The sequence below is a fragment of the Hyaena hyaena genome, unplaced genomic scaffold, assembly GCF_003009895.1.
Source record: "Hyaena hyaena isolate Hyena2069 unplaced genomic scaffold, ASM300989v1 scaffold_279, whole genome shotgun sequence".
Taxonomy (NCBI): Eukaryota; Metazoa; Chordata; class Mammalia; order Carnivora; family Hyaenidae; genus Hyaena; species Hyaena hyaena.
Window position 1 is genome coordinate 1,749,574 of NW_024080910.1, and position 288,358 is coordinate 2,037,931.

General features: G+C 37.6%; 1 protein-coding gene, 1 long non-coding RNA gene and 1 pseudogene across 3 annotated transcripts; 1 reads left to right on the forward strand and 2 right to left on the reverse strand.

The window, feature by feature from the left end:
* Positions 1 to 3,757: 3,757 nt before the first annotated feature.
* Positions 3,758 to 171,059, reverse strand: MAN1A1 (mannosidase alpha class 1A member 1). The gene is made up of 13 exons (XM_039246038.1): positions 170,781 to 171,059; positions 169,715 to 170,569; positions 130,282 to 130,378; positions 127,865 to 127,980; positions 113,947 to 114,027; positions 72,875 to 72,969; positions 32,050 to 32,173; positions 30,044 to 30,137; positions 22,229 to 22,344; positions 16,962 to 17,181; positions 16,040 to 16,212; positions 6,844 to 6,959; positions 3,758 to 6,450 (listed from the first exon to the last, which is right to left on the reverse strand). Exons 2-13 carry the CDS (start codon positions 170,321 to 170,323, stop codon positions 6,324 to 6,326), a joined length of 1,968 nt encoding a protein of 655 aa, XP_039101969.1. The 5' UTR covers positions 170,324 to 170,569; positions 170,781 to 171,059; the 3' UTR covers positions 3,758 to 6,323.
* LOC120241115 lies at positions 73,531 to 111,661 on the forward strand. Of its 2 annotated transcripts, none has more exons than XR_005530836.1 (3): positions 73,531 to 73,581; positions 92,332 to 92,377; positions 111,577 to 111,661. It is a non-coding gene; the product is annotated as an uncharacterized LOC120241115 (long non-coding RNA). The 2 variants fall into 2 exon arrangements; XR_005530835.1 differs by lacking the exons at positions 92,332 to 92,377; positions 111,577 to 111,661 and adding exons at positions 75,523 to 75,590; positions 76,522 to 76,614 and having other exon boundaries at positions 73,533 to 73,581.
* A 7,554-nt stretch (positions 171,060 to 178,613) lies between the features above and the next one.
* Positions 178,614 to 179,227, reverse strand: LOC120241110 (annotated as a pseudogene).
* Between the last annotated feature and the right edge of the window lie 109,131 nt (positions 179,228 to 288,358).

The window sequence follows — 288,358 nt, forward strand, 5'->3', positions numbered from 1 at the left end:
AGTTTTGGAAAATGTTGTCTAAAAGCAGTACATTTATGGCTCTATTTGCAGAATTATGAATTAATATGTGTTCATAGCCTGAGGCCAAAATACCCCAGTATGTGGAGTTTTTAAAACAAATTTTTTTAAAGCTATACATCTATTACTGTTTTCTAAGTTTCATGGTAATTTGCATTCACTGGGGAATTAAATTAATCTGTGACACAAATTTGAATTAATTTATTCAGTAAGTAATGGCATGTTTTAGGGGAGTTCAAAGTGATCATCATAATGGTGAGCCAACAAATCTGACGATCAGCACTGCAATGCATGCAAAAACACAAGGCACAGGGGATAGAAATAAAGGTGCTCTTTGGAGGTCGTTTCCAAGAACATCTTATATATTTACATGGCACATGGCAAAACTAGGAATCCTGTGTAGTTGGTGCAAGTGTTAGTCATGTTAAAACTCAACAAGATCAGAAGATAAGATTTGAGAACTGACTTTAGAAGCAGCTACTAGGAAAGAAAGCAGTCACTGAATAAAAAGAGCAGTGATTGAAGCTAATACGTTTGAGATTCCCTCAATAAGAAGAATTATGCTTGAAAATCCAGTGTGAGTCTGTTTCTAAAACATTTAGGTGTATGGCTTCTTGCTCAGAAATGCTTTTGTAAAAGGACAAATCTATGTTTCCAAAGTGATCTGAAATATGTTTCAAGTTGTTGTGCTTAAATCTTGAAGTAGAAACAAAATATGCTTGCCATGACTTGCTAATTTATTCATTATTTCTTCTGGAAGGTTTGGGACTTCCTCAAGCCTATAGCTTACAATTCTTAATTCATACAATTGTATAGCTTACAATTGTGGTTTCCAACTTTAGCATGCTTGGTCAGAACAAAAAAGCTAGTTCAACATGGATATTGATATTCCAGGACCCCACCACAATTTTGATCTGCTAAATTTAGGGTAAAGCTGTAAAACCTGCATTTCAAATGGCACTTGTAAGAAACTCTAATATAGGTGGATAGTTATATCTTGAGAAAGAGCCTTAGACCAATTTAAGGGTGAGCTCTGAATTTACACCTTTATTTTGAGTTGCTAGATGGATATAACACATGCTTTCTTATACTGTTCATTTTTTATTAGCATAAATCTTACCAAATCCTTATGTCTGGAAGCACAGGACAGAAAACAGTTCATGTCCTTGGGAAAATCCCCCAGTTTTCTCAGATTTAAAGTAAGAGACTAAATGCTGTCTAGACTCCTATGTAGTTCTGATACTTTACTTGCATATCTGATGCCTGGCAAATATTTTTTGAAGATCATGACTCATGTGCTGGCCGGTGTGGATGGAATGAGCCAGGAAAAAACAGAAATCAGTCTTCGGGCCATTAAATCAGTTAAAAAGATTAAATAGATACCCTTCCCCTCCCCTTCTCCCTCTCACACTTCAGCCTATCTGAGGGAGCTGAATGGCAATTAGATATACAAAGCAAATGCTCAAATGAGAAAAGACTTATCTAGCTTTCTTAAAATGTTTAGCAACTGTCTATATATATATATATATGTATATGTATGTGTGTGTGTGTGTGTGTATATGTATATATACACATAATTATCAGAAATTAGATGTATTGAGTGCCAAGCTGCCATCTTTGTGGATGGTTGATGGTTAGTGTAATACAAATCATGTTTAGAATATCACTTAATAATTCTGTCAGCAATGAGTAGACACCGAAGGTATTATATGTGTTACAAATAACTCAGAAGGTTCCCATTTGAGTAGCTATATGTTAAGTGAAAAACCAATTCCTTTGCTTGATGCTGCAGAAATAGCTTTCTTATGAGACAGGGATTATGAGATTAAATCATAGGAATAGTAGGCTCTTCAAATAATACTGCTGAAAAAACTTTATATTAGAAAAATCATTACTTACATTTTTCTGATGTGTATTTTACAGAGGGCCACCATGATATAAGTTTTTAAAAATTTGGTTAGTTGAGAGCTGCTTCTAGCCACAAACACATATTTACTCCACAACTCCTTAAAACAACTACAGGTAGCAATAAAACATGGCCATCCTTATGATTATTTAAACAACAGCATGTTATATAATACCGATACTTAATATTCAAAAAGAATTTGCTGCTTATTGGGGCACCTGGATGGCTCAGTTAGTCGAGCGCCTAACTCTTGACTGCAGCTCAGGTCATGATCCTGGGGTCATGGGATCAAGCTGTGTCGAGCATGGAGCCTGCTTAGGATTCTCTCTCCCCACCCTACTCCTCTCCCTCTGTCCCTCTCCCTGACTCATGCTCTCCCTGTAAAAAATTAAAAAAAAAATTACGGCTTATTAAAAACCATTTGAAAGTAGCCATAGCAAAAGTTAGGAATATAAGGTTCATGCATTCAGTCACCTGTTCACCAGACATTCACCATGTACCACCAAGTGCTAAATGCTACTTGAGATGGGTCACATGGGGTGGAGGAAAGCCAAACAAAGTAACTTTCAGCTCTCATGGGGATTAAATTTTAAGGGCTTAGAGAGACAATAAGCAAATAAGGAAATAAATATGTAACCTGCACCTTGAGAGAGAGCCTTAGACCAGTGTTCAAGGGTGAGCCCTTGAACGTTAAGGAGAAAAGAAAATAGAGCAAGGAACGAAGAGTGATGGGGAATTTTATATGAATTTGTCAAGGAAGCTACTCCGATCAGGTGACAACTGAGCAGAGACCTGAGTGAGGTGAGCAATTTGCCAGAAAAACACTGGGGAGAGAGAAGGACCTAGGGGTATTTTGCTAAGTGAAATACATCAATCAGAGAAAGACAAATATTGTAAGATTTCATTTATGTGTGGAATCTAAAAAAAATAAAACCAACAAAGCAGGAACAGACCTATGAACACAGAGAACAACCTTTGGTTGCTAGAGGGCAGGGGGTAGATGGGTGAAAGGGAGTGGGAGCTACAGGCTTCTAGTTTTGGAATAAGTCACAGGAATGACAGGTACAGAACAGGGAATACAGTCAGTCAGTGGTATTGCAATAGCGTTGTATGGTGACAGATGGTGGCTACCGTTGTGGAGAGCATAGCACAATGTGTAGACTTGTCCAGTCACTATGTTGCACACCTGAAACTAATGTAAGACTATGTTAACTATACTTCAATTAAAAAAAATTAAAAACAACAAACAGACAGACATTGGGGAAAGATTTCTAGGCAGAGAGAACCACCGGAATGTCTGAAACATTCTAAAAAGTCCTACGTAAATTTGAAAAGCCTGGGCTTTTTCATAAATATTGGAGGCTCTCCTGTAACTGAAGTTCTCTCTTTTCTACTAAGCTTCTTTGACTACTCAAATCCTAGTGACCTCCTGCTTCCCTGGACTTCTATAGCAGAATTTAACTGGCAACTAAATACTGTTTTGTCTTGGTGGTGGGGCGAGTCACATTTCCTCGACTGGACTGTAAACTTAAGAATAAGCATCATACTTCATGCGATTTCCTCCACTAACTCCCCACCTCTACTCTATATACCCTGGCGTTGAACATATTTTGGAGTCTTAATATATTTGGTTAATCAAAAACGTATATGCAAAATTGTTTGCAATTTTAAGTCTTTAATGAAAAAGGTTTCCTTGTCTAGATTCTCTGGGTATGATATGGAATCACTCTTAGGATTAATAATAATCACTATTATTTCAATTTGCAATTGTACGCACTCACCCCTACGTATACAAAAGCTTACTTAAAAGGAGAAAAACAACAGATGAGGAGATATATTAAAAGGCTTTATTCACAATAGAGAAATTTTACAAATATAGTTTTTAAAAATTATGTGTCAATCTATTATGTTTCCCATAACATTAGAGATTTATATAAAGTTGGAAATGGCAGAATAGACTTATGTACAAATTAAAAACAATCAATGGAAAGAATGGGTACTACATATGATGGAGTCATGACAAACATCATTGAGTTTTGTAAATTTCCATACAACTTATATGCAGAAACAGAAAATTAAGTGCTATTTTAATTATTCACCTTTCGGGATGTGAATACATATGTAAACTTAACTGCACAGTTTTGCTGAAGATGACAGTGTCTACCTAAGGACTTCAGTTGTTTAAAATAATTAACACAAAAAACAACTTTAATTAAATTACATCACCATAATAATAACCTCTTATCTTGTTTACATTTTTGGTGTTTTGGGGACTTATGTTAAAAAATCCAACTTCTAGAATTGAAAAACTTTGTTCTTGCCAATGGCAGAGCAAAATGTAGTACAATCATCTTGCCTATTTATATCAGGTTACAAAAGGTACCTTATAGTGCAGTGTGTACACATGACCTGATTTTAATATCCTCTCTGCTGCAGAAATGGATATCAGCTTTGTGCTCTTTCAAATCAAATTGAAAATCAAAGAAAATAAATGAATTTAAGTTGCAAGTCCAAGGCCATTCATGTGAACATTATCATCTAAATATGTATGGCCCAATTTTTGCAATAATCCTTCACACTTTGCTTTGAAGTCCTGGGAAAAAAAGGATTCTCAACTATCCATTCATTTCATAAGGTGAGCTGAAGATATGAGTGGAAAGAATTATTCTGGGTCACAGGAACTCATTAACATGGCAATAATGATGCACTAAAGGATCTTTTTCATTTACTAACTTTATTAACTTATTCTTTGACATAAACCAATGTACAGTACTGAAAAAAGAGCAGGTCACACAGGTGGTCCTTTCAGACAAAGGAAATCTTGAAACACTTTCAAAGGCTGAAACAGCTAAAACAATGGAGTCTACTGAGATCTAAGAAAATAATTAAAAAACATCATGCTGAACCATAAGAAATTACAGCTATAGGTCAGTTTTTAAACTACAAGTGCACCAATTTCATATGGTTCAGCCTAATTCATGAGGTTGTACTCACCTATCTGACCACTCCAGGTGGAAATGCAGGTGCTCAAAGTCTCTGTTCTTCAGTATATGCAAAATCATATTAACCCTTTCATGGGAAATATGACAAAGGGTGCCATTAAATTTACTCTTGGGAAAGCCACTCGTATCTCAAAGTAATGCTTATTTAATGAAGATTCATATGATTATTTTGATCTGCTATAGGACTATGGGGAATAAGGAATGTCCATTCCTACATATTGTTTTTAAGCTGGGATCTCTATGTTGAATTTGACCAGACAAAAGGTACTATATTCTTATTTGGCCTAAAAGTTTATTAGATTTTCTTCAATTGACCAAGAATAGACACATTAGTAAAGCTTCTTTCAGAGTTAAACCCTGCTTTCGTAAACTGAAATGATAACTTACTACATTTGAGAAAGGGCCTTTTTCAAATATGAAAAATTTGAACCAAATGTAATGCTTTTTTTTTTAATAACAAGGGAAAAAAATCTTAAAGATGAAATACAAACTAAACACCACGTGAAATACTCACCCTTTTTTAGAGAGACTCAGTTAAAAGCAAACACTAATACACTAAAAGTTATGCTGTTTCCTTTCAAAAAATAAAATTCAGTAATAACAGAGCTCTGAAAAACTTGAATGCTCAACTCATTGTGTGGTAGGGAATTGAAGAAATTAACCAGGACATGATCCAGAAATGACACAGGGCATTTAAAGTAAAATTTGAGAACTAATTCACAAATTAGGAAACACTAATATAATTAACTAACAAAAATATACCGTGGTTCCAGTGAAATGAGGTCAACATGAGATGATCCTTTTGGGATGACATTCTAATTTGAATTACAATGTGAGTGAAGTATTTTAGAAGACATTCTATCAAATAATGATAGACCCGCATAAAGAAGCTGTCCGTCACAGTTATAAGATCTGTCTCTGGTGGATAGACAAACCAGATTAACATAAAATTGAAAAGGAAAAAGCTTTTTTAATATTTAATTTATTATTATGGCTTTTTGCAACATGGCAAAACATTACAGCTTAAAGCAGACATCATCTCCTCATAGAGGAGGAAAAAGTTTTGCAGTCAAATCAAAATTATAATTAAGAGGTCACTGGTATACCATTTTATTCAGTTTAATAAAAATGATACACCTTCATGAACTCCAGAGATGACTTAAAAAAAAATGTAAAAACCTATGATCCATTGACTGAATAATAAAGGACAGGATAAGGAATTTAGGTCCATCTATGCCTATGATAATAAACATAAAAGACTGCAAAACAATTTCAGAACTTAGAATAATCATCACAGACCTATTGATAAAAATTCATCAGGTGCCTGAATACCAGAAAAAGAATTATTAAGGTATGCAGTGAAGGGAATGGAGCAGTGTAAAATATAAAATGTCTTTTTATTTTTCATTGACTTCAACTTCCTTTTTATTCATAGAGAGTACAGGGAGAAGATGTGCCTCGGTATTGAAGATCCAATGTTCCAGTGGAAGTAGGTCGTCATCAGAAAAAATTAGGTACAAATACCTGGAGAGAGAAATGTGAGTGTATGAGACCCGAGAGACTGTGTCAGGCACTGAAAGCATAAACACACAGCAAAAACCACATCAATGTCCTCATCATCTTATGGAGAATCACGGACAACCGTCAAGTATTGCAAAACCCTGAGGCAATATAGTCACTAATGTGGAATAGAGAGCTGCTTTGTGTTTGGGTATTAGTGTGTGAAAACCCACAAGCAGCCCCAAGTCATTGAACTCCTGTAACAACTGGAGACATAATTGCAATTATTGCCGGGTATGCAGGATGGCATTTGGCAGCAGTCGGACTTGGTACTATTTGAATGTGTTTGTGATGAAGACATCAACAAAGAAGATCTGACCAGCTACCTCTGCCACTTTTAGAATACATTTTACTTACTTTAGTGTCTCCGCCAGGAAGAAACTCTGCTGCACATCGTCGTAACTCTCATGCCTGAGGTAAACATCTCTTAGGCCTGAATAGCCTCCGTTTACTCTGCAGTGATTTTCCAGGGCCTATATTACAAGGAAGAGGGGAAAAAAATGGTCACATTTCAATAAATTACAACCAATTTTTATTATAAAATTGCCAAATTCAAATAAAATAAGGATTCAAATTGAATGATGCATTGGAAGAGTTTTAGGTGACAATTTAAAAAGCCACAAGATGTAAATGTATATAAAGTATGAAAAGTTATAGGGCACATGGACAATATATCTCACTTAATTTGAAACACTTCTACATTTAATTTTGAGATAATTTTTCAGTGATTTATGGTTTGGTTCCAGACCACTACAATGAGTGAATATTGCGATTAAGTGAATCAAGTGAATTTCTTGGTTTCCCAGTGCATATAAAAGTTATGTTTATACTATAGTCTGTTAAGTGTGCAGTAGCATTATGTCTAAAAACAGTGTACATACCTTAATTAAATAAATACTCTGTTGCTAAAAATGCTAAACATCATCTGAGTGTTCAGTGAGCTGTAAAGTTTTTGCTGGTGGAGGGTCTTGCCTTCATGTTGATGGCTGCTGACTGATCAGGCTGGTGGCAGTCGAAGTCTGGGGTGGCTGTGGCAAATGCTTAAAATAAGACAATAATGAAGTCTGCCTCATCAGTTGACAGTTTCTTTCATAAATGATTCCTCTGCAGCACGCAATGCTGTTTGATAACATTTACTCACAGCAGAACTTCTTTCAAAATTGGAGTCAGTTCTCTCAAATCCTGCTGCTGCTCTATCAACTAAGCTTATGTAATATTCTAGATCCTCTGTGGTCATTTCAATAATAGTCACCAGGATAGATTCCATCTCGAGAAAGTACTTTCTTTGCTCATCTGTAAAGAGCAACTCCTCATCCGTTCAAGTTTTATCATGAGATTTGGCAATTGGGTCATATCTTCAGGCTCTGCTTCTAATTCTAGTTCTCCAGATATTTCTTTCTTTTTTTTTTTTTAATGTTTTATTTATTTCTGAGAGAGAGAGAGGCAGTGTGAGCAGGGGAGGGTCAGAGAGAGAGAGAGAGACGCAGAATCAGAAGCAGGCTCCTGGCTCTGAGCTAGCTGTCAGCACAGAGCCCAATGTGGGGGTCGAACCCACTAACCATGAGATCATGACCTGAGCCGAAGTCGGCCGCTTAACTGACTGAGCCACCCAGGCGCCCCTCTCCAGATATTTCTATCAGAAGTGCAGTTACTTCTTCCACTGAAGTCTTTAACTCCTCAAAGTCATCCATGAGGGTTGGAACCAACTTCTTTCAAGTTCCTATTAATGTTGATATTTTGACCTCTTCCGTAAATGACGAATATTCTTAATGGCCTCTAGAATGGTGAATCTTTTCCAGAAGACTTTCAATTTACTTTGCCCAGATCCAGAGGAATCACTATCTATGGCAGCTTTAGCCTTATTAAATGTATTTGTTAAATGCTTAAAGTCAAATGCTCCTTGATCCATGAGCCACAGAATGGATGCTGTGTTAGCAAGCACGAAAACATTAATCATATTGTATGTCTTTATCACAGCTCTTGGGCTATCAGGTACATTGTCAATAAGCAGTAATATTTTGAAAGGAATCTCTTTTTTCTGAGCTGTTGGTCTCAACATTGGGCTTAAAATATTTAGTGAACCATCTTGTAAACAGATGAGCTATTATCCAGGCTTTGTTGTTCCATTTTAGAGCGGCAGAGTAGATGTAGCCTAATTCTTAAGGGCCCTAGGATTTTTGAAATGATAAGTGAGCACTGGCTTCAATTTCAAGTTACCAGTTGCATTAGCCTCTAACAAAAGAGTCAGGTTGTCCTTTGAAGATTTAAGCCAGGCTGCTTCTCCTCTCCAGCTATGAAAGTCTTAGTAGGCATTTCTTCCAACAGAAGGCTATTCCATCTACACTGAAAATCTGTTGTGTAGTGTAGTCACCTTCATTAATGATCTGGGCTGGATCTTCTGGAGAACTTGCTACAGCTTCTACATCAGCACTTGCTCCTTTACCTTGCCCTTTGATGGTATGGAGACAGCTTCTTTCCTTAAACGTCACAAACCAATCTCTGCCAGCTCCCATGTCATCTTCTGCAGATTCCACCCCTCTCAGCCTTCACATAATTGAGGAGAGTTAGGACTTTGCTCTGGATTAGGCTTTGGCTTAAGAATGTTGTGGCTGGTTTGATCTTCTATCCAGACCACTAAACTTACTCCCATCAACATTTCACTTTCTTATCATCCATGTGTTCACTGAAGTAGCACTTTTAATCCTTCAAGAACTTTTCCTTTGCACTCACAATGTGGCTGTTTGGCACGAGAGGCCTTCCTCACTAACCCTAATCATGTCTAGCTTTTGATTTAAATGGAAAGATGTGTGACTCTTCTTTTCATCTGAACACCTAGAGGTCATCATAGGGCTATTAATTGGCCTAATTCCAGTACTGTCATTATCTCAGGAAATAGGGAGGCCTGAGGAGGGGGAGGGTGGGGGGATGGCTAGTTGGTGGTGCAATCAGAACACACATTTGTCGATAAACCTCTGTCTTATAAGGGCGCAGTCTGTAGCATGCCAAAACAATTACAACAATAATATCAAAGATCACTGATTATATGGTCACCATAACAAATATAATCACAATGAAAAAGTTTTAAATACTGTGAGAATTAATGTGACACAGAGACATGAAGCAAAGAGCAAATGCTGTTGCAAAAAATTCACCGATTGCTTGACACAGGGTAGCCACAAACCTTCAATTTGTAAACAAACAAACAAAAAACAAAACAATATCTGCATAGCACAATAAAGCAACGCACAATAAAATGCGGCATGCTTATAGTTGTACTTGTTCCCTAAACCTAATACTCTCTGGATCTTACAGAAAGTTTGCTGACCCCTGATCTAGAGAGACTGTTAATGTCAATTGAGATTATAAACCCAATAACTTAGAAAGTATACTGGACCAAAAACAGCTGCTACTACACTCATAACATCTTATTTTATAAAAACTGATTGTGGAGTACTAATTCATAACATTGGTACAGATATAAAAGAAGGAAATGCAAAGCACTGAAAAAATGTAGCTGATACCTATTTCTAAAAAAAAATTTTTTTTTGGCCTGTGATGGAAGAAAATAGAATGAATCCATTTCTTAACTGTCTGGAGAGAAATGATGCTACATTTCTGAAGTTCTCTGACTATAAGAAGTATTGGGAAAAGAGATGGGCTGGGCAATGTGGGAATGAAAATTTAGGTAACAATCTAACACAATTTACAGGCTACATGAATAAAGAAAATATCTCATGATTTGGTACTTTTTAAAAGCCACTGGGAAAATAAGATCAACTTTAAAAAAGGCTTTGATTATATTCTCTGTTGCAGACAAACAGGCCAAGCAGAGAAAGCCTGTGGAAAGGAACTTTCAGGTCCTTTTATTTTTTTTCCTTTCTTCCTTTTTTGACAGAAGTTCTTTTTGATTAAAAAGTCAAATACCAGATACATTGGAGTAGACCAGAGATTATTTGTAAGAAAAAACAAAACAAAACAGGATTTGGAAGAAATGGACAAGCTGGTTTTTACGGAACACATTTAAATCTACTTTCAGACATTTCCTAAAAAAGATTTTAACAATGAAACCTCCCCCCCACCCAAGTTCTTTGGTGAAGCTAATGAGAGGAGCAGGCATGAGAAACTGCTACTCCTCTCTCCCATAGAAATTTCTGGAAGTTCCTTCTTTCATTATAGGGAAAGAGTTGTTCTGTGGGGTAGACAATGCCCAATCTTTTTTCTTCTTTTCAGTTCACCCTCATTCTTCTTCTTACTCAGTCCTAATGTGGTATGCCATAATGGTCCAGAGAACATTCTAAAATCTTAGAAGAGGGGGCCAAATCCCAGCCCTAGACTCCCTGTGACTTCAGATGTTTCTGGACTCAGACAGTGTTCCTTTGCTCAGCAGGGGGTTGTTGTGAGAATAAAACAAGATGAAGACACACTTAGCATAGTGACAGGGACCTATCAGAGCCTTTTAGCAAATTAAAGACAAAAAAAAGCAACTGCCAGAGGCTTTTTTTTTTTTTTAATTTTCAAAAAATGAAAAACCTTCATGTCAAGTCTAAACTTTGAAACTTTCGGAATATGAAGGTGGGGATAAGCAGCCCTCCTGGGCACCCGCAACAGGTCCTAGTTTTACAGTATCTCAACAGTGGAAGCGGTCACGTACTTATGCTGCACGGTCTGATTAGAACATCATTTTACTGCAATCTGTTTTTGGGACTCTCAGACTCTAGACACAGGGATCACCTCAATTTTATGTAGACGTTTATATTATTAGTGACCATATGTGGCTGGGATGTGCTAATAGCAGAGGAAAGAAACACAGGAACGTGTATAGAGTTACTGGAAGTCTAAACAAAGGATGAAGGACAACCCCGACACCAAGTGACTGTACCTTTTTAGTGGGGAGTAAGGTAAGAGGATAGGGAGCAGCATGAGTTAAAATTATAAGTCAGAAAGATAAAGAAAAGCATTCTCTTATCTTAAGGTTAAACAGGTTAGATAAATAGCTGATCCATGGAGATTTCTTAGAGTGGATCCCAGGAAACAATGCTAATAATAAAGCTGAAGAGTTGAGTTTGGTCTGAGCTCAATGGTAGAACCCAGCAAAACAGACATATCAAAGAGTCTGAAAACAGGGATCAAGCCTGCAAAGGCAGAAGAAAGGACTGGGAAGACAATATGGAAAAGGTCAGATTTAGGAGACCAGAAAAAAATGTCTGTGCAAAAAAAGAAGAAATGTAAAATCCCTATATAAGGCGTATCTGCTACTGTGGACCAGAGGAGGCTTCATATAATCTATACATATATTTATAGACACTGTCAAATCTATATTTACCAACACACATATGAATGTATATGTATAATTCATAGTAGAGCTTTATCAGAATATTATACATACTTAATTGGGAGGAATTTAATAAAGTTTTCATGACCTTATCGAGCAAAAGCAAAAGAACTCTCAGGTAAATGTTATTTCTGCTACGTAGATCCACAAATGCATGAACATCTGTGATTACTGGATTGTTGGCAATTTATAGAGAAGTTTCTAGTGCTGTACGCTAGATTATATAATCTCATATCTTGTTCGACATTATTATTGTGTTTGAGTTTACCACTCAGGAATTTGGTTAAGACATGGAAAGCAGGTTTACTGACTGCATCAGTGAAAGAAGGCTAGAAAGGGAGAATTTCGTTTGAAGATCGGAGGGCTGACAAAAACTTTACAAAAAGCAAGTATGGGTGAAAACAGGTAGAGAACAAAAGAGATTTCACAACAGTAGCTATGTAGTAGCTAATACCATTCGACCACAATTTCAGTGTAAGCCACGGATTTCACAGTCTACTAAAAGAACTAGTTGGACCGTATAGGCTGTGGGAAGTGATCCTCAGAAGAGAGGTTACTGAGTCACACAGCTCAGCCCTGAGAGACCGCACATATTATGAGGAGGTGGATGGAGGGAAATGATGACTGAGGATGGAAGAGTTGGCAGAACATGCTGTCTTCAGATAACTGAGGAGCTGAAATGTAGAAGAGAGAAAGGATTTTTCCTCAGGACTCCCAGAACACAAAACACTGTAAATTCTGGTTTCAGAAGGAGTCATTTTCTAACACTTTCAGACATTAAACAATGGAATGAATTACTATATTAATAACATACTCCTTTTGCTACAAAGTCCTTGATGAGGAAGCCATTTGGCAAAGATGAAGACAGGTCTTTTCTTTGAGTGGAAGGCTAGACTAGGTGCTTTTGAAGATATACTCCTATAGTTTAGTTTGGCTTCCCCTAAAACCAGAGCATGAGACAAGGGTTGGATGCAAGAAGTTTTTAGGGGATGAATGGGGAAAGTGAACAGGGCAAGGGAGAAGAGGCAGTGAAATGTGTCAGTGAAATATGGTGAGTGGGTTACAGCTGGGGGCCATGAGGGCTGCCTCTTACCGGAAACCATCTGAAGAACCATGCAGAATGCATCTGAGTTATTCTTCAAAGAGGGAAGACTGACATAGTTGTCCATCAACTCTGAGTCTCACTGCTTCAGAGTTGCCAGTGGGGACTTAAACTCTCCCGCTTCGCAGACCACAGCCAGCTGCCCGTGTCAGAGCAGCTGAGATACACCAGGCAGCCCCCAGTGATGCTGCCCGCTGTAGCTGCAGCTGAAACAAAGGAGGGATGGGGGCTGTGACACAAGGGAAAAAGTGCCACCACACCATCTAAGTCTGTGATTTTGTGCTTGAAAAAAGGCAAGTGCGCCACTGCTCCTCTGTCCCCACCACGCCTCAAGTTCAAGCAGCAGCACTAGTGGCAAAAAACAAGGGCAGGCTTGGGAGTACACCTGTGTTGCGGCACAGGGAAACAATCTTTATTTTTTTATTAAAATATTTTTTTAATGCTTGTTTTTGAGAGAGAGAGAGAGAGAGAGAGAGGAAGTGGGGGAAGGGCAGAGAGAGGAGACACAAAATCCGAAGTGGGCTCCAGGCTCTGAGCTGTCAGCACAGAGCCTCAAGCGGGGCTCAAGCCCACAAACCATGAGAACATGACCTGAGCTGAAGTTGGAAACTTAATCAACTGAGCCACCCAGATAAAAATCCTAACATCTGAAACCAATTTATTACCCCACAAACACACACACCCCTGAAGAACCAAGCAAACCAAATCGCCTCATCCACATGGCAACAGCACTTCACTTATTTCCGTTTTTGTATCAGTTCCCAGCCACATGCTTTTCACACTTTACCATCTCTAAAATTGGCATGTCATAATTTAATCGGTAGTGTTGTACTCTCTTAGTGGTACATAAAATAATGCTGTTATCAAACACCCTTATCAGTTAGGGTGTTTTACATTTAATGCGACACATTATTCCTGATTATTTTCAATTAAAACTGATATTTGCAAGGTGACTATTAGCCTTAATTCTTTTGCTGGACTGTTGATAACCAAAATAATTTCTTATCAGCCAAGCTTAGATGAACCTCTATTTCAATACAGTTTTTCAGAGGAAAACAACACACATTTAAATAAGGTAGAATTACCACTGACTAAACATACTTAGAAAACTTTGCAAGAAAAAAAATGAAAAAAAGGGGCTTAAAGAATTGTTATTACTTAAAATGATTAATGACCAGTGATAAGACACACTCTACATGAAGTGGGTAATAAGCAAGATTCATCAATCGCTTGCTAAGATATTAGTTAATAATTTATACAAGGCAATATATTCATTTTAAATTTCCTGAGAGAAGTTCTTTTATTTTTTTAAAGTCTGTTTGTTTGTATATATAGAGAGAAAATGGGGGAGAGACAGAGAGAGAGAGAGACAGAGAGAGAGAAGAGGGAGAGAGAGAGTCCCAAGCAGGCTCCCTGCAGTCAGCACAGAGTCCAACAGGGGGCTCAATCTCATGAATGTTGAAATCATGACCTGAGCCAAAATCAAGAGCTGGGCACTTATCCGGCTGAGCCACCCAGGTGCCATGACAGAAGTGATTTCTAACGGTTAGTTTTTAAAGACAGCTAACTTTGTAACACAGTGTTAAAGAGTAAGAGAGTGTAATTCAAGCTTTGGTTTGTTCTTATCGCTTGGGTGTCCCACCACAACTCCTTCCAGAATAATAGCTCTTAAAATTAGACACTGTTTGATGCATGTTCTGGAGGGCACGTCCACGGGCACCAGCACACAATGTTCACTAGCTTAGTTTAGGAAGGTCATAAGCCATATTCAGCAGAAGAGACCCAACGGGTGACAAAGACAATTAAAACAGTGTATGGGACAGATGGAAAGTTTACAGATATTCAAAGAAACCTGAGATCGGTGAACAAATATTGTCACAGAAAGTAGTTTTAGAGGTTCTTTCTAAAAGTTAGAACTAAGTAGCTAATTTATTCTGTGAAAGAATTTCAATCTAAAATGGAACTGGAGAGAGGCAAACCATGAGAGACTCTTGAATGCTGACAAAAACTGAGGACTGATGGATGTGGGGGGGAGGAGGGATGGGCATGGAGGAGGGCACTTGTGGGGATGAGCACTGGGTGTTATGTGGAAACTAATTTGACAATAAACTATTTGTAAAAAAAAAATAAATAAATAAAAAATAAAAAAATAGAAAAAAAATAAAAAAAAATAAAATGGAACTGGAAGATAAAAAATGGACAATCTTATGCATGTGCCCTCAGGAAAACAAAACTTGAGGATGGAGAGACTGACTTCCTATAAATGCTGAATTTACAGAAAACTGATAATACTGGAATGATAGGGAGTTGGTCAGGGAGTGCCTTATATCAACTTTGGGAAGTTTTACTTACAATTTTCAGAGGAATAAGCAAGAAATGAGCCAGGCCAGGCTGGTCTCACAGACAGCTAAATTGAACTCTATTTGTAGGACTGGACTGGTTTTGTCTGCACAGGAAATTTTCAAAGCTGGTCTCCATTTGTTTTTTATCTTAATAGACTCTAACTGAATTCTCTCTTCTTTACATTCTCTGTCCATAAATACAGCCTACCTCAAACCTTCAACTGACTTACCTGTAGCTTGCTACATTTTGTGTGTCCCAAATTGCAATTCCTCTGCTATTCCCAAATAAACTTTTTTTTAAATATAATTTTGAGTTTGCCTCAATTTACTGCTTTATTTAGGGTGAAACTCTAAGTACAAGCATATATTTTCATTTCAATGCCCAAACAACAACAACAACAACAACAACAAAACCCAAAGAGCAGCTTCTTGAAACAGACAACAGGCAGGGGTGATTGTCCCCAAGTTGTTTATAAGTCTTTGTGGAATTAAACAATCATCATTTCTATGCCTGTGGGAACTTCATTTCATAATATGCCTTTCTACATATCTCTTCCAATATCACAAAATGGATGTTAATATCACTGTCACCTGGAGCAAAGCTGAAGCCAGGGATATAGGATGACAACTGACAACACTCATTCTTAAATTGGGAGAAAGTCTGATTAAAGCTTTAAAAACCATAGAAAAGTTAACATGCTAGATTGATAGAAATCATTGAACATTTTTTTACTGGGACATTTATGAACAAGAAATGTAAGCAGATTAAAATATCACCTCTACGGCTTCCCAGGCCCACTTTCTGTACTTTGGATCATGAGTCAGTCGCCACATGTACATGTAAGTCTCAACAACCTCTGGCCGCAGGATGTAGTATTTTTCATTTTGCCTTGTAGCAATGGCTTCAACACCGCCATCGAATCTGAAAGCTTCTGGTCCCAGCTTCATAACTAAAGAGCATGCACAGTGACAAGGGTTATTGCTTTGGACACTGCTTAGTTCTATAACTTAAATGAAACTAGAAAGTACATTACAACATTCAAGAGAGATGCCAAAACAATAATTTTAAGAAATGGTTATAAACATCACATAATAAACCATGTTCAACATGCTTTTAGAATATAATCATCTAAGACTCTTTTTTAGAAAATGGCAATGATCTTTTATTTTCTTTCATTTAACCATTTACTGAATGCCTCCAGGTAAATACAAGGCACTACAATAGTTATTGTAATCCTTATTAGTTATCTGGAAAACTAATTCTAAGTCATTATGTCATAAATTATGTCATTTAATCTTTCTGCTTTAGAATCCTATTTTATAAGAAGGGGTCCAGACTCTATTTCATGGAGATATTGAGAAGATTAATAATAGTTTATAAAATACTAAGTTTCTTTTGCAGCTGGGAGATTCTTACCCAAATCATTTACCTAAAGCAGGGTCAATAAATTAGACTGGCTTAACCTTTATGGACTCAAATTTTGTTCCTTGGTAAACTGAGAGTAGATATTTTTATGTAGAAAAGCGGTACTCCTTTGATGTAAAAAAATATAAATTCCTTTAAAATATTAATCATGAGCTTCTAGTTTCATGAGGCACAGTGGACATTCTTTTGATGGCAGCACAATGACAATGTTCCTTACGAATGAAATGAAAGCATGTGGGAATAGATGGAAAACGAAGAATAACATGTACTCACATGTGCGATTGTAAGATTCATAACAGGTTCGGGCAATTTCAGCCCCAAGTTGAAGGTAGTGTTGGTTCAGGCCTGTGGGAGCATCATCTGCCCCAAGTGCAAACATGCCTCCAGCAAAGCAGGTCAGGTGGCCCATCTTGTGTTCCAGGAGGCCCCCTTTCCACTCTGCGATGTAAGTCAGCCCCCTACTAGACTTGCGGATCAAGTGAGTCTCAATTGCCTGAAAATAATAATTATTTTCAACATTTTAAAATCTCCTCTCAAATTTATACTAAAACACTCTCAACACTAAGAGAGAAAAAGGACATAACTTCACTCATGGTTTGACTTTGGTGCTATAAATCTGATTCAACCTGAAATTTTATGCTATTTCTTTCTGTATCTTCCTCTAGTGTATGCCTTATTAGTTTGGATAGTTAGAATTATCACTGTTGGGCCAGCCCAGTTGGTTTTGCCTGAGTCCATGACCAAACACTTGTAGTCCTCATACAACAAAAGGTGTCTGCTCTTCTAAGATAGGCCACTGGCATAGATGTCATGCTTAATGCATTTCCACTTTCACAATGGAGAAACAGCACAAAGCACAGGGCCTAGGGCAGATGAAGAACAGTGTATTTGTGTATAAAATCAGGCTGGTTGTATTACCTTTTCTTTTGCTCTTAGGCGCAGAAGGTGGCAAAACTGAGTGGGAAAGATGTGCTGTTCTTCAGTTTGCTTGGCCTCAAATTTCAGCTCTGACGTTTACTATCTGTGAATTTGGTGGGTAATTTGCTTACTGTATCCCCAAATCTCAGTATCCTTATCCATAAAATGAGAACATTTTCAGTAGTATCTACTGAGAAAAGTCACCAACATTTAGTTTATGAAGCAGTCAGTACTGTCCCTAGCACTTGATAAAGTTCATTTATCATCCTCATTCACATTTCCATTGCGGTAACATTTGAATTAAATTCCTCCCTAATAATTCTATTAAAAAGCACATTAGTGTACAATGAAAAAAAAAGACACATGAAAAGATGCTCATCATCACTTATCATCAAGGAAATGCCAATCATTACCATGATGAGATACCACCTCACACCTGCCAGAATGGCTAAGCTTAGCAACACAAGAAACAACAGGTATTGGTGAGGACGTGGAGAAAAAGGAATGCTCACACATTGTTGGTGGGAATGCAAACTGGTGCAGCTGTGATGGAAAACAGTATGAGGTTTCTCAGGTAATAACGGAACTACCATACAATCCAGCAGTCACACTAGTAGGGATTTATCCAAAGAATACAAGAACATTGATTCAAAGGGATACATGCACTCCTATATTTACAGAAGCATTATTTACAATAGCCAAGATATGGAAGCAGCCCAAGGGTCCATTGATTGATGAATGGATAAAGAAGATGTGGCAATAATAGAATAGTATTTAGCCATAAAAACAAATGAAATCTTGCCATTTGCAATGACATAGATGGAGCTAGAGAGTATAATGCTAAGCGAAATAGGTCCGTCAGAGAAAGACAAATACCAGATGATATCACTCATATACGGAATTTAAAAAACAAAACAAACAAGTACGGGAAAAAATAAACAAATCATGAAACAAACTCTTAATTATAGAGAACAAACTGATGGTGACCAGAGGGGAGGTGGAGGGGGGGATAGGTGAAATAGGTGATTGGGATCGAGGGCACCTGTGATGAGTACAAGGTGATATATGGGAGTGTTGAATAGTTATACAGCTGAAACAAATATAACACAATGTACGGACTAACAAATTAAAATAAAAACTGAAAAAAAAGGAATAAAGATCTGTAAATTGGGGGGAAATGATGTTTACAAAAATGATCTATAAAATATCTTTTATTTCTGCCACAGGATTGTTATTTTATTCAAATAGAAAGAAAACATAAAATAAGCCTCATATTTTAAAAAGCAAAAGTGAAATAAAACTTTTGGAATCATTATCTTCCAAGTACTGTAAAAGGAATTTTTTTTCCCTCCCAATTACTTCATAGAAGAAAAGGAGCTAAGAAGTATATCTATACCTGTTACACTATTATTTTTAAAAAGAGAGTGTTTTAGGAAGCACATGTGGGAATAATACACACAGATGAAACTTTTGATTGAGAAGAATGAATGGAAGTAAATATACAGACAGATAAAACCTTTCCTACCTTTACTAGAAATAAATACATGAAACCAAAATGGTAAGAAATAAATGAACATACTACTGTGCTCATTAACTGTGGTTAGCTAGTTTTATTAATGGTCTAGTTATATTAACATTTCACTCTTATTCATGCAACTGAACATCTTAACTATTTACACTTCTCATAGCACAAACTGCGGTAAAGTTCTTCAAACAGATTCTTGTTCATCACCTAAGAAATTATTCTTTCTACATGGCAAAAGTCATAGCTTTGGAGCATGGATTAGTGAAACATTATAACCCTGTTACAGATCCTGAATAAAGCACTAGATTCTTTTTTTGGCATGACCAAGCTGACCAAGCTGCTACCTCTTAAAATAAACTACAATGAAGTTCCAAGACTTTGAAAGCAATGTTTGTGTGACAGTGGGAAAATGTAAATAAATATAAAAGAGGAAAAAATTGTCTTTAGTGGCTCTAAAAAAAAAAACCATGTCAAATCTACACAGGAAAAAAGAATATTACATATGTTGTGATTTCCGCCTTCCATATTTGAAGAGAATTAGTTTGATGAAACCTTTAGAAACTTAAATGTCTAATGCATCATGGGCCCAGCTACCATTCACTCCAGTGGCCCTATGGTAGAATGAACACCTACCACTGTGCATTCTTAGTGTGTTCTCCAGAAAAGAACCTAACAGCCAGCTGAAAGCGCAAAGTATTTTGTTATTCAAACAACCAAAGGAAACAGACCATGCTGGAATTCAATGCTTTCCAAAATCCAATGGAGGCTAAAACCGAAGAACTATATCCCCAGTAACTCAACTGTCCAAAACAATAACGTAAAGGATCTTCTCTCTCCTTAATAATAATGCTTTTTTAAACTACAGCTTAGCAGAAAGAAACTTTGCTATATAAGACATAACTACTTCTCAAAATCAGAAATGTAATTTTTCTCACTTTGCTTTCTAAGTTGAAAATACAATGGACGGGAAATGTTTTTTTACTATTAAGAGAAACAGGGAAGATTTTACTTTGTTTGTTCTTAATGGATTTTCCTGTCCATGATTTATCTAAATACAAAGTGTGGGTATAGTCTAGAAACTTGGGAAATATTTCAAAGCACATTTTAAAGTTACCTTTCAAGATCTTACGGGGCCTTTTTAAGACCAGAATAATTAAAATATCTGCCAGGATAGTGATGGAAAAAATGACACACTGGAAACCATAGAGTATGGAGAATACTTGAATACTTAAAACCTGAAACCCATAGGAATGACAGAAAACAAACCTGGAAGAGGCCATGTGAACCCTATCTTACTTAACTTTTTATGTTTGTCATGCACCTTAACTGAAGGAGCACAAAACCAAAGCCAATCTACTAAGGCATTCTCGTTCCTGTATGTCAAGTAGTAGAGTCATATCGACTGTACTTAGTGATGCTTCTTACTGACCTTGGGAGGGAACCACAGTAATATTCAATCTGGACAACCAGAGCAAAGTAAGTTGCATTTGTATTTCAATGAATAAACTGAACTATGTCTAAATTACCCAAACCTCCTTCTCAGGGAGACTCGATTTAGAACAGTGGCTACATTACTGGAATTATAAACTTCCACTTTTCTCCCCTATGAATTAATATTATTGATTATAAAAAAGCTTCTAAGTAGTCAATAAAAAAGTCATATTTCTGAGGATTTAGCCATAAATTTATAACATTATTTGAGATGCCTTGATAATAATTAATATTAAGAAAATGGGTTACCATATAAAATACTTATCAATTACAAAGTTACTCAGTTCTGCTAAAAAACTTTTTTCCTGAAAAGTTGGGTATGAGTTCAAGTATTTTATATAAAATAATATTCTTCTTTGAAAGCTTTTTATACTTTCAAATTTTATTTTCAGTTTTGATTGAAGCTTACATTTGCTTGAGGTTTCATTCACTCTTACAATGACCTCCTACAGACATTGTTAAGCAGTTTCTTTTTTTTTTCAATTTTTAAAAAATGTCTTATTTATTTTTGAGACAGAGAGAGACAGAGAATGAAAGGGGAGGGGCAGAGAGAGAGGGAGATACAGAATGAAGCAGGCTCCAAGCACTGAGCTGTCAGCACAGAGCCCAATGCGGGGCTCGAACTCACGAACGTGAGATCATGACCTGAGCCGAAGTCAGAGGCTTAACCGACTGTGCCACCCATGTGGCCCTGCCAAACAGTTTCTAACTTACTTTACTAACTTACTGCATGAAAAGAATACTTAAATGTACTATGGAAATTCTTATTCACAAATAAATCCATAGTAGTGAGGTAAAAAGAGACAAGTATTGTCACAAATTTTAGTTTGACTTTTGGTTCCACAATCAACCTTTTCCGAGGTTTAGTTCTCTGATCTGTAAAACCATGTAAATAATATTTAAACTACTGTGAGGAAACAAACACTTCATTTAAAGTATCTGCCTAACATACTACTTAGCACACAGAAGGCAACTCAACAAATATTTGTTCCCTCTCATTGCTCCTCCATTATAAAGGAACGTAGGAAACTATCAATTAGTTCAGATTTTTATTTGAGATTGCTGTCTACTTATCTCTGGAGATATGTTTATTTGAAATAGAGGTAGCCATTAGGGATGTCTGTAATCATGGGAAATTTTATTTTTTCTTCTTTCTTTCTTGATGTGTATTTATTTAATTTGATAAAGAGAGAGAGAGGGGATCTCAAGCAGGCTCTGTACTGCTAGTGTGGAGCCTGATGTGGGACTTGATCTCACAAACTGTGAGATTATCATCTGAGCCCAAATCAAGAGTTGGACACTTAACCGACTAGCCACCCAGGCACTCCTTGGGCAATTTTAACTTTGTCAATTTTCAGAATACAAATTTCGGATTTATCACTTCCCATGGTTTCGTGACTCATGTTAAAATAAAACAATTTCAACTGCCCTGTTAGAATGAAACACAAGTATGATTACTATTGTTATATTAGCAGACACTAAACTCAGCCTAACTGGAAATATTTTGTAATCCACTTGTGTGGTATTCCATTTCCCATTAAATGGTGATTAATATTCAAACTGGAAGTTATTTTAGTGGCAAAGATGATTTAAATATTGGGTTTACCTGAACAGCATCAAAATACATCTTCTTAGCTTCTAGATCTGTCTTGTCAGACATTAACCACGCCTTTAGCAAATATTCATAAAAGCTGTCTCCAAGTCCGCCAACTGATACATGATCTGCAAAGAGAGGAAAATGAATTTTAGAGTGATTCAGGCTTTAATTCAGATAATGCAGCAAAATCATATTAGTAACTAGGATGCAAAAGCCTACGTCAACTGCAACTCAATGTGACATTTAAATTCCAACAAATCTCTTGTTTTCAGAAAGATATTCTGAACCAAGCAGATGTGCTGTTAACTAATGTGATATACTCTAAATAATTACCAGGGTAGTTTTGTAAACACGAAGACAGAATATACATAATCAACCCCAATTCCCAAAATCTGTTTCTCTAGTTAAAATACCAAATTAAAATGTTTCAGTGTCTATTCAAATAAATTTCTAATTGCTTTAGCTCTCACTAACATAAAGTATGTCAGATACTATGAGTATTAACAAATCTTGAAAAGATCTGGCATATGATAAAATGAAGCTCCTCAGTCTCTTTGATTATTATTATTATTAGGTAAAATTTCTAGTGTTATCAATCTGTAAGGTCAAAATCCTTTGAGGGTGGCCGGTAACAAAGAAGACCATGCAGGAGACGTTCTTCCTAACACTGTCCCTACACTCCTCCCCGCCCCCCTGCCCGCCACTTATTATGCAAGATCTACTACATATAGTACCACAATTCTTATAGGGTAACTTATAGGCTAAGTATCCTCATTAAAAGTGAAAATAAATTAAGGCTTAGCAAGGCTAAATGAGATTGCAACACTGGTAAGTGCCACCTGACTCCACAGCCCACACATGGCTTTGCACTTGGAACTTCTTGCTTTCTACCTTGTGACTCTGAATGTATTCTTTTGCCTACTGCTTGAATACTTTAATTTTTCAAGCATATCTACCTATAAAAACAGAGATATAATCTATTTGAAATATAATTCCTAGAATTCATAGAGAATTTGAGCACTAATTAAACAGCCTTATTTTGAAAATATGCATTTTAAGTTTCATAACTCAAACCTAATTTTACATAACTATTTTTTTAAATTTTCTAAAATGTTTATTTTTGAGAGAGAGAGAGTGAAAGAGAGAGAGAGCACGAGAGCAGGGGAGGGTCAAAGAGAGAGGGAGATATAGAATCTGAAGCAGGCTCCAGGTTCTGAACTGTCAGCACAGAGTCTAACATGGGGCTCAAACTCACAAACCTTGAGATCTTGACCTAAGCCTAAGTCAGACTTAATTGACTGAGCCACCCAGGTGCCCCAACATAACTAGTTTTTAGAGTAAGGCCTTTGTTGTCTTTGTCATATAAAAGTGAATCCGATTTTACACAGCTATCGAGACAATTTTTTCCTGACACCTACCCAACAACTCCACTTGGAGCTTATGTGGGACATGATTAAACAAGTTAAAACTGAATTTATTCTCTTGTCTTTCTCAACCTTACCTTCTGCCATTGGTCCCTGTCTAAAGCGGCACCATCATCTTCCCAATTAGGCAAGTTAGACATCAGAGAGTCACTCTTCTCTTCTCTCTCTTCCTTATATCCAGTGAGCTACTGAACTCGACTAATTTCACCACCTGTACATCTCTTGAATCCATCCACTCCTTGTCTTCACAAATATGATCCTGGCCTCAGCTACCAATACCCCTGCTTCCGAGTCTTCTGTGGCCAATTATTTTATTTATTTATGTATTTATGTATGTATGTATTTATTTATTTTTTTTTTAAGTTTTATTTATTTATTTATGGGGGGGAGAGAGAGAGAGGAGAGAGAGACACGAAGACAGCGTGGGTAGAGGAGGGTCAGAGAGAGAGGGAGACACAGATTCTGAAATAGGCTCCAGGCTCTGAGCTGTCAGCACAGTGACCATGCGGAGCTCGAACCCACGAACTGTGAGAGCATGACCTGAGCTTAAGTCAAATGCTTAACCGACTGAGCCACCCAGGTGCCCCCCACCCCTTTTTTTTAATGATGTGGCCAATTATTTAGCCTTTTGTACTCCGATAGCATGCAGCTGTTTACATTTAAATTAATTAAAAGAAAAGAAAACAATTCAGTTCCTCAGCCACACTAGTGCTCAACAGCTACATGTGGTCCTTGGGTACTGTACTGCACAGGAAAGATACAGAACATTTCTATCATCACACTAAATTCTAATGGTCTTCAGTATATTCCCCCATTAATACCAGAATAACCCTTCTGACATGTGAACTGGATCATCCCTAAATGTAAGTCTTCAATGGCCAAGACTTGAATCCTGGGTCTTAGGAGACTGGGAGGCCCTGCATGGTCTCCGTCTTCCCCATATCACCATCAGTTCTGCTCTGATTGCTTTCTATCTTCTCACCGTAAGGCTCTTCTTTTGTTCCCTCAAAACCAGCAGGCTCTACTGCAGGAATTCTAAAGGCATGCTTCTCTCTGCCTCCTGTCCATTCTCTGACTCCTTTCCCTTTCAGTAGTAATTCTTATTTATACTTCGTATTTCGGATCAAATGTTGTTTCCTCAAAGATGCTTTCTTTTCCTGACTCTCACCCACTGGGTTTCCTCACCATACACTTTTTGATAACACATGTTTACTACTTGGAAATTTAATAAAATGGTGGAATTTTTTCTGTCTTCTCTACAAGATCGTGATCCAGAAGGACAGGGACAAGATCTACAATGTTGCCTGGTCTATATCAACCCCTGAAAGTAGCTTGCGTATAGTAGGTCCTCAGTAAACAATTGATGAACAAAGCAAAATTCTTGTAAGTCAATTTTAGTAAGGACTATATCCATTCAAGCTAGAAGGGTTATATTTTTAAGGGGTGAAATATGTGGTTTTTATTGCAGAATGTCTAGATCCACAGTTTTAATTGTGATGTAAAATTAGTGTTTTACAATTGTAAGGCTGAGTCTTAAAACAGCACTGTTTGAAGCGACCTTTGCAATTTCCTAAATAAATTACCACAGAAACCTCTGACATTTACAAACTAAATACACTAAGTACTATCTCATCAATAACAAGCCCTGTTGCCGTAAACATGATTGCAGGAGACAAATGCAAGTGATGCATGGTAAAGCAAATCACTGTCTGGTTACTGTCAAAATAACAAGGTCTAGATGAAGTAATAGGAAATGATGGCCGTGATCCAGACATGCCCTTCAGAGTTCAGGCACTGAGAGTTGAAAGCTAACAGCCAGAAGCAGCTTCATTTTCTTCCCCCTCAGGCTATGCTTCTATAATGGACAGAAGAAGCAAGTTTGGGCAATTGATGATTTTTAAAAAAGGAAAAAAGTTTACATAATAATGTATTTGCTTTAATTAGTTTAGGTAAATACCAGAAAATTTTCTACATTTTATTTCCTGCTTAAAATATGAGATTTTTTGTATTTGGAAAGAATCAAAATAAAGGAACATAGAGGAAAAACAAGAGCAAGCTTTTTTGATAACTTAGCATATCACTTACTAAGCTTTTCCTGATCTGGAGGACTGTTTGTGTTGGCAACAGAATTCTTTGTAAATATTTAGTGGGTGTGGGACAGAACATGCCTGATTTTATCAGCAGGAAGGGACCGCCCACTTCTAGAAAGAGCATATATGGTATTTTTATTCCCAAATGTTCTAAAGGCAATGTGTACTACGGTCGCTCAAATATTATGGTCTTCTCTATAGCAAGCAGTTTATTCTTTCCTTCCCAAGAGGAATAGTTCCTATAAAAGGATTCCTAATATTTAACGATATAAAACAAAACAAGTTGCAAAAGAATCAAGTCCAAAAGGATTAAATACTCAGTATCTTTAATTTTTAATAATTTGTATAGTTCATCTGAATCTGAACTTCTCAAAGCATTCCCCCAATGATGCAAGGGACATTATATGTATATTAATGAAAGACGAATGACAATTGTTCTGTCTATAGATACAGAGTCCCACAAATGCCTCAATAGTTGCATGATCTCTTTATATTTCAGTGACCAGGATCTGATGCTGTCTAAGCCACAACTGAGGAGCAGGGGCAACTGTTAAAGGAGAATAAATAGAACCATTATTAAAAGCAGAGACAGAAAGAAACTGAGACTGGATGCACAGTACATGAGGATTCACAAAATTCAAGTAAGCAAACACCTACTAGGTGCAAGATATAGTGTGTTGGGGTAACAAATATCACTAAGGCAAAGTCACTGGCCTCAAAAGTTCTGGTTCCTAGGAGACGAGGATGTATACAAATCATTTTGAAAAAGACAATGATAGGAAAACACCCAAAGTGTTGGGGCAGGAGAAGAAGGGTGTGAGGAGGAGGCAAGTGAGTGCTAACAAATTCCAACCAGGGTCTTGAAGAAGAAGGTCCCCCAGAAGAAAAGGCAATTGAGCTGGACCTTGGTAAAGTCAGAAGAGAAGTAAAAGGGCTGAGGAAACAGCACAAACCAAGACCTGGATATGGCCAAGCGAGCCTTGATTAAAGAATGAAGGAAAAAAAAAGTCCAGGGTATGTGTTGGTTAGAATATAAAGAAAAAGGAACCTTTATGTACTGTTAGTAGAAAAGTAAATTGGTACAGCCATATGGAAGACAGTGTATTATATAATCCACCAATCCCACTTCTGGATATATCTTCAAAGGAAATAAAATCTTGAAGAAAAAAAAAAAAGAATGAAAAAAACAAATGAGTCTCCCTGTGGCTGGAACACAGGATGGAGGTAGAGGCGGCGGAACGGACATGAGACTCATTATCCCTATTTGTCTGCCATCAGGAAATTGCCCCATGAGCAATCCAAATATAAAGGGCCTTTTTGTACCAGGAAACATGGCCAAACACACAATATATTGGTAACGTAGAAGGTGAAGCCAGACTATTCCAGTACAAGTGAATACTTTTTGTCCCTCCTCACGGTGACTTCTAAATCACAGAAAGAAAACAATCAAAGATAATTTTTCTTTTCAATTTTTAAAATCATTCATGAGAAGGATATGCTAAAACTGTCCTTTTAGAGAATCTTTTCTGGCCCTTGTACTCAGAAAGCCACTCAAATTCTATTTTATTTCAAATACTCTAATGGTCCTCAAACTTTTAGTCTCAGCACCCTTTTACACTCCTAAAATTAAGAAATACTCCAAATAACTTGTTTATGTAATTTCTATAAATACCTAACATATTGGAAACTAGATTTAAAATATTTAAATTAAAAATATTTTATTCATTTAAAATAATAATACAACCATTATATTAACAAAGTTTTTTCATAAACATGTTATATGTTACAAAAGAAAAAAAGAGTGAAAAGACTGGCACTGATTTACATTTTTTGCAAATCTTTTCAATTTTTGCTGTCCTAGAAGACACCTGGATTTTTGTATCTTCTGTATATTCAATCCACTACTATATGTCATTCTGGTGGAAATACACAAAGAAAATTCAGCCTCACACAGCTGGAAAAAGGCAAGGGTATTTTAAGAATCTTTTCAGATAAGTGTGGATATTTTTCTTTGATGTTAAAAATTTGCCAAATGGTTTTTTAAAGTTAAAAAAAATTTTAAATGTTTTTTATTTATTTTTGAGAGAGAGAGAGAGAGAGAGATAGCGTAAGCAGGGGAGGATCAGAGAGAGAGGGAGACACAGAATCTGAAGACAGACTCCAGGCTCTGAGCTGTCAGCACAGAGCCCGATGCGGGGCTCGAACCCACGAACCGTGAGATCATGACCCAAGCTGAAACCAAACGCTCAACCAACTGAGCCACCCAGGCACCCCCAAAGTTTATAAAATTTTTACAGGTTGGTTGTTAGGTGGAATTAGAAATCACATCAATGAATTTTTGTACTGTTACATTAAAATCCATTGGTCTATCTTGCACTTTGAATGGATCTTCTTTCTCACATGATTTTGTAATAGCATGTATTAGTCATTTGGAAAACGCTGGTTCACTGAATTATGCACATCTTCCAAATGCTGACACAGTTCATTATACAGTATCAAAAACCGCATTTGTTAATATGAACAACAATCTCATTCTTTAAGTATTGGCTAAAGGCATCAAGGTCATGGTGGCATATATGCACATTTCCTGAAATTCTAATTTTCTTTTAGAAACTCAAATTCTGTCATGGCACAGACACCATCAGTTTTCTTTGAAGTGACAGGCTCATTTTTGAGAACATGTCTACCAATCACCCAACTTCAAATAACCAAAGTTTGTCTTCAGTTGTTCTTTCAAGGAAAAATGGTAATGCATGAAGCAACTGATGGCTGGTTCAGCCTGCACCTTGAACAATCACACAAGTGCTTTTCTATGTGGCAAACACTATTTTCTATTATGCAGCAAAGAAGCGTACTCAATGGCTGAGATTTACCAGACTAAATAATTCTTTTCATTAGGGGGGTCTTGGTGGCTTAGTTGGTTTAGCCTCCAACTGGCAATTTCGGCTCAGGTCATGATCTCACGGTTTGTGAGTTCGAGTTCCTCATGTGCTCTGTGCTGCCAGTGAGGAGCCTGCTTGGGATTCTCGGTCTCCTACTCTCTCTGCCCCTCCTTCACTTGTGCTGTCTCCATCTCTTTCAAAATACATAAATAAATTTAACAAATGATTTTTTTCATTAAAAACATTCACAAGTGACTCTGGCATATTTTTATTTCTTATTGTCAATGAAGAATATGATGATCAGTACTCTCTGGCTCCTCTACCATGGTTCTCTCTGTGGCCTCCGTAGTTTTACCCACTGTTGCTTTTGCAATAGAAGTGCAAATGCCAGTAAAGGAGGCAGAAAGATTTAGTATTATTATAAAAATAGCTCTGACCTTGTGGACCTCCTGAAAGGTCTCAGGGACATCCAGTATATGCAGACCACACTTAGGGTAAGTCCTTGATTATGGTCTTGTGGGCTCAACAGCATGGAGATGCCTGTCTTCCACAAGTATTACAAACACAGATTTTAGCACATTTTTTCCCCACTAAATTATTCTTTGAGAAAAGTACTTCTAAAGTGACAGTGAGGCATAATCATCTAAGAATATAATTTTAAATATAAAGAAAATACTCAAGTTAGGATAAAATTGTAAGGCACTGCTAACATCCCCAGCGCAGTTAGGCACCTCACTTAGTATTCTGTGCTTGCTCTTAGTTGCCACGTTAATCTACCTTTTTTTCTTCCAAATCAACTTAAGAACATTTCTTTCAACTACTCTGAATCTTCATACAACTGATCAACGTCCCTAAGGGATCTGAAGTGAGGGCTTCATTCATAATACTTTCTCCTAATCTGAAGATGATTCTACTGGGAAGGAACCTTTATCTGCTGGATTAAAATTAAGTAGAGAAAACACCCTGTTTGCTCTTTCAATTTCCTAACCCTTAAAGATTCAGGTTCCTCTCTCATCTTGTAGCCAGAAAGAAAAAAAAGAAAATGCTACAAATGATCTAGCTATTCTTGTGCAAAAAGCTGATAGTTAATAGCACAAAGGAACAATTTTTTTCTTCTCTCCATGTGACCAGCTTGTTATAGGTTAACATCCCCACACAACCTGATCAGATCTTCCCTTCCTGATTAATAATTTAAGTATGCTTACAATGTCATCATGCTCACAGTTACCCAGGAAAAATAAGCTATCTAGTTCCCCAGTAACACTTACAGTCTGTCTTACCACAGATGTATGAAAGGAACCATGTCTGCTTTCTCCTTTCTGAAACATTCCTCAATAAGATTTGTGCTCTTCTGTGCTCCTTCTCTCTGTTCCTAGAACAGTGCTGGATACCATAAAGAGCTTAAACGATTCTAATCTTTTGACTTACATTGACCCCACTGTCCACTACTGGGATTCAGATAGTTAGGATAAAGGCCTTGTGGTTTTTCCAGGTTGTTCAGCACTGTTCGAATATTCATTACCTACAACAGAAAATGAAATGTTACTATGAAAACCTAAAAAACAATTTTGGTGCCATTTTCTCTCTCGTTCCATTTTTTTCCACGTTAGGAAAGAATATAGAATCAGAACACAGATAGTCACCACTGGCTTACAAAAATAATCTCAGTAAGGGAATACAGTCACACTGATCTGCCAGATACCAGAGAAGGAACTAGGGATATATCAGTGGATAAAAAAGGCATTACCCTCTTGGAATTTGCCTTCTTGTGGGAGGAGACAAATAATAAACATAAATATGTCAGGTGGTGATAAATACTGTGAAAAAATTATAGAGAGCAATGAGCAATGAGACAGAGTGGTGTGAGGTGGTGAGGCTGCACGCTTAGTTAGGGACGGCTGGGGAGGCTAACGTGAGGGGATTTGAGCAGGAACTTAAAGAAGGAAAGGAACAACCATGTGGAAAGTTGGAGGAAGAGTAACCCAGGCAGAGGGAGGTGCAAGTACAAATGCCCTGAGGAGAGAGTGGGTTTGGCAAGACCACTAAAGCTGGAGGTGAGGAAGCAAAGGGGAGAATGTCAGAGAGTGGAGGAGAAAGGTAACCAGGGCCGTATCATGCAAGCCTTGTGGGCCAAAATGAGGGCTTATTTTATTTTGAGTGTGCTGGGAAGCCACTGAAGTCTGGTGTTCTTGCAGGATGGGCGTACTGGTGCTATTGCAGAGTTCAAGTGAGAAAAGATAGATCCCTCGAACAGGGTGGCAGCAGAGTCACAGGACAGAGCCAAAGCATTTCCTGATGGATTTGACCTAAGGTCTACCAAAGAGAGAGGAGCCTGGATGACCTCAGATTCGTGGTCTGAGCCACTCGGTAAACTGACGTTCATTCATCCAGATAGTGAAGACTGAGGCAGAAACAGGTCTGGGGGCTGAGTCCAAGGCATTTTTAAAGTAGTAGTTCTCTTTTAGATCTCTTAGTGGAAATGTTGGAGAGAAAGTCTGGGACACATTGGGAATGGAATTACAAACTTGGAGTCAAGAGCACATAGACAGTATGTAGATCCATGAGACTGGATGAAATATTATAGAGAATGAATATAAAAAGGAGGCCCAGGTTTGAGTCCTGGAATTTTCTGATATTTAGAGGTTGGGGTGCTGAGGAAGATCCAACAAAGGAGGCTGAGAAGGAGGATTCCATTGAGGAAGGAGGCAAACCAGGTAGCACCATAAGCCTATAGTATCTCATGGAGAAATGTCTCATGGAGAAGAAGTGACCGAGTGTGTCAGATGCCAAGAGGGTAATGGAGACAGGAGGTGAGAATATCACCAGACCTGGTAATGTGGAGCTCACGGGTCATTGACATGGGTGTGGCAGGGACAAAAGCTGACTGGAAAGTGTTCAAGAGAGTGGGACACAAGAAGAGGGGTTGACAGAGACACCCCTCCCAAGGAATTTTGCTGTAAAGGGGAGCTGAGAGCTGGGGTGAAAGCTTAGGGCAGAAGTGGTGGAGTGAATATAAATTTACCCAAATATCTGTGGGTTTGTATCTTGAAAATTAGAGATAGATTCAATTGCTACCTCAAATTTAAATCATACTTTGCATTTAAAAAGTCTTTCACATACGTGGTTCATATAGTCCATACAACATTATATATCTTTAAATAAGGAAAAAATTCAGAGAAGTGAAGAGACTGGCTTGAGGTGTAGACAAGCAGATGTGTATCCCAGGCTGCCTCACACAGAGTTAGAAGGTGCCATAAAAAGGCTGCGCGATTACTGTTTGGTAAAATGAAATGCTGCATGTAACAAAACATCATAAAGAACTATATTAAACTTGGTTGTTCTTTTCCACATCCAATATTACTAAATCTTCCAGGAGAGGATATTGTTTCTCACAAGTGCAGCTTTGCAATGCAAGATGTATTGGAGAATCTCACCTTTTCAGCAAAGATGGGGTTTCCTGATAAGTGGCTCAAGTGTAGAAACTCCAAATGCAGAGTTCCAAATTCTGCCAAAATACTGCTGCCTCCTGAGGCCCAGGGCCAGTTCCTTCCAATCCCACTAAAAAAGAGAAGAGATTGAAGAGTTATGGGTCAGACTAATGCCAATTTTTGCAGCTCTAAATAACAGAAGTGAAAGAGACAGTTTTTGAATAATGGCATCTCAGCTAATAGTCCACTCTGGATATTTAAAAGTATCCGGCATTGTTGGCTTTGGCTGTTGGTTTCAGGCATTGACTCATATACAAATTGAAGACTGACATTAAGTCAGAAAAAAGTTGCTATGTGCTTGCTGTTGATGAATAGACAAATATTTTGGAAGGTACAGGTGCCATAGAGGGCTACATACCCATTCCAAGTTGAATATAAAACACCCCCAACATGTCCCAAATCCTACATACAGCCTTCCAACATTTTAATTAATTTCAGTCTGAGATGCCATGGACTATTACAGACATTCAAATTATATTTAAAGTTTTTCTTTGATATAAATTTCATTGACTTGTTGGTCATAAACTCACCGTATCTCTCCCCAAACCCTCCCTCCACTTACTACTTTCTTTTGTATTTCCTTCCACTATTTTACCTATTTTCTAAGTATATTTTCCAGAGCATTCACTTATTCTCTGACCCATTTAATCTATGTTCAACACAATTGTGTAATTCAAATCTGAAAGAGGCCAAAAGGCATGAACTTCAAAAATTATTGCCTATGGCTCATCTTGGAGAAATGGTTTTTAAAAAAGAGTTAGTCCTAAATATACATAACACACAATACACATAAAATAGCTTTGGAGACATGGCCATACTCATGGGTACAGTGTATTTTTGAACCACCACTTAGAACATCAAGACTTCTGTGATATTTAAAATAAAGAATCAAGTCAAGGATTTGACCAATAAATCCCCTTGCAGAAAGCTGAAAACCCACATTTTGGTTTTAGTTCAAATGTAGATTTACTGAATGCCTACCATTTGCCAGAGACTATGTATGGCATTGGGTTAAAGGATGAGTATAATCAGTCTTTCCTTAAAGACTGTATAGTATAATATGAGAGAATGACGTAAGCATAGATAATTCCAATTAAATATAGTAAGTGCCAGGATAAATGTGTGAAAAATTCTCTGAGAACCTAGAGCCAGCACATATAATCCTACATGGCAGGTGGGCACAGAAGATGTCTTAAGGAGCAGACTCCTGAGTGATCCTTGAGGAATGAATAAGAATTAGTGAGGGAAGAATGGTGAGAGGGAGCAGCTGCATGTTGAGAGCACACAGAAGGGCTAGCCAGGAACTGGAAGAAGTTTCTGATACTGGTGAGTAGAGGGAAGAGAAGGCAATGAAGTTCAGTTGGGGCCAGGTCTTGGAGACTTGTAGATTTCTCACTTTCCTCCCTTTCCCAGTTGGCTCCATTTGAATACTGTTCTTGGTGTCCCCTAGATTTCCTCCCTTGTTTGTTTTTTGCTTTAGATCATTTGCAATCCTGGGTAAATGCTTCCAGCTGTCTTAACCTCTGTTGGAGGGCTGCTCGGTAATGTTGAAGAAAAGGAAAACAGTAAGGACAACTGGTCTCTAAAATTCTAGGCTGGCTTCACTCTTCCTCTGTTTCTTTTTAGAGCAAAACTTAGATTTTATCTTCTAACACAGATTTATAGTAAACATAATAAAAAAGTAAACAGAAATAAAAGAGGTCTGAAAATCACACATTTATTTATTTAAAAATGCCTTGCATTTATTAAGTTCTGGGAATGTAAATCAGTTTCTATTTTCATGGTTGGCTAAGATGAAAGGAATAGCCAATCATCCAAATAGAATGAACAACTACTTTCAAATTTTATTAACATATGGCAAGTACACATAGTAATTGGTCATTAGTTTGTTTTCATATATTTTTTAATTCCAACCATTCTATCACCGACCAAAGTCAATAAGCCTAATGAAGCAAAACTATAAATTTCTATGTTCTAAAGAAACTATTAAAATCAAAGCCACAATATCAAAGTAAGGGGGGTATGAGGACTTTGTCCTGGAGAGGGAAAAAGACAATGTGCTAGGAACACAGCCCAGTTTCCAGGACTTCAAAGACTGGTTCTTTCCAGTTCAGGGTTTGAGGGTGTGGTGGCAGTCTCACCTGGCAAACTCAAATAGTATATATGTACTAATCTAAAATTCAAATTACTTTTGTGTTCATGCATTTGTTCCCTGCTATTAATGTGGTTAAGAGATACACTGAAAAAATTTCAATATGTTAAAGAAGTTAAGATTTAAAAAGGGTTATATATATTCCCTCTTTCTCCTTTTTGCACATTCATATCAGAAGGAAATCAGCACACTTCTCTATCACTGTTTAATTATATGGGGAGCAAGAACAGTTCAAAGGATATGTCACGCCAATAGGAAGAAAGCTGGGTTTAGAATACATGGTATGTTTATATGAAAGAATGGCTTTGGTTACTATTCTTTCCACCTATAGAATTAATGTATTTCAGTAAAATTGTAAGATCAATATTTGTGCTAGCTGTTAAGTGTAAGTGAGAAAAGGATTTTAAGAACTCAGAGAGAGCATCATTATATCTAGATATTTAATAAGGTCACTTGCCTTTTCTTAGGCAAAGCTGCAATGAATGACAAGAGACTGGCCTAGGGAAGAGTATGGGTAACACACCATAGGCCATTACAGCTACAATAGGTGTGTACTGGGGGAAATAGCTGCCTGTTTGCAGAGCAAATTTGTACTGAATCAGAACCAGTTTTGGACACTTATAGAATGATTTCTAAGGTCTTCATGTCTCTAAATTCTATGTCTACTGAGGAATCAATATATTTAGATGACTCTAATTTCTTAACTGATATATACAAACAATGAGCGTTTGACATCAAAATGTTGGGTTTATGACAAAGGGAAATGAGTGCAGAAAGAGTTCTACTCATTTGATCTAAGGGTCAGGATACTCTGGGCATCCTTTGATTCCAAACACTAAAGCTTTCTAGACCTCTGGGTCAAGATCAATCTCATTTGAGAGAGCAGGAGATTTAAAACGTCTTTAATTTCAGTTCCATTATCACAGTATTTTAACGGCAGTCATAGTGTTCTTTATTTTATCTTTATCTATTTTATAAACACTAATAATACTTCAGAAAAATATTTAAAAACAAAATAACAGTTTGTGTTCAGAAACTATTAGTTCCATCAGGTAGGCATAAAAGGGAAGAGTACTTAAATATTCCCAATCTTGTTATAATGATTGCATTTTAAGCCAAAACGATGAGTCAGCATATGGAAATGTATACACAAAAAGGCAATTAACATGATTTGGGAAGCTGCCAAGTGTGCAGTTCAAAGAATCCTGGAACAGAACTTCAAACTTTTGTATTATTTAATTTCACTTACTTCTGTTTCCTCCAGACCCCAGTTCTTCCATTTTATTTTATTTTATTTATTTTATTTTTTATTTTTTTTAAATGTTTTATTTATTTCTAGGAGAGAGAGAGAGAGACAGCATGACCAGGGGAGGGTCAGACAGAGAGGGAGTCACAGACTCTGAAACAGGCTCCAGGCTCTGAGCTGGCAGTCAGCACAGAGCCCGACGCGGGGCTCAAACCCACGAACCGTGAGACCATGACCTAAGCGAAAGTCGGACGCTTAACCGACTAAGCCACCCAGGCGCCCCAGTTCTTCCATTTTAAATTGGAGCATTATTTAATACATATCTTTCAATATATTGAAAAAAATTCTTTTTAATTAAAATTCTCAGTATTCTATAAAGGTAATAATTCCTTAAAGATAAAACATCACAACAAAAATAACTGATTTTGGCAATTACAGCTAGAAACATGTCTTTAAAAACTGAGTCACTATGATTCTTTTAAAAATGTGAAATGCTATTCTGTTGCTTTAGAGAGTACACCTTGAATGTAGTTTATTAGCAGTGGTAATATACTTCCACATCCTATTGCACTAAACATGAAGGTATAATTATTTACTGACCTCATAGCTCTGATAAGCAGTGGGCATAATGCTTTTTTTCCCCCTCTCTCCTGGGAATGGTTAATATCCGGAGAAAGGAATTACCATTCTAATATTGCTATTCTCTTCATGTTTGAATCCTATGGGAGAGATGCTAACTCCTCCTAGAGCTTGTAATGAATCCAGTAGCTGGAGGGTTGTTCTGGATTGATGGCGTATATCTCTTCAAAATAATCTTAAATTGAGGTACCCAAAGTGATATGTTTGCCCAGATATAGTTTAGGTATTTAAGAAATACATTTGGCTATTTACTATAATCAAATGCAACAAATAAAGCATTTACAAATGATTCTAAAAAATTGCCAGATGAATATATAAACAAAGTATTAAACAGTTATGCAGTCTTGATTAGCTATGACTTTCAGTCTACTCTTCTTTGATGCTTGCTGTTGTTCTATGCACAATGGGAAATGGGCCAATAAACAATTGTCTTGAGCATTCTTGCCTGAATAATTTCTGATTAGCTGATCAGTAAACAAACGCCCTTCAAGTTCAAAGTCCAGAATACAGGTTATTCCTTTGGGCTATGGAGTTAACAAGTTCTGGAAGAAAAAAATCCCCACATTCTGTACATTATGGTAAAGCCTTACTTATGCATGCAAATAGAGGGGCACACAGGGATATTTAATTCAGAAGAGCAGATAATCCAGTATTATTCCTTTTGGATTTTAGCACAAATTAGGAAAGAATAATTAGAAAAGTTCATGAATGATTGTTTCATTTAACTGTATTCCCAAAGCTAATTGATTTTGAGATTAAGCAATTTCAGCTACACTTATTACAAATGACTCCTTCCTGAACAGATTCACACAGTGCTGATCTTTCAAGTTTGTAGTCTAAGACTTCACTGAGAGTTGGACTAATAATTCCAGGGGACTGGCATTCTAGGAATAGGCCAGGTTCTATTGTAGCTCATCCATACAAAATTCAACTGGAAAGGAATACTTCCCTAAGGGCTATCCACAGGGAAATGATGCCTAATAAAGGGCAGCCATTTGATTGAATTAATTCACTATTCATGCTTTACTGCTTCTGAACAGCAGCATGTGGGTTAAATCTCCAAAGAATATGTAAATAATTTGGTGGTAGGTCTAGTTCTTTTTTAAAGCTAACTAGTTTTCATGCAAAAATGTCTACGTAGATTCCAGCTGGAAGATGTTAATTTAATTGTTGAAACTGATAATGAAGATGGATTTGGGAATGTGTATTGGAGGCATAAATGTCTACTGTTTACAGACTTATTTCTTAAAAGAGTTATTTCTATTATATCTTGCCACATTTGGTAGACTCTAGAACTCTTAGGATATTTTAAATTTATCTGCTGTAAATCATTATATCAAGCCCTTTACAACTGGGGAGGCAGGAACCCCAAATAAACATTTATAGCCACTTTTCTAATAAACCTCAGGATAGAACCGGAGATACACTATTCCATCTTCAGAAATGGCAACTAATATTAATTTGCCAGACATTTTAGGAACAATTGTCTCATCACTATAAGAGTTTAACACATATCATCATTCTAAGACATCACTTAAGATCCTAGACTACAGTGAAACTTGGCTATGTTGGTTTCTTTGCCTTTCATTCTATGGGTCTATGGGTCATCTATGGGTCAAGATAAATGCAATCAGTACAGATTCCAGTTCTTTAAATTCTGTTCTTCACTCTCTTTCTGTAAGCAGGATAGCCAGGATTGTTCCCTTCTAGATTCTAAGATGCCTTATGCATAGCACCCAAAGTCTAAATTCCAAAGTCTAGGTCAGTGCCAAGAAACAAAATTATTTAATATGTGCTTCATTAAAAAAAAAATATATGCTTCATTTAATAAAATTTTAAAAATAGTGAAAGGTCTATGTCTTTGGCTCCTACCCCTAACTTATAGCTAAATAATAAAACCCGATATCTAGAGTTACCATACACAAGCCCTTTTATATACAATTAAAGAAAAAGGTCCCTTCTAGTCTGATTACTAGTTTTCTACCACAAACTTGAAGTAATCTGAAGTTATGATTTCTAAGAGTTGAGAAATGAGGAACTGAGAATAAGGACAGGGTGGTAAATTATTACAAAACATAATTTTATTCCATTTATATGATTGTCTTTTATTCCACTTTATGTCCTTCTTACTTTTGTGATGTTAAGCTTTTCCTTTTTTTAAATAAAATAATGATGGTACTAAGTAGGGTTCTCTTTTGGTATTTGTTTTTTTATGAAATAAAACACTAGCAACCTAAAGCTAGCCTCTCAATTATTAGGGAAATTTTATGTGGTCCATGAAAGCTAAAAGTCTGGCACCACTGATCTTAAGACACAGCTCAGGCTATGGAAAAATTACTATTGGAAAGAACAGTTCACTACCAATTATGCCAAAACTAATGTTAGTTTTTGGCAGAAATTCTGAAGTATAAGAGTATAAGATTAAATGATTTTTCTCAACAGGTTAAAACATAGGTACTTTGGGGCTACATCTTGCCAAAGTCAAGTAAGAATGAGCCAGTCAGTCAATCATAATTTATTGAGAGCTTCCTATGTGTCACTGTGCAATGTAAACATCAAACACAACAGGAAACACGCTAAGGTTTTGTTTGTTTTTTAGATGTCAAATATTTTATTGAACTCAATTAATAAAGGAACCAATAAGATAATAAAGCAATCAAGGAGCATTTGAGAAACTGGTTGTTTTTAGGCAATGCTAGGAGAACACCTCTAGGCTATCTACAATGCTAAGCCATGTCCACTGGTGCCATAAATGGTAACTCTTAGATTATCTTTTCACCAGACAAAATATTTGCATATCTTCAAGATCTATATTTCATCAAAATTTTACAATTGAACATGTAGCCTCATTAACTCTAGAACATTATCAACAGTATATAGTGCTCTGAATTCAATACAATCCTCTAGATAATCTTTTACCCTAACATGACATGATAGTACATCCACCTTTTTGCCTTATTTTTAAATTTCAGATAACTTTTCTCTGTAAGCACAGTATTTATAAGCAAGAGTTTTGGGAGTGATAATGATTTCATGTGGAATACAGGCTTAGAAAAGGATCAATGAAACAAAAATCCTCAATTTACTAAAGAATCTCCTGACTTTAGAGTTGAAATACTTTTTTTTCTTCTTCTTTTTAGATGGAGCAAGAGAGTGTAAGAGGGGGAGAGAGACAGAGGGAGAGACATAATCTCAAGCCTCAAGCACATGGAGCCTGACTCGGGGCTTGGTCCCACAACCCTAGGATCATGACCTGAGCCAAAATCAAGAGTTGGACGCTCAACTGACTGAGCCACCCAGGCACCCCTGGAGTTGAAAAGAACTAATGGGGTTTCTCAGTGAGCATGTTGGGGGAGGGGGGGGATGTATGGCTTTACCTGGAGATTGCTTCAATTTACCTATCCTTCCAGCATCTTAATGGTGAAGATGGTTTGCTCTGAAATTTTGGAGGGCTGGGTTATCAGCTGCAATTCAGTTAGATTTTTGTTCAGGCACCTGAGTAGAAGCAAAAAGGTTTTTGGAGAACCATTTTTGTTTTTCCTTTGGGCATTCTTCAGAGGACTTCAGAAAGAAATCAAATGGGTCTAATTAAATTTTTATGAAAGAAAGTCAGCTTCCTCTGACTAGTATGGCATATAAGCCACATTGATATTTCATTACCAAGTTCAACAGATCCTCGCTGTAGGTTTTTTCTGATACTAAACTACTTGGGAGTAAATGGGAAAGATTCATTCCCTAATGCTTAATAAATTAATTATCACTATACTTTAGAGTGGGCAGTAGATTCTTTTTAAAGCAAGATAAATAAGATAAATGTTATATTAAGGAAGCTGTAGTGGGAAAATGTAGCTAAATGCCACAAATACTATTCAAATACCCAAATGATGAGTTAACAGGGAGAAAGTTCAAGAAAATAGAGGAGTCTAGGTGATCAGGACCAATAATTAATGGGTTCTTTTAATGTTCATCATGTATATTCAGATTGTTTCTTTTAACATCTAATAGAACTCTAAACAACCAAAAGAAACTAGGTAGTTAATTAAACCACCTTATAATTTAAAATAGTAGTTTTTCTGGGTTTTGAATATTTATGTAAGAAGTATCACAAACAAAATTGTGTGCATAGCTTGTGGTAAGAACAAATAGATTCAGAGATTACTCTGAACAGATGCTGGAGAATAAAGCTATCAAACTACTTCATTCTCATTTTCCAGCCTTCTGCCTACAACTTATGGTTTAGAGGCTGTGGTATACTGTGTTATGAAACAGTTTGGCAACTAAAGTTTTAAGAACACAAAGATTAGGAAAAAATCATGACAAGAGAATGAAGAGGTCAATAAGAATCAAGAGGAAGAGTACATGGTTGAGGAAGACTCAACAATAAAGGCAGGTATCCTCAACAGAATAGGAGCCACTGGGTTGAAATCAGCATTTGTTCTGTTTGGCCCTCAATGACATCCTTATATAAATGTAGTCAGTGCTAAAGAATCACCTGTGTATAATTAGCTATCTGGTGCCTTGCGACATCTTCTCTGTTACTTAAATTTTTACATACTTTGTTTATCTCCCTAGCTAGAGAGTAAGATCTAAAGGCAGAGATACAATTCTATTTTTTTACCTCCTTCCCCCTCCCCACCCTCACAGCTAGTCACACAGGTACAGTAATTTGATAACTGCATTTATATTTTTCAACAACTAATCCATTTCTTTTTTTGAAAAAAATTTTTAATGTTTTTTTTACTTATTTCTGAGAGAGAGATAGTGTGAGCAGGGGAGGGCCAGAGAGAGAGGGAGACACAGAATCGTAAGAAGGCTCCAGGCTCTGAGCTAGCTGTTAGCACAGAGCTCAATGCGGGGCTCGAACCCACGAACCGTGGGATTATGACCTGAGCCAAAGTCAGATGCTTAACCGACTGAGCCAACCAGGCACCCCAATCCATTTCTAACATTACTGTAATTAATGTGTTTCCTATAAAATTCAGGAATTACTTTAAGCAAGGTTTATTATTCATAATTAAAATACTTTATATGTATTGACACTTTTATGCTTCACTTTAACTTACGTGTATATATATACATATTCAAGCAATTAAGATTCTTTATATTATAGGAAAAAGATGCTGAAAAATATAGTAACACTAACTTTTACGAAGTGAGAATACTTAAAATGCGTAGTTTACATAGTCTGAACTTTTGGCAGCCTTTTAATGCTAATACTGAAATTTAAAAATGTTTCAAAAGAGTAAATAAATGGTTGGAGGGGCTTTGATAGTAAAACTACCTATTATCTAGAAGAAATCCTGAACATATATGAGTGTTGACAGATAGAGCTATAGCTTTAAAAAATCTTTATTTAGGGGCACCTGGGTGGCTCAGTGGGTTAAGTGTCCGATTTTGGCTCAGGTCATGATCTCAGGGTCTGTGGGTTTGAGCCCTGCATTGGGCTCTGTGCTGACAACTCAGAGCCTGGAGCCTGCTTGAGATTCTGTGTCTCCCTCTATCTCTGCCCCTCCTCTGCTCATGCTCTGTCTCTCTCTCTCTCTCATAAATAATTAAACAATATTTAATGTGTGTTACCTATGTAAAATGCAAAAATGAAAACATTAGTATTTTGAGGCCATACCATCACTCTTATTTTACCTTTAAGGAAATAAATGAGTGCTAACTCAAAAAACTGTAGCTTTTGGTAACTTTCTTAGAGAATATTATAAAATGCTAAAACGAAAACATCAAAACAGTGTTTTGAAATTAGAAATGATAATCATCTCTTTCACCTATAAGAAAAAAATAGAGAGGAAAAAATACCTTCCTTTTTTACCTTCTGGCTAATAGACTCTGAGCTTTACATTGCAGTAAAGGTACAGTGCTGGCCCAGAAAATTCTGTGTAGTAATTAGGCCCTAAACACTAGTGTCCTTAAAGCACTGAGGATGGGGTTTGGTGATGTCATTAAAAGAATCTCTGAGAAATAGAGGAATCTGGAATGGATGGGGAGAGGCCTCAATTAGGACAAATTAGTCTAGGACTAAGTAAGACTAAGACCAGACTTTCCAGATAGATCTGGTCTGAAATGAACTGCTGTGAGATAAAGCAATGACCTGGAAAAAGGATTCCAAGGTTTTATGGATTTGAGGCTACTCTCACTATAAAATAAATCTTATAGCTTTCATGAGTGCCTTCTTGTTCCTCGAATGCCAATTTAAGAACAATAACAATGTTTATGGGCTATCCCCACCCCTCCATTCAAAATGAAAATGTTCTCTTGTATCCCATGGGGAAAATGTACATTCTTGGAATTTAAGAATACCTACTTCATTTAATAGTAGGATGCCAGTGTGAAAAATGGCACGATTATCCTGTAATGTTAAGCGCTAAGAAGAAAATAAAATAGTACGATGTGACAGAGTCTGATACAGAGTTTCTTCTGATGAGCTTATTGGAAAGACCATGTTGGAGGGAAGATTTTCAAGCTGAGACTAGTGAGATAAAAATGAACGTATCAGGGGCGCCTGGGTGGCTCAGTCGATTAAGTGTTTGACTTTGGCTCAGGTCATGATCTCGGGGTTCATGGGTTCGAGCCCCACGTCGGGCTCTGTGCCGACAGCTAGCTCAGAGCCTGGAGCCTGCTTACGATTCTGTGTCTCCCTCTCTCTCTCTCTGACTCTCCCCTGCTCACGCTCTCTCTCTCTCAGAAATAAATAATAACACTAACAATTTTTTTAAAAATTAAAAAAAATGAATGTATCAGCAAAAACCTGTGTCTCCTGAGAGTACCCTAATAGGTAGGATGTTGCAAAGTGTGCCAAAAAAAAAAGTATTTAGTTGTTCTGCCTCATTCCAGTTGGACAGTACTCCAGTGCGTGGGTTTATAGTGATTTATTTAATCTTTTTTTGGGTCTCAAGTTTCACTATTTATAAACAATGGTGTACATTCATGAATAGGTCCCCAGAATAAAATCCTACAAGTGGAATTACCAGGCGATAAAGTATGTATTTAAGTTTAATAAACACTTTCCAATTACATTCTAAAGGGTTTGCCCCCATACACATTCCCTCTGAGTATGCATGAGAATATTCTAGCTGCTAACTCTGGGCATTTATCAATTTTTTAAACCTTAGGGGTGAGGGGATGAGTGTAAAAGGTAAAGAGGATTAAGAGACACAAACTTCCCTTACAAAATAAGTAAGTCATGGAGGAGACAAGTAAAGCACAGGGAAGTTAATAAGATTGTGAACATGTTGTTTGGTGACAGATGAGGATGAGCACTGAGAAATGTATAGAAATGTTCAATCATTACATTAACACCTGAAACCAATATAACGTTCTATGTTAATTATACTTCAATAAAAATATGAAACATGAACTTGATCAATCTGCTAAGTAAAAAAATAACACCTTAATGCTGTTTTAATTTGCATTTCTCTTTTTGAACTTCTGATGTTCAATGGCCAGTGCACAATCTTTTTCTAAGAAGTGTATGTTTATGAACTTGTCTCATTTATGTATTGGTGTCACTGTCTCTCCCACTTCGGTTACTTTTTATAAATTAAAAAAAATACAATTAAAATTATATAAATTTCAAAATGAATTTTAAGAAATGTGTACTATTATGAGTAAAACAATGCAAAGATGAATGGAGAAAAAGCTAATATTGTATTCCTACCCTCCTAAGATGTCTCCTGCCTGCCAATACTTGTTAGCCAATGTTCTCATCTATATGCATACAAACATATGGGTATGTACATGTATCGAGGATTTGTTCTTCTCAATAAAATGGGATTACAATATATACTTTACTTTGCAAGGTACTTGCTTCAATTAGTAGCTCATCACAGATACCTTTCTAGGATAATAATTTTTAATAGCTGCTTAATAATATTTCATAAAATGGATAATCACATTTAATTAAACCAATCCTCTATTGACAAACAGGTAGACCTCTCTAATTTTTAAATACTATAATCATGCCACATTAACCGTTCTCAGTTATAGTAAAGCTCTTAGAATGAGATTTTTACATATTAAGAAAATTTACCTTTTATTCATCTTGTGTTCTACAATTCTTTCCCCCAAGGTGCTGTTTTTCTTTTGATTTAGTCATTTTTCCCCCTATACTAGTATTTATTTGGTAAACATTTTGCATTTCCCCCCTATATATGTTCTGGGTTCTGTGCTCTGTTTAAAAAGTCTCCCCCTCCTTATCTAAGATTATGTTTTAAAAATCATGAAAATCTGAGCAATATCTTCTTTACATTATCAGTGAAAATCACAGTATTATTAAGGTAAGTACATTATATATATATATATATATTTTTTTTACAAATAGTTTATTGTCAAATTAGTTTCAACATAACACTCAGTGCTCATCCCCAAAGTGCCCTCCTCCATGCCCATCCCCCCTCCCCCCCACATCCATCAGTCCTCAGTTTTTGTCAGCATTCAAGAGTCTCTCATGGTTTGCCTCTCTCCCTTTCCCCCACCATTTCCGCCCTTCTTCTCCCCCTTGTTCCTCCGTCAAGTTCCTCCTAATCCTCCTATACGTGCAAACATATGATATTTGTCCTTCTCTGCCTGACTTATTTCGCTCAGCATAACACCCTCAAGGTCCATCCATGTTGCTACCCATGGCCAGATTTCATTGTTTCTCATTGCCATGTAGTATTCCATGGTATAGATAAACCACATCTTCTTGATCCATTCATCTGTTGATGGACACTTAGGCTCTTTCCATGTTTTAGCTATTGTGGAGAGTGCTGCTATGAACATTGGGGTACATGTGCTCCTATGCGTCAGCATTTCTGTATCCCTTGGGTAAATTCCTAGCAGTGCTATTGCTGGGTCATAGGGGAGTTCTATTGTTAGTTTCCTGAGGAACCTCCACACTGTTTTCCAGAGGGGCTAAGTACATTATATTTTTAAACTATAAATATTTTTGTCTCTTACATCATTTATCACTTTTTAAAAAATTCTATTAGGCTCTCCTATTCAGTAGCTTAGCTCATTACAGCTAATGAATATATAAGTAGTCTAAAGTTAAGTTCTTAATATTTTTCTCTTTTTTTTGAAATTACAGCAAAAGTTAACTGATTTAGTTCTTCCTTATAGAGATTCAGTAGTTGCATTGGTATTTCCTAATTAAGGGAGGAGAAAAAAGGTTGTATTTAATTAAAAATGGAGAGCATTTTATCCAGAAGAACTCAGACAACAGAGAGGCTATAGGTAAATGAGAGAATGGGCCAGATCATCTTTAAACATTATTTATGCATTTAGAGAATTTTCAGCCGTGACCTTGGTCAAGTCCCTTAAGCTTTGTGAGGCAGCAATCTCCTGACATTTAAAACAAATAATACCTGTGCAACCACCTTGTAGGATTTGCACAGGATCAAATGGAATAATACACATAGAAATGCTTTGAAACTATAGAGAGTTTAGCCCAGAAAAGTATTTTTATCTTTTGCATTAAGCAACTGACATTTAGCTAACCAAAAGAAATCTGGTTTTGGGTTTTTCTCTTCAATTTTAGAGATGTCTACTCAATAAAAATAAATTCGCCAAATGTTCACTTGGAGATAGAAATTATAACACAAGTAATATTGAAACAACGTAAGGCATTCCCAGGAGTTAAAAATGTAACAAATTGCTACTGTTAACAGCCAACTTTCTTACAGCAATTTAATTGCTGTTCAACTACCAAATATGTAGCACTTCAAGAAACCTCTAACGTGTCTTACAAGTCTTCTAGAAAAAAATAATTTAAAAAATATTTCTAGTAGTAAGAGACAGCTGCACAGACCAATGACATTTTATCTACGTTAATTAGGAAGAGCACAAAATTCCTGTCCAGTGACTTTTTTCCTGCCCAAAGGTATAAAATCTTAATCTGTTTTGTACAGGTACAGCATATCCCTTCTGTAAGGCAGCTAGATAATTAATTATGAGTCCCTAATGAATCATCATTTAAAAAAATTCACCTACTTATGAATATTCATATGCATAGAAAATTAGCAAAGATTATTCTTTCAAATTATCTCCTGCCAAAAGAGGGCTTTTGCCATAAAATTCATTTTAGAATGATTTTTAAAAGCCTACCAAACAAATCTATCTTGCCCAGACTTGCTCATTATGCCAACTACTTTACTATAGATAATATGTAATGCTCACAAAAGACACTATGATTTCTATAGCTGCTGATCCAATCAACTGTGCATCAGTGAATTAAACCCAACAGGAAGTTTAAAGAAAGGGTAAAGATTTGATAACTCAGGGACTTATTTTACTTGGCAAGTTTGAAAAGACATACAAAATAATTTTTTATAAATTAATCTAAACTTTATATTTAATTAAAATTACTTTCATATAATGTCTTGTTTGTAGGTAAAATTGTTTACATTTCGTTCTTGTTAGAATTACCTGTAAATAAATGAACCAATGTAACCAATGTCAAAAAAAACAGTTCCTCACAGACTTAACTAGTAATCCATACTTTAAACATAGCCATTAGGTACCTCTTTTAAATGAGGGCATGAAGGTAAGGAGATTGTTTATATAATTCAATTAATGTTTTTTCAATAACCATGTAGGTAGTATTATTATCTTACTGTTTACCAAAAGAAACAGACTCAGCAAGGTTAAGTGACTCATCTAGTTTTTGGTTAATTGACAGGCACAGGAAGGGGTTCCATATTAGGTTGGTTATTTTTATTATGTTTGGGTCACACTTTTCATTTATTATATCATGTTATTTTTCATGCTCCTGTATATGTTAGGGGTTAATTAGCTAATTTCTGGAGACTAGGAGAGCAAAGGGAATTTATTAGCAGTGAAAATGAGATATTACAAATCAGTATTTATTTGAAGCAATACAATATTCTAAGAAAAGAATAATATACACAGAATAGACTCTTAATATATTTTTTTCTTTATGATGAAACTCCCCAGTGCAAATGTGCTATAAAGAGATAAAAATAAAAATAATTCCAAGTTGCTACTAATTAAAACAAGTTCTGGTTTTTAATGCTAATGATGAACTCTAAATGCCTAGATCAACAAAGGTTACTAGGTCTACAAGCCCAATACTTTATCAAAATATGAAAGTCTTTTGAAGATGAAAAATTATTTTTCTATTTTTTAAGGATCCAATTCTTAAAAATAATACTCTCTCAATATATATTTTTATTTGATATAAAGTATTTCATGTAAAAATGCATAAAAAAGTAAAATTTTGCTTCCAATTCCTGTCCCATTCGCTCTTTACATATTTTTTTCTTCTTCACAGATAATCATTATTATCTGTTTCTTGATTCTCATTCCAAAGAATATTTTTGTGTATAGTAACCAATATGAATAAATATCATATTCAGTCTTTTTACATAAATAATAGACTAAACACTGTTAAAAACCAATTCTTGTTTCATATCTAGAATGCTCATAGGCTCATCTCTTAAAACTTTGTTTTTAATAGAAAAATTCAAACATATAAGTTAAGCAAAAGTTCAAGAAGCATCTAGATTTACTCATACACTTGCCACCTAAATTTAACCACTATTAATATTTATATTGCCATATTTGCTTTACCTATCTCCTTATTTGTGAGCATATTAGTATTTGGGGAGGGATTATTTTATTTTATTTTATTTTTTAAATGTTTTATTTATTTCTGAGAGAGAGACAGCATGAGCAGGGGAGGGTCAGAGAGAGGGAGACACAGAATCTGAAGCAGGCTCCAGGCTCTGAGCTGTCAGCATTCGAACCCATGAACCATGAGATCATGACCTGGGCTGAAGTCGGACGCTTAACCGACTGAGCCACCCAGGTGCCCCAGGGAGGGATTATTTTAAAGAAATCACAGAAATCAAGCTATTAAATATTTCAGCATTCCTCTCCAAAAAGCAGAAAAGTCTTCCTATATGATCATATTATATGGTACCAAAGAACATTAATTTCTTCAAATCATCTAATGCCTACTCTTTACTCAAGTTTCATTAACTAACCTCAAAATATGAAGAATCATTACTTTTTACAGAGCTCTTTTGCCTGTAATATTTTGCTAGCATAAGAGAAATATAACCTTTATATAATATGAAAAGTTTGTAGTGTTTATTTTTAAATTTTGATGGTTGCTGTCCTTTTAGTTTTATTAGTTCCTTTCACCTCTAAGAATAAAAACAATGACAAAAAAACACCAACCATCTAGACTCCATTTTGACATTAGCCTAGGAAACTTCCTTCATCATGACTAGTCTTTCATGCTTTTACACATACAAAATTGCCAGGATTCTATTTTCATCTTATTATTCAAAAGGAAAGGAAATCATGGTTGCACATCCCTGTGAATATACTAAAACCACTGAACTGTACACTTTAAGTGGGTGAATTATATGGTATGTGAGTTATATCTCAATAAAGCAGGTTTAAAAAAAGAAAAGGGAGGGAATAAGTAAAAACTCATTCTTAAGTAGTATCTGAATAAAGTTAGTTCCCTAAAGTAGAATTTAAAACGTTTTCAAGTATTCTTATTACTAAAATAAAAGCCTAATAATTAAACTAAATAAAGCTCCTACTCATTCTACTATTTTGATTATGTGACCATATTACAACTCTGACTTTTGCTAACATAAGCATAGCATGTAGAGACAGTTTTTTTTTTTAAGAACTCAGAACTAACTCTCTTAGCAAAAAGAAAATCTAATAGTATATTTAAAGTTATGTGACTTGAAAGGAAATAAATGATCTTGTTCCATAGGTGGTATTGACAACTGGCACAAGCATTCTGTAGGGAAGTTTGGAAAAATGCATCAAATAATATTCACATGCACTAATTTAAAAATTCCAAATCTAAAAATCTATCCTAAAGACATAATTATAATTTTATTCCCAAGTATAAATATTTATACCTCCAAGTAAATCCATGGCTTGTACATTCAAATACTGTTTATACTAGTGTAAGACTGAAACGAACTTGGCTATCTAACAAGAGAAGGGTTGAAAACTTACAGACATTTAAAAAATCCAATAGTATGCAGCCATTAAAGATCATGTTGTAAGACAGTGCTTAATAATATGGAGAATTCTTTATAACATTATTATAATAGAGGAGGGACTTCTGGCTTCCAGTAATTATGAAGGGTATTGGTTGGCAAATACTCCAGGAAGTTACAATACATAATCTAGCTGCTCCCTCCGTCTTTGTGTGTGTGTGTGTGTATATACATATGTACACATATATATATAATCTCTGTGTAAATCCCTGGAGGACCATTAAAAAGATACCAGTGGGTCACTGGGAAAACAGCTGGAAGAAACCAGAAGAACGTTGTGAGTTTACCGCTTTTTCTGACTCAGGTACTCCTGTATCCATGCCTAACTAGGAGGCAGAAAGCAAAAGGCTTAATGATGTCATGTATCAGAGGACAGAGCTTGGTGATGACTTACCACAAACTTTGCCCAAATCCTTGATCAAATGCTAAATTGCAGAGGTTCAGAGAAGATCCCCAGGGGGCCAGATTTAAAAAAAAAACAACAACAAAAAAACAAACACCAAAACAGCAACAGCTGGAAACTGAAAAACTGAACAGAAATTTCAGCTGTTGCACACTGCAGGGGAGACAGAGTTTATGGCTTGAATCTAAGAGAGTTAGCAGCTTGCTAAGCAACAACAACAAAATAATTTTCAGAAGAACATAATACATCCAGTTTTGCTAAACATATCCACAATACCTAGTATTTAGCCAAAAATTACTAGATATGCAAAGAAACACGAAAATGTGACCTATACTCCACAAGAAGAGCAGTTAACAGAAACAGACTCTAAGTGGGTCTAGATGCTGGATTTAATATGACTTCAACAACTATTTAAATACATTCAAAGAATTAAAAGGCAATCCCAATCAAAACAACACTAGCATTCTTCACAGCTAGAACAAATAATCCTAAAATTCATATGGAACCAAAAAAGATCCCAAATAGCTGAAGTAATGTTGAAAAAGAAAATCAAAGCTGAAGGCATCACAATTCTGGATTTCAAGCTATATTCCAAAGCTGTAATCATCAAGACAGTACAGTACTGGCACAAAAACAGTCACATAATCTATGGAATAGAATAGAGAACCCAGAAATAGACTCACAAACATGGGTCAACTAATCTTTGACAAAGCAGGAAAGAATATCCAATGGAATAAAGACAGTCTCTTCAGCAAATGGTGCTGGGAAAACTGAACAGCGACATGCAGAAAAATGAACCTGGGCCACTTTCTTACACCATACACAAAAATAAACTCAAAATGGATGAAAGACCTAAACATAAGACAGGAAACCATCAAAATACTAGAGGAGAAAACAGGAAAAAACCTATATGACCTTGGATGCAACAACTTATTACTAAACATGTATAAAAAGGCAAGGGAAACAAAAGCAAAAATGAACTATTGGGACCTCATCAAGATAAAAAGCTACTGCACAGTGAAGGAAAACTAAAAGGCAACTGATGGACTGGGAGAAGATATTTGCAAATGACATATCAGATAAAGGGTTAGTATCCAAAATCTTTTACAAAGAACTCCTCAAACTCCACACCCAAAAAACAAATAATCCAGTAAAGAAATGGGCAAAAGACATGAATAAATACTTTTCCAAAGAAGATATCCGGATGGCTAACAAACACATGAAAAGATGCTCAACATAACTTATCATCAGGGAAATACAAATCAAAACCACAATGAGATACCACTTCACACCAGTCAGAATTACTAAAACTAAAAGCTCAGGAAACAACAGATGTTGGCGAGGATGCAGAGAAAGGGGAACACTTTTTTTTTTACTGCTGGTGGGAATGCAAACTGGTGCAGCCACTCTGGAAACCAGTATGGAGGTTCCTCAAAAAATTAAAAATAGAATTACCCAGAACCCAGCAATTGCACTACTAGGTATTTACCCATAGAAAAAGACTGATTCAAAGGGGCACATGCAACCTGTTTACAGCAGCACGATCAACAACAGCCAAAGTATGGAAGGGGCCCAAATGAAAGAATGAAATCTTGGGACACCAGTGTGGCTCAATCAGTTAAGTGTCTGATCGACTTTGGCTTGGGTCATGATCTCACGGCTGGTGGGTTCAAGCCCTGAGTGGGCTCTGTGCTGACAGCTCAGAGGCTGCAGTCTGCTTCAGATTCTATGCCTCTCTCTCTCTTTGCCCCTCCCCTACTCATGCTCTGTCTCTCTCTCTCTCTCTCAAAAATAAACATTAAAAAAAGAATGAAATCTTGCCATTTGCAACAACATGGATGGAACTAGAGTGTATTATGCTAAGTGAAATAAGTCAGTAAAAGACAAATATCATATGATTTCACTCATGTGGAATTTAAGAAACAAAACAGATGAACAAAGGGGAAGGGTAATAAGATCAAAACAGAGAGGAAAGTAAACCACAAGAGACTCTTAAATACAGAGACCAGACTGGGGGCTTGATAGAGGGGAAGTGAGTGGAGGGATGCGCTAAATGGGTGATGGGCATTAAGGAGGGCACTTGTTGGGATGAGCACTGGGTGTTATATATAAGTGATGAATCACTTCTATTCTGGAAATCATTTTTATACTATATATTAACTAACCTACATTAAAAAAAACAAAAAAATAAAACAAATACAAAACAAAACCTAACTTTAAAAAAATTAAAGGGCAACTTGCCAAAAGGACAGGCAGAAGGAACAGCAAACTTGAAGATATAAATAAAATGATCACATCTGAAGAAAAGAGCAAAAATAGGCTAAATATAAATGGAGAGATTTTTGGAGTCCTGTAGACTAACATTTAGAAATCAAACAGAATGTAACTGTAGTCCTAGAAAGAGAGAAAGAAGAGAGTAAAAATATCTGAAGAAGTAACAGCTGAAAACTTCCCAAATTTTGTGAAAAGCAGGAAGGTATTTATCTTAAAAACACAGTAAAGTCCAGAAGGATAAACACAAAGAAAAGTATTCCTTGTTAGGTACATCAGAGTCAAACTTCTGGTGGCCGAAGATAATGAGAACATTTTGAAAGCAGGCAGAAAATAAACAGCAAATTATATGCACGGAAACAGTGATAACACAATGACTTTTTACAGAGACAAGCTAGGCCATACCTTGCAAGAATTACATATTCAAAATGTTGACAAAAAATCTGAAAACTAAAAATTCCATATCTGATGAAACCTCATTCCAAAGAGGAAAGGGAAATAGGGATTTTCAGACAAGCAAAAGGCTAAGTTCATTTGCTGCCAGCCAACTGCAGTAAAAGAAATACTAAAAGAACCTACTCAGGCTGAAGGAAATGATTGTGGATGGAAACTCAGATCTAGAGGAAGGAATTAAGGACATTGGAAATGGCAAATTATGGAGGTAAATGCAAGGTCAGCCTGTCTGTCTATTTACCAAACTACCTATGTCTAACTATATCTATCTGCATTTCTTCTTTTCTAAAGGATAGGGAGATTAAAAGAATGATATTGTTGAAAAGTTCCTGTATTTTACCTGAAATGCAATATAAATTCTAAGTAGATTATAATCCGTAGAGCGAATCTATATATCTATATACATACCTGATTATATATATATATATGCATGTATATATCCACGTGTGTGTACATATATACATACATACACATATATGTAACACTATATTGTACATCTGAAACTAATATAATACTGTGTGTTAACTAGACTGAAATTAAAAAGAAAATTTAAAAATGTGTATAATAATACAGAAAAGGAGAAAAAGAGGAACAGCAGGCAGCATGAATTCCATATATGCATCAGTTCTCCTTGTCCCCTTTCACACAGGGGTGAGGAATGGTGGCCTGGGTGGACGCTGTACATGCAGTTGGTTTGCATTACAGTCTAGGACACCTTAATCTTTTAAAGGAACTTCTGACAAACTTGTCTAACTTTTGATCCAGAATGGAATATTATCTTTATTAACTTGGATGGCTATGAAACAAAACAAGACAAACCAAAACTGTCCACTTCCCTAGAAGACGACACGTTAGATCCTTTATCTTCTGAGGCTGTATAAAACATCCTCAAAAAGACTGGGAAAAAGTTGATGGGAGTAAACAATTCCACTTTTACGTATTTACCTAAGAGAAATTAATATATAAAATATTTACATAAAGACTTGCTCATGAACTTTCAAAAGCAGCTTTGTTTATGATCATCAAAAACTGGAAAGAACACAAATGCCCATAAATAGGAGAATGGAAAAACTATGGTACATCCATACAACAAAATACTACTCAATGGTATGAAAGAAACTAGGCACAAAAAAGCACATACTATATGATTCCCTTTGTATAAAATTCTAGCAAGGGCCAAACCTATTTATAGTGACAGTAACATGTCAGTGATTGATTGCCTGGGGGTCAGATAAGGGGCAAGTGAGTGATTGCAAGGGTCACATGGAAAGTTTTGTGGGTGATGACATGTTACATACCTTGATTGTAGTGGTGGATACATGGGTGTTTGTCAAAATTCACTGAAATTTACCTTTAAAATTGATGCATTTTTGCATATAAATTATGCCTCAATAAATTCAATGAAAGAAAAAAAGGCACAAAAATTTATTTCATTGTCTCTTTAAAAATGAGAATTGTTTATACTGGATTAAAATTCTACAATCAGAAAAAACTAGCATTTATTAAAGGTATTTGCAAAAGCTTAATTTATTTATTAGAATTATAAGAAAACATCATTATTAGATATACACGAATAGGATTCATTGCTCTACACTTCTAAACGCTTAGAAAACCAAAGTTTTTCTAGATATGTAAAAATAACTATTGGAGTGAAAAAGGACACTAGAAAAACATGCTCGATTTTCTAGCTTTAGTTTAACATATTCAACGAAAAGTTGAACAATGTTGGAATATTAAACTTATCAGACTTGTGAAAGTGACCTGGTTTGGAGAGATGTCTGTCATGCAGTTTTCTGTGGTAATTATTTATTGATTCTTCACCAGCATACTTATTCCTTGATAACTTAATCGAAGAAAGTTTTCCCTTTAGTGCAAGAGCAAAGAATCTGATTAACTTCATTCTAACCCTACAGGTGTTTCATGTGTTTACAATGAATCCAAAGCTTTGGTCAAAAAAAACCCCACAACACTCTAATAATATCATGATACTGTGATATTGACTTAGGGTTTTCTTTAATATACAGCCTACCCTTGAACAACGTGAGGGTTAAGAGTGCTGACCTCCCCAACACAGTTGAAAATCCTCATATAACTTTGGACTCAAAAACTTAACCAACTGTTGACTGGAAGCCTTACTGATAACATAAGCAATTGGTTAACACATATTTTGTATGTTATACGTACTAATACTGTATTCTCACAATAAAGCATGCTAGAGAAAATGTTATTAAGAAAATCATGAGGAAGAGAAAATATACTTACGGTATAGTATTTATCAAAAGAAACCCACATTTAAGTGGTCTTTACAGTTCAAACCTGTTTTGTTCAAGGGTCAGCTATGTATTAATAATTCTTAAACATGTTGTCATGATTCCTTGAACAATTTTTTTTTACTGAGACTCTCAACCATCTAGACTTGCATTCAAACATGCATCTTTGCCCTACTCTGTTCCTTTCCCACACAGAGATTCCCTGACCTGTGCCCCATTGCCTGGATGGTCCACTCTCTTCCCTTCACCTAGATCTCATCTACACATCTGCTTGGCCTCAGCCTGAAATCATTTCTTCAGGAGAGCTGTCTCTGACCTCCCTGCAATTTGATATGTTTGTGATTAATTAATGTCTGCTCCCATAGACTAAATTCAATGAGAGCAAAATGTTTGTTGGTTTGTTCGTTTTTACCAATTTATCCCCTGCCCCTGGCACAAGGAGGGTGTATAGGAGGGGGGTGTTTATCTGACGTCTGCTGAATAAATGAACAGGTTCCTTTAATAAATGAGCAGGTTTTCTTTTTAGCCACTGCAATCAGAGCACTGGCCTAATTCACCCGATTACTTTCCCCGAGCAGGATCTCTGTGCCAGTGCTCACCCCAGTTTAATATAACTGGAACAACTACAGTCATACATAAAATGCAAAACTGGACCTCAGGTAATAATCACAAGAATGTATCTTGGACCACATAATCTTTCTCCTGATTATCCCATTCTATGTTGTTCTATACATGAGCATGACGCTTTCTTTGTCTTGCCAAAGCATTTACTGAAACTTATTTTACCCTGTCATTAGCTCTTGAATCCACTTATCAAACTGTTAGGAGAAGTAGAGTCTGATTGGGTAAAGTTCCCTGAGGGTTAGAACTATATTCCTGAGGGGCACCTGGGTGGCTCAGTCAGCTAAGCGTCCGACCGACATCAGCTCAGGTCATGATTTCACTGTTCGTGGGTTCGAGCCCTGCGTCGGGCTCTGTGCTGACAGCTAGCTCAGAGCCTGGAGTCTGCTTCAGATTCTGTGTCGCCCTCTCTCTCTGAGTCTCCTCTGCTCATACTGTCTCTATCTCTCTCTCTAAAATAAATAAAACATTAAAAAAAAACTATATTCCTGAGTCTAGAAAGATTTTCACACAGAGGGATCTACCTAGAGTTTAGAAGGCAAAGACAAGAGAACTGAACTTCTGGATCACTGTCTGGGCAGCAGGCCAGTGACTAATGGGGAATACTGGCCGCACTGTGCTGTGATATTCCACTTTCATCATTCCAAACTCACTGGACTAAAGATCTCGTGTACACACTCTTAATAGGACTGACTTCCCACCTCATCCTCTAATTACAATGCTTTCATACTAGAAAATTATGAAGGATGTTTTCCCAAAGTAGTATCTCCGCTTTGAAAATAAGCCTACCTGAACAAAACATCTTCTTCCAGTCCATTCTTCTTCCATTCCTTAGAGGATCCATATATAATTTAAATCTTTTTTTAAATTAACTTATTTTGAGGGAGAGTGAGCATGGATTGGGCAGTGAGAGGAGGGAGAGAGAATCCCAAGCAGATTCTGCACCATCAGCATGGAGCCTGATGCAGGGCTCGAACTCACAAACCATCACATGATGACCTGAGCCAAAGTCTGACTCTTAACCAACTGAGCCACCCAGGTGTCCCTAATTTAAGTGTTTCTTTTATTTATGTGTTTGGAAGTCTTGTTTTCTTATCATGCCAGAAGAAGAGAATATAAACAGTATTTTTTAGATAAATAATGGGGCTTGGTACACCGGTTTTTAAGGTTTAGATAATGGGAAAGCCTTAATCTCTTATCTAGGTACGTAAAACAGAAAAATTGCAAATGGTGAAATACCAATTGTAAAAGGACATCTACATTATTTTCACTAAATAATTAATGCCTTACAGAATTGAGATTTACCAAAAAGATACTATTTCCACTTGTACCTGAATGCATTGTTTTTGTTGTAGGGGAAAAATAATTGATATTATTTTTCTAAATTCACCCAGAAGCTTTCATCTCCATGCATTCAACACACAGTTATACAGAACTTCTTGAAATCCCGCAACTAAATGAAATAGCTTTTGTCTGCAGTAAGAAACACAGTGTTAGGAGAACAAGGAAAGGAAGATGATTAAACTTGTCCCGGGTAGGGAAGGGACAAGGTAGAGAGAAAGAAATTGAAGAAATCTTTGAGAGCAGGTGACATAATTGGACCTTTGAAGATAGCAGAATTTTTTGGTGGTTAAAGGGTCTGCTTAGGACAAGGGGCTAGGTACGCATGAATGCAGGGGTTTGAGAGCACAGTGCCTATTTGAAGAAAAGTGCTATAGCTTTGGGGAGGCTATTAAAGATTCTAGACTAAGGGAGAATGTGTGGAGAGCAGAAGTATAATATATTTTGAGGAGATGACTCTAGTTGTTTTATATATATAATATATATCTAGTTGTTATATATATATATAACAAATATATGAAATAAAAAAAAAAAAAAACAAATATATATATCATCTATATCACATGTATCACACATACATATCATGTATCTCACATATATCTCACATATCCATATATATATATGAATACAGTCAAACTGGAGGGAGGAGAAATTGCCCACAGGGAGGCTTTTTCCAAAGCTACTGCTCTAGCTCAGAATGGAACTGATGGGGGCCTAGAACTGGGTGATAAATGAGAATGGGAAAGAAACTTGGCTGTGAGAGGTCTCAAAAATGCTATGGAAATGAAGTAAATAGGATATGAGGACAGACTAGCTGTCAGGGAGAAGTATTTAAAGACCTCAGGATGTTTGAAATGAGGTTATTGGTATTACAAGAAGTCTGGAAGGGAAACTCCTTTGGGGATTAAAATAATGCAGATGAATTTTGACAGATTAAGTTAAGGACCTATCTGGCACTCAGCAGGATGTAGGGATTAAAATTTGTAGTGAGGGCTGGGCTACAGATCTGGATGAAGGGGTGGCTACTGCCTTTTAAAATCTAGGGGGACTCTGGATGTGCCTTCATATAAAAGGTTTGAAAAAGGCAATGGAGTTAGCCTCAACTGTTGACCTACTCATCACCTAAACCTACCTTCGTGCAGACAGTGAACACTAGAAGGCAGAGATGAAACAACTACTCCCCATGTGAACTGTCTGTGTCATGCAGTCAGGCTCATACCAAACTGTGTCTCTAACACCCTTGCCTTGCTTATAGACACACTCTTTACTGCTTTCCTAAAGGCAACTATGTTTCCCAGCACCATTTGGGCCTCTTCATCTGTGCCCTGAGGAAGGACCTGGACACTTGCCACTCACCTGTCACGGCAAGAGCATTCCCAGCCTGGGATGACAGAGACAAGTTAGGCTATTCTATTAAGGCTGTGTGGGGTGCCGGACAACACTAGGGCAGTCCTGCAGGTGCAGGGAGAAATGAGGAAAGCTTCCTGGAAGTGGTGCTGTCCCTGCCACGTCGTAAACGGGAAGAGAGAAAGGGAAACTTGTTCCACACGATAATGTAAATACACAGAGTAAAGAGTAGCCATGACACAGTTGAGAAATTCTACAGCTTGTACAACAAAAATATAGATTATAGAGCATCTTTTTGGCTAATTTTGATTTTATACTTAAGGTAATGAATAACCACTAAAGGAGAAGACATAAGGAAGTGACATGATAAAATTTCCATTTTAAAAACATTTCAACAGCGTGGAACTTTGGAAGATGTCTTGGGAAACTGGTGACAAGACAATCTGTTAAAAGTTATTGCAATGGTTGAAATAAATGATGATGAGGGCCCGAGTGGAATAGAGGAGGAGAAGAACCAGCAATCAGGAGAGAAAGAAGGGAAACATTATGGATGAAGAATCAGAAAAAAAGAAAAAGGATGGAGGGGACAGAAGGAAGAAGGGGCCCAGGAAATAAGGTCCCGGAAGAATGACAAGGGGGTACATTCAAGAACACAAGTGCTACCATTGATATGACTCTTCAAAAAAATTTTTTTTAATGTTTATTTATTTTTGAGAGACAGACAGAGCATGAGCAGGGGAAGAGCAGAGAGAGAGAGAGGGAGACCGAGAATGCGAAGCTGGCTCCAGCACAGAGCTTGATGTGGGGCTCAAACTCACAAGCTGTGAGATCGTGACCTGAGTGAAAGTTGAACGCTTAACTGACTGAGCCACCCAGGTGCCCCTAAAGACTCTTTTTGAGGAAAGGGGAAAGAATAGGGTTCAAGTGATTCAGATAAAAATTTAGGACTTAGTAACAGAATACCGAGATGTTTTTATTTAAAATCATAAAAGTTTTTTTTAGTTCACATAGTTCCAAAAGATTTCAGAAGGAAATTCAAACTACAGAATTGGATATTTAGGTCTGTGCCAGACTAGATTAAATCAAATTAACGAAACTTTAAAATACGCATATATTTGAAATTCCCCTGTAGACTACAGAGAATGGCAGAAGCATAAGGCATTAATATTTGCTTGTCTGGTTGCCTATAGCTTATACACTCATAATTCTTCTTGCTTCCTATCTCCTCCCCTTTCACTCTTTTCCTTATGATAAACATAGTAATAAATATATTTTGTAGCACCTTTTGTTTGAAAAGAAACCTAGGTTTTACTGTCTTTAGAAAAACTCAAAAAACAAACTTATCATTTTTATAGATTATTCTATATACAGCTTATACTTACCCTACAAATCCCAGTTTTTAAAACTTCTTCTCCATGTATAAACATGATATCATTACTCTCTTGGTCATGGGTCTCAGAAACTCAAATTAGCAAATTATGTAATTTGAAATCTTTTGAATCTAGCAAAAATTTTGGATATTAACACCAAATATGTCATCCATTTTAAAATATGACTCTTCCAGTACAGACTGATACCCTCAGCCATTTTACTGCTTACTCAATCAATATTAAATATTAATGTCTTCAAGTGTTTTCTGACCTATTTCATATTAAAACCAATAACTCACCTTAGAAAAGTTCTTGATCTAATTAACAATCTTTTCAGGCACACTTCCACAGCTGACCCACTTTATAGTGGAAAAAATTAATACAAATAAAGGAGAATGTGCCACAAGATTATTTAGTCTTATAATATTTAGAGCTGGTTAAAAGTAATTTAGAATGTACCTTGAAACCAATTTAAAAAATATTCTCAAGAGTAATCAAAACAGGATCAAAGTCCACTTAATATAATGAGACAATATGCCCATTATAAACTGCCAAATGATAAGACATTGGTCTGGGCTTGACAAAGGTAAATGACATTTAGATATTTATTGTTTATGGCAGCAGCCTTTGAAGTAGAATGCAAGACTCTTAATTAGTGTGCAGGAACAAACTATCAAAGCTGCTATTTCTAAATTTTTTATCTGAAAGGAAAAAGAAAGCTTTATCAAATTAAATATTCAGATATCCATTGCTCCCTTCCCTTGGTGCTTATTGAAAAAGGCTCCAATACAAGATAGCCCTGTGATGATTCTGCAGGGACGACACAGTGGGAAGAGGTCAGCAGGGTCCCTCACTTGTTTTACAGCAGTCAGTGACTTTTGACGTATTATGGTTTATGAGCTATCGAATGTCACTGATGCAGTTTATTTTAAAATCCAAGATCTTACACAGAAGAGTAATTATGATATTACAGTACTTCGTAAAGAGATGGGAGTGACCATGAAAATATTTTGCAACAGAGATGTTCTGATTATCTTGAGGCAAAGAACTTAATGAAGAGTTGACATTTCAGAAAAAGAAAATTGTCCTTATTTGCTGATGTTTACTGGGACAAGTGGTTGTCGGTAGTATGCTACCTATGAGATGATTTAAAGCAGCCAAGGAGGAAGAAGAGGAGGAAGAGGAGGACAACAAGAAAAAGAAGAAGAAATAGAAAGAAAACAACATGCTTATTTTACAACCTGAAAATAAAAGTAACAACTCAATATGGATCTACTCAGAATTTGAAAAGAACTCTAAGGGAAGATCATTTTGAAACTGGATGTTTCTGAAAATATTTATGAAAGTGGCTCACCTCACAACTCATATTTGTATCAAACTTGATAATGGAAGTTTCTATCCTGCTTTAAAATCTTCTAAAAGTTCCAGAGGTTTTTGTTTCTTTTACTTTGCAAGAACAAAGGATGATGTCAGGAAAGACTGACATTTTCTGGCAGAATTACAAGAATATTCTTTGCATAACTGAAGGATGGGACTTAATGCAAGCATCATGTTTTAGGAAAGTCAGCCAGTGCCACACTTCTTTCATCAATGTAACTTTGTTACCTTTTCCATCTGGATAGAGTTAAAACCAAATTTTGAAATAAGGAAAACAGAACGAGACCTTTGAAACACTCATTGTATCATAAGCTTAAACTGAAATGAAAAAAAAAAATCACACTGCTCTGACTAAATTTACTCATGTACTCTTTTTTTAAAAAAAGTGTTTATTTATTTATATTTGAGGCTGGGTATGCACATGTGAGTGTGCCAGTGAGTGTGAGCAGGGGAGGGATAGAGAGAGGGAGACAGAGAATTCCAAGCAGGCCTCAAGCTGTCAGTAAACAGCCTAACAGCGGTGGTATGGTGAGGCTCAAACTCATGAATCTGTGAGATCATGACCTGAGCTGAAGCATTAAGAGTCAGATGCTTAATCGACTGAGCCACCCAGCACCCCAACATTCATTTATTCTTAATAAAACACTTTATTTCGTCATCTATTTCTTATCCTTTACAATTTTACTTTTTGAGTGTTTGTAAATGTATAGGACATATTAATACAGTGGTACACATATACACAGATTACAAATAAGAGTATATGTTATGGGGTGAGTGCTTAAAATGTTTAACTGATAAGAGGGCAAAAAAGCTTAAAAACCATTATATTATGGCCCTAATATAATAGTGGGCTACAAATTCCATCATGCGATTAGCTACAGTAATTGCATGTAAACGCATGGCTAAAAGTGCTGCATTTATATGATGGTAACATGAATTTTTTCCTATTAAGATCAGGAAACACTATTTTAATGCCTCACAATGAATGAAATCACCATAATTTTAGTCCTTATGCAGTCCTTATTTTAGGTTATTCCAATAATTTAAAAATAATCCTTCAGCCGTGTAGTTAAATTGTGTACTTGACTTCCCTTTGTTGATCTACACAATGACAAGAACTATGAAGAAGTCTCTACAATGCTTCCCTTGTTTGAGTAAGACCATGAATTACAAACTGAACACATGAGAGGAACGTTAGAATTAAAAATGTGTGTATACATGGAAAGTCCATTCTTCTGTGTGAAGGTTTAATTTAAACATGGGTAGTATGGATGGGCTGTATGGATGGCTACCATGTTGATTTCAGGATCCTGAAATTCCACAGTGATCCATACTTTAGGAGCTACAAGATGCCTGACTTCTTGAATTTCTGCGTTCTGTCATAAACATTAACCCAGGAAAACTGATATGATTTATTAATTCCACTTTAAAAAATGAGAAAATCAAAGCTTGGAGGAAGAAGATATGTGATCACATTATTTTTTAATAGAGTCATATTCAGTAAAACGCAGCATCTTAAACATAGTTTTGGTGCACTTGGAGTATTTATATTTGTCATACTAGTCTTAAAAGTAGTGGAAGCAGGACTTCTATTCCTATTCTTTCTGATGTCATTTTCTTAAAAACAATCAGCAAAGTTGTAGAAATTGGCACTGTCAGATATTTAAAAATTATGGCAAATCTGTAATTCACAATTCATTTATTTCCCAAAGTCCATTTGCGGAGTGCCAACTAGTTATAAAAAGGCACTGTGCTGGCAGCTCTTGGGGACTAAGATTAGGACAGGACATTCTATGGCTCTCCAAGGAGAGAGGGTACCAACCGCAAGGGCACAGACATAGAAAAATAGAGATGAGAGAACCCAAGGACGTGTAATCATTTTGTTGAAGGCATATAGAATATATCTTATAAAATCATATGCATTAACGGTTTAGCAAGTAGATTCACTGACCTCTGCAATAAATGCAGTCATATTTAAAAAGAAAGTAACACAACAAATCTAAGGTATTTGTACACTGTACTCACAAACAGCTATTAGAAATGATATCCACCTTAAAATGGTTTATGTAACTTTATTGTACTTCCAGGGGGTAGAATAGATTTACGCTTAAGTTTTAGAAAACTGCTCACTGATAGAACTATTATAGTAATTGCACTGGGTCTGTTTATTAATTTGTCACAATTAAGTCAATAAGAGCTTTACTAATGTCCTATTACTTGATTAGTTTTGAAAGTGATTATCTTAAGAACTCGACTTAATTGGAAGCCTCTCAATTTACAAGGTACATTAAACCCTCAGTAGCATCTTAAGATTATTCAACATATGCAGGTCAATTACCAGTAATCACTGTTTTGTACAAATGTTCCATAAAAACTATAGCATGACATGACAAAGAGGGAAAGTGAGACCTAATTAATAAAGCTAAGCTCCAATTGACATTTCCAGGAAAAAAGGGCAACATGAGCATTCATATAAAGTCTTCCTAAAACTAGGTCTGTTACTAAAAATAAAATAATGAAAGGCTAGCAATGCTCTACCTTACAGATGAAGATAATTTGTCATGATTGCTAAATCACCAAATTGCAATGCCTGTACTCATGCCCAGCTGCACATTAATTTCCAGATTAGTAAATTACAATTAATTCTTATTATTGCTCCATCACTTTTCTTTTTCTAGTTAATAAAAGACTGCAGTCAATTACTGTTCATCCCATTTTTTAGAATAGATCAACTATAACTACTACTGCATGAACAGAAAACATGGAGTAGTTAATGTACCCACTGAGATTGTAAGGCTTTTAAAAATTATTGGCTGTAGTATAAATATTTTATATTGACCTTGCAATTCCCAAAGATTCAATGTAGTTAGTTGAATATTTACAATGATTAACAATAATAAAGGCTGAGAAATTGCTTTGATATCTAGGCTGATTTCCAAACATCTAATCAAATGATTCCATAAACGTTTTTTTTTTTTTAAAAATAGTTTATTGTCAAATTAGTTTCCACATAACACTCAGTGCTCATCCCCAAAGTGCCCTCCTCCATGCCCATCCCCCCTCCCCCCCACATCCATCAGTCCTCAGTTTTTGTCAGCATTCAAGAGTCTCTCATGGTTTGCCTCTCTCCCTTTCCCCCACCATTTCCGCCCTTCTTCTCCCCCTTGTTCCTCCGTCAAGTTCCTCCTAATCCTCCTATACGTGCAAACATGTGATATTTGTCCTTCTCTGCCTGACTTATTTCGCTCAGCATAACACCCTCAAGGTCCATCCATGTTGCTACCCATGGCCAGATTTCATTGTTTCTCATTGCCATGCAGTATTCCATGGTATAGATAAACCACATCTTCTTGATCCATTCATCTGTTGATGGACACTTAGGCTCTTTCCATGTTTTAGCTATTGTGGAGAGTGCTGCTATGAACATTGGGGTACATGTGCTCCTATGCCTCAGCATTTCTGTATCCCTTGGGTAAATTCCTAGCAGTGCTATTGCTGGGTCATAGGGGAGTTCTATTGTTAGTTTCCTGAGGAACCTCCACACTGTTTTCCAGAGGGGCTGTACCAGTTTACATTCCCACCAACAGTGTAGGAGGGTGCCCGTTTCTCCACATCCTCGCCAGCATCTAGAGTTCTCTGATTTGCTCATTTTAGCCACTCTGACTGGCGTGAGGTGGTATCTCAGTGTGGTTTTGATTTGTATTTCCCTGATGAGGAGGGAACGATTCCATAAACTTTTAAGTTAAACGTTATTAATTAAATATTTAAAAGGTTTGCCCCAAACTAAAAACATGAGCCCGGTCTTGAGATTAATCACAGGAAAATTGATTGCTGCTTCATTAAAAACCTGGGATAGCAGGCTCCTTGAAAAGAGTATTCCACTGCTGACCTGTAAAGGCATTGTATGAATTATGTGTTCTGACTTGTTCCTAATTTAAGTCCTGTATACAGAATACATTTCCAATTGCCAAGTCCGATTTGCCACCAATTGTGTGAATACAGTGAACAAAGCTGAATCCGTAAAATACTAGTTCTGCTCATTTGAAAAACTTGAGACGAAAGCCACTTTGAGTTTGTTGCATTCAAATAACTATAATTGTCCTTAAAATTGTCCTGGGGAGTTAACTGCTTCAACAGTGGGGATGCTGTGGGGGAAAGTAGTGGTCATATTTAACAATCCAGTTCCATGTGTTTTGTACCAAGGGTCTATCTGCCAGAAACTGAATAGTGAGGAAGGCCTCTTACCAGCCTTCCCACATACCACAAGTCATTTTTTAAGGGATTTAAGCAGCCCTCTTGGGGTAGATTGTCTCTCAACTGCCTACATATCACCCTTGATAAATTTCTGCACTTTAATTACTCATATGCTGTAATTTAGCTTTAAGTGTGGGTACTTCAGGAAATACAGAGAAAAAAACCCACATTTTTTCAGCATCCAATCCATGGTTGAATAAAACATCAGCCAGTTTACTCCATTCGCATGTCAACTTTCTGCCAATGCCCTACTGGAAGTGAGCAGAAGTGGTCTGTGGCAGATGGGAATTCATGAAGCAAGAGGGTAGGGGGGTGTAGAGAAGTAATGAGGACTGTTAGAGGCTGCGTTCAAAGACATATGGTCTGGTCCTTTCTCTAGGGAATAAAAGACACTGAAAACCTCATTTACTTGGGTATTAACTTCAATTATGGCCAGAGGAGTGGGAAGAAATCAAACAATTCAGGTACCACTAGGTTCTTCAAATTCTTACCGCCTCACAATGCATGACTAAGAAATAGCAAAGCATCCTTTATTCAGAATTTCTTGTTCCTTAGGTCCCAATAAAGCAGGATATACACAAAATACCTTTAAATTAAGTGTTGCTATCCTTGTTGTCCACTTGCAATAAATAAATGTCTTTAGTCAAGCTACGGAGTGCTTAGCACAGATATAGTGATCTGAAGCTTGGTAAGACAATTAAATGATCCAGAAGAAGCCGAGGTTCCCTCCTCTTTTGATGGGAGGATGATCACATCTTCTTGGGCTCTGGAATGCCCTCAGGTATAGGACCAGGTTGCTAGCTGCTTAAAATAAAGTTGCTTTGCCTGAGCCACAGGAATGGCTTTTACACAAATGGCTCTCCATTCTGTTACCCCAAAGCCCTTCATTGAAAATGCCTTTAAAAAAAAAAATGCCTTTTTTTCTTCCCTCTCTGGTAAAATGGACCAACATTTGCTTTCTAGTCTTACTGGATTAAAAAAATAATAATAGTGGAAGGAAAAAACATGTAAACTTCTTTTCGGTGATTAATGTCTGGAATCAGTGCTTTTTAGAAGAGGCAATAAACGGCTTAGAATTCACTGAAAATATTGGGTAATTATTAACAAAAGTAAATTAGTCATAGGAACAGAACCCCGCCCACCCCTGCCACTCTTCACCCCTCAAGGATGTTTGGAGTTGGGGGCTTCACTGAGTAGCTCTGAGATTTAAGAATCTAACTAGCCCTTATGGCTCATTTCTTATATTACAATGGTTCTCAAAGTTTGGTCCTGGAGCACCTGCAACATTGGCAGCACCAGCTTCTGTGTCAGCTGGGATCTGGGTAGAAATGCAAATTATTGAGACTTACCAAAAACCTGTCTGGTCAGAAACTCTGTGGGTACAGCCAGCAATATTTGTTGTTAAGGCAATTCTTTATATATTCTAAAATTTGAGAACTACTGTTCTATCAAAGCTAGGTATTTTCACACCAAGTTTCTAATATTTCTTTATTTCAAAAGTTAAATTGACCATCAATAGGCAGGGAACTGTTTTCAAAGATAACTGAGAAGAGAAATGAAGCTATCCTCAGCATATAAACCCTAGACTTAATGCAGTGATTCTCAACCCCAGCTGAATATTGGAATGGCTGAGGAGGTTTGAAAAATGCCAAGACTGTATTCTAAGTCAAATAAAACAGAGCTGGGGACAGGAAGGCAGCAACAAAATCTACATTTTTAAATGCCTTAGTTATTCTAACACACTGGAAAGGTTGAGGGTCACTGATAGAAAGTAACAACAGAAGTCAGACCCTCAATAGAAGTGAGACAGCCTAAGAACTAGGAAAGAGGGCTATGTAGATGTTTATAGCAAGAATGCACATACCTTCTTATAGACCACGTTTATGCCATAGTAATTAAAAACTAGCTAATATGTGGGACTTGGGGGAAGATCATTGCATTTTATTGCCTCACATACTTCTTAAATCTTATGGATGGAGCAGTTCTTATTTCTAGAGGTGAAAATTCACCAGTAAATATAATTTTAGAGAGGAAACGGAGATTGGACCCTATAGGCTGATTCCAAAATATTCTAAAAAATAACAATGTTTGACTATGGAGTCACCACAATCCTCCATGTACTACATGGAGACAGTCTGTCTACATTTCCAGCTGGTTCTTCTTGACATGGACAATGAGACAGGAGAATGGGTTAGAAGCACTGAGTGGCTTAAAAACTTAAAAACTGCCATAAAAGAAGTATCAAAACCAAATTAGTTTTAGCTATGTACTATTTTATATAATATAAAATACTATGCACACCACATAATTTTATAATGAAAACAGAGAAAACCAAAAATTAGTAATAATTTCAATTTACATTTATTTCATACCACTTTGAAATGATTATCTCCTTTTACAATGAATCCATTAGATTTCCACAAAGGTTTATGAGGTCATCAGGATACGTACAATTATTGCTATTATTGTAGTTTAATTTATGAGAAGACAACTCAGTTTAGTGGCTTATCCAAGGCCAATAGCTATATTGACAATGTTCGTGAACAGCAGCATTAACTATGCTACTAATATTCTAACGTCTAATATTAATAACTGTGTGACTGTCAGTATCAAAACCTTAAAATATGGTTATTATTATTTCTAGAAAAGTATAAGTGGCCAAAAAAAATGAAAATAGATAAAAGAGTGAAACCCAATTTAGTAAAACATTCAATCAGAAAAAATAAACACAGAGTAGGTTAGCTTAAGATGCTTGGAAAAAGTGGAACTTCCTCTTTTCTAGGGTTGCTTGAACTTTGAATTCTTAGCAGATCCATAAAACATATTAAAAAATGACAAAGGTAGGACCAACTCTGATTTTACACGCAGGCTGTATTACTGCTACTGAACCTTTCTTAGCATTTTGCATCAGAATATTAGCAAATCATTAAGTAAGTTTGATCTGTTCATGTTCAAAAAATGTCTTGATTTTTAAAATGTTATTTTTGTGACTTAAAAGTATGACTTTATATTTGCTTCATCTTAAAATGTAACAAATTTAATGATGCGAACATTTACTTTCAACTGTCAAAACAGAGGGAGATATATGGAAATATTTTTTAAAATATTTAGCTTGATTAGACTGTTTTTCATGGTTTGTGTCTATTGAAACCAACTATAATTAATTGCATCTTACACCCCAAAATAAAACCCAATAAGGGGGCTACTGCCTTTTGTTACTATGGTACATGCTTCACACAGGATAATCTTTCACTATTAGAAAACATTAAGCTATATAGTATTCTTAATTAAGGCCTCATTTCAGTTAACGTAAAGCAATTTGCAATTTAATTATAATAATAATACAAATTGCAATGTAACTAATGATACAGTATGCATTTGTGTTGCATAATTAGAGCAGTCAGTAAATAAGGCTTTACAAAGCAGGAAATACGGACAGGTGAAGGAGCTGTGCTCATTCCTCACCTTGCTGACTAATGAGAGCTAGAATGGAGATCAGTCACTTCCCAGCACATTCCTTGATGTGTACCACAAAAGCACATGTATAGACAGTTCCACTAACCTAATATAACCACCAGGCAAGTGTCAGTTTAGAAAAATCCACAAAGAGAAACAAGTGATAAAATAGTATATAGCTAAAACTAACTCATTTATCAAGAAAGACAGAATAATTATTAGGAATGCCCAGACTGTATGCACTGTGATAGAAATGAGTAATGGGAACATTAACTATATTATTTTAAATTAAGAACACACTGGAGAAAACCCCAAATCTAATAAGTTTACCTAGGCTTGAATTATACCTAGAAATATAGAAATAGTGAAATGCTTGATTTTACAAACCACAGAGGTGATTTTTCTTCTGTAGGGTGGAGGAAAAGAATGCAGAGGGCCTCCTGTTCACAGTAATAATAAGATCAGACATCAAATTTTGACATTTTCACATTAGAGAAATTGAGTTCTACCAAAAATCTAATCTATTAAAAAGGCCATGCTTTCCTTTTAGCAGAGGTGTTATATAATACACACATCTTCATTCTACTATTGTATTGGTGAAGCTAGTATGTTAGTCAAATCAGGTCCTGTGCATGACACCTAAGTATCTGTTCAAATTACCATGTGCCATTAAATCACAATTCTGATTAATTTACAATATAATATAGCAGCTCTTAAATTAAGAATTATTATATCTGTAGCAAAAGAGATAATTACATATATATTTTTTCTGAACAGATTTTGGGACAGAATTCCTAATGTGGAATATGAGTAAATTATTTAGATTCTCTGCTATTCTCAGTTTGCACAAATGCTGAAATCCAATTTGGCTTATTGGTGTTTTGGCTCCAAATACATAAACCTCCTCAATTCAAACTACTGCTTGCTTTAAAATCAACTCAGTGAGTCTTTATTATCTCTCCTTGGCATAGACTAGCTTACATTCTTCAATTACATGAGCGAGTGTATAATACAGTAACATATAAAATATGTATTCTGCTTTACCAACCAGGACGTGAATACCCTGAGGGAAAGATCATGTTGGTTATCTTTTTAAATAAAGTGAAGAGAAACAGAAAATCTTCCCAGGACCCAGCATAGAAACTTCATCACAGCAGGGCCTAAAATAAATGTTTTTTTCCTTACAACAGAAAGGTAAAGAAACCAATTATCTTCAGGCAATAATCTGAATACTAGAGGGATGTGAATAGATAATACCAATAAGGTCACCTTTTTTGTTAACATTTAGGTTTTGGCAAAAAGCAGCATTCATATTTTTAAAATTGAGAAGGAGAGGAACTATGATAATACAGGGAACATATTCTATACCTCTCTCATAATTGTTGCCAAAATTTTCAAAGCCAGTCAACAGTGAGTATGTAGCTATTCTATTCTAGAAAGCATCCTCAAGCACTTTTTTTCTTGTGGGCATCATTCCACAGACACTCCCTTATCCTGAGAAGATAATTAAGAAAATATGTTTTTGCCAGACATATTTTTCCCCTCTCGTTTGAAACTTTTACTGGTGACAGTTGTCAAAAAACTAGAAAAGAAGCTCCATTCCAGCTGTCCTCTGGCCTATACTGTAAAAATACAGATGCTCAGAGGAAACAGCATATATGCCCAGGTTGACACGAACAACACATCCTGAAATGCAGTTATTACAGATAAATATGAAACTCTGGCTTCTTTTCCTAGAGGATATTCTTTAAGATGATAAATAAGCCTCACAGCTGGAAGGAGAATGAATTCAATGAGTATACTTGATTATGCAAAGGGATATGAGGAATTTCAGCGGATTGATATCACTATTAATTCTGCCATAGTTTATTTTGTGAATCTGGACAAGCCAGTGCTATTTAGTAAATGGGATTGAGAATGGAAAAAAAGATATAATAAAAAATTTTATACGAATTGCCCTGGAAGAAATTCAAAGTGTTCCCACCAGCTGTCAAATGGTCACCTAATTTCCTCTAGTTTGACAGGAAAGCATTAGAGAATACATAATATGACACATTAGTTTTTAACATATATAATTTTCCTGTAACCTCTGAAATTAAAAAATTCAAAATAAAATACTATACATTCAAAATAAGCTTTTATAAAAAAACTTTATACCCCATTTAAAGAAATTTAAAGAGGTATAGATACAAAAGATAATAGAGGATTCAGTATTTTTCAGAAGTATTCCTTTATGTACTGCAAACTATCTCCACTGTACACTAAAGATACTTTTAACTAAGAAAAAATCCTCTTGGCTGTTGGAAGCAAACACTAAGTAAAATTAAATATGCTTGAAAATAATCTAATTTCTTATGCTTATTTTGAGAGAGGCTAGAACTAACTGAATGATATGAGCACCTTACAATCATTGACTTCAGCAATGATGGAGGTGCACACCTCTCTCTGCTAGTTTCAGCAAGGCCTTATCTAATTACCTTCCAGGAAGTAATGCGAATTAGTTCCACAGAAATTTCAGAGTAGAAGGTTAGAGTGATCATTCAGTCCAGTATTTTAAACTTGGGGTTCTTAGGTTCTAAGTGGGCTCCGACAGTACTGTTAGCTTTTGGAAACTGTAAAAATATGTGTAGTCAGGAATGTGCATTTTATGAGGAGTCCAAATGGCTTTTAAATCTGAAAAGGTACATGAAACAACTACTGAAGTGGCCTAACTTCCAGTTTACAAATAATCCTGGAGAGCTGAAATGATTGCTTTAAAGATACTCAGAGTAGCTCTAAAATACCTAGAACCAGGTCTCCTGGTAATCACTTAACTCATCGTATTATTATGTTCATATCATTTTTTCTCAGAGGGTAAATAGGGAAAAAAAGTGTTAAATGTGCAAAGTGTTTTCATAACCAGGTCTTATTTCAGGTAGCAGAGTTGTTTCTAGGTCAGAATATTATCTATAAATACAAAGTCCAGAGATATGGCTCTTATGGGTGATCTACATGAGCCAAATAAAAAACTCACGAACCTCCAAACACACACACACACACACACACACACACACACACTGTTATAAACAGGTACAGTATGATGTCAAGGTATCAATAATATAACATACAAACGAAAACAAAGCATGACAATTGATTTATTAACCATCTAATTAATTTCACTGATTATTTAAGATTAATTTTAGGAAAGAAAGTCTCTAAAATAAGTAATTAAGAATAAATGTGCATTAATCCTGCCAAATCACCCCGTACATCCTCTTGGCATTTCTAAAAACAAGAAAATTGTTTAACATGTATTGATGTGTGTATAAATGTCTAAGTACATATTCTATCTCTGCCATTTACACACAATAGGCTGTTAGGCAAATTACTTAATTTCTCTGTGATGCAAGTTCCTTATAGTTCCCACTACTAAAATGGAGATAAGAACAGTATTGACCTTTTTGGGTCATTGTGGGATTGAATGTGGTAATACATGCAGAGAGCCTGGAACAAAGCTTGATATTTTATAATAATAAAATAGCTATCAGCAGCAGCAGCAGCAGTAGCAGCACCACCACCACAATGAGGCATATGTGACTAATTACTTACGGGGAATAAGAGGTTAATAAGGGAGCTTAAGATAAACCTGTTTATTGACAAACTATTCAACTATCATGAAAATTCAAACTACTCCCTGGGAAAATACCAGAAAGTCTGTTTAGCCCAGGTTTTCTTGGAGCCAAATTCCCATGGACTTGGCATAACAGGATTCTCCACCCAAATGGGATGAGAAGGCTGGGCTGACCTGGGTCCCTGGAGCAGTTCCCTTCCCCGCTTACAGCTGTGGGCAGACCAGCCCAGTGCTCCCCATCTGTCACACCAGCTTCGTACACAAGAGTTCTACATAGTCCAAGGTTCTGGCTCTGCTGTATCTCTGCAGGCAGCCTAACTGAAGTAAGCGCTCTTAGGACTTGGATTATTTGCAAGGGAAATGCTTTGACGATGATTTTAAAGATCATGAGATGTTCTGGGGCACCTGGGTGTCTCAGTCGGTTAAGCGTCTAGCTTTGGCTCAGGTCATGATCTCGTACTTTGTGAGTTCAAGCCCCTTGTGGGGTTCTGTGCTGACAGCTCAGAGCCTGCGGCCTGCTTTCGGTTCTGTGTGTGTGTGTGTGTCTCTTTCTGCCCTTCTCTCACTCATGCTCTATGTCTCTCTCTCTCTTAAAAATATATATAAACATTAAAAATTAAAAAAAAAAAAGATAATGGGATGTTCTTGGTTTCCAAAGGGAGACTATATTCAATATCACCAGGAAATAGTGAAAACCTCAAATCATGTTTGGCTTTGATGACTCTGTTGGGGTCACACCATCCCATGAAAGGGACCCATCTAAGGCCAAGAAACCTGGAAAACTACCAGCTTCCAACACAATGACAGATGCCAAGACTCCCAGTGGTATCAGTCACTGACATCATACAAGAAATTATCCATCCAGTTAAATTTCAATATTGAATATTCCAACTTACAATATGTTGTTAAAATGAAGAATTTTACCTTTTTATATTCAGCAATGCCCAAGGTATTCCAGAGGGAGTATGAAACGCAGGTAGCAATTTTACCCCAAGTTCCACTGCTTTCTTTCGAAATACCTGCAAAGTTAAATAGTTACATAAGCTACTATTGTAAGCAAAACAAAAAAGTGTTCTACTATCATCTCACATTAGCACTGTTCTACTTTAAAATTTTCTTTATATGAAAAAATAAGTTTCTCAAATTAATAGAATTATCTAGTAAAGTAAGAATGGTCCAGGGGCACCTGGGTGGTTGAGCTGGTTAAGCAGTCGACTTTGGCTCAGGTCATGATTTCATGGTTTGGGGGTTCGAGCTCTGCATTGGGCGCTGTGCTGGCAGCTCAGAGCCTGGAGCCTGCTTCAAATTCTGTGTTTTCCTTCCTATCTTCCCCTCCCCGACTTGTGCTCTGTCTCTTTCTCTCTCTCAAAAATAAATAAACATTAAAAAAAAAAAATTTAAATAAGAGAATGGTCCAGGAATCACTGTGCTGTGGGACATTTATTACTAATCTTGGTTGCACATTAGAATCCTGTTGGGAGACCTGAATAATACTGATGTCTGGGTCACACTCCCAAGATTCTAAATTCTATGGTTTGAGGCTCCTGGATCACAATTTTTATTAAAGCACCACAGGTGATGTCAGGTGATTCCAACATGCAAACCAGGAGGAGAATCACTGTTACTGGAGGGTAAGTCCTGGACTGAAAGTCGGGAGATCTGGTCCTGTTCCATCTTCACTGATTTGGTAGAGCACACAGAAAGGAGAAGTTTTAAAAAGACATATTATTACAATAACCCTATATGTCCTCTCAGTTATTTGCGGTCTTAAAACTTCCTCTGATGTTAAGTGTAGGTGAAATGGAAGACACAAAGTTAAATTAGGTAAAAGTTATGCCCAGAATTTATAAGGAAGATGATATATGCACATAAATATCTAGAACACAGATAAAATGAGAACTGGAGATAAAATCATCTGGAAGTTCAGATGCGCTCTGTAAGTGTATATGGTGAAGACAGCATTTAGATGAGGGCTGTACTCAGCGTGTAACGGGGCTAGTAATACTAGAGATTGAGGTGGGCAGCATTTCTGGGGGCCATCAGTGTAATAAGCACAGACACAGGCAAGTGGGGACCTGTAGCAGAAATGGAATAGGTCAGCTTGCCTAACCAAAAAAGAGGGAATATTGGTAAACAAGGTCAGGCATATACAACATGGGCCCAAATCATGGAGAGTCATAAATGTAAGTCTAAGACTTTTATTCTGTTAAAATGGGAAAATATTGAAAGTTTTTAAGCAGCCAGTTCACTTGAGCACATTGTGCCTTAGGAAGGGTATGAGATGACACTATTCACAGTCTCACTGAAGGAAGGCCTGCTACCATTTTCTCTGACAGCTGAGGCAGCAAGCAGGTGCTTGGCCCCTCCTCCTTCCTATACTGTATAGGACTGAGCATGGTGGGATGGGAACTTAACTATTTCCTTTTGTCTCTTGCTCAAACAACGTGAGCACATGTGAGAACAGCTGGGGAAACCCTGAAAAGTAGGGAAAAAATGGAAACAAAGTCCTTTCCCAGCCAATGGAAAAGTGTTCTTTAAACTCACTGTCAAAGAGGTCTTGTGTAGCATCTCCAGAGGGAGGAGTTCCCGTCCATAATTCCTGCTCTAAGTCCTGAGCCTCCCCACAGAGAAATCCAGGCACACACTTGGGCTCTCAGACTGAATATACTCCAGTGACACCAATGTTGATGCTATTTTGAAAACCCTACTATTTTCCAATCTCTCATTTAGTAATGAAAATTAAGGAAGTAATGAGTTGTACTGTAAAGTTTTGGCTGACAATCAGTTTAAATAAACTCACATTCCTCTAGTATACAAATGAGGACACAGATATTTATAGTATATAGAAAGCACTAGAAAACAGCAGTATTGTTTTTTTACACAAATTACCACAACTCTCTTTAAAGTGGATGATTTCCCATTTCAACAACTAACAGTATATAGAAGGAGAGGAGGGGAAAAAAAAAACAGACCAAAAGTATATTCTTTCCTTTCTCTGCCTTACTCTACAGAATTCCAAGTTCTTTTCTGCTGAAAGTGATTATCCAATCACCACCCAGCCATCTGTTGACTTCCTAGTTTCCACTTTTTAAACTGTTAATTAACTCCTTTTTCAAGAAACTTACATAAGATGGAAGTCAAACGATGCAATTAAAACACAATCGTGGATATTATAACCATATGGCGTGGGAGGTTAAGGATGCAGGCTTTGAAAACACAATGCCTATATTTGAATATTAGTTCCAACTTCTTCAAATTGAGTATTCTTGGACAAATTGCTTAATCCCTCTGTGCTAAGCCTCTTCATCTATAAAGGGGGATAACAATAGCATTTACTGGAGTGCCTGGGTGACTCAGTCAGTTAAGCATCCAACTCTTGCTTTCATCTCAGGTCATGATCTCACTGTCCTGAGACGAAGCCCCACTTTGGGCTATGTACTGAGCATGGAGCCTCATTCTTTCTCTCCCTCTTCTCTGCCCCACCCGCCTCTCAAAAAAAAAAAAAAAAAAAAAAGAAAGAAAGAAAGAAAAGAAAAGCACTCAATCACATTTGCTTTTTTACTATTTTGAAGGTTGTGGAAAGAAATGAATGTGTTTTTATACTGAAGGACCTTAGGACACGTAGCAATCACATTACAAGGTTAGTTGTATCATTATGGTGATAATAATAATGGTATTTCCCTAAGAACTTTCTTAGAAAGCACTGCTTGAAATTCTTCCTTGTCTTGTCTTTAATCCCACCACTCTTTTGGTACCTTCTACTCAGGGTGTGGTGTGAGTGTGTGTGTGTATGTGTGTGTGTGTGTACTGTGTCCCCATTACATATACTCCTATCATCAGCATTCATTCTCAAGAGCTAAGCCCTCAGTTCTCATCACCTGTTTGCATTTCCTAATTCAACTTTCCAGGCCAGCTCTAGTGCTGTACTTCTACTTGTATGCTCACATCACAATTTGGGTGCCTTGTTGTCTTCTGAAATACGTCCAAGATGAAATAATCACTTAATATTCCAGCCAAACTTCCCCAGTTCCATCACTGACACTGTTCAACCAGTCCGTGGGGCCCAAGAGAGGAGGCATTTTGACTATTGATTTATCACTCTTTAGTCATAAAATGTCAATGTTCATTTCCCCCTAAATGTCTTATATCCAACTCATTCCCTTTCTGTGACATGAGCATAGTCCTTATTTTCAACACTGGGTACAATGAAATGGCATGATAAAAAAAGAAGGTCCTTTTGGGGCACCTGGGTGGCTCAGTCAGTTAAGTGTCCGAATTTGGCTCAGGTCATGATCTTGTGGTTCATAAGTTTGAGCCCTGTGTCTGGCTATGTGTTGACAGGTCAGAGCCTAGAACCTGCTTCGGATTCTGTGTCTCCCTCTCACTCTGCTTCTCTCTCTCTCTCTCCTTCTCTCTCTCAAAAATAAATGCACATTAAGAAAAAAAGAAGTCTTCCATTCTCCAGGATTTCCCCTCCTGTTTCCATTAGTCTGTATCTGTATTACACAGATCTTTTTTACAACTTTCTTCTTACAGAAACAATAATGATTCCCTCTTGTCTAAAACATCAGGTTAAAACTGATCTGCTGACTTTCCAATGACCTCTATGAATAAGACCAGTTTATGATCTAAGATCACTCTAGCTCCAACTTGAGTCTTCATGATCTTGAACACTCATTCAAGGTCAGTCCACTTTAGTTTCTTTTTTTTTTTCCTTAAATGATTTCCATCCCAGCTTTACTGAGATACAATTGGCATGTAAAATTGTGTATACCGTGATGATCTGATTCATGCATACACTGCGAAGTGATTACTACAATAAGCTTAGTTAACATCTCTATCTTTGCATAATTACTGTGTGTGTGTGTGTGTGTGTGTGTGTGTGTGTGTGTTGCAACCTTGGTATACTTATTTGTAGAGTGCTTTCTCACCTTGAAACAGCCTCTTCTCCCTCCTGGTGACCAATCCAAATTCACCTATTCCTCAAGGCCCAGTCTAAATCCCAACTCTAGGCCAAGATCTTTGCCTTCTGTGACTACCTACACTGACACCTGGCATCACATAATGTAGCGTTTGATTACAGAAATCAAGATACAAATGTCTAAATGCTTTCTTGTGCGACTCTCTTGTACCCCCAAGTAATTTTCTTTTTTTCTACAAGTAGAGAAAAAGACCTCCATTTCTCCTTCACTGCCTATTATACATATCCAACCCAGATTAAGTCATTTTGTGTTTATCTGTTTTTAAATATTTTAAATGTTTAATTTTGAGAGATGGAGACAGAGTGACTAGAGGAGGGGAAGGGGGAGAAGGGGAGAGAGGGAGGGAGAGAGAGAGCGCGCGCGCGCGCGACACACAGACAGACAGAAGACACAGAATCCAGTGTCTGAGCTGCCAGCAGAGCCCAGTGTGGAACTTGAACCCACGAACCTGGAGATCATGACTTGAATGAGCTGAAGTCCAATGCTTAACCAACTAAGCCACCCAGACGCCCCAGGTCATTCTGTGTTTACATTTATTGATATCAGCACAGTATTCCTATGAGAGTAGTTGGGACAATATTTGTATTTTCAGTTATCAGAGAGAAAACCACAACCCTTGTGTCTTGAGGTCCCCTAGTCCACCTTTGCTGACTCCCTCGTTCTCTGCATGCCTAGTTTATGCTTAACTTCAGAAATCCTCTTTCATAACCATTTTGGAGGTCTTTCTTAACAAGGCTATGTAAAGTTAGCCATCCCATTTACTGTTCATCATACCACCTTGTTTATTTCTGTCCCACCATTTATCACATCCCTAATTAACATGTTGTTTATTGTTTGACAATCCCAGCAGACTTAAGTTTCACGAGGGCATAGACTGTCTTCTTTGTTGCTGTATACATATACCTAGTTTACAGTAAAGTAGCGGGTACTCAGTAAATGTTTATTTAATAAATGAATTAATCCAATATTAATAAATATACATAGGGCACTATGATACTTTGATACTCTAGTGTTTATGAAGTGCTCCATCCTATTCTACTAGTTTCTATTGTTGGCAAATAATGAATTATGTCAAATATTTTCAAGTCTCAACCCTTGGACATAATTACAAAATAGTTTTGGGTGAAAACATTAATTAACATACTGATGTTTTAAATGAAGTCATACATGAGCCTGAGTCAATTCCAATTCTTAATGTTTGATTTGTTATCTCCTCCTGAGATATTAAGAGAGGTTACTTGGAGAAAGAATCCAGGTTCTCAAAGAGAAAGTCTTTCTCCCTAAAATGGTAGTATGTAATAAAATTCAAAGCTAGCTTGTAAAGTTAATGCTGTTAAAAGATAGAAGGAAAAATGTCACCAATCATTCTAAAGAACAATTAAGTTTTTACTGGCACATGCTGGACAATGTGCTGAAAGGCAAATGATTGCAAAAAACACACATAAATGGTGCTTCAGTGCTCTTTCAAATGGGGCAGGCAGGGTGGAGGTTGCACTGGGCCAACCAGCATTTGCATCCTGGGACTACTGTGGCTTCAAGAGGGGCCTGGGTGTATCACTTAACTTTTCTGGTTCTCAGTTTCCCCAGTTAAACGGGCTTATAGAAAAGCTAGTACTCAGAAGTCATAAAGCTAGTTCTAAAATGGGACTGGCAAAAAAGCAAAGCTATTATCATTTTTATAATGATAGGAAGTGTTAATTTGCCATCAAATTCTTAGTCAACCTTGGTTTTCAGGATTTACTGGTACTTGTGTTTGGTGGGGAGGATTTATAAAGAGAGCAAAAAGAAAAATGACAGTTAATAAAATGTAATCTATGCTGACAATAGAAGATATTTTCTTTTTTAAAAAAATGACCATTAAAATCAAATAGTTTTTATATAACATGTGCCAATCAATTTGAGATGGGCAGACACTTATGACCATAAGGAATCTTCAAAAAGATCCTGCATCATGGAGATTCTGATGATATCTATAGCAAAGAAAAATCAAAACTAATGTAATTTGCTGAAAGAAGGTGGTAAAATATGATGAAATAGCTTCTAAAATAATCTTTAAAGCATGTAACTAACAAATAGGTTTAAATAAAAGCTTTTATGGTCTCAAGTTAAGAACCTCAAAATAACTGCACCAAAACTGTATCCTTTCATTACATTTAAGGAACATCACCACAGTCTTACTGCTGTTTTTGATCAGTGTTTTAAACTTCAGATTTTAGAATCTATCAAATAAAAACATTTATCTTTTTACTTTACCCTTACAGATAGGATTAGACAAGGCTATAAGCAAGATATATGGGTGTTTTTTTTTGCCTTTCTAGTTTGCAGATCCCTGAAGAACAGTACAGGAATATTTACACGCCAGAGCAAAGAGTAAGGAAAGAGGAAATGAATAAGAACAGACGGCTGTGGCGCTGGAAAGAACCAGTTTCAGTTCAGACATGCTTCAGTTTGAAGTGCACAATCAATATCAAAGCCTTTCTTCAAATGCTTACACTGAAAACTTCACTGTTAAAAGATCAAACACTAATTCCCCATTAGTATAAGCAGGCTTTACCTATTACTCATTTAGCTACATAAAGTTTTCTGCACAAAGATGCCATAGATATGATACATATCTTTGACTGAAAACAACTGAAATAACCTATATATTGTTAGCTGAGCTGATTAACACACATAACATGGGTCAAATTTAATCATTCAACCAGTAAGTACTTATTGAGCTACTGTGGCTTTTTAGAGTGAAATTGATAAAGGCTTAAATATTTGATAAAGATATATAAAAATAGTTAATCCAGAAGAAATTTAGAGCTAGAAGGGACATCAGAGGTCATCTAGTTCCATAATCTTGGTGTATGGATGAAACTGATGCTCAGAGAAAGGCCCTATTCCCCTAAATAAATGCTCTGATGTGGGACAGTTGTGGGACAATAGCTGTGGTCAAGTGAATGCCTGCTTCATTCCACCCCAGATACCAGTAATTCTTCTTTTTTAAAAAATTTTTAAATATTTTTAAATTTACTTTTGAAAGAAAGACAGAGCATGAGCAGGGTAGGGACAGAGAGAGACATAAACACAGAATCTGAAACAGGCTCTAGGCTCTGAGCTGTCAGCACAGACCCCAGTGTGGGGCTCGAACTCACGAACCATGAGATCATGACCTGAGCCAAAGTCAACCGTTTAACTGACTGAGCCACCCAGGCACCCCAGAAGTAATTCTTCTGACCCAGAGAAACTCCCCTGTTCTATGTATGTATGTGTGCACATATCTACACTGCCTTTTTCAAATTTTGTACTCCCTGTAATTAATTAAAACCAAAACCTGATATTTTTCTAAATAAGAATTGTTGTATTTGTCAAGTTGCATTATGAACATAATTTTTTATTAATTTATAAATTTAATTAGATGAATACTTTTGTCAATTGTTTTGTTTTTCTTCTCTATGATTCAGTATAATTCAATTTTTAGTCTTCAGGCAATTAGATGAAGTGAGTGTTCTTCCTTTTCCTCAAAAGTAAAGCACTAAGATCTCCCTGACTTGATTATTCAAAAGTAAAAAGAATATGCATGCTAATCTGCCAGTAACCATGAGTCATAACAAGGAAGAGTCAATGTAACTGTGCCTTAGACTGGATTTTTTAATGTATGAAAGCCACAAAATTTTAGTGAAAGGAAAAAACTTCCGATAAGTATAATTTATAGATCTGGATATAGAATGCCCTAGTAAATAGGCATTTTTGACTTAGTTAGCTTTTTAGAATTATTTATTTCTCATGAAAAAATTAACAGTGAAATTTTTTTAAAGTTTGCTTTCATACTGTTCCCTAGTCAAAATGAATAAATGTTGATAAATGAATTAATAAAATTGCATCTTAGTACTGATTTTTTCTTGAGGGTTCCAATTTTATTCCCTAGCTTCTTGGTTTTTTCCTGAGGGCCCTAGTTTCATTCCCTAACTCCTGAACAGGGAAAATATTATAAAGTTAAGCGAGCAGGATTAAAAATGGGGAAAAATACTAGAAAGAATTTCAGGCTGTTTAAGGTCAACATCACCAGTATTCATGTGGGCAGGAGCCACTGCCACCACCTCCTGGAAATGGTCCTATGATTTCCTTGAGCATAAATAAGTCAGAGTCAAGGTGGCCTGGTAATAGGCACAGGTTCTAGTTCAGGGTCCACTACTTTTCAGTTCTGTCACAATGAAGACGGCCTTCATCTTCATCTAGTGCCTTTATAAAGGGCACTAGACAAGATACTTTCTGAGGTACTTTTCTGCTCTATACGATCTAGTTTTAAGACTTAGGAAGCACTTACTACATGTTTCTCAATATGATAAGGGCTATAAGAGAGATCCATGAGAAAACAAAGATTCCTGATCTCAAGGAGCTTACAACCAGGAAGGCGAGTCAGGTGTATAAAACTATATAAATATAAAATATGAACCATAAAACAATAGTAACCAACACATAAGTAGAGACTAACTTGCGTGATATAGGCTATAACTATGGGAATAAAACAAAGAAAGAGATTGAGTTAGGTCCCAGGGGTGAGGGAACATTGGAGAGGTGGCACTTATGTGGGTGCAGGTGGGTGTTTATTTGGGCATAGGTATGTACCTGTTTGTGCACACTCTGCATTAATGTGGTGGAGAACAGATCAAACAGAAGGGGAGAGGAAGGAGCTGGACAGAGAGCAGGCTAGAGAGGTAGATTTATAGGGCCTAGATGAAATAAGACAAGTTCATTAAGCTTAAATATCAGGAAGAGAAGTTAAAGGATTGATTAAAAGAGCATATCATGGGTCAAGCAAGTCCCAACACTTACCACCTTAGTGCTTCCCATTCACAATAAGTGTAGGAATTTCTGAATCAGCGTCCTGAGGAACAGGGCAGGGAGAAAGGCAGTACTTCTCATTGGTTATGCACCCTTGCTTAGTTGTAAGGGGCAAAGGTACATAAATGACAATGTCAAGAAATATTACAATGGTTTTATGGTAGAAATTTATGGTTTATTGTAGAAATTAACAGAGTAGTGTGGGGTTTGGAGAAAGTACGTAGTATCGTGACAGAAAGTTATGTGTCCCTTTTCTAACATACATTTAATATGGGGGTTCTAACATACATTCAAAATGCACAGAAAAGAAGAGCAGAACCAATGAATATATATAGCTCCTGCACGGGAGACTTATCTTTAGGTGTACCATACGTTGTGTTACCTTAGATGTTCTGAAAAACACTGGCCGAAGAACAATAAAAAACAGCATAATAGTCCAAGCCATAATACAGTGCTCAGAGATGGGCTGTTGAGCTGCTCATTCTGTCTCAATTTTGGTATTAAAAAATGGTCAATTCACCAACATGAGGTTTTGAAAAATACACAGTATATTGCTAATAATAGTTAATATTAGTTAATATGCCAGTGTCTGAACACACATTTCACATCAAAAAGAAATTTTCTTTTTTTATTTAAACATTTTTTTAATGTTTTTTATTTATTTCTGAGAGAGAGAGACAGCATAAGCAGGGGAGGGTCAGACAGAAAGGGAGACACAGAATGTGAAACAGGCTCCAGGCTCTGAGCTAGCTGTCAGCACAGAGCCCGACGTGGGGCTGGAATCCACGAACTGTGCGATCATGACCTGAGCCGAAGTCAGATGCTCAACCAACTGAGCCACCCAGGTGCCCCAAGAAAACATCGTTTTAAAGAAAACATAGTCCCTGCTAAAGAGACAGGAAATTATGAAAATACGTATACTATCTATCAATGATTTCTAATAGAATCTGTGGAATCCACAACATAAAGGTTGTTAATATGTGCTATCACAGTGTTAAAACAGGGACTGTTCTGTTTATTATTACATTTGCAGGTAAATATCACAAATCATTGGAAACACACAGAATCCAGGCTTGGAAACCTTTGTCCAATAGAAAGATAAGAAGAAAATGACAGCCTCATCTCTCCAAGTATATTTTGATTTCTTGGCATTTTTGAGTTTTAAGACATTCTACAACAGGGATTTTTCCAGATATCGAACCTCATCTCTCAAGCACATCAAAATATCTGTAGTTTAACCTTGCTATTTATATTGGTTTTAGAAACATGTTTATCTGTTCTTTTGATTTAGTGAAATGTACAGCTATCCTGTCCTGCTAACTCAGCATCTGTATCAATATGCAGACACTGTGTTGGAACTAAGACATCTAGCTCACTGCCATCTGCTAATGGAGCTGTAAGATCTTGAGCACTCACTTAACTCCCTCTGTGCCTCAGTTTTTAAATATGGGAAAAGGGAATCATTTTCCCAAGTCAAAGATGATTAAATGTTATTAAATGTACACATGGTTTGTAAAGAGCAATAATAGTTACCACCAATATTGTTCTTTGCTATAAGAGAGTGGTTCCCTCAGGAATAATTGAAGGATATTAGGCTTTTTGTCCATACGCTAAATGGTCCAAAAAATGCTGAGCTTTTATGTCTGCTTTATTATAGTTGTAATATTTCCTTTGGTTATTTGCTCAGTTCATTATAGTGAAGATTTCTCATTGTTGTATATTTGCTCTCCTTCTAAACTGCTGACTAATTTTGTAAACACTTGTCTATACCAGAGCCTGAGTATAGGTCAAATGTCTCTTCTGTGTTTGTCTTCTGTTGAAGGGCAGAGGAAAATGTGCCCTAATTTTGTATTAGGTGACTAAATTTGAACTATTAACTCTACATGGATGAAAAAGCAGTGGATTAGTAGGTTACTTAGCAGTAGTAGCTTGCAAATTGCAAAGTCAACTAAATACCCACATCTACATAGGTTCTGTTTGCTTTTTTACAAAAATGCAAAATGTAAGCTACTCCTTTTTCTTTCTAAGCAAATGTAAACTCATCTGATTCTACATCTAATCCCATTAATTTGGTGGTTTTGATTTCTTCAGAACCTTCTTTTATCAGATAAAGGACACCTCTAAATTGCCTTTGGGCACAGAGTTCATAATAAACTACATCAACTGATGGATGAACAATTTAAGTTATCAGATGGTGATGTTGCTAGACAAAAAACTTGACAACAGTGCTATTTTTCTTTTATGTTTATGCCTCCCTCAGCAAGTTGATTAACCTCACTTAGCCTCAGCTGCCTCATCTACAAAATGGACAACTTATAGGGGCACCTGGGTGGCTCAGTGGGTTAAGTGTCCGACTTCAGTTTAGGTCATGATCTCACAGTTTGTGAGTTCGATCCCCACACTGGGCTCTGTGCTGACAGCTCAGAGCCTGGAGCCTACTTCAGATTCTGCGTCCCTCTCTCTCTGCCCCTCCCTGACTTGCCCTCTGTTATGACTCTCAAAAATAAATAAAACATTAAAAAAAATGGATAACTATACCTTTGCACCTGACAACTCAGAAATCCCTTCCCATCTCCCATTCTTTTTACCTAACACCAAAATTAAATTTTTAATTTTTCCTATCATACAATAAATATATTCTCACTGAAAAATCATAAAATTTATACAGACAAAAAAATAGGGTCCCATTAATCCTACCCACCTGATACAACTATTGTTAACATCTTAAGTGTCTTTATTCTTCTAAATGGTATTGATTGCATTTTTTGAAAAATGGCAATCTTCCATATGTAATGTTTTGTAATGTTTTAAATCCATCTCCAGCAACTTAATCTACATCAAACACAACATTCCATACCAAAGGTCAACAAACACTTTCTGTAAAGGGTCAGATAGTAAGTACCAGCTACACACTTTCTATTTCTTGTGGGTTTTGAATTTTTTCTTTTATAATCCTTAAACATGTAAAAGCCATTCTTACCTCTGGTAGTAAAAAACACGTTTCAGGATGAATTTGGCCAGACTGCTGTAGTTTGCTGACCCACTTTACATTAATGCATGCATTTCTGTAATATCTGTTTTTAAAAAGCTATATAATATACCAGTGTATAGATATGCTAGAACTTAACCAGACTCCTATTACTTGACACTTAGGTTTCCATTGTCTTGATACTGTAAAGAGCAGTGGAATGAACACTGCTGTACATACTTATTTGTATATATGACTATTTCTTCAAGGTAAATGGTTGAAAGCAGAATTTCTGATCATAGGACATTTACTCATCCATTCACTCACTAACTAGAGATGTAGGATCAGAGCAGCCATAGACAAAATGTAAATGAATGGGTGTGTCTGTAGTCTGCCACCCCTGTATTATATTAACTTTACTGAGAGCACCTTAAATATAGTAAGAGGTTTTAAAACTGTTTTTCATATATCCTATTTCATGACAACGGTACATGTTTTTAATAGACAAGTGTTATATTCTCACACTACCATAACTAATTCAATTCCTTATATTAATCATCATCATCATCAGAATATCAAAATGTTACATAACTCAATACTTTTCTATTAGTAGAGCTTCAAAAATACCAGATTGAAATAATCTGGGGGTGCCTGGGTGGCTCACTTGGTAAAGCTTCCAAGTTTCTGGCTCAGGTCATGGTCTCATGGGTCATGAGTTGGAGCCTTGCATTAGGCTCTATGCTAACATGTGGAGCCTGCTTGAGATTCTCTCTCTCTCCCTCTCTCTCTGTCCCTCTCATGCTCATGCTGTCTTTCTCAAAATAAATAAATAAACTTCAAAAAAAATTTAGACTTATCACTTTGAAAAAAAAGAATGAATCTGGGAGGCATTTCCTTTTTACAATACAAACATACAATAACTAACAGAAAACATAATTTATCTTGTCCATTGTGGCCACTCTTGTACTATCTGAATGCTTTTTAAAGCTATTACATAGATACACGCGCGCGCACACACACACACACACACTTCAACACAGCTGAAACTTTCTAAACTATAAACTTTCAAAAAGAAACTTCTTCTATAATTCTGACCTTTAAAAATGTCAATTCATTTATTCAACAAATATTTATTGAGTGCCTATGTGCTACATGCCAAGTTGCAAAAGGCACTTGGAATACAGAAGTAAATAAGACAGCTGTGGTCAATGACTCATAATAACACTTGTTTTTTGAAGTGTAACTCTGGAAAAATGTCCACAGAATAAGTAGTATTTGATGATAGACAGGAAAGGATCAAGTAATAACTTCCATTTCTTCTCCAAAAAGAAAATGAAGAAGAAAATTATATTGTGAGTACTGCACAAAGTATTAGATAAATCTTTGCCATCAGCCAGACCATGTACAATCAGTAAAAGTATCAGAGATATAGAGAAAGACAACTGTATAAAACTATAGAGAAAGTTATCATTTAGATGTTTTTAAAGATCTTAAATGCAGTTTTAGACAAAACAGACTTCCCTCAGTATGATCTATGTACACCATATATACATCTTTTCTTCAGTGACTGGTCAACATCTTGAAGGTTATCATTTAGATGGGAATCACCCTTAGTAGCTAAAAAACTGATTAGATCTGTTCAGAAGAACTAACTCTAATAGAAAGACTGGGATAGTAGCACTGTGTGTTTAAAGAACTAAAAGTCACAAAGAAAAATACTATTATGAAATCATTATATGTAGAATCAATAAAGGCTGAACTCATAGAAACAGAGAGCAGAATGGTGGTTGCCCAGGGGTTATGGGGGGAAAGGGGCTGGGAAAATATGGAGATGCTGGTCAAAGGGGACATACATACTTCCAGTTATAAGATGAAGAAGTTCTGCTATCTAATGTACAGCATGGTGATTGCATTTGACAATAGTGTATTATATACTTAAAAGCTGCTAAAAGAATATTATCTCAGATGTTCTCTCCAAAAAAGAAATGGTAATTATGTGAGGTGATGGAGGTATTAACTAATGCTACTGTGGTAATCATATCACAGTATAAAAGGGCATCAAATCATCATGTTGTAAATTTTACTTACACAATGCTATAAGTCAATTATATCTCAATGAAGCTTGCAGGGGTGGGGGTGTGGTATGTGTGTGGAGTATGACTCAAAGTTCTAAGATAATGCGTGGTGGAGAAAACATAGCATTCAAGGATAAAAGAGGAGTAAAAGAGAAGTGATAGAAGATGCCTTGCAGTTCTAAGGCCAGTCTAAGGGCCAGAAGGCAGACCCATAGGTCAAGATGAAATAGAAACAGAGTCAAGTTCTTCTAAGATAAAACAAGGAGCAAAACACATGATAAAAACTTGATATGGGGCACCTGGGTGGCTCAGTTGTTAAGCATCTGACTTCGGCTCAGGTCATGATCTCATGGTTCATGGGTTCGAGCCTCGTGTCAGGCTTTGTGCTGACATCTCAGTCTGCTTCAGATTCTGTGTTTCCCTCTCTCTCTGCGCCTCCCCTCCTCATGATCTGTCTCTGTGTCTCTCATAAATAAACATTAAAAATTTTAAAAAGAAACGAAACTTGATATGAATGCTAAAAATCTCACCTTTAAGAAACAAAGTAATAGTGGAATACTATAATTTTGGCCCAAATTTTAGTCACTACAAGGCAGTACTTTTGAAGATAACTGACTGAGAATTATGGGACACATTAACGGTCTTTTTTTAGGGGTTGTGATAAAAAATAAAAGCAAAAATTCTGGCAAATTCCAGCATGGATCTTGGACTATGGAGGAAATAAGATTACAAAAACACTTTTAAAATCTCCATTAAAGATTTGGGTAAAGACAGAAATCTGTGTCATATATTCTTCTGGGATAATGAGAGGACTCTTCTATTTACTTTATTTAACTAGAATTTCCCTTCATATAAATGAAACCCAAATAACTTACGTTCCAATTGATACAATGATTGTTAGGTTTTAGGAAAGGACCTTCACCATGATTCCCAATAGAGGAAATGTTTCCCTCAATATATCTGATGTAGTAAATTAGGACAGGGTTTCCTAAACAATGGTGACAGCTAAATCTAGATTTTTTTTTTTTTTTCAAGGAATCCTGTTGGTTGCAAGAGGAGAGTTCATGGCATTAGGTCAGTGGTTCTCAAAGTGTGGCTGGATTTCAGGCTAGTGGCATCAGGATCATGTAAGGACTTGCAAGAAGTGCAAATTATCAGACTCCTATCAGACTCCTATCCAGATATACAGAATCAGAAACTCTGAGTGGAGAGGGGGGCATAAATTTGTGTTTAATAAGCCTTCGCAGGGCTTTGGGTCTACACTAGTTTGAGAAGCACTGAATGTGCGTGGCTCAGGTAATTCAATAAGAATGAGAAGTAAATTGATTGGAAACAATACTTTCATACAAATATTTATATAACATCACAGGTATTACACGGTTTCTGCAATGAACCAAGTAAAAATCTTTAAGTTTACAAATTGCACAAGAGATATTAAGCCACGTGGCTCTGAATTCACCATTTAATAGTCAACTTTTCATTTGCTGTTCGCCTGATATTTAAGAGCAAATGGGACAGCCAATTCCTAAATGAATGGCAGTCATCACTGCATAATTTCAGTCTTATGTGCTTGCCACTGTGGTTTAGAGGCTTATTTTACTGTTAGTCATGTCTCTAAGTCACTTAATAGCATTAGAATGGAAAGATATGGTCAAATTTATGAGGCTGAGAACAAACCTCCCGTGAGTACTTTATACCACACTGAGAATCTAATTACTGGTTCGCAACACAGCATTTATTAGTTTTTTTCTCCCTTCACACAGACCGTTGCAAATCAGCACACAATAGTATTTAGTTTTGAAGGGACATTTGTATGTAAAGTAGCTCTTGTATCTATTTGTGGTAGTTGACAGGTAAAATAACCCTGTTTTAGCTTAGGATTAATCATACAAAGTTAAAAACAACAACAACAACAATTATTTTCAACAGTGAGAGATATGCCAATATTATAGACCAGGAATAATGTAATTGCTAAATATTTGTAAAATTAGGCACATCTTACATTAATAGTAGGAAGAAGATCTTTATGATATGTCGTGCAGATGATCGATTCAAGTTATGTCTGAGGGGAGTTCTCTGTGCCTCTTGAATTTCAACTTCTACTTCCCGCTCCAGGTTGAGGAAGTTCTAAGTGTCCATCAACAGACGAATGGATCAAGATGTGGTTTATCTATATGATGGAATACTACATGGCAATAAGAATGAAATCTGGCCATGTGTAGCAACATGGATGGAACTTGAGGGTGTTATGCTGAGCGAAATAAGTCAGGCAGAGAAGGACAAATACCATACGTTTGCATGTATAGGAGGATTAGGAGGAACTTAACGGAGGACCATGGGGGAGAAGAAGGGGGGAAATAGTCGGGGAGACGGAGAGAGGCAAACCATGAGAGACTCTTGAATGCTGAGAACAAACTGAGGACTGATGGGTGTGGGTGTAGAGGGGGGAGATGGGCATGGAGGAGGGCACTTGTGAGGATGAGCACTGGGTGTTATATGGAAACCAACTTGACAATAAACTTTGTAAAAAAAAAAAAAAGGAAGAAGATCTTTAAGTACAACTTTCTTAAGAGATATTTTGGGCTTCTTTTCATTAAAGTTCTTAACAAGGAAATCAGCAGGAAAGAAATGGAAACTAGCAAATATGTGTAACTATTTCTTGAGATCTAGATCCCTCAGAAACTTTGGAAAATTTAAATACATAAACATTTAAAAAAATTTCCTGAGGCCTTTCCAAATTCTTTATTATAGGCTAAACTTCATTTATCAATGACTGATTAGAATCCAAAACTCGGGGTTGGGGGGGGGGGGAGAAGGGCAGGAATCAACATACTGGTTTTGTGCTGGTTGAATAAATATCTACATTTAAAAAATCTTAATAAAGACTTTCAACTAAGGAATGTGAATATATTTAAATAAAGTAATCACACAACTAATTATAATGACAGACCACATGCATTTAAGTAATGAATCAAATATTTTGGGGCAAATCCTCTTCTCCCCATGGGTTTCCTTCTTTCCTTCCTAAACATCTTCCTTTTTTATAGGTCTTGCAGTAATACACACTTATACCGTGAACTGACAATATTTCAAGATATAAAGAATATAAAGAGATTTCACTCCAAGTTATCTCTAACATGCTAACTATATTAAAAAGTGAATATTCATATATAAACCATAAAATCTGAACAACATCCTTTGTTTATATTACTGTCCACACTAGGATGACAACTTCTGTGAAAACACAATCACTTAGTGAGAACGCCCAAGTTTAGTGATGCCAGGAATGAGGATGTTTAAGTAGGCTTTCAGCCATATAACTTCCCAAAGACTGAACTACATAATGATTTTGGCCAAGTAATAATAGCTGATGCTTATACAGCATTCAATATATTCCAGTGACTCTTCTGCGTGTCTACATCTAAGTCACTTAATCCTTTAAAGAAGCTTTTGAGGGTGGGAAAGGTTAACATCCCTCATTATGTTCACACAAAGCTATGAAAAGGTGGATCTGTGATTTGAATGTCAAGTCTGATGCTAGAGTCTAGTATTGACCATTACTCTGTGCTACTGAAATCAAGTTTCAGAGTAACTCTGAACAAAACTTAACATGCATTATGAGACTGAATGAAAGGATTGCTTATTGTTTTCAAATAATATATGTTAGTTACCATATATGCTATTAAGTATACAGCTGTTTATAACTTGAGGATTTACTACCATGCCTAGGTGGTAAATAAAGAACTGTTTCAAGTTATTTGGATGATCTTTTATAAAGTAAAAAGATGAATGCTGTTTATCAAAATACCTCTTCAGCCAGCACTTTAAGATATGTAGATTATTTATATATAAACTGTGTATTTGAATTAGCTTGCTTTATACCTGACATATAATCTATAATTTATATATATAGATAATATATCTATCTATATCTATATCTATATCTATATCTATATCTATATTATCTCTCTATATATATCTATATAGATATATATATCAAGTTAACTCAAATACATTAAATACATATATTATCTCTCTATATATATCTATATAGATATATATATCAAGTTAACTCAAATACATTAAACATTCCTTTAGAAAGAAGAGACCCAAAATAGATCCCAAGATCCAAAACTGATTCCACCCAAGCTTGACAATTTTGGGCAATTTTTTTGCAATTAATTTACTTAAAAGCTTATTTAATGGGAATGTAAACTGGTACAGCCCCTCTGGAAAACAGTGTGGAGGTTCCTCAAAAAATTAACAATAGAACTCCCCTATGACCCAGCAATAGCACTGCTAGGAATTTACCCAAGGGAAAAAGAAATGCTGAGGCATAGGAGCACATGTACCCCAATGTTCATAGCAGCACTCTCAACAATAGCCAAAACATGGAAAGAGCCTAAGTGTCCATCAACGGACGAATGGATCAAGAAGATGTGGTTTATCTATACCATGGAATACTACATGGCAATGAGAAACAATGAAATCTGGCCATGTGTAGCAACATGGATGGACCTTGAGGGTGTTATGCTGAGCGAAATAAGTCAGGCAGAGAAGGACAAATACCATACGTTTGCACGTATAGGAGGATTAGGAGGAACTTAACAGAAGAACAAGGGGGAGAAGAAGGGGGGAAATGGTGGGGGAAAGGGAGAGAGGCAAACCATGAGAAACTCTTGAATGCTGACAAAAACTGAGAACTGATGGATGTAGGGGGGAAGGGGGATGGGCATGGAGGAGGGCACTTGTGGGGATGAGCACTGGGTGTTATGTGGAAACTAATTTGACAATAAACTATTTGTAAAAAAATAAATAAATAAATAAATAAATCACCACAGAATTAAAAAAAAAAAAAAGCTTATTTAAATTCTAAAGATGCACATATACAGACACTCCCTCCCTTCAACACCCACACATACAACACGTATAGCCTAGTGTAGTACTGTATGACACACATCCTACTAATTACCATCCAGGTCAAGAAACTGGATTTTGCCTGCCCCATCAGAGGCCCCTGAGTGTCCAGCTCAGAAACAGCTCCTTCCTTCCCTCTAAAACTAGCCACACCTCAGCACTTATACCATTCTATTTATCAACTGATGTTTATCTTTAGACTTAAAAATAAACTATAACTTTTGGGGCACTCAGTCAGTTAAGCCTTCGACTTTGGCTCTGGCCATGATCTCACAGTTCATTGTTTAGAGCCCCATGTAGGGCTCTGCACTGACAGCTCAGAGCCTGCAGCCTGCTTCAGATTCTGTTGTCTCCCTCTCTCTCTGCTCCTCCCCAGCTCACACTGTCTCTCTCTCTCTCTCTCAAAAACAAAATAAATATTACAAAACAAAAACAAAACTAAATACTACAACTTTTTAACCTCTTTTATACCACAGACTCTCTCTTTTCCCCTTTCTTTTCCTTATAATTTACTTAGGCACATTTGAGTTATTTTAACAATAGTAGGTACATCACACACATGCATGTGTAGTGTAGCTCAACACATTTTTTCCTCTGTATTTTTGACAGATTGGAAGCTGGATCCAGAGACTTGATCCCTTTGGCAAGACTCAAGGTGATATGTTCTTTTATCAGAAGGCATGTGTGTGGTTTGCTCTCCTTTTGAGAAATTAGTAGCTGTTGATGATCATGGCCTAGATTTCACTAATTCCTCAGGGTTTGTAAAAATGGGTGATTTTCTACTTTGATCATTTTACATTCATTTATTAACAGAAATAATTTTATTAAGAGACACTCTGCTTACCTACTACTTGGTTACCAGTGATATAGTTCATATAGAAAGGGCAAGATAAATGCTTTCTTTTTCTTTATCAATTTTCAAGGTCATAAACTGCCCCATCACTGTTCTGAAGGCGATCAATTCTTTTTAATACCATTATGAACTCAGCTATTTAATCATACCTAATGGGTTTTAATCTGTTACATTTCTTAGTTTTACTAAAATAAAATTCTCATATTTGTCAGTGGAAGCCTCTTGTAAGTTGGCTCTTAATTCCTTCTAACATTACATTAGTAGTCTTTGTTATTTGGTTTAATGGGATGTTTCAGACTAGTCTTGTACATTTTGTATTTCAGCCATTTCTGCAGGAAGCCCTGGTTAGTAAGAAACAGGAATTCAAAACTTAACCTGGGTGCTGGGGATGCTTGTGACCACTGAACTCATCATTATTTTTAGGCTTCTTCAGGCCTAAAAACGTGTGTGTGTGTGTTATACAAACACACATATACCCACATTAATGAATATTAATATTTTAATATAAAATATATCATAAATTCATACCAATATTTCCAGTTTAAACTCAGAACTATGATGTTTTTCCTTTTAACACTCTGATCATACAATTCACTCATATAAGTGTACGTTTCAGTGGTTTTAGTATAGTCACACTAAACTGATTCACCACAATAAATTTTATAACATTTTTATCACCCCTAATAAAGAAACACCATATCCATTAGCAGTCACTCCCCATTTACCCCCAATCTCTTCAGGCCTAGGCAACCTCTAACCTACCTTCTTTCTATCTTTAAAGATTTGCCTATTTAGGACATTTCATAAAAATGGAATCACACTATGCAGGATTTTGGTTGATTCAAGCTTGTTCTATGTTAGATTTACCAGGAAGGGCTCTTGGAAACAATATTCTCTAATTTCCTGCATGGTTATAATAATTTGCCTGTGTCCTCTGCAGCTGCCAGAATTCCCCCGAGTTTACCATTAAAATGGGAGATCTGTTTAGAGCAGAAATCAATGTTATAGAAACCAAAAAAACAAAAACAAAAAAACCCCCAGTAGAACAGACCAATATAACCAGAAGCTGGTTTGTTGAAAGAATTAACAAAATTAATAAACCACCTGCCAGTTTCATCAAAAAAAGGAAAGGGCCCAAATAAATAAAATCAAGAATGAAAGAGGAGAGATCACAACCAACACAGCAGAAATACAAACAATAATAAGAGAATATTCTGAGCTATTATACACCAATAAAATGGGCAATCTGGAAGTAATAGACAAATTCCTAGAACATATAAACTACCAAAACTGAAACAGGAGGAAATAGAAAATTTGAACAGACCAATAACCAGTAAATAAATCAAATAAGTAATCAAAAAATCTCCCCCAAAAACAAGAGTCCAGGGTCAGATGGCTTTCCAGGGGAATTCTACCAAACATTTAAAGAAGACTTAACACTTATTCTTTCAAAGCTGTTACAAAAAAAAGAAATGGAAGGAAAACTTCCAAACTCTTTCTGTGAAGCCAGCATTTCCTTGATTGCAAAACCAGACAAAGACCCTGCTAAAAAGGAGAGCTATTGACCAATTTCCCTGATGAACATGGACGCAAAAATCCTCAATAAGATATTAGCCAACTGGATCCAACACTACATTAAAAATATTACTCACCAGGGGAGCGTGGGTGGCTTGGTCGGTTAAGTGTCTGACTTCAGCTCAGGTCATGATCTCACAGTTCGTGGATTCAAGCCCCACATTGGGCTCTGTGCTGACAGCTAGCTCAGAGCCTGGAGCCTGTTTCAGATTCTGTATTTCCCTCACTCTCTGACCCTCCCCTGTTCATGCTGTCTCTTTCCCTCTCTCTCTCTCTCAGAAATAAATAAAAACATAAAATTTTTTTTTAAAGTCTAAAAAAAAAGATATTACTCACCATGACCAAGTAGGATTTTTACCTGAAATGTAGGACTGGTTCAATATCCACAAATCAATCAATGTGATTCATCACATCAATAAAAGAAAGGACAAGAACCACATGATCCTTTCAATAGATGCAAAGAAAGTATTTGACAAAATACATCATCCTTTTTTGATAAAAACCCTCAAAAAGTAGGGATAGAAGCATCAGACCTCAAGGTCATAAAAGCCATATATGAAAGACCCAATGCTAATATCATCCTCAATGGGGAAAAACTGAGAGTTTTCCCCCTAAGGTCAGGAACGAGACAGGATGTCTACTCACTACTGTTACTCAACATAGGTTTGGAAGTCTAAGCCTCAGCAATCAGACAACACAAAATAATAAAAGGCATCCAAATCAGCCAGGAGTGAAAACTTTCACTCTTTGCAGATGATATGATACTCTATATGGAAAACCCAAAAATTCCACCAAAAAAACCTGCTAGAACTGACCCATGAATTCAGGAAAGTTGCAGGAAATAAAATAAATGCACAGAAATAGGTTGCATTCCTATACACCAACAATGAAGCAATAGAAAGAGAAATCAAGGAATCGATCCCATTTACAACTGCACCAAAAACCTAGGAATAAACATAACCAAAGAGGTGAAAAATGTATACACTGAAAACTATAGAAAGCTATGAAAAATTGAAGAAGACACAAAAACGTGGGAAAATATCCATGTTCCTGGATAGGAAGAACAAACATTGTTAAAATGTCAATACTACCCAAAACAATCCACATATTCAATGCAATTCTTATCAAAATAACATCAGCATTCTTCACAGAGCTAGAACAAACAATCCTAAAATTCATCCTAAAATTCATATGGAACCAGAAAAATACCCAAAGCCAAAGCAATCTTGAAAAAGAAAACCAGAGCAGGAGGCATCACAATCCCAGACTTCAAGCTGTATTACAAAGCTGTAGTCATCAAGACAGTATGGTACTGGCACAAAAACAGACACTCAGATCAATGGAACAGAATAGAGAACCCAGAAATGGACCCACAAATGTATGGCCAACTAATCTTTGACAAAGCAGGAAAGAATATCCAATGGAATAAAGACAGTCTCTTCAGCAAGTGGTGCTGGGAAAACTGGACAGCGACATGCAGAAAAATGAACCTGGACCACTTTCTTACACCATACACAAAAGTAAATTCAAAATGAATGAAAGACCTAAATGTAAGACAGGAAGTCATCAAAATCCTTGAAGAGAAAGCAGGCAATAACCTCTTTGAACTTGGCCGCAGCAACTTCTTACTCCAACACCTATCTGGAGGTAAGGGAAACAAAAGCAAAAATGAACTACTGGAACCTCATCAAGATAAAAAACTTCTGCACAGCAAAGGAAACAATCAGCAAAACTAAAAGGCAACTGACAGAATGGGAGAAGATATTTGCAAACGACATATCAGATAAAGGGTTAGAATCCAAAATCTAAAAAGAACTTATCAAACTCAACACCCAAAAAACAAATAATCCAGTGAAGAAATGGGCAAAAGACATGAATAGACACTTCTCCAAAGATGACATCCAGGTGGCCAACTGACACATGAAAAATGTTCCATATCACTCATCATCAGGGAAATACAAATCAAAACCACAATGAGATACCACCTCATACCTGTCAGAATGGCTAACATTAACCACTCAGGCAACAATAGATGTTGGTAAGGATGTGGAGAAAGAGGATCTCTTTTGCACTGTTGATAGGAATGCACACTGGTGCAGCCACTCTGGAAAACAGTATGGAGGTTTCTCAAAAAATTAAAAATAGAACTACCTTAAGATCCAGCAATTACACTACTGGGTATTTATCCAAGGGATAAAGGTATGCTGTTTTGAAGGGGCACATGCACCCCAATGTTTATAGCAGAGCTATCAACAATAGCTGAAGTATGGGAAGAGCCCAGATGTTCACTGATAGATGAATGGATAAAGAAGTATTACTCAGCAATCAAAAAGAATGAAATCTTGCCATTTGTAACTATGTGGATGGAACTGGAGGGTATTATGCTAAGCGAAATTAGTAAGAGAAAGACAAATATCCTACGACTTCATTCATGCGAGGACTTTAGGACACAGAACAGATGAACATTAAGGGAAGGGAAGTAAAAATAATATAAAAAAGGGAGGGGGACAAAATATAAGAGACTCTTATTATGGAAAACAAACCAAGGCTTACTGGAGGGGTTGTGGGAAGGGGGATGGGCTAAATGGGAAAGGGTTATTAAGGAATCTAGTCCTGAAATCATTGTTGCACTATATGCTAACTAACTTGGATGTGAATTAAAAAAATAAATAAATAAAGAGATCTCTTTATAATGGAAAACAACTTGTGTTCAAATTGTGGGTCAGGAAGGAGTTAAGACTGTAACTTAGTCCATAAGAAAAGAATCAGTACACGTTTCTCATCCTGTGTCCACAGCAATTTGCTTTCTTTGCAGTTCTTCTCTCTGCTTTTTAACATTTCTCTTCCATGGAACACAAGATTTTTCCAGGACATAAAGATGTCCAACTTTCCTACTTCTTTTTCATTGCCAGGGATTACATACCTGCACTGTCTAAGCACTGTACAGGAAGCAGCATAAATCCACATCACACCAGAAGCAGTCATTGTGTTTACACCCGAAAATAAGCTAGGAAGATCTGAGTTATAGGAAGAAAACTTCTACCACACCCCTCCTCTTATTTACAACATTCTATAAACTTGAAAATCAGTGTATCATAGTTTTAGAACACTGGATTTAGAGGATGCTTTGGAGACATTTATTAGACATTTATTCCACATTTATTTTAAATCAATGAAAAAATCTGAAAGTGATGAAAGGCCTTGCTCAAGGTAAAGTCAACACTGAAAGAGGATTCCAGATTCTAAAAATAATGTTCTTTCCACTCCGTAAGAGCTACTTCTTAAGTTTATTAGGTAGACAACACCAATACAATGAATATGTCAAGAAGCCCATTTACAAATTCTTTATCTATAGGCTTAAAATCTGGCAATTTCTCAGAAATATTATTTTAAGTCATGAGAGGCTCTGGATCACTACACAAAAATCTATTCCCATTACAGGATCTCAGCCAAGTAAATATCCCATTGCTGGAGGGAAAGGCAGAGTTTTCAGGCAAGGAGAGAATGAAGTGAAAAAAGACACTATTGGCTTTTTATTGCATCTGTAGATACCCCCCAAACATTTTCTAAAAAATTGTATTTCAAAAATATAGAAATTTCTAGTACTTGTACACCCATAACTAAGCTCTATCAATGGTCATATAGTTATAATTGTTTTGGATTAAAAAAAGATAAAGTAAAATAGTACAAGTTTTAAAAATATAGTTTCTAATTACCTGGGGTTTGCATCATAAAGTGAATCTAGATTTTGATTTGAGAAGCCTCAGAGTGTCTGGTAAACTATATACTTCCCTCTTTACAGTCACCTCCTTTTTTCTCTCAGACAAGGTTTTATTTTTTCCCTGACTCATTACTGAACAGCCTTTCTCTTTCTTCTTCCTCAAACAAGCCGGCATTGCTTTTGAAGTTTCTTAAGGGATATTTACTGCTGTAACAACGAGAGAAAAGCTCTTTGCTATGTCTTCTCTAATACCTTCTTTCAGTTAGATCTTGTAGAGAAAAACAAAGTCACAGATTGTGCCCAGTGTCTCTGTGTTCCTAGATTTCTTTCTATGTTAGTAATGAACATAAGCCTTATTAATGAATCTATACATTTAAAAAACAATTTTACTCTTTTGCCTTTTAAGTGATTGATGATGGAAAATACAGAGACTTCCCATTTACATATATGCTTTTAGAATACAAAATACTCTATAATAATTTTTGAATCACACATTAAGTTGTTTTGCATATGTGCATGTACGTGGGTGTAACAACAAAAACAAATCTCATTACTATAATTAGCCCTTGTCTTTTTAAACTGCTCTTGGTAACACTAAGACTAAGGAGCTGGATCAGAGGGGATGCAAGAGTTTATGACCAATCTGTTTACTTAAGCTTTGTGTCACCTCTATTTCCACGTGAACTGAGGATAATATTAACATTGCATAGATGGTGTTTTAAATACACCACCATCTGAAATGGAAATCTATAAATTGACTATAAAGAGAGAAATTCAATTACCACTGAGTAAAGTCATTCTCTTTATGAAAGAGATGTCAGAAAAGAAAAAAGGTGACTTTCAAAACTCTACAGGCTAGATTCTTATAAGAAAAGTAAAAAAAAAATTTACTCTGAAGAGAGGTTAGAACAACTCAATCTTGAGTAAGTCTAGGGGCAAAAGTTTAGTAACCATTTTCCCCCAAGTCTATTGTAATTTTCCTTTAATATTTTTCTGATCATAAGATTATTACTAACTAGTTCACCATTGAAAATTCGTTAAGTATAGAAAAACAAAAAGGTAAAGGCAAATATTTTTTATATTTAAGTAGTTTCTTATGTAAATTATTCTGTTTTCCATAGCTGAAATTGTATTATACTTCAAATTATGTATCTTGTTTTATTTATCAATAATTAGCCATGCCATTAAATAAATGAGCAAGAACAAATTTTGATGGTTGCATAGTATACCCCTGTTTGGGAACTGCATGATCTGTTCCATCATTCTCTTACTGTTGGATATTTGAGATACATTCTCCTAATAATGAGTACATAAAATATATCCATTAGCTGCTTTAGGCATAATATGATTACATTTTGGATTATTTTCTTTGGATAGATTCCCCAATGTAGAATAACTGAAGCTAAGTAAATATCTTTATTAAGGATCTTCTTATATGCATATACCTAATAGCTTTTCAGAGCAATTATATCAAATTACATTCCCTTCAGCAATCTGAGTGAATTTTTGCCCTACTCTCACCCAACTGGTATTAACATAGTTTTTAGTCTTTGCTAGTTTGATGGCAAGAAGGGAAGGGAGCAGAGGAGTTGAAGTGTCGGTATTTTACTCTTTGAGTATTTGTAAATTATTATTCTGCATCTGTCTGAACACAGAGGAAAAGTACTGAAGTAAAACTGGTAGAAAGCGCAACACCAGGCACTGGTGAAATGAGATTGGCACTACTTGGAAGTGTGTGCAGACTAATTTAATCTATTTATTTGGAGTTATACCTTGAAATTCCACAATGTATGGACCCCTAGGAAAAACTCCTGGTGGAATGCTAGGTCACTGGATGGAATCTTAGTTAAACATTAGGGGTCCCAGTTTTGAGTCTTGTCTTTTGACAACAGTTAGCATAATGAAAGGAAAACGTTCTATTAAATGCTGGCTCACAGCAAATCTTTAATGATTATAAGTAGATTTTTAATCATCTTTTTCAGTGACTTTTATGACATCTGACAATAAATCTGAGTTTTCCTTCTTCTCTTTGTTTAGTGAATATAATAGAAAAAGTAAATAGGCAACAGGATTCCAAATTTTTATTCATAGTCAGGAGGAATTTATTAAAGTGCTGTCGACATACGGTAGATTTATGAGCTATTTCTAAACCCTTTTTGGAATTCTCTAATTATATAAAAGCATTCCAATGGTATTGATAAACCTTTACAATGTATGTTTGGCTTTAATAAAGCCAAAATATTTTAGTTTCATTTGAGATGATAAGGTATTACTTTTTTCCTTCATATTTCTTTATCATAAAATATGACTCAAAATTGAAAACACTATTCTAAATTATAAACACATCATTCAGTGCTCTGAACTGCTACCATCTTCAATATGTGCCTTACTTATAAAAAAGTTGAATTACCTTAATTATTACAGTGTCACACTTAAATATAGATAGAGATTTTATTAACAGTTTTGCTTCTGTATCTGATACAGAAGCAAAAGAAAGATTAATGCTAAAATCACAGAGATGTTTTAGACACATTGCAAGGTTTTTGCTACATGTATTCACTGGACAGTGCAAAGCATTTTAGTTTACTCATGAAGAAGGGAGGGGGATGAAGAATAACAACATGGAGAAGGAAAATAAGAATCCAACTGAAGAATTGTCTGAAAAGAAATTCAAGAACTTTGCCTCTGTTTTGGAAAATGACCTGAATGCAGTGAGTAAATAATTTCAAATACAACGTGAGTACATATCTGTTATAACCTGGCAAGGGCTGTGCCTGTATCACACAACTTAGTTTTCATACCTCGATTATTTTTTGCTGTTCAGGAAGTGAAAGATTTCACAGGTTATAGAACATTGCTGCTAGCTCATTATATGAAGTTGAGAAGTTGAAAAGATGAGCAGGCAAATAAGAAAAAGAGATTGTGGTACTAATCCTGAAAGCTCTGGCTTTGGGAATACTATGCGGGCAGTCCTAACGCCTCCGGTGTGAATCAGGAATCAGATGCACAGGGTCAGTGTATCTACAACATGGAGATTAAGCAACTTCTCTAGTGTTGACTCTGGCACACAAGAAACCCTTAAAAAACCGTATTACCACCATTATCATCACCACCATTGTCCTCCTCCTCTTCTTCTTCATCCCAAAGTTAAGAGGAGAATCTATCATAAACTCAACTCCCAAGTTCCTCTGGAATGTTCTTTCTCCAAATCCTCAGTGGTGTCATTTTGGTCCTGGCTCTAATTCGACCTAAAGCAGACCTTATCTTCCTACCCCTCTATCACATTTTAATCCACAATTGTCTTGTATTTTCTTCACAGCAATTACTGACATCTGAAATTATCCTGTGAACTTATTTACCATACTATCTCATTGCACGTACATTTCCTGAAACCGGGACTTTGTCAAATATGTTCCTTGCTGAATCCTCCAGAGACAGGAATATAGCCTGGCACATCATAGATGCTCAAAATAATCACAGAAAGCACATAATATTTGCTGAATAAAGGTGTGAGTCATAAGTGACTAAATATGTTTATAGCTGCATGCCTGATAAGATGATAGAACTTTAAGGTCCTCTACAACTAAATCTTCAGAGTTAAATGCTGAGTTAGTATTATTCTAAGCCCAGTCATAAAGCATTAGATAGTCATAAAGATTAGATAGCAGAAGCTCAACATAAATGCTATAGTTGTTTTCCAAAATTAGCAGTTAAGTCTAAATTGAGTAAGGGCGCCTGGGTGGCTCAGTCGGTTAAGTGTCCGACTTCGGCTCAGGTCATGATCTCATGGTTCGTGGGTTCAAGCCCCGTGTCGGGCTCTCTGCTGACAGCTAGCTCAGAGCCCGGAGGCTGTTTTGGATTCTGTGTCTCCTTCTCTCTCTGACCATCCCCTGTTCATGTTGTCTCTCTCAGAAATAAATAAAACATTAAAAAAAAATTAAATTGAGTAGTAAGTGTACTTTCTACCTGGCCAGAGGAAGTCTGTGAGAGAAGACTAAAGTAAGAAGCCCTATTTAATAACTATATACCATGTTAGCCATAAAAATTGAAACACAGAAGTTAACAGTGATTTATAAATTAGAATTGTGTGTATTATTATATCAAGAACTTAAAAAATCTATTAAAGTAAGATTAAACAAGTAAATGGCATCAACCATATGGAACTTAAATGTCACAATCTATTCTGCTTATCTGGTACGAACCCTAACCTTCTACCTAATGGCAGGAATAAAACAGAACAAAAGTGTTTAGTTTAATGAGCTATGAAAAAAATTCCTGTATTCTATGCCTATACCATTAAAGCTCTTGGACTTCCTCATTTTGTAAGACCCTGGAATCAATTGCTATTTGTACTGCTTTAGAGGAACTGGAAAACTCAAATTAAAATAAAGATCAATTATTAAGTTAAAAACAAACATTACCCTCGAGACTTACATTTATTTTAACATCAATGTAAAAGAATTTTCAGTGAGGTTATAAGATGAACTGTTTGCTTCCAAGCATACACTTAATGGTAACATATTCAGATATAGCAGATCTCTCTTAGAAATAATTTGTAATATAGTGGAAATGGATTCAGTTACTATAATGGTTAACCCTAAGATTTGTCAATGAACCATTTTAAAAAATGTCTGAAAGAAAAAACTTAAAAAATACATAAACTATAAATCTATATCATAAAAAGATAACACAAGAAAGTTTTATAAATGAAATCTTTAGAGGAATTACTTTAGAACACACTTGCTACAAACTGAATGTTTGTGTCCTCCCCAAATTCATTTGTGAAGTCCTAATACCCAATGTGATGGTATTCAGAAGTAGGGACTTAGGAGGTGATTAGGTCTTGAGGATAGAATCCCCATGAATGGAATTAGTGACCTTCTAAAAAAGACCCCAAAAAGCTCCTTCACTCTTTCTGCCATGTGAGGACACATGGAAAAGACAGCTCCCTGTGAACCTGAAAATTGGTTCTCACCAGAAAGTAAATCTTCCAGGACCATGAGCTTGGACTTCTGAGCCTCCAGAACTTGGAGAGATAAATGTTTGCTGTTTGTAAGCCATCTGTCTATGGTATTCTGGTGTAGCAGCCCAAATGGACTAGGATGATACCTAAATCCCAAACCATAAATTTTTTGCCAAAGCGAATTTTTATAAATAAAATAGTTTCATATACTAGGTAAGACGTAATTTTTAAAGAAAACCCAAAACAAGTTCACGTCACCACAAATTTACTGTATGTATCATAGGTAAAATTTCACCTAGTTGTAGCTTAAAAGAAACAGCTCTGCATAGGTGTACAGATGCATTAAATCCAACTAATTAGCTAATACGTGTTGTTTACATTTCTACTGCCAACTCTAATCATCTGTACTAACTTTTTAAGGCTCTAGAGTCATGAATGTTTGTACAACGTTACATTTAAATTTCTTTAAAGACTACTTCCCTCTTTTTTGTTTAAACAGTGACCTTTGTTCAGTACATATTTTCATACACATTTATGAAGAGAATGTATACAGTGTTTATACTTTATCAAATTTAAAAATAAGTTCACTGATGCTTGGTAGTTTTTTTTAAAAGACCAAATTTTACATTGTAGTTTTTCAGTCAAAATGTACTACACAGTCAGCCATGCAGATAGACTCTGGCAAATCCCTCCTTAACCACTTAGTCTTGTGATGTTATCCTGGATCCTGACATCACTCAAAACCCCTTCATTTTTAAAATCCCTTATTCATCCATCCTACTATATACCCTTTACTTCCAGACCTTTCAGTCACCTGTAAATTACTGCTACTTTTGTTCTGCTTTAACTAAACTTTGGGAATTTAACCAGTCCAGTTTCTAATCATCACTCACTTGCTTTCTTTTTTTTTTTTTTTCCTCATATTGTCTTATACTCATTTTGGACAGTGCAGTCTGTAATTTCAATAATATTTTTTCCAATAGCTCAAAACCCATGCATTTCTTTGTCTCTGTCACTTCTGCCTAGTAAAACCCAACTAAAACCAACCACCTACCTTCTCATCCTTGTATATGAGCTGCTGAGCAATATACCCCTGGGAACCTGGGAAGTCTGATGCCACCGTGAATTAGCGGTCACCAACCTAGACACTGTCCAGACACTCTACCATGACAATTCTATATTATATACACTCAACAATGTTCTCTACGTTCTCTTTCCAAGTCTCTCCTTGTCTTCTACTTCTTCGTATAGTTAACAGGGGCAATCAGATGGTAATTGTCTCACATCTCTACCACCAAATCTACAGTCACTGACATGTTTTCTCCTCTACTCAGTCGGCAATGGAGGAAGGACCCCTTCCCTAAGGCCATCGGTCCTCTGATTCCTATCTTCCTCTACTTTCTTAAAGACTCTCTCCTCTCAAATGAAAAATAATTTCGATTCTGTGCTATTACTCTATCAAAAGTTGTCTCAGTAAAGTCACCTATGACCTCTGTATTGCTATGTAACAAAGATACTTTTCAATCCTTGTAACAATTTGCCTTAGCAGCAGCCTTTGACACAGCTGAATACTTCCTCATTTTTTCAGAATACTACTTTGTCTTGGCTAATTCCATTCTACTGGTTTTCCTCCTACTTCCGGGCCCACCACATCTTAGTCTCCTTCTTTGGTCCCTTCTTCTCACTAATGCTTAAATGTTAAGGTCCCCTTTTCTCAATCTATTATATGCTCTGGGCAGCCCCATTCCCTTCCATTCTTTCAATGGTCATTTAGCTGTCTATGACTCACACGTTCAGGCTATGGCCTACTACGTCTATCTTGCATGTTTGAGATCCCTAATGTCTAGCTGTTACTTGGTATCTTGTAGCCAGAATGTCTGAGTCGGAAGCCCAGCTCTGCCACTTTGCAGGCCTTTGAGCAAGTTACTTAACAATCTGTGCTCTGTTTATTTCCTTCATAAAATGAGGATAAAAACAATACCTATTGTTATTTTACAGGGTTGTTGTGAAATCTAAATGATTAATATTTGTCAACAGAGACTGTCTTTCCCTTGTTTGTTGTTTCTGCAGTACTAAGTGCAGTGCCTCAAAGCAGGTATTCCATATACATCTGCTGATTCAGTAAGTGAACTTACCAGATGGCAAATTACCACAATTCTGAGGAATTTTCTACTAGCCCTATTAAATTTTAAATTCCTTGCTACAGCTACCTCTTGGATCCCTTCTGAAGGACACCAAATTTCAAAGAAAAAGAATACAAAGGATATCCTGGAAAAATACAACTTCTGTTTAAACACATACTCACACACGTGCACACATATGCACACAAACCCTGGTATTAGAAATCCAGGTTGATATGATTCAGGCAGTAAAAATGATTTGGAATACTGGTTTTAACAGACATTGTGAATTATGAAATGATTCAACATAAATATATTACCTCATCTCTTTTATTAGACTTTTGTAAAGCCAGATATGACTGGCCTGGGAAATTCTTAAAAGAGAAAGTGGTTGAAGGAAAAGCACCAGGTCCTCAATGTCTGGTCAACACAATAGGGTGCTGCCAAAAAGCAAAGATTAACTTTCACATCAGACAACAATAGTGGTGACAGGCATTCCTTTTTGATAGAGTAGTTTATGTCTGTTTGTCAACTTTGCTTTTAAAATTTGGAAAGTTAGGGGAGACATCTACAATAGAAGATACTTCTTGGAGAAGCACATCTTTGTAGACTAATACTAAAGGGGTAGCCTTTTACTTGAAAAGTTCCCAAAGGTGCACAACACTCCACTTACTACCTTGATACCACAGGGAGAAGTTTCTTACTATCAGGGGGATCTTGGGGATATTTGGAAAAGTTCCTCTCTTCTCATAAATTCCTATCCTCTGATACTCCTTGTGGTTGGGAAGGCCATACATTTTAACCCAAGTCAGTGGCCACTGTGGCAGTCATTAACACTGTTCACTAAATTTTCCTCCTGGGGATACAGTGGTACTATGCATCCCCTCCCCCAACCTTTTAAGTTACAGTGGCCATGTGACTTGCTCTGGCCAATGAGATGTGGGCTGAAATAAAAGGTTTCTTTCCAATAGATGCATTACAAGCCAGTGTACGTTTTCTAGATTCTCTTTTGCCACCTCCAACCTTCTGACTCCCATCATGGCAAATGGAAATGATTCAGATGGCAGCTGCTCCATCAGTCTGGGCTCTGGAGGGCGGATGATGAGAAGCAGAGTCATGGGCACAGAATACAGCATGGGTAGAACATATAGGATGTACAGAGCATATTGTCTTAAATCACTGAGATTTTGAGGCTGTCACTATATCATTCCTAGGTCTAAACTCACTGATGTGAATCTGCAGTTTTCTTACTGTGTGCAAGGTACTGTGCTAAACTGAAAGGAATACAGATATTTCCTTAAGAAATAAGTTAGGGGTGCCTGGCTGGCTCAGCTGGTAGGCATGTGACTCGATATTGAGCTCATGAGTTTGAGCTCCTCATTGGGGGTAGAGTTTACTTTAAAAAAAAAAAAAAAAAAAAAAAGAAGTTAATTTTCTGACTTTCCTTTTCCTTTGGGCACCAACCTTTCTTTTTTGGTTTACAATCAGAGAGAAATCAGACCAGCTTCTTTCTGCCATTCATACATTAGTGTGAATAAGTTTTAGAGCTGTAATTATTAGCAAACTGTAGAACCACTTTCATGAATTATAGAAAGTTCTTACTGATAAAACTTCTGTGCTTTTGCAAACAATTATAAATACAGGATAGATTTTTTTATACAGAGAGAAACACGTATAGCAAACCTGAGTTAAGAAGTAGATAAGATTTCAGTAATTCACTCTAGGACAAAAAAAGTGTAGTCCATTTAACTAAAATGTATATTATTTATAATCAATTCCATATACTTCTAGCTCTTTTAAATTACATATTAAAGTTCTAACCATAATATTCAATGAGAGATGATTTTAACCCCTTAACCATGGAAATTTAATTAACAAATAAGCAAAATTACTCTACTCTAATATCACTATGAACTATTTTAAGTGAAAATAGCTGTTCAGTATATCATATTCCTTTCTTTTATAAGATTTCAATAATAAATGCTAAATAGTAAATTAAATACCTTAAGTATATGTAAAGATCAATCTAACTAAGAAATTATAGGGTCAAAAACATCAGTACAAAATAACATAAAGAAACAATAGCATTTAGTAAATATGGTTAAAATTGTTCTTTTTCAGAAAAGTAGCATCAGTATACCATTAAATGGCAAAGAAAGCTTTAGCTGGATAGTTTCCTCAAACTAAAGCAAATATACATTGTACAATTCCTTTCCCATTTACCTTTTATAATTTCTTCTTATGTTTACAATTTCACAAAATGTTCTAATTTCTGTTCTGTTTAAAAGGTCTACCATAAATGACTAACAACATTTAGTAATTAATTAAATTTTGATGTAGTCTCTAGCTCACTGCTTTTCAAAACTTTCTCTTTCACAGAACCAGCATTTATAGAATAGACTGAAAAAAAAAAAAGATGTTCTGTCAGGGTTAGTGGGAGGGGGTTGAGGTAGGAGGTGGGGTGCAGCTGTGGGGGCTTACACAGAAGATTAGGGATTGTGCATATTTTCAGTCACCTTACTATATTCTTTATGTCTCCACATACTACCTCATGCCGGTCAGAGTGGCTAAAATGAGCAAATCAGAGGACTCTAGATGCTGGCGAGGATGTGAAGAAATGGGCACCCTCCTACACTGTTGATGGGAATGTAAACTGGTACAGCCTCTCTGGAAAACAGTTTGGAGGTTCCTCAAAAAATTAACAATAGAACTCCCCTATGACCAAGCAATAGCACTGCTAGGAATTTACCCAAGGGATATAGGAGTGCTGATGCATAGGGGCACATGTACCCCAATGTTCATAGCAGCACTCTCAACAATAGCCAAATCATGGAAAGAGCCTAAGTGTCCATCAACGGACGAACGGATCAAGAAGATGTGGTTTAACTATACAATGGAGTACTACATGGCAATAAGAATGAAATCTGGCCATGTGTAGCAACATGGATGGAACTTGGGGGTGTTATGCTGAGCGAAATAAGTCAGGCAGAGAAGGACAAATATCATATGTTTGCACGTATAGGAGGATTAGGAGGGACTTAACAGAGGACCATGGGGGAGAAGAAGGGGGGAAACAGTGGAGGAGACAGAGAGAGGCAAACCATGAGAGACTCTTGAATGCTGAGAAAAACTGAGAACTGATGGGGGTGGAGAAGAGGGGAAGGGGGTTAATGGGCATGGAGGACGGCACTTGTGGGGATGAGCACTGAGTGTTATATGGAAACTATCTTGACAATAAACTAAAAAAAAGGGAAAGAAAAAGCTTTGGAATTCCAACCCTTTTCTCATCTTAAGGTGTACGTAATATTCTTATTTTTACTATTTCCCTTTCTTCTAATTAATATAGACTTAGTTAATCATATAATTTTTTCAAAATAGAGACATTTAAAATGACGTATTTTTCTAACAACAACCTTGGTTAACTTTCCACCGAATTTAAAGATATGCTTACACTTGATTTGTTGAGTAGTCTATTTTAATGTTATAAATTTATTCCCTGATCCAGTTATTAAGAGATTATTTTAAAGACTTCATGTGGTTTCACCATTTTAAATATGTATATCATTTATGCTCAGTGCTATATATTTTTTAAAGTTTTATTTATTTTGAGAGAGAAAGAGAACCAGCAGGGGAAGGGCAGAGAGGGAGGCAGAGGATCCAAAACAGGCTCTGTGCTGTCAGCAGGGGATTTGAACTCTCAAGTCATACGCTCGTGACCTGAGCCCAAGTTGGATGCTTAACCGACTGAGCTACCTGGGTGCTCCCCAGGGTTATATTTTGACTGTGGCATTATACATATACTTTACTAAAAAAATTTTATGGTCTGTAACATATAATAAATATTCATCAAGATATCGATTACCTAATTTTTCTATTTCATTATGCCATTATTTCAAGCCTTCTTTTTAGCTGCACTGCTCAAATCTGTTATTTATTAATTGCATACCCTTAATATATTTCGATCTTAGAGTATTATGATCATATTCTTTTCAATCCTTTGTGTGTGTGTGTGTGTGTGTGTGTGTGTGTGTGTTTGCAATTATGTCCTCTATTGATATCTCTGCTTTCTTTATTAGCGACCATAATTAAACTACTATCCAGAGAGGAGGATAAATCTAAACCCAATTTTTACAATTTAGGCAGGATTTGGGGAGGTGGGTATTAATGTATTTCTGGTGGATTTTTTTCCTGTTTATACAAGATAGTTCTACATTTTATGAAAAATTTAGTATGTATAAGGTGACATGTGGGTTATTTTATGTTACCCAATTTTTAGTGTTATAAAAAAGCAAAACCAAATTACTATTAATTCTCTTCTCCTTTTTGCTCTGGTTGCTAGGAAACCCAAAGACAAATTTCTGCCCAAAGACTGGTTGCCTGTACCGCCTCTTTGTTAGTGGTACCTGTGACTTTAATATTCTCTGACTTTATCAGTCAGAGAAAGATAAATACCATATGATTTCACTCATATGTAGAATTTAAGAAACAAACAAACAAGCAAAGAAAATAAGAGAGAGACACACAAACAAAGCAAGAAACAGACTTAATTATAGAGAACAATGTGATAGCAGAGGGGAGAGTGGTAGGGGATGGCTGAAATAAGTGATAGGGATTAAGGAGGACACTTGTCATGATGAACACTGGGTGTTGTATAGAAGTGTTGAAACACTACATTGTACACCTGAAACTAATATAACACTGTATGTTAACTAACTGGAATTGAAACAAAAACTTAAATTAAAAAATATTCTGGCTTTATTCTCGGTTTTCAACAGCTCTGTATGTATTATTAATATTTCCTGTATGTCAGTTTAATTTCTTTGCAGAATAAGGCAGGAGACGGATGGATGGTCTGGAAGATGACTTTATTCTCATGGACTGTGGCAGATATTGAGTCTGATAGGGAATCCGATCAACGCATCCTGAGTTTCTAAGGATTCCTAAACATTTTTATAATTATTAATCACAAAACAAACTCTATAAAATCAATGGCTATAACCTTAATACCCCAAATGTCTGAATCCTAATATGAAAAAAGAGTAAATCTTTCTACCACAAAACTCTTATTCTCAATCTTATTTTTCTCTTCTCCACTCCATAATCCTACCAGATTCCTATATGTTTTCCCCTTTGACATTCCTAAACTTAGTGGCATTAGCTACTGCTCTTTTCTGGAAATCCCTTAGCAATCTTTTGTAGTGATACATGGAGCAGTGGATTTATTTTGGTGAATTTGAGGGATTCAAATACTTTCGTCACCTTTGAAATGAAGGCTATCCTGGTAGAGTAAACTGGTTTAATAATACAGGGATCTATTATGTGTGTTTCCCCTGTGTGTTAGATCAGATGTCTTTGTCATTGACATGTCTTTATTCATTGACAGCTAGTTCTTCAATGGTTTTAGCATCCAGGAGTTGTTTTGTTTTTCTAGTTCACATACATAAAACATACTAGTCAAATGTTTTCTCTGATCTTGGTAGTTCTAAATGTTCTCTCTTAATCTACAGAATAAAGTAGTTTTGCAAATCAGGAAAATTTTTTTCAGGCATATCATTAAATTTATCAGTTTCTATATGATTTGTCTATTTCCTTTGACACCCTTATTCATCATAGTGACATTTTGTCTTTTTCTGGCGGAGGGGTGGAGGGGGTCCTTTTAAACATCTACTCTTTTCACTCTTGAAACAGGGTCTCAGTTTCCTGTCAAGAATTATCTATCCAGTCTTCAAGGGATACTGAATTCAAACCCTATGGAAGATTTCTTCTGTCATATCCTTTCTTTCATTCCCCAAGATCCCTAAGGGGCCACATGTAAACAAAATTACCAATTGATGGCTTTCTCCTGGGACTTTGTTTCTTAACAAAGGTAGAAAAAAATAGGGCATGTTTATTAATTCTAAGATGTCTCAGAGTGATTATTAAGCCACAGAGAATCTCATCTTGAGACTTACTTCCAACTTGTTTTCAGCCCTCACTATGAGTCTGTGACATTACTATATCCTGTTAAATTCTCTTTCTGCTCAAGAAAGTCATTGGTTGCTCCTGTAAAACAAATAATATGTGATATATCTATACATGCTGCTTCCCACATGTATCATCTTCTCTTGTAATGTCTTCTTTTGCACTTGCCAAGTTTCAATATCATTTTTGCTTAGGTTACTCTTACTGTATAGTGAGGTTTCTTAAAATTTGTTCTGTGAAACAGTATTTGTAACTCAGTTAGCAAATGTTACACTAAGAAAAAAGGAGAGAGGTTATAGTTAAGCATGGAAAACACAGGGATAAATAAAATTCAATTAGTTTCTTTTTCTGTACATTGTGAATTTCTAAGACAGAATATAAGATGTAGCTTTTTCCGAACTTATTTTTAGGGTGTATACAGATACAGACTTATGCTGACATATCTAAAAAAGAAACTAGTGCTCTGTAGAACACATTTTGAGTAATGATATTCTAGATGCTGCTATTTACTACCTCAAATGAAGACTTTAGTTTCCCTTGAGCTTATAATAGAGAAATACTATCTCTGTTATTTATATTTAATACTGATCATTACTATTTAGTATTCATTTTACCTCTAGCCTGTTTGTAATTCTTGTGATTATTTGCATTTCTTCTATAGACTGAAAATTTATGAGATGTCCTCAAAATACTCCTGAGCCTCAGCAATGAAATGAGAATGTTAAATAATTGTGACTTAGTAGCCCCTTATGAGATGATTTAGGAAGATGAATATTCCTTGACAAGGTAAGTAAATACCGTGATTTATAGAACTTTATCAACAATCTGAAACCAACTAATTCATAATTTGGTCATGTTGATTTTCTTTCTATTAATGAATGCTCAATTTTTTTCATTTTGATATGGAGACAGATAGCTCAAGCACAGACTTGAAGTAAAATAATTTTTTTGACCACATTCCTGATGGACAACTCCCCTGAGTGCATTGGTCAAATAAAATTGTCAGTGATGAGGCAACTGAGAGGAAAAAAGAGGAGATGATGTTAAAACAGTCTACTATTTAACATTTCTCACCCAGTAATCACACTTTAGAGAATAAATATTTATCAGCTGATTATAGCTACATTATCTAATATACAGGAATACTAGAAACAACCCAACTATCCAACATTTAGGGACCGGTTATGCAAAAACTGTGCTGAGAAAATGAATCCTTATGTACTAAAAGTATATTCTATAGAAAGAGTAAAGTATGTAGAAAGAAAATACCTTAAGTAATTTTTATAAAATTAAAATATAGACAATCTAGATGTAATGAAAATGATGTTTTGCAAGGGGATAAGGACATAGAAAATACACTAAAAGAATACTTATTTTCAATGGAGGTGTTCTTTGTAGTCTTTGGTTTACTAAAGTTATCTAAGTATGGAATAAAAAAGTACCTTTACAAGGTCTGAGGCAAATGATTTTAGCTATACGCAAAATATCTTTGGATATTATAGTTATGTAAATATAGGTCTATAATAAGCACACACACACGAAACATATATGTAGATAAACAAGACACTGTTATAGGTGAAAAAAAAAATCCCAATTAAACATGATGCAAATTTAAAAGAAGTGTTACTTGTTTCTCTTTGTATGCTTGATTATCCTATTTGAGCCCAGATATATAAAGATGAAGTTCTTATTTGCTCCAAATTGTCTCACCTCCACATAAATGATGAAGAAAGTTAAAACCAAGTTCATCCTAAGTATGCTATGTCAAAAACAACGAGAATACTAGGCATTGGACACTCAAAGACAAACATTCTAAAAGCAGAAACTTGCTAACTAAAATAACATTAATTTTCAATATGTCTTCTTAAAAATACGGATTCTCTGGCTTAACATTTAGAACATCCTAAACTAAACTCAACACACGAAGTCATGTGGGAAAGAAGAGGCATGATGTGCCAGAAAATCTCTTTACCCTGGCTGAGAAAGTGACAGAATCCATAACGAAGAAAAGAATTTAACACTTAAACAGGACAAAATATAGGGGAATGTAGAAGCCATTTATATATATTAAAAATACCTATGTTTGAATAAAATCTAAAGACAGAGGGAATGTTAAGATTTTGCAGGCTGTTTTGTTATGGCTAGGAAAGTACTCGAGAGACAGGAACAAACTAAAGCAGCTTTTCTCATTAAACATTTATTGCTCTGCTTAAATCTGTTTGAAGGAACATAGAAATACCTGAAACACTATACTAGGTAAGATCCACTCTGCTCCTAGCCAGAGTGCTGAGGCTCACACAAATATGATTGACATGCAACTGAATTATCTGTTTTGCCTTGACGTCAGCTTTTAATACTGTCAACATTAAAGATGAAGTCCATTCCAACAACTTAGTGGAAACCTAAGATATTCATAAGGTTGTCCAAAACCTTTCAAGAAAATAGCATCCATACTCTATATAAGCATGATACAAAAATCCCTTCTTAATTTAACCATAAAAGGCAGCTAAATTAAAAATTCCTGCTTTCCTCCAAGCAGATAATTAATTGAGCTCTGCTCTAGGAAGAGCTCCAAAGCACTTTACAAAGGGACACACTGGCCTACAGGGCTTCTCACTGCAAGGCTCAATTTCTTAAACACTGTAATTTTTATATCTTACCTGTCAAAATTTCTCCCACCTTCAAAAAGGTTTTTTATCAAGCTAATGTTATGCTAACATTAAAATAATTTTTAAGGAAAAAAACTCATTCACAGGCCTGCCATTGCACTAAACCTCTTTAATTGGTTGACAGGCATATCTGATTTATAGTTGTAACTATACCGCACCTAATAGAATGGAGCCAGGCTTTTTTAAAGGCATTGCTTAACATTTTGTTACAACTTGTGCCCAAATTTCCCAGGGTGCTGGTTTAATCAGTATATATTATATATGGAAATTCAGTATATGCTTGAGGCCCATCAAAATATGAACATAGGTACCATAAAAAGCACATTTTACTCAAAAAATGTGATTTTATGGTTTCATCTTACCTCTTCTCCAGACAGATAGTAGGCTGAGAGTAGTCCCCCAACAAAGCGTATATTTACTTCAAAAACAGAAACTTCAGCATTCTGTGGAAATAAAACAAAGGAGGTTCATACATAAATGATAGCACACAATTGAGAAAAATACCATCATGATAAGATGTGCTAAATATTTAAATTTTACTCAATCTTATGTTTGCCCAGGCAATTTATATACAAGAGAAAAAAGTCTTGTCTTTGAACAATTTCAAAATATATGTAAATAAAGTAATTTTGACTCTTAAAATAATTATAAAATATTTATAAAATTATTTCCTTCCTCTGTTCAGCAACGGATACAATACATAGTTGATATTCTCTATCTGTGCAGATGCTACAGGGCCAGGACATTTTATTTTTCTGTTCTGTTGTGTTCTCCTTTTATTTTATTCATCTGCTTGCTTTTTCCTTCTGAAAAGCCATTTAGACTCTTTGTACTCTGGCAGGTGGTTGAACATTATTCTAGCATTCTTCTCCCACCCTGTTAAAGTAGCACAGCTAGAATGCAAATAGAATTTGACGGAGGGACCTGGGTTCCAAGTGCTTGTTCCCAAGTCCCTGCCTGTGGCCTAGGATGGTCACATCTTCCTGAGAAGAAATTTCATCTGCATAAAGGAGCTTGCTTTTAGCATCCAAAGTGTTCCAGATCTTGTGCTAATCTCTTTATATGAACTATGTCCTTTAATCCTCACACCAAACCCTGTGAAATAATTACTAGTCTTACATCCATTTGACAAATGGAGGGACTGAGATGTATAGTGGTTACTGAAACATTTTAAAAGTTGGACAATGAATCAGTGGTTGAATCAGAATTTGACTAGAGTACTCCAATTCCTGCCCCATGGCTCTGCACTGTCCTGACTCCTGTATCACCTCCCATAATAATGCACCAAGTCCTTTTATTAATGGTCATATCATTGTGGCATGTAATTAGCAATTACCACCAATACTTGTATTATTTTAGAAGACTTGACTACTAACTAGAACTGTCCTACATGCTGTTACTAGAAAATTTAACACAGCTAACCTACAACAGGTATAAGATCCTCTTCACTCTTTGTTTAGCATCCTTTCATGTTCATAGACCTACTTTTGTATAAGGTCAAATCATTCACTGATAATCATAGGGGCTAACAGCAAACTATATTATATGGACTCAGTATCTTACAGATGAGCTTAGTTAAAATCATCCAACATATTATTTCCTTGAACAAATATTTATCAAGCACCTACTATGTGCCACACACTGTCAGAGGCTCTAGGGTCATGGTAATGAAGACTGACGAAGTCCTCAAACTCAGGGAATCTACACTTTAGTGGGAGGAAACAATTCCAGAGGAGAAAAATACACATAGATTTTCACTTAATTCCCGCATGCTTTTGCTAAAAAGTTATAAGGATCTAACAATGAAAGCTAGGCAACTGCTTACAGTTAAAAATTTCTCAAAAAATTTCCTACAAAGGATGAAAACAACTTGGGAAAATTACTGGGCCAGAGTTAGACAAAAGCATCATAATATAAGACTCTTTGGTGAGCTCGTTTAATAGTATTTCATAATCTGCAGCATGTACCTGATATAATTTGACTCTATATAGGTGCAATTTATCACTGAGGTGCATCATTCTAAATGAGCATTGTATGCATACTGGTAAAAGCTTTTATATTCCACAAAATTACTGATAAGGAAAAAGGAAGGGAATTCATTAATTTACTTTGGTTCACACAGCTATATTTCTTATGTCTAAAGGTAACAATGTCTTACAGTAAAATCTATTGAATTTAAACTCTTGCATTTTTGCTTGTGTTTTTCAGTTTTTAATGCTGAGAACAGTCCTCCGCATTTCTGCCCACTAAGATCTGTTAAAGTGATTTTTATATATTTTTTTAAATATTTTTTTTTAATTTATTTATTTTAGGAGAGAGAGAGAGACAGCGTGAGCAGGGGAGGGTCAGAGAGAGAGGGAGACACAGACTCTGAAACAGGCTCCAGGCTCTGAGCTGGCAGTCAGCACAGAGCCCGACGTGGGGCTCAAACCCACGAACCGCGAGATCATGACCTAAGCGAAAGTCGGACGCTTAACCGACTAAGCCACCCAGGCGCCCCAGATTTTTATATTCTTATTTTGGTTCTGGGTTCATTAGATATGCATTCTCCTCCTCCTGCGAAAATTTTGGTTATCAGTACTTTTACATAGACATCTGATAAAAATTACTGCAGGGTAGAAGACTGAGCCATGTCAAATATCATCAGAAATGTATTTTCAGCTAGACAGCAATCACCTATTGGGTACAGTTGTTCAACTAGATACTGATCCAGCAATGTGTTCTAGAACCTAAATTCTGTTTATCTTGCTCTATAAAATATTGAGAAATGACCTGGCAAAGTACCATGCTCAAGGTCAGTTGCTTTGCCTTTTGAATTTCATGGCTCTAAGCCTGTCAAAGAAGTAAGTCTGGCTTGTTAGTGAACCCATGCAGCTTTCCAGTGATTGCTGTGTCCTTGTCTTTAAAAGCCTTTTTCAGGAATGTCATCACCATTAGGAGTACTCAAGAGTTATCATATTTTCCTCTTTTTGAAAACCGGATTGACATTAGAATTCCCAACTTATTATTTTTTCTACTTCTTTTTATCAAAGTCAAATCTAAATTATTTAGAAACCTTAATCTGAGAGCTCTTTTGACATTCTGGACTGTATTATGCTATTATATCAGATGACTAAGATTTAGATGCTTTTGCTCACTCTTTATGGATTCTTAGGTGAAAAGGATGAAGAAAATAAGAATTCTCCCTCCACAGCAAATTGGTTTTCTATATTGGAAACAGCAGACCATAAAAACACTACCCTAGAGTGAGAAAGACCTAGGATTGAAGGCTAAGTGTGAGATCTCAGGCAAGTAACTTAATCTCTCTGAGTCTTTTTTCGTTTGTAAAAAGGGAAAACGCATTCCTTACAAGGTGCTAGGAGTCTGTGACTGTAAAGTACTGTGCATAGCGCCTGGCATAACACACTCAGAGGAGAGCTGCTGCCATTACCCACTGCACAGTAACTCAGCCTACATAAACTAAGGCCTGTCTTAGTTTATTTCCTCAGGGGTTACTGGAAAATCAGAAACTCCAGAATCCTAGTATTCTCAATTCTAGAATGCAAACTGATACATTTTCTCTGACCCTCGTGGGAGTATTATTTCTCATTGTCTAAAAAATCCTATTTGGAATACAGTATTTTGAACAAACTTCCTTTTGGGTTTGATATACTTTATATATGGTATCTGGATTTTCAAAAGGGACTTTCTACACTCAGGGTTTTAGGCTATCTTTATTAACTTCTGATTATGATTTCCATTAAAGTGATCTTATTAAATTTAAGTGAATATATTCATCCCATCAGTATCCCTGCAGTATCTTTTAAGACGGTTAAAAGACGGTTTTAAAATCTTTTAAAATTTTTCCATTGACTTATCCTAATGACAGAGAGGGATTAGGGGATGGAAAAGATAGTATGTGAAGGAGAGGAGTCCTAAAGAGCCTGTAACACTAAAATCTTGTGTAATTTTTTTGAACAGTATGAATTTTGCAGTCTCCTTAATCCGTGTTTGTTTTAAAATAAAATTACCTTTCTTAAATCTTTAAGTAAGGTTACATGCAGGGATATACTCCATGTACTCTATGGCTTCTAGTGCACTGTCATATGTGGTTGCAGGTTGAGAAGTTGATATAGTCTTCTGGCTAAACTGCATGCACCTATTAGTTAACATCACAAATGATAAACAAGTGGAAGTAGAAATTTTTGGCTGAAAGTCTAACCATGAAAACCTGTGGGTTGGAGAAATAACTCCTTCATTCTGACTTTCCTCTATCAACAGCCTTTGGATTGAAGGACACACTTAACCACATTCATATATAAATTTAATAGAATTTATGGTATAACTAAGGTCACACTGAGAATCAAGAAGAGGTAAGTATGACAAATTATGGAAAAATTAGGCCGCTGTACTAATCTCTTACACTGGGTGTCTTAAACTTATAATTTCTGTAAGCTTATCCCTTAATATTCGTGTCTTCTAGTTCACTATACATCTATGTGAATTATGAAATAAACTGATAAAGATTGTTAAAAAGGGTAAAAGAATTTAATTCAATAAGCCACTTTGTAATCTCCCTCTCCCAATCCTTAATATTATGCTCCATCTTTCTACTGACTTCCTGCAAGTCAACAGATTTGATCTGATTTATGAGCACAAAGAACCTAATCCTATCTGGGCAAGAGGAAAAGTGAACATTTCAAAATCCTTGTTTCAAAATGAATGCCTGAAAGATTAACTTTCTCCCACTAGACATGACAGCATTTTAAATAACTCAGGAAAATGTATTAGATATTAATTAGGTATTTTTATAAGTATTTTATTCACCAAAAATTTCTGTAAAATGATAGATTTTAATATATCTCAGTGAGTGAAATAATGGACTTGACCATTAGAATAACAAATTTAGTTTATAGCACAGATGTAGCCATAGTTTTCTTTTGATTGAGGAACTACTGAAGAGTACAAGCTTCCCCTGAAGAACAGATGTATTAACTCCTTCATTTTGACTTTCTTTGCACAGACTTATCATAATTATTTAGAATCAAACTTATACAAGTTAAAGGAATTCTTAATTCTTATGGTTCCACATGGCATGACAGATCTGATGGATTCCATTAAACTGAAAAAGATCTCTTGGGAAGAGGATTTTTATTTTCAAAAATATTTTAATAATATTCTGTGTATTTGGTCCCAATTCTTAGACTCCTTATTTTAAGGGTAATTCTCTGAGCCTTCAAATCAGAGACTACTTCTTTGCTAGCTATTCCTCTAAACTTCCCGCCAGGTTTCTACTCATTGAACTGTAAGTGAGAAGCAACCATTAATAACTGCCCTACTACAATCCAACCCAGTAACTATGTTTAATAATAACTGCCCCATTCTAAACATATACGATAACTATGCTTTGTCTTACTGAGAAATATATTGGAAACAAGATGAGACTTTTCAAAGACATTGATTAAAGAGTGGTAACAGCCTATACATCTTGCCTATGTTTAAGCTTAGCAGACACCTTTGTTTATAAGTAGTATTTTGAATTATTTTGTATTAATATTTTGAGGATTAAAAGTATAAAACAGATTAAATTGCAATATTTAACAATGTAACTTAGTGTTATATATGTCCTAGCAGCTTTTAGTTTCATATTTAAGTAACATGATAAACCTCTTAAAAGGAACAAAGCACAAGTTCTTTAGGCCACAAAGACAGATAATCTTCCCTATGTGAATAGGTTGGTTTTACTATGCAGACCCAGAAGGACTCTCAACTAGTAGTCCAATCTATCACTAATTACTGACAGAGAGAACAGCTCAGTAACCTTTTAAAGCCAACACCCAAATCATCACCCTTGGCAGGCACTGATTAGCATTCAGATAAAAAATACTGAATAACTCCATTCAACAGGATAATTAACTTATTTGCACTCATAGGGACATAGTGCTGTTCTAAAATAGACTATTTAGGCAAATACTAAAGCAGAAGTCACTTCTTTCATGGTCTATGGGATAGAACTCTGGATCTACATCAAGTACGCATTCACGCATTTACGCATTTGAGAAGATCCAAAATTGCTTTGTGGGGTTATTTACGTCCTTCCTATAGGGAACCTTACAGCTTATTTTCTTGAAAAGTGGGGTAAAAGAACAGTCTGGATTATTAAACTGTTGGTGGGATATAACTGGTGCAGCCACTGTGGAAAGCAGTATGGAGGCTCCTCAAAAAATTAAAAATAAAATATCATGTGATCCAGTAATTCCACTTCTGAGTACTTAATGAAAGAAAATGCAAACACTAATTCAAAAAGATATATACATGCCCGTGCACACACACATAAATATTACTCAGCCACGAAAAAGGATAAGCCATTTGAGACAACATGGATGGACCTAGAGGGTATTATGCTAAGTGAAATAAGTCAGATGAATACCATAAAGCTTTACAAATACCATATATGATGTCATTCATACGTGGAATCTAAAAGACAAAACAAATGAACAGACAAAAACAGAAACAGATTCATAAATACAGAAAACAAACTGGTGGTTGCCAGAGATGAGGGGATGAGGGAAACAGGCAGAGGGGATTAAGAAGGGCAAACTACCAGTTATGAAATAAATAAATCACAGGAATTAAAAGTACAGCATAGGGAATACAGTCAATAATATTGTAATAACATTGTATGACAGAGGGTAACTAAACTACGCTTAATGTTGTAAGCATTGCATAATGTAGAGAATTGTGAAATTAGTATATTGCACACTTGAAACTGAAATAACATTGCATGTCAACATTGTACTTTCAATAAAGGAAAAAGATTAAGTTAGCCTGTTATCTTAGGCATACAGTATTCATTACAATCAAAAGTACAATCCATTCAAACTAAGACTACAATGAGATACCACTTCACATCTGTTACTGATGGCTACTATAAAAAACAAAATCAGAACATAACAGTGTTGGTGAGAATGTGGAGAAACTGGAACACTGGCACACTATTGGTGGGAAGGTAAAACGATGCAGCCACTGTGGAAAGCAGTAAGGTGGCTCCTCCAGAAATTAAAAACAATTGCCAATCCAGCAATCCCACATCTGGGTGTATACAAAAAATAATTCTAAGAAGAATCTCAAAGAGACATTTGTATATCTGTGTTCCTAGAACATTCACAATAGCTAAGACATGGAAGCAATCCAAGTGTTGTTCAATGACAGATGAACAGATAAGCAAATATGGAATATACATATGATGAAATATTATTCAACCTTAGAAAGGACGGAAATTTTGACATACGCTCTAATATGAATGAATCTTAAAGACATTATGCTAAGTGAAATACAGAAAGAAATATACCATATGAATCCACTTTATAGGAGGCACTGGAGTAGTCACAGTCATAGAGACAGAAAATATAATGGTGGTTGTCAGGGGCTGGAGGGATAAAGGTTGGGAAGTTATTGTTTAATGGGAACTGAGTGTCAGTTTTTCAAGATTAAAAGAACTGGATATGGATGGGGGTGATGGCTGCACAGAAATATGATTCCATTAATATTATAGTACTTAATACTAACTGAATCTTACCCTTAAAAATGGTTATGATGGCACCATTGTATGATATGTATTTTACTGCAATCAAAAAAATTAAAGAAAAAACAAAGTATAATCCATGTGCTTGCCAAAGACCACTGTCTCAGCGTGTTGCTAGGTAAATGTCTGGAACAGGCTAATCATCTATCCTTTGTCATTCTCAAAGCTCGCCCTTTCATAGAGATATCACCTCACCTCAATGAAGAAAAATGACTTTTAACAGTTAATATAACTTTGGCATTTACTGAAGTTTTATATAAAAATTACTATCTGGAGAAAATCTCTACATATTCTATAAAATTAATACTGAAGATAGCTTTTAATATTTCTCCTGCAAAGATCTAGGTAATCAATACTTCTCTGAGGTGACAGGAAAGAACAGGAAGCACTCAGAACTGAATTCAGAAATGCCTAAATATGAAACTCTCGATCATTTGTTCTTATGTTAAAGATTTCTCAGTAGCAGGAGCCACTGCATATCTGTTCTGGAAGTTGGCTAGATGAAAACAAGTAAATCAACTTCATCTGAACTCCTTATCATTTCTAACTATTTCAAAATATGACACAGTCAGTTACCCTTGCACCCTGTCATCTTGTCCTGTAGCTGAGTCTAACATAGTCTGTTGAGAAGCAGGACAAGATAACTTCTCATTCATTTAATTAGAGTTTATTGAGTACCTATGGAACAATGCACTCTAATGTGTGCTGTGATATGAAGATTACATGCTTAAACTGGAAGGATTCAAATTCTCTGGCTGCCTATATATATTTCTCAACTCTCTGCACTTCCTCTCCAATAAAAACAGTCGCTGAGTTAGGCAGATCTTGTTCACCCATAGCTTTTACTTGTGTGATTTGGGGCAGATTAGTTAATCACCTCTTCATCTATAAAAACAGGGACAGTATCACTTACCCTGTATAGTTGTCACAAATACTAAACAAGATAACCTATGGGAAAAAAATCACCTAGCATAATACTTAGCATATCTCTGTACTCTTCAAATGGTGGTTTCCTCTGTCTTTTCTCCTTCCTAAGAAAACTTGGCCCCAAATTAAGTACTCAATTTTTCCTGCTAGACTATAAGCTCCATGAGGGTAAGTAACTGACTGTCCAAAGGTATTTAGTAAATAACATACAAATGAAATAATGAATAATGAGTAACCAAGAATGTGTTTTAGATTCTTTGTTTTAGGATTGCTTTAAATTAAAACCAGAAAACTCATCTACTGGAGTCTACCTTTAGTGGTGTGCCATACCTATTTTCCTCTACAGATATCTGAATGGAATACAAAGCTGCACCTGGGAAGCCCTTGCTCCTACATATTATCCCAGTGATTTATTTTAAGCCAGTTATTAAAGCCATTTGAACTCTGTGCTACCAAGTATGGAATTGGAATCAACTTGCTATGCCTCAATTAAAAGAAAATGAGTTTTAGTTAATGAAAGTATAAACCAATAGAAAACATTTACTTTATACCTTTAAGTGATGCAAATTGAATATTTCACATACAAACACATTTATTCTTAACTGAAAGATTGGTTTATGCTCAGGAACACCACAGGATAAACCAACTCTCAACAGTAGTGTTTGTTTCAGTTTCTTTCTGGTTTTTCCCTTGCAATAAATTTGGATGCATTAACTTATCTGCAATACCCTCACACTGCCAATTATAATACTTTATTAGGAAAAAAGTTCATTTAAAAACAAGCAATAATTTATCCAATATTATCTGGAATAATATTACATGTTATCCATAAAAATAAAAAAATTTTCTCTCTTTGCTTAAGCTTCTCCAATTTCTCTGTCCTTCAGATAAGTGGAAAAAGTTTCCATTTTCAGAGAGAAATCTGCATAATTGTTGATATAATCACCTGAGCCTCTAGGTAAATTGAGCAAATATAAAACAAAGCCTCATATAAGACATATTAAAACCAACCAAAGGAGCGTCTGGGTGGCTCAGTCAGTTAAGCATCCGACTTTGGCTCAGATCATGATCTCATGGTTCGTGGGTGTGAGCCCCGCGTCAGGCTCTGTACTGACAGCTAGCTCAGAGCTCAGAGTCTGGAGTCTGTTTCAGATTCTATATCTCCCTCTCTCTCTGACCCTCCCCTGCTCACGCTCTCTCTCACACAAATAAACATTAAAAAAAAATTAAAAAACAACAACCAGAAAATGGTATGTTAAAGAATTTTACAAAACAATGATTAGGAGAGTAAAACAATAGAGCTTTCCTGAATTTACTAATTTTAAGATGAGAAGTACTTGGCTTCACTTGGCTGTTAATGACAAATGCTTTTTAAAGGGAAAATATGGCAATACCCAGAGAGAACTATAACAAATATGTTTCAAGACTGCTCACATTAGGAATAGCATTATAAGGGGGTGCCTGGGTGGCTCAGTTGGTTAAGTGTCCAACTTCGGCTCAGGTCATGTTGTCATGGTTCGTGAGTTTGAACCCCGCGTTGGGCTCTGTGCTGACAGCTCAGAGCCTGGAGCCTGCTTCGGATTCTGTATCTCTCTTTCTCTCTGCTCCTCCCCTGCTCATGCTCTGTCTCTCTCTGTCTCTCTCTCTCTCTCTCAAAAATAAATAAAATATCAAAATAATTAAAAAAAGGAATAGTATTATAAGAAACAGAAATTTGAGATTTGTGGCTATGCTTTTTAAAATATATTTTGAAAGATATAGGCCAACATTATCAACAGCAGTTCTAAAGTGGTATTTTACACAAGTCTGTCAATTAATTGGACAAAATCTTGTTAAAAAACAAAAATATAGCTTTAAATAAACATTAAATGTCAGCATTTTAGCAATCACTCAAGAATAGTCCAATTGCTTTATCTTGCAAGTAAGGAAGCAAAAAATTAGCTCTTCTCCACAGTCTGATATCCTCTATTAGATTCCCTCTAATTCCTCACAGGTCCACATGGTCCAGGGAACACATTTATGTCACCTGGTAGTGGTCTGAGGTCGGCCAACCGCCTTTTGTTACCTTGTCTGTTAGCTTGAGAGGACTTTGTGCTTAGTTCTTTTAGATAAATGATTCCACATTTTCTCAGACTACTGCTGGTCATGAAAGCAAAAAATTGTTGCAGGATTTGGGGTGGTTTGGGGAAGTAATTCTGTAATTATCAGACAAGGGATCTGGATACTATTCAGGTCTAGCAGCACTAACATCTATTTTCCTGTCTTCAATCATTTAATCTTGGATAAATAAATACAGTAAAACTGCAATATTAATATATAGAAATCTGTTCCATTTATATACACTAATAATGAAGTAACAGAAAGAGAAATTAAGAAAACAATCCCATTTACAACTATACCAAAAATAATAAAATATCTATGAATAAACTTCACTGAGGAGGATTACTCTGAAAACTAAAACATTGATGAAAGAAACTGAGTAAATCACAAATGGAAGGATATTCCATGCTCATGGACTAGAAGAGTTAATATTGCTAAAATTTCCATACTACCCAAAGCAATCTACAGATTGAATGCAATCCCTATTAAGATATCAAAACATTTTCACAGAACTAGCAAAAATAATCCTAAAATATGTGTGGAACCACAAAAGTTCCCAAATAGCCAAAGCAATCTTGAAAAAGAACAAAGTTGGTGATATCACAACCCCAGATTTCAAGATATACTACAAAGCTGTAGTAATCAAAACAGTATGGTACTGGCATGAAAACAGACACAGAGATCAACAGAACAGAATAGAGAGTCCAGAAATAAACACACACTTATTTGGTCAATTAATGTATGACTAGTCAAGAATATATAATGGAGAAAAGATAGTCTCTTCAACAAATAGTGCTGGGAAAACTGGACAGCTACATGCAAAGGAATGAAGCTGGACCACTTTCTTATACCATACACAAAAATAAATTAAAAATGGATTAAAGACCTAAATGTGAGGCCTGAAACCATAAAATTCCTAGAAGAAAGCATAGGCAGTAATTTGTTTGACATTGGTTGTAGAAACATTTTTCTATATATAAACCCTTAGACAGGGAGAAAAAAAGCAAAGTTAAACTATTAGAACCACACCACAATAAGAAGCTTTTACACAGCAAAGGAAACCATCAACAAAACTAAAAGGCAACCTACTGAATGGGAGATGTTTGCAAATGATGTATCTGATAAGGGGTTCATATCCAAAATATACAAAGAACTTACACAATTTAAGGCCAAAAATTCCTAATCTAATTAAAAAATGGACAGAAGACCTAATTAGACATTTTTGCAAAGAAGACATACAACTGGCCAACAGATACATGAAAAGATACTCAACATCACTAATCATCAAGAAAATGCAAATTAAAATCATGTGAGATAACACTTTACACCTGTCAGGATGGTGCAATACACAAGAAATAACAGGTGTTGGTGAGGATATGGAGAAAAAGAAACCTTTGTGCACTGTCAGCGGGAATGCAAATTGGTGCAGCCACTGTGGAAAACAATATGAAGGTTCCTCCAAAACTTGGAAACAGAAATATCCTCTTAACAAAGGGGAAAGGGAGGTGAAACAGATAAAGGGAATTAGGAATATATTTATCTTGATGAGCACTGAGAAATATAATCACTGAATCACTATACTGTACACCCAAAATAAATATAACACTATGATAATTATATTTGAATTAAAGAAACAAAGAAACAAAAAACACTGGTTAACAGGAGGAAAAAAAATCATTTGATTTTGAAGGAATCCAGGTCCTATTCTCTCAACCCTTCCTGAAAGGGTTTGGGGAAGGGAACCCACTACCCATTTCTCTCCCACAGATAGGCGACAACAAGTCCTATTTAAAGGTAGGTATTTGAATTTAACTTATTGACAACATGATGGGACAGAGATATTAGTAAGAGATGACAAATCCTCAAAAAGAAACAGATTTTTTTTTCACTGCTTTGATTTTTTTCATACTCAGTTCTAAATATTAGAGCACTCCAATCAAATGGCTATAGGACCTTGAGCAAATCACCAGCTCCCTTGGTCTGTTTTCCCATTTTTAAAATGAAAGAGCTGAACACACTGATCTCCAAGGTCCTTTTATGTTGGAATATATATGTCTTCTTTATATTCTAAATTCAATTATAAGGCAGATTAAACACAGACTTCTGTAATTGTCCTTTAAGGCAGTGATCTCCAAAATGGGTCATATAAGCAATTAATAGGAAGGTTGGAACAAAATACTCATTTAAAAAATATTTTATTTATTTTTATTTTAGAGAGAAGGAGAAAGAGAGTCTCCACAAAATGGAAGTGTTGCCAGGGGAGCCCTTATGTCCAGTTTTCACATACAGCATGCTTGTGCCTGGTTATGGAGGTTTACAGATATTATTGAATGCTTACCAGATAGACAAGAAAGCAGCTTATAAAGTTTTTGTGAAACAATCTCCAATTAAAAATACCAATAATGCAAACGTAAGTGAGTGACTAAAACATAGCTGGGCCAACACTCTTCTGTTTTTTAAAACAAGTTTTTTGTCAATCTCATCATGAGGTGAAACACTGGCCATGGAATTAGATGAGCTCTGACAAGATGCCATCCTCCCAAATCAAAATTATCAAGAAGTTCTGGAAGTGTCCGCTCTCCTTAATTCTGAACCTTTTCCTTGGTATACAATGGGTTTTGATGTATTTGTTAAGAATGATAGCACACATACAAAGATTTTTAAAAGACTTCAAATACATATTGACAACATTTTATGCAGACAAGGGTATACAACAAAGTTTGAAGCCTTATTTATGTGAAAGTGGATGAGAGTGGATGTGTTGAGAGTTTAGTGGAGCGTCCCCTTGGTATTGCTGCCTCAGCATCCACATAGCCTGTGGGGAGCCTTAGGCAAAGCTAGCCCCTGGTGTGAGTACATATCCCATAAAACAGCCCACACAGTCATAAGCAAATGCAAGTTCCTCGTATGACTCCCCCAGTTGCCCTTGTGATCAATAGTTTCCCTCACCCCTCAGGACCTTCCCCTTGTGCCTGCCTTTGAAAAGACCCCTGTGGACCTTACCAAAACCTAGTTCTTTCTGGTATGAATTGACCAATTTGACCCCAATGCACTACACACACCCTACTAAAGGCATGTGTCCCAGGTCCTGTCTATACTCTGCCTGACCTCCCTTTGCGGCCCCTGGAGGCCTGTTGTGTACCTCCTCAGGACCTGTGAGTAACAAGTTTCTCTACTGCAATTTCTCTTGTGGTCTTTTGTTGGGCTGCAGCTCACCACCTGGCACCCTTTGCTCCAATTAACAAAAGTTAATTTAACAAAATCGAAACAATGTGCCATGGCACGATGCAAAAGCATAAGCATGGAGCCACACAGATGTGTGCTGACTCACAGCTGTGACACACAACTAGCTCTGTGATCTGGATAAGCCTACGAGGCTCCAATCTGTAACCTGTGCAGGTGTGAAAATAACGGCCATCTCAGACGGTGGTTATGGACTTGAACATGAACACTTGGCACATGTAGGTCTTGATAGATTTTTATTTCTTTTTCCTTACTCCTAATTTGCTAAAGAACAAAAACATGTACTTCTGTAGTAATGGAGGCCAAGACTATAGTATGGTACTATTTAAAAATGCATTCTTTGTTTTCACTATGGTATGTAACACAATAACTGGGGGCCCACAACAGATTTTGTCCATGTTAAACTGAGATTTAAAAACTGAATTGGCAATTTTTGTTTAACTCACCACATTGAAATCTAGATTTTCTTCAACCCATGATTTTGCTTCTTCAAATTCATCTTTCATTTCCATTATAAAAAGTGTATCTAGGGCATCTACTATTGTTGCTCCTTTAATACTACCTGAAAATATCAGAAAAATATTTATTGATTAAAATATTTGGCAGACACATACAAGCAAACTGACCATACCTGGAAAAGGATAATATGGAATTTGTTAATAAACAGTAATAATTAACACAGTCTAAACTTCTTTCAGTGAAAGAAAATTTAAATGCTGCATCAAAACCAAAGTAATAATCATTATAGGCTATGAGTTGATACACTAATCTTTAGAGTTTCTTCTGAACTTGTAGAAAATAATGTCTTAGAAATTTCATTTGTAACTGCATTCTTCACCAAGAAAAAAATAGATCTGAAACAAAGGAGTAACAAACATATTAATTTGAATGTAATCACATCAAAGTGCACCTGTGCAAAACTTTTAACTATAATTAGATCTAAAATTATGATAGCTCTAAGAAGCCATTATTCCAAAATGGAATTCACTCCCCCTTTGAAGGCCTGACTGATCCTAACCTCCCCTTCCACCCACCCAGACCATCTTGACTCTGATTCATTTCCTTTGAACTCCCCTGACGTGAGACTTTACATTGGTCTTGCACTCATCAGTTTCTGCCTTCCATTATAATTACTTGTATGCATCTCTTTTAGTCTGTAAACTTCCTCAGAATGGAGAAGTCTTGTCTTCTTCATCTGCACATTCCATACTAAGAGACTTAGTATGTTTCAATGTTTAAGAATCATTTAAAAAATTATCAACATATTAACAGAGAACAAAATAATCTCTTTGATAAAGATTTTAACAAATTTACCTAAAACGGATTTATCAATGATAAATGTAGGGATAAAAGCCAAAACAGAATTAGATTTTAAAAAGCTATAGTAAACTATGAAAAAATAAAGGACTCTGAGTCTGCATGAAGTTTCTGAATTTGTCTTCAATTCCTAACTCTCAAAACCCATGTTAACTAGTCACTGTGTCATGAAAACAATACTTTATAAAAACATCTGAAAGCACTTCTACTGTCACTACTCCAGGTTTGGCCTCTCTTCCAGGTCTGTGTCACTGTGATGGGCCAACCAGCCTTTCTTCCACTTTGCCAGCTCTCCCTAACTGTTCTTAGCTGTTCTTCCAATTCCCTTCTCCCTACCTGGGATCCAACTTCATATGAATATCTGAACTTCAGACGAACATCTATTGACCCTTCTAGTGCTCTGACAACTCAGTGCCTACACACAGCTCTTCTGCACTAGGCCATGAACTCTGCAAAGACTTGTATTGTGTTGATTAACACCAGTGCTGGAAGGAGAGCCAAACACATGGAAGATCCTGAATAAATGGAAAAGCATACTGTGGTGATTAGGACCACAGGCTCAGAGCTTAGCCACACCTGGATTCTGGCCCCAGCTCAGCCAGTTAGTATGTGGCTAATATGGGCAAGCTATTCTCTGAGCTACATCTTTCTCATCTATAAAATGTGTATAATAATGAGGTTAAGTGAGATGACACACAAATGGCATTTGGCACATAATAAATGTCAGTTGATACTGTTGTTTGTTATATGATTTGATACTATTTAACACCTTCAGTTAAAGTATAAAAAGTCACATTTTCTATGAGGAATTAAGAAGTGTCAGAATGAGACTCTACCCCCTTCATCCTTTTATTTACAGACAAAATTGTGCACAATATAAAAGAACAAGTGTGATGAGAATGGCACTGGGTAGCTCTGTGACCCAAGGAATCCATCTAACACTTCTGTTCCCTAGCTCCCTCACCTCACAATGGGATTGCCATTAACATCCAGAGTACCAATCACAAAGGGATGCTGTGAGGACCAAATGCAATGAAGCATAACAACATAGATAAATGGAAGTTCAAATAACTGGCCATCCATTCTCACTTTCTCTTTCATGGCACAAATAGGAGAAACCCAGAGCTAAAGTTCAGAGTCGTCAAGATACAGTGAAGATCACCATGGCAGGCTGCCTTAGCCAGTGTATCAATAAAGACACAACTTTTACCTGACAGGAAGCAGTTAATGCAGTCGACCAAATGGTCCTCTGCTGGGTATCACCCCAGGAGCTAAAAATCTTGATGCTGCACCCATGTCCATTAAATGGGAACTTTTGGAACTGTTCCCCAGGCATCAGTATTTTTTTTAAAGGTATGCAAGTGATTCTAATGTAAAGTGCTCTGTCTGAAGGACATACTATGCCCAGTCCCTGAAGATAATTCCAGCAGGTATGCAAGTTTCCTAGCAACATGGCCTGGAGGGGCACACAAAATTTACCACCCACAAATTCCGTCAATCGGAGAAAAGTTACTGTTACTAAGAAACCAAAGCACATTCTACTCACCAAACAAACTGCTCGAATGGCCTTCTTTTGATATAGGTTTCAGTTCATTTAATCCCCAGGCATAACGTTTATAATTATTCCAAGCATGTTTCATCATCTGAAAAAAAGAAATGAAAATAGGATTATAATTTGAATTTAAGATGTTTTTGCTATGAAATAGATCATCCACTGAGGACCTAAAGGTTAAAGCCTTAAAACTCATGGCTTAGTTAAAAAGATGATTATTAATTAAAAGGGTGATAATGATATGAATAAGCTAAAAGGCGTGCACACACACACACACATTGCCCCTTTATATTTACAAATGGAGATTTCTTTTTTTGAATCCATAGATATCACTTTCAAAAGTCATTTCCCAGTAACAGAAATTTATCTTATCCTTATAGGATGAACCATTCTTACATTTATCTATTTCATTCTCATGAAAGATTAAATCTATAGACTCTATATTTAAAGATTCTGATTTCTGCACAAGGTTCTTTGTACTTTGTCAACCTCATAGTATATAGACAAATATCCAAGGTTATCTCTTTAAACACTTTGATAGATGTTGACTGACTTTATGTGGAGAAGTCTACAGGAAATAAATGAAACTCTGTGGTTATATTTAAATCTGGGGAAACTCCAGCTTGTTTTAATATAATCAATCCTGAATTGTATAGATGTCTGTGTACCTGTGTAATAAAGACTGATCCTGTATATTCCCAATCTAAACTCCTTGTACCAGGAGTATTTTTAAAGCCAAACCTCTCTGTCATACATTATATAACTTATATTTATTAATTCTGACAAAATTAACTTACCTACATATAATGAAAACCAAATTAATTTCTCCTGGCTTACAGTAATATTGTGACCTATTGTGCTAAACATTAACTCTAGTAGAAAGTGAACGATTTTTAAGGAGAGAAACTGTTCTAAAAGCCTGTCAAAATAGTTGTATAACCACTGCATAACAGCTGTAGAATTTTTTTTAATGACTCAAAGAATATATATAATTATTTTTGTATGCATTTTTTAAAGAGGGCTGGGAACTCTTCACCTGTCAGAATTTACTCATGCCATTATTCCCAATCCATTACCAAAGTAACTAAAATATGGACATAACCTAAAAATGTTCTATTCTGGCTCCATATTTTAAAATATCTTAAAAAGCATCACCTAAAGTTGACAAATACTTTATGTGGGCTGTTTGTCACTAACATCGTCAGTGAGATCAATACAATTTTATTAATAAGAAAAGTCTTCATATGACCCTGAATACAAGAAACATCTTTTGTTAGCCAATTTGTAAATTATCTTATCTCATCACTATTACTATGAATAATAACTACCAAGAATCTGTACAATTTGCTGGGTACTCTGTTAAATGCTCTATGTTCAGTATTATACTCGATTCTCATTATAACCCTATGAGATGTTGTTGTAATGCTATTGTTTGGGAAAGAAACTGAGGCTTGGAAGTTAAATCCCAAACAACCTTTATTCAAAGTCATGACATTTCTCCACAGCTAAAGAGCCAGAGTTCATCCCCTTGTTGGCCTGACTCCAAAGTCATGGCATTAACCAACATTATCTTCCTTTAATGAGTCAGCAACAGAATCTTCCTTTGGTGAATCAGATTGTTGATCCTGTAACAATCAATAGAATGTGGACACGGCAGTATTTTCAAGATTTTCTCCTTATAATTTTATTGGAAAGTATAATCGATTTAAGTATAAAATAATATGATTTATGATCCCTATAATACCACTGATTAGTCACGTAATCAAGGATGAGTCATAGTTTTTATAAGACTTTCTTTGTCTGAAGTAATGGGGTCATAATTCCTCAGAGGGTATATGTAAGGATTACATGAGCATAGCTCATGATTGTACCTAATGTACTGCTTCGCACATGGTGGGTAATCACCACCTGCTTACTGAATTTAAACCTATACTGAAACCAATTAAATTCACATCTCAGAAAAAGCAACCAATGTCCCTCTGAAAAGACTAGGAATATGAAATCCACAAAAAGACCTTGAGATTACATCTGAGTTTGATTTGGTTTTCCCATTAAATGTGCATTTGGTAAACTTCATTCCTGTAAATTTCCAAAGACACTTTATAAATTTAAAAGCTTTTTACATATACCTGATAGAAGAACAACAAAAAACTCTATGATGATTTGTTTTACCTCTGAGTGGAAAACCAGTGTCATGTACTATTAATGACTCAGAGATGGCATAAATCTCTCCCAGGGAAGATTGTTGCTTTATCAAAAATTATCATTTATACAATGTACCACTAGCAGAGAATTTCCTTGAGTTACCTCTGTAGTATATATATGAACTTTTCTCATCTTTTTTTTTCCCCAGGGGAAAATCTGACACTAATTGCTTGGCCTCCTACATTTCAAAAGTTGCTGTGACATATTTCTCAAAATGGGTTCTTCATCCCATGGGGTTTCTAGAAGTTAAAGAGATGGGGGGAAAAAGAAAACTCTGTGGTCAAAATGCCTTGAATGGAGCATAAAGAGTGGCTTCTCCAGGAACTTATGAAATGAGGAGGAAACGCCATATTGTTAACTGATTCCGTGGCTGATCACCTCTGGAAATGACTTACCAAGTTAAAGCCAAACAGAAGACATCGTGTGTGTGTGTGTGTGTGTGTGTGTGTGTGTAGAATAATAGTGAGATTGAACTCACAAGTCATATATAGAGTCCACTGCGTAAAGAAGATTTATAACTTATACAAATATCTGGAAACATCAAAATGCTATAGCTTCTAACTTTATAGTATTAAGCCACTAGTCAGCTGAGGGATCTTGGGGATGAAGGCATTTAATCTCTCTAGACTCAGTGTGCTTATAAGCTGATAGGACAGAAGGTCACTTCCAAAATTCAACTATTAACAAAGAAGTCCATGGACAGGATTAATCTCCATTTTCACATGCTCCTTAATTTTGTTTTGTAGTCTTTCATCAATTTAATTAGAGTTCTACAGCTTGACATCCCAAGTAGAATGATTAAAATAGGCCTAAACTAGAGGTTGATTAGGACTTTTAAACACAGTACTGAAACCCTCATGAAAAGTTTTTTAAAAAAATGAAAGCATACCAAAGATTTATATTTTCCTGAATGTTTATATTTGCATTAGTATGAGGTGGCTAGCTAACACATGGTGTGCAAACAGAAGAGAATGATACCGAATTCCATTACAGCAATTTATTATCTTGACCCAGAGAAACTGGAATTAAGACATAAAATATCCAAAAAAGTATCTTTATTTCTCCTTTACACTGATTGAGGATTCTTACACTAGCACATTCTTTTCAATTGGCATCACAGCCAACTAATTAGGCAATGTCATTTATTAACTGTCTGCCACACTATGAATAATAAGATGCTCAAGGACTAGAAGGGAAGTGTACATGACTCTATCATGCTTATAATCTAATAGATAATGTATGGAAGTTCAACATTATCCATTTGTACACACTCATGGATGTTTTATAAATGTAACAAAATAAGAGAACTAATGTTGTATATAATTCTACTATTGTAACTAATGATTTGTTTTCCATTTTATGTCCTGACCTAATCAATGACATGACAAGCTGCAAATAAACAAAAATATGCTTGAATTTCCCCCAGGTAAAGGTAAATACATATTTAATGACTTATATATTTGCTGCTAGGAACTACCCTTGAAAATGTTTTTATTTGCTGATTCTTTAATCATATGATCTTAGGTTATTCAAAATAGATACATTGAAAATTTCCCTGTTTTTGCCAGACAGATCTTAGGAAGACTTGGGCTTTCGCTGCCTCCTTTAAAAAGCCTGCAGGCTCAAGTCTCACTTGTAGCCCCATCCTGTGTGGTCTTACACAAAATTTCCATCGTTTGTACAGTGTGATCAAAGTCAGTCCCTGGTCCCAGCTGACTGATCCAGGGCCTGGTGCCTGACCCAAAGGCAGACAACTAAGGGCTGGCCGTGAGCCCCGGAGGTGAAGTGCCCAGATGTGAAGTTCTCTGTAATGAATGGACCAACCCAAGCATCTACTCTACCTGTGGAAGTGTAAGAAAAATATTCACAGAGACTCCAGAGGCCAGAGTGTGGGAGAAACAGAGAGGTACAAAGACACAAAGAGGAAAAGCCATGAAAAAGGAGTTCTGAGGCAGATGAAACCATGAGGGAGATGAAGATGAGAGAAAAGCAAGAAGAGGCTGGGAGACAGAATTAGGTTAGGTCCTAGAGGCCTGCAGAACTATAAACAGTTTGAATTATTTTCCTCTACTACACAAAGTGTGTGGCTCCGCCTGCTGAGACTGTTTACTTACTTCCCCATGTGTCCTTATAGAAAATCCTCTCACTTATTGAAGGCATATGTAAGAGAGCAGGCCACAGGTGTAGGCATCTAGCAAACTGGGTTCATATCCAATGGCAGCATCATTAGTGTGACTCTAAATGAGGCAAGTAATCTCTCTGAACCCACTTTCCACACCCATAAAATGTAAATAAATAAAAGTACTAGCCTCATTGGTTACTCTGATGATTAAGTAAAATAATGCATGGGAAGGGCTTAAAATATTGCCTGACACACAGTAAGTGCATGATAAATTGCAGGCACTATACTTATTTTTATTAAAAACTTAAGTCTGTCTCTGATCGCTGTAATCTGAAAACACATCATACTTTTTCCAAGTAACATGTATAAATAGGAGGGGCAAATATAAAGCTGGGCAAACCCATTTAGTACACAAACTATAAATATACACACAAAAATATATACAACTGGGCTGTCCAGGTGGCTCAGTCAGCTAAGCAGCCAACTTTAGCTGAGGTCATGATCTCACAGTTCATGGGTTCGAGCCTTGCATCAGGCTCTGTGCTGACAGCTCAGAGCCTGGAGCCTGCTTCGGATTCTGTGTCTCCCTCTCTCTCTGACCCTCCCCCACTCACACTCTCTCAAAAATAAATAAGACATGAAAAAAATTAAAATACATACACACACACACACACACACACACACACACACACACATTTAGTATCCAGAAGGTTGAAGAAGATAGAATGAAAACCTTTTCTACAAAGGGTCTTTTCCAGATGGAAGGCAGTATGGGTCATCTTTAGTTCTGAAGGTTCTTATACTGGATTTCTTGAAATCTTAGTTGTGCCCAGTCTGCGTGTGTAGGGGGCTGGCTTGAGGGATTTGGGGGCTGATCTAGGGCATAGATATGCCCACAAGAAACAGTAATGCACGACAAGCTTTACTGGGTACTGCCTGGACTGAGCTCGTGGGAGGTAGAAGTCCCTCACAACAAGAGACTATCCAGAAGCTTAAGGAAAAGAGGTCAGTCTCCAGAAAGGAAGGACAGTAAGAGGATTCCCAGGAGAAAGGGAGCTTACATGCTAAGTGACTTCACTCAGAAGCATGGAAGGAAGTCTCTGGGTCAGAGAACTCCAGAAGGCAGTGGCAGCCTGGGGTTATTAAAACCACAAGGCCCTCTCTTATCAATGGTCAACAGATGCTGGGTGAGGTTTTATAGAGTATATAAAGCAGGCAGGCTCTAAATGGCTAAAACTCTGCTTGTTTATTTGTTTTAAATAATTGCATGTATAAAAATCTAAATTTAGTGTCAGGAGGCTATTGAGCTAACAATATTTCAGACTACAGTGGACACATGAACGACTCAGAGGTGAAAAGACAGAGGCCATCTCTGGCTCATTTATGTGACAGCTTGCCATTTGGCACTTAAGGGAAGAAATGTAATCCAGTGACACTTACATCTCCCCTGTTCTAGAGGATTATGAAGGGCTATGTCTGGTTCAGGTGAGGTCTAGGGTGTCAGGTAAATCTACCTCACTGATTGTTAAAGGGGAAATGGATATCTGTAGCTCTTAAGATTATACTTACAGTTGACGCTTTGAAAAACATGGGTTTTAAAAGCTAGACAGTAGATTCCATCAAACTTTGCCTGAAATGACTTGATTGTCTCATGAAAGTAACTTCTGGAACTTTCAGATAAAATCTCAACACAAAACATTTTTAGGATCACTTTATCAACCTTCCTTCTTTTAATCTTCATGGACTAGAAAGTGGAGAAAGGAAAAGATAAAAAGTAACTTCAGAGAATAAAGTCACAGCTCCTCCCAAACCTCAATTATCCACTGGAGTAGATGTGGGAGCACAAGACGGCAATCTAGCCATGACTTCCTCTTATCTAAAGCTACACCCACTGCTTACATCTCCCTGTGAGAAGTAGATGTGGGAGCACAAGACGGCAATCTAGCCATGACTTCCTCTTATCTAAAGCTACACCCACTGCTTACATCTCCCTGTGAGAATGAAGAGGACCACAGGGGGCACCAGGCCAGGGAGACACCTGGTGCTGAGGACAGCTGTTAGCGGGAGCAAAGCAGGCAGGCTTTACCACTGGGAAAGACGGAGCCCTGATGCCTGGGTCCGATCTCGCAAACCCTGTTTTCTCATCTTTAAAAAACATTAATCGATTGTAACAAAGGTATCACTATGGTGCACGATGTTAACAGATGTTAATCGTATGTTGGGGCAGGGATAAACGGGAACTCTCTCTACTTTCCACTCTATTTTGCTCAAAAAAAAACCACTTTTCTAAAAAATAAAGCATATATTCAAGAAAAGAATAATGTCACCTTCCTCACAGCATGGTCCAGAGATCAAATCGGATAATGCACCTGGCTGGTAGAAGACGTCCAATGAATACTGCTGGCCTCTATCCACACTACCTCCTTACTGCCCTCTCAGGCCACAAGAATTAAACAGAGATAAGACAGAACAGCCTGAAAAAAGAGGACACTTAGCTACACTCAGAGTAGGCAAGGCAATTGAGGGAGAAGAGAATTAACAGGATAGAAAAGTAAAGAGGCCAATGTCACCTAGAGGTGACAGAATGCAGAGCTTGGTATGTATGACAGCATTCACAGAGACTGCAGGCCTGGAGTCTACCACAATTATAGCGTTTAGCATCCTCTCACTAACAGGCATCAAGATGCACTGAAGAGAGTCCTGGGAACGATGCTCCTCCTGACGTAGTTCTTCACTGAGCAAGGCCCGCACCCAGTAACCTTCTATCTGTCATTGCCCAGCATGAAGAAAAACCCTCCTAGGCACGACAGTTTCCAATTTTGCCCGATATCAAATTAAAACATTCATTCATGAGTCTTGCTCAATTTATCTCTTTCAAATGCTGAAATATATTAGTTCTCTCTCCCTTTCTCTAAGGCTGCTAAGGTGTTCTGTTTCCAAGATTCCTTTTCCAAATGTTACAATGACAATTACTACTTATTGAGTACCTACTGGTAGCATGATGTGAATTATAAGTGAGTACAGAGTACGATGCCAGATTTAGGAAATAAGAAGATTCCATGCAACATACTTACATAAATATATACACTTATGTTTATCTGACATGCAGATTTAGCACAGTCCTATATTTCATCCATCAACCCTGATATATATAGAGAGAACACATTCAATGCCTGCTTCTGTGTCCAGGGCCAGCTCCCTGGCTTGAGCCCTGCCTTGCCTGGGGTCTGAAAACTCAAGGGCCAGACAGAAACAGAATGGCCAAGTCTAGAGCAACTGGAAATGATAGGGAATGTGGTAAAACAAGAGTGAACGCTCTGACTAAAGCCATTTATAAAAAATATTTAAAAAAATACTAAGCTTGGTTTTAAGGTTTTGAGCCAGGTTTCCAGAGCTCTAGAAAAAAAAATAGTATGCTAGCTAAGGGGAAAAAATATATCTGTGAGCCACAGAGAGCCCACAGAACAGCAGTTTCAATGCAATCCCTGGTTTGTAGGCATATGGCTAGATCTGACCATTCTGTGTGTAGGTCTGTGGGCATGTCACTTGTCCATGTGCCCTCAGTGGGCAGCGCCTTGGCCCACCTCCGGCACAGGCTGTCCTCACTGCCTGCTGCTCTCGGACTGTCCTGAGCCCACCTTGGGTGCCGTCTCTTTGCCAAGAATTACTGGAATTAGTGAGGTCCTTGAGACCTGAGATGTATAAAGCATAATGCATACACTTCTCAGCAATTCTCGTCTGCTGGATTTCACATTTTAGAAAGCATTTAGAATTCTAAATGCCCTGTTTTACAAATGAAACTGCAGGAGCTGAAAAGGAGAAAGTGGCTTAACTTTGTCAATCATCTACCACAAGGCACTGTGAGGGGAACTTGATAACAATTTACCACATACTTACTCCTCACAATATCCCTCTGGGGTATGACTACTCCATTTACAGAGGAGAAAGCTAAGGCCAAGAACAGTACAGAGGATGAGCAAGGCTACAAGCTCACCCTTTCTCATTCTCGCCACTACAACATTTAAGAGAGCCTCAACTTTTTTTTTTTCCTTTGTTTTGCTGCTTGTTAACTTTAAGACAGAGTTCCCTCTGCTCCACACACACAGGGTGGCCCTATCTGGGGTCCAAGGAGACACGGCCAGGCCTGGCACCAAATGGCATTCACCAAACCAAACTGGGCTCATGAACCAGTGCAAGGGAAGAAGCCTGAAGCATCTCCTCTCCCTGCCTGCCTTGCACCCTTCATGACTTTCCTTCCCCTCCATGTCAGTGCTCCCTCCAGCTCCACCTGCTCTGTACCTCCTGCCACTGGGGGCTCCCAGAGAAGACAGGCGCCACGCTAGTCACTGGATTTATGGAGAACCGTGGATCCCTCTCCTTCACACCAAGCTGCACCTATGCCTGCTCACTTCAACTCCACTAGTTCCTGAGCTTTATCACCACCACTTGGGCTACCGTGGCTACTTTTTCTTTCCTCTGCTCTTTTTCTTTCTTGTCTCCATGTGAGCGATTTGTTTGCTATGGGGTACTTGAAGCTGCCTCTTAATCACTAAGTGGATATGTATGTGTGCATATTTTCTTCAGAGTTAGATGTCCTGAATTCTCCCACAGTCAATTTTAGTATACTTATTCTTTTTAAGACAGCAGGAGATACACAGAGGAGGAGTAATTATTTAATGCTATTGTATGAACCCCAGTGGGCCACTGAGCATTAATTCCCCAGTAAACTTAAAGAGTGGTTAGCAGTAGCAATCTCTTTAGAAAAAGTCAGAATGCCTGATAAAGCCAGTTTTAAAAAATGAGAATTCTAGTTAATCGCTACTTGTGAGGACAGACTGTCCTTTTTGCTAAGTATCTCATTCCCTAAGAAAGAGCCAGTTTTTCTAGACCCAGCTCAGGGAACTCAATCATATACTATTTAATGGTTTTCTTTCTTTGTGACCAAAATTCTATATTATTTTATAAAATGTCTGTGCTGTTATCAAGTGGAAGAGGGTACAGGGAAAACAAAGAAACAAAAGCCCTCAAACCAAAAAAAGAATGCATAAAGTTGACTAAAATGTTCAATACACATCTCTAAAATATTCTAAGGGATAGTATGTTAACATCTCAAAAGTTAGAGGTTAGGAGGCTCTTGGGTGGGTCAGTCAGTTAAGCATTGACTCAGCTCAGATCATGATCTCAAGGTTCCTGGGTTCAAGCTGTGCCTTGGGCTCCTGCTGACGGCTCAGAGCCTGGAGCCTGCTTTGGATTCTGTATCTCTCTCTCTGTCCCTTCCTGTTTGTGTTCCATCTTTCTCTGTCTCTCAAAAACAAATAAGCGTTACAAAAAATTATAAAAAAATGTTGGAGGTTCAGAAAAGGTTTGTTGATATGTGAATATCTAGTAGATTCCTTTTCTGGAAAGAAGCACTATTACTGAGGATGTTTTCTACAACAGTAAGCTCTGCATCAGCCCGGGACCTATCACTTGTAGTTATTTCCTCATCAAAAATGTCTGTCTTGTGGTTAATGTCTATGGTCTCTGAATACAGAAGTTGTCACTCAAGTTCAAAGGTTCAGCCTCAGGGTTTTGGGTCTGTCTGACTGATTTTTAATTGACCTAAAACTGCATTCATTAGACTACCCCTGCTAAGACCTCTGTGGTCAATGGGAGGCCAGCAAGAGAATACTCGCTGGCCGGATGCCAGCTGATCTTCCCTGCCTGCTCCCCCCAGGCAAGGAGTCGGTTAGCTTTTCCAAACTGGGAAGCATCAGCAGCTATAGAGCTTTGCTAACCATCAACACAAACTGGTATCCCCTGCCGGGATATCACGAATTTCTCTTTATTCTAAGATGGTGGTCTAAAACATTATTCCATAGAAAACGAGTATTATTCTCATGGAGTGTCTCATTTCAAAAAAATTAAAGTTTTAAAATATAATAAAAAAGCAAGTCTAAACATCCTTTTAACTCATGCATATCATTCTATAGCTTCAAATCTTCACTGAATTTATCTTTTTGCACTAGTGACACAATGATTTTTTAGAACTGACATAAGCTCTCGTTAAGGGATTTGTTTATGGATTTGTGGAGTTCATAAAGACAGATAATCTTTTATTTGCTATTTAATATTCCTTTTTTAAACTTTACAAATACTATGAGTTAGAACATAATAAAAAATTAGCTTGAGTTTTATATAAAATGGGCAAAAATCAGATATTTATCTTTTTAATTATACTATTTTCTTATTATTTTTTAAGTAAACAAACTAGCCTTAGATGTTCTGCTTCATTAGCAAGATGGTTACAGGGACAGGTGTTTCTTCCCTTTATTTTTTTATTTTTTGTGTATGTTCTTTAAATAGACCTTATTTTTTGGAGCAGTTTTAGGTTCACAGTGAGACTGAGCAGGAAGTATAGAGCTTTTCCATATACCCTCCTTGCCTGAACACCATACAACTATTCCCACCATCAACATAATGTGCCAGCATGGGACATCTGTTGTATCAGTGAACCTACATGACACATCATAATTACCCAAAGTCCACAGTTTACACTAGGGTTCATTGTTGTTGTACATTCTGTGGTTCTGACAAATGTATAATGACTTGTATCCACCACTGTAGTGTCATACAGAATAGTTTCAGTACCCTAACAATCCTCTGTGCTCCTGCCATTCATTCCCACCCTCCATCCCACTCCTGAAAACCACTGATCTTTTTATTGTCTCCCCAGTTTTACATTGTCCAGAATTTCACACAGTTGGAATTATATAGCCTTTTCAGATAGGCCTCTTTCACTTAGTAAATATGTATTTTAGGTTCATCCATATCTGAATTTTCATGGCTTCATAGCTCATTTCATTTGAGACTGAATAATATTCCATCATCTAGACATACCACAGTTTATTTATCCATTCACCTTCTGAAGAATACCTTGATTGCTTCCAAGTTTTGGCAATTATGAATAAAGTTGCTATCAAAAAGAAAGTGGCAGGGCCCAGGTGTTTTCTTTTCAAATTAAAACCAGCTAAAGCATTACAAATTGTAATTTTGTAGGTTACTATTATCTGAAGGAAGAATTCATAAAATGTATTAGTTATAAATGTCACATGGTATAGGAAAGTAATTTTTAAACCTTCTGAAATGGTTATCCTTAAAATTGACCATTATTAATAAATAGTTGGCATGCCCATTACCATTCTAGAATCCATGATTTTATACGATTCTGAAAGTAATCCTTCTGTATTCTGGAGGTAACAGTTTTAGACATTATTATCTGGGCATAGCAATGATAAAAATGTTGTATTAAAAGGCACTATTTTAAATTACTTGTGAAAAGTAATATTTATATATATACTAAATACTAGAAGTGCTGGTTCCTAATATACTCTTGGAGTATCAACTAGTGATTCTAGAAGACATTATCCATAATTGGTGTGTCACATAAGGTACTTTCTTATCATGCTTACTAATAGAGTCAGCATTTTTGAACACTTATGTGTCAGGAAATATGTGAACCACTTACTCTCCTGGTTCCTCACAACAACTCTGCAAGGAAGAGAGTCTCCCTACTAAGATTCCCATTGCACAGATGAAGAAATCAATAGGTCATGTAATTTTTTCAGGGTCAGGTGTCTGATGAGTGGTAGAGGTTGGCTCTGAATTCAGGCTGACTGTGAAGCCTATGACATACTGTCTTGTACACTGTCCTGAGGTAAACATATGACCCATGCAATCTAGGGAACTTGCCTTCCAAATAAGCTTCCAAAAAACTATTTTTATTTATTTAAAAAAATTATGTTTTTAAATTTATTTTTGAGAGACAGAGACAGAATGAGCAGGGGAGAGTCAGAGAGAGAGAGGGAGATGCAGAATCCAAAGACATGCTCCAGCCTCTGAGCTAGCTGTTGGTACAGAGCCCGGCATGGGGCTCAAACCCACTAACCGTGAGATCATGACCTGAGCCAAAGTCAGACACTTAACCAACTGAGCCACTCATGCACCCCTTCCAAAAAACTATTAACTCATGTGTCACTGTTAAACATCTTTGTATGTTTTCAATGACCTATTTAATTATTCTAGATAAATTAAACTTTTTCATAAAAACTTTCTGAAACATGACATGTAAAACCATCTTCTAATTTTTCTTTTTTTGAAAACCTCGCTGATATAGAAGAGAAACATTAAATATACTGGTAGATTAAGGAATTGAAATGAAAATGAGACTATCTCTTGCTTCTAGCACCCTGCAGGATAAAGATATCTTATGTACATTGAAAAGAATTTTGCTTTATGTTTCTTTTAACACCAGTTTGTGTCTACTTGGACACCCTACAGTCTTAGCTCATTTTGTTCTTGGTTTCACAGTAGATGAAATTTTGTTACCAACGGAAAACCCTAATAATTTTGTTTTGTGGCTACTGAAAAAAGACATCTTGCTCAAAATGCATTTAAATGTCAGTAGCACTCTATAAATTGCTCCTAAATTGGCAGCATCAGATTCCTCACTAAACACCTTCATTAAAAAAAAAGTACAGAGATATTGATTATTTTTCAATGCTCTTTCTACTAGTTTCATTTAAACTTTTACTACATTATTAGGGTTTTTACTGAAGATGGAAAACAATTACCTTGGACTGTAACTGATATGATTTTTAAAGTAAGCATTAACATCTAATATGCTTGTATCATCACTAGCCTATAAACTATGATTCTCTATGGACAGAAGATCATCTGAGATGTTTTGTAAGTGATGGCAAGTATTTCCTGGGCTTGAAAATGCATACCATTCTGTGAAAGCTTTAAAATCTGATAAAGCCTGGTTTTTTTCCCAAATGATAGAAAAAGATAATAATCATTCTTTCTGTTGCAGGATGGCAAGTGCCCAGCACTAAATATATGCCAAATTCAGTGGCCTATTATAGTAGACTGCGTTACTTAGTATTAGCTTTGGGTAAAAATGACTTCCAATTTTCTTCAGTTGTTTTACAGCTTAAAAAGCAAAGACCTTTATAAATTTAGGAAGAAGGAAAAAAAGATGCCAAATATACTAGCAAAGTCAAATTATTCTACTATTCAAAAAGATGACACAAAGATGCAAAACAGTAATAAAAGTGGGGGGAAATGAATATATATTCTACCAACTGCAGACAACATAGGTTAGTTTAACACACACCAAAGTCTCCTTCTATCTTGCTTGTTTCTCGAACGTAAGATATGAAAGCTAAATGTGTGCTTTTCTAGCCTCTCCACAGTTGGAGGTGGCTATGTAACAGTTCTGACCAGTGAGATATTAGCCAATGTCTGCTGGTAGTTCTGCTTTATCTCTTCTTTCTGTCCTGAATGAAGGCAAGATGTGGGTAGATGAGCTGTCAAGAGTGGCTATTCTGCTACCGTGAGAGTATAAACTTAGGAGCACTGCAGAGGCTCATGGAGCAGACAACCATGGCCTGCCCCCAGTTATAAGTTGAAACTAAGGTTATTGCTACTTAACTCACAGACTAATGAATTTGACATTGAGTAGCTAGCTATCCTTTGGTTGTTTTTTGAGTGATCGGATCAGAACTGGACTTATACCATACCCCCAATTAGGGGAAATAGGGAGCTTTTCTTTACATTATTTACTTTTATAATATTGTTTGGTAGCTCCAAAGGTTTGATCAGAATAGTTGCAAAATAATAAATAATATGATTTATCAAAGAAATTATGGTAGCTGAGTCCTCTGTCCAAGCTTTAAATGGCTGATGTATTGTAGGGATTATGGGGAAAGTCATAAGTGGTTAAAAAAATAATAGGTAGGTAATCAGGGTTTCTGGCTTCACCTAGAAAACAGTAACTTCATGGAAGAATGTGAGTTTTTTTCCTCCACCTTGATTGAAAAAAGGAAAATATTTCTTCTAAGTGGAGTAAATTATTCAAGTAAATACTGCTATTAAAGACAACTATGTTATATTTTTGAATGAACATCTCAAATATTAGTTAAGGTATCTTCTATAATAGAATTTATCCACAGCGCTGGTAAAAACTGAATTACTCTAATACTTACATCCCATTCTTGCTAACTATATTACACAGCTTAAGCTATCTGAAAAGGCCTCTGGTTAAAAAAAAATATGTAAAAAGGTATTTTTACTTAATACTATGCTTCTAGATAGTAAAAGTAATAACACTAGTTGAAATATAGTAAAAGTAATGACACTAGTTGAAATATTTGTTATCTACTTTTTTAGAGTTACATAGCTGAGTTACAATTTCTTTTTCTTAATGTAAAATTTCTCTTACTCAAGTATGTGTGTATACATATATATAATATACATTCCTATATATATGTGCAACAATACAACTTTTACTTCTATGTTTATTCTAACTACACCAAATCTGGTTTAAAAAGGTCAGTATACTTGTGATCTTCAACTATCGATTTCCATATAAACTGACTCTCTTCTACCATGTATTTTATTCTCAATGTTTCAACAATATTAGAATTCCATATCGTTCATTTCTGGGAACGAGACTGTTGTTCCAAATAGAGAAGTATGACCTTCTACAGTTGACAGAAAATACCTTCCAAGCACTGAATATAAAATACTGTCCTTGGCTTAGGACTCTAACTTGATTTAAAATATCCTTGTTTAAAATGTTCCTCACAACTGGGAGAATATTTTGCCTTCTCCCAAGATGCTCTGTCAGGATTTATGAGGAAATCTGTCCATCCTACCTGCTTCCTTAGCCCTGTCTTAGAAGAAGGATGCCCTTCAAGCAACTAATTACTCACCTTTGAATTTACGGACAAAGATCCAAGATCCTGAAATCTAATGGATCAAATGCATGGCCTGTAAATGTTTATCCTTGTTTGCCCAGAAAACAAGCTGGGCAAAGATGAGGGTGTCAGAGTGGCCTCAGCCCTTCATCATACTGGCTGACTCCTGCAGAACATACTCTCACAACAGGAAGCAGACCAAACTTTGGTCAGTCAGGGAGAGAGCAAATTCCAGAACAAATTCCGTTAGCAGTGGGGTACAACTGCCTGCCTGTTCCAGTACTGGACTCTATGGATCCCAACTCCAACTCCATTCCCACCTGTTGCTCTGTGCCTGGCTGAACTGTTCATTCCTTCCACAAACATCTGAGCATCTACAGCTACATTCAATTCCTGTCCACCAGTGGCTAATCTTTATACAGCTATATGTCTGTGAGTCTTATTGGTATTACTAAACGCTTCACTTCTGGTTCTACTTCTGCTTTTTCTCCTTTCTCTGATTTAGATCTTTGGGTACTGGGCTCTGTTCAGCTTAGATCCATGACTACCACGAAATACCTTGCTGGTATTCTTTGCAACCCAGATTCACACCTCAATTCTATTCTCAGGATTATTGGTAACCATCCCTTGTAAAGGAACTGCCTTCCTAGCGTGTATGGTCTCTAGTCTTTGGGCCCCATTAGCAATTGCCGTGGTCCATCAAATAAAATGCCACTATACATGTACACGTCCACAAAGCAAGAGCACAATGCTGTGACATTTGCTACTGAGATAATCCAATTTACAAGCTTTTTCTATAGAGTAACATATTTAAATGCTGATTCATTATAATTCATGTTACCCTCCCCTAAATCAAGTCATTCCTGATAGAGAAACTTAGGCATTCCTCCACATTTTATTAGTAAAGTTAAGAGTTTTTCCAAAATGTCTTCAGCCCAAGGCTTTAAATAATGAAGTGGCAAAATAAGATTTGAGTAATAGTCATTTCAAAATTAAAGGGTGGCTTTAACTAGTTTTCAACTATTATGTAGCTTGAGTTTTAACACGGTGCTCAAGGGTGTAATCAGGTCTGCAGTGAGGTGGCTGCTGACAGATAAGGGTCTCTATTCTAACAGCCTGAGATCATAGGCAACAAGCTGGACTTGGTCCAAACCCGTGAAAGATGCCAATTATACTAAAGCAAATTCCTCTTAATCATGAAGTCTGTGAAGAAGTGGTTATCACTGTTCTACCACTTCTTTTTTTTTTTTAAAGTTTTATTTATTTCTAGGAGAGAGAGAGAGAGAGACAGCGTGAGCAGGGGAGGGTCAGAGAGAGAGGGAGTCACAGACTGAAACAGGCTCCAGGCCCTGAGCTGGCAGTCAGCACAGAGCCCGACGCGGGGCTCGAACCCACGAACCGCGAGATCATGACCTCAGCGAAAGTCGGACGCTTAACCGACTAAGCCACCCAGGCGCCCCACTGTTCTACCACTTCTAGAGAGTGTCACAAAAACAAACCTGTGAAGTTTAACAAAAGACCACATTAAAAACTATAATTCTGGGGGCGCCTGGGTGGCTTAGTCGGTTAAGCGTCCGACTTTCGCTGAGGTCATGATCTCGCGGTTCGTGGGTTCGAGCCCCGCGTCGGGCTCTGTGCTGACTGCCAGCTCAGGGCCTGGAGCCTGTTTCAGTCTGTGACTCCCTCTCTCTCTGACCCTCCCCTGCTCACGCTGTCTCTCTCTCTCTCCTAGAAATAAATAAAAAATATTTAAAAAAAAAAATAAATAAATAAACTATAATTCTGCTGTTATCTGTTTCTCCCGGTTTCGAACCCTGATGACAAAGTATGGCCGATACGGTTTGTATGCAAAATGTTTTGTTTGCTCCTTTTAAGTGAAGTGCCTGGGTATTTCTCTTTATACCTGTAGATTCAAAACTGTAACATAATGATCCAAAAAAGGATGGAGTGGATGTCATCCTCACTTCAATGAACACTTTGCTTTTGCTGACATTTATATAAACCAAGAATTTGTTAGCTATAAGAAAAACACATTTGCATTATAACATGATCACAATCATATATTTTACCAATACTTAGCAATTGTATCATGTAACATGAAATCAATTACTAAGTATTTTTGAGTACCTAATTGGTGTTCAGCAGGTCAGTTTCCTTCTGTTTAACCCACAACAATTCACATCTGCAAGCTGTTGCTGTGTTTGTGTCCTGTGGTTATGTTTCTCCAGGTATATAACACAGTGGAAGGTACAGGAATGCACCCAGATTCTTTTGTTTCCCTCCCAGGATGTCACGCTAATCAGCTCTCTGTACCCAGCTATTGATGACTACTCTGTACCCAATGCAGGTATTGATGACTAACTGACACAAACATCAGAAGGACAAATTCTGGGACAAATGGATAGTGAGAAAGACAACTCAAATAGCTAAACTTGAGGTGGAGGTGACGGGATAGGGATGATAGCGAGAAAAGAGTAGTTGGGAGAATATTCTAAATCATTAGTCATGTATAAGAAGGGAATGGGAGGGAGTGAAGACAGCAAATACACAACCTTATATAATGGAAATAAAAATGACACTGGCAAAAACATTTCAGGGTTTCCACAGCATACACTACAATAAAGGTAAATTCGAAATAGGTAACTACAATGGGTACTTATCTTGACTATTACTATGTTTCAATGTACATTGCAACAGCAAGTCCCCAAACTCAAGTAATTTCTTTCCTATGATCTCCAGAAGAAAGCTCACTGGAAAATTAGGAAATGAAGAAAATTAAAAATTTCACACAATTCTTCATAGGAACTGAGTATTTCTAACCCCTAATTGTGTATTGTAGGGGTTAAGCACACCCTTGTGGAATCTGTTACATAGAAAAACAGACAAATTGATACACATAGGTTTGTTTTTTTAACACCAAAAAAAATTTTTTAAATTTTACTATAAAACTCAGAGCCCCATTGCTGTCAGACATTAGTATCTTCAGTGTTAAAAGTCACTACTAAACATGATTAGCTTATTTGCAAATTAAGTTGCTACTAAAGTCATAAAAGGCCACACGTTTAAAACACGGTTTCTCAACCTCAGCATTGTTGACATTTTGGATGGATAGTTCTTTGTTGTAGGGATTGTCTTGTGCTCTGCTAGACATTTACCAGTCTCCCTAGTCTCGACCCATTAGATGCTCTATAGCACTTATCCCCAGATGCAATAGCCAATCTCTCCAGACATTGCCAAATGTCTCCTGGCAAAGGTTAGGGGAGGGCAAAATAGCCCTGGTTGAGAAACAATAGTTAAAACAAATGGTTCAGTTGGAATAATAATCCTAATATTTTTTTAGTGCTATGAACTAGGCATAATTCAACTTAATCCTCAATAACAATTCCTATGAAGTACGGTCTATTTTAACCCTTATTTTGCAGATGAGGAAACTGAGGTACAGAGAGGCGAAGTTACTGTCCAAGGTGACTCAACACATAAGTGGCAGAGAGGAAAGTCAAACCTAAGGAGTCTGGTTCCAGAGTGTGTGCTCCTAACTTCCACATGATATCTGCGATGACAAAGGGAGAACAAACATAATTTACAATTGTTTCTCATTCAAGATTTTTAGTAGTCTTATAATATTGGACACCTTACCTACCCCTAGTGAGTTCAGAATAACGATTTTTTAAAACAGGAAAAATAATGAAATAAAATAAGATAATTTATCAAAAGTAGTAAAGCCTCAAAAAAAAACTTCTAAGAATAATGAATAGAATATTTTTATTTATTCATACTCTTTACATATGGATGTATCTTTGGCGTCTCTTCTCTGTTACATGCATATAGCAATTAGAACCGGTTATACACAGAAATTACTATAAAACCTTGCTTCTTCTGCTTTGGGTTACCCCTACCCGTAAATACCACAAAGTGCCTCCTGGGTAACAGCCTGGTTGGTGGATCACAAACCATAGCAAGAGGCCACACGGTTTGCCAGTGGCTGTTGAGTAGCTCTTGTAAATGGGCTGCTCTGGGCTTCACACTCCGCATCACACATAGTATCCAGAAGCAGTAAGTAGAAATCCCCCCAAAGTTGTCCATTTCCTAATCTCTGGACCTGTGAAATGTGATTTTACAAGGCAAAAAGACAGTTTGCAGATGTAATGAAAGTTACAACTAATTATCCAAGGATAATTAAGGTAACCTTAAGACACAGAGAGAAGCCTAGAGTATCCAGGTGGAGCCAATCTAGTCACCTGAAGCCTTGAAAACAGGGCATGTTCTTCAGCTGGAGGCAGAAGAGATGCTGCAGAAAGGAAAGTGAGAGATGTAGTTGAGCAGCACTCAGTGCACTGTTGTCAGCTTGAAAATGGAGGGGCAATATGAACATGAATACAGGTAGCCTTGAAGAGCTGAGAGTCTCCTAGCTAACAGCTAATAAGGAAATTGAGACCTTAGCCCTGCTGTTGCAAGGAACTGAATTTTGCCAACAAGCTGAATGAACATCTAATTGGATTCTCAACCAGAGCCTCCAGTTTAGAGCCCAGGTGACCCAATGCAGAGACATGAGAGAAGCCCACTCACTCTGACCGAAAGAACTGTGAGACATTAATTTATATAATTTTAAACTTCTACATGTGTGATAATTTGTTACAGCAACTACAGAAAACTAACATAGCATACGACCGGCCTGAACAAGAAGAACAATAACTCACCCACCGCCACACCGTGAATTACCAGGTGGCAGACGAGCATTTAGAAACCTAGTCTTTCAGCCCCCAAACTATTTCTTTAAATAATAAATATCTGCATCATCCTGGAAGCAAATGGTTTTGCATCCATTTACTCAGTGGCTCCTCACAACAGCCATGAAAGCATTTTACAGATGAGAAAGGCTCAAAGGCATTGTGTACTTACACAGGGTTAGACTGTTAATAAGCGACAAAGCCATGAGCTCTTTTATCTCTTTGCCTTTGCATGTGCTGCCTTTAACAGTAAATATGTAATAAATATAGAGGATTAAACAAAGCAAGCCATAAAAGCACCGAAAGACAAATGATCTTCTGCTGAAGGGAAACAGGTAAGAATTTGTGGAACTAATAAGATTTAAGTTGGGTCTGGATGGACAGGTAAAACTTCCAAAGATGAGTGCTAAGACCTGATTATTTTTTAGAAACATGGAATCAAATTCTGAGTGTGTGTGTGTGTGTGTGTGTGTGTGTGTGTGTGTTTTAACTGGTCACCATTAAGGTTAAAGTATTTGGACTTTATCCCATTACAAAGCAGCACTATGGGAGGCTGTTAAATAGAGAACATCTCTGGGCAGATATGTTTCATTCACAAACTAGTATTTTGCAGGCATGTTTGTGTCATAGTTAGTGTAACAACATGAAAATGCTGGTAAATTGTCATTTCAAGGAGGCTGAATTTTCTGTAGTGAATATATACAGCTCTAGAACCCCAGACAAAGTGCCTCTAACAAGTAGTCCCATGACAAAGGAGCCTCCAATAAAACAAAGGCAGCTGGATGCAGCAGAGATGGAAGGAGACCTCTGTGTATCCAGGTAACCCTGTCTTCTCCAACACTCAGGAGGCTCTGTGCCATGGCTATATTGGTGTTAAGAATCAATACTCCACCACTTGGCCATAGTGGATTAGACACCTAACTACAGCTGGGTCAGATTCTCCACTCTGGGAATTTAAAATTTAGTCTCTGAGACACTTTTTGGAATACTAGTACTTCGACTCATTGGCCACGTAAACTAAAGAAAAGTTTAGAGGAAAGAAAAAACCAGATATGTCTACAGACAATAGATCAAGTAACCCAGGGTAAGAAACTGGAGGAATAGTAGTCTTGGTTCCAGGTCGCTTGACAGTTCGAGGCTCTGTGACATCTTGCTGCACTTCTTGACTTGGATCCATGACATACCCTCTCTTATCTTTGTAATAAATATCTCTACCCTCTTTTTTAACCTAAATTGAGTGGATTTATATTCCAACAAATGATCCTTGCATCAAATTCTCAACAAAACAAAAACCAAAGCAAAACACTTTTGGACCATGTGTCTTGTCTCTATTCCAAACACTTGGGAAAACTCCAAGACTAGGTCAATCTACTTGTCCGCCTTCTTCAAATATGTCAGAGTGGCTGAATCCTGCTAACGAAGAATCAAACAAGTGAGCAGATGGGGCCATCACAAATCCATGGCTGCCAGGCCCAAATGTGTGCTTGGCAGTGCCCAGCACACTGACGGTTTCTCTCCTTAATGCTTTCGTTGCCCCTAGTGATCCTGCAGCTACCATCCCATCCCTCCAGTTCTAAACACTGGCCTTCTTGAAAGAAAGGTCTCTGTACTTCCTTACCTCCCCTGCAATACGGTTTCCACTCCTAATACACCACTGAATATGTTCCAGTAGGGATCTATTTCTGCTTGCTTGTTACCAAATCTGCAGGCCAATTCTTAGTCCGTATCTTGTTTTTCAGCATCGTTTGACACTGCTGACACTCACTACTTAAAATGTTAAATATCCAAAACTGCCCCATGGTGCCATACTCTGCTAGTTTTCTTTCTGTGCTTCTGATGGCTCCCTTCCTGGTGTCTCTTATCCTGTGCATCCCGTAAATGTTGATGTTCCTCAGGCTTTAGGTCCTGGACTCTTACAGTAGGACACTCTACACCTGAGGGAGCTTATCTGCTTCTGCACCTTGATGGTCTTAAGACTGGTATCTCTAGATCAATCCTGTCTTTGCAGTGTTTGCTGTATATTTCTAACTGCCTGTGAGAGACCTTCTACCCTTGAACATCTTTCTCATTTAACACAAAACACCCAAACCAAATCCACCACACCTCTCCACTCCTCTCCTTTGCCTGGGTCCCCACCATTACTCTGTACAAAAACCAGGAACCCAGGCCCTGTCTTTGACTGTACTTCTTTTTTCTGTCTCCATGTAAGTGTTCACAAAATTCTCTAAATGTTATCTTTTAAATATGTCAACAATCTGCCCACTTTGGCTATCCCCACTACCCCTATGTTACAAAACCTGGGTAATCTGGATTGCTGCAAAGCCCAACATGTGCCTGACTCCAATCTTATCCAAAAATGCAATTTGAGATTATTTCCCCAATTTAAAACTCTTTCATTGCTCCCAGTGATCTCGAGTCAAAGTCCAAACACCTTGTGAGATCCATTCTCTGCTTTACTTCTCTGGCTTGTTTCTTAGCACTTGCTTCTCAAATGCATTTGGTTGGTTAGGATTTTGGCTTACCCTCAGGGCCTTCACACTTGTCTCTCTCCCTATTCTGTGCACACTTCCTCCTGCTCTTCAAGTGGCCAGTCTCTGTCTAATACTCTACTACTTTTAGAAAGTATTCCTGAAACTCCTAAATCTGAGCGAACTGTCCCTACCACACTCTCCCACAGCACCCCGCACTTTCCCCACTAGAAGCCCTATTACACTTCTCTTCCCTAACCTTTTGGATTCCAGATGGGCACTGGTCACATACTGTTGTCTCTCCAGTGCTCTGTACCGGGAAGTACTAAGTATTTCTAGAAAGAGCACTGTTGGAAATGTTTCTTAATTTGGCTTATTTTAGAAAATTAATATTAAGGTTGTCTTTTAAAAACATTTGAATATGAATAATCACTGTACTGCTCCACCTACATATACTTTAGAAAGAGTTATACTGTCCAACGTATCATCACTGAACACCAATTAAACATACTTTGTTGTTACTTCTATATAAAATCTGAGTGTCAAGTCAGTAATGATGCTTACTTTGACTCACAAATCCTTTTGGTAGTATACCTCACAATGCACTTTAAAATTAACATTTCACTTACTATGGTCATACTTTATGAAATGTCTCCCTTAAAAATTAAATAGTTGCAAGATTATTCATCCTAAAATTTAGGAGTCATAGTTGCTTTAAGACTAAGAGGAGAAAAGGAAGCAATTTTTTTTAAGTTTATTTATTTTGAGAGAGAGTAAGAGAGGGAGAGAGTGAGTAGGGGAGGAGCAGAGAGATAGGGAGAGAGAGAATCCCAAGCAGGCTCCACACTGACAGTGCAGAGCTTGACATGGGGTTCAAACTCATGAACCACGAGATCATGACCCAAGCTGAAAGCAAGAGTCTGATGCTTAACCCACTGAGCTGCCCAGGTGCCCCAAGAAGGAAGCAAATTTAGATTTTTTTTTTTAGAGACTGTCCTCTTTATCTCCATTTTGACTTAACTTTCCAGGACTCCCAATTGTTTTCATTAATGCTTAAAGTATAATTGTAGCTAATTATATACATACACATAATCATGTATACATTATGTATAAACATATCATTAAGGTGTATACACATGCATTAATACACACTAATAAACATGTGCCTAATGTGGGCCACAATATCATTAAGAGAAGCTTTTCCAAACAAATTGATCATGGGTTTTACTTTCAGAATTGAGAATAAAAACAAAACAACACAAAAACTGAAAACCAAGATGAAAACAAAGAAAAACAAAAACACAGCATGTTGTTTGCCACAAGCTGAGATGGAATATATATCATCAACCCTGATGCTCCCCGTTACTTCTCAGGCAAAGGAGTGACTCCGGTGACCCCCAGTCCTTTAGTCAGAACAGGTAAGATCCTCAAGGACACCAAGGCAAGGGGAGGTCTGTGCATTAGCCAGGAGTGAATACAGTCTTGGAAAGATTTGTGCTGGGGCCAGAGAGACCCAATGTCAAATCCCAGGTGAGCCACCCAGAAGCTCTGTATAACCCCAAGCAATTTTCATGACCCTTATTGACCGCAATTTCTTATGTATAAAGAAAATAAGGAGAAAATAAGACTGAAGTCACAGGGCTGTTTTGAGAAGTAAGCAAGTTTATGTACGTAAAGTGGTTAGCACAGTGGCTAATAAGAAGTAAACACTCAACAATGGTATTCTATAATTACTTTCATATTTTTCACCCTTCTAGAATTAAAATTACAGATAAAAGAGACAAAATCCATGCAAATATGATATCGTAAAAATCTAGTTATTCATGTTTTAATTACCTATAGATCAAGCTACAGAGAGTATCAATTAAAGACACTAGTCTCAGAACAAAAAGAATAACATGCAATCTATTAGGAGAAAGAAGGAAACATGTTATAGAGAGTACTTGAGAAGGCATATTTTTATTAAATGTGTGGCCCTAACTGCTACATCTGTTTTAAACCTAGAGAAAGAGAATATTGATGGGTATTGTTATTGCTGTTGTTCATAAATTAAATATACCTGCAAATTAATACCTGAAGTTTAAGAGTCATTTAAGGAATAGATGTGTTATTTCAAATATTCAGACAAAATTCTGTTTAAAAAAAGATATTGCTAATGGGGGGGGGTGTCTTCTTATATAATGATGGAAAAGTCTAGGATGCATTATAGACAGACATTCTCTTTTATGATCACTAATGTGCTCTGTGCCCCTGCGGTCTGTGAAGACAGGGTACTCCAGAGTGAAGTACAAAGGCAGTGATCTCACATAGAGATGGAGGAAGGACCTTCCCTTTCCGCCAGTTTAGTTTACCACCTTCAGATCAGCTCTTGAAAGTGCTGTCTGAAAAAATTCCCCAGTGCTTTGGAAAGCCCTAACAACTCTATGGTGATGCCTGAGATTTTGAATCAATCAAAGGCATTCCTTCCTGAGATAGCCTTCCAGCAGTTCCATTGAGAGCCAAAGGCCTACAAATATGCTAACCAATCATGTAACTAGACAGCTTTCTCTGTAAGGAATTCTAAAACCTTCCAGCAAGTGCCCCCACAGGTCAGGGAAAAGGTGATCTGTCTATCTACCAGTGCTAATGTCTGGAATTCACCTCACAAGCTTCCAGGAAAGCAAGAGTCCCTGCTGATAAGCATAATCCCTTCCCTGATGATTAAGGTGACTAGTTAACATCCTACTTCTGCTACTCTTCTGTTATCTATACCTTTGTGTCATGAGCACCACCTCTCTGTGAGAAAAAACACAAAAGGATGAAAGATGACCAACAGCATGGGTGAAAAGTTTTAAAAAAAAAAAAAAAAGGGAGGGGGGTGCCTGGGTGGCTCATTCAGTTAAACATCTGACTTCACCACAGGTCATGATCTCGTGGTTCATGGGTTCAAGCCCTACACTGGGCTCTGTGCTGACAGCTTAGAGCCTGGAGCCTGCTTAGGATTCTGTATCTCCCTGTCTTTCTGCCTCACCCCTGTTTGTGCTGTCTCTCTCTTTCTCTCTCTCTCAAAAACAAATGAACATTAAAAAGTATGAAAGAAAAATATAACTAAATTAAGCTAAATTAATATAGCTAAAACTCACAGTTTTATCTATGGCATATTCGGATATAAAATCCTAAACCTCTATTACCACATCAAAGACAAGCTAGAGGAATTAGGTCAGAGCTTTTACTTATCAAGAACACATTCATCCAGATTTGTTTTCCTAATGAGAAATCCATAGTCAGTTAACTTAAACCTGGTATTATAGTTTGTTAAAACTTCTGGTCCCCAAAGAAGTCCCTTCAAAATGTCTAAATTCTAGTGCCTTTACTTTATGAAAACCTAGAGTGTAATTCTCCAGACCACAGGTGGGTGGAGAACTACAACCACCGAAGCGACTACACTGAATCCCAGATTTACAGGCATATTCTAATAGAACTACATTAAAGAAGCATCAAGAAAGAAATAGATGCACAGCATCTCCCCCAAGGGCAAGTTTTTTTAAACCTCTGTATTTGAGTTCATCACACTATGCTATATCTCAGAATAGGACTCTTTCCTATTTATAAAATTACTGTCTATTCAATTTCAATCAACTTTGGAAACATTGTCAAGGCACAGGAAATGCAAGTCTTTTGATTTTAGCTTTTCCTATTTTCCTTACCACCAATGTCAGGTAGATTTAAAATTCTAAGCCTGAAATACATAGATTGGGAGGGGCATTAAAACAAACGGCTAGGGAAAAAGGAGACTGAAACATACTCGTGGCTGGCAAAGAATACCTTTAACTCTCTACGCTAATCAGTTTTAATTAAATAAATCCTACTTTGAAATCTAACATGACATAACTTAAAAATTAAAAATAAAACCATTAAGTCAAAAGCCTTCTATTATTTTAGATTGAATCATAAGAACTTGACTCTTGTTTCTTAGGTTAAGACTAAATTCAGCTAAAATGTTCTTCAGAAAGCCTTTAAGAATATAATGTTCCAATAAAAGGAAGTAAACTTTTAGAATATTAGTTGATGTTCTGTTTCTAAATCTAATCCTCCAGGCATAAGCTACAGAGTTAATAAAGAGCAGATTAAAACCAACCAAGAACAAATTATTAGTTCCGTTTTCCATTTCACTCTTCAATTCTTGTTTTAAATGCACTAGGAATCTCGGCTGCAGACATGGTTAAAGCTGCAGCAGCTCTAATAATCAACGGATCTTATCACAAAGGGTGTAGATACTTCCTAAATGAAAGCACCATATGCCTAATTACTGAGCTAAATTTATACATGTAGCTATCTCTGAATGAAACATTTTCAGCCTTTCAACTCACAAGAAATTTCTTTCCATGCCTTTAAGGTATTTCTCCAGATTTCATTCTCCTCCCCAAGTCTGAACATTGTGTGACACACCAGGCCAGGAAGCTAGAGGTAATGACACTGATAAATAGTCACCCCCTCTATGGTCTTCCCAAGGATGAGCATCACTTCTGCGTAACAACAGTCGAAACAAGGCAAAACAATGCTTACTTTCCTGCCACAGGAAGTGGGAATTTTGGCCAAAGCTTCCCCTTCTTTCCTGGAAATGACTTCTCAAATCCACTTACTTACCAACAACCCCCCCTTTTTTTTTTTTTAAATATTTTTTATTTTATTTCTAGGAGAGAGAGAGAGACAGCGTGAGCAGGGGAGGGTCAGAGACAGAGGGAGATACAGACTCTGAAATAGGTTCCAGGCTCTGAGCTGGCAGTCAGCACAGAGCCCAATGCGGGGCTCGAACCCATGAACCGCGAGATTATGACCTAAGCGAAAGTCGGACGCTTAACCAACTAAGCCACCCAGGCGCCCCGACCAACAACCCCTTCTTAACAGAAGTCCAAGCTTACTACTCCAACTAATCCTTAGTTACTGATAAATACATACTATTTACTGGATAATGAATGCTATGTACCAGGTATTATGCTGAGACTCACATACATTTTCTATCTCAATTCTCACAAAGACTCTGCACAAGAGGAATGTTAACCCCATTTCACAGGTGTGGAAACAGAGGCTCAGAAGGGTTTCTGCTATGCCACAGTGTTTCACAGTCTGACTAGAATTTTGGTGATATACTTAAGTTGTTTCTCAATCTGTTACATTTAAGACAAATTGCCCTCCATTGTTAATTCTGGGCCATGAACCTATGGAACAGAAAAAGGTGTCCCACACTTAGGTGGTCTAACATGTAGTTGGAAGGAAGATAACATATATGCCCACAAAATTAGGAACCCATAAGGCAAAGACAGATAACAGATGCCATGAGAATTTGGAGAAGGGAGAGATCTGCAAAGGCTGGGAATGTGAGAAAGGGATTCATGGGAGACATGGGTGCTGAGCAAATAAGAGGATCTTCCAATGGAGAGGAATTAACTAAACAAGGCAAAACAGGTGTTTTGGAGACAGTAACTATGCAAGTTTAGCTAAAGCAGTTTAGTTTAACTAAAGCTAAAGTCTCTCCTAATTTAAGAGCTATGATTCAAGAGGGAAACAGAAGCAGATTTATAGATGACTATGAATGCCAGCCCAAGGAATGGAGACTTCCTTCTAGAGCAATGGTTTTCACACTCTCGTCACTGGACCAGCGGTATCAGCATCAACCGGGAACATGCTAAAAATGCAAATTCTAGGGCCCACTCAGATCTACTGAATCAGAAATTCTGGGGGCAGAGCCCAGCAATCTGTGTGTGTTAACTTGCCCTCCAAGGGATTCTGAGGCTGGCTGAAGTTTGAATTGCTACTCCATAGGAAATGGAGGCCCACTAAAACCTCTGAGATAGGTGACTTTGGAGAAGTGATGTTTTCAGAAAATTAATGTAATAGTGATCTGCAGAATGAATTAGAAAAGGGACTATTTGCAAATTCATAAAATTCACAGAGCTTCTACCATGCAATTATTATACAAGACAGCCCTTTTCAGGAACTACAAAATATTAAATTGGGAAACAGAAGACCAAGGTTCTTTTGCAAAATATCACACCTTCTTACAGAGAAATTTTTATTAAATTCCAATTTCTCTAGTGGAAAATAACCCCTAACCTATTACTTTTCATTTCAGGGTGGTACTGTAAACATTACTTATAAAAACATCATTGTTTCAAAAATATTTGCTGGAGGGAGCAGGGAGGGGGGAGACCCAAACAACTTTAATTAGGTGTCTCATGTATAAAATTGAAATCTAAGAAAAATGACAACTGTTCAGAAATGTAGTCCACAACTCTAGATAATAATGAAGTGAATGAGGGCCCTACATAATTTAAAAATCACATACCTGAAAAATAAAATATTGAATGTAAATATAAAGCAGACTAACTTTTAAACAAAACAAACTTTTATATTCAATTAACTGTTGACTTTCAAAAATATCTCACAAGTATCTACATTGATTTCAGCAGTGTTACATCTGGTCAAAAGATTTTTAAAAAAAAAATTTTTTTTAATGTTTTTATTTATTTCTAGGAGAGAGAGAGACAGCGTGAGCAGGGGAGGGTCAGAGAGAGAGGGAGTCACAGACTGAAACAGGCTCCAGGCTCTGAGCTGGCAGTCAGCACAGAGCCCGATGCAGGGCTCGAACCCACGAACCGCGAGACATGACCTAAGCGAAAGTCGGACGCTTAACCGACTAAGCCACCCAGGCGCCCCTGGTCAAAAGATTTTTTATGAAAAATCTTTAGAGCCAGTTTACGAATCATATAAGATAATGAATATAGGTCTTCATTTTATGAATCATTATAAAAAGACTTTAACGTGGGAAACAGTGTTTCCTACATTGAGTAATCTCTGTTCACTAGATCTGATTCTGAATGACCTCTGACTTACAAAGTACCAAGGTTTCTCTCAAAAGACAATGGGCTTGAAGCCTATGAGGATACATAGAGGGGCCTTCAAACATGAGTGGACACCAGTTTTGGATTATGTGATTATATAAAGTGGGGGTATGTGTGTCACACTTAACTTGAGTAACTCCTCTCGGTATGTTTGCTTGAATAAGCACATTCATTCAACAAATATTTGCTAGTCCTATTATGGGCAAGGCCCAGAGTTAGCTGGGCACCATTAGGTGCTTAAGAGGGAAGCTCTATCCTGCTCTCAACATGTTAGTCCTGGAACCGATTCATGACAATGGAGAGCCTGTATCATGGTTCTCTTGGAGTAAAAAAAAAAAAAACAAGTACCTATGCTATGACTTTATCTTATTATTGATAGACCACTTACTAAATCATAGTTTTTATTCACCCTGACTGCTAAAACAGCTTAAAGCAGAAGTTAAGAAGTCGTCTTCATTTTTTATTCTCCTCAAATTACCCACCCCACTCAGGTTCTTTTTTGTTGTTGTTTTTAAGCTACTAAATTCTTCATCACACATTCGAAATTAAGTAACCTCTAGGAGGATTAAATAATGAAGACTAACCAAAATGCTTAATATGAGTAAATGGACATAATGTATTAAATACACGCCAATTACTAAGTAAAGTTTCTTTTACACTTAATAAGAATGCCTTATAAACTTGCTGACTCAGGCTAATAATTCCTGAGGACACAGTACGGACTGTTGAAACATTTCTAATTATGACATGAAAACCTGTAGTTGACTAGATACATTATAACATTCAACACTGCTAGCTGACTACAAAAATAACATGTCTCAGAGAACAGCATCCTAAACATTCTAAAATTACTATCATCTCAAACCACAATTTATAAAAATAATATAGTACATTTATGTCAATCATTATTCACCATGTTAACACAGTCTCAAAGCCGAATTGCAACAGTTCTGGCGTTTGGCAGACTTTTATGAATTAACCAAGGTCAGAGTAAAAATACATTTTGAAATGTGCAGCTAGTTCCTCACTTCTTAAAAATGCATGACTAAAAAGCACATTATTTGAAGGAGTAGCAAAAGACAAAAAGTCCAAATTTCATAAGTAAATCATGTTTTTCTTGCACTCTCAAAATACCTTACACAAAATGCATATTTATATTTAAAACATTAAATACCTCTAAAATAAATAACATAATTTTTCTTCTGAAAGAATTCATCTTTGTAAGACTTGCCATTTTCTGGTATGACTAAAATCACTTCTGAAATTTTATTTGGACTATTTTTGATCTTCAACTATAATCTTAAAATATTAAGAAAACATCCTATGATTCTAAAAGAAAGATCCTTCCCTCCTTCCCCAGATCCCCAATGAGGCCAATACTTTCCTCAAATATCTGATGCAAAAGCCCAACTAGAATTTAACAATGAAGATGAGCTAATGGAAGCTGGCTAGGTCTTAGTTGCGGAAAAGCAGACTGTTCCAAGGTGCCTGGTAAGTACTCCTATTGATAAAGAGTAATTTTTTATTCTAAGTGTCCAACTCAGGGAAGAAGCAAATTTTGTTGTAAGGTTTTTTTGTTTTGTTTTGTTTTTCAATAAAATGCCGTCTATCATCTCACAGGACCTTGCCTCCTTTGGGAGCCCATGTCTAACCAGCCAGCTTGTTAGACCCACCTTCTATGATGGACACCCCACTCCTTATGTTTCCATGCTTTGCCTTTTCCCTAAATCCTGCCCCTTTAATAACTTCCTTTTCTATCCAACTCACAATGAGGAAATGCAACTCGTCAACCAACACAGAAGAAATTGTTGCTCAAATGAAAGCAAATTAAATATGCAAGATACTATTTCATCACTTATTAAATTTACAAAGATTCAGTAGACTACAGTCACTACATTATAAGTGGAAGCATAAATTGTTTTTGGAAAATAATCCCTCAAAATGTACTATGATCCCATGATCCATTCATTTCCTCTTCTAGAAATTCTAAGGGAAATCCTATTTATGGGGGGTTAGAGCAATAAAAAAAATGAGATGGAAACTTAATGGACAAAGGTGTTTATCTCAGCATTTTTATGAAAATAAAAACTGGAAATAATCTAAAATTTCACATCCAAGGAATGGTTAAACAAACTGTGATGCTTCTATTTCATGTATTATGTTATCATAAAATGACACAGTTTTAACTGTGGGCAGGAACCCCTCTATGTTGGGGTGGAGTGGTGTTGATATTACCTGTGACTAAATGATAGGAATGTGAAGGATTTTTAAAAAAAATTTTTTCTATTCCTGTGTACTTCGAAATATCCCCCCTTTCCCCTCCATGCTGCCAGGCCAGCATTAGTTTGTAATGAAATAAGACAATGAAAGATATTTCCGTCTTCTACAAACCTATTCTCGCCTTGCTAAGACAAATCTCAAAGTATAATAATTTCTGCTGGGCAACTTGAGTGATATACTTTTAACAGCAGCCTTTAAGAAGCAATACATCTATGAACGGGAGGCACTGATGGTGAAATTTCGGGCAGCTGGGAATGAGATTTTGAGACTGGGAACCCACCCCTGTGCTTCCTTAATCATTCCACAGTGCTGTCCTTTAGCCTTATGCCCTGAAAGAGACTTAGTGAAGAAACACACACTTTACACAGTTCTAGCACATACTGTTGTGAAAGAGGAACCAGGGTCAGACAATAATGCCCAAACATCAGCTCAGGGAATCTGGACATGGCTACCTCCAGCATGAATCATGAACTCTGGCCTCCTATCTCTGGACCCTCTGGACCCTTAGAAAAACCAAGTGTTTCTCATAGGACTTTGAAAAGACCATTTAGTGAGAAAGGACTGGGCAGATAGATTCCAGCAATAGCTCATGGTCTTTGCATGGCTTAAGTTCACTACACACAGCCTGTGTACACGCCTCTCGGGCACACCCTTCCTCATAAACTCGCAGCGTCAGCAAACAGGTATCTATTGCTCCTGGTATGCAGCAAAGATGTTGTCAGCAGGTGGCATGCTGTTATTAGACAACCCCAACGGAAGCTGGTGTCCTTCCTCATGTCCTCACCCCTCTCTTCGATGCTTCCTCTCACACCGAGTGCCCCCACATTAAGGACTGGGGACATGGCAACCCAGTGGGAGAGTCACATACAAAAGCATGAAGAAGTGCAAAGGAAAGTGATATAATATGGCCTGAGTGTCACTAAATGAACAGATACAGAGCAAGAGAGATGGGAAAGCAGTGGGGCAAATCAGGAACTGGGCCTTTGAGAAGCTTAAGAACCAGGGTGACAGATTGAAAAATGAATGTGATGGAGGGAGGCATTCTAGTTACAAAAGACAAGTGAATACAAAGGATAGCAGGCTTTTTAATTTTATTATCTCTGTTCTGGATTATCTGTGTGACTCCTGGGCTTTAATGTACCTAAAGCAACTGCCAGAGTATTCAAGATGGAAAGGAGGGCTGTGCCTTTTAAATGCTCTTAAGCCTTAATCTCATTTGGTTTTCTTTCAAGTACCTAATGATCACAGAAGTCTTTATCAGGACCCAGTGGGGGTAGGGTAGTGCTGCCCCTTCTTCAGAGCAAAGGAATTAGCCAGCATTGCTTTCTCAGGCAATATCTTACCAGGCAAAGATGTTCCTCTCCCTCTAGAATGGTCTCAGTGGGGCTTCTCACTGCTGGCCTGCCGTTAAGGGCTGAGGAGGAGGGAGGGCTAGGCCAGCCAACCTCCAAAACATATGTTCTCATTAGAGTCAAGAAATCACAGGCGGAGTGGGGCCTTCAGGCTGAGAGGCAGTTCCCAGCTCTGACTTTAGAGAGCACTGGGGGGAATTTCAGGAAGTCACAGCTCGCTGGGCCCTGTTTCTCACGGAAAATGAGTACTGGGCTTCAGGATCTCAGAGGTCTTTCTGGGCCAGAAACCCTAATAAATCTCAATTCATGGCTCTCAAAGAAGGGTAACACCTTTGAGTTACAAAGTATAACTTTATGTGAATTTTGATTATTAGGGGATAGACTAAGCTCTGGTTAAAGCATTGATCATGATGAAGTAAATTTCTGTTGAGTCTAAACTAATTTTCTTCTCATTTCTCAAAAACATTCCTCCAAAGGTAAAACTGGTTGAAAGGCACATTACTCCTTTTCTCTATTTAGGGGAACAGTTTCAATGTCTTAAGAGGTCACTCAAGGATTGTGATCGCTCTGAGATGGCATTTCAGGAATAAGCATATTTGACTATGAGAAAGAGACTAATTCTTCAACAAACACTTGAAGTACAGAAGCTGAGGAAGTCTATCATTTTAAACATACCTGAATTTTTTTGGAATTCAGAAGGAATGTGAGAAAATCAGAGCTGACAGTAACACAATAAAATCATAGCTGTCTGGAAAGATCATCTTGATGAACTGGAAATATATCCTTTTAAGCACTAAACTTAATTTGAACTGTTTTTGGTAACTTTTTGAAACGTCATTGCCCACTTCTTGATTTACGAAACAGTATGAAACAATGTAATCTTAGATTGATGGCTTTAGGTAGAGACTAATAACAGTAATAACAGCAAGTGGCATTTATTGTACATTCACGGCATGCCTTATACCATTCTAAGTGTTTGGTGTGGATGCTCTCGTTTAAGACCTCTGATCTAACAAAATGGGTGTCATTATTACCTTCGTTTTACAAATGAGAGAAGTGAAGCTCAGAAAAGTTAAACTACAACTCCTTTAAGGTCAAAGAGCTTGTAAAGGAAGAGACTCAGATTCAGGTCATCTGCCTCCAGACCAGCCCTTCTCTCCACCACAGCGCTGCAAGTGGATGGGGCAGGAACAGGCAAGGGCATCTGGAGACTCTCCGGGACCTACCTGGGTAAAAAGATCTGTGCTCTCACAATATAGAGCTCATAGTGGGGTAATGTTTAAATGCATATCTACTTTTTAAAAAATACAGTCCTGCAGGCCAGCTATCATTTCTTCCATTACACATTATGAAAAGTCAAAAGAGTATGCACATCTATAGTTTGAAAGTGCTTCCACCGCTGTCGCTGTCGTACTCCCTTTCTCTAAGCTGCCTCTCTTCTCGTTTCCCTCCCTTTTGCCTCCCCACCTCTCTTTATAAAGAATGCCCAACTGAATGATTATAAATGCCTCTGCTTCCGGCAACTCTTTATAAAGAGAAAAAAAATGTCATATCAAACTTTTCCTGAGTGGCTGTATAAAGAAGAGGTCTTCTAAATCATGCCACTAATAAGATTTAAAGAAGAATGACTATAGTTAATGCAATTTAACTAATATAAACTCAAATTTATAATACTGCAGAATTGTGTTTTGTACTCATTCTACATTAAGGTCTCTAAATAATGAATATGGCCAGTCCATTTATACACTTCAGTGGCCTTTTATTTAGGAGGCAAGCCATGGTAAGACAGTGAGCATGTTAAGTTAGGGCTTCCATCCTCAACTCAACTCTAATGTGATTTCTAGAAGATTCTTTGCATCTCAGTTGCATCTACTGTAAAATGAATAAGCTGAGCTATCTTTAAGGACTCAACAGATACAACACTTTATGGCTTGGAGTATATGTTTACTTTTAAAAATCAGAGTTATAATTTTTATGGCATATTATTAGTAACATAAAAAATTTGCATAGTGTGTATAAAGGATATTTAAACAGGTTTGGGAGTGAGGGTTAAGGGGTGGGAGTGAGAGGTTAGCTAGAGGTAGTTCAATTACTTAACACTAACCAAGACACTAGGCTAAGAACTGAGGGAAAAGTCATGACTTAGTTTCCCCAAAGAAAGAATCTCTTCCTTAAACTACCAAATGTTGGTTTCTCCTTTACCATGTATATATGTCTGCTTAGGGTCAAGCATTTCATAGTATTTCTGGAGTCCATGGGGTGGATGCTCCTATTTTGATCAATCAAAATTCATCTTTGATAAACACATACATCTTTATGGTTTTGTAGAACCATAAAGAACTTAAATGGCCACAGGTTCTCTACTGGGCCAGAAGGTACAAGCAGGGTCCAATGCAGTTCCGAGGTACCCTTGTATACTGATCCCACATCACTCATACTGGTCTGTGAGTATTCCTCCTCTCTGCCATTGAGACACATGCTTTAGGCTCTCTTTAATGAAGAATGTTCACTACCATAGCTTATGAAATAATTCAATACAAATACGCAAGCTCTCGACTGAATTCCAAAAATTCAGATTTCATTCAAAGGCACTTACTGCACATGTGAAATACTAAGATATATATCTCAGGATGGTTTATTTTACCAGCTCACTCAAGAAATACAGAAGCACTGACTTGAAAATGCACTTTTTAACCACTTTTCATACCCTTAACTAGGTTCTAAGGCCTATGAATCTTAAGTTAACTAGTTTAAAGAGGAAGACAGAATACTCCTCTCAGACAAATTATCAACGGCTTACAGAAAATCAAGCTGAACATAAATGATTATCCATTAACAGTCTTTTCATGCACTGATGCATTAATATGCAACAGTCAACATCTACTCTAGTACTTAGACCACTGAAATCTGAATGTATTCATTTACTTATTAAAGACAGAAAATACTTTACTAACACTCTATGACCTACATGCTCTGGGGAAAGACCTAAGAGTGGAGGAATCTAGCATTTGCCCATTGTTAATATTAAGTGTGTGTCAGACCAGGATGAGCAGAACAGGCAAAGCCATCCAAGAGTATTTAAGTTCCTCTGGAGTCAGGTCTTCAAATTGTGGTTTTTATTATTATGCAAATATTATTTTCTACATCAGAACTACCCATACAAATAAACTGTAAAGATGAGTTTCAAAATAAAAGTATTAGTCTGTCAAGGTAGATTATTCCTACATCTGATCTTTAATAAAGGGGTTAATCATCAATAGCTGACTTAAATTATAGACTCAAGAACAATGAAAGGCTAGTGTAAGGCATAAAAATATATTTCAACCATTAGCTGTCAGTATAAACATTTTCTTTAAACTTATGATCAGATAAATAGGTCTGGAATAAAAAACTAAAGACTGTTTTGAGAAACCTAGAAACAACTGTGACCCCACAGCTAATGAATCCTAAAGCCTTACTGACAGACCCAAAGTTGACTGTCAGTCCCTTCACCCCACCCCCATTTAGGTTGGTAGAGAGTCCAACAGGAGACTCCAGTTTGAGAGACGAGGAATCCCCTCTGACTGTCGTCAGCCCCTATTTCTTAAGGACTCTGTAATTCCAGTAGACTAAAAACAAAATTATTCATCCTCTAAATTAGGAATATGGCTCTAATCCTAAAATATAGTTCAACTTCTTTGTAGATGCTCAAAACAAAACATGTCAGGCAAAGAAGGGAGCTTCCTGATCAAAAAAGAAAAAAAGTGAGGGTGAGGGGTGGAGTGGTCAAGGTAGAAAAGAAACTATTTTTCTAAAAATTCCATGGTGCTATTTTAACTTCTGTACTTCATTATTGTAACATTGCTTTTTATATTAAAGACAACCTGAGTACAATTTTAAAAAGATCAAACTCATGAAAATATGTATTATATATTATAAAATTAAGGGAAATTCCAGAGTTGATTTACAAAGTTGCTTTGGGTGGTTTCTTGGTTTCAATTTTAAGTTTTACATCAAAGATTTACCATCTATCAAATTAGTACTGAAACGCATATGATGCTTTTTTGTGAAGGGTGCTAGGCAATATCCTATTGAAATTATGACTGTCTCCTCATGACAAAAATTTTTAAAAAACTTACCACAGTGCCAGCAACACAATTGTGTTGGCAGTATAAAAACAGCATTAGCTGTCTTTAAACCAAATTTACAAAATAATTGTTTGGCTCAGAAATTCTAGTCTATGCTCTCCACATAATAGACTTGCCTATACCTTCTAGATTTTAACTATAAAACTGTTAGCACATTTGGGTGTGGTAGAGAACCTAAGTATATAAAGAAAACTAGAAAATACAGGAACGACAAAGATCAAAACCAAGATCCACTGGTCCATGACAAATGTCCATGGTGGTGTCAGAAACTGAATCTAAAAGTGTGAAGTTAAAGTGCAGGGTACTCTATTCACAATGGATAACCACTCTTTCCTCTCTAAAACTGCACATTTTCAGCACAGTTTCAGAATAGCATGAGTTACGTTTTTTGTTTGCAAAGGAGCACATCTGCCTGAACTAATCTGATGAAAAACCATAATCCATTTCTTCCCATTAGCTTTTGACTAAATACTGAAGCTAATTATGCTAGCTTTTTTGGGTTTTCACGGCAACATGGAATTTTAAAGAACATATTTAGTTCCACCACTTTATGCAAGACTGGGCAGTTTCAAAACATCTAGCTGCTAAGATGTTAGCACCACACAGACACAGAAGGCTACATAAATTTTCTTTACATAGCTAATTAAGATCTTTTGATTTAGAGAGACAAATAATACGGATCTAATAGGGGCAGATATGCATACTGTTAATATGCTGCCCTGAATTCCCACTGCTTCTGCTCTAAATGCACTTTTAATCACTATTGGTCAGTACCAATAGCTTTTTAACATCCATGCATCTTTAGTATTTGGAATAATTTATTTGGACAACTGTGATCTGCACTAACTGGCAGCTCATAGGAATGTAGAGGCATGAAACGTGTGAATTACACTGGTTTAAACCAAAGCAACAGACAGATTTGGAGTTAATTTATTTACAGGTTTTGTTTGGAGACTGTTAAGGAAGATGGGAGATGAAGAGGGGAGAGAGACTGGTGAGAAGTAGAGCTTTATTCCCACTTTCCTGGTTTGGTAGCCCAGACAAGATTTCATGAAGAAGGAAATCTTCTCAAAAGAAGTTGTCCAGTGCATAAAATCCATTCCCTCAAGTCTGGGGCTCTATGCCTAATGAAGAGTCCCAAAGTAGAAAGGCCGATGGGCTGTGGAAGGAAGCTATCTGCACAAAAGGATGAAGGCACCCTCCTCATGTCCAGGATGAACTGAAAGGGACTCAAATCCACTTTAACTTGCTCAATTACGGCTTAGCCAAATTCACCTGGTTTTATAGTAAAGTCATAAATCCTGTACCAATCAAGCTGCCTCCATTCTGCAGCCACTCAAGCTAAATACCTCTTCACCAACCCAAAAATACTGTTTATTCTCTGAAAATGAGGGAAATGAGGATGCTTCCTCTCCTGATTACCTACCCAATGTCAAAACACAAAATTTATTTTCAGAGACTCTGAAATTTTTTAAATGATAAAAATATGACTTCCCCTCATAAGGCATTTTAGAAATGTGAATCAAGATTTGGGATGAAATGCTTTTAAAATGGTATCTACAGCTCTCAGATTCTATAAAAATACAGGCTGGCAGTTTCACACAAGAGAGTAGCAGAGGAAGGAAGCATGTCCACAAAGAGCCTACTGACTGGTGACAGGTGACCGGGCTTCAAGTCCTGACTTGGTCACTAACTGGTTCTGGGGCTTTGGGGCTTCTCAACTTTTTCATCTTTAAATTGACAGTCCTAAATGACTTTTAAGCCAGTGAGGGAGCCATATGTTACAAGTCAAGCATGAGAAAGAAATTATGAAAGACTTATCAAAGTCCATGTTTGTCCTGGATTAACTGTCATCCTTGTGCTGCTGTGGAGGTCAACCTGTTGCATCACATAAAATACTCTTTTTCTGGCAACGCTAGAAATGTAAGCAGAGACAATAGGCTGGCTTTTTAAATGTTTCACTTCTTAAAATGTAAACAACAGCGTGTCCCCTATTATAGGAAGTTCTCAAGTTTCACCTTTATAGTCTGTAAGTACACACAGGATGCCACCTGGCCGAATAAGGCCACACCAGGGTGTGCTGGCTTGCTCTAAGAACCCTGTTATCCTGCGTGATTGATGCTTTGCATTTTTTTTCCAGCCATGTCCAAGCCTTATTTTGGGGCTGTTTGGGACCGTCGCTGTCAGTGTTCTCAGGGACGATTAACCGTGTGCTGGCCAGTGAAAGAGGAGGTCTGCACACCACCTGCCCATGCATTTAATACGTACCTCGCGTGGCTTATGCTGACCAGAGCATGCAAGTTAAAAGCAACGGGATTCAACCTCATACCGTAACTGGCTACATCTACTATGATAGTGAAACAAGGAAAACGAAAGAGCCTTTGACACTGCACCTGGTGGAAGCGAAAAACCTCTATGTCCCCTTACACTGTAATGTTACAGTGTTAAGAGTTTCAAAGGTTTATCTTTCCTCCCAGAAAAAAAGCCACCGGGCAGGAGGGGTTTCCAGTACAGTACACTCACCTCTTTGATCTTTGCTCTCTTCTCGCGGATGGCGGCGTCGGCGGGCTCCCGGCCAACCGCCCCGATCGGGGGCACGAAGTCTACCGGGGGCAGCCTCCTGAGCACCGCCTTGTCACGCAGCTGGTCCTGGGCCACCTTCTCCTTCTCCAGCAGGATGTCTCTTTGGATCTCCTCGGGCAGCTTCTGTAGGGTCTCCTTGGCTTCCCGGAGAGCCCGCTCGTGGTTTTCGCGGATCCTGGCCAAGTTGTCCTCCAGCGCGGCCGCCGGGTCCCCGGGCGCGCCCTCCTCGCCGCGCCTGGCTCGCCCGTCTGCCGGGTCCTCGGCGCGCGCCCCAGGCCCGGACTTGTGGTCCGCGGCCGGCTGCAGGGCGGGGCTGGAGTGGAACAGGACCCCACTGAGCAGCTTGGAGGAGTCGGGCAGGAAGAAGATCGCCCCGAAGCAGAGAGTGATGAAGGCGCTGAACACCAGCAGCAGCACGAACTTCTCAGTCAGGCGGAAGGCGGCGGGGCCGGATGCCTTCCTGCCGCCGCCGCCGCCGCCGCCGAGCCCCCCGCCCAGGCCGCCGCCCGCCGGGCTGCTGAAGAGCGGCAGCAGGCCCCCCACCGGCATCCCTCCAGCCGCCGCGGCCGCCGGGGCGCCCGCTGTCCAGTGGCCCCGCGCCGCGCCGCTCAGCAGCCAAACTTCGCCGCCGCCCGGCGTCAGCGGCTGCGGGGCTGGGTCCTGCGCATCCAGGCCGCCCGAACCCCTGCGCTGGGCTGCAGGTAAGCCCTGGGGAAACAACTCCTCCGTGGGTCCTCTCCCAGGGGCAGCTCCTCTGGCAAACAAGCACGCGCGACAGACCGCCGGCTGCAGCCCCTGCGGGGAGAGAAACAGTAAAACGGAGGAATTACGACGACGGTGATAAAGTTTCCGGCGGGTCTCCGCCCTCCGACGGCCGTGCGAGAAGCCGGGACAGCTACCCCAGCGCGGAGTGAGGAGCCCGGCTGCGGGTACCGCCCTCAGAGCTCCCTCTGTGGACTTGGGGTGAAGTTTTCGGGTCCCGGGGGGCGGGGTGTCCTGCGCACACCTGGAGCAGGGCCGCGTGCGGGCACCTTCTGGAGAGGGCAGCGCGCCTCTGGGCAGGAAGGGCGCAGCGCGGGGCCGGGGGCTCGTCAACTCCGCCAGCTCCGCATCTCGGAGCTGGGACGAGCGGCGCCTGCTTCCCCGGCGGCGGCGGCTGAGCGCGCAGCCCGGCCGCCCTGCAGCCCCGGCCGCCGCTCCGCAGGGCTGGCGCGCCGACCTGCGGGCGAGCGGGAGCGAGCAGGGCTGCACGACGCCCTCCGCCGCGGCCCCGCGAGCACTAACACCGCTGCGGGTCTCCGGGCTTTCGGAAACGAGGGCGGTGACGCGGCCGGAGAGTGATGGCGCGGCCGGGCCAATCATGCACCGCTCAGGGCCCCGCGGGGGCGGGGCCGAGGCGGGGAGTTTACGGGAAGCCCAGCCTCGCGGGGGCCCGGCCGGGGGCGGGGAGGTCGCGGGTCTGGGAGGCGCGAGGCTGGCGCGAGCTGCGGCTGGGAGGCCGTGCGGAACCGCGCTGGAGGCCCGGGGCGCAAGGGAGGGGGTAGGGGCTCGGGGTCAGGAAGGGCGTCCCGCGCGGTCCTCGGGCCCGGGGCGCAGGGGCTCGTTGGGCTCGAGTGTCCGGGGAGGTGTCCGGACTGACGCGAGACCTCCCTGCCTCGCTCCCGGACCCGCCCCCCGGGCCACGCGAGGCCCGCTCAGAAGGGTCCCGAGAAGCGCAGGTCTCGCCAAGAATCGTCCGACGCTGGGTTGTTCAGAGCGTGTCTTTTCTCCAGTTCCCTCTTTTTACCCAAGGCGGGGAATCCCCGGGTGCCCGGTGGCGGTGAATCCAAAAGTCCCCCGTTGACGAGCTGTGATCCGAGAGCATTTGAGTTCTCTGGTCCAACATCCTTTAACGTCCTAAGAGACTCATCGTTTTGTGGTTGCTTAGGATGCTTCGTGTGCCTCCTTCCCCCACCCACTTAAAGGAAAAAAGTTGTGTACCTCCCCCACCCTCCCACTTTCAAAATTCATTTACCTCATAGAAGTTAGTCAAATTTTCCATTTAAAGAAGACAGTTTTATGCCATAGCTTCAAGTAATAAATTTGAGCAGTGTGTTGAAATTAAGTCCTGGCTGTGACTATTTCCAGGGAAGTAAGGACGTGGTCCAATACAGATTGTTTTCAAGAAAGCATTATTTTCCAAAATGTGTTTGTAATTTCCCTGTTACTCTGCAAACGAAGGGTTATCAGAGAGGAAAAAGTTGACTACTGACTTCTCATTTCTGAAGGCTAGTTTGTAGCAGCCTTATCATATGCTTCCCCCTTTTCTGGAAACCTGATTTTATCTCTGTTTCTGCTTGCCTATAAACAATGGAAACAGCTGGCAGTTTACAGGAAGGTGCCCACACTAAAGTTGTTTCAGGTGTTAGACTGTATGAGAAACTATAAATCAAATAAAAAGCCTCATTGCAGTTTTCATCTAACTGTTCGTTTTAACCATCATTATTTGTGGCATATTTGATTTGAGTTAAATCGGTGATATGCCCAATGTTTCTGTTAATGGGAAATTGTTGTTTGACAAAACCGACCCTCTGACTTAGTTATTCTGATAACTGCTATGAAATTCTATGCCCAGAAGAGTGCAGCATATCCAAGCAGGGCAACAAAGTTTAGAAGGACTGAAAAAGAAAAAAAAAAAAATGACTTTTTAAAAAATTAAATGATGGAATAGTAATTTTTGTTTCAAACTACATTTGCTAGTTGTGGATAGACTGAAGAGTTGGAATCAATGTGAAATAATATTGCTTATTTTTAACAGCTTTAAAGTTCAGTTGCCTCGTGGATGGACAGATAATAATTAGGGTTAATACCCTAAAAGCCAATCCTTTTTTGGGACAGATAATAATTAGGGTTAAAACCCTAAAAGCCAATCCTTTTTTGATCATCTTTCCTGGAATGACTTACTAATTTATTATGTTTAGGAATGGAATTATTTCTTATAGCCACAAAAATATGTAGAAACTTTAATTTAAAATTAGTATTACTAAGTATTCCAGAAAGGCAATAAAAACTACTTTTAAGTACATGTTAAAATGGTACTAGAAGGAGATTGTAGACTTAATTCTACTTTTGGTGCTCTTTAATTTTGATACCAAACCAATTTGGACAGTTAACCCATTGAAATTGTGAAACTATTCAAAATTTAGCATATGGTCTTAAAGATTATTTTTTCCCAAAAATCTTTAAATTTGATTTATCTATAGTGTGTTTGAAGTGACTGCTCTGTTAATTTTAGATTAATTAATAAAGATTACTTTATTAATACCTGTATTTCTTATAAAACAGATTTATTATGAGTGAAGCCTGGCTTTGATGATTTGTTAAACAAGAAAATAGCATGAGTGGTTGATTATAGGTTATGTTTTAAATGGGGCCAGTCTGTGTTAGGTAGGATGAGAAATATGTGGGACTGCTCCTATTTAGGCTGCAGGAGGTTAAAAAGAAATCAGAGAGACAGTATTTAAAGTAATTTAAAGAGAAATCAACCTAGTAAAACCCTTTAAAATAACCACACAAAGTCCTGTGTACCCATGGTAAAGGAGGAACGCAGGATGATCAATAAATTAGAAATTGCATTTTCTTGAAGCAAAATCTGACACTTTGCTCTGATTTCAATACCATCAGCACTTCTCATTCTACAGGTGGAAAAACAATGTTTTTATATGTTGACATAAAGCAAAAAGAAAAATACAGGTGATGGTTCTCATCCCCAAATAATAAAACCTTGACTGTGTTTCATAAATCCATACTCACCCACCATATCTACCTGAAGATATGTCATGATCTTTGTGAATATAATAATTGTGATAAAGTTGCTGTTTTTTTGCTATGAATAGTCTAATGTAAACTTAGCAACCTTGGTGATTCTGTATAGTTCTTCTGTTTAATTTCTTGCCATGTTTCTAACTTGACCAGCTGGTACTGAAGTATGAGTCCCTTGTTCTTTTTGCAAGTTTGCCTGCAAACCTAATTCTTACTTTTTCCTTTCTCAATGCTTATACCTCTGTATCTTTTTTTCATAGAATGTAAATTTTTGTGTTTCAAGATAAAATCTTTAGAATCAAGTAATTTTTTTAAAACCTGGGTTAGGTTAAAGATATCCACCTAAGGTGCAAAGAAATCTCCAATTTAGTTGGCTATTTGGATTTGTCTGTTTTTAAAATAATATTTAACAAAGGGTACATTTAACTTTTATATTAACGTGCCTAAAATTAAATGTAGTAATAATTATAAACAGGGTTATGGGGGAAAAGTGATAACATTTTTATTAAAACTGTGGTGAATGAATATTTTTAAATTTGTAAGTTCCAGAAACTTGAAGTGCAAAAATATTTCTTAGTAGGAGGTTTCTAGAAGGTACGAGGTAGAAGTTTATGGAAGAATCCTTTTGAAAATTTTTCTTTGATTTAGACATACAAAGTAATATAACAAAAGAAATACACTTCGTATATATGTATAGCATTTAACTACTGAAATTGTCCAAAATATTAGATTTCTGATAAAATCTTCCTGTTGCTGATTTTCTAATTATCTTCAAATTTCAGGTCACAATAGGTTTTGGTCTTTATTTCTAAAAAACCAAAATGCAATATTTAAAAAAATAGTTCATTGTGAACATTAATCTTTAGTTTTCAATACGTCATTGGGCAACTCTGAATTTTACATGAAGTTTATTAAGATAGGAATTAACCAAAGTTTTAAAGTAAAGTGTCAGTAATATTTGTGGTCATATGAGGGGCTACAGTTATATCCCTGGTTCTTTTTTCCCACTCCTCAATTTACTTTGGAATATAATAGATTATTATAAGATAATAGACTATACATATATATATATAATAGATTATTTTTATAGGACTACAATCACCTTTGTATATGTGAGGGAGGGGGCAGTAAGAGGCTGAAACAATGAGACCCCTCTGTCCTTGCATGTTCCTGTTGAAACATCTGTTTTTGTTTTGAACTCATTTCATAAATATTAGTAGATCCCAATTTAAAAACATTGTGTTCCACCAAGTATTTGTGCATTAGCTCTTTGGAACTTTCAAAGCGCTTCTCTCCATAGAAACAAAGTTGCAAATGGTGCTTTGGGTTGCTACTCTACTCTACAAAGATCTAAGACCCTAGGGAAGAGTAAAATGTTGGAAAAATCCTCTGGCAATGCTAGTAATCAAAGCAGCATTAAATTAGAAAGTGTTTTATTTATCTTGAATGTTGGAGCCTGAGGACAAACATTTATTTGGGAGGAGATAGAATGATTATTTCAGAAAAGATTCTAAGCCTATTTTCAAGGTCAAAGAGGTTGATGGAAGTTCTTAAGTATAGTTTTCCTCTATTACATACATAAAGCTTTCTTATTTAGTTTCCAGTGCATCACTAGAACTACTTTTATGATGTTTTTCTTTTTTGTTTTGACCTGATTAACAAAAGGGCTGAAAGAGATGCATACAGGGAGAATTTTTTCTGAGTTAAGTCAGCAAAGTTTGAATGAGAGAATAATTTATTATAGAGGACATGCATGTCCTTGGTTGTGACCACGGTAACATAAGTTACCTATCTCCTACATCTCTCATTCTTCATCTGTAACATTGCTGTGGCTCTTGGATTAAATGATATAAGTAATGTGTCTGGCACAATAGGTATTTGAGAAATTTAATTCAATTAATTTAATGTGCAAGGTAGTCAAAGAGCAGTGTCTAGAGGATTCTTAAAAGGAAGAAACCAGAAATGCGTGGCAGGCAAGAAATCTAGGAGTATGTGGTTCTTCACATGGTTGTCACTTTTCAACTTCTGTCTTCTATTTAAATAATGTCCATTAGAGGAATTGGGGGAACAGTCTGAGGTTTGGTAGGCACAGGTCCTATAATGTGTCTCCATTCTATATAAATAGGACCAAAACGTTTGCCGACCAACCAACCAACCCCATAGTTCTTTCAAGCCTTTAGAAAATGTGAACGATGGTAAAGTCTCCAAGTGAGGAGATTATTACTGCTTAGTGCTCGAAGAATCAGGAAACAAAAGATTCAGGGCAAAAAGGCTAGGCAGAGAATGCCAACAATGACCTTTAGAAGTCCTTGTATATAAAATGTGTGAATTTTATGGCTTGGGGAGCATATACTGTTTCCACTGAGCGAAATGAAAGGAAAAAGTTTCTAGGGCTAGAGAAAAATACAAAAGGCTTCCTTAGTTTTGAATTCATTAGACACATTTTTAAAAGAAATCGCTTTTTCTTAAAATTTTTTTCCTCTTCATTCTCTGTCCCATAAAAGATCATACACTTTTCCAGAAAAGCCAAATAATCTTAGAAAAGTTATAATATATTATTCTGCCCAATTGAAATTTTTTTTCATGAAATGAAATGAAACAAAACCACATGTGCTTGTTTCTGTTTTGGAGAAATGATCTACAACTATGACACGACAGCACGTCGCTTCCCAATTTCATTGCAAAATAATTGTACTGTTTGCACTATGTGTTCAATCTTTCATATTGTCCTTCAAGGCAGAACTGTGTCTTAGCCCTGAGTTTCTGTAAATGGATAGGAATTCACTTATAGTTCTTTGTCCACTGAACTTACTTTTCACATTCAGTTGGAGCATTCTTCTGCAATAAATAGATTCATTAGGGGCTAAGGTAAAAGCAGATCTTTGTTGCAGATTGTATCTGAACAGATTGTATCTACTGAAAGCCAACAGGTAGTCTATTTGTTTAGCACAGTTAATACTGGTCTTGCCTGTGGGAATGAGAGGGACATATTGAAATTAACATAGGAAAAGTGAAGGGAAGAATTCCAAATCAGTGACCCATATATCTGTTAGACTTAATGGTCTGGAACTGGCAGATAAAGGTTTCTACAAATTACTAAACTTAAAATCTGTTGAGTTTGAGATACTTAATTTGGCTCTTAGATTATCAATAGTTTATGAACATCCACTGAGATTGTTAGGTTTTCCAGTTTCTCTCAAATATTAAATGGGTATAATGCATTCCACTATTATGATGCTATCGTTGTTTGAACAGTAATGAACAAGAAATTAAAATATCAAGTGCCTAAACTTGCTATCCATTCTTTTCTTTTTCCAGTTTCAACAAATATCACTTTATATGTAATCTTTCATTTAGAACCCTATCCAATGCCCTCCTCAACCCCACTTCAAATATTTCAAAGCAAACTATAGTTGACCATTTCATTCATATTTCTTAAAAACTTAACCATTATCTTCAAATCAAAGATCAATTCCTTAAAATAAAAAATCCAGTTGGTTCATTTTAAATCAAGATCTCAGTAAGATCTATATATTCCAAGTGGTTGCTCTTTTTCTTAATTTTTAAATGTTTATTTTTTTATTTAAAAATTTTTTAATGTTTATTTATTTTGAGAGAGAGAGGAGAGAGAGAGAAAATGACCAGGGGAGGGGCAGAGAGAGAGGGAGACACAGAATCTGAAGCAGGCTCCAGGCTTTAAGCTGTCAGCACAGAGCCTCAAGCAGGGCTGGAACTCATGAACCAGAAAGAAGATCGTGGCCTAAACCAAAGTGGGACGCTTAACTGATTGAACCACCCACTCACCCCTTTTTCTTAATTTGTTTAAGTCTTTAAACATACCTTATTCTGAAGGCCGAGTGTAAACTTATCTGATAGATTGAATGGGTAGTGTGTAAAGAAATCAAGGTTGACTGTTGTATTTTGCCTGAGAAATCAGAAAGAGTTTCCATCAGGTGAGATGGGAAGTCTGTAGGAATTGTGTGTGGGGGCAACTCTGCTAAGTTAAAAATAGTCTAGTATGATAACATATTTTTTTAATGTTTTATTTATTTCTGAGAGAGAGAGAGAGCAGGGGAGGGTCAGAGAGAGAGGGAGATACCAAATCTGAAGCAGGCTCCAGGCTCTGAGCTGTCAGCACAGAGCCCAACCTGGGGCTCAAACCAGGAACCGCGAAATCATGACCTGAGCCGAAGTCGGACGCTTAACCGACTAAGCCACCCAGGAGCCCCTATGATAACATATTTAAAGTGTGGCACACGAGGTGAGGGAGGGTGGCTCAGTCGCTTAAGCATCTGTCATGATCTCCCAGTTTGTGAGTTTGAGCCCCATTTCCGGCTCTGTGCTGACAGTTCAGAGCCTGGATCCTGCTTTGGATTCTGTGTTACCCTCTTTCTACGCTCCTCCCCCCCCCCCCCGCTCTCAAAAATAAATAAACATAAAAAAGTTTTCATAAATAAAAAATAAAGTGTGGCACATGGAATTAGGAAACTATAGAAGGGTTATCAGTTTCTAAAAATATCAAGAACTAGCATATGGGAATTAATAGCTGACGTATGGCAGAGAGTAAGAGTAAGAGGATTTTGGACAGAAAAATCACATTTATCATGAACACAAATTAACCTTACTAAGGCCTATTACCTTGTTCCACTTCTCAACTGCTTTTTCACAAAAAGTTCTGGTGTGCAGACAAGTGACTCAAGCACACTTACCTCACAAATAATCAAATTCATGTCTCTACAAAACTAGATACCTTCAGGATCTCCCCCAAAAGTTCTATATACAGCGATGAATAGCCATGTGGTGTTGCCTGTCATGGGTACCATATTCTTCTTGCCTGAAATACCTGTAATATTCCTTCAAAAAACCACATTGAAACCACTTCTCCCATGAAGTTTTTCTTGAAAAAATTCCTGTTCTATTCCTTCTGTTACTTTCTTAGCACACTACAATTTACTTCTAATAGTTTACTTGCCAAATAGTTGGAAAGAGTATTGGGTTTAAGAAAAAGCCTCAAATTAATGCAGGTTTTATTGTGTCTTTAAAATATCACAAATAAGTCTGACAAATCATCTGGACAACTTAGGTCGTATTCGTCAGCATGTTGAACTGTTCCTTTTTCAGAAATAGAGACACCATCCAAAAACTCTCTGGTATCCTTGCTTGTAACTGTTGTGACTTGCTGTATCAAAGCAGCTGAGTTTGATACAAGTTTGATGTCATTTCCTTCAAGAATTAACTCCTCTTTCTGGGCTTGAGAAACTGGATAAGCAACACCTGGCCCCATCCAAACCCTCCTGATGTATTAAATTTCGGATTTCAACAAGAGAACCATTCTCCTGAATAACAACGTTGATGGGGAAGTGAGCATACACAGACTGCATCATATAGCGGGAGCCCAGGGTAACCCCTGATCACATTCCCTACATGACTACAGATAGTGCAAAAAGTAGCCGCTTCTTTTCTGTTTCCTCACCATTTGTCAACTTGGAGCCTCTTCTTTTTCTTTCTAAGGAGACTGAGTTCTACATTGATGTAATTGACATCCCTTTGCAGAGTTCCTCTGGGACCCTTCACAATAATAGTGCATCTCTTCAGAGTGATGGCAACGTTTTCTGGAGTATCAACAGTCTGACTACTGAGAATGTTCTCCATTCTTGGAGTAGATGTGGCAGAGGGCCCATTTTATGTTCTTAATATTGAAAACCCCATATACCTCTATCAAGAAATTAATTTCGGGGCACTTGGGTGGCTTAGTTGGTTAAACGTCCACCTCTTGATTTCAGCTCAGGTCATGATCTCACAGTTGGTGGGTTCGAGTCCCACATTGGCCCTGTGCTGAGCATGGAGCCTGCTTGGATTCATTTTCTGTCTCTCTCTCTCTCACTCTCTCTCTCTCTCTTTCTTTCATCCCTACTCTTCCTGTGCCCCTCCCCCACTTATATTCTCTCTACCTCTCTTAAAAAAAACAAGTAGTCGTTATAAGGAGTTCAGTTTACTCAAGTAATCTTAGGGATACTTTCTTTTATTCCATAGAGGGTTCATAGGATAGAATAAATTACTAAAAGAGAAAAGTTAGGAAAGGTAAATTTATGAAACTGTTCAATTAACTAATAGGCTCTATATAATGTTCCACTAAGTGCATTTTATTAAGTGTATGTAGCATCATCATTCCCTCTCCTTAAAAAAGTATTTTGAATTCACATACCAGGCTGGTGGGAAAGTAAATGGTGCAGCTGCTTTGGAAAACAGTCTGGCAGTTTTTTAAAAAGGGTAAATATGGAATTACCTAGTGAACCAGCAATTCTAGTACTAAAGTCTATACCCAATAGAAATGAAAATATCTATGTACACAAAAATCTGTCCATGACTGTTCATAACAAACTATTCATAATACACAGCAGCATTATTTATCATAGCCAAAAATAGAAACAATATAAATGTCCATCAATTAATAAAATACAGTGTATCTATACAATGAAATATAATGTAGCAATAAAACGGATTGAAGTACTGACATACACTACAACAACATGGATGAAACTTGAAAACTTTATACCAAGTTAAAGATTGCAGTTACAAAAGACCACATATGGTATGGTTGCATTTATAGAAATGTGTAGAATACATAAATCTATAGGGACAGAAAGCAAATTGGTGATTGCCTTGAACTGGGGTCCTGGGGGAATGGAAGGTCACCACTAAAGGGTATTAGATTTCTTTTGGGGGTTAATAAAAATGATCTAAAATCAATTGCCATGACAGTTGCTTAACTCTGAATATGTTAAAAATATTGAATTGGGGTACCTGGGTGGTTCAGTTGGTAAAGTGTCTAGTTCTTGATTTCGGTGGTGAGATCAGGCCCCAAGGAGAGCTTTATGCTGGCCATGGAGCCTGTTTAGGATTCTCTCTCCCTCTCCTTCTGTCCCTCCCCAGCTTATGCTCCCTGTCTCTCTCTTTCTCTCTCTCTCAAAAAAATATTGAATGTTATGCTCCAAACGGGTGATTTTTTAGGATATGTGAATTATATTTGAATAAAGCTATTACAAAAAGAGTGTGTTCCTTTCAGAACAAGTTTATAAAAAAAATATTTCCCAAGAACCATGGAATACCTTAAGCAAAAAATAAAAATAAAAATATCAAGATGAAGTGACATGGTACTGAATAGTATTATTAAATATTTAAGTTTGAAAAGAACTAAGTAGAGAATATAAAGTCAAGAGACATTCTTCAAGACCACAGAGGAAATACTACAATTTCTCAGCCTGAGAAATACATACTTTTATTGAGTAGTCAAACCAAGGGAATGTTTTTAAGTTATGAATCACTTGTATACACTCTTTCCTATGAAGTAAAACATAGACAAGTAATATTATTCATATTTTGACATATGGAAAATTACTATTAAGCTAAATGTACCTCACGGCACTGTAGTGACCAAAATGTTTCTGGGAGAAGTTAACTTGCTCCCAGTAGATAGCTTAAACTAGGCAAAATGATGCAGGGGCAGGGGATTTGGATTAAGAAACAGAAGACCTATTTTTAAAACTAGCTCTGGTTGGGACACCTGGGTGGCTCAGTTGGTTGGGCAGCCGACTTCAGCTCAGGTCATGATCTCACAGTTCATGGGTTCGAGCCCCGCATCGGGCTCTGTGGTGACAGCTAGCTCAGACAGAGCCTGAGGCTTGTTTCAGATTCTGTGTCTCCCTCTCTCTCTGACCCTCCCCTGCTCACACTGTCTCTCTCTCTCAGGAAAGAAAAAAAAAAAAAAACTAGCTCTGATTTCTGTGGGTTATTTAAACACTTAGCTTCAATTTCTTCTATAAAATCATGGGGACTCCTAATTGAAAGAGTTGTGAAGATCAAATTATATATCATATGCATATCACAGAATGCTCTACAACTGTAAGGTATTATAACAACTATTAATAATCAATAATATTAATATTATGTTGTATTCTTTAAATATTAGTTATGATTAATTCAAAATTATATTACATTAATTAAAGTCAATAAAAGAGATGCATTCATTACATAAGGTTAATTATTAATATAATATTATTTATTAACATTAGTGTATTATTATTAAGCACTTGGAGAACCTGGTATCGGAATTCCAATACAATAGTCACTGGGAAGACAAAAGAAATGTAATTTGTACCTTTCTATTCTATCTATCCACCTACCTATCATCTCCAATATCTTAACCTGAAAAGGTTGAAATATTTTGAAGAACTGACTATTCTATTTTGTAAAGAAAATGATAGATATTTAATAGGACATATTATCACATTAATAGCAGAATTCATATATGACTCTTCAGTTCAGTTAGTCCTACCAAAATAAAAACCAATATCCTCAATGCCTTCAAGAAATAATAAAAAACCAAGACATCCTAAGAAATTTTCTATTTTTCTGCTTTCTTACAGTATTCATACTCCCATTAAACATATTTTTCTCTCCTAAATTGATTGTTGCCTTTTGTATTTTTATAATTTTATATTCTTGGTACAAATATAATACATACTACAGAAAATATAGAAGATATGGACCAACAAAAAGAAGAAAACTGAAAATTCTTACAGTAACAGTGGGTTTATACCTATCTCATACAGTAGCATTGTTGTGCTCTCTTTCCTATGTTCAAATAAACTTTTTCTGGTTTTCCTCCCTTCTCTGTCTTGCCTTTAAAAACTTTATTTATAGCGAGTGATATCTCTTTCCTACTTGACCTTGAAGGCAGATGTGCAATGCTTTTGTTAAACCTCTAAGTTTTCTAATTTAAAAACATGGAAACAAAAGAAAAACGGAAGAGTTTTTATCATTGATCTTTCTCTTTCTAATCACTATAGTTTTCTGACCACCTATTTCTCTACTTTCTCTTGATACCAAATCATTAAAATGTTTTTATTTTATTTTGGTACAGGAACATGTTTTTGTAAAAATTTGAAAATAAAACATGAAGAAAAAACTATTAAGAAAAATAAGAAATCATTCTTCCTTCCTCATAGGCAATCATATTTAATATATTTTATCTTTGTCATTAAAAAAATGCACATAAAGGCAAACATTTTTAAGCACGTAAATGTAGGGGTGCCTGGGTGGCTTTGTCGGTTAAGCAGCTCAGGTCATGATCTCACCGTTCTTAGTTCCAGCCCTGTGTCAGGCTCTGTGCTGACAGCTAGGAGCCTGGAGCCTGTTTCAGATTCCGTGTCTCCCTCTCTCTCTGCCCCTCCCACACTTGCGTTCTGTCTCTCTCTCTCAAAAATAAATAAACATTAAAAAAATGTAAACACATAAATGTAAAACAGGTGCAATTTCTTTTTCAAGCTATAGAAATCTGGCATCTAGAGAGAAATATCTGAACTAATCAAAGAGGATTTTTCTTAGCTGAGGTCTGTTCTGTCATGCTGCCTTCTGGTTTTTTGTTTTTTTTGTTTTTTTTGTTTTTAGTAGATTCAAATTATCCAAACCCGTTTGGTTGACTAAAAAGATGTAGCTACTTTTCAGTTGTGGTTATGATTTGCTTTCCTCTTTGGAAGTTTTTAGTTCAGTTCAAAACAGGTTGTTGTTATTTGGCTGTTGTTGTTTTTTGTTTGTTTTGTTTTTGTTTTTTGTTTTGTTTTGTTTTTTTGCCTTCCCCTCATAGGCTAGATCCAGTTAAGAGAAAGTGGCTCAGTGGTTCTTTCCACCTCTCAAAATAGGCTTTGTTGTTCATTTCTCCCTTCAGTGTTACTAAACTTTCTAAAAAATAAAGATGTAATTCTGGGCACTGCTCTACAACAGCTTTTCAAGCCATTTTGGTGACCACTCTTTAAGTAAAAACGGAGTCCTTAGTCATTTTATAAGTGCCTCACTGTTTAAACGTTACCTGTAGCAAAATAAGGGACTTGGAAATTTGAAATGCAAATGTAAAATTGCAACAATTTTCAGATCTAGTTCAGGAGAAATGGAAAAGAGAAACAATGTGTTGAAATTGGGACACAAAGTAAATGGAACTCATGACATGATGATGATGATGATGATTTAGGTTTATTTATTTATTTTGAAGGGGAGAGGGGCAGAGAAGAATCCCAAGCAGGCTCCACATTGTCATCTCAGATCCCCACTCAGAGCTCGAACTCAAACCGTGAGATCATGACCAGAGCCCAAACCAAGAGTCAGAGGCTTAACTGACTGAGCCACCCAGGCACCCCAAGAACTCATATTATTTTTATTTATTCTTATTTCCTTCATTTAGTACATGAAGAAGCAATGGTGCAAAACTGTTTTTGAAATAAATTGTGTGTGTGTGTGTGTGTGTGTGTGTGTGCGCGCGTGCGTGCATCTCAAAGATGTTTAGGCCAAAACTTCATTTCTAGCTCCTATACATATTAGAACATTCTTCTTTAAGAAGAGAACTTTTTCATCTGCCCTCTGCCTCACAACCTGCTTAGATTCCGTGGTTCATAATTTCAATAAATATTCTACCAATATCCTAAACCTTTTGTCTTTCTTTTTGCAACATTTCTCTGGCAAAAACCTCAATCCCTGGGGAACACAAACATCTGCTTTTTCAGTGCCTGTGCCTCAGTTGCCAGGCCTTGGTGGGGGACGTCCAGTCTGGCAGACTGACCGCATCAGGATCCACATCCAACTTCCAGTGGGTCTCGCAATTGCCCTTTGAGCCTCCCTCATCTGTTTGGTCAATTTACTTTCCCACCCTACACAACACTTTCAGACCTTCTCATCTTTTTCTAGTTCCACCAGCCCAGCAATTCCCAATCCTTGTGCCCCCTACCCCAGTCCTTAGGGGACATTTGGCAATGTCTAAAGACACTTTTGATTGTCACAGCTGGAAGGGCAGGGTTGAGGTAGTGCTGCTCAACATCATATAATGCACAGGAAAGGTTCACATAATACAGAATTGTCTGGTCCCAAATGTCAATAATATTGAGGCTGAAAAACTCAACTCTAGTACCTTCGCATTCAGCAGATGCTAGTCTTCGTTTACAGAGAAAATAGCAGCCAACTGTTAAGATCTCCCTCATCTTGTCTATTTCAAACACAAAGTAGACACTTCTGCACAGGGTCTCTCATCTCATTACAACAGAGGGACTCTCTCCTCCTGCCAGACACTAACCTACCACCTGTGCTTTGGACTTTAAAGCCTCTAACTTTCTCTATAACATTATACTGTTTATTATTTGTTTTCTCTTCTGTATATTTGACCTAGCCTTCTATATTCCTCCTTTTGATTTTAAACTTGATAAAGTTTCTTCAACTAAAGAGACCAAACAATAACAACAAAAACAAAACAAAAAACCCTCACAAAAACAAAAGATAAAAGCTAAGAAACAAAACAAAACAAAAAATCCAAAACCAAAAACCAAACCAAACCAAACCAGCCAACCAACAAACAAAACCCCAAACCCTCCCCAGCCACCAGGTACTACCCTGTCCCTCTCTGTCTTTGCAGCCACATTTCCTCAACTAGTTGTTAATGACACCAGCTGTCTACAATTCCTCACCTCCCACTCGTTGCTCAACCTACTCCAGTCTGGCTTCTAGCCTTGTCACTCCATGAAAACAAGTTCTAAATGAAGGTCACCAATGACCTCCATATCATAAATTCCTGAGATAATTTTAAATTTTCATTTGACTTCACTTCTCAGTAGCATCCAACAATGTTTATCACTCCCTGCTTTTGGAAACATTCTTCCCTTGATTTCTGTAACACAACAATCTCTTGGTTTTCAACACCTCTGATAATTCTTTTGTTGTGTTTCTTGCTTATTCATCCTCTTCTTGACCTTTAAATGTAGGCATTTCCTTAAGGCTCAGTTCTGGAATTTCACATCGTAATCTTCAGTCTCTACCTAACTAATGTCATTCGGGATCATTGCTTCATTTAACATACATATGCAGGATATTTTCAAATTAATACTTCTGGTTCAGGACTCTCAGAGTTTTAGATCGGTTGTATCCAGTTACCTACTTCGTTTGTCGTATGTCTGAAAACATGTCAATCTCAATATATCCCTGGTTGACATCTGCCTCATTTCTTAGACTCTCCTCCTCCCAACATTGCCTTTCCAATTTAGGGGAGACTCCTCAGTTCCAAGAAGGCGAAATTTTCAACCTTCTACTATTGAATCTAGAGGAGCCTGTTCCTCATTCTCTCTGATGTCAAGGCAGCCGGTTCATAGCACATGATCATGTCTTTTCTGATTCCTTCTTTGCCTCTCAAGTAACTGATTGAACAGCAAAAATGTCTTCAGCATTTATTCCAAGCTTAGATGGCAATAATGTTATTCTGCTACAGTGGTTTTGGTGTTCTGGCCAGATTATTCCTCCTAGAAGATGTTTAGGATGCTCTGTGGTTCTGGGACCTCCAGAATGACCTCAGTGCCTGCTGATTTCCCAACCCTGTTTTTGAGGACAAGGGTACTTATTGGGGGGTGGGGGTCCTTCCCTATGCCCTCATCCAAATTCTTTTGGTACCACTTGTTCACAATCTTATTTTCATGTGAGAACTAGATAAATGGAGATTAAACTGTGACAAACCCCAAAAAATCCATGCCAGGGGTGATGAAAATCTGATTTGGGCTCAGGTTTTGCCAGAGATGAAAGGGTCTTTCAGTCAGAACTGGAATAGTCACTTCCAGAACAGTCACTAGATGTTCCCAGGTTTTAGTTCACACTGTGAGCCAAACATTTAGGTATTTGAATTTAATTATCTCTCTAACTTTTCTTTTAGAGTAGTCTCCACACCCTGCCTGGAGCCCAACATGGGGATGAACTCATGACCCTGAGATCAAAACGTGAGCTGAGATCAAGAGTAGGATGCTTAACCAACTGAGTCACCTATGTGCCCCTGATGATCTCTTTTTTAAAGATTTCTAATGCTATTAAAACACTAACTTCCTCCCACAGTCACTCACTGAGCTGGTCGAATCATTCACTGGTGGTGGTTACAATGTCCCCCCAGGTTGTTATACCAATTGAGTACTTGAGTACAGAGGACCAAAGATGATAATTTAATTACCTTTTGGTTACTGCATACTATGAACTTCTAGATTATCTTCCTATAACATCAAGGAGGCTTTCACAATTTTCTGTAACTCCCTACTTCTGGTTCTAAATTCTTTGATTTTAGAAGATGCTTTTGAATGCAAATAACAGAAAGTATTACTGGTTTCCTTCAGCCAACAATAAAAGGAAGGGCAGGATTTATTAGAAAGATACATAGCATTTATGGAAACAATTCCCTTATATGAGGGGACTATTATTCCTTTATAGAGGGGGTTATGCTGCTAGAGGGAACTAGAAGTATTTGCAGACTTGTATTCATAGTTAGAATACCAAGAAATCCAGGACACCAATTATAAAAGTAAAATATGGGAGTGTCTGGGTGGCTCAGTTAGTTAATCATCTGACTCTTGGTTTCAGCTCAGGCTGTAATCTCATGGTTCATTAGTTTGAGGCCTGCATAGGGCTCTGTGCTGACATTGTAGAGCCTACTTGGAATTCTCTCTCCCTTTCTCTCTGCCCCTTCCCCTCACTCATGCTCTCTCTCTCTCAAAAATAAATAAACATTAAAAAATCTTTAAAACATTAAAACATCAAAAAAAAAGTGAAATACAGAAAGAGAAGGCTTAGACATCAAAATATTGTAGGATTTTACCAATTCATATCAGCAGTGATTTGGAGAATATATAATTTTAGCATATATGACCAAAGCAATTTTAGATTAGGCTGAACATACTTATTGATATGAGTTCACTTATTGGAGATTCCTAATTCCTGACACCATGTGGTGGAAAGAAGCTGGGCTGGGTCACACTAAGCTAGACTGACAAATGAACTTGAGATGTCAGAAATGTCTTAGAATAATGTAGAGGAAATAACTCAAATAATAGGGAAATTGGAATATTGGAATACTGGATTTGATTTATCATAGATGTCTTGGTCCTGTTCACCCATCCAATGAATGAATACATTTCTCAAGCAGTCTTAGAAGCCTTTCCATTTACTAGAGTTCTGAGACATCCATTGTGATTGAAGCTCTGGCATATTACAAAAGAGGGGTAGTGATTGTTCTTTAGAAGCTGTGAGAGAAGCTGAAATAGAAATGGGGTTCCTGATATCAGTAGGAACAGAGAGTCTGTAAGGTGGTAGAAGTCAGACAGGACACTCACTATTGGAGATATGATGAGCCTGTTACTATAATGGCAGCAGCGTATGAAATAGGGGTGACTATAGGGATCTTTGCCAGTGACTAACTGATCTTGAAATCTTTGGGTTCAAATAGAAGAATAGTCCCATAAGATCACATTTTTTCTTTCTGCAGCCAAAAACTACTGGCCTGGTGAAGAGTTCTTTCCTCTATACTCTATACTAGAGTATAATATATATAGCTTATCAGTGGTGGTTAATTCTAAAATTTATCCTTCAGGGTAAAGAATATATATCACAAGGAAACTAAAAGAGGGAGGGACATTTCCTGGAGTCCAAAGGCTTGTAACTGGATAGAGTAATGAAAGACTTGGTATTATCTTCATTTGGAAAAGAAATGAGTTTTTGTGATATAAGTAACATATACATTATGTTAGGAGGAATAGTCATTTGGGAAGTATAATTTTGGGAAGAAGGATATGAGTGAATATTGGGCTTCCAAAGCTGTGGACCATTGTGTACATTTTAAAATTTTATTTCTGACTCTCTAGGATTTTACCACATTGTTATTTGGGACAGTCCCTGATGAATATAGTCTTGGAAAGGGTAAGTGCCCCACCTCCCACTAACGACATTGAAGATATCAGCTCCTCTCTTAGCTGCTCTTGGAAGACAAAGCTTAGGCATATGACCTAGTGAATTAGATACTGCTACCTTGAATTATAAATTTGAAAATGGAGCACATAAATGAAGATAACATGAGGATTCATGTTTGCGTATAGTGTCCTGATTCTTATAGTGTCTGGAGTATCCTGTCCAGACGATTCCTGTCAAAAGACATTTCTTATTACTGCTGATTCTTGGACTTCTGGACTTGCTTGGATTCCTGCCTGGTTTCCAGGTCCTGTGCTCCAGCGTCCTTAGATTTGGTGAGTTCATGATGCATTTCTTCTCCATTTCCTTGCACTTAGACAGCCAGAATTCACTCATATAACTTGCATGTTAGTTGTATCTTAATAGACACAGTACTTAAATGCTCAGTGAACAACGACATTATTTATCCAGTTAAACAAGCCTTAAATCCAGGGTACATCCTTGGCAATCCCTCTCTCTCTATCCCACATCTAATCTACCACTAAATTGTATTGATTTTTTCCCCCCTAAATATCCCTTGAGTCCATCCACTTCTCTCCAACTTTATCACCATCAACATCAACACCCTAGCCTAAGCCACCATTATATCTCACCAGGACTATAACAACATTTTTGGTCTACCTGACTTTCCCCCTCTTCCAACCCATTCTTTTTTAAATGTAAAATCTGATCATGTTATATAATACCCCACTACCTAGCTAAATCCTTTCTTTTAGTCCCCTGGGAATATGCCTTGCTGCTTCTTACCATTAGGTCTCTGCACATGCTGTTCCCTTTCTCTGGAACTCTCTTCTTCTCTTATTGCCTTCCCATAGTTAACTCCTACTCATCCTTCACATCTTGTCACATTTCCTTTCTTTGTGATTGCTATCTTAGTCTGCTCAGGCTGCTAAGACAAAATTCCACAGACTGGGTAGCTTAAACATAGACAGATATTGATCTCTCACAATTCTGGAAACTAGGAAGTCCAAGATCAAGGTGTTGACTGATTCAGTTCCTGGTGAGGGCCCCCTTCCTAGTTTTCAGACAGCTGAATTTTCATCATGTCCTTATGTGGTTTTTTTCTTGGTGCATATACATGGGGATCGCTTGTTTTGACCACAAGTCCTATCAGATTAGGGCCCCATTATTAAGACCTCATTTAATCTTAAGTACCTCTAAAAAACCCTATCTCCAAATACAGTCACATTGACTGACTTCAAAAAATTAATTTGGGGGACACATTTCAGTCCACAGTATTCTCTCGCTGCACCCCAAAATTCATGTCCTTATTGCTTGCAACACGTATTTATTCCATCCCAACAGCCCCCAAAATCTTAACTCATTCCAGCATCATTTCCAGTCTCAAGTCTGAAGTCTCACGTAAATATCATCTAAATCATATATGGGTGAGACACGAGGTATGACTCATCCCGAGGCAGAATTCCTTTCCCACCGTGAACCTGTGAAACCAGAGAAGTTATGTCCGTCCAAAGTATCATCAGGACAAGCATAAGATAGATATTCTCATTCCAAAAGGAGAAAAATAAGGGAGGGATGATCAATCCCAAGTAATTCCAAACCCTCATAGAGCAAATTCCATTAGATCTTAAAGCTCAAGGGGAAATCCTTTCTGGTTTGATTCCCTGCCTTCTGAACCCTAATCAGGGGTCACATCCCCATGTTAGGCAGAGGCGATCTGACTCATTGAAACTGAGTGACCCTGATGATCTCTGAATCACCTTTAGGACCATTTTTCCTTTTTCTTCAAGGATAAAGCATTTGCAGTCAAATAGCTCTATGGTTCCATCCTATAGCTCTATGACAGCCTTCCTTCATCTGTTCCACTTTCTCTGGCCCCTGTGGTCCAAACTGGCAGTATCTCTGCTGGTACAATCCCATCTCCATTCCTGGTTTCTGCTGAGATGACTGATGAAATCCACAAGCCATATCTATGATCTCTTTATCGAGTGGTTGCTCAGCTATACCCTTAGCATTCTCTTCAGGACAAACATTTTTCTTTTCTTTCTTTTCTTTTCTTTTCTTTTCTTTTCTTTTCTTTTCTTTTCTTTTCTTTCTTCTTTCTTTCTTTCTTTCTTTCTTTCTCTCTTTCTCTCTTTCTCTCTTTCTCTCTTTCTCTCTTTCTGTCTTTCTTTTTTTTCAATATAAGTAGGCTTACAGTATTCCAAATCTCCAAGTTCTGGTTCTGTTATACCTAACAACTCCTTCTTCAATTCATCTCTCTCCTCTTGAATTTTACGAAAGCAATAAGGAGGACCCAAGCTGTGCCTTCAATACTTTGCTCAGAAATGTCCTCCACTGATGTCCAGTTTTACTGCTCACAAAACACTAGTACAAAATTCAGCTAAATTCTTTGCCACTTTATAACGATCACCTTTCAGTTTCCAGTAACCTATTCCTCATTTCCCTCTCAGACCTCAGCAGTCTGGGTGAAGGAGGTTTGATAATTTGCATTTCTAACTTTGAGCATCACTACTGTAAGCTATGAAAGGGCATCTCAAACTTTGAGGTGCATGCAAATCCCAGGTCATCTTGATAAATGTAGGATAGGATTCTACAGGTCTGGGCGAGGCTGGGGATTTTGCAGTTCTAACAAACTACCAGGTAAAGAAGCAAACTGCACCCAGGTGGGCTGAATTTGCATCATCTGGAAGCTTGTTAAGAAAATCTCCATTTGATCCCCAGCCCTCCAAATCTGAATCTGCATTTCACAATGCATGTTAATGAAATTTGTATCAATATTTTAGAAGCACTGTTCTAGGTGCTTGTATCACCAGGAAATTTAGGGAAACTGTCTCAAATATATGCTAGGCTGGAGTCACAGAAAACGATTTTCCTACTTCCATTTTATAGTTGAGAAACTAGAAGTTAGTGTAGATAAATCACTCAGTTAAGGTTATACAGCTAGTGTAAGTACTAGTTCTTTGCCCCAAGTACAGTGCTTTTTTCCATTAAGTCACATTTCCAGATCTTTCTAACTATTAGAAATGTGGATTTGGAAACTGTATTACCTAAGAGGGGATGGTCTTTCCAATCAAATTCTTCAAATTGTCCAAAAAAACAAACAAACAAACAAACAAACAACAACAACCAGCTTTCAGCCTATGATCAACATGCTCTTCTAAGATGTTCTTTTCTATATGTTTTTTTGACATTTGGAACATGGCTGAAAATCAGGAAATAAAGAGATATCTGCATAACCAAGGTGGGAACAAGATCAAAACGCCAACCTTTATACAACTAACTCATAGATCAATAGTCTCTTACCTAGAAAAGCTCCGAGAGCCCTCCCTGAGAGTTGGAACACTCTGGAACAAGTCCTAGTAATATGAAACTTTCTTTTGTTTATTCATCTCTCTCCAAATCTAAAGCATAAAAAGCAGCATTTGAAAGAGGAAGAGTTTCCGTCACAGGCAAATAAAATGACAAGAGGTGAAAAGATTCCTGGGCCTTTCACAATAGAAAGGGGACAATAGCCATAAAAGAAGAAAGAGGAAGGGGGGGGAGGAGGAGGAAGAGTAGAAGATGGGGAGGGGAAGGAGCCCATAGGGGAGAGGGAAGAGGAGGAGGAGAAGGAGAAGGAGAAAAAACTCAGGAAGCTCAGCAACACACAGTCCTATGTACCACAGCAGCTCACACAGTTATCATGGCTTTAAGCTAGAGTGGAATTTCATTTTAAAATAATGATGATTGAGCCTCATTTCAGAAAAATTAAAGTTATATTTAGAGTACTTTGTTGAAGAAAGCTATAAGATATGCAATGTGTTTCAAAAATATTTCTAGAAAGAGATTTGGGTGAGCAAATCTTCAACATTTCAGAGAAACACATCCTCTAAGGGGTCCTGATAGATTTCATTACATTTTCTTTCTTTTGTCTCTCTTTCTACTGTATATAGTGTTTTAGAGTATAGAAAAGACATATCCACTTTCATTTCACTTACCTGGATTCAACTATATGTATCCAGGCCAAAGAAAGAGAAAAAAGAGTAAGGAAAAAAAAGAACAAGAAGAAAAAATCTTGGGGGGGGGAGGGTTCTACCAGGCGTCCACTTCGTGAGCACCTATTTTGGCAGGAGCAGGGGAGGGAAGACAGGCTTATATTGTTACTTCGAACTCAGTTTCGCCCAGAGCTCTTATTATGCCAACATCTTGCTTGGTGACTGTACTGTCTAAAGGCATATATCTTTTATGGTCCATTACCAACAAAATATTTGATCTGTTGAACAACTAAGAAAACATCAAGCTCTTCAAATGCTGGAGTAAAACCTGATTATCTCTCTTATTGAGAGATACTGTATTGGTGTCCAGTGTGTAGTGTCAAATAAAAAGCAAATCTGGATTAGTAAGGACTTTATTTGAAAGGATTATTGTGAAATGGGGAAGGCAAGCATCTCAAGAGGGAGGCAAAAAGCATTGGTTTTATTTTATAGAGAGGCATAAGCAAGGCTGGAAAGAATTAGGTGGGGGAGAAGTGCATAAGTGGCATGATCTGGTGGTGGCTCAGAGACTGTTTTACCTTGACACCAGCCTGTTTGAGGAGGGTTGTGTGCTGTCTCAGGATGAGAGTGTGTTCAGGAACCTTGGGGAAGAGGAGGAAATGGAAGGGTAAAGAAGGACTCTTCCCCACGTGAGTTAAATAGGAAAAACAGATGGCCCCCAGTTACCTAAAGTGAGTCCAGGCAATGTCCCTTCAAATTCTCACTCTTTGCTTCATCAATGATCAGCAGAACTGCTCATCCCCATTGATCAATGTGAACAAAATGCTTCTTAACCAAACTTTGTCTATATCCTAGCACCTGGTCTATAATAAATGATCAGTATGTTCTTGTTGGGTGAATGAAAGATGTTTCTATTATTCCCTCACTGTAGAATAATACTGCTATCGTGCTGGTATAATACTGCTATAATATAATATAATATAATATATATAATATAATAAATGTAATAAATATAATATAATAATTATTATTGTACTTAAAAGAGCTACTTTATCCTATTGTCCTTCTTTGTATATTATATATTGTTTTGGCTAGCCATTCCTTGTAATTTAGGTTTGTAAAAACTGGAACAAGTGTCTTGAGAATCATTTTACAATATTCTGCATAAGATAAATCTATGCACATGGAATACCATTGCTTATTAATCAACAATACCTAATATTTATTAATGTTTATTGTATGTTAAATTCATTAGATACATTATTTTTTAATCTTCGAGATAATCTCATGAGTAAACTGCAGTTGTTTAGGAATAGTTTTAGACAATTTCCATATTAATAAAGGCAGGGTAGTCAAAATATGTAACTCCTATTGTAGTCACGAATATTCCTGGAAGATTGGAAAAAACCAGATTCCAATGCAACACTGCTAACTTTATTTCTTGCAGTTATTTTGCATAACACTTCTGAAATACATAAATTATGCAAACATGGTGTTGTAAAAGGAATTTGGGAGATAATTCTTGCTTATGGAGCCCTACCCCAAATTTACTACCATTGAGGTGTATAATGGTTTTTCCTCTGGTTAGAAGTATGGATATCTTTGTTGGTAAAAAAACAAACAAACAAACAAACAAACAAACAAAACCAAAAACATAAAATAGGAAGATATTTGCATTAGATAGAATTTACACAGCATAAAGTCATTTCTATAAGTCATAGTAAATGATGACAGAGAATGGTGTAAGCCAAAAATACTAAACATAAATTAGGGACTAATAATATAACTCTACATAGGATCACTTTGTCTTAGCAGGGGGCTCAGAGCACAGAAAAGATGGGTGTAGATGTCTCATACAGAGGATGTTGGTGCTGGATCCTTTGGCTGGGTCATCACTTAATTCATAGTGGATAAAATACTTGAACAAGGCTCCCAAAGATGGAGTAGCTTCACAAACTTTAACCACTTCCAAAATTCTTGGACTCAAATCTGTTTGAAGCTGTTGGGTTATGACAGTGGGAGTAGGAGTGGATTGGCAGCTCCTTCCTTCTTCCAAGGAAGTTTGGCACTTCATCCTCCTCTCCCTCCCCTCCTTCCTAATGCCTTTGTGTACTCAATAAATGGGGAGGGTTTGGGGAGAATGAGGGGCAATTAAGAAGAAAAAAGGCTCTCTTATCCTTTGTTCTTTACCCTCTATTGCCCTGAGGTGGAACCTTAATTATAGCTTTGAAATTAAAGGTAGCTTATTTAGATTAATAGCAAAGGAACTGCACTTTCAAGACTGCCAAACTTGTGTATCATTCTTGAATTCTTTCCAGAATCTAGCCTACTCTAAATTCTCTTTTTCAGAATTTGTTTGATATAAGATAAGAAGGGTTATCAGAATTAATTCAGGCAGTTGCTGAAGGGCAGTTTTTTCTTAAGCCAGTTCTATGTGTCAGCCACCACCATTCAAGGCACGGGAGACACGTGAGTGAACAAAGTTCTTATCTTCATGAAGCCTAATTCTAATGATGGAGACGAAGAGATAATCAACAAAAATATAATATGATTTCAAGTATCAGTATGTTCTCTGAAAAGAAATAAAGCGCTATGAAGCTTAAGAAATGAAGTGCGTGTGTGTGTGCGTGTGTGTGTGTGTGTGTGTGTGTGTGTGTGAGTCCTTTCTGATGAAGTGATATTGGAGGAGAGATTTCCATGCAATGAGAGAGCAGGACAAGCGACAAACTGCAGGAAGAGCTGCCCAGGTAAAGTTTAGAGCAATTATCAAAGCCTTGAGAAAGATGTACTTGGCAGGGGACCAGTGTGATTGAAGAAGAGTTGAGGTATGAGTGAGAGAAAAAAATAAATCTGAAGGGTAGTCTGGGACTAGATGATGTAGAATCTAGCAGGTCACGGGTTAGGAATTTGGGCTTTATATTAAGTGTGATTGGAATCTACTGAAGAGTTTTTGCGGAAAGAGTGATGTGATAAGATTTACACTTGTAAAAGAAGTCCTTCTGGGAGGAGAAAAATTGCACCAGGTAGAAACTTGGATCTATGTAAAGAAACAAAGAGCACTGGAAACGATAACTATGTGGCCACATATAAAAACCTTCATTTTCTTTACATTTATGACTTTGAAAATACTGTTTAAAGAAAAATAACATTTTTTGGAGTTTATAACACACATATATAAGAAAAATATGCATCAACAGTAGTACAAAAACAGGGATAGGAAAAATTAAAGTATGCTATTATAAGATTATTATATATGAAGTGGTAAAATGGTAATTGAAGGTAAACTGATTATTTAAAAATGTATACTATAAGCCAGAAACAACCACTAAAATGACAAAACAAAAGTTATGGATAGTAAGCAACAAATGAGATAAAAAGGAACCACAAAAAAACCTAATTAATTCAGAAAAGAAAGGGAAAATAGCAAATGTGAAAAATAGAAAACAAGTAACAATATGGCAGATTTAAAACCAACACATCAATAATCATTAAACTTAAATGGTCTAGGTATTCCAATTTAAAGGTAGAGATTACCAGGTAAAAAGGCAAGACCCAGTTGCACATGGCTTATAAAAAACCCCCACCTTAAATATAAAGACACAAATAGGTTCAACAAAAAAGGATGAAAAAGATAAATCATGCTAAGACTAATCAAATGAAAGTTAGACTGACTATATTATTTCAAGTAGATTTCAGAGTCAGAAATATTATGAAGAATAAAGAAGTGTTAATTCATCAAGAGGACATAACAATCCTCAATGTTTATGTATGTAGTTAGAAAACTTCAAAATATATAAAACAAAAACTGATAGTACCACAATGTGAAATAGACAAATTCACAATTATATTCAAAGATATTTTAACTCCTTTTTCATTAGCTAATAGAAATAGAGAATTAGAAAATATACAGAAGACCAGAACAGCACTATCAACTTGCTTAATTGACATGTGTATTGTATAACTTTCCAACAGACAACAGCAAATACATTCTTTTCAAGTGTAATAAGAATATGTACTAAGATTGGTCATATTCTATGGGATGAAACAACAGAGTTCACTAAATTTAAAAGAATTAAAATCATACAAAGTATGTTTTCTGACCACAGCAGAATTAAGTAAGAAGCAAAAACAGAAAGATACTGTGACAATCCCTAAATATTTGGAAAGAAAATAATACTCTTCTACATAAACTATGGATCAAAGAAGAAATCAAAAAAGAAAATAGAAAGTATTTTGAATGGAATGAAAATTAAAATATCAAGTAAAAAATTGTGGAATGGGGCTGATGGGTGTAGGGGTGGAGAGGAGAGATGGGCATGGAGGAGGGCACTTGTGGGGATGAGCACTGGGTATTATATGGAAACCAACTTGACAATAAACTATTTGTGAAAAAAATCATGGAATGTATCTTATCTAGTAATTGGAGGGAAATTTCTAGTATAAAACATTTATATTAGACAAAAGAAAGATCTCAAATCAATGATGTCAGCTAACAGTAAATGAAACACAAGCTAGAAGAAAGAAAATAATAAAGATTAGAGTGGAAATCAATGAATTAGAAAACAGAGAATAGAAAGAGAAAATCAATGGTATCAAAGCTAATTTTTTAGATAAATTGATAAACTTCCCGGTAGACGGATTAAGGTAATGATAGAATATATGAACTCCAGGAGTGTGAGAATTGATATCACCAAAGATTCTAAATATAGAACTTTATAACAATGCAGTTGGCCATTTAGATGAAATGTTTAAATTACCCAAAAGACACAAACTACCAAAGTTCACTCAAGAAAAAATAGATAACCTCAATATTCCTAAATTTGCTTTCAAAATGAATCTGTAGTTTAAAATTGCCCTTAAGGAAAATTACTGGCCCAGATATCTTTACTGATGAATTATACATTTGAAGAAGGAATAATACAAATTCTACACAAATTTTTTTAGAAAACTGGAGGGGAAGGAATAGTTCCTAAATCATTCCATGAGGCTAATATTATTCTGAAACCAAGAGGAAAGATATTACAGGACAAGAAAACTATAGATTAATATCTATCATGAACATAGATGAAAATATTAGCCAATTTGATCATACAATATGTAAAAATGATAATACATCATAGCCACGTGGTATTCATTTCTTTTCTTTTTTTTTTAATTTTTTTAAATGTTTTATTTATTTCTAGGAGAGAGAGAGAGAGAGAGACAGCGTGAGCAGGGGAGGGTTAGAGAGAGAGAGGGAGTCACAGACTGAAACAGGCTCCAGGCTCTGAGCTGGCAGTCAGCACAGAGCCCGACGCGGGGCTCGAACCCACGAACCGCGGGATCATGACCCAAGAGAAAGTCGGACGCTTAACCGACTAAGCCACCCAGGCGCCCCCGTGGTATTCATTTCTTAACATTTGGAATTAATGAATGCAATTCAACGTATTAATAGACTTTTAGTTGGTTTATATTGCTATAACAAAATACCATAGACTGTGTGGCTTACACAACAGAAATTTATTTCTCGTAGTTCAAGAGGCTGGGAAGTTCAAGATCAAGGTGCTAGTCAATTTGGTTTCTGATAAGGACTCTCTTCCTGGCTTGGAGATAGTGCCTTCTCTTTGTTTCCTTACATGGCAAAAATAGAGAGGTCTGGTATTTCTTCCTCTTATAAAGGCACTAGTCCTATCAAATTAGGGCCCCACTCTTATGACCTCATTTAGCCTTTATGACCACCTTACAGGCTCTAACTCAACTACAGTCACGTTGTGGTGGGGGGAAGGGCTTCAACGTACAAGTTTTGAGGGGACACAAACATGCAGTTCATAACACAGATGAAAAAGAAAAAAACTATATGATCATCCTAACTAGTGCAGAAAAGTATTTCACAAAACTCAACATCATTCCTGGTTAAAAAAAAGAAATCTCAGCAAACTGGGAAAGGAAAGAAGGGATAAAGGGCATTCATGAAATACTTAGCTAACATCATACATAATGGTGAAAGACTGCTTGCATTCTCCCAACAACTCAAGAATTTTTGCTTTTACCACTCATTTCTATTCAACATTCTATTAGAGGTTCTAACCAGACAATAAGGCAAGAAAAACAAAAGTTATCCATATTGGAAAGAAAGAATAACTGTCTTTATTCACAGATAATATGATCATCATGTAAAAAAAAATCCTACGAAATCTACAAAAAAGATACTGAGAGTAATAAGTGAGCTTAGCAAAATTGCAGAATATGAGACTGATGTAAAAATCAATGTATTTCTATATATTAGGAAAGAACAATCAGAAATTGACATTAAATAATACCATTGGTAATAGAATAAAAAATATGAATTACTAAGGGATAAATCTGGCAAGATAAAGGAATTACAAAGGGATGAAGAAACTTTTGGGTGAAATGGTTATGTTCCTTACCTTTATTGTGATGATGTTCTGAGTGCATACATGTGTTAAAACTTATCAAATTGTTTATGTTAATTATTTCGGTTTATTGTATGTCAATTGTGCTTCAATCTAGGGATTAAAATGTTTTATTTTGTTATTAAAATTTTTAATGTTTATTTATTTTTGAGTGAGAGGCAGAGAAAGAGGGAGACAGAGAATCCCGGGGAGGTTCTGCACTGTCATCTTAGAGTCCAAAGCCTGACACGGGGCTCGAATTCACAAACGGTGAGATCCTGACCTGAGCTGAAATTGAGTCCGATGCTCAATAGATTGAGCCACCCAGGTGCCACTAAAATATATATATTTTAATAAAGCTCTGATAAATGTACTTTTGTTCTTTCTGGGTAAAGTAAGTTCTTCTACCTGAATGTTAAATAGTAGGCAAATTATATTTTTAATATTTTTACACTGAAAGGTTAAAGCATGTCCTATTGTTTGACTTTATATCTATCATGACCATTTTGTGGCATGTGCCTCTCCTATTTGAAGAGGATGATTTCACTTTCAATTTTGGTTTGAAAAAATCTAATAGATCAGTTGAATAAATATGATGCATTTACTCTATGTAACATCACACAACTCTTAAAAAGATTTAATTAGGGCTATAATATAGACCTAGAAGAATATCCATGCTGTAATGTTGCAAAAACAGAAAATTTGAGGGTGATATAATAGAATCCTATTTTCTATAGAAACAAACAACAGACCCTTATGTATAATAAATTAGTGCATATGTGATCATGAAAAAGAGTGTGGAAAGATTCATATCAACTCTCAGCATACATTTCTGTTGATGGGAACAAAAAAGTATAATTTTTTTCATCATTTCACTGCTTACAATGAATATTTCTTCTATAATGATAAATTACAAAATCAACAGAACAATTTGATAATTTTTCTATTATGGTACCTATTGATTTTTAGGTAAGTCTGCATGAATTATTACTTAAAAACATTTTAATTATGAATACCATAATTTAATTCAGTACCTAATAACATAAATTAAAATTTTTTAAATGTTTATTTATTTTTTGGGAAAGAGAAAGAGCACAAACTAGGGAGCAGCAGAGAGAGAGGGAGAGACACAAAATCAGAAGCAGGCTTCAGGCTCTGAGCTGTCAGCACAGCTGTGTGGGGCTCGAACTCACAAACCATGAGATCATGACCGGAGCCGAAGTTGGATGCTTAACCAAATGAGCCACCCAGGTGCCCTATCTAATAACATAAATTTTTAAATATTTATCTTAGTAATATATTCCTCTTGTCCTAACAATATACATAAACTACAGACGTGATTTTAGACAATGTTAAATTTCCTCCTAAGCTTATTTTTGAGAATTAAATGAAATATACTCCATACTAAGTCTATACTAATCCATACTTAGAACACAAACTGACAATATTTAGTAAGTGCTAGTTATTATTACTAAATGATACAACTGTTCTTTGTTTTACAAGACTTAGTATCGAGTTGTGACAGATGGTGTTTTCCAAAGATGCCTTAAATAATATTTCCTAATTCACATGCTCTTCTCTATTGCTACATCAAGAGGTGGAGTTGATTTCTCTGTCCCCTAGAGTCTGAACTGGCCCTGTAACTGCTTGACCAACAGGATAAAGTGGAAGTAAGATGATGCACCAGTTCTGGGTAGAATGCTTGATTAATCTGCAGCTTCCATTTTTTGTCTTTGCAATGCTTGCTCTTAGAACACCTTCTTGGAAATTAGCTGCCATTCTGTGAAAGGCTGAAGGCATAGGGAAGACCACACGACGGCTTTCCCACTGACAGCTCCCACTGAGTTCCTGGTTGGCATCCAGCCATCCTGGCTGTCTAACTGGGCTGAACCTTCAGCTACCTCTGGACCCAGTTACCAACTGAGTGCAATTACAGAAGATGCTTCAAGTGAGAATCAGTCACTTGACCCCAGGTAACCCCTGGAACTCTGAGAGAGAATGATAAATTGTTGTTTTAAACCATTTAACATCAATCATAGTAAAGTTTTCTTACCACATATTATAATTTTACTGAATATACCTTTACATTTTTAATACAGAGCCGTTTTAAAATCCTTAAAATCATGACAGTGAAGCCTGTGAAGTATTTATTTAAAAATTAAATTATTGTGGTCTTTAAAGGTGCTATCTCATGGACCAGTTTTGAAACAAACTATTCAACTTGGCCTAGGCTGGCACTATTTTAAATTAGCATAATGTCTTTAAAAGAACCGACCTCTTTTTCCTTTTACATATGCTCATTTCTCAGTTCACAAATATGTAAACATTTTATCGTTTTAGTACAATTTGTGGATCCACTAGGAGTTATGCTACCTTCAAATGTACCTTCTGAAAGTTACTAGGTTTTTAATAAAAGTAATTTGAGACTCAGTGGGTTGAAGTCATTCTTTAACTTCTCTTTAATGTAGTTGATTTGTGAATTTATGATTCTTACTTTATCCCAGGTAAGAGGACAGATTTCATTTTATAAATGTGTGCATTATCATAGATCTCATAGCTCAAAGAGAACATACTTATTATCTAAAGTTTATGAAGGTAGCAGAGTGTATGGAACAGTGCCCTGGACTACCACTCAGAAAAACTGGCTTTTTTTCCAGTTGTGTGACTATATTTGGTCATTTCACCTCATTTTCTTCCTTTGTGTTCAGATATTAGCTCTTCTTTATTTTAAAAAATTAAAAAAAATCTTTATTTATTTTTGAGGGAGATAGAGACAGAGTGCAAGCAGGGGAGGGGCAGAGAGAGAGGGAGACACAGAATCCAAAACAGGCTCCAGGCTCTGAGCTGTCAGCGCACAGCCTGATGCAGGGTTGAATTCACGAAAGCAAGTTCATGACCTGAGCCAAAGTCCAACACTTAACCAACTGAACCACCCATGTGCCCCTACTGACTCTTCTTTAAAGTTCTTTTCACTCTAACTGGTGGCAAAGTAAGGCATTTGACTCCCAGATGTGTCCTCTTTGCCTGCAATGATCTCTTCTGGCCCAAGCTTTTGAGAAGAGGCCAAGCTCTGTTGTCTGGAGAGGAGTGATCTTTAGCTTGGCTCCCAAAGTGAGCCAGGCACCTTCCAATGATAATCATATGTGACTGCAACTTTGAGAGGCTGGTTGTAAAGTTAGAAATGCACAGATTTAGGACAGCTACTGATTAATCCTAATTGTTTTATTTACGTAGATACATACCAATTCATACAATATATTCCAGGATTCTTCCAATATGATGATTTTCTTGATTAATATAGTTATGAACAGAAGAATTGACACAGGATAATAATAGGATGTCTAAAAATATAGATGTTTGCACATTCAATTCCTTTGTTTTCTGTAATTGCTGTATGCATAGCCTTTAGTTTTAGCCAACCAGGAGAAACAAGGTGATCATGTCACCCATCCATTCACAGAGCTGTGACAAATACTTCAGGACAATGCTGTCACCCACACTGCACTGTGCTTAGGAGTAAAGAGGTAGGACGGATATAGAAATTGAACTTTTTAAAAATGTTTTATTTATTTCTGAGAGAGAGAGAGACAGCGTGAGAAGGGGAGGGTCAGAGGGAGAGGGAGACACAGAATCTGAAGCAGGCTCCAGGTTCTGAGCTAGCTGTCAGCACAGATCCTGCCGCAGGGCTCGAACCCATGAATCGTGAGATCATGACCTGAGCTGAAGTCGGACACTTAACCGACTGAGCCACCCAGGCGTCCCGAAATTGAACTTTAATAGACAGTTTCACACAAATCATTTTAATTCAGCTTGCTCTTACTCAATCTGTTTACAAGAAAAAATAATATTAAAATTATTATTAAAATATCAGTTCTCACTGATAACTTAAAAAAAGATATTAATAGATAAATCCATAAAGAAAAAAAGAAATGAGACATATGGAAAAATGGTCACCTTTTTGAATAATTGAAGAAAAGCCAATGTATCACGTGATATGTATCAAAAGTCTTTAAAATGTTCATATCTTTGTATCCTGTTTGCTGCTTCTGCTTTATGACAGATTTCCCTTTTTGTATTATGTATGGTAGTAGAAAATAGAAACCAATGTCCAACAGTAGAAGAATGATATGTAAACTATAATACATTTGTTCTGTGTAACCTGAATTCTTTAAAAACAATATTTACAAAGGCTGTGAAATAACATGGAAAAATGCTCTTCAAGTCATGGTTAAGTATATGAGTAAATGAAAACTTAGCACTCAATAACTTGACTGACATTTCAAAAAATACTGGATTATCTATACTTTTTAAAATCTTTACAAAAGATCCATAAGCTAGAAAGTAAGGAAAATATCAGGAACCCAGGAAAGTAAGCAAAGCATTGAAGCTGGGATATCTTTACTTTGGTGACTGTGGACTTTAATCTGCATTTCGGGGTGGTAGTGTTGGACAGTGGCTCCCGGACCAGGAAGCAGGGCCTAGGAGCTGTCTATGGTGTGCGGTTATATAGAACACATCGCCTATTATGCAGGAAGAATGCAGGCTGCACCCTCTCTGTAGAGGTGCAATAAGGACATTTTAGACAACACAGACTTAAAAAGTTTACTACCTAAAGGAAATCTGAAAAGTTTTACTCCAGGCAGAAAACAAACAAGGAAGATTTGAGCTGCAAGAAAAAAATAAATAAATAAAGGCAAGGTGGTAAATATGAGACTAAATCTAAGCCTCTAAAGCCACATTTGATTGTACTAAAAAAACCTACCCTGTTGAGTAAACACAAAAAAGATATAAAATGTTTGATACTAGCATATAAATTAGGAGGGGATTATATGGTATTGAAGTACTCTAAGAACCTTGTATTTCTCAGATGGAAAGCAAAGATTGATTAACTTTAAACATTGCTAACTTAATTATGCACATTAAAATTTCTAGAGTAATCACCAAAAGAAGAAATGTATATGTAACTTTCAAATTAATAGTATGATAAAACATTCTACAATCTAAAATAAGACCCAAAAAAAGAGAAAAGAAAACTGAAAAGACAGGATAAATTTTAAAATTTGAGGGTAGAAAGAAATTCAAGTATATCAGTAGATAAATGCTCCTGTTAAAAAAATAAAAGATTATTAGGCTAGATCATACACAAAATGAAGTACAGTTGAGATATAGGCTGCTTACAAGGGACACAATGAAAGGAAAATAATAAAAAAAGCTCAAAAGTAAAAAAAGAGAAACATATTTTGGGCAAAACCTAATCAAAAGAAACCTGAGGTAGCTTTATTAATTTTATCATACAAAATAGATTTTAAGTCAAAAAGCATAAAAATAAATTTAAAAGGTCAACTATTTTCAGAGATTTTAATATACCTATCTCAGTAACTGACAAATATAGCAAAAAAAGTAAGATATAGAGAGTTGACTAACAGATTTATAATAAAATGATCAAAGTGTCTCACAACTAAATCAACTGTTTTTTAAACACACATGAAACATTAAAAAAACTAACTACATACTAGGCCTTAAAGTAAGTTTCAGAAACTTGCTAAAGATTGGAATTTTGCAGACCATATTCTGTGACCACAATAAAATTAATCTAGGAAATTCTAATAAAAAGATTATCTGACAAATAAAAAAATCCTGTATATAGGAAATGAAGAAACATTTCTATTTTATGTATGTATGTATGTACGTATATTTACTTTTGAGAGAGAGCAGGAGAGGGACAGAGAAAAGGAGACACAGAACCCGAAGCAGGCTCCAGGTTCTGAGCTGTCAGCTTAGACAGCTAATGTGGAGCTCCAACTCACAACCTGTCAGATCATGACCTCAGCTGAAGTCAGATGCCTAACCTACTGAGCTACCCAGGCACACCAAGAAACTTATTTTGAAATACTCATATGGCAAAGAAGAAATCATAAAGAAAATTAGAATATTTGTAAAACTGAATGATAGTAAAACTGAATGATAACAAAATCACGGTCTGTAAAAACTTATGGGAAGTAGCTAAAGCACTATTAGAGGAAAATATATAGCCTAAAGGACTTTTATTAGAAAGACTGGAAGTGATTGAGTTATGCATTTATATCAAGACGAAGTTAGAAAAGAGAGAGCAGGGGCACCTGGATGGCTCAGTCAGAGTTAAGTGTCCAACTCTTGATATCAGCTCAGGTCATGATCTCTTTGTTCATGAGATCAAACATCATGTCTGGTTCTGTGCCAACAGCATGGAGCTTGCTTGAGATTCTCTCTCTTCCTCTCTCTCTGCCCCTCCCCAACTTGTGCACATGTGCACACTCTCTCTCTCTCAATAAATAAACATTAAAAAAATGAAAAGAGAGAGCTAAGTAACCCCAAGAAAGAAGGAAATGCATAATGAAAGTAATAGTAGAAATTAGTGAAGTACCAAACAAACATTACTTAGAAAGAACCAACAAAGACAAAAATTGGATCTTTGTTAGATCAATAAAGTTGATAGATTTATGGCACCATGATCACGAAAAAAAAATGGGAAAAAGGCAAATAAATAATATTAGAGATGGAGAGGGGGACATAACTTCAGTGCTTCAGGAATTCAAATAAGAGGATGTTATGAACAATTTTATTCAAATATATTGAAAACCTTTAAAAATGAACACATTTCTAGAAAAATGACACCTATCAAGTTGACTCAAGAGGATATAGAAAGCCTGGATATCCATGTCCAGTAAAGCTGAGGCTGGTAAACTATGGCACATGGGCTAAACCAAGCCTGAGGTCAGTTTTGCACAGTCTGCAAGACGGTTTTTACGTTTTTAAAGGCTGTAAAGAAAAGCGGGGGGAGGAAGGAAGAAGGAAAAAAAAAAGGACTATGTGACAGAAGAGGACAGGTACAAGAATATTCATAGCACCATTATTCATAGTAGCCAGAAACAGAGAACCACCTCAATTCCATCAATAGTAGAATGGATAATATAAATTGTGGATTACTTGTGTGATGGAATACTATACAACAGTGACAATGAATTAGAGTTACATGTACCAACATGAGTCAATCTCAGAAAGGTTGTGGGAAAACAGAAGCCACAAAGGAATACATGAAATATGGTTTCATTAAATAGAGTTCAAAATTGAGGCAAAATTGAGCAATATTACATTTAGTGATACATTACCATGGGGCAAAACTATAAAGAACAGCAAGAAATAAGGAAAATCATAGCTGAGGAGAAAGGTGGAGGGACTTCTAAAAAATGGTAAGAGTGCAAGATTGTTAGCATGGTATGTTGCCACTTTGATTTTATTTTACTTTATTAAATTGTTTTAAAGTTTATTTATTAATGTTGGGAGACACAGAGATAGCACCAGTTGGAGAGGGGCAGAGAGAGAGGGAATGAGAGAAAATTCCAAGCAGGGGACACAGGGCTCGAACCCATGAAGCTGGGAGATCACAGCCTGAGCCGAAACCAAGAGTGGGATGCTCAACTGACTGAGCCACCCAGGTGCCCCTTTGCCACTTTGATTTTAAAAACAGAGATGGCTAGAAAGAATTATACCAAAATGTTACAAATTGTATTTGGAGGGTGACTTCAGTCTGATTTCTGTTGATTCAAATGTGAAATGCAGGAAACAAGCAAAGACAGAATCAGTGACTTTATTTCTTGTTTTAGTCAATTAATCTAATTTTGATCACAAACATTTCCTCATGCTTTATAATTTTTGTTAACACTATGGATGTTTTTCTCTGCTTTCTTATTTTGGTACATTTTAACTTAAAGAACAGAGTATCTTGTATTTATAAGATAAACTTTAAAAATAAACTATAATTTTTCCTCCTTTTTTTTAAAGGGCAAAAGAAGCTCTTGAGAAGACTTTCGGGATATCCTGATTTGTTATTATAAGCTAGAAAAAAATCACTTTAGCTGTTGTAAGCATGACAGCAACATCATCCTTCAAATCCCACAGCCTAGCAGGCAGATCTGACTGGGTGTGTACCCAGGTCAGGGGCCAGTTCAGCGTGCGGACATGGCAGCTGAGCACTAGGGCGGCTGCCAGCACCTGCAGTAGCAGGAAAACCTTGGCTTAGAGGTACATTTTAATGCCTACATGGCCGGGACTCCCTACTAATCTTGTCTTCTGCCAGCGGTGCCTCTGTGACAGGGAAATACGACCCGGGAGCCCAGGAAGCCGAGAAGAAACGCAGTCTCTTCAATACTCAGAAAGAGTATGCAGGACGTGATGAGAATGGAATGGTGCCTGCTCTCCTGTGTCGTGGGAATCTGCAAATCTTGTGAATTTCTGAAAACAAAATATAATATAATGAACTGGAAGGAGAGAGGTCCCTACACATGTGCCTGTAACGAGCTTACTTCTTGCCCTGTCTAAAAAGAATGGATGTGGAAAACTATATGGATTTTTCACTGGACACCTAAAATATGTTAATTTTACTCTACATTCTTATTACTCATATAGTAATGGATTTGTTTCTCATCCATAGTCAACTTGGTCCACAGGATAGAAGAACAATTTGAAAATTTCCAATTTTAGGGGCGCCTGGGTGGCTTAGTCGGTTAAGCGTCCAACTTTCGCTTAGGTCATGATCTCACGGTTCGTGGGCTCGAGCCCCGCATCGGGCTCTGTGCTGACTGCCAGCTCAGAGCCTGGAGCCTGCCTCAGTCTGTGACTCCCTCTCTCTCTCTGACCCTCCCCTGCTCACACTGTCTCTCTCTCTCTCCTAGAAATAAATAAAACATTAAAAAAAAAAAGAAAATTTCCAATTTTATAGGGAAAAAATAAAAATAAGGAAATGACATTTTAGTGAATTTAAGTGATTGAAATGATTCAAATTTTCAAATAAAAAAAATAGCATGAAGGTGCACCTGATTTGGCGTTGGACTTCAGCTGAGGTCCTGATCTCACGGTTCATTGGTTTGAGCCCCACCTTGGGCTCTGTGCTGACAGCTCAGAGCCAGGGGCTAGCTTCGGGTTCTGTTTCTCCCTCTCTCTCTGCCCCTCCCCTGCTCGTGCTCTGTCTCTCTCTCAAAATAAATAAATATATATATACATAAACATTAAAAAATTAAAAACAATAACATGAGACGATTTTTATCTTTTACAGCATATTTGATAAACCTGACTATTTGCTTTGCTTTATCTAGTTTGTCTCCCCTGAAAGTTGGGTAAAATTTCTAGTTGAGCCAGCTGGTTGTTTGGTAAGCTTGTTAAAGACTTGACAAGCAGTTACGTTTTCCTGACTTATTTGTTCTTACATAAGACACCAGAGAGACAAAGCCTGCTACTTTTTCCCTGTAGAGAGGACAAATGCACTAGGAAGAAGTCTCAAACAGACTACTTGCACAAGAAGATTTCTCAAACACATAAACAAAACACAATGCCCGAGCCATAATTTTTGTTGGGGTGCATAAATTTGAAGCTGGGGCGGAAACAAAATCTATTTCCCAAGCCAGGTTTTGAAGAAGTTTCTTCTTTTGAGCTAATTTGCTAGTGGTGACCTTTGTTCTCTGAGCCTGTATCACTTAAGGGGAGAGAACAAAAACCTTTTTCAGGCTCCAAAACATCTACAATTATAAGGTCAGGGATTAGAAATGAAAAAATACGGTAACTCCGATGGACAATACAACAGATGTCTGAATATCCTCCAATTCTCCCCCTTCCTTTCTGCCATGTGGCCTTGGCTAGGTCATCCTGCGGCCTTCATGCAGAATTGGGACAACAGGTAATTGTCTTAGGTCACAGATAGAAGTGACCTAGATTTACTTGATTTAAAATGGATAGAGCAGAAAATTTCTTCAGGATTTAAAAAAAAAAAAAAAAAGACTAGTCTGGGAAAGGAAGACAAAAGAAGAAATCAACAAGGACTGGTTTTGAGGGAAAATATCTTGGGAAATTTGTGAGTAGGGGAAGTGGGGGAGTAGGAAGAAAAAGGCTCTTCATGCTATCTGAAGCACTGGAGAAGGATTGAGTGAGGGGTAATTTAAGTTTTGCCCTATGTTATAAATGTCATAACTCTTAGGCATCTTTGAAAGACTGCAGTAAAGGTTTAATTACTTTTCATCTATTTTTGGAGGTCAGATAGGTGAATCTTCTGAATGGGACCCTATAGAAACTATTCTTAAAGGGGTGGGGTGAAGATGCACCTCTGATAATCCCTAAAGTTAAGGGCACTGAGGTCAGAGTATGAGTGTAAGAAAGACAGAAAGGTAGGAGAGAGAAGGAGCCTTTTGTTTTTGATCTCCCTTTGCACTATCAGCTATGCTTTATTATGCCCTTGATTCCTGAGCACAGCAAAGAGGCAAGACATTATTATGTTTTTGTCTAATTAACACGACTGATGACATGTTTCTAATGTCAGAGAAATAGATTCGGCTGTGAAGAGCAACAGCATTTTAAGCGGCAGGAAGTGAGGAGCTGACTCAGACTCTTGCCTTCTACCTACTCTTGCCTATGTCCATTTGACTCTGAGGGAATAAATATGAAAACGGAAAGATCATGATGTCAAGGAGTCTGGTCTTATGCAGTGAGCTGTGTTCTGGGACATTGGAAACAAGTATTCCTATTTTACATCCCCCCCGCCCAGGATTGCTCTCCTCCTCTCCACTTTTCCCTAGGTCTATTCCTTCGTTTCTTTGCTCACATTTTCTGCCAGTGTTTTTATTCTTTGACTTCCATATCCTTGCACACACATACTTTCTCTTTTCTTCTTCTTCATCACTTTCTCTTGTTCACATTCTCCTGTCCCCTGAAGCCGACTCACTCCATTGTCTTTTGCCTCCTGATATTTATCAAGATTGATATTTATCAAGATCTGGTATGTGCTATTTGAAAATGGAGGCAAGAGAGTGGCTGATTCCATCACTAACCCTTCACTTTATACTTTTGGCACAGCTAAGAATCCACACTCTTTGCTCCTTCCTGAGCTAAGAGATTACCCATTCAAAGGGACAGGACTGAAGACTCTGAGTGCCTGCCCAATGATTGCTCCTTCTGAGGAATGTTATTATTTGATTTCTCATGATTTGCCCAACAGCTGACTGGACAAAGGACTGATCTGAAGGCACCATCCATAGGCCAGTCAGTGACCCTGACTGACAAGGTCGGGAGAACTCTGTTCAGCAAGAATGCTCTTTCTGGATCGTGTCTGACTAACCCATACAATATCTCTCTCTGGAGAGAGTTTGAATGTAGGTTACCAGGATAGGTAGAAGTAATTTAGAACACACGTGTCTCCAGAAAAGAGAAAGCAGAAGCCGTGAGATGGTGGAGGCGATTAGGAAAAGACAGAAAGTCCCAGATCTGAGGGAAAAATACTGTGGAGGCAGAGACAGAGAGAGATGCTTGTAGAGTAACTAGAGGTGCTGGAGGAGGGAGCAGAGGAAGTCACTTTTGAGAGTTAGCTGCTTCCTTTTGAGAGTGAAGCTACCAGAATATGCAACCTTTTCCCTTGCAACTTGAAAGAACTAATGTGCATATTATTTAATTTAATCTTAAAAATCCCAAAAAGTTATTTACATTTTATTGGTGAGACAGCAATTCAGAAAAATTACATGACTTGACTGTGATCTTGTGAAAACCCCCAAAAGTCCCTTCTAATGAAATGCTTCCTTTTAATGTAGTAAGATAGAATTTTTAAAGTCTATGAGCAAGTAGAAAAACATGAGATTTTTTTCTATTGCAATTGTATTTTCTGTCCACATTCCAATGCTTTATTTTCTCCTTTCTTTTGCCTGCCACTCTCTCTCTCTTTGTCTCATTAACCACATATAGGCTACTTCAACCATGTACTACTTGATACCAATATCTAAAAACTTGCCTTGATAAAATCAAATTGGGATGTTTTATTTTGACAAAATTTATAGAACAAAATAATCTGGAAATGCTCAGTCAGGACCACACCTGGTTTGAGTTAATTAACATTGTAGCAGGGATTATGTATAATTTGTGACCTGGAAAATTTAGTTCCCCAGTTACAAACAGAGAGGAAGATCTAGTCTGTGGGGTTCATTCTGGTTTACTATGTTCATATGCAATGCTTGAGGTTCTGTCTTTTAAACTCAGGATATTAAAAACAAAAGAAATTATTTGAGAACTTATTGCAATATGTATAACAAAGAAGGTCTTATTTAATTACTCTTCTCAAGATAAGGTAGATTTTTTTCTATCTATCTATCATCTATCTATCTATCTATCTATCTATCTATCTATCTATCTATCATCTATCAACCTAATATCTTCCTCCATTCCTCCCTTTCCCTTCCTCATCCTAGTACTAAAGGCCAATCCTGAATACTAGACAGGGCCCCTTTGTTTTCCTTTGGTCCTCACATACTTTTCACTGCTGACATAGAATTTCAGTTTTCCTGTGGGTCCTTTTCCTTCCTGATTGGTTTAGTATGATGAACTGCTACCTTGCCTCAAATAAACTGTCTACTGCTGTTGCTTTCTGTTCTGAGCTCTTGGGCTCTGTGTTGCAAGCCCTTTGCTAGGCTGGGCTTCCCTCATGCTTGTTTTGTGCTGAGCTATGTAACCTAAGTATGCACATTCTCTTTAGCCTCCTGGGCTCAGAGAGCAAGTCTGAGGCCTCTTTGATTTAGTTGTCAGGCACTACCATCTTAGCTCCAACTATTCTGTGGTATTCTACCTTGAGCTGTGTCCAGCGATTCACATGGACTCTCCTCTTACCATAAAGGGAGAAGCCTCTCCTCTTACCATAAAGGGAGAAGCTGTTATCCTGTGCCTGAGTTTTGGGCGGGGAGGAAATGCCCAAGGATAGACAGTCCTTGAAGAAACATGGGTGTCCTCGTCCACAGTCATTTTCTACTTTCTCCACATGTGGCCCAGAAGATTTAAAACCATGCTGAGGCTCATGGCCAGGGCTGTGAACAGCTGGAGAAAAGCTTCATACCATATTTTATTTTTCAGTCCTCCGTCTCTGTTTATACTGCAGAATGATCTCATGGATGAGATAGGGTTATAGAAGAGCTATTAAAGAAAATAATGAAAATAAACAGATTTGGCCCCAAATTGGGATATAACAGTTGAATCTTACTTCAATTTTCCCCAAACCTGGGTTTTAAAAGGTATTCTTCCATTTGCCTCCTCCCTAGACCATTCTAGAAGGTCCTAAGTTATCATTCTTCAAGGATTTCTGAGAAAGAGAAAACATTTGGGGCTGTCTCTTCTGGTGAAATCCTGGTTTAGGTGTAGTGAGTGTAGTTTCTGTTTCAGTCTTGAAGTGTCTGGAGACATCGAGGTCTGGTTTAAATGTTATCTGGAGCACTGTTTATAAACTCCCGAACAGGGCTGGCTTCATGGGCATGCAGCCCTTGCAGTGACACGGGGCCCATACTTAGAAAGGCCTTGCTCTTGGTCTTACACTCTGCTGTTTCCATCTTGAAATTTCTAATTATTTTTGAACAAGGAGCTCGCATTTCCGTTTTGCCCTGGGCTCCACAAATTATGCAGCTGGACCTCCTCCCTAGACCATTTGCCTCAGAATCACCTGGTATATGTATTATAATCAGATTCCTACTGTATGAGGCCCGCTATGGCTAAGACCTCTGAATCAGCATTTTTAAAACCATCCAATTAATTCTTTCACAAAGTTTACAAAGCCAAAGAACCACTGGGAGAAAGAGAGTCAAGACATCAGGTCCTTGGGCAGCTTTGCTTGTTGAAAGATTTAAAACAGAATTCTTGGCTTTTATATCAATGGGGAGTGGGGAAGAAGCATTCATAATTAAAAATGTTTTATGTAAAGTATATTAGGTGGTTTTGTCTTATTTCCAAGTTAATTATTTGGAAATATGCCTAAATTGTGGATTTAAGAATTCTCACTTTCTCTGTTCATTCTAGCATTATTTATTTATCTTTATTTTTTATTCATCTCTCATTAAGTCGGGGCAATGCACCCCTTATTTGTTAATTAGAGTCACTAACAGGGAGTAATACGGTCCCCATAATTTCAAGCAATTTCCTCCAATCCCCTCAACATCCTGACAAGTCAGAAAAGAGAATCCTCATCCATGACTTGTAGGTTTTGAGAAGTGCTAGCTGACAGTCCTGCAGGCATATATATTTAGTTTATATTCCACACCTCAAGACAGGAAACCGCTTCAGCTTCCCAGGCAGTTTCACCGACACATGATAACCTGGCTCTGGAAGGCAGGGCCCTGGACTGAGGGTGCCAGGGCTCTTGTCTTCCTGCGGACGCTGTTGGGACTGCGAACATGAAGATAATTAGTGTCAGTTGTGCTAAGATTGTAGCATTAAATATTTAATCTAGGCGAATTCACCATAGGACCATTAGAAAGAAACAGCTTTTCATGACTGTACATTTTAGCTAGCATTCCGGTGATGAAAAGTCTACCTGACACCACAAAGCCCCTGACTCATCTGATTACTGCACTTTTTGAGGTCAAGCCTTGAAATTTCACTCTTTCTGACCATATCAAGCTGAAACTGTGAATATGAAGTATTTTTTAATCCATATTCTTAGACATTTGCTGATCAAAGGACTGTTTGGACTGATTCCCTGTGGATTTTAAAAGTAATATTTATTACATTTTTTCCTTCTTAAGAAAATAAGAGAATTTCATAGCAGAAAATTTAGAGAAAAAACCCTATGTATTTTTAGACAAATTTCTTATGCCTTTTGAAATTTCATTTTGCTGAATCCATTTTACTTAATATTTAGAACTATTATAACACATAGCTTTCATCTTTGATTCACACATATGAATGGCAATTTTTGGAATTCCCAAGACTCTTAATTTAGACATTTTACCATTATTGATTTTCTCTCATTGTATGAGGTTAGATTTAAAATTAAAATCTTTTAGGATGGAGTTCATTCTTTTTAAGAATAAATTCTTTTAACTCTGAACTTCCTACTGTATTTTGACAAGTTACATTTTTTAAATTATTTATTTATTTATTTTGAGAGAGTGTGGGAGGGGCAGAGAGACAGGGAGAAAGAATCCCAAGTAGGCTTTGCACTGTCAGTGCAAACCCCATATGGGGCTCGAACTAATGAACCATGAGATCATGACCTGAGCCGAAACTGATTTGGACACTGAACCGACTGAGCCACTCAGGCAACCCAAGGATAAGTAAGTTTTTAAAAGAGGAATGAGAAAATAAGCCATAGCCCCATAAATCAGACCCCAAAGATAAATGTTATGAATGAGTTTTGGGGAGCTTCATGTTTCTGTGTTTCCCTTCTCATTCATTTGCTTCCAAGCTCAGGGTGGTGGGTGGCCTCTCCATCCTGCTGCTCATAACCAGCCTCATCCTTAATGCAAGCCTCATTCAAACCTCTCCCAGAATGGCATTCAGGCATCTGCTCCATCAGGACATAGGCCAGCGAAACAAATTGAACTGTACAAATTATCTTGATTGCCAAAGTGAGTCAAGCAACTGGACAAGAGCCTAAAAGATATAAGCAAACAAAACCACAAATATCTGAGATGTACTCTTTGTTTTTGATGTTATTGCCCACTTAAATGGTGAAAATGGTTTATGTATGTGGTTATTCACAATTTTCTTTGGACCCTTTCTCTATAAAAGATCTGTCTGATTATTAAAGAATAAATACAAGGTTCTATTAAACTGGTTTTATGTAGTCCATAATTATTTGATTTAAAAAAAGGTAAACACTAACATGATCTGGGAGAGAGATTTGTGTATTCTGGTTCATTGCAGTATTATTTACAATAGCCAAGTGGTAGAAGCAACCCAAATGTCCACCAAGGGATGAAAGCAAAGAAAACATGGTAAATGCATTAAATCTGGCATGATTCAGTCTTAAAAACACAGAAGTCAGGTTACATGTTAATGGTTGAACATGAAGGGCATTATGCTAAGTGAAATAAGCCAGTAAGAAAAAGACAGATAATGTATGATTCCCATTTACATAAGATATCTAGTCAAACTCATAGAAACAGAGTGGACTGGTGGTTGCTAGGGGCTAGGCTGGGGGAGAGGTGCATGAAAGAGGTGTTCAATGGGTAGGGATTCCATTTGCAAAAAGAAAAAGTTCTGGAGATCTGTTGCACAATAATGTGAATACACTTAACATTGCTGAACTGTACACTTAAAAATGGTCAAAATGGTAAATTTTTAATGTTTTTTTAACCACAATTAAATTTTAAAATTTTAAAGTAAAAACTATATAATGGCTGATTAGCTCAATTAGTTAGAGCAGGCAATAAAGCTTAACCCTGGCCTTAAGCTTAATTTTAATCCCAAACTTAGCAGTTATTGTCTTTCTCTGAGACAGTTAGCTTTCCCTCTGTTCTATATTTTGATACTACATGGGTTAGCTTGGGTACCTATTTTCTGGATGTTTGCCCAATATTTCAAGGTATTGCTACCAGGCGGAATGTTTAAATGGGATACGTTTATGACAACTTTATAAACCTAGAGGATAGGTCATTTGTGCCAAAAGCACAACTATTTAATTTTCTTAAGTGCAAAGGTTGAGAAGAGTAAAACACAACAAAACTCCCCATTCTCCTTTCCTTTCTGCTTTCAGAATTTTCAAGTAATTGTTTTGACATTTAAAAAAGAATCTTGACATTTATAAATAATAAAAGCTAGGGAATTAAAAGGGAGGGGAGCCTGGTTGGCTCAGTCACTTGAGCACTGAGCATCTGACTCTTGGTTTTGGATCAGGTCATGATCTCACAGTTCATGGGATCGAGCCCTGCATCGGGCTCTGTAATGAATGCAGAGCCTGCTTAGGATTCTCTTTCACCTCTCTCTGTTCCCTTCCCGCTCCCACACCTCTCTCTCTTTAAATAAACATTTTTAAAAAGAGGAATTTTAGTTGAAATTAACCATTTTGCTTAAACTATGCGTTAGTATTTAATAGGTAAAATTCATCATCGGATTGCCCATGTTAAATTACAAATTCTATTCTATTACCAGACATTGAACTATAACTAGAGGATTGTTGCATAGGGCTTTCTGTTCACCAACATATTGCAATTCTTGTCAACACTGGAAAGAGGCATTGGGTTAGATGTTTAAAAATTTTTGCCAATGACTAATCCTTGAATGTTGTAAAATGAAAATGGTTTGAATTCAAGTTGATATAGTCCAGTTACAGGAGTGCTTCAGAAGGGTACCACCAAATTCAAACTCTATAACAGCAAGCTTACTTGGCATAGGTATATCACTTTGTATCAGTATTACTCCGACTGACTGATCTTTTGTCGTTCTCAGTAGCCATTTGTCTTGTATAGGAATGAAACAGATTTAAAAAAATGTATTGAACCAATTTATTACTTAGAGAAATGTCCAGCTCAATCTTTGTAGGTGATATTAATTTACAGTTCATTGCATTTACATTCTCAATGAATTATTGGGAGACTTCCACCAAAAGTTTTTGCTCAGATTTAGATCATTACTTTTGGCTTAAGAATGAGACTCCATAGGAATTCAACTATTAGCCACATATGAAATACGGATTGTTGTTTTTTTTCTCTTTGAAATCTCACTCATGTGGCATATTTCAATTACCTCAGTTATATATCATCGAATTGCAATTCAAGCTAAACTAGTGGTGTGTCTAAATCATTGTGTCATTTATTTTATTCTTCCCTTTCAGATAATCAAAATGCAATTAAACTGGAATTAAAACAAAATGACAGGATAAGAAAAAAATCACAAGTAGAAGTGTATTATAATGTAGCTCTTTGTTGAGAATTTAGGTATACTGTGGGTACACTGTATTTCCTTCCTGAAAAAACTGAATTTATAGTTTTCCTATTACATAGACTTAGACCTGTCTCCCACCACTGATATTAAAAAGAAATTCCACTCTCTTGGAAAAGAATGGAATTTACAGTAAATGTAAACATAAGGTAAATATATTGGGACAAGGTTTTTTTATGTGTGTTCCAATAGCGTTGCAATTTGCCTAATAGAAAGTATATTGCTGATTGTATAGAATATTATTACAGTGCTGGTGCCACTTACTGGCAAGGAATAAGGACTCAAATGGAATTCAGAAATAGGAGTTAGGGAGTGAAAGTATTCAAAAGAATAGTATTTAACTCTTTCATTTTGACAAATGTTTTTATTTGTGAAATTATTGTTGTTGTTGTTTTTCCCAATAAGCTATTTACAGTAAGCAAACAAGCACATGCATGATACCTTCAGCTGTTTCAGACCTTTAACATTCTTCCGTGGGCCAGATTCCATGGCATCCGCACTGCTCCCAGCAGGTGATTTTCTTATCCCCTCAATCACAGAGAGTCTATCTGAAGGCAACTTCCTCAACTTCTAATTTCTTTCTTCACCACCTTCGACTAAGACAGTTCTATCTAGACCAGGATATAACTTATTCTCCCCATTTTAGAGGAACTGATTTAAAAAAAATTCCCATAAATTTAATCTCCATTTGTTCTCTTGGTCCTATTCCTGTTTGTGTTAAGTATTTTGTATCACTGATTCTCTCTTCTCTCTTGTGTCTTTGTCTTCTCAGGATTTCCTCCTCAGTCTATACAGACACTAACATCTCTGTATCAAATAAAAACAAAGGGAAAATATTCACCCACACCCCCAAGACCCCCATTACCTTTACAGCACCATCTATCTACTAGCTTATTTTTTCCAATTCATTATAGCTGAAATTTTTGCAAGAAGATAACAGTTGTTTCCACTTCTTTTGTTTTTTTGCACCTGAAGCCATTGCAGTCCACTCCCATGATTTAACTAAAATTTCTCTTTCTGAGTCATCAGGGTCCTCATTGCTAAATTTGAGACATTTTTGTTTTATTCTTACTGCATTGCTCTTTAATGTTCAGCATTATTGTCCATTTTGTCTATGAAACATTTTCACCTTGTTTTCCATTATACTAAACTTTCATGGTTTTCAGGATATCTTTTTGGCACCTTTCCTTGTTTATCTTTCCCCTAAACCCTGGTACTTCCTAGTAGTCTATGCGCAGACCTCTTTGCTTCTGAATCTACACACATCCTACGAAAAGCCTTCTCTACTTTGCTGGCTTTAGCTGTGTCCTGCATGCTGATGAATCTCAGACCCACATCACACCCTAGATTTCTCTTCTGGACTTTGTCTTTGACTGTGTCACAGGTACCTCAAACGTAATGTGGTCAAAAGTGGAGTCTCCACTGAATCTGATTCCCTTCTGTGTGTTTTCTTGTTTACTGGACCAGCAGGTATCTACTTACCCAAGACCAACAGGGACTCCCTACGTTTCCCTTTCTCCTTTCAAGTCATGGCCAATTAGTGGCAGAGTCTTGTTAAATTTATGCTTTTAACATCTTCTGAGTTTACCCCTCTCTTTGCTCACTGGTTATATTTTGACCATTTTCACCCTTAGGTAGAGGATTAGACCCTACTAATTTTTCTAAATTCACTCTTGATGTCATAAAATCCATTCTTTATCCTAAAAAAATCATTTTTCTGACATCATATGAATCAGATCATGTAGTTCTCACTTCAACACTTTTAATAGTTCTTTAATTCCTTTAGAAAAATAAATTCTGACTGATTAGCATAGTAAAGAAGTTCCTTTATTTGGCTCCTAACTGACTCTCCAAATCCATCTCTTAACACACTCTGCCATTTATTTCTTGTATGCTTCACACTCAAATAATGTTAAGCCTCCTGTTTGAGGAAGGGCCAAGTGCTCTCCCACCTTTGTATCTTTGTGAATCCTTTTACTGCTGTTTGGTACATCTTTCTTGTCCCTTTTACACCCCTGTGTCCAAACACAGCCTGATTATTGACTCCTCAGAGAAATTTTCCAGCAGTTTAGTTGTCTGTCTTGTGAGCTCATATTAAATCCTGTGCTTAGCTAGTAGCACTTTTTCATTTATATTGAAATTATTTTCCTCTTCAAACTCCTGGAGGTCAGGGACCTTTATCTCTGATATCCCAGTGGCTGGAAACACAGTAAGTGATAGAGTTGGTGCTCAATAAATGGAAAAAGAATGAATGAAGATGGAAAGAAAATCAGCTGTTTTGTTAGAGCCAAATAAAGAACTCAGATCCTGTTCTAGTTTATATTGAGATTTGAGAAAGCCACTCAATTTTATTATCTAGGAGACAGAATCTATTGTGATGATGATCTCCAGTTTTCTTCTGAAAGGTTTTGACAATAGAATTTCCTTAGTATAGAATTTTAGAACGAGAATGCAGTTTAAAAATTAGGTAGTGTCTACTAGCCACACATATTTTACATTTTATAATGTCCAAAAATATACAAGTGTATAAGCATTATTAAAAGACAAAGTGCAAGATCCTCTGACAATTACTCTTGAAACCGTTCTTGCTTATTAAAGCATTCTTGCTTATTAAAGCATTTTCAGTGGTGTAATGAAAAAACGTAAAAGCAAGCAAAATAATCTTTTAATTATATAGTTTCAAAATTCTCCCTCTTTATTTTCAGTTTTCTGAAATTCCCTAAGTTTATCAACCACAGACACATTTCCATTGCCATTTTAATGTCTCTACCTTGTCAAATATAATGGTTAAAAAGGAAACCGAATCAGTCACTCAAATGTTTTGTCTACTTAACTAACTGAGACAATGGGTTTGACTTTTGCCTCTGTTACCTGATCAAGAGTAAATCAGCCAGGACTTTTGAGATCTTATAATTTGGGGGGGCTAAAAATATATTGTTAGGTGTTACAGTGGTATGCATCCATGTGTCTATTCTTTGGACACTATTGGATTTCTGTGGAATGGTTAAAAAATTCTTATAATTCAAAGTAAATCTGAAAAATAGTTTAATAAACTGATAGGCCTAATGATGATTTGATCTAAAAAGTCAAAAGTAAACAACTAACAAAAAGGGGAGCAACTATCACAAAACCCATATATCCTTCTGAAATCCACCACCCAAATATTTCTCTTGCTTTTGAGAATTTCCATCAATAACCATATCCTACCTGCTTATGTAGGACTCTAGCCTCTTACATATTCCCTTTCCCAGGGCAGCGTTGGGTGTTATATGAAAGTGATAAATCACTAAATTCTATTCCTGAAACCATATTACACCACATGTTAACTAACTAGAATTTAAGTAAAATCTTAAAAAAAAAATAAATTCCCTTTCCCCAGGAATTTCTGGAAGACTGACCTACACACACACACACACTCATCAGTTACTGTGTAGCCCCACCCTCACTCTTCCACCTTCCAAAGTTTGTCTTCTTTAAGCCAATTTGAGGAGACGTCTTTTCTTTATTTTGATGTAATACTGTTAGAAAGTTGCCAAATTACCACAGCCTGTATCCCAGTGTTTAATGAGGCTTTTAGGGCCACCAATTCTTAGACCATGGGAGATGGGGTTAGAAAAAAAATCCATCTTGCCAGTTGTCCTTGTTATACGGGTTATCACTCAATATGCAAGCTTCTCCATGTATCACTAAACTCTTGTAGATAGGACCTACATCCTACTTGGGGGTTGGGTTATATGGGTTAAATAGGTAGTGTTTAAGGCAAAATCAGGATTACTCTTGAAAATCCTTTAAATTATCTGCACAAGATAGTGTATGTGGTTTTGAGGATACAGTTCTATACAGCAATTCTTTGAGGACCACTGAAGTAAACAAAAGGAAGGATCAATGAGGAAGTATATGGGTAGGTGTATCTGACTTGTCTCCTTCACGGTAATCATTACATCCCTGGTGGTAAACAGGTGGAAGTTTCTGAATTATACCAGTTTTTCTGCTGACTAATCCACTCTGTTTCAGTATTAAGCCTTTACAATCTTAATACACATACAGTTTGATTTGTGGGGGTATAAGGATTAAAGGAGATAATATACATGAATGTACCTAGCTCAGGCTCTGGCATATAGTAAATGCCCAAAAAATGTTCACTGGGTTCAAGGCTAAATCTTGTTTGATCATATTAATGTATACACTCTTCTTGGGAAACAGGCCACCTGTTTCCTGTTTTTCCCCATTGCTTTCCTCTCTGAACAGCTGTCACTTTCATGGGTATTGATCTTAGGACCCTTAAGTGAAATCACAGCTTCCTCAAGGATTAAGATCTAGTCAGCCTGAGATAAGTGTGTGCATATGATGAGTCCCCACTGGACTCTGAGCTCCACCACCCTCCTCTGTATGTTTCTCTTCCCAGCTCAGCTCAACCCATCCTGTTACCCTCACTCTTGCTCCATGCTTTAAAACTTCTCTTTTCTGAATAGCAAACTCTTCAATATTTGTAGCTTTTTCTCTCTTTTTTTCCAGTTCTTTTCCTTGCCTGACTCCCAGCTGGGCACTCTGAGCCAGGACTTTTATTGTATTGTACTGGACTGTATTGTGTTTTCTAAATTGGAGTACAATCAACATATGATGATATATTAATTTTAGGTGTGCAACATATTGATTCAACAATTCTGTACATCACAAAAACTTTGATGCAGTGTTTTGTTTGTTTGCCTCACGCTCTGTGTTCTTCAAGGCCAGAAGTTGGGTCAGCGTCCTTTTTGCTTCTCAGTGTTGCTTTTAGACCATTACTCCTTCTAATTAAAACCCTGCTCTTTTGAGGCCAGCCTTTTCCCTCTTATCTAACCCTCTCAGTTAACATTTATTGAACACTTCCATTGAGCTAGGGAGTGTGCTAATCATTTGCTTAGATTGTTTCACTGAAAACTCACAAAAATCCCATTTAGGTAAAAACTGTCATTATCAAACCATCATGAGGTTTATAGAGGCCAAGAAACTTATTCTCATCTTTATGATATGAGAATGTCTAACTCATTGGGTTGCTGTGAGGTATCACTATTTGTATGGTGCTCAGTAAATACCTTGCAAGTGTTTTCTGTTATTTTGTTGCCAGAGGGACCTGGGAAACTGCAGGAACTGGAATTCAGACCCTGAATCTGAGTCTGGAATACACATCAGTGATCATTATGCATGATCAGGTGACATTCTACTGACCTTTCTTCATTTGGTAGTGATATGCTTGGGACACAGCCTTTAGAGCCAGTTCTGCTTCAATTCTCCTAGGCTTTTTCATAGTGCAAAGGCTGGCTCACTCTCCACCCTTGCTCCTATTTCCTTCATCTCCTCTACTGCAGCTCCTAGCAGGGAATCAGATACAGAATACATTTGTGTAGAGTCTGGTCTTTACCAAGTAGAGGGACATTTCCTCTGTCTTAATAGGAAGGGAGGAAAAAAGGGGCTAAATGCTGAGGTGGTTTTATGGGTCTGACAATGGGAGCTTCCATCCTGTTATCTCTATTTTCTTAGCAGAGTAAGAAAGGAGGTCATCAGTGAGAGTGAATGTGGAAATGTGTACTGACGACACTTTGCTCTGTCACAGTGGCCAACCTACTCTAGTGTCTCAGCAACACTCCTACTTTTCACTATCAGTATGCTTCACCAAGTGACCATAATAGCTTAGTAGCTAGATGATAAAAGTCAAGTCTGCAGATAACTTTGACCCAAATAGTTAGGATTTCAGAAGCCTGCAGACACGATCTCTAGCATCTAATTCTTCACAGTACGTCAGCCACCCACTGCCACAACACATCCTGCAACTCACTTCTTCTGAAACCACTACTCATATATTTCACTATCTCACCACATCCCAGGCTCCTTTGGTGCATCCTCACTGAGACACCTACTCCATAAATGCTGCCACACTTTTATTATCCATCAACATTTTGTCACTTCTTTTGCCCAGTTTAGTTTTCATGGTTCAAATCATAACCATGTCCTTGCAGAGACTCTGAACTCCTTATTCACCTCTCTGCCTCTCACACTTACCTGGCAGAACTTAGGCACTCATTGAGCACAATGATCTTCCTTCTTTGTTCCTACATCTGAACAGCTGTCTATGACTGGAGAAAAATCAATAACTAGGCCACCTGGTTTTGACAATAAATGAATTCATCATATTTTAGTGCACAGCATGATGGTGTAGTTTCCCTAGTAAATCAAACCACTGTTGAGATAATTATTGTACACTTTCTCCCCTTACTTCACATCTTGCACACCTCCTCTCACTCTCATTGATGACCTTATTTCTTACTTCAGCAAGAAAATAAAGATGACATCAATCCTATTGTCAGACTCCTAAAACCACCCCTGCATTAGTTCCTTGTTTTCCCCTCCCTACCTATTAATAAATACAAAGAAAAGGTCGCCTTTGTGGTTAGAGGCCAGCCGGATCTGATTTCCTGCTCCTCCTGCTCTTTTCTGCATGTCGAACTCCCTCTCAGCAATGTTTCAGGATGGAACCTTCCAACAGCTACACATACCCTTCCAATTCCTAGAAAGCTTAGATCTGAAGTGGACCGCTGTCTGCAATCTTCATTTCTGCTTCCCCATCCCACATTCACTGTATCCTCACCTTATCAGCCCATTCCCACTCAACATCTACACCACCTCTTCACTGAAACTGCTTTTTCTAAGGTCACCAATGAGTTCCATGCTGTCAAATCCAATGAATGCTATCCATTCCTTAGTTGACTCACTCACAGGATGGCTCTCTTTTTTTTTCATTCAGATTGCATCTTTTTAGAGATCTGCTCTGGTGACCCAAGCTGAAATAGTTCCTCTCTTCCCCCATAATGGTGGCATTACATCACTCTGCTTTATTGTCTTCATAGCATTTATTATCTGAATTTACCGTGTTCATTTATTTGTTTCCTTGTTGACTGTGCATCTCATGGTCTCACCTAGAACAGTGCCTGGCACTCACAGATGCTCAATGAGTATTTGTTGACTGATAGACACAATGCTGTATTTAGAATATTCTCTTCCCTCCAACAACTAAGCTATTGTTAACTGGATGAAGTTTGTCTGCCTAACTCTCTCTAACATTGGTGTAGCCATCTAGTCCCTCAAAGGAGTTCCTGGTGGGTTCCCTCCATCTTGGACAAGTCTCAATCCATATGGGACCAGCTTTTTTGGGCATGTGTTTCTCCTCTTTCTCCTCCTTTTCTTCCCACCCATCTGTACCATTCCGGCCACACATTTCTAGTCTTTCCTTTTTCTTTTTAAGTATGATCCCTAATGTTTAAAACTCCTTCTTCCCAAACACTAATTACAGGTGGCTGTGCTGGTGGTGATTGGTGGGTATCTCTGAGCCAATATGGGAATGTCACAGTTCTATACTTGCTGTATAAATCTGGAAATCTGGGACACTTCCCTGTTTGGGGCCAGTTGGCTAAGTTCCAGATCTTGTCTCTATGCTTCTGAAATCCTAAGTGTCTGGGTCAAAGTTATTTGCAGACTTGACTTTTTTTCCTGTAGTTACTGAGCTATTGTGATCACCTGGTAGAGCATATTGATAGTGAAAACTAGAAGCAATGTCTAACCTGTATGTTTTCCTAGGGTGAGTTTGGAAATGAATATGCAAAAAAAGAATATGCAAAAAAAGAATATGCAATTTGCAAAGTCACCACCTTCCAGCCAGACAATGTTATTCTCCATTCTATTGTTAAACAAACATGAAAGCAAAGTCAGATCCAGAAGGGTATTACTGAGAAACATTTTGAATTTTATTTTTATTATATGTTTTCTCCAAGTGGTCATAAATTCCTTTAATTATGATTTAATGATGATAGTATTGTCATATTTTTATGAGACCTGGACTCAGCATGGATGTATTTTAGAAATCTAAGGACCACAAGGGCAATCAAGTGCCATTGGCTATTTAACTTTAGTCCCTATTTTGATCATACCCAATGAAGGATCTATATCCAAGGTAATCATTTAATTTACCACCCAAATTGGAGCACTAGTGATAAGTAGGCTGGAATAACAGGAAGAAACCAGGGATACCCTGAGAAAATGGCAACATATAGTCATTCCAACCATAAGCTCCTATGATGACTGTAGACCAGCACAGTCTCCTGCAAACCAAATGGAGGCTCTGGCCACTGAAGCTGCAATTCATTGCTGCCCTTGGTCCACAGGTTTAAAGGTGTACAAGCACTGTTAGTCATGAACTAAGGACTTAAACTTAACTGTTACAAGTGCATTTAAATCATCTCATAAATTGGTGACCACATTGACGATCTCGTTTTTGGTGTTTCCTACCCTGCCTTTCAAAAAAATAAAGCAGGCCCTCAACACATGCCTTTGAGGAAGAAGGAACTGAGAGAAAAGCTTCTACGAACTAACTTCCCTTTCCCCAGCCTACCCACAGTTTACTTCAACATATAGTCTGCTATAGCAAGTAAAATCGAGTCTTTTTTGAATAGCATCTTACCCTCAATGCACTTGCAAGTTCTAGCAGAAGCAAAATGTGTGTGTGTACATGGGTGTGTTTCATGTATATGTGAAACATATGAAAAAAATGAATTTCTTAGAGAAAGGTTATTATATACATGCCAAAAGCAAACCAATAATTTGTTAATGCTTATATTCCAATAAAATTTTTAAAAGGTGGGGACACTGGAACGCTCTCCCTCCTTCACCTCCTTCAGGGTGACTCCTGTCAGCTGATCCTGGTTATTTTCCTTTAACTGAAGCCCTGAGGGTGGCCCTGGGGAAGGGCACCAGCACTGTTCTCCTTATGGGCTTTATGTTGTAAGCAGTCACCCTTGTGAAAAAGCTATGAATACTGAGACTATAAGGGATGTTTGGAATAAAAGAAACTCTTTTCCTTGATGGCTCACAGAATTCATCTCCTCATTTCACCTATGCCTTCTATATGTATGAAGTCCCAGACTCCATAGGTGGGCTTTTTTTGAAAGTCATCAACACCCACCTCCCTCTGAGTGTCAGCCTCATGCTGAGCTGAGCTTGCACATGTCCAGGCAATAAACTCACTACCTCCCATTGGACAGTTCTGATGGTTAAAAGGTGTCTTCCTTTCATTAAATCTGTCACCCCAAGTGACCAACTGTTCTTGTTTGCCCAGCAATGTCTTGGTTTTAACTGAAAATGTGCATCCTGGAGGACCCCTCAGTCCTGGGCAAACAGGGAAAGTTGATCACTCCCTCTTTCGTTGCCATCTCTTGGCCCTCTGCTCCATCTTGAGCTGTGCAAAGAAGTGCTATTATTTCCTTCAGATGACGTCCATTCTAACACATTTCAGGTATATTTCTCTTGCTCCAAAAATCTCAGGTGGCATAGCTCTAGATACTGTATTTTCTACATCATTTCCTCAGAATGTGTGGTCCTCTCTTGCGGAAAGTACTTTCCATTTCTATCCATGTGTTTCCATAGAGAAGAGGAATTTTACTTCCTTCTCCACGCAGGGGCAGGGTGGGGTGGGGAGAAGGAGAGTAGAACATTTTTGTTGTTTCTTTACCCACTTTTCCTCCTATTCCACTGAGAGGAAGAGTCACAGCTCATCTGTTGAGAACCACAACTTTTGGGCCAAGGTTCTCACAATGGTCAGGATTCTTTTATCTCATAGGTGATGAACAGGGTCTGTCTCTTTCACTGCCAGACTCAGCCTCACAGATCACACAAAGGACCTGACTTTGCCCTTCTTCTTCCAGGCAGTGAGCCCACTGCTTCCACTGAAGCAGGAACCAAGCCTGTCTTGTAGAGGCAGCTAACAATTCCTTGATATTGCTTTAATTTCTAATTTCCCTGCTTTCCGGGTGAGGAGGTCAGGTCAGCCATGGCCAGTAAAACACAGCTGTTTTTAAATTAGAGTTAGTGAGAGTGAAGAGGCCATACCACTTTCTCCTATTTTTCTAGAGTCCAATTCTTGTTATGACAATTAATTAGTCTAATTCTTTGGCTTTTCCTTTGGCTTAATTCCTCACATCTTGTCTTCACCCTTTGCAATAGAGATGAAAAAGAGGAGCAAAGCCTTGAACTTAAAGCCCCATTAAGCTAGAATTTAAGGCACAGTGCCCAGAAATGAGTATAATAAACTACGTGTGAGAACTTTTCTGTTCCAGGCATAACACTTCTTTAATCCAGCCTGTGACCACAACAGTTATTTCACTGACTTCATTCTAGATTCCTAGTTTTCTTAATGATGACTGAAATCCCTGATAAGTAACATTTTTGTCTTCACACTTCTGTACCGGTTGTCTGTACCAAAGTCCAAAGGTTTGACAACCTCTATACCTACCATTCACTTTGAACTCACTGCTCTGAGCCTCCTGCCCCCCAGAACTCTAGAGCAAGTGCTGTCATTGTGCATCATTTTTTTTTTAATTTTTTTAAATTTTTTTTTTCTAGGAGAGAGAGAGACAGCGTGAGCAGGGGAGGGTCAGAGAGAGAGGGAGTGACAGACTCTGAAACAGGCTCCAGGCTCTGAGCTGGCAGTCAGCACAGAGCCCGACGCGGGGCTCGAACCCACGAACCGCGAGATCATGACCTAAGCGAAAGTCGGACGCTTAACCGACTAAGCCACCCAGGCGCCCCTGTCATTGTGCATCATTACTGATGATTTTCTAATAGACAATGCTCTTTATCCCTGACCTGCCTTATCACTATTCACTTACCCTGGGTGACCTCCTTCAACCCAATGGCCTTTATCTGTCGCCTAGATATTGATGATTCTCAAACCTATACTCATCCAGATCTCTCTCGCAAACTCCATATTCAGGTAACCCTGTTGCTTGTAAGATAGCTCTGCCTGGATGTCTTTTCTGCACTTCAAATCCAACATACCAGTCACCAAACTCACGATCTTGGTATAAGATTCTGATTTTACCACAGCATTCCCAATTTCAGAGACTGGCAACAACTATTCGCGTAACTTCCCAAGCCAGAACCTGAGTACTGTTCTTAATTCCACTCTACTTTTTTATTTACAATTCATGCTGTTAATCCTACTTCCCATACATTGCTGTCCATCCCTCTCTTGCTCATTGGTCTTATTGTGACTGGTTTACTGTGCCCTTTCTCATTGGAATTCCTTCAATAGCTTCTGAATTACTCTCTCTGCCTCTGGTCCTACCTGCCCTTATTCTCCACACTGTTGCCAGAGTAACCTTTCTACAAGGCAAATCATATCAAGTCATGTGCCTGCTTTTAAAATCCTTGAATGAGCTTCCATATACTTCAGAACAAAGATCAAACTGTAAAAGCAGTTTAACACAGATTGTCCTTCATGGCTTGTCTCCTGACCATACGTTAGCCTCATTTCCTGCTACCCTCCCCACCTCTGGCCCTCATTCCTGCTCAGCAACATACAGGTTCCTAAGTACATTATGCTGCTCCACGCTGCAGAGCTGTTTCCACATGCTACTCCCTCTACTTGGAATGCCATTCCTCCCCTTCCCCCATCAAGCCCCAGCCTACTAATCCTTCAGGATCATATCAAGGGTCACACTCTCTAGGAATCTCTCTTGTCCCCATTTTCCTCCATCGTCAGCCAGCTTCATTTTTAATGCTTCTGTTACGATCTAACTAAAACTCATGTCTCAATGAATGGTCATTTCAATATTCCACTGAAATGGCTCAGAAGAAGATCTATGGGTGGAACATACCATTTTCTATAGAAAGCTCCTCTATATCCACCATTCTATCTGCACCATTAACAAAAACAAATGAATGATCAGTGTCCCAAAGCTGTACACTATAGAATGCAGTGGGTATAATATATCCTGGAATATTATCAAAGGAGGAGCTGCAAATTGCTTGTCACAACCGTAGAGAGTTCTTAGTAGTTTGCTCAAGAAACATCTGGTTTGGGGGGCGCCTGGGTGGCTTAGTCGGTTGAGCGTCCAACTTTCGCTTAGGTCACGATCTCGCAGTTCGTGGGTTCGAGCCCCGCGTCGGGCTCTGTGCTGACTGCCAGCTCAGAGCCTGGAGCCTGTTTCAGTCTGTNGGGCTCTGTGCTGACTGCCAGCTCAGAGCCTGGAGCCTGTTTCAGTCTGTGACTCCCTCTCTCTCTGACCCTCCCCTGCTCACGCTGTCTCTCTCTCTCTCCTAGAAATAAAAAAAAAAAAAAAAGAAAAGAAACATCTGGTTTGGCAAAAGTGAGCAACAGAGATTCCCAGTGAAACTGCCAATGTCCTAAGTAACCACATGAATGATTTGTTTCATGGAATTATTGAATATAACCTAATTGAGCTAGGGAATAGCTGCCAAAAATAATGATTTTTACCTTCAGAATTATTGGTCATAACCTATTCTAAAAATCATTAAACAGCTGAACCAATTAATTGTCTATTGCTGCTATTAGATCATGACAATAAAACTATGTCATCAGCATATAGGAGGGATATTTTTCTCTCTGTAGTGAAGATGTGCTTCAAATCATCCTAAAGAGGTTTTATTCGACTCAAGTATAAGTTTAAAAGAAATCAGGATTATGATTTGATCATATAGGGAGTTTTCTACGGACCCCAAGTCTCATGGTGGTGGTAGAGAGAAGATTTTATTTAAGAATTACTAGCTTGGGGATATACAGCTTAACCTGCTACTGCGTTTGGTCTGCAGAATTAAAGGCCAAAGACAGTCAACAATCTTTCATTTGTACTAAAATGACTGCACATGTGGCCAATAGTGCATTATACTTTTGTCTTGACAAATGTTTTCACATGATTACAGCTTTACTGGTTCTACAGTGAGAGAGGGGAAGCTATAGATTCTCAGCTCTGCTCATGCTCTTGTAGCCTAAAAGTTAGAATAGCCATAAGGGTTATATGGAGGGTCTAATAACAAATACGGCTGTAGCTGAGGAGAAGTAAAGAATTCTTTCTTTTCCCAAGTGAGATGGTAATATCTCAGACCCAGCCAGCTAGTATCATGCCTAAAATTAATAAAGCCTAATACATAAGTTTGCAAGAATTGGAAACCATTAGTGAGAACAGACAAATCCATTTCCTTTTTTTATATTTATTTATTTTTGAGACAGAGAGAGACAGAGCACATATGGGGGAGGGGTATAGAGAGGGAGACACAGAATCTGAAACAGGCTCCAGGCTCTGAGCTGTCAGCACAGAGCCCAATGTGGGGCTTGAACCCACGGACCATGAGATCGTGACCTGAGCTGAAGTCAGACGCTTAACTGACTGATCCACCCAGGTGCCCCCAGACAAATACATTTCTTAAACATGGATTATAAAACAGATAAAAATAATTCTTCTGGGGGGTGCCCGGGTGGCTTAGTCGGTTAAGCGTCCGACTTTCGCTTAGGTCATGATCTCGCGGTTCGTGGGTTCGAGCCCCGCATCAGGCTCTGTGCTGACTGCCAGCTCAGAGCCTGGAGCCTGTTTCGGTCTGAGACTCCCTCTCTCTCTGACCCTCCTCTGCTCATGCTCTCTCTCTCTCTCTCTCTCCTAGAAATAAATAAAACATTAAAAAAAATAATTCTTCTGGGTGTTCAATAGGATCTGGACTTCTGCAGGGTTTATCAGATGCACACCACAGATGAATTCGTCCCCAAATTACACCTAGATGTTTAATGTCTAATTAGTAAATGTCAAAAAAGTTGTGAAAAGAGTAATTACAAAAACTTTTACCAAAGAAAATTTAATGAGACAATAAAATGTTTAAGTGAAAAGTTTAACAAAAGTCCATGTACTATGATCTTAATAAAAAGAATTCATAGATGTACCTATAAAATATTGGAGGAATATTCACAAAAATTATTTATTTTGAAGAGTTAACGTGAGGGAAAATGTTTAATACCACCTTGCTACCTTTCAAAATCCATCCTAAGGAGTATGGTAAGCAAGTTATGGGCAAACTGTGATATAAAACTCCAAGAATGACTATATGCACGGCATTTCCTCAAGTCTTCTCAGGTGCAATATCAGTTTCTGTTTATGACCATTTTTAATGAGGAGTTTTCTCCATGAGTTGGAACAGCTGATCCTAGAAGAATGGCAAAGGGGAGAGCTGTCTCCCCTCTGCCACACTGATCCTGGTAGAGCATGGTACATTGTGGATAATCAGGCTCACAGAGCAGTTTTCCACTGTACTGTGATTGTTTATCTGCGTTCTCCACTGTACAGTTGTACTCATTATTTTGAGATGAGCACAGAGCTTCTGGAGAAGCACAGAGCTTTTGACTCCTACACAGAAGCCCCCCATGCAGAAATGTGTGCCATTTCCACTGAACCAAGGGCATTGGGATTGGTTGGGGAGGTGAAGAAATGTTTATTTCCCTGTTGCTATCTGTCACATGGTGAGTGGACATGTGGAAGAAAGGGCAGCCACCCCTGATGTCACTGCATGTGTGTACATGAGCATGTGTGTCTGCATGTGTTTGTGCCTTGTGGGTACATTCATGGTATGAACAGGATGAAAGTGGTTCAGTCTATAGGATCAAAGGGCTTGAGCAGTGTGGGTGAATCTTGCCCACCAGGATCTCATTTCACAGGGATAGAAAAAGGGAGGCTTTTTGGATCAGATGATGAGCTCATTTGAGCCTCTTTGTGCTTCTAGAAAACAGGCAGCACAGGTAGCAGAACTGGCCCAGGGCCAAGTCCTGTTAGTCCTGAGTGAACAAAGCAGTGTGTGTGTGTGTGTGTGTGTGTGTGTGTGTGCGCGCGCGCACATGTGTGTGCACACCTATGTGTGTGCCCGTGTGTGCTTCCAGATTCTATTGTGGGACTCCCTTGCTAACAAGCCTGAAATATGAAATCTACTAAGGATTCTAGTCCAGTATCTTTTTTAGAATGCATGAGGAAAAAAGTTGGGAAACACACATTGGGCTGGCAGAAAGTTCCTTTCCTTTCCCATTCAGACATGGCTGAAAAGCCATCTCTCCAGTACAGTACTTATGGCGCTCCAGGCTGCTGCTTTGAAGCTTTGCCTCATTTCAGCTATTCATAGAGGAACTGATTTTATAACAGAAAACGTATTCTCGAAACCAAGCTCTCCTTTTTCTTATTTAAGATTTCTTGAAAAGATCGTTAAGAAGGTTAAACAGTTGCTATGTGGCCATACGGTGAAAGTCATAACACTGTTTAGAGTAAATAAGGGAGTCTTTATGAAAACACCATCATGCGTATACAGTGCTTTCTGCATGAATCAAATTGTCTGCTTTCAAAACATAATTGATATTCTTAGGTGGGATGGTGGCTTGGTCCCGTCAGAATACTGAATTGACTGGTGCCAGCCTGTAAGGGATGATGATTAAAGCAAAAGAAATGACACCAACAGAGGGGTACAAATAATCCACATTAAAATACCGACATAAAATTGAGTTTGGGAATTATTTATAACCTTGAAATTCAGAAGGAATTGCTAGGGTGCACATACGAGTACATACAGATGATTTATCTCAGCAGCTATCGGAAACTTTGCTTTTCACTGGTTTTAGGAAAACAGCAATTCTTAGGTGGAATTGTGTATCTCTGTTAGGAAAATTATGATAATTTGCCTGGTCGTGGAAACGGTATGAATAAAAAAGAGCACAATTCATACATGGAGGCCCTCTTTTTCCCCTTTCACTTTTTCTTAGCGTATATTTTTAAAAAGTAACTATTTCAGAAAATAAAATAGATACAATTTATTGCAGAAGAATCTTTCTTTTTGAGTTTACAGTCCCTATGGGAAGAAATGCAAAATTCTTTTAGCTATTGGAAAGCATTGGAGTGTGATGGTAGAGCTTAAATATTATCTAGCTTTCAGTCGGGGAGGGGGCTTGCTGTGTCCCTTGTGAGCCACGGTAAGAACAAATACACAAATACTTACATGACATTGGGCTGTCTTCCTCTAAATGTTTTTGTTCTGTCAGTCGTGTGAAAGAAAAAAAAAAGAACCCTGTAACTCATAAAAATCACATTTCTCCATTTCAAGTACAAGTTTTGTTCCAGAGACATATTCAAAGTGGAGAATAGGACAAAATATGTTTTATGTTCCCATTCATCTTTAAAATAGCCTCTCGACACTGTTAACTTGCTACTGGACAATTACTTGGCACATAACCCATGCAGACACCAACCTTGACAGAATTAGCGGGAATCCTACTCCAAGGATGAAGTGTTCTTGAACAATTCATTGGAAGCAAGAGGCACAGACACACTTTTTTACTATAGCTCATGCATGCCAACCTTCTTGCTCACCCATTTTCATGTGTTATGAATGGTTTTGTTTGTTTCTTATTTCCTGTTCTATCCCCAGTTATCCCTTCCCCATGACTGAGAACACTTAAGTAGATAGGAAGGCATTCCACACATGTGTAATTCAGGTCTCCTCAGAGAATTTTTCTTGTGTTTTTAGAGGGTGCTTACATGGCATTAACAATAACCTATATCATTCTTCAAGTGTTATAAGCTCTTTAGAAAAAAAACCTTTAGTTAGCTCACTTGTCTCTTCTGGCTGAACAAAATAAATCCTCTGAGCATGGATTATTGATAAGAAGAACAGCACTTAATTCAGCCCAATGCTGGGCCTTCCTTATGCTCAATGACAACAGAGCAGAAGACTTGCTACCTGGGGACACCGTTAGGTGTCATTGAGATCCTTAAGGAAACAGGTAGAAACACCCTTGTCACCACACACACACACACACACACACACACACTTTACATGCTTAATATAAATATGTAAAGAACTGGGGGTACAATCCTGAACATGTCTTGACTAGCACGATACCCTTAACTTCTCTTTCCCAACTGCCCACCTGAGAAAACACACACACAGATTCTCACACCCTGTCCTGCAGCATTGTGTGCAGAACATTTGAGGGCTCAGTCTCCTAGACTCATCCTCTTGGTCTTGCCTGTTCTCATTCTTTTAGACTTTGACTTCAGATCCCATTTTGCTGTCTGGCCTTAGCCTTGATGCTTTAGACCTTCCCTTGCTTTCCAGAATGTCCACATGTGATAGTGTGATTTATAATAAACATATGTTTGGTCTTTATCCCTGTTTCTGGCACAGAGATTCCAAAACCCTTGGAATTTAATTCCAGGAGCCTGACAGAGTCAGAATTGAGTTGAATTATAGGACACCAAGCTGGTATCCAAGAATTGCTTGATGGTGTGGGAAAAACCCACATACAGTGGAACTGGCCACAGTGGATTCATATCTAGGATGTTTGCTCCTCTTTACTCATATGTCTTGCCTCCATGGGAAACCTACACTTTGCTTGGCATCAGAGTTTACTTTTCTGTGTTCCTCATCCAGGAGCCAGCTGCCTACTTCTATAACCAACCACATGCCAAGTCTGTGACTAGGGTCAGATCTGAGGGAAGGGGCATTAGTAGAGAAAATAAAACATTTTTCTCTTCTTTCCTTCATTCCAGTCATGGCCACGGGTATCTGTGAGCATTTTGTGGGTATCCCAGAGGGAAAGAGACATAGAGAAATGACCTTTCTTAACCATTTACCTAGGACCCATTTTAAGTCTTCTTTCCTTTCACTCTATAAAGTAGAATATTCCACATGATATCCGTGTTTATCTTTTTTTATCACCCACTCAAATGTAGCTTCTGTGTGTCAGTGACAATTTGAGAAACAGTGAACAAAGGTGCTGTTCCCCATTTGCCTTCCTTGGCCTTTCCTTGTGATCAGCTTTCACAACAACAAGGACATGGCTACCAAAAATTATCATCCCGAAGGGAAGCGAAAATCAGAAGAGGAAGCTGGGAAAGCCCACCCATCTGTGGCAACCGTGTTCTTGAGTGCTCTCCCTTTGCCACATCTTCTGGAGGTTTACATGGTGCCCGTCATGCTCCTCTGAGGGGCACAGAAGGCTGGAGGTCAGGATCAGGCAAAGCAGCACAGAAAGCACTCAGTGTCCTTACAATGTGGGGCTCACGGATTCACAACATTTTAAAGTTGCAAAGAGTTGGACACTGAGATGCTACTGTCACAAAGACTATCAAATTAAAGTGTCTTGCTCCACAGTGTTATAATAAGCAGAAATCTTTTGAATGTATTGGGCAGACTTCACTTCAACATAAATGATGAGAGTGGGGTCACTGCTCTGAAAGAAATCTTAGCTTGGAATTGGAGAATTGTTAAATTATTATACACTTCAGATAGGTATTGAATCCATTCATTATCGCAGTACAAAAACCAAAAAAAAAAAAAAAATCCCATTAATGTCTTCCTAAAGACTCCCACTAGTGACAGTTTTAACCAAGGTGAAAATATATTCAATTTTGTGATCTAAGGTTTCAGATTAATTTTTCTGAAGGAAGATCTTTCAAAAGAGTAATTGTTTGTTTGAAGCTTTTAGATAATTCAAAATGTATTTTATTTTAATTTCAAAGGGGTTGTCTTTTTTTTTTTTTAACCTTACCCATGGCACAGAAGACATGAAGACATTAGCAATCCCGTGCAGCCTAATTAATGCTAGGTTTTTCGTGTGAGAAGCAACCTTATATAATGCAGTTCCTTCTCTTATCTCTATTAATAGGGATTGCTTAGTGTATTGAAACTGCAGGAGAATCCTCTGACAGGATAGGCCTTGGCCAAATGGGTTGACTCAGTGCTATAGCATAATCTTCACTTGGGCAGCTGCCCTTTAAATCACTTCTAATCACTGTGTACACACCCATGCTGGTTTGTTAAGCAAGAAAACAAACAAAAATAGCTGAAAACATGGATGTTTGGTTGATTCACTATTAATTTCTTGAGCACTCCCTATATGCCAGAGGCTGTCCTAGGCCCTAGAGACAGAGTAGCAAAATTAAACAGATGAGTTTCTGCGTTCATGAACTTGTAAAACAACACAACTAGATGAATCAAAGCCAAGATAAAAATAAACCACAGGTTTGCTCCAAGTGTTTTGTATCTGTTTTTTTGTTTTTTGTTTTTTTTAATGAACTGTTGGCTCTGACCATTTGCCATTTGGGCAACATACCATGTTTGATGCTTTTTACACTCTTTTCCAGGCATCTGGGATCTTTGCACACCTCATGTTCTCCAGTTTTGCTCTTCCCTATGACTTCTGCTTTCCCCACTCCTTCAAGCTGGGACTCAATGCTGGTGACCTTGGTCCTAAGGAACCTGTCCATTTCTACCTCCTCATGCCCTGGAAGTCATAGAGCCCAAGAAATCCTGTGGTGCTGCCTGCCTTCATGGTGGTGGTTTCTGTGATCATAGAGGCTGACTGGAAGTCATGTGGGTTGTTTCTATTTCTACCATCTCAGGTGAGGAATTATGTGCATTTTTGGGGATCATAGCTGAAATCTCATCATGACAGATTTTCAAATATAATCAGAAAACGATAACAAATTGGGAGAACAACATCTGAGAATACTGGACTCGCCCTCTTGACAGTTTCGTTTCTTACAAGTGAAAAGGGGAACTGCTGCACTGAACCAATTTCTGATGAATAAGGAAAGATGAAATGCTGAGGTTCAAGTGACTATGTTACCATCTATGTAGTATATGACATATTCAATATGTAATATCCTCCGGAAGAGGAGAGAACCCTAATTTCTAGGTAGAGGTAGATTTTCAAAAAGCAAAATCTCCAAAACCAAGACTCTGGAAGAGCTGAATAAGCACAAGTGGCTATCAAAAAAAAAAAAAAAAAAAAAAAAAAAAAAAAAAAAAAAAAAAAAAAAAAAAAAAAAAAAAAAAAAAAAAAAAAAAAAAAAAAAAAATCTGACAGTTCTGTGAGAAATGATTTTTACAAGGGATAAAATTTAGTTATACAAAGAAATAAGTAGATCTCAGGTGAGTGCATATTTCAGAAAAATGTGTTCCAAGCATCAGAATCTGCAAAACATCAATCCCATTCTTAGAATCTGAAGTGAATATAAATAATGAGTTATCTTCTCTACTCACCTTTCCTCTGTTTCCCATGTTTGCTTTTTAACGTTTCCTCCATCTTTTGATTTCCTTCTGCCTGTGAATTCAACTTTGTCTTTAATCTCTCTATTTCTCTCTCTCTTATTCCTGTAATTTCTTCTTATGGTTTCTCTTCTTGGATTTCAACCTACACTTAAGTGGGTTCTCTTTCCCCCTCAGTCCTGGGGTGCTCCTGGTCTGACGCTTTCATCTTCCTGCTTTCCTTTTCCCTTCCTTAGTCCATCCTCTCTCCATTTACAATGGCCAGAGAGCATTCATCAAAACACTATACCTCCAGCTGTGGTTGGGGCTAAAAAGCCCAAAAGCTTTCTATAGTGATGCTTCCTTCAACTCCCATCATTCCCAGCCCCCCTGCCCCAACCCTTTTTTTTGGACATTATTAACAGAATGCTTACTTGAATACTGAAAGATAAATTTAAGAGTAGATTCATTCCCTCAACAAAGTACAGAGGGATCAGAATCCCTTTAAGTAGCATCTTTTTAAGTGTTTGTTTACAGATCATTAAATACTTAACTTAGTGAGAAACAAAAAGCTGAAGTGTTCCAAGCCACTGCTGATTAAATAGCAATCTGGAATTAAGATAAGGCAAATCTAAAATTAAAATAACAACAAATTGGAAATGTTCTTGTTATCAGATAAGCAGCTAAAATGCTTGAGTATCTGGTTCAACAGGAGACGATGTGGCCAGCCCAGACCTTGCTTTTTCTGGTTATTGAGATCTGATGTCAGTTTTTGTATCTTTCTGATACCTGTGCTGCTCCTATTACTGGGATCTCCCCAGGGCTGGAGGCAACTGCTCCATTCTCAGCCTAGCTCCCTACCCTCTTTCATCTCTTCTCTCATCTCCCTTGGCCAGAACACAAAAGATTCTGAAGGAGGGGCTCACTGCCAAAAATGAATATTCCTATAGTGACTAAAAATGTAAGAATAAAATCAGCAAGTCTAAAACCCATCATGGTAAAAATGCTAAAGATAATGGCAAAGGACAGTCAAAACCATATTTCTAACTAAATAACTGGGATAGGATAAGGGCTTGATGGAGTGGGGATGGATGTTGTAAGGCTAAATGGTTGAAGAATATGCCTACTAAACTTGAGATTTTACCTCTGTCTTTTTTACAAGGAGAATGATCTTCAAACTAAAAAGAGCAGAACAAACATAGCTAAAAAAGGAACAGAAACCTGAGATAAGGGAAGCAGTAGTGAGAAAACACTTAGCTCCCTTAAAGGTGCTCAAGTGTCTTGGCAAACTGCATTCTCGCAGAATTAAAGTGTTTACTGGTGTGATTATGAAAATATTCTTGGTGATTTTGAAGGATTTATGAAGAGAAGTATGCAAAGTCCAGATTGTGTCGATATTATTAATTATTAGTAAGGACAGAAAGTGGATTTCAGACATGGAAGACTGATTTAAAGGTGAATTTGAAATCAAGATAGAGAAGGGGAAGTGATGACTCCTACTAGCAGTGTGGATTTAGGAAATAATTCATTTTCTTTTTCTTATGTATTTAATCTCTTTTTATGAAAGTTACTCGACCATGTGACATAATTCATTTTGTTGATTCATGCATTCAATACATGAGTACATTATTAAGTGTTTGCCTGGCTCTGAGGCCAGTTATGGGAGGTCAGAGATAATTAGACCCCAACTCTGACCTCAAGAACTCATAGTGTATCTGGGAACTCAAGGAATCCCAAAGGAGGAATAGATTTGGAAGAGCACAGTGACTTTGGTCTTTGGGTTGTGTTGAATTTGGGATGTCTAGTTGCCCTTTGGAGATGTCTGGAGGTCCAGGGAGATCTTGTCTGGAAAGGCAGTTAGATGGTGAGTAAAGCTGTGGTCTTGAGTGAGAAGAAACGAAGGTGAATTACGGAGAACACTTGTAAGGCAGGTGCTGGCAGGGAGGGACCAGTTAAAGAGACTGAGACGGAACCAGCAGGAAGGTAAAAGGAGTATAAGGAAAGGGGGCTATGTGAAAGCCAAAAGAAGTCATAAGAGAGCCAAAGGAGAAATGTCCCAAAAGAAAGAATACAGAGGCTAGAACAATGAGACAAGCAGAGTCCACTACTTTTGGAATTTGGTCGCTGATGATCTTAGCAAGGCCACTTTAGTGGAATGTGGGGACAGAAGCCACTTGCAGCAATCTCAAGACTGATGAGATGTGAGAAAATGGAGACAGGCAATGGAGGCTTTCATGGGCTTGGCTGTAAAGGTAGAGTGGGACAAGGGGAGAGGAAGGGACTTCTCTTTATGATGGGAAAGTAAATACAACTTCCATTTATTAAGTATTTAGGCATGGTAAGGAGTGCTTTACTTATGTTATCTCATTTAATCTTCATTACCATCTACAGAGGTAGGTATTATCATTCCCAGTTTATAGATTAAAATAATGAGCTTAGGAACGTAAGTCATGTTACCTCTGTGCACAAGAAGGGACATGGCAGGGATTGAAACTCAAATTTCCTTGGCTATAAAGCCCTGTTTTTACTCAAAATGCCAACTGGTGGTTCTCAGATGTCAGTCAGCATGTGTATGAATCACTTGGAGGGCTGGTTCAAACAGACTGCTTGGCCCTAGGCCCCAGATCTCTGATTCAGTATGTCTGGAGTGGGACCTGAGAATGTGCATGTCTAACTGGTTCCCAGGTGGTGCTGCTGCTGCTGGTCCAAGGACTGCATGTTAGGACCACTGGAATTTAGAAATGCAAAATCTTGGGCCCCCCAAACCTGTGATCTAACAAGACTTCCAGGAGATTCTGATGCCTGCTAAATTTTGAGAACCACTGTGCCAGGCTAAGGAAGAGGTGATGAAAAGGAGGAGATGGAAAACAGAGAGAGGAAACATGATGCATTAAGAGGCATAGAGGAGATTGGAAGGGCTGGGATTCCTCATGGCACAGGTGGTGTCTTCTGTGGCAGAAGGAGTAGCTGTAATTTCAAGGTGGGAGGGGTGGGGGGAGGAGGTGAGCATGCATGTAAAGGTAGCTGACTGTGTGACTGAGCAACAGAGAGTGGAAAATTGAGGGCAGAGCTGTGACTGTCAGTGTTGTGAGCTTTTAGCAAGACATTTGGCAGTTCCTTTTTTGATGCTTTTGTAGAAAGGTGAAGAAATGGGGGCTCACTGAGAGAGTCTTCAGTGGTTTTAAAGCTGGCTGTCCCCTAGAGGAAGACTTTAGGGGTGTGCCATAGGGTTCAATTGAACTTATAATAAGCCAGTGGCAAAGCATGGGAAGCTCGCTCCTCAAATCTGAGGATGACATGAAGCTGGGAGCAGCAACTAATTACTTGGATGACAGAGTCAAGACTCAGAAAGATACTGACAGGCTGGACTGGTGGGCCAAAAGAAACAAGATGAAATTTAATAGGTATAAATATAACTTCCTGCACTTAAGTTTAAAAACTTAAATTTCACCAGTAGAGGGGAAATTTCCAGAACCTGAATCCCATAGCTCAGGCAGCTCAGCACTGTAACTAGTTCCAATAACAAAATTGTTGCCTCGTTTCTTATGCCCAATTCTTTCTTTGGAACCGCCTCTGGTAACATGCCACTTCCTCTCATTTTCTGCTGCTGGGCACACCCCAAAACCTGCAGAAATTAAATAACTATAGAGATTTTTAATGACGTTTCATTTTGAAGGAGAGATTTAGTTTCAATTTATGTATAATTGCTCACAAAAATAAAATTCAGCACTCACATTGCACTATAAAATGTATGAAGTACTTTCATGTACTTTTTTCCATTTAAATGTGATCATAATCCTGTAGATAGGTATTGCCATCTTCATTTCACAGCTGAGGAAATTGAAGCTCAAGACAGTGAAATGACTTGCCTAAAGCCACACAGCTTCTAATTGGCAGGAATGGAATCAAAACTCAGGCCTTCTTATGCCAGCTACCCATCCTCTCACAACAGCTGCACCTGTTCATCAACTTATTATGAAAACTCGAGTCGTCTCCCAAGTATTAGCTTTTTCCTAAATATATATTTTGGGAAAGTGTCAAGTAGACAATGACTCCAGCACATGAAACAAAAAAGACCACTAGGATCAAGAAGGCAATTTTAAGTATAATATATCAGGGTTGTTTTCATTATTAAAGGCATCAATAGCTACAGCACTTAAGCCAAGTAACTTAAACAGGTAAGTGTCCTATGGAAACACAAGAAATGCAGCTAAGTTCAGTGTTGAGACATCATTCCCACTTCTGTCATCCCTGTCTAACCTCTCACTAGTTCATGCTTGCATTTCTGTACTCATCATTGGCTGGCACCTCTGGTTCCATTCTCTTTTTAGCTGTAGTTTATCCAGCACCATACTGCAGGGGAGAACCTTTCTGAAACATTGCCCTTACCAATGCCATACCTCTAGCCAAAGACCTTTATTGGCTTCTACTTGCTTGAAACATCAAATTTAAACTATTTTCACAGCTTTCAGTGCCCTTACTAATGTGACCATATCCTGCTTGGCAAACCTATTCTTCATACAGGCCAATCTCCTCCCTGTTTTATCCATGCTACTCGCTTCTCATGCCCCCTGAGCTCTCCAGATCTAATTCAACTCTTCACTCACTTTTAATTTTTTAAAAATATTTATTTAATTCTGAGAGAGAGAGAGAGAGAGCAAGCAGGGGAGGGGCAGAAAGAGAGAGAGACACCGAATCTGAAGCAGGCTCCAGGCTCCGAGCTGTCAGCACAGAGTCTGATGCGGGGCTTGATCTCACAAAGTATAAGATCATGACCTGAGCTGAAGTCGGATGCTTAACCAACTAAGCCACCCAGTCAACCCTTCACTCACTTTTAGTACCTCTGTGGGGGGGTGCCCTGTGAGTAGCCCTGCATAATTGAGAGAATAATATAATGGTACCTGATTTAGCTAGGGAAAACATTTGGTATATAAAACAAGTAACCACAGTGGAAAGCGACATTCTCAAGCAAGAGTTGAAAAAAGTTCCTTGGAAAGAGCACAGACTGGGAAATTAAAACCAACTCTAATAAAGAAATCTGATGAAGAAAAGATATTGTTTGGAATTTACGAAAATGGTAATTTTATAGAGATCATGGAGTCTTACTTTTAGATTTGCAAGGGACACAAAAAGTCAATTATCTTAAGTGAGAAATATAGTATGGTAAAAAGAACATGGGACTTGGTATTAAAATCTCATTTCTAACATTTAGCAACTTGTTAACTTGGGTCAATTATTTGCCCTCCCCAAGCCTCATTTTCCTTATCTCTAGAATAGAAATTATGATTCTTATATATATACATATTGTAGTCAAGAGGATTAATGAGTGAAGTAGATTACATAAATATGTCCGAATTTTAGGGGGGGCTGGGTGGCTCAGTCAGTTAAGCAGCCAATTCTGGCTCAGGTCATGATCTCACGGTTCGTGGGTTCGAGCACAGTGTTGGGCTCTGTGCTGACTGCTCAGAGCCTGAAGTCTGCTTTGGATTCTGTGTCTCCCTCTCTCTCTGCCCTTCCCCAGCTCACACTCTGTCTCTCTCTCTTTTAAAAATAAATGTTAAAATTTTTTTTTCAAAATTTACTAGTGTGCTTCTTAATAAGGATAGCTATTATTATATACAAGGCACATCAGTTTGGGATAAGTTTCTAGTATTTTTCTGGGAGCCTAGATCCTGAGCACCTCAATCCTTTGTTTTTCTTTAATAAATACCTATACAGAATAAACAATGCATGGAATATATATCTAAGGCTGTTGCCATCAAACCCAATGTGCATTGAATGTGTAGAGTGCTTTAGGTAGTAATGACATCTTAACTATATTTATTCTTCCTATCCATAAGCATGGAATGTTTTTCCATTTCTTTGTGTCTTCTTCAATTTCCTTCATAAGTTTTCTATAGTTTTCATCATAAAGATCTCTTGTATCCATAGCTAAAACATGGAAAGAGCCTAAGAGTCCATCAACAGATGAATGGATCAAGAAGATGTGGTTTATCTATACCATGGAATACTACATGGCAATGAGAAACAATGAAATCTGGCCATGTGTAGCAACATGGATGGACCTTGAGGGTGTTATGCTGAGCGAAATAAGTCAGGCAGAGAAGGACAAATATCATATGTTTGCACGTATAGGAGGATTAGGAGGAACTTGACGGAGGAACAAGGGGGAGAAGAAGGGCGGAAATGGTGGGGGAAAGGGAGAGAGGCAAACCATGAGAGACTCTTGAATGCTGACAAAAACTGAGGACTGATGGATGTGGGGGGGAGGGGGGGTGGGCACGGAGGAGGGCACTTTGGGGATGAGCACTGAGTGTTATGTGGAAACTAATTTGACAATAAACTATTTGTAAAAAAAAAAAAAAAAAACCCAATGTGCAGGCCTTCCCTATAGGGAGTCCTAAGTCCTTCATCTTAGGCACTGAGGAAGATAAAGAGGCACTTTCCTCAATATGGCAAATCCTTCACCTCTTAAAGATACAGCATGTTTTATGTCTAGCATATCCCTTCCTGGGCCAGTGTCATGTGTAAGAGCAGGGTAGTGTGCCTCTCCTTGCTTGGTGTAGACAGCTTCTAGCTTCCTCAAATCACATTGATATTCACTTTTCCCCACCGAGTCAAATTGTCTGGAATGGAAGAGAAAAAACAGTCTGCAATGAAAGAAAACAGAAGGAGAAACAGCCAGAGGGAAGGAGGTGGTCTTTCACCTAGGGAGATGCATGGAAAGAGACAAGATTAGGAAGAAAGAAGGGGGTGAGCTGTGGTGAGAAAAAAGCGAAAGGAAAAATAGACAACTTCTGCTTATTCCATTTTCTGCAGGCCATACACCAGCCCCAAAGTGCTGTTTCCCTACAGTTCGGCAGCTGTTCAGAACACACTTCTAGGTGTGTGCAGACGCCCTTTTAGCCTTTGCTTTCCGTGTTCACAGGCCCTGAGGGCACCATCGACTCTTCTCCGCCCTTCCTCCCTCTCTTGCCCCATTCACTTCCTGGGCAAGCTGCCCTGGCACTTGGCCCAGTGCCTTGGTGAAACTCAGAGCACGTCAGCCAGAAAAGGAAGGTGCTGAGTGGGGTGTGTGTGTGTGTGTGTGTGTGTGTGTGTGTGTGTGTCAGGACTGCCGTGTGCACTGTGAGAAGATACAATCAGATTTGATGAACTTTCTTTAGGGGAACTAGGAGACATCCAGCTGATGCTTATTTTCAGATTTGCTGAATGAAGCCTCCCCTTGAACCACTGGAGGGAGGGTGGCCCTGCTGACATCTTTTTTTTTTATTTAAAAACATTTTTTTAATGTTTTATTTATTTCTGAGAGAGAGAGAGAGACAGTGTGAGCAGGGGAGGGTCAGAGAGAGAGGGAGACGCAGAATCTGAAGCAGGCTCCAGGCTCTGAGCTGTCAGCACAGAGCCCAACGCGGGGCTAGAACCCACTAATCGTGAGATCATGACCTGAGTCAGTCAGACACCCAAGTGACTGAGCCACCCAGGTGCGCCCCTGCTGACATCTTGATTTCAGACTTCTGACTTCCAGAACTGGGAAAGAATACACCTGTTGTTTTAAGCCACCAGGTTTGAATTTACTTGTGACAGTAGCCACAGGAAACTAATGCAGTGCCCAAACCCATCTTGCTAGAGGTCTGCCTCCCAGAGCAACCCTGGGCAAATGCTCTCTTTTTCAGACCTGAGGGTGAGCACACTTCACGTATTTGAAGACTGACATAGAATGACGGAATTTGGAAGTAGCAAGAGATCTTAAAGACAGTCTAACTGCTTTACACAGGAGGAAACTGAGGTCCTCTGGTTGAGGTTGAAAAATGAAGTCCTGGCCAAGCAAAGGTGAGAACCAGGTTTCTGCACCCCCACTTCAGTACTTTCTTCTCCCCCACGCTGCCTCCTTGTAAAGGTGAAGGCTGTGTCTTACATCTCTGTTTCATATATTCATATATCAATTATGTATTGATCACAGACTATGGACATTCTTCTAGGTACTACAGGCATGACAAAACATATCTTTTCCTTATAATACGTTTTAGTGTGTGTGTGTGTGTGTGTGTGTGTGTTGGGAGGGAATGGCAGGAGTGAGAGAAAACACAGAACACAACCACAAAAACAATGTTTAAAATGTTATGAAGAAGCATTTAAGCCCAAAGCATAGTTGCCTACAGAGTAGGTAGTCAGACCATAGTTTATTAATATTTATTGATTTAAGTTCTCTCTCTACTCCCAAATCCCGAGGAAACTCCAAGGTCTTTTGTAACTCTAGGAAGCTATCTTCTCCAGCTCCAGGCTCCTAGCAACATTTCCTTCATGCATGACTGTGGTTTCTCAAGAATGATCTCCTTTAAAGCAATATTTATATTACATCTAAAAATGTAGTACTGGCATTTTAAAGTCCAAAGACATATGTAGTCTCCTCAGACCCACCCATTATATCAACAATGATCAAATTCTCAATGTGGAAATCATGCCACACACATGCTTGAAAAACCAATGTTCTTAATAAGACTCCACAACAATTAGCAACATTCTGAATCATGTGTTCCTAGACATTGCACTTAATTTTACTTTTTTTTTAATAGTGGTTAAATATTCTCTCACATGTTATGGTTTGTATCTTAGTCATTCTTAAACTTCAGTGATGCTTCAGGTTTTTTGCTAACTGAATACACATTATTCCAGCTTTCTTAACAGCACTTATAACAAAATTATGTGTTTGACTACTTATACTTGCACACTTCATATTTTTTTTACACCAGAGTTACATTGGTATATCTAATAAAATTTTAAAAGAATTTCAGCTTAGTCCACTAAAAGGCCATTAAAATTATTTCTTTAAAAAATTTTTTTAAAAATGTTTATTTATATTTGAGAGAGGGAACCAGGCAGAGTGTGAGCGGGGGAGGGGCAGAGAGAGAGGAAGACACAGAAATTAAACAGGTGCTGACAGCTTAGAGCCTGACTTGGGGCTCAAAACCACAAACCGTGAGATCATTACCTGAGCCAAAGTTGGACACTTAACTGAGCCACCCAGGTGCCCCTAGCTGATTATATTTATGTGTACAAATCATGGGACACCAGAACTGCTAGTGACACCAGGCTAGAGATACATGACTTTATTTTTTAGTTTTTATTTTAGAGAGAGGGAGAGTGGGGGAGAGGGGCACAGGGCGAGAGAGAGAGAGAGAGAGAGAGAGATTGAGAGAGAGAGAGAGAGAATCTTAAGCAGGTTCCTTGCTCAGCACAGGCCCAACTTGGAGCTTGATCCCCTGACCCTAGCAGGATCATGGTCTGAGCTGAAATCAAGAGTTGGATGCTCAGCTGACTGAGCAACCCAGGCTTTCTATGTCTTTAAATGCTTACGTGAAAATTGAATATCTGGCTAATTTCTGATTACCTAGATGGTTGCCAGGTTTGGGAAATACAATATTACTTTCATATATTTAATAGAGTTTTAAAATGTTCTACTAAAAACCCTATTTTGTAGACTGTAAGCACCATGAGGACAAGGACTAAATTGTTAACATTTATCAGTGTGACTTTAAAACATTACTTAACCTCTTTGTATCTCAGTTGCCTAATCTGTAAAATTGGAATAGCAGTAGTATGTACTTCAGAGACATTCAATGAAGACAAAATGACATAAATATGTAGAGGAAATAGAACATTGGCCCTTTACTGGTACACCTGCTGCTTTGTCCAATGACCAGAACACAGGAGGCACTTAATAAATGTTTGAAAATGACTACAGACAGTGACAGATACAGAGAGAAGCACTTGCAGATGTAGCCCTCCCCCTCAAAAATGGCTTACACACACATTTACAAATATAACATATTTCTTTTCTTAATGCAGCAGATACATTTTTTTTTTCCTTTCCACCACCTGGTTTTTAGACTCTTCGTAGGTAGGGCACAAAATCAGTAAAATTTCACAAATTAATCTTGTAATTTCTTAATCACTTTCAAAGCAAGAATGTCAAGGACGTAAAGTTTATTGGTTACTGTCCTACCTGGTGATTTCGTCCCTCTACATCTTTCAGTGCCCCTGCAGGAGTCTCTACCAGCATGTTAGTGGGCTAGGATTAAGTTATATATCTGTATCTATTGAGTAAACATAATGTGCTCAGCTTTATATTAAGTGTTTTACCTGCTCTATCACATTTAAACTTCATGACAAACAAAAGGGGGAAGTATTATTGCTTTGAGCACTTTATAGAAGAAACAGTTTAGAGAGTGTGTGTGATTTGCCCAAGATCATATAATTAAAAATTAGCAATGAATGGTCTTCAACCCACTCTGGGCCACTGCAGTTCATGTTCTTATTTGCTGAGTATCCCACACATGAAGAGAGTTGGAGTCTCTCCCAAATTTTCTTCTTAGGTTTAAAGAGTCAGAAGCTGATTGGGGTTGTTAGGTACACAGGGTTAGCTGTGAATACAGTTATGATTATGGTCTCCATTTCACTCAAGTGTGGCTACACGCTTTTGCTTCTAAGAGAGAAAATGAGATGGATGAGTGCCCAAGGGAAGTATTGGATTCAAACACCTTAATTTTTTGGTGTGTGATTAAATGCATTCTTATCACAGCTTAGAAGATACAGTGAGTACATGAGGCTCAGGAAGATAGAACAGAGGTAGTATGTGGAAAATAGTCTTAAATCTCTTTAAGGGCAGCATTTCTGCTTTGTCTTCCTCTCCCCATCCAAGAGGACTGGCTCTTTGGAGGAAAAGGAAAGATAGGAACCAAATGGGCTTTATGCATGGGGCTGAAACAGGGCCAGTGGCAATACCATTGCAGTAGGAAAAGTTGTAGAAAAATAATCCTTAGGCTGGTCAAGAAAGAACAGTTAGTGGCAGATGAGTATTCCTAATGAAAATGGCTTGAAGGGGCGCCTGGGTGGCTCAGTCGGTTGAGCATCTGACTTTGGCTCGGGTCATGATCTCAAGGTTCGGTTCGTGGGTTCGAGCCCAACATCGGGCTCTGTGCTGACAGCTCAGAGCCTGGAGCCTGCTTCAGATTCTGTGTCTCCCTCTCTCTCTGACCCTCCCCTGCTCACGCTGTCTCTCTCTCTCTCAGAAATAAAAAAATTAAAAAAAAAAAAAAAAAGAAAATGGCTTGAAAAGCTGGATGAAATATACAAGTCATCAGTATGGTCTAGGAAATGAAAACAGTACTAACTGATGTTAGGTTCTTTTAAATCAAAATGTATGTTATAATCTCTAGGGACAAAAGAAAGTATATCTAAGAAGCTAACAGAGGACAACAAATGGAATTATAAAACAAATACTGGATATATCCAAAGAATAACAAAAAATGAAAGGGAAGAAAAATACATGGAATAAAAAATTATATTATAAAAGAAATGTTAAAAATCAATTATCTATAACCCAAGTGGTTATATGATAGTTATAAATTTAAGTATATAAGTAACAAATGAAAGATATCTAAACTCTCCAGTAAAAAGCTGAACATTTTTAAAAAGGCAAAAATTATCAGATGTGTAAGGTAAAAACCCCAACAAAGACCATTATTCACAAGAGACATCATTTAGGTATAAGGATATACAAAACCTGAAAGTAAAAAAGGCAAAAAGACATGAGTGTATTAGTTTGGTATTGCTGCTATAGCAAGTTACCAAAAACATGGTGTAAAACAGCACAAACTTATTATCTTAAAGTTTTGGAGAAGAAGTCTGAAATGAATCTTATGTGGCTAAAATCAAAGCATTAGGAGGGCTGTGTTCCTTTCGGAGGCTCAAGGGTAGAATCTGTTCCTTGTCTTCTAGAGGCCATGTCCATTCCTTGGCTGTGGCACATTCCAGCAATCACATCTCTCTAACTTCTGCTTCTATGATCACATTTCTTTCTTTGACACTCCTAGTCAGCATATCTGAAGCACTGCCTTCAACAATGTAACTGCATTATTTTCACATGTATGTGGAATGTTACCCAAACTGATCATATATTGTGTCATAAAATAAATCTCCACATATTTGAATGAATTGAAATCATTGAGTATGGTATATAATCACACTGTAATTAAGTTTGAAATCAAAATTAAAAGATAACCAAAATATCCCCAAACATATGAAAATAACTCATGAAGCAAAAAGGATATAATAATGGCAGTTAGAAATATTTTGAATTGAATGATTCAAAAAATATTTTGAACTGAATATATGGCATCTTCAAACTTGTAGAATACAACTAAACCCATGCTAAGAGGTGAATTTATAACTATTCATACTTTATTATAAAAGAAATGTTAAAAATCAATTATCTAAGTATCCATCACAAAAGTTAGAAGAAAAAGTAAAATTAAACCCAAAGAAAGTAGAAAGATTAAAATAATAAAGATGAAACCAGACATTAATGAAATAAAATAGAGCAAATCACTGAAACAAAAATTTGGTTCATTGAAAGATTAATAAAATTAACAGACCCACATAAGATTGATCAAGAAAAAAAAAAAAAGAGTACAAATTACCAGAAGTAGGCATGAACGAGAAGACACAAGTAAATTTCCTATAGATATTTAAATATAGTTAAAAGATATTAAAACAATAATATATTACTATATTTGATATACAGGTGAAATGGACAAATCCATTGAAATCCACAATTTATCAAAATCTACACAAAAAGATATAAGATTATAAATAGTTTTAGATCTATTTGTAAATAAATGCCTTCCCAAAGAAAACTCTCCATGTCAGAGGCTTCATCAATGAAAGCAAAAGTTAAAGAGGAAATAACATCAATCTTAAGAATCTCTTTTAGAGAACAGAATGAGAGGGAACACTTTCCAGCTTGTCTTATCAATGAAGCCAGCATAACCTTGATAACCAAAATGCAACAAAGATATTACCAAAATAGAGGTCAATCTCTCTCTCACGAATACAGGTACAAAAAAAATTCTACAAAAAATATTAGCAATGTGAACCAGTAATGTAAATAAAAGGATAAGACATTACGGTAAATTGGGCTTATTACAGAAATGCAAGGTTGTTTCACATGAAAATAACCAATGTATAAACCACATTAATAGAATAATGAAAAAAAATCATACAATCATCTCAATAGATGCAGAAAAGTATTTGATTGAATCCAATGCTTCATGATTACAAACAAAACTCTTAGGAAACTAGGTCTAGAGGGGAACCGCTTTAATCTGATAAGTGATGTCTGCAAACTACTCTATGGTGAAATACTGAAAATTCCCTTGAGATTGAAATTACACAAAATTATGTTATTGCCTCTTCCCTTCAGCATTGTACTAGACATTTTTAGCCAGAGCAATAGAGCAAGAAAGGATGAAATAGGACAGTTTTTAGATGAGGAAATCCAAAAATTATAGAAAGTACAAAAGAATCTATAATTAAACAACTTAGATGAAAAAGTAAATTTAACTAGGTCTCTAGATAAAAAGTTAATATACATTCAATTGTATTTCTCTATATAAGCAGCACTAAAATTTGAAATAAAATAATAAAATGTATGATTTATTTACATCAATACCAAAAAATTCAGAAGTCTAGAATTAAATCCAACAAAAAATGCAGAAAGACTTTATATAGAAACATACAACACTGAGAGAAATGAAAGCAGACTGAAAGATTATTCAATGTTTGTGGATTAGAAGATTCAATATTGTAAAGATGTCAGTTCTTTACAATTGATCTATAGGTTCAATGAAAGCCCAATCAAAATCCCTGAAAAATAATTTTTCTAAAAATTAAAATATTGAATCTTAATTATGCATGGAAATGCAGAGGACCAAGAGTAGTCATGGTAATAGTGAAGAAGAATAAGCTGGGAGACTTACACAAGCAAATATTTACTATGAGGTTAGAGTAATTAAGACAATATTGTATTCTCTGGGGGATAAACAAATAGATCAAATAGTAGAAAGTCTAGAAATAGACCTATCAATAAATGATGACCTGATACATGACATTGACATTGTAGTGAAGAGTAAAAAGAATGGTAGTTTTAATAAATGTAATGGTTCAACTGGATATCCACTTGGAAAAAAGTGAATCTGACTCTTACCTAATGTCACACATGAAAATAAAATCCAGATGGGTTGTATATCTAAGTGTAAAAGGTAAAGCAGTTAAGCTCACAGGAAATAACAAAGGAGATATATTTAAGACTTTGGAGTAGGGCAGAGAGTTCTTAAAAAGGACACAAAAAGCATGAGCCAGAAAAGGAAAGACTGGAATTCATTAAAATAAACAGCTTCTCAGAAAAACACACAGTTAAGAGAATGAAAGGCCAGCCACTGTGAAAGTGTATATTTGGAATATATATATATATATATTTAACAAATATCTCATGTTCTCTGTATAAAAACAACTCATAAATTAATAAGTCATGGGCAAACGCATTTAAAAATGTGCATAGACTTAACATACATTTGAAAACGGAGTCTATCCAAATGGCCAATCAACAGTGGGCAAATAAGTTGTAGAATATTTAAAATAGAACATAAAAGATGAGAATACAGGAATTACTGCTACATACACAATATTGATGTATTTCATGCGCAGAGAAAATAAAGTATGAGGTATAGGAGTCCATTTATATAAAGTTTAAAATCACTGATGGTAACTTAGATCAGGGTGGTGGTTATCTTTGGGGAGGCACACTGGTGGTGGTGGGGAACACAAGGTAGAATTCTGAGATGTTGCTAACATTTTACTTCTTGATCTCTTACACATATGTTTTCACTTTGTGGAGATTGAGCTGGGCACTTATAATTTACTTTTATTTTCTATGCATGCTATATTACAATAAAAAGAAAACTTAGAAATAATAGGGACATCTGGGTGGCTCAGTCAGTTAAGAGTCTAACTTAGGCTCAGGTAATGATCTCACAGCTCATGAGCTTGAGCCCCGCATTGAGTTCTGTGCAGACAGCTCAGAGCCTGGAGCCTGCTTCAGATTCTGTGTCTTCCTCTCTTTTTCCCCTTCCTTCGCTCACACTCTGTCTCTCTCTCTTTCAAAAATAAATAAACGTTCTTGTCTTCTGCCTATTTCTTCACTGAATTAACAACTCAGGAAACAACAGATGTTGGTGAGGGTGTGGAGAAACGGGAACCCTCTTGCCCTGTTGGTGGGGATACAAACTGGTGCAGCCACTCTGGAAAACAGTGTGGAGGTTCCTTAAAAAATTAAAAATAGAACTACCTTATGACCCAGCAATAGCTAGCAACTAGCTACCCTATTTCCAGCAAATAGCTTTGTACTGGAAATTTATACAAAGGATAGGGGAGTGCTGATTCATAGGGACACATATACCCCAATGTTTATAGTGGTACTTTCAACAATAGTCAAATTATGGAAAGATCCTATATGTCCATATGTCCTATATGTCCATCAACTGATGAATGGATAAAGAAGATGTGGTTTATATATACAATGGAATACTACTTGGCAGTGAGAAAGAATGAAATCATGCCATTTGCAGCAAAGTGGATGGAACTAGAAGGTATTATGCTAAGTGAAATAAGTCAGTCAGAGAAAGACAGATGTATGTTTTCACTCATATGTGGATTTTGAGAAACTTAACAGAAGACCATGGGGGAAGAAAAAGGGGAAAAATAGTTACAGAGAGGGAGGGAGGAAAACCAGAAGAGACTCTTAAGCCCAGAGAACAAATTGGGGTGGTGGTGGGAGGGGAAAATGGGTGATGGGCACTGAGGATGGCACTGTTGGGATGAGCACTGGGTGTTGTATGTAAGTGATGAACCACGGGAATCTACCCCCAAAACCAAGAGCACACTTTACACACTATGTTAGCCAATTTGACAGTAAATTATATTAAAAAGATACAAATAAATAAAATAAGTAAACATTAAAAAAATAAAATGAAGTGATATAATACCTGAATGCAAAGTTGAACTCAGACTAGATCTTGATAATATATTTTTGGGCAATATAAGTAACTTGAATATTGTTTGGATATTAGATTAAATTAAAATATTTCTTAATTTTTTGAGGTATGATGGTATTGGAGTCTTTAAGGAGAGCATTTAAATTTCTATTAGAGAGAAGCTGAAGTAATTATTATGAATAAAGGGTCATGATGTTGGCAATATACTTTCAAAAGGTTCAGTAAAATATATATGAATACATGCATAGGTGTATCAGTACACACACTGATAAAGCAAATATAGTACAATGTTAACAAAAATATTAACAACTGTTGAATTTAGGCAGTGACAATACCTATGATGAATGTGCCAATCTTTTAACTTTGTTGTTTGTTTAAAAATATTTAGGGGCACCTGGGTCGCTCACTGGGTTAAGTGTCTGACTCTTTTTTTATTTATTTTTTATTTTTATTTTTTTTTACAAATAGTTTATTGTCAAATTAGTTTCCACATAACACCCAGTGCTCATCCCCACAAGTGCCCTCCTCCATGCCCACCCCCCCTCCCCCCCCACATCCATCAGTCCTCAGTTTTTGTCAGCATTCAAGAGTCTCTCATAGAAGGTTAAGTGTCTGACTCTTGGTTTTGGCTCACGGTTCTTGAGTTTGAGCCCCACATCAGGCTCTGCACTGACAACATGGAGCCTGCTTGGGATTCTTTCTCTCCTTCTCTCTTTTCACTACCCCCCACTCATGGTCTCTTTCTCTCAAATTAAAATAAACTTAAAAAATTTTATCGTGATAAATTTGGGGGAAAATTCTAAAGCATTAATATTCAGCTATATGTGGCTTGTGGGCTCGGAGTCCTGTGCCGTGGCTACCCAGGGCCAGAATATAATGTTGATTTTTGTATCCTCCAAACCTTTCTAGCTTATTATGCATCCCCTGGACACAGGAGGCAAGGCCCAGGCCAGCTGCTGCCTTGCTCAGTCACTCATGCTACCAGATGTCAAGCTTCATAGTCAGAAACCTCTCCTTTTTCTTGTCCTTCTCTCCTTGGTTCCTGCCTTCCTACCTTTCAATCTCTGCTCATGGAATCATATGGTCCAACTCAATGGTTCTGGAACCAGGAAAAGAGAAACAAAAAAATCAAATAAATGTATCACCCCCAATACACTGGAGGACACTCTAACAGAATTAAAACAATTCCTCTGTAGCCAGCATCATGGCAAAAGCTGGGCTCTCCACCACATGCAAAACACACTCTGCATGTAAATATTTTCAAATTGCCTTGTTAAAGAAAAGAGGAAACCCAGGCAGAGTCATATATCGTCCAGATGTATTAGATCAGAAGAATGAAAGCGGGAAAGGTCAGATACTCTTTCTGTAAAGGAGAGAATATCCGTATTACTTATAAAGGGCAGAATGAAGATTATACGGACAGGGAAACAGATACTAGCAGGCTGTCCCTGGAAAATTAATGGAGCACCGCAAGGTGCAAGCAGACAAAACCCTGGCCACCTGTGAAAGCGGGATGAAAAAAGGAGGAAAGGCTTCAGAACTACTCTTCTGTAATATGTGGGCTAGAGGCCCTCCCTGTAAGTACATGATTGTTAATTAGTCTTTAAATTTTTTTTTTTATGTTCTATTTATTTCTAGTAGAGAGAGAGAGAGACAGCATGAGCAGGGGAGGGTCAGCGAGAGAGGGAGTCACAGACTGAAACAGGCTCCAGGCTCCGAGCTGGCAGTCAGCACAGAGCCCGACGCGGGGCTCGAACCCACGAACCACGAGATCATGACCCAAGCGAAAGTCAGACGCTTAACCGACTAAGCCACCCAGGCGCCCCTGTTTATTAGTCTTAATGTCCCTTATGTATACTGCTGAGAAACACCAATAAAGAAAGTTTGTCTGACAAAAACAACATTTTGATGTCTGTGCTTCACTCAGTTTAAAATTTTCAGGAAAGCTAGATTTGTAATTTAGGCTTCACTGCTTGCTTATTAACGATGTGACCTTAGGCACATCACTGACCCTTGTGTGTCTCCATTTTTTATTTATAAAATGGGGGTATTATAGTCTGTACTTTGTGAGCTGGTTTTAGTGTCAAATTAGTTAATATGTGTAAAATGCTTACAATGCTGCCTGGAACAGACTAAGTGCCATCACTTTAGACTTTGATGATGGTGATGGTGTTAAGGAGGAGGGGGACAAGAAGAAAAGAAAGGGCAGCTGGAGGCAGAGGACTTCAGAGGCATTATTTTTCCTTTAGCCATCTTTCCTTACTTGTTTCTACTTCTGAAACCATCATTTCAGCCTCTAAACCCCAAATCTGGGAGTCATTGTTGACTTATTTTCTCTAAGATTTCTACAACTCAATTAATTAGTTGACATATTCTGTTGATTTTATTTTTGAGAAAGAGAGAGAGAGAGGCAGAGAGAGGGAGAGAATCTTTTTTATTTTTTTTAATGTAGTTTATTTTTGAGCGAGCACAGGGGAGGGAGGGGCAGAGAGGGAGAGGGAGAGAGAACCCCAAGTAGGCTCCTTGCTGACAACCCAGAGCCTGATGTGGGGCTCTATCTCACAAACTGTGAGATCATGACCCAAACTGAAATCAAGAGTCAGATGCTGAACTGACTGAGCCACACAGGCACCTCCAGGGGAGAGAGAGAATCTTAAGCAGTCTTCATGTGCAGCACAGAGTTCAAACCCACAAACTGTGAGATCATGACCTGAGCCAAAACCAAGAGTTGGATTCTTAATGTACTGAGTCGCCCAGGCATCCTTGATTTGACTTCATATTTATCACAGGCCTTCACTCCGAGTTTGTTTCTAACCTGAGAAATTGGCATGACTTTTTGATCTAATTGTCCCTCCAGTTTCCTCCACTCCATTATGTCTCTCCAATGCCATCAACTTGGGGAATGTCAAAACTTGTTCAAAAACCGTTCAGTGGCTGCCTGCTGTCTGGCAACAAAGTCTTTAATCTGGAATATTGGACTTGGAAAATTCTGACCTATATTTCTAGACATTATTATTATTATTAGTTTAGTTTATAGGTATGCACTGAAAGCTCTTTTCAAACTAGATTCTAACAGTTTGCTGAACGTTTTTCAGTTTTAGATTGCACAACTTTTAGCTAGATGTCCCGGGCAATTAGCCAGAGTTTCAGTTTCCTCTTTTGTAAAATAGAGATAATAATAGACTCTACTGTGGTTGTGAAGATTACAGGAGTTAATACATACAAAGGACTTAGCACAGTGCCATACATGAAGGGAGTACTCAATAAATGCCAGTCTGATGATGATGATGAATGCAATTGTTTATGCTGCCTTTTTACAGAAACTTTCCTCACCTCTGTTTTCTTTTGAAAAACAGGAGCTATCCTCCAAGTCTTATCTTTTCTCAAATCTGCCCATTTATAGAATGGTCTTTTTATCCCAACCGACCAGTTATCTTCTTTCCCTCCTCTGAACTCTCATGTGCTTCCCTTTCTTTTGAAAGAAAGAGCCACCCTAAACCACCCTGACTCAAGAACCATAACACAAATTCCCAGACAACCCCCTGAAGGTCAGGACTGATGCTTTACTTATCTTTGTGTCCCCTGCAGTATCTACCACGATCTACATGCAAGATTCTCAAAGGCCCCTTTAATTGATAATTTAACTATAATTGATTAATAAACTTAATTGATAAACTCAATTTGCTGGACCACCGTCATAACTCTTGCATTTGGATTTGATAGCCATAGAACTAGGGTTTAACTGCTACCTAAAGGCTCTAGCACCCATAGGGGACTACTGAATAGGAAAGCTCATCCTTACGACAACTGTAAAATTGTGTTATCCAAAACTTTGGAGAAAGTTTCATATTTTATATTTCCCTGTTCAGAGATACAGATAAAAATAATCAAGATGAATAATCAGAACTTTGTTGATATTGCTTTACACATATTGGGGGTGGAGGAAGGATTGCATTATAAACTTTTTAGTGTTGAAGCTGTAAATCTCAGTCTGATCTTGTTTTTTCCTCTTTCCGAAAAAGGGACTTTGCTCAACCTTACCTTTTTCTTTCTTATTTTAAAGTTTATTTATTTAGAGAGACAGAAAGAGTGGGTACGGGAGGCATAGTAGAGAGGTAGAGTATCCCAAGGAGGCTCCGCATTGTCACGGTGGAGCCTGTGTCGATCCCACAATGAGATCATGACCTGAACTGAAACCAAGGGTCCCATGCTCAACTGATTGCCACTGAGGCACCCCTTAAGCTTACCTTTCTCTTCTCTTTATGCTTCTGCAGCCCCTGTTTTTCACTGGGGTGTGGGATGGTGGTGGAAAGGTTGCTTCACAACCTGCGGAATTCTCTGGTGTGACCTGAAACTGGCTCCTGTACAAAGACGGCGCGGAGAGATGGAAGAAAGAGAGAGCCACGCCAGACTGCTGGTGGTAGGTTTAAGGAGCCGGGGAGCTACCACGTGACATCCACCCTAAGCAGCTGCACCTCCAGGAGATCTCGCACCTGCGCACCTGAAGCTTACAAATTTACGCAGAGGCCTTCGCCGGCTTCAGTCACGTGTACCGGACGTGTGCGCGGAGGGAACCTTTCTGATTGTTAGCATCCTCTCAAGAGGGGCTGGAGTGTTGGAGGAGGTTAAGGAGAGGGCGTGACCGCCTACAGACTGGAGAGCTGGGGCGTTTCGAGGCTCCTCGCCCCCTCCCCTGATCTTGGAATGCATGTTCTGCCACCATTGCCACAGTGGGAGCCATTTTCATGAACACAGCCTTGGCAGAGTACCGTGTCGTTGAGACCGTCTGTATGGCATATAAACTCAGAAGATTCTGGCGGGTGGGTGCGGAGATCTACCGGAGTTGCAGCCGCGCAGGACGTGCCTCCTACGGAAGCGCTCTTACTTATTAAACCTGCTACTTACCAATCTTTAGTGGTGGCTTCTTCGTTCTCTCCTTGCCCTCTGTGTGTGTGTTGGGGGGGGGGGGGGTCAGTTTGCGAACCAAAAGGGGACTGTAAGGACTACAGAGGGAGCCCTTCATTCCCTTCTCAGGATAAGACTCTAAATTCATTCCCTTCTCTGCACCCTGAAAAGCTTTAGCTGCAGATAGCTGCTGATTCCAGGCTTCAGATGAAACGCGACAGCCTTTCTCAAGCCAAAGCAGGAACTGTTTTCTCAGTGGGCTGTTAAGCATGAACACTGGGTTCCCCGGAGCACCCTTAAACAAACCAGACCACTTGGGCAAGGTTTTGAAAAACCAAAAAGGTAAGATAATGGAGGACATAATTTGTTTTCAGATTTATGTTTTTGATGATATTCTTCTGTAGATTGTAAATCTAAGGATCCATGCTCGATAAACTAGGTAAGTGAGGACAAATCTGGCTTAGCCCAAGGAAATTATTACAGATTCATGGCCTGGTGCTTAGATGCTCTTCATGTTAGTAGTATCAACAGATTGCTTATGCACTATCTACTACAAAAAGGCCGGGTCACATCATGTCTTACCTGGAGCTACTACACACTCATGCTTAAAAACTGCTGACTTACCCAGGTAATAGAATCTCTTTTAAAGATATCTTTCTCATGCATTTACTTTCCAGACAGCCAAATACCAGGCTGCTAACAAATGAGTTGTTTGTACTTTAAAAGTTTACTGTTCCAGTTTAGAACATTCTTGATGGCATTTTATATTCTCTTTGCAGTGCAGTCAGCTGATTCATGCTGTATTCTGAAGGTTATGAGTCTCCATGTGATGTTAAGAACTATACGTCTGAACCATTAAAGAAGTATATAAAATGCAGTTTTGCTCAGTGGAGGTATATGAACCAGAAGTATTTCATTTTATGCCATGGCTCTAGCTCTATTTGTAGCTTTTCAGCATTGACAGTTCTACTTTCTTTTACTTTTGGAGTTATAGCTGTCTTCCGTGTTGGAAAACACAGACCAAGGTTGCTACCAGATGAACTCTTTATATTTATTATATGTGTTTTCAGTTCGACTTACAAATGCCACAGTTTGCTGAGTTAATGGTATACGTAAGGTTTTCTGCTAGATATGCCAAGACCTAGGTAGAGTCCCTATTCTTTGGGAACTTGTAAGTACACCCATAACTGAAATGCATGCTAGAATGTGTTAGAGATTATTAGAAAAATATAAAGCATTAGAGAGATTCAAGCAAGGGAGAGAACATATTTGTTTGGGAGATATGAAAAAAAAAGCTGCCTAAAAAATCTTTTAAGATGTGTACTGAAAGATAAACAGGTGGAATTGTAAAGGAGATCCAAGGGGTAAAGGAAATCCAAGAAAATCATGGATTTGGCCACACAATCTGGGAAAGTGTGGAGTGCCTTTAAAGAACAGAGGTTGTCATGGGGGGGCTCATACAGGAGTGGGGGGGCTGTACCCACCTAAGATTCTTGCTCCCATCTCCAGTATATTATTCCTAGAGAGTGACCACCTGACCAAAGGCTGTGGTTTCCCGATTCTCTTGGAATACAGGTTGCCATGATGGGCTATATCCTGACATCATATGCCAGTTAGCTCTTGATTGTGAAGGTGACTTTGAAAGCTACATGCTGCAGTTGGTATAGCCTCTGAATGATTGGGTAGAGCAGACCACTCTTTCCTTTCCCTTTCCTGCCCCAAGTGGGAACACTCAAGTGTACTTAGCTGAGCAAGAAAAAGAATTCTTCAATGTGTTTGTGTCTTTTGGGGGTTTCTTAAGGAGGCTGGAGTTTACCTATTTAATGTGATAGTTAAAAGGGAAAGCTAGTCCTGACCCATGGTTTTGAGAGACAGCGTCATATAGTGGAAACAGCTCTAGGCTAAAAACAGGGGTTTCATTTGTTCATTTATTCACTTATTCATTAATTCGTTTCATATTTACTGAGACTTTTATAGCCTGCCATATCTTGAACTAAATGCTGGGAATGCTGTGATTAATAATGCATAGTTCATGGCCTTATGAAGCTTACAGTGGAGTGCAGGAGAAATAGAAAACAAACACACACCCACTGGGTTGTAATGATCGACTAGACTGCCTTACACCAGCAGTATCAGCATCACTCAGAAGCTTGTTAAAATGCAGAATCTCAGGCCCCACTCCAAATCAGTGGAATCAAATTCTGCATTAACAAGATTCTTCAGGTGATTTGCATGCACCTTAAGATTTGCCAAACACTGGGAAAATGTTTGATAGGGACATGCATTTGGGTAGTGGGAACCCAAATGAAGCACAATTAGTCCAAACTTTTATTGAGACTTTTCAGAAGGCTTCTTAGACTAGGTGATCGCCAAACTGACTTCTGAGCAGACATGTTTTAGTTGCTTTAATTGGGTGAAGTTTTGGTTTCCTTCTCTGCAAAAATAAGGATAATATTCCAAGGTAGTTTTGAGCCTCGGGACTTTCCAAGGTTGTTTTGAGGCTCAAAAAAACAATATATAAAAGTGCTTTCAGTACTTTAAAGCTGTATTTAAAAATGGAAAATGTTTACTTTTTTCATTTGCACTTGGAGTATAGGAAAACATTGTATTCTTTGGTATAGTAATGCACTTTAGACAGTATTTAGTAAGAAAAAATTATACTTTATGGATTCTTTGGAGGATATGCAGACTGAAAGATAATTTATTTTCCTCCTACTTATAGTGGAACAGTGTAACATCTGAAAAATAGGTCAAGTATGTTGGTCAAATAGGATGTCTCCTGGGGTTGAAAAGTGCATTCCCTTGGGCCTTGTAGTCTAGACTTTAACCATTTGTGCCCTTGCATAGAGTTTACCCAAAATATAAAAACAGTGGGGAGGGACTTTCTTTTGACTAAGACCAACATTAATTTTGACACACAAAAAAAATTGAATTGAGTGAGTTTATTCAGAATTAATAGGACTGTAGAAGGTTAATTAAAAACAAAGAACAAGAATTAATTAATGATTTTAGCGATCCAGTAATACAGTCTTCACACAGAACTTCCTCACCACCACCAAGTATTTTTATTGTTTTTCAGGCAAGGCTCCAGTAATGTATGGCCCAGCCACATAAAGTAACCTATTCATTTATGCTTCTCTTCTTTTGCACATATTTTTCTTTGCCTAGGATATTCTTCCTTTTCTGGATCACCTGGGCTACCTGGCCCATTTGATGATTTTTCTAAAAACTCCATTTAGGCATGATGTCCTGACAGTATGAAGCTTTTATTGACTAATGAAGGCTAGTTAGACTCCCCTTCCTCTATAGTCTCATGAAAAGTATATTGAGTTACACTGTGATCATTATTCCGTGTGTGTTACTTCCTTCCTACCCCTAGTATCTGGCACAGTGCCCAGCACATAGTAAGTCCTAAGTAAATGTTGAATGAATGGAGAAAGGCTAGCAAGTTTAAGAGTGAACCCATAAGCAGAAACTATTAATACTCATAGAAGTTTGGTTACTTGTTGATGCCACTTCCAAAGAGAATTCTGTCAAATAATAGTCTAAGAACATGTAACAAGAAGTGGTCATTCACAGATCTTAGATATTCTATTTAAAACATGGTTAGATATAAAGATATATGTAACATCACAAATTCTAACTCAGAAATATTGCTTTTAGATTTTATCCTAAATTAAGAATGTGCACCAAGATCTAGCTACAGAGATGTTCATTTTATTCAGTTTATAATATTTAGATGAGCTAAATGACCAACAACTGAGAATTAGTTAAATCGGGACACAAAATTAAAAGTGAAAGTGTAAAATATATTTGTTAATTTGGAAAGATATTCATATTATTTCAAATGTACAAAGCCGGTTATGAAGTGGTATATTTGCTCACTTGGCATTTTATTAGGAGAAGAATTTGCATGCTTGGACAGGGAAGCTTGGGGAAAAAATATTCACTAAAATGTTAACAGATATTTTCTCTGGTTGGTAAAATTAAGGGTCATTTTGATTTTTGTTCCCTTCACCTATAATTGTTTCACATGCTCCCGCTAGTGTGGATTAATTGGATAACCAATGTTTAAATTATAAAAGGAATCATAAACAGTTTTGGAACAAACCATCCCCCTGCAGAGCTCTTGAGACTCTCACATCTTTTAACATTCCCTACATTCTATTCTTGTACAAGTCTTTCTCTTCCTCTCGTGGGTTCCCAGATAATAACAGGCTGGTAAAGGGACAGGATGGAATTAAGGAACAAAAGGAAGAGGAGTCTAACCCATTCTTTGCATATTGCCCACACTTAGCTGGGGAGTTTAATCACCAGAAGTCAAGTTTTGGGTAGGCTGGGTTGTCCATTTGGGTCACTGATAGCAGGACTTGGAGTGGAGAATAAGATGTGAACCAGGTGCTAAAGTTGTTGACAGGTGAGAGGGTGTGTGGCTGTTCTTAGATCTGATCAGGAGGATTGAACAGTAGAAACTCAACGTTCTTCAAAAGAACATGGCTCCCCTCCCCGCCTCCCCCTGAGAAAGTAAGAGAATCTGATTCTGGAAGCAGCAATGAGAAATAAGACAGTTACCATACGTGTCTATAGACCCTGATGTACATGAGGTGTGAGAATAAACTGGTACCTTTTCAGGGGGTCACAGGGGATATGGAGTCCTGGGAGAGTGAGGTTTCACTTAAGGGAGGGATGCTGTTGTTCAGACCCACTGAATTTGCATCTCAAGCTCAAGGGCAGTGGGTGTCCCAGGGGTTGCTCAAAAAGGATAAGACATGATTCCTGGCTTTAGGTAACTTGTTCCAACTAGGAAGCCACACTGAACATACACAAAACACCTGGAAAACATTGTGATGCTGAGCTGTAGCAATGGGCTTTCAACTTTAGTCTTTAAGAACAGCCCAGCCTTGGTCTTTAAAACCATTTGTAAGTTTTTGAATTCATTATCCTTTGAACACAATCCCTGCCTCTAAGTCCTTCTCCTCTCTTGGCCGGTCTTTCACCCAGCATGGTCAAAGTCCATGTCACGAAAGAGTTAGACTGTGACTCTCAGTGAAGCAGGGATCCAGAGAAGACAGATCAGAGTGGTAGGAAAGAACTAGAATGGGGATGATGCATGAGACTGACTTACCGGTTCTTAAAAGATGCATAAGGCTGAATTTCTAGACACTGGAAACAACACAAGCAAAGATACAACAGTGGAAATGAGTGTGATATGAATATTATAAAATGTTTGCATGATAAAGGTGTTTCTATCTTTCTTACCCTTTATTTTAAAATTAAGTTTATTGAGGTATAATTCATATACAATGAAATTCATTCTTTATAGTGTACAGTGTAAGAGTTTAAAAAATTTTTTAATACTGTTTTCATTATTGAGACAGAGAAACAGAGCATGAGTGGGGGCAGAGAGTGAGGGAGACACAGAATCTGAAACAGGCTCCAGGATCTGAGCTGTCAGCACAGAGCCCAATGCGGGGCTCAAACCCACGAACCGTGAGATCATGACCTGAGCCAAAGTAAGACGCTTAACTGACTGAGCCACCCAGGTGCCCCAGATTTTGTTAAGGTTAGCAGTCATGTACCCGGTATCACAAGATACAGAATAGCAATGTCCAATAGAAATGCAATATAAATTACATATGTAAATTTACATTCCTAGTAGTCACATTAGAAAGGTAAGAAGAAACAGGTAAAATTTATTTTAATAATATATTTTGTTTAACTAAATGCATAAAATGTATCACATTTCAATATGTAATCAATATAAGAGTTATTGATAGATTTTACATTATTTTTTATCGAAAGTTACTGAAATCTGATGTGTCTTTTATATTTACAGCACATCTCAGTTCAGACTATTCACACCTCAAATGCTAATAGTCATGTGTGTCTAGTGGCTACTGTGTTCAACTGTGTAGATAGATTATTCCCCTCATACCAAAAAGTTCTCTTGTGCCCCTTTCAAGTCGCTTTGTTTTTCTGCAGTTCTGGCACCTGACCACTATTAATCTGTTTCCTATCCCTACAGCATTAATTAGGGTTCTCCAGAGAAGCAGAACCAAAGGAATGCATATACCTCTGTCTATCTCTCACTATCTCTAATTATCTAGAGAGATTTATTTTAAAGAATTGGCTCACATGACTGTGGGTATACAAGTCTAAAGTCTGCAGGGAAACCCTAAGGCTGGAGACCTAGAGTTGGTGTTGCAGCTCAGATCTGAAGGTAGTATGAAGGTAGAATTAGTACTCTCCCAGGGTCATCAGTCTTTTCTTTTAAGGTCTTCATCTGATTGGATGAGGCCCACCCACATTATGGAGGATAATCTGCTTTACTCAGAGTCTGCTGATTTAAATGTTAATCACATCTAAAAAATAACTCACACCCCATAATTTTAGCAATTCCACTTCTGAGTATATATCCAGAATAATTGAGACCAAGATCTTAAAGAGATACCTGTACACTTAATAGCATCATTTATAGCGTCATTATTCACAGTTGCCAAAAGGTGGAAACAACCCAGTGTCTGTCAACAGATGAATGGAAACATGATATATACATACAAAGGATTATAGCCATAAAAAGGAAATTCTTTTTTTATTTCTTTTTTATTTTTTTAGCTTTCTCATCTCTATTTTATTTTATTTTTTTTACAAATAGTTTATTGTCAAATTAGTTTCCACATAACACCCAGAGCTCATCCCCACAAGTGCCCTCCTCCATGCCCATCCCCTGCCCCCATATCCATCAGTCTTCAGTTTTTGTCAGCATTCAAGAGTCTCTCATGGTTTGCCTCTCTCCCTTTCCTCCACGATTTCCCCCCTTCTTCTCCCCCTTGTTCCTCAGTTAAGTTCCTCCTAATCCTCCTATACGTGCAAACATATGATATGTGTCCTTCTCTGCCTGACTTATTTCGCTCAGTATAACACCCTCAAGGTCCGTCCATGTTGCTACACAAGGCCAGATTTCATTGTTTCTCATTGCCATGTAGTATTCCATGGTATAGAGAAACCACATCTTCTTGATCCATTCATCTGTTGATGGACACTTAGGCTCTTTCCATGTTTTAGCTATTGTGGAGAGTGCTGCTATGAACATTGGGGTACATGTGCTCCTATGCCTCAGCATTTCTGTATCCCTTGGGTAAATTCCTAGCAGTGCTATTGCTGGGTCATAAGGGAGTTCTATTGTTAGTTTCCTGAGGAACCTCCACACTGTTTTCCAGAGGGGCTGTACCAGTTTACATTCCCACCAACAGTGTAGGAGGGTGCCCGTTTCTCCACATCCTCGCCAGCATCTAGAGTTCTCTGATTTGCTCATTTTAGCCACTCTGACTGGCGTGAGGTGGTATCTCAGTGTGGTTTTGATTTGTATTTCCCTGATGAGGAGGGATGCTGAGCATCGTTTCATGTGTCTGTTGGCCATCTGGATGTCCTCTTTGGAGAAGTGTCTGTTCATGTCTTCTGCCCATTTCTTCACTGGGTTGTTTGTTTTTCGGGCGTGTAGTTTGGTGAGTTCCTTATAGATTCTGGATATTAACCCTTTATCTGATATGTCATTTGCAACTATCTTTTCCCATTCCGTTGGTTGCCTATTAATTTTCTGGGTTGTTTCCTTGGCTGTGCAGAAGCTTTTAATCTTGATGAGGTCCCAACAGTTTATTTTTGCTCTTGATTCCCTTGCTTTTGGGGATGTGTCAAGTAAGAAGTTGCTGCGGTGGAGGTCAAGGAGGTTGTTTCCTGCTTTCTCCTCTAGGGTGTTGATAGTTTCCTGTCTCACGTTCAGGTCCTTTATCCATTTTGAGTTGATTTTTGTGCATGGTGTGAGAAAATGATCTAGTTTCATTCTTCTGCATGTTGCTGTCCAGTTCTCCCAACACCATCTGTTAAAAAGGCTGTCTTTTTTCCATTGGATATTCTTTCCTGCTTTGTCAAAGATCAGTTGGCTGTATACTTTTGGGTCCACTTCTGAGTTCTCAATTCTGTTCCATTGGTCTATGTGTCTGTTTTTGTGCCAATACCATACTGTCTTGAGGATGACAGCTTTGTAGTAGAGGCTGAAGTCTGGGATGGTGATACCTCCCGTTTTGGTTTTATTTTTCAGTATTACTTTGGCTATTCGGGGTCTTTTGTGGTTCCATACAAATTTTTGGATAGTTTGTTCTAGTTTTGAGAAGTATGCTGGTGCAATTTTGATTGGAATTGCATTGAATGTGTAGAGTGCTTTAGGTAGTAATGACATCTTAACTATATTTATTCTTCCTATCCATGAGCATGGAATGTTTTTCCATTTCTTTGTGTCTTCTTCAATTTCCTTCATAAGTTTTCTATAGTTTTCATCATACAGATCTCTTGTATCCTTGGTTAGGTTTATTCCGAGGTATTTTATGGTTTTTTGTGCAATTGTGAATGGGATCAGTTTCTTGATTTCTCTTTCTGTTGCTTCATTATTGGTGTATAAAAATGCAACCGATTTCTGTACGTTGATTTTGTACCCTGCAACTTGGCTGAATTCTTGGATCAGTTCTAGTAGGCTTCTGGTGGAGTCTGTCGGGTTTTCTATGTAGAGTATCATGTCATCTGCGAAGAGTGAAAGTTTGACTTCCTCTTTGCCAATTCTGATGCCTTTGATTTCCTTTTGTTGTCTGATGGCTGATGCTAGGACTTCCAGCACTATGTTAAACAACAGTGGTGAGAGTGGACATCCCTGTCGTGTTCCTGATCTCAGGGGGAAAGCTCTCAGTTTTTCCCCGTTGAGGATGATGTTAGCTGAAGGCTTCTCATAGATGGCTTTGATGATGTTTAAGTAGGTTCCTTCTATCCCAACTTTCTCGAGAGTCTTTATTAAGAAGGGATGCTGTATTTTGTCAAATGCTTTTTCTGCATCTATTGACAGGATCATATGGTTTTTATCTTTTCTTTTATTGATATGATGGATCACATTGATTGATTTGCGAATGTTGAACCAGCCCTGTAACCCAGGAATGAATCCCACTTGATCTTGGTGGATGATTCTTTTGATATGCTGCTGGATTCGATTTGCAAGGATCTTGTTGAGAATTTTTGCATCCGTATTCATCAAGGATATTGGCCTATAGTTCTCTTTTTTTGTTGGATCTCTGTCTGGCTTGGGAATCAGAGTGATGCTGGCTTCATAAAATGAGTCCGGGAGTTTTCCTTCGACTTCTATTTTTTGGAATAGCTTGAGAAGAATTGGGATTAATTCTGTTTTAAATGTCTGGTAGAATTCCCCAGGGAAACCATCAGGTCCAGGGCTCTTATTTGTTGGGAGATTTTTGATCACTGATTCGATTTCTTCACTCGTTATGGGTCTGTTCAGGTTTTCTATTTCTTCCCGTGTGAATTTTGGTAGTGAGTGTGTGTTTAGGAATTTGTCCATTTCTTCTAAGTTGTCCAATTTGTTGGCATATAATTTTTCATAGTATTCCCTGATAATTGCTTGTATTTCTGAGGGGTTGGTTGTAATAAGTCCATTTTCATTCATAATTTTGTCTATTTGGGTGCTCTCTCTTTTCTTTTTGATAAGCCTGGCTAGAGGTTTGTCAATTTTGTTTACTTTTTCAAAAAACCAACTCTTGGTTTCATTGATCTGTTCAATTGTTTCTTTGGTCTCTATGTTGTTTATTTCTGCTCTAATTTTTACTATTTCTCTTCTTCTACTGGGTTTAGGGCGTTCTTGTTGCTCTGCCTCTAGCTCCTTTAGGTGAGCTGTTAGATTTTGGACTTGTGCTTTTTCTAATCTCTTGAAATAGGCCTGGAGAGCAATGTACTTTCCTCTTAGGACTGCCTTGGCCGCATCCCATAGATTTTGAATTGTTGTGTTTTCATTTTCATTTGTTTCCATATATTTTTTAATTTCCTCTCTAATTGCCTGATTGGCCCATTCATTCTTTAGAAGGGTGTTCTTTAACCTCCATGTTTTTGGCGGTTTTCCAGACTTCTTCCTGTAATTGATTTCAAGTTTCAAAGCATTGTGATCTGACAGTGTGCATGGTATGATCTCTATTCTTTTATATTTATTGAGGGCTGCTTTATGTCCCAGTATGTGATCTATCTTGGAGAATGTGCCATGCGCACTTGAGAAGAAAGTAAATTCCCTGGCCTCAGGATGTAAAGTTCTAAATATATCCGTCAGATCCATCTGGTCCAATGTGTCTTTCAAGTCCATTATTTCTTTAGTGATTTTCTGTCTGGTTGACCTATCCATTGCTGTAAGCGGAGTATTAAAGTCCCCTGCTATTAGCACATTCTTATCTATAAGCTTGTTTCTGTTTGTGATTAATTGTTTTAGATATTTAGGTGCTCCCATATTCGGTGCGTAGACATTTATGATTGTTAGTTCTTCCTGATGGATGGACCCTGTAATTATTATGTAGTGCCCTTCTTCATCTCTTGTGATTGTCTTTAATTTAAAGTCCAGTTTGTCTGATATAAGTATCGCTACTCCGGCTTTCTTTTGATTTCCTGTAGCATGATATATATTTCTCCATCCCCTTACTTTTAATCTGAAGGTATCTTCCCGTCTAAAATGAGTTTCTTGTAGACAGCATATTGATGGATTTTGTTTTTTAATCCATTCTGCTACCCTATGTCTTTTGATTGGAGCATTCAGCCCATTTACATTCAGTGTTATTATTGAAATATGTGGGTTTAGAGTCTTTGTATCTTTTGTAGGGTTCATGTTTGTGGTGGTGTCTCTGGTATCTTTGTTCCTTGCAACCTTTCCTTCAGAGCATCCCCCTCAGGATTTCTTGTAGGGCTGGCTTCGTGGTGACAAATTCTTTCAATTTCTGTTTATTTGGAAAGGTTTTTATCTCTCCTTCTATTTTGAATGACAGGCTTGCTGGATAGAGGATTCTTGGCTGCATATTTTTACTGTTCATCACATTGAAGATTTCCTGCCATTCCTTTCTAGCCTGCCAAGTTTCAGTAGATAGGTCTGTCACCACTCTGATAGGTTTCCCTTTGTATGTTAGGGCCCTTTTCTCCCTAGCTGCTTTCAAAATTCTCTCTTTGTCCTTGTATTTGGCCATTTTCACTATGATATGTCGTGCAGAAGATCGATTCAGGTTACGTCTGAGGGGAGTCCTCTGAGCCTCTTGTACTTCCACATTTACTTCCTTCCCCAGGTCGGGGAAGTTCTCTGCTATAATTTGTTCCAGGACTCCTTCAGCACCTTTCCCTCTCTCTTCCTCTTCTGGGATTCCTATGATACGGATATTGTTGCGTTTGACCGTATCGCTGAGCTCTCGAATTCTTCTTTCCTGTTCCTGGATCAGTTTGTCTCTTTTTTTGTCAGCTTCTTGTTTTTCTATAATGGTGTCTTCTAAATCACTTATTCTCCTTTCTGCCTCTTCAATCCGTGCATTGGAGGCCTCTAATTTATTATGGATCTCATTTATCGCATTTTTTAATTCTTCATGCCTATTTTTATTTTCCATTCTGTCTGTAGCCATAGTTTCTTTGATGTCCCCTATGTTTTTTTCAAGCCCAGCTATTAATTTTACCATTATTATTCTAAAATCTTGTTCAGTGATGCTGCTGATATCTGTTTTGAGCAGTTTATTAGCTGTCATTTCTGCTTGGAGTTTCTTTGGAGGAGAGGTCTTTCGTTTCGTCATTTTAGTTAGCTTTCTGGCTCTTGTTGGTTTTAGAGACCTGTTAATGCTCTCTGTATCTATTAGCGCTGCTATATCCAAGAAGACTCTTTGACTGTCCAGGGCCTATCCTTTCAGAGAGTGTTTTTTGAATGGTATCTCTGGGTCTCTCTTGTTGGGACCTTGGTTATTTTATTTTCCTATTCGTAGTGATATTTGGGACTTTCAACCTTGTGTAGTCTGGCTTGTTTCTTGAGGTAGCCCTGCAAATGAAAACAGACAGACCAATACACAGGGAGCAGGAGCACACAAACGCACAGGCTAATTCAACTAACATGCAAAGTGAGTGGGAAAATGAGAAAGTTAAGAGAAAAGACGGAGGAGGTAGGGTGAATAATAGGGAGTATAAAATACATAAAAGGGTCAAAAAGGAGAAAAGAAAAGGAAAAAAGAAGAAAACTGATGGACAAAGAACGATTTAAAGCATATAACCGGATTTCCCAGCTACAGTTATATAGCCGTGTGTATGCAGTGATGGTTGAAGAACATAGAGAAAGAGAGAGAAGACAGGGCGGGGATGAGGCAAAATTGGAAATAGAATGAACAGGCAGAAGGGATAAGAAGCTTTTTCCAAAGAGCTAAAGGGCGGAATATGGTTGGATAGGTGAGAGAAGGACGCTGGTGTTATCCAGAGAAACTATATAGTCTAATTACTCCTGAGAGAAAGAGATGAAAATTTCGCTAAGTGTAGAATTTACATCTACAGAATGGACTCGTTGTGATTGTTTAAGCAAGCTGGCGACCAGAGTTAATCAGGTCAGTGTTCTGGGGAAAAAAGAGAGAAAAGAGAAAGAAGAAGGAAAAAAGAAAAAATAAAAAAGGGAGGAGGGCAGCTCTCAGGCAGGGATGGGCGTGGCGTGATCCAATGCCTCAGGCGGGAGCTCTGCCTCGGCCGTTGTGGGGAGGAGAGTGACAGTGCTCCAGTCCCTTCTTGAACCAAGCGCTGCACCTTGCTTTTTTGGGCGTGTAAACTCCCCGTACCGGTGGCACAGCCAAAGTTGGTTGCACTCTTCAACCCAGGCCAGGTCCAATCTCCAAATCCCAGTCTGCGCGCCCCGCTGAAATTGCCTTTGACACAGCTTCCCAGGCAACCCCCTTGGGCAATTCCAGGCCCCTGCCGAGCTCTGGTTGTGGAGTCAGAATCGGTGCTTCCTTCTCTGGGTCGGGCTGGCGCGCATGGGCGGGGGCTTGCCTGCCGGGTGCGCGGAGCCTGAGCCCACTGGAATGAGGAAAACCAGGTCCCTCTATGGCTCATCACCCGAAACATGACCTCACAGGCAAATTTCCCAGTTTTTAGCTCTTTGCCTTCCCTCTCGAGTTCCAGCCAGCCAGGGGCGCGGATGCCCGGTGTCTGCGTGGCTCTTTCAGGGGCCCCAGCCGCCCGGGAGCTACAATGGCGGCAGGCGCGCCACCGCTCTGAAGTCCAGCCGCCAGGAGCAGCACAAAGAAGCAGTCTGTGTGCTCAGCACCCCCGGGACCAGTTGGCACGAGGGGACCTGGTGTGCAGGTATTTGGCAAGTATGGTCTTTCTATGCACCGAGCGGAGGTTTTTCCCCCCGAGCGGAGGTTCTTCTGTTTCAGACTCTCTCTTTTTCCCCTCTCACTCCCCGTAGAGGGTAGAGGGGGATCGCCTCCCACCCTGGAGTCTCCGATCCCGGCCCGATTTTATCTTCCCCGGTTCGCACTCACGTTAGAAGGCTCTCTCAGTGGATTCTGCGTCCTTTTTCTCCCAATCTCTCAGGTTTTGTAAGGTTTCCAATGGTTTCAGATCTTTTCCGTGTGATGTATGGGCGCAAGTGCAAGTACGGAGCTCCTTACTCCTCCGCCATCTTGCTCTCTCTCTCAAAAGGAAATTCTTACACATGCTACAACATGGATAAACCTTGAAGAGATGCTAAGTGAAAAACGCCAGCCACAAAAAGACGTGCTATATGATTTAACTTATATGAGGTACTGAGGCTAGTCAAATTAATAGAGATGGAAAGTAGAAGTGTGGTTGCCAGGGGCTGGGGACAGAGCAAAAAGGGGAGTTATTATTTAATGGGTATAGAGTTCAGTTTTTCAAGATGAAAAGAATCCTGGAGATTGGTTGCACAACAATGTGAATGTACTTAACACTTCTGAACTGTACACTTAAAAATGTTTAGAATGGTAAATTTTATGTTACATGTATTTTACTTCAAAAAATATACCTTCATAGCAACATGTAGAGTGATGTTGGTACCAGAAACTTGGTACTGTGACCTTGCCAAGCTGACATGTAAAATTAACTATCATAGTATACTTTTCCCTTTTCTAGAATATCAGATAAATTGAACCACACAATATGTAGTCTTCTGTGGCTGCCTCTTTCACTTAACATACTGCTTTTGAGATATAGCCATACTGTTCGATTTATCAGAACCTTCTTCCTTTTTATTACTGACTAGTATTCTACTGAATAGATATACTATAATTTTCCTAACTATGTACCAGTTGATGGACTTTTGTGTTGTTTTCAGGGTTTTGTTTTTACTATTAAGGCTGATATGAACATTCACTTACAGGTCTTTGTTTCTAGTTCCTTTTGAGCAAACATTTAAATCAATACATCATATAGAATGCTTGTAGCTGCAAAGTACAGAAAGTAAGTTCAAATCAACTTAAAATATAGAAATTTATTACCTCATTAATAAGAGTCTAAAAGAAGGATGGCTTTTAGGGTGGTTAATTCCGCTGATCAACAACATCATCAAAGACCCAGGATCTTCCTCTCTTTCCTCTATTTTCCTGTGTGTTGGTTTGTCTTTGAGCTGCCCTTCCTCCTCGTCATAAGATAGCTGTGACAGCACCAAACATTTTACCCAGATACAACAATGTCCAGAGGTAGAGGATGGAGCTGTCTTTTCCTCATGTTTTTTTCTGAAGGTCAAGGAATCTTGCCCAGAAGCACCCCAGTGAACTATCACTTTTCATTTGTTCGGGTTGTATCAAATATCCAGAATTGCATCAAATGATTAAAGCAAAGACAGTGGGGCCCCTTTAGTTAGCTTAGAGCATTCAGAACCCAATATATTACTTTGGGATGAGGCTCATATAATTTCCCCTAAAGCACATACGTGTGTAGAGGAGAGTAGACGCCTGAATAAAGCCAGAGTTTGCCAGCAGGAAGAGTAAATCAATGTTGGATAGACCAGGTCCATGCCATTAAGTCTGTCCCATGCCACTTTAATACTGGTGTACTGTTGCTAATGTGTGACACATTTCCTGACATACTTTCACAACCATTTTTCTATTTTTCCTAAAAGCTCGACAATAACAAAAAGAAACCCCACTCCCGTCCTTTAGAATAGATAACTGAAAATTGTACTTGTTCCTCCTTCAAGACTCAGTTTTAAATCATTTCAATCATTTATTCAATAATAATCTGCTGAACTCTTACTCGGTGGAAGCCTTTGCAAGGCAAATAAGGAAGGATAAAATTAAAATTCCTGTTCTTATCACTTTACAGTTTAGTTTAGAAGACAAGTTAAAAGTGATAAGTTAAATAATTGCAGAGAAGATCTAAACAGTGGTTCTACATAACTGTGCAGAGCTGGTGCAGGCAGGCTGATGATTAATGGTTAAATGACAGTAAGTACTGTGGCGGTTCAGAGGAGGACAAGATACCTGCGGGCTGGAACCGGCTGAGAAGGCTTGCCAGCCGAGGAGGGATTATAGCTGGGTCTTGATAGATAGGATTTACAGAGGTAGACAGGAGAGAGGGCGGGCCCTCAGCTGTAGCATCAGGAACTATTTGGACAGACTGGAGGAACAGTATGATATTTGCTTACATCCAAGATGTAGAGTGGACTCTCCAAATAGATTTTTTTCACTCATTCGTCAGATAAAATTTTTTATGTGCCGCTTATGTCCCAGGCTCTGTTCTCGGCAGAAAGGATATTGCAAACAGACACAAATCCCAGTCCTTATAGAGGCTGTATTCAAGGAAAGGAATATAGACAGCCATACAATAAGAAAAATATATCTCCCATTAAGTATAGTAGAGACAACTCAGGGGAAAGGAGGGGCAGGATATTATGATTTTATGGATGAGTCTAGACCTGGATATCTGAATTGGCTTCTCTCCCACATGTGCACAGGGAAACAGGGAGAATGGATGACCTCAAAGGTTTGGAGGCAGAGGCAGATGGTGGTGTCAAGGCTGTGAATGTGGCAGGGGAAGAAGGGTGGAGGTCTTGCCAGCATCACACAGGGATGAAGGCCCCCTCTTTATTCCTGCTAATGGTGAGGGGGAGGCCAGGGAAGACTCAGAATTACCCAGAGCTCATAGGGCTCCTGGCCTCTTCCTTATTCCTGCCATTGGAGATGAGAAGTTGGGAGGGATAGCCTTATTCTTTACAATTAGTAGGAGTTAAAGTTGGAAAGGTAGGTTGGAGCCAGGTTTTCGAGGCCCTTGAAAACCAGGGTAAGGATCAGGTGTAGTCTTGGTGAGCTGAGGATGGTTGAATTCTTGTTTGCTTGAATACCTGTTTGTCAACATGATGAAAGCAAAGTAGAGAATGGGCCCTCTCAAGTACCCCTTAAGTCAGATCGCTCTTAAATTTTTTGAAGGTCCTGAAGTGTTACCTAACAGAATAAAATCCAAAATAGGTTGGCAAAAATTGTGGTGTATGTAAGTTGTTTAAATTTAATACATTAGTGTTTAATCTGACAGTAACACCATGTGATATAATTGTGCTTTCTATGATATATTACAAGATTTATTAAAGAATAGTTTAGTTCAAAATGCCCTCATGGGTTTGGTCATGGGACTGTCATTTAAAGTCATGTGACAAATGCCTTCTTCAAATCCTGTCCTTTTACCTCTGCATCTGTGTGTGCAACCTCATTTGGGTTTAATAACCCTCTACTTTGGTCTGAACTTCAACTTTAGCTAATTTCCCATTTGCTCATTGTTGGATCTTTTATCATTCTCTGTCCTCTGCTGCCAGCACCCTTTGACTTTTATTTGGTTAGTGACTTTTGACCAACCCTGTTACCGTTGTGACCCTCATGTTTTGTCTGTATTCTGGTTTCCTGATTCTGGCTCCTTGCCTGGATCCCTCAACCTGCTGCCATTCACAGCCTGGCATGACAGATGGCTATAGGCTAATGGCAAGGACACCCCATCAGAGCTTTGGCACTGCAGTCATTTAAGTTGTGAGCCAGGCAGCAGAGAAGAAAACATGGATAGGTAGCTTGACGCTGTTCATGGTTTCTATATAGTGCCACTTCTTGGTGGACTGCTTGTTGTCCATCTAAATTAATCACTGCCAGTGAGACCTTGGGGAAACAGAATCTCTTTGGGCCATATTGCAGATTATTTTAATTCAGTGAATGATGTTGTAGGTTAGTCCTGCAAAGATGTGCTGGATACTGAGGGGGATACAAAGATGACAAAACACTATTGCTGGCCTCAAGGAGCTTACAGGCCAGGGATGGAGATGCCCACATAACTAGCAAATGATAATCTAAATTAAAATGGGAAAGTCCTGGGGCATCTGGGTGACTCAGTCAGCTGAGCATCTGACTTCGACTCAGGTCATGAGTTTGAGCCCCTGTTGGGCTCTGTGCTGACAGCTTGGAGCCTGGAGCCTGCTTCAGATTCTGTGTCTCCTTCTTTCTCTGCCCCTCTCCCCCTTTTCTGTCTCTATCAAAAATAAATAAACATTAAAAAACGTTTTGTTTTAATGGGAAAGCCCTGTGGCAGAGATCCAAACCAAGCTGCCGGAAGCACACAGACAAAGCCATTAACTTGACAAGGTGAAGGATTTGCTGATGGATTTGGGTGGTAGTTCCAGTAGTGATATGTGTGCTTCTGGGTCTTGAGAACCACACACTCATCAGTTTCTGCTAATTGTTTTGAACTCTGCATCAGACTCATTATTTGAAGAGTGAAAGGAGTGTTTAGATACAATCACCACAACAAGGCAGATAAGATTCAAAGTGTGTCATTTTATGGAAGAGGAAATGACAATGAAAAAAAGGCAGAGAAGAAATGGCTTCTTACAGTAAAACCATATCCTATATTAATACATTTTAATGTTTGAGGTCAGCAGTATGTAGAATATTTTGGTCTTTTCATTACCATAGGCCTGCTGTGTCAACTTCAATAGTCATTTAACCATTTTCAGGTGCCACTTAGTCACCTGAACACAAAAATGTCTATTCTCTATTTCTTATATGTGGTCACAATTGATTAGGAAAAACTCTTTAAAATGCTTAGAAGTCACAGTAAAAGATTTTTCTCCTTGGAGAAATACACCATATCAATTCCTTTAAAGGTTCTAACTGATATCACTAACATGTATTTAAAAATTATTGTATTAATATAAAAGAATTATCTTTTGATAAAAATAAGAAATAATGACAATTTTAATCCCACAGGAAAATGTATAGAAAAGTTTTACTTTTGTAAAGTATAGGTTTTAAACACTGACTCATTATTTCCTACCAGTATTTGCTCAGAGAAATGTTTATGTACATGAATTTGTGAAGATAGGCCTATGCATGTATATAGAAAAAACATCTTGCTATCATCCTGTTTCACATTATGAGCCTCCATATATGTAGATAAAGGTATGCAGGACGTAGAACTTTATTTTTCTAAAACCGTAGCTTCTAAATCAACTTTCTGTATTTTTGAGATGGTACAAATTTGAATTTATCAATCTGAGGGTTCTTTCCATATGCCCCAGGGTCATGACTAAGGTCTGCAGTCTCCATTCTATCATGGTATTGGAAGGTGGTTTGTCTAGTAGTACTCAATGATATCTGTCCATCCATAGAGGTATCAGAAAAGATGTTCTTTATTCCTTTCCTTAATTATCCTAAGAATAAAAAGCAATTTACATCTTAAATTATCCCAACACATTAATTTATTGTCTTATTGCAGTTCATTCTTTTATGCATCTCATTAAGCATTCATCCAAATGGTCTGTACATACATGATATCTTCATGAAACAAAATGAAACTGTGGTAAATACAATCTGAGTTTCAATTTATTTTTAGATATGTCTGATGGAGACATTTAAAAATCCTCTTTGCAAGTAGTATGGATATAAATAAGTAAAAATTGCTCTATGATTGATGAATTTGTAAACTTAATTATTTATAATCTTATTTTCTCTAGAATGGATTTCGGGAAGCTAACAGAAATGAATGTGGTAATATATCATGATAAAATAAATAGATAAAAATAAATCATACAATGAGTTTATAGAAAATTGCTAGAACTGGATTGTAAATTTAATTCTGAGTTTTTTGGAGGCCAGGGTAAAGAGGAGATCACAATTTATGGAAGGATTCATGTGTCATCACAATACTGTTTAGGAGTTGCCCTAATACTGGGGCCTTAGAAAGGGGTCTCTAGTAGATCTTTATGCATGAAACCCTCTGATGTCATGGGCATTGTCTTCAGTGCCATCCCTGAAACCAATCTAATACTGTCCAAGGCAGTTCATGAACAGTCACTGCAGAAAGCACCAAAACAATGTTGCCTAAGTACTGAGTTCTTTGCTGGTGTGGCTTCAAGGGAACAGAATTTGAAATATTCAGAGGGATAGAAGTGAAGTTGGTATTTATCTCAACCCAATACTTGTCTGTGATTGAATGAAGGCTGGAGTTCTACATCCAACACTCAGGCATCGTGTTCATGTTTAGAGGTTCCTCTCCCTCATTAGTTGAAACCCAGTTGTTGACACACTTTGTTTCTAGGTAAAATCATTTACCATGTGACCTGAGAGTTCAGAGCAGAGCAGTTTTGGGGCCCAGGAGAAGCAGGATGAAAAGCAAACTTGTCACTTGTGTGGTTTGTGATGTGGCTTTCAGACAGTGCTATTATCAGCAAGTGCCATCTGGTTGCTGCCTATTTTTGTTAGCTACTTTTGCAGCTAGGTGCAGAACTCACTTGTTTTTGAGCTACCGAAAGGGGTGCATACAGTAAACATGTAAATGTCACATATTTTAAAAAGTACAAGTTTAAAAATATTTATTATTATTATTGTTATTTTTCTCTTCCTATAAATTTTGGTGGTCCAAGACAAAGGCCAGGTGCATGATGGTCACATTCCAAAGGAAGCTCATTAGGGCTTTAGGAATGTCTCCTGCTTCAGATGTATCTCTTGTATCCCAGACACACTGGTACCTCAGGAATCTGAGAAACAGTCTTTGCTGGTATAATGATCCTTGTGAAATGCAAACATTTGTTTACTTCTGACTCTGCATTATTTTGTGAGCTCCTTTTGAGCAGGAAGTATTTATCTGGCTTAGATATATTTTGTAAAAAAAATTAACTTTAAAATATTTTATTTTGTAGATATAAGAAAATTTGGAGAATAATTCTTGGCCATATATCCATCAATCAGCATTAACAAAGGGTGACATTCTATCATATTTTCTTACAGTCTTTTATGTTGGCAGAGTGTTGAGGTATCATTTATATACAATAAGGTGCCTAGATCTTCAATGTGTAGTATGAAAGATTTTGACAATTTTACATACTCATTTAATAACCACCCAAAGCAAGATATATGACATTCTCAGGAGTCCCAAAAGTTCCCTGAAACCATACTTCCATCCACCTCCTGACACAAAGGGGCAACATTTCTGATTTGCTTTCTGATTTTCTAGCGGCTCAGATTAATTTTGCCTGTTTTTGGACATCATGTAAATTAAATCACACAGTAGGCACTCTTTTGTGTCTGGTTTATTTCAACTCAGCATAATGTTTTCTAAATTCACATATGTTGGTATGTATTTTCTTTTCATCGATGAATAGTATTTCATTGCGTTTGTTAATTCCGCCTATTGGTGTATGATACTTGGGTCATTTCTAGTTAAGGCTACTGTGAGGATTCTTGTAAAAATCTTCTTGTGAGCATATGTTTTCATATTTTTTTTGGAGGGGGGTAATTATTTAGGAATGGGAATGCTGAGTCAAAGGGTAGGTGTATGTTTAACTTGACAAGAAAATGCCAAATTGCTTCCCAAAATGGCTGTAGCATTTTACACTCCTACCAGCAACATGCAGGAGGTCTGGTTGATTCACATCCTCCTCAACAGTAGATGTTGTCAGTCTTTTCAATTTTAGTCATTCTACTGGTTTTATTTTTCAGTTTCCTGCTCTAAGAAAGATGTTGAATACCTTTTCATGTGCTTATTGGTCATTTGTGTATCTTTTCTCTTTAAGTGCCTCTTCAGGCCTTTTGCACCCTTCTGTTTTTCTCTTTTGTTTGTTTGGTTGTCTTTTATTTCTTTGTTAAGGGAATTCTTTATATCCCTAATACAAGCCCCTTGTCAGATATGTATTGCAGCTATGTTTTCCCAGTCTGTGAGTTCCCTTTCATTTTTTCGCCGATCCCAATTTGTAAAAAGATAGCTTCCAATGTTTTCTTTTAGAAGCTATAAAGTTTTAAATTGTTTTGTAGGTCTAAAGTTCATCTTGATTAATTTTTTTGTGTATGGTTTCAGAGAGGATGAGGTTCCTTCTTTTTTTCTCTCTCTCATGTGGATATCTAGTTACTACAGAGCCGTTTACTGAGAAGATTTTCTTTCCCGTTAAGTTGCTTTGGTGCCTTTGTTGAAAATCAATGGACTGTGTAAACAGTGTGGTTTATTTCTGAATTCTCTATTCTGTTGCGTTGATCTACTTGTTTGTCCTTATGTCAGTGCCACTCTGTCTTGATTCCTGTAGCTTTTGATCAAGTCTTGAGGTTACCTAGTCTAAGTCCTCCAGCTTTAGTTTTCATTTTCAAGATTGTTTTTGCAATTTAAGTACATTGTATTTCCAATTAAATTTTAGGATTGACTTGTAAAGTTCTTTAAGGAAGTATGTTGAGATTAAGATTGTATTGCATATATACATTAATTTGGGGAGAGTTGACTTAGTAATATTGATTCTGTTCATCTACTACTATGGTATATCTCTTCATTTATTTAGATCTTTTAAATTTTCTCTCAGCAACAAACTGAGGGCTGATGGGGGTGGGGAAGAGGGCACTTATTGGGGTGACCACTGGGTGTTATATGGAAACCAACTTGACAATAAACTATTTAAGAAAAAAATTAAAAAATGAAATAAATTTTCTCTCAACATTGTTTTTTTGGTCATTTTTAGTGTAGAGGTTGTTTCTGATACTATTGTAAGTGGAATTGGTATTTAAATATACCTCACGGCCAGGAAGTAACAAAATTCTAATTGGTGAATTCTATAATATGGAATTTAGGGCAAAATTATTTGAATAAGTGAATTATAAGTAGATTCAGAAATGACTAGTTATTATTCAGAAGTACCAGGCTATTTCTAAGGGCACCTTGACATTGCCTAATTGTGGGGATTTAAAAGTCCTATAAACTACAAGTCACTGAGATAACGGTTTTATTTGGTTCATTGAGATGATAAGTCACTATGAAAATTTTGATCATTGCAGAAGGTATTCCCTCATATTACAGCAATGATGAGGAAGGCCTTTTCATTCCCATACAAAAAGTTAAAGAATATGATCTTTGCATGTAACTTGTAATTATAATTGTACCTTAAAATTTATAATTGATTTAATAATCAGTGTATGAGGTGATATTTTCTCTAAGTTAATTTAGATTTGTTATAGAAACAATAAGACCATCACATGATAAATTGAAACAGTTTTACCAATGTATAATTCATAAAACAAATCTCTTTGAGAAGGAAATACTGATAAAATACTGAAAGCTCATTAATTTTATTTAATTTAGATGTCTACCTATCCATTTCCTTATCTGTCACTGTTCATATTTAAAATAAAATTAATATTAGTACAAATATACCAAGATTCAACTTTTAGGTACAATTAATTTTATTTTTTTTAAATTAGAGAGTGACCAGGGCGCCTGGGTGGCTCAGTCGGTTAAGCGTCCGACTTCGGCTCAGGTCATGATCTCACAGTTTGTGGATTCGAGCCCTGCGTTGGGCTCTGTGTTGACAGCCAGCTCAGAGCCTGGAGACTGCTTCAGATTTTGTATCTTCCTCTCTCTCTGACCCTCCCCTGCTCATGCTATCTCTCTTTCTCTCTCTCTCTCACAAATAAATAAAAAACATTAAAAAATTTTAAAAAAATTAGAGAGTGACAATGAAAAATTTGTGACAAGGGAAAAACTCATTCTACATCTTAATATTTAGTACTAAGTGTTCAGTTTTCATTATATACTGATGATCTTAACTGTGTGAGGGTCTGTTGAACCTGCATATAGCACATAATATCTGGACAAAGATTTTCATCATTGCTGTTATATTAAAATGATCTGTGGTGCCTCTAAATATCTGGATGTCCTTCTCTGTGTGACTTATGCTACTTGCCTAGATCAATCTTTCCCCATCCTTGTCACTGTCACCTGCTGTATTAGTGTGCTATTGCTGCATAAAAAATTACCACTAACTGAGTGCTTAAAATAAGCACCCATATATTAGCTCACAATTCTTTAGGTCATAGTCCAGATAAACTTGATTGGATTCTCTGCTCAGGGTCTCACAAAGCCAAAATCCAAGTGTTGGCTTGGCTGGGCTCTTCTTTAAAAGTTCTGGGAAAAAGATACTCTTCCAAATTCATTCTTATTGTTAGCAGAGTTCAGTTCTTTGTGGTCTGGGACTGAGGCTGTGCTGGCTTTTGGAAGGGGGTTGATCTCATCTTTGAGAGGCTTCTCTGTGGCTCCCTCCTTCTTTAAGCCAGCAGTGGAGAGCTTCTCATGTGCTGAGTCTCCTTTACTGCTGCTCTTATCTGACTTTTCCTTCTGAAACTGGCTGGAGAAAACTGTTCTTAAAGGGCTTATATGATTAGGTTTGGTTTCTCTGGATAATCCCCTTATTTTAAGGTCAACTTATTAGTATACTTAAATACATCTACAAATCTTTTATGCTGTGTAATGCAACAAGATCATGGGAGTAATACTAGGGAGTGGAGATCATGAAGCCATCTTAGAATTCTGCCTACTCCACCATCAACGTCCAGGCCATGTTTCCCTAACTTCTGACCACTTGAGCATCAGATTCATTATTTTCCTCTGTCATACTCCTAATGTCACATGGGAGCTCAGCATTTGTGCAGAGACCCTTGTTACACATTTACCCTTAAATTTCTTGACTCTATGCGAATGGTATTCAGCTCTAGACCTTTTTATTATCATTCACAAATACTGTACATCTGAAATCTGAAACCTGTTCTTCACTCTTGGACAGTAACATTCTTCTAATTAAAAAAAAATATATCCCAAATTGATTTTACCAGGAGATATAGTGGGAAAGACAGGGGAGATAGCAATGGTCAGGGCCAGGGATATGGGGACTGACTTTGTAAGAGGGCTCAAGGGGTTTAGGTCAGCAGAGAAGTAGTAGGTCATTCACAATGATCAAGGAGGCAGGGCCTGGTGGGGATACCAAAGAACTCTCCCTGAGTGGTTAGGACTGGATTTTTTAGCTTTTGTGATACTGAGATCAGTGAGGTGGTCATGGTTTGGCAGCAAAGGTCAATCTGTAATCAGGCTGGATCCCAAGCCAGCATGTGATAGCACACCAAGTTGGTCCCATGTTGGGTGAGAGAGGGCTGTGAAGGATTAAGTATGCTGTTAGCACCACAGGCAATCATTTAGAATCAGGCAGAACTCTAATCCCAATTGACAATCTGCTGAGGAGGCATGAATTGGAGCATAAAACTGGACAGTTGTGGAGGGAGTTGGGGGGAAGGCCATGGATGAGGCCAATATGGAAGCTAGGCTTTAGATAGCAAGATTATTTTACATGCCACATGCTAGAGAGATGCTGCTGCTAATAGTCTTGTAGGCTGGACTGAGACCGCATCAGGCTAGGCTAAACTTCCAATTCCTGCAAGGAAATGGATGGGGCTAGGAAAGCAGGGCCAACATCTTCTGGCTTTTTTGGTTTCCCTGAACTTCTCCCTCTGAAGTCACCTGCCCAGGCTTTTCCTCACGTGGGGACTGGAGAAGAGTTGTCTTTTCTGGTTGATCCCACAGGGACTCAGTAGGATATAAGGTTCTGAGGCACTCTATCCCATGGTCTCACGAGTTAGGAGGTCAGCAAGAGGGTGACATGTCGGGTGCTAGATGGACACTGCTGAAGTAAAACACAGAGGGTGAATCTAAACCCAGGTGCCTATCAAGAGGGGCCAGCAGAGCAGCAGTGGCAGGAGCACAGGGGAAAGGGAAGGGGCTTAAGGACCGGGAAAGGTGGGGCAGCAGGGGGATGAAATGCAGACCTGCAGCCCAGTTCCCTTCCCTTCCTTTCCCTCCCATCCCTTCCCTTTCCCTCCATCATTCCTTCTTTTTAACATTCTCAGCGCATTTTAGCCTGAGCCAGCCAGAATGGGAGAACACAACTTTCTATTTTACTCTAGTCTAAAGCACTCTGTATATATGTACTTTACATATCATTGTATTCTCTAGTGCTCAGAATAGTTTTTTTTTGGGGTACTGATCAATGACATTAATTTAAATAAAAAGGAAACATAATAAAAATGGGAAAAAGATCTTGTTCTCAACTAGGGCAGAAACACTAGCTTAGCCTTGTATGGCTAGAATTTTACCAAAATCTTATTGACAAATGATTGGCAGCTCAACAGTCAGTCCAGAGTGTAATGACTATGTTACGTGTGTTTTGCTCTGTGAAGTTATAGTTGAGTTAACCATTGTCAATATGTATGGTTTATTCTGTTGCAAGGCTGAAATTTGTTTCAGCCTGTCCTGTTCTTGTTCTTACATAGCTTCAGAGACTCCTCAGGACTATTAGAGTAGCGCTTGAAAAGCATGTGCTCCAGTGATTGTTACAATGGCTCTGCTAATGTCCAGATCAGAACATCCTCTTCCTTTAGGGATGGGACTCTGAAGGTGCCCATGAGGAGTCAGGGGAGTGTTCTATGCCCTTCAGAACACGATTACATCACAGTATTATCTGTAATGCCACGTCCTATGGGACACACAGTGTTCCAGTAAGGGTATTAGAACATTTTCAGAGCTGGTTAGGCTGGTTGATAAAAATCCATTGAGGGCTTTACTATTTTCTCTGTGCAAGAATATTGAAAAAACACAGACACCCACAGGTGGCTCTGGACCTGCAGCATCAGTGCCCTACCTCTGCCAGAAGTTTGCTTCAAGATCACTTCCTGTCTGTCACTGGGCCAGAGCAGGTGGGTGGGTGTGAGAGCACAGCCCTCACTCCTGCCTGTCACTCGGCAGCACTGTCAGAAACATTTGTGTGTCATCAATCCCCTAATCATTTCTGAGAGACTGATGCATTTCTGTAAAAAGCCTGATTTACATGGTATGACTACAGATTTAAAAGATGGATTTTGTTCTGGCTTGTTGAAATCATTCTTTAGAGACACGTTTGAAACAAAATTTATCAAATGGTCTGTGGTCTACTTACTCCCAGATATTAATCTCTGCCTGCAGTGCTGGGAGTCCCTTTTCCTCTGGAAAAAATTCCATTCTTGTGAATTTGGCCATTCATGTGGAGTCAACCTTATAGGACTATTATTGACTTCTTTTTTAGAGGGAATAGAATAAAAAAAGGAAAGGCATTGGAAACCAGTTGTGTGGCCCGGTTCATAGAAAGACAAATGATCTTTTTTTATTCTTTAAAAATATACAAAGCTCTGCTAAAATAGAACTTCATATTACAGGTTGCAGTTATTAACTTAGGAGGTAATGGAGTTTCTACTTTCTTATGATAAAAGCTTCCCATGTTAACACTACCTACTGAATAATGTCTTGGCACAATGTGCACTTTTCTTTGTTATGTAGTTAGTGAATGGCAACTTTTCCCTCATGAGTTCCAATTTTTAGGCAAAGATAACTCCATGAATTCTAAGAACAAGAGCTTGTGTTCTCCATAGAAATAGTGAGCAAGGCAGTAAAACAGATACTATTTTTGGATTGCTTGTTAATCTTGTTTTATTATATGACACACATATATTATTCAGAAAACTTCCCTAAAACATGGACATGAATAAACATTATAATTCTTTACTATCAACCTTAATATTTCTAGAAAAATGTATAGTTAAAAAAAGAGGTTTGGCAGGAAGCTCTTTTGCCTTTATTCTCAATCTTCTTGGCTCCTTACCCAGCTTCTACAAATCTATAATACCATCTCCATCTAAACCCTGTGGAAGCAGGAAGATGGAAGAAATGTATTGGACTGAGGAGTCTCATGTTTTGGAGATTTCCAAAACTTCTGTACTGGGGGAGGCAAGTGTGTGCTGAGGTATAGAGATGTGTCTCTAACATAGGATTTGATTTGAATTCTGGATGTGGGACAGAGAGGGGAGTCCTCAAAGCCTTTACTCTAGCAATCTTAGTTTTTATGGAGGATGGGTTCTCCTTCTACCATGTGATACAGATTCTTCCCATCGTCCCTGGAAATGTAGTCTTTCTACATTACTACTAAGGGGATGTTTGTTGACTGGTAGGGCAAATTATTATTATTTTTAAAATGTTTATTTTTGAGAGAAAGAGAGAGAGAGAGAGAGAAAGAGAGAGGGAGATGCAGAGAGATAAGGGAACAGAAGATCCCAAGCAGGCTCCAAGCTGACGACAGAGCCCGATGTCGGGCTCAAACTCATGAGATCATGACATGAGCTGAAGTAGGATACCTAACTGTCTGAGCCACCCAGGCAGGCTAGTAGGGCAAATTATTTTCAACCAGAATGATCCAGATCCCCATTTTGATTTGTGATTAGAGAGAGGATGGAGGGGCTCTGAGATTTCCATAAGAATTTGAGTGTTTTAAATAGTGAAAGGAGTGTTTTTTAGTTTTTAAAAGGGTCACATTTACATTGCAAATTAGGAGAGATTTAGGGAAATATTGGTGTGCTAACTTAGAAAAGCATAAAGCATAGTTCTCAATGCCTTTTGTGGAGAACATTAGATCCAGGAGATCCAGAGACTGTAGAATAATAAACTCCTATTTTCCCTTTTAAAATATGGGATGCATACTTCACTCTGCTTGTTATATAGAGTAAATGGAAGGAGAAAACACTGAGAATATTATGAAGTCTTATGTTTCTGAGTTAGGCTGCTGTTTAGAATGCTGATTGTCATTCACATTTTATGTGTATGAAACAATATGAGTTTTATAAAATTACTAAGTTTATGGGAGGATTAAGCAGGTTTTACTTTTATAGTCATAACGTGTTCAAATGCACTTGCATCAAACGGGAGATATAATTTCTCTTTGTAATTGAAATTTAAATCCCAGCATAAATACGGTGCTTAGAAAACTATTTTATGGGCCTTTCTTTTATAAGGATCCTGCATGGAAAGAAGGTTACACAGCTGGAGATTGCTTAGAGACAATTAAACTTATTGGCTTTTCAGCTGGTGATAAAAGCAGGGCTCTGAGACTCTCTGCATCTTGAAATTGTTACCCAGGTGAATTTCCTTTACAACACTAAGCTCTTTAGTATTCTTAAAAAATTTATTTAGCACCAGAGACTTAAGGGGATGATCTATTGGAGATTAAACCTATCATGAATGCAAAGCATACATTTGTCTTTAACGTGATTCATGCAGGGTGAACCTGAGACCCCAGCCATCTTTTCAAGGCTTTTACTTACTTCTTTTCCTGAGGAAATTGAAGTTTGTAGTTAGTTTGAGCACTTGCTGCCTTCTGTTTCTAGTGCCTCTGAAGTAGTATCCTACTCCCTACAGATTTTAACATCTATCTCTTATTTTCTCCTCTAGACTCAGAAAGAGGCTGCCTGGTCCAGCAACCCTGATAAGTAAGTGATTTAAAAATACTGCTGATAGAGGCAAGGATTTTATAGATGACCTTTATTAATGAGGAACTTTCAGAATCCATTGGTAAAATACATGTACATATATATATGTATATGTATTTTTAATTTTACCAATATTTCTTTCTAGTGGCTCACAAATCAGATCACATAGGGGATGCTTACTTTATGTCAGTTGTTTCACAAAAACCTTAAAGGATATAAACTTTTATTGTTAAACACTTTTAAGTTGGCAACTGGCTTGATGCACCCTTTAATCAAACCCCAAGTGGCTGTGACCCTCAGATGTGAATAGATAATCTGAGGCCGTCAGCGTTTTGAGTTTTTTTTATTGATGTGACTGGTTGGAAATTTGACTTGACTTAGTCTCATTAGTGTGACTATTGGTATCCTAAGGTAAGGATGAACCTGTTTCAGAAGTTTGATTTCCGAACTCAGATTTTTACACTTATTTGACTGAAATCCCTCCACATTTAAAAGTGACAGAATTTATTTCTTGATACAGAGCAAAGGCAGATTGAATATTAAGTTAATTTAATTTGTCCTATTACACCAGCACTATGTGTCTATTAACTTTGGTGGGAAGATATTGAACTTGTCTTTGGTTTGCTGTTTCACGCAGGGACGTGAGATGGTGTCACAGTGCTTCCATCTCCATACTTTGCTTCGGCTTGACACAGTTTTATTCTCTTTGACAGACATTCAGTGGTAAGAAGTAGTGTAATTATTAATTTCCCACTTGACATTGTGAACATTTCAATGCTAAGTTAGCAGTTAAAAATGTCATTCCTGTTATATGTACCTACAGAACTTCAAAGGGCTCCTAGCAGTCGGTTCTTGAGTTGGAAAGAAGGCTGTGACATGCCGATACCAAGTAAAATTAACTTTGTTAACAGTACTTGACCTTTCTATATAATACTCAATTTTGTCAGATACTTTCCTCAAGATGGTAGTTTGAAAAAAATTAACATTCATCATCTTATATTGCTTGTGTTAGATGGGAGATTATTTAAGCAACAGACCTGTGTCGGACTCTCAAACATTGAGCAAATGCTACTCCCTGGAGCTATAATAAGTGCCAAGCTGTAGTAGGTACAGGGAAATACCAACCTGCTTTACTGAACTGATGTATGGCAAGAGACAATTGCTTCTTACAAAGGCACTACTGATTAATTGGCCTCAGAGAGTTATGTCTCAGTCCTATTAACTTGAGTGTTACTGCAGCGCTGGAGAGCACTGGGCACATAGGTACGGAGCAGGAACATAGCTTTCAGGTCATGGTGAATCTTGTAGCTCAGCCCAGTAGAGATATAACACTTGCTGCATTAAAAAACTCCTTGTGGCCACAAAAACAAAACAGAACAAAACCAAAACAAAACAAAACAAAACTAGAAACAGGGAATTAACTTTTAAAATATACTTTATTTGACTGAACATATCCAAAATATAAGTATGAGCCATGGCTCAATGTGGCTATTGGCAGCCATATTGGCTAGAATGGCTCTAGAGACCCTGGATCTTCAAGCTGTTTGAGTTCCTGTCTTATGTAAAGCTTGTTTTCTAACCCAAATGTTATGTCTACGTAGGAAATACTGACATACCAGGTCCTGTAAATATCATATTTGACCTTCGATGGACAATTTTAACTATTTTTGTAACACTTGTGATCCAAATGGAAAGGAAAGCATTTTATCTGAAGCAAATATGTGTGGTGGAAAGAGTGCCGGGGCAGGTATTCAGGCAGCTCTGGTTTGTGAAGGTCTTTTACTAGTGACAGGGACAAGTCAGGCTATCCTCACTGAGAGTTAACTTCGTTTTCCAGAATATAGGAATAGTATACTCTGTCTGTCATTTTTCCATGTGTAAATAGGCATGCAAAAGCATATTTACTTTAAAAAATAACTAACAGCTAAGGAATAAAAGGCATATCTGGGGCACTAAAATTATTTGAGTAATTTTTTGGGAGCCATGCCTGATTCCCCAACAATTTTCTAGTGTGAGGCTACTTTCTGCTCCTATTTCCTCCCTCAATTACTCCTTTAAACTTTTATATCAATTAATGCTCTTTCCCCTTCAAAATACTTGGTTTACTTTGAAAAATTTACTGCCTCCTTGGGCACACGTGTTGGGCTGGGCCCTTTCGTATCTATCATCTCATCTAATCCTCAAGACAGCTTTACAGGTTTTGCTTCATTTTATGGACAAAGGTTATTGGCAGAGTGATTAAGTAACTTGCCAACACCCCACAGATAGTAGGCTGTCATTTGAATCAAGCCATCTGATTCCAGAGTTCACTTACTTGTGCACTAGACCGCACTGCTGACAGCCTGAATTGCTGAAGTGCCACACTCCTGAATGTATTGTAATATTCTATTATGATTTTTTGACCAATAACAACCTTTCTGACTGGGCAGAGACTGCCCTTCCGGAGGCTGGCCAGTTCTTAGAGATAGTATAAGACTCCCCTGGAGCTTACCGTCGCCATGTAAGGAACCAGTGCAGAGACATACCTCTTACGTCCGGCTCTGGCTTGTACACCTCAGGAGCTGATATTCTTCTATCTTAATGGTCCTGGAGCCAGGTCCTAGGCAACTAGACACCACCCCTGTAACTCAGAGCCCGCTGAAATCACTCACACCAGCCGGTCCGAAGCTGTTTGCCCTGTCCTGCCTTGCCTCTCCTACAGAAACACTAACAAAGGCTGCAGCACCTGTGTCGCCTGGCTCCTAGCTTCTGTCACGTGATCAAAACCTGGTGCTTCCCTGATGACTCTGTGTGGCAT

What these genes read in the sequence shown, in the direction of transcription:
- MAN1A1 (XM_039246038.1), bottom strand. Translation starts at nt 170,323, where the DNA reads ATGCCGGTGGGGGGCCTGCTGCCGCTCTTCAGCAGCCCGGCGGGCGGC. An exon ending in ACCCCATCTTTGCTGAAAAG is followed by an intron (nt 30,138 to 32,049) that starts GTGAGATTCTCC and finishes TTTCTGTTGTAG; the next exon opens with GTAATGAATATTCGAACAGT. An exon ending in TTCCTGGCGGAGACACTAAA is followed by an intron (nt 6,451 to 6,843) that starts GTAAGTAAAATG and finishes TTCTCTCTCCAG; the next exon opens with GTATTTGTACCTAATTTTTT.